The sequence below is a fragment of the Mirounga angustirostris genome, unplaced genomic scaffold, assembly GCF_029215605.1.
Source record: "Mirounga angustirostris isolate CCGP_5_RB_7025 unplaced genomic scaffold, mMirAng1.0.hap1 SCAF_5, whole genome shotgun sequence".
In the NCBI taxonomy this organism is placed as follows: domain Eukaryota; kingdom Metazoa; phylum Chordata; class Mammalia; order Carnivora; family Phocidae; genus Mirounga; species Mirounga angustirostris.
Genome location: NW_026991713.1, coordinates 139815517 through 140087512, shown reverse-complemented (window position 1 = coordinate 140087512; position 271996 = coordinate 139815517). Strand labels below are relative to the sequence as shown.

The following is a 271996-nucleotide window of genomic DNA, read 5'->3' as shown; positions in this document are numbered from 1 at the left end:
ACGAGCGAGTGTCTGTCTCTGCCTGCCTCTTTTCTCATCTCTAAAATGGGAACCATAGTACCTAGGTGTCAAAAAAGATCTGTGAGGACAGGTTGAGCTCAGTGCACACAGTAGGGGCTCAGGGAATGTCATGGTCATCAACAGCCCTGATCTCCTGTTGCTGCTCACACTCAGAGACGGAATGACTTGGATTCAGATCCTTTATGTTGGGTGGTTCTGGGGGTGCCATGGGAGGAGATGCCCTGGGATGGGGAGCCCAGCTCTGGTCCCGCAGCAACTCATGACCCCCCTCCCGGACCCCGTCCGCAGATCGCGCGAAGAAGATGTCGAGCCCGGGTGTGGACGGCGACCCCAAGCCTCCATGCTTGCCTCGCAATGGCCTCGTGAAGCTGCCAGGCCAGCCCAACGGCCTGGGTGCAGCCAGTATCACCAAGGGCACGCCAGCTGCCAAGAACCGCCCCTGCCAACCACCTCCCCCACCCACTCTCCCACCACCCAGCCTGGCTGCCCCACTGCCACGGGCTGCCCTGGCTGGGGGCCTGTGCCCCCCAGCAGGGCTCCCCCTTGGTGGACCAGCCTCAGCCCCAGTTCCCGGGCCCCCAGTGGAGCGGCCACCACTGGCCACAGACGAAAAGATCCTCAATGGCCTCTTCTGGTACTTCTCAGCCTGTGAGAAGTGCGTGTTGGCCCAAGTGTGCAAGGCCTGGCGGCGTGTGCTCTACCAGCCCAAATTCTGGGCAGGCCTCACACCTGTGCTGCATGCCAAGGAGCTCTACAATGTGCTGCCTGGTGGCGAGAAGGAGTTTGTGAACCTGCAGGGCTTCGCTGCGCGTGGCTTTGAGGGTTTCTGCCTGGTTGGCGTCTCTGACCTGGACATCTGTGAGTTCATCGACAACTACGCCCTCTCTAAGAAGGGTGTCAAGGCCATGAGCCTCAAGCGCTCCACCATCACGGATGCTGGCCTGGAGGTGCGCCCCACCGTTGGCCTGGAAGGGACAGGGATGGGGTGGGCAGGGCCAAGCAGCTGCAACTGAGCTGGTGTGTGTGTGTGGGGGGGAGGGCTGCCCCCAGAGGGAACTTGGGCATATGAGGAGCAAAGTTGCTGAGGGAAGGGCCGGTGCTCTGAGGATCATGGCTCTGGGGTGAGGGGAAGCAGGACTGGTTACATAATTTGGGGGACCCAGTCCAGAATGAAAAATTCAAGTCCCTTGTTCAGAGATGACTAAAAATTTCAAGACAGCAACATCAAAGCAATCAATCAAATGGGAGGCTCTTCTAAGCTCAGGGCCCTACATGCCTGTGAGGCCAGCCTTGGGTGGGGAGGGCGCTGCCGGGGAGCAGGTGCACGGGTCAGAGGAGCCGCTGTGCTGGCAGCCCCTTCCCCAGGGCCAGGACTCTAACCATCAAATCATAACACCAACTGCTCCCCAGCACCTGCTCTGGGGAGGCCCTGAGCTCCCAGCTCCCCTGTGCTCTGCCTCTTAGAATGTTGCTGTGAGGTGACAAACACACTGTAAAGTGCACTTGTCACGGCGCAGCTTGATGCATGTTTTACACACGGCTACGTTCGAGAACCCTGCTTCCTGCCCCTCAGTGGGCTCCTGCCACCCTCACCACGCCCTGCCGCCTGCCCGCCTGCAGGTGATGCTGGAGCAGATGCAGGGCGTCGTGCGCCTCGAGCTGTCGGGCTGCAACGACTTCACCGAGGCGGGGCTGTGGTCCAGCCTGAGCGCGCGCATCACCTCGCTGAGCGTCAGCGACTGCATCAACGTGGCCGACGACGCCATTGCGGCCATCTCGCAGCTGCTGCCCAACCTGGCCGAGCTGAGCTTGCAGGCCTACCACGTGACGGACACGGCGCTGGCCTACTTCACAGCACGCCAGGGCCACAGCACGCACACCCTGCGCCTGCTCTCCTGCTGGGAGATCACCAACCACGGCGTGGTCAACGTGGTGCACAGCCTGCCCAACCTCACAGCGCTCAGCCTCTCCGGCTGCTCCAAGGTCACCGACGACGGTGTCGAGCTCGTGGCAGAAAACCTGCGCAAGCTGCGCAGCCTCGACCTTTCGTGGTGCCCGCGCATCACCGACATGGCGCTCGAGTACGTGGCCTGCGACCTGCACCGCCTGGAGGAGCTGGTGCTGGACAGGTGTGCGCGTCCCCCACCCACGGGACACTTGGAGGGCAGGACCGGGCCGGGGCGGGGCAAGGCCGGCAAGACCTTCTAAGCAGGGAGCCTAGATTAACGGACAGACCTGTAGCTGCGGAGCCCCGAGGAGGGGGTTGAGGGGCGGGCCCTCAGAAACCCCGGACCTAGAACGGGCTGTAACTGCCAAGCACCTGGGTAAGGGGCGGAGCCTGGCTGGGGGGAGGCTGTGCAAAGGGAGGAACTATCCTAAGTGCTGCCGGAGGGGACGCCCTGGGAAAAGGAGGAAGGGGTCGGGGCTGACGCGCGGGGCGAGGTGTTCTGAAGGTGGGCAGCGCCCCTCTGTCGCCCCCACAGGTGTGTACGCATCACGGATACTGGCCTCAGCTATTTGTCCACCATGTCCTCCCTCCGCAGCCTCTACCTGCGATGGTGCTGCCAGGTACCGGCCTTCCCCGCCTCCGAAGATTGCGGAGTAGGCAAGGGGAGGTGGGGGACTCGGGCAAAGCCCCCGCGCACACAATCCGCTGACCTGCCCCCGGCGCCCTCAGATCCCGGGAAGAAGTATGGGATCCCTCCACACCCACCCCGGGGTCCTCACCGCCACTCTCCAGCTGCCTCCTGGCCCCTTGCGAAGCCGAGAAACCCCCGTTTTGAACCCCGCCCCCTGCCCCTCCAGCAGCTCCAGGCCTAAGGCCTGACCCCAGCAGTGGGCTCCCCCAGGGCGCGAGCGGAGGTCCTTAACCCGCCCCGCCCTCCCGCCCAGGTGCAGGACTTCGGGCTGAAGCACCTCCTGGCCATGAGGAGTCTGCGTCTCTTGTCTCTGGCAGGTGAGACCCCACCCCACCCCACCCCCACCTACTCCGACTCCGCCAGCCCTGCCGGGTCCCTCGCACTGATTCATACCTGGCGCTGAGTCCCGGGGTCCCCGGCCCCGGTCCAGACGGAGACGCCGGGCGAGCCCCGCCCAGCCCGGCCCCGCCCTAGCGCTGCTCTCGGGCCCCCGCGCGCTCAGCCGCCGCCCCGCCTCCCGCCCGCTGCAGGCTGCCCGCTGCTGACCACCACGGGGCTGTCTGGCCTGGTGCAGCTGCAGGAGCTGGAGGAGCTGGAGCTGACCAACTGCCCCGGGGCCACCCCCGAGCTCTTCAAGTACTTCTCGCAGCACCTGCCCCGCTGTCTCGTCATCGAGTAGCGCGGGCCTCCCCGCCCCCGGCGCAGGAAGCGGCCACGCTCCCGGCGGGGACGCCTTCTCCCGGCCCTGCCCTCAGGGCAGCCCTCGCGCCCGCGGCCCAGCGCGGGAGGCAGAGCGAACCCAGTGAAAGCCCCGCCCCGCGCCCCTCCTGGCCCCGCCCGGGCCGGGAGGGGCGGCGGGCGGGCCCAGCCCCACGCACGCACGCACACTCGGGGACTCTGTGCATGCCCCTCGTGCCCGCACTGCACGCCCGCCCTCCACCGCACCACAGCCGCCTCCATCTTTTGTCCGCCCGCTGGGGGCGGGGGCGGGGCTCGGTCCTGGGGGGCGCTTTGAGCTCTCCTGACGGCCCCCCTACCGCCTTTCCCGCCACACCCCGCTCTGTCTCCCCGCTGTCCCCCCATCTCGGGCAGGGCCCAGAGGGATTGAGGGGAGCTGGGTCCCCCAGGACACAGGGGTCAGAAGAGCCCCAAGGGCTTCCCGCATCTTCCACTGCACCACGCCTGGAGCCCTCGGAGGGGTGCGAGGGGGAACAGGCCACCGCCAAAGCCATGGCCCGCCAAGGAGCCCAAGTCCCACCTCCCCTTGCCCCAGCTCATGCCAGCCTGACCCAAGAGACTTCCCCTTTTCCTTGCCCCCGTGTGAGGCAGCCCCCTGCTCGCCCCACCCCCACCTGCAGGCCTACAGGTCCTTGGGCCAGGCTAGGGAAGAACTGTATTTGAGGGAGGAACAGACTGGCTGACAACCATCTTGCTATAATCAACATTAACCCAGCTGGCTGTAGCTTACCTCAGCTGCAGGGGGGATACAACCACCTTGAGAGACCACAAGCTGGAGTGACCCTCAGGCCCCGCAGGCCTTGCACGCAGTCCTGAGTGGACCCCACACCACAGCCCCTGTAGCCACCGGGGCCCAGCCTCCTCAGTGCCACACTGCATCCCGGGCGGGTCTCTGTCAGGTGGAAGCTGGACAAGCAGGCCCAGCCAAGACTCAGGATCAGCGCCAGCAGGCAAGACCAGTCTTATAAGTGGCCAGCACACCCTCAGCATCCAGAGGAGGGAGGGCTCCTTTCGAGCTGCCCCCCTCCCCTCCCCAGCTTCCCAAACCTCCGCCTGCCCAAAGCGGCTCTGGCCATGTTCTGTCCAATCCCAAGACACATGTGAGTCCTGGGGGGATGCTGGCACATCTTGGCAATTGCTGAGGAGGGGGCTGGGACCCCTTCCCATCCCAACCTTGGAGCCCCAGGAAGTACAGTGCCCACACCCAATCTTGGGACACCCCCCATCTGGTTGGAAGAAAGTAACCAGTTTCCAGAGAGCCAGAGAGTGAGAGAGAGAGCGAGAGAGCGAGAGCGCACGAGCGAGCGAGCGATGCTGTTGAAGCAGAGAAAGAGTTCAACAGCCCAAAGATTTCCCTGTCCTGGAGTGCCCGCAGGAGGCTCCGGGGCTGAGGTGGTCAGGAGCCAGTTTCTTCAGCCCCTCCTCCTCACAGCTCCCTAGTGGGGAGGAGGCAGCTGTCCATTTGTCCAAAGTATTAATGCAACTGAAGCTGTGATATTTCCAACGATGTAGGAGGAAAAATTAAGGGGAGAGAGGAAAACAAACAAAACCAACCAACCCCTAAAACCATTTTCTTATTGTACATAACGACCTCATTCTCCTGTATATGCGGAAGATATAACCTTATATTTGGTAAGTGTTTCTTGTGCTATTTTATCACGTGACCTGTTTATAAAAATATATATTAAAAAAGTTGTAAAAACACGCGTCTGAGTTGTTTTTAGGTCATCAGACCATGGCAAGGAAGGGAAGGTGTATCCGCTCTGGGTGGCCCCAGGCTCTGCATTCTTGTGCACCTCTCCACTCATCAGACTTACTGGTTCTTTCAACACGTACAGGCCATGCCACGTACCAGACTGGAAACACAGCAGTGACCAACCCAGAAGGTCCTTTACCCTTCATTGCCTATGGGGGAAGTGAATGATGCTAAAGTCATTACATATAATGTTAACCTCAAAATATTCAGCTTCTTGGGGCGCCTGGGTGGCTCAGTCGGTGATGCGGCTGCCTTCTGCTCAGGTCCTGATCTCAGGATTCTGGGATCCAGCCCCACATCGGGTTCCCTGCTCACCCAGGAGTCAGCTGGCCCCTCCCCAGTCATGCCCGCGCTCTCTTTCACTCAAATAAATAAAATCTGGGGGGGGGGGGGAAGATCGGGCGCCTGGGTGGCTCAGTCGGTTAAGCGTCTGCCTTCGGCTCAGGTCATGATCCCAGGGTCCTGGGATCGAGTCCCGCATTGGGCTCCCTGCTCTGTGGGGAGCCTGCTTCTCCCTCTCCTCCCCACTTGTGCTCTCTATCTCACTATCTCTGTCTCTCTCAAATAAATAAAATCTAAAAAAAAAAGATCTAGCCCACTCTGCCAGAAGAGAAAAATGAGCTTCCAGGGCGCCGGGACAGGCGCACCGCAGGCTGTGGGGTTCCCATCAGGGGAACCAGGGTAGACGACTGGAGGGATTCGGACTCGTCAGGGGTGGCTGGACTTGCTGGGGGAGAGATGGGCACGAGTATGAAAACACTGTGGCAAAAAGGCCAACCGCAGAGGCGGGACCGGGGGAGCCCCGCGCAGCGCCTCTACCTCCGCCTCCCCCAGCTCAGCTCCCTGATCCGGAACACTTGCGGTGCGAGTGCCCGCTTCTGGTGAGAGGCTGGCAAGAAGGGACCACTTCCGGCGAGCAGGGCGGCGGGGAACGGGAAAGAGAAGGGCTGCTTCCGGCGCGGCGGTTCCGGCCAGGCCCGGCCCGGCAATTTTAGGAAATGGTTCTGGTGCCCGCGGAGGGAGAGGCTTCTCGGAGCCCTCGGGCCGCGTTCCCGCCGCCTCCGCTCCCTGGCGCGCGCCGCTCTCAGTGCTCCGCGCCGTCGGCCTCTCGTCCGGCGCGCCCGGCCAGTGCCCTCAAGCTCCCTAAACAGCTCGGCCCTTGACGTCCGTGTGTGTCCCCCGCGCCCCTCTGCCCCTCCCTGGAGGCCCCGGGACGCCCTGTGTAGACTGGGGGGACTCCCTCGCTTCCTTGCAGGGACTGACTGGCCGAAAGCCCAGTCAGTGACCACCCAGATCTGTTCGGGGGATGGAGCGGTGGCCCGGGCTGGGACTGACCAGGTAGGGTCTCCCCGGAAGGCAGACGGGACGGCCGAGCTCCAGGGCATTGATGTCTCCTTTTCACTGAGTAGCAGCGAACTGTTCTGGACGGCCCGCCCAGACTGACCCGCCCAGGACGAAGCAATTTTGGGGGCCCCAACCAGGGTGAAGGGTCTGAACTGATTGGCCCCTCCAGGCTGACCAGGCCAGCCCACTTCACCGACCTCGTGTCCCCATCCTCCCCCCCCCCCCCCCCCCCCCGTGCAGCCATGGAGAAGATGTCCCGAGTGACCACGGCCCTGGGTGGCAGCACGCTGACGGGCCGCACTATGCACTGCCACCTGGATGCACCAGCCAATGCCATCAGCGTGTGCCGTGATGCAGCCCAGGTGGTCGTGGCAGGCCGCAGCATCTTCAAGATCTATGCCATTGAGGACGAGCAGTTTGTGGAGAAGCTGAACCTCCGTGTGGGCCGCAAGCCCTCACTCAACCTGAGCTGCGCGGACGTAGTCTGGCACCAGATGGACGAGAACCTGCTGGCCACGGCGGCCACCAATGGCGTGGTGGTCACGTGGAACCTGGGCCGGCCATCCCGCAACAAGCAGGACCAGCTGTTCACAGAGCACAAGCGCACAGTGAACAAAGTCTGCTTCCATCCCACTGAGGCCCACGTGCTGCTCAGCGGTTCCCAGGACGGCTTCATGAAATGCTTTGACCTCCGCAGGAAGGACTCTGTCAGCACCTTCTCGGGTGAGACACTGGAGGCGGGTCGGGCAGGTGGAGAAGTGCATCGTGTGCATCAGAGGTCTTCAGATATGCCCCCAGAGAGTACTAAAAGAGTGGGTGAGGGTCAGCATGGGAGGGGCAGGATACGGGACCAGGGAGAGGGCAGAGCCTGAGCAGACTACAGCCAACCTGAGCTGCTGAGCAGAGGGTTTGTTTTGCTGCCCAGAGCTCCAGGCCACTTCACAGCAGGAAGCCCACCGAGATCTCCAGGGTCCTCAGCTCAGGGATGGAGAGGAGGTGGGGTATGCTGCCTGGCACCCTTTCCCAGCAGGCCCAGCTCCTTGGCAGCTGGCCTTGAGCCAGCTATCCCTTGTGCACCTTGAAGAGACCAAACAAAGCACAGGGCAGAAGCCTCAGTCGCCTCAGAGAATTGAGGGCCTCTTTAGACAGACCCTTAACTACCTGTGCTGTGGAAAAGCTAGAGTCCTTGAAGGCTCTTCGGTGGTGGTCCATGGGGGTGGACGTAGACCTTTAAGGTCTCCAGTCCCATGGGGCTGACCCAGCTGCTCCAGCTCAAGGTGAAGGGATGGGGCAGAAGTTAGGGCACCCTCATCCAGGCCTCCTTGGGCCTCCCTCAGGGGCGTGCATACAGATAGCACAGTGAGGCTCCTGTTTGCTCACTGTTCTGACAGCCAGTCCTGAAGCCGGGCCACTGCTCTGTGCAAGAACTGCTGTCAGAAGCACAATCCAGGAGAGGATGGAGGTCCAGGTTTTGGGTTCAAAAACTACACGGTGCCTGGTATCCTGCTTCGCGGCCTAATCTACCCTGTCTTCTCCGTGAAGCCTCTCCTCGCCACCCACCACCCCAGGGCAAGCTTAGCAGTGTCTACCCCACCTTCTAGGCCTCCCCACCTTGGCTGCGGGCAGGCATATGACTGCAGTCCACAGTCTGTCCAAGGCCTCCACCATTGGCCACTCTCTCTCCTGGAGCCCTTCACCTTCTCCCTCCATTGACATCCTGCCCACAGGCCAGTCGGAGAGTGTGCGGGACGTCCAGTTCAGCATCCGGGACTACTTCACCTTCGCATCCACCTTTGAGAATGGCAACGTGCAGCTCTGGGACATCCGGAGGCCTGACCGCTGTGAGAGAATGTTCACCGCCCATAACGGGCCTGTCTTCTGCTGTGACTGGCACCCTGAGGACAGGTGTGGGGTAGGGTGGCGTGGCGTGGGGGCACGGGCGGCAGGGTGGGATGGGTGGGCTCCTGGAGGGGCTGCCTCCAGGCCTGTGAGGCAGAGAGTGGGGAGCCATCCCATCCCCGGAGAGGACCCTGAGGGCTTCGTGCATCTATTGTAGGGGCTGGCTGGCCACGGGTGGACGTGACAAGATGGTGAAGGTCTGGGACATGACCACGCACCGTGCCAAGGAGGTGCACTGCGTGCAAACCATCGCCTCAGTAGCCCGCGTCAAGTGGCGGCCTGAGTGCCGCCACCACCTGGCCACCTGCTCCATGATGGTAGACCATAACATCTACGTGTGGGATGTGCGCCGGCCTTTTGTCCCGGCTGCCATGTTCGAGGAGCACCGCGACGTCACAACAGGCATTGCCTGGCGCCACCCACACGACCCCTCCTTCCTGCTCTCGGGCTCTAAGGACAGCACACTGTGCCAGCACCTGTTCCGTGATGCCAGCCAGCCTGTTGAGCGGGCCAACCCCGAGGGCCTCTGCTATGGCCTCTTTGGGGACCTGGCCTTCGCCGCTAAGGAGAGCCTAGTGGCCACCGAGTCTGGGCGCAAGCCCTATGCCGGTGATCGGCGCCACCCCATCTTCTTCAAGCGCAAGCTGGACCCTGCTGAACCTTTTGTGGGCCTCGCGTCCAGTGCCCTCAGCGTCTTTGAGATAGAGCCTGGCAGTGGCAGCATGAGCTGGTTCGTGGACACCGCCGAGCATTATGCCCTGGCTGGTCGGCCTCTGGCTGAGCTCTGTGACCACAATGCAAAAGTGGCTCGGGAGCTTGGCCGCAACCAGGTAGGTGAGGTGGCCCAGGGACCATGACCTTGGGGGCTCCCCCAACTGCTCTACCCAGACCCTGCCCTGGGTTCAGTGCTCAGCTCTGGCGGCTGCCACCACCAGCCACCACCGTGGTACCTGAGGGTACCCAGTACCATCATTGGGGTGCAGGCTTGAAGCCCCTTCTTGTGGCTCATTTTTGCTTTTGGATTTCCCAAGGTGTCTGCCCCCACAGAGGCCCACATAGCTTCTCATTGTCTTTCTGGGACCACAGGCTCATTTCCATGTTGGCTGCCTCCAATTTCTGCTCCTTCCTATTCCCTCGTAGGGCAGAGACTAAGATATTTGTCTTTAGCATAGACTTCAGTTTCCCCAGCTGCGGTGGACCAGGACATTGGGTGCCTGGGGCAGCTGAACATTGAGAGTTTGTGGTTCCATCCAGGAGTGGGGGGGGGGTGCATGGCATGCCAGGAACCCAGGCCCCTTTTGAGTGCCTGGCGCCTGTCCCTAGGTAGCACAGACCTGGACCATGCTGCGGATCATCTACTGTAGTCCTGGCCTGGCATCTGCCACCAGCCTCAACCACAGTGTGGGCAAGGGCAGCTCTTGTGGCTTGCCACTCATGAACAGGTAGACATCTGGGGGTGGCTCTCCTCAGAGGGTGGGGCTGTTGGGGCCTATCTACCCATTGGCCTTCCCTACCCCCAGTTTCAACCTGAAGGATATGGCCCCAGGGTTGGGCAGTGAGACCAGACTGGACCGTAGCAAGGGTGATACACGGAGCGACACGGTGCTGCTTGACTCCTCAGCCACACTCATCACCAATGAGGGTAGGCTGGGGGGCGCACAGGGCATTGATGGGAGCGGGGCTAGGGCATCCCAAAATCAGTTCCTCTGGAATGCCCCCCATCTCTGTTATGGGCAGATAACGAAGAGACAGAAGGCAGCGACGTGCCTGCAGACTACCTGCTGGGCGACGTGGAGGGCGAGGAGGATGAGCTGTACCTGTTGGACCCGGAGCATGCACACCGTGAGTCGGGGCTGGGGGTGGGGCTGGCCGGTGGGGCCAGGAGCTCAGACTCCATTCCTGCCTTGCAGCAGAGGACCCGGAGTACGTGCTGCCCCAGGAAGCCTTCCCACTACGCCACGAGATCGTGGACACTCCGCCTGGCCCCGAGCACCTGCAGGACAAGGCCGACTCGCCCCACGTGAGCGGCAGCGAGGCTGACGCGGCTTCCCTGGCGCCCGTAGACTCCTCCTTCTCGCTTCTCTCCGTCTCACATGCTCTCCACGACACCCGGCTGCCCCCTGACTTCTTCAGTGCCCTGGTGTGTGACATGCTGCGCTTCTACGCCGAGCAGGGTGACGTGCAGATGGCTGTGTCCGTGCTCATCGTGCTGGGCGAGCGCGTGCGCAAGGACATTGATGAGCAGACGCAGGTAGGTGACTGGGACGGGGGAAGGCCTCCCTGCCCGCCCCCAGGACTGCCCCCCGCCCCCAGCGCGCTCCGGGGGGAGCCCTCCAGTGTGCCCATCTCCAGACCTCTGCCTCCCTCCCCTCCCCGCCAGGAGCACTGGTACACGTCCTACATCGACCTGTTGCAGCGCTTCTGCCTCTGGAACGTGTCCAACCAGGTCGTGAAGCTCAGCACCAGCCGCGCCATCAGCTGCCTCAACCAAGCGTCCACCACTCTGCACGTCAACTGCAGCCACTGCAAGCGGCCGATGAGCAGCCGCGGCTGGGTCTGTGACCGGTGCCACCGCTGCGCCAGCATGTGCGCCGTGTGCCACCACGTGGTCAAGGGTCTGTTCGTGTGGTGCCAGGGTTGCAGCCACGGCGGCCACCTGCAGCACATCATGAAGTGGCTGGAGGGCAGCTCCCACTGCCCCGCGGGCTGCGGCCACCTGTGCGAGTACTCCTGACCCGCCCGCTCTGGGCTTGGGGCGGGAGGGGCTGGGCGTGGCAAGCCAATAAAGGAAGCAGGAGCCGCAGTCTGAGGCTGCCTGTCCCCCGCCGCTCGCGCCGCCGATGGCCCACGTCCTGCGCCGGGCGACTCCCGTGGGTGGGTGGCAGTGTCGCCATGGGAACTGGCAGCGGCCGCTAGCCCCTCTCCCGCGGCCTTCGCACCGCCTTCCGAACAAACCCTCCTTTCCGGGGCGGGCCAAAGGAACTGCTTCCGGGGTGGGGCCGGCGTCGTTGCCGCGACGATGGGACTCCCGGCATGCCTCGCGGCGGCGGGCTCATGGCACCAGGGGCGCGGCTGCTCTTCCTGCTGGCCGTGTGGACGCTGGCTGTTCTGGCCCGGCGCGGCGCCGGGAAGGCGGGCGATGGAGGGTGGTGAGCGGCGCCGGCGGCCGGGGCGGGCCGGGGCGGGCCGCGCCGTGGGGGCGGGCCGCTGACCCGCTGTGCCCGCAGGCAGCGGCCCGGACCCGGGGCGCCGGCGGCCCTGGCGGAGGAGCAGCGCTGCGCCGTGGAACGTCGGGCGGACCTCAGCTACTCCGAGTTCGTGCAGCAGTACGTGCGTCCCCTCGCACTGGCCACCCCTCCCACACCCCAGTGCGTGTCCCCCGGAGCGCTGCTGTCCCCACTCCCTTGTTTGCCGACCCGTCCGCTCGGGCCCCCCTAGTCCGCCCCCCCCCTTTCAGCTAACGCGGATGGGCGAGGCTGAGACCTGGCCGTGACTCTGCCCTTGCAGCTACGCCTTCTCCAGACCCGTCATTCTGCAGGGGCTCACAGACAACTCGGTGAGTGCTGGCGCCCCTCCTGGCCACTTGTCACCCGTGCTGGGCCCGGCCCTTGAGTCTCTTCCCCACCCCCTCAGAGGTTCCGGGCTTTGTGCTCCCGAGAAAGGCTACTGGCCTCCTTTGGGGACAGCGTGGTTCGGCTGAGCACTGCCAATACCTACTCCTACCGGAAAGGTGAGCTACCCCACCCTGCAGCAGCCCAGCCTGCTCGCCAGCATCTTGCAAGTAGCTTCAGCCAGTCCTGATCAGCCCCTTTCCCGCAGTGGACCTGCCCTTTCAGGAGTATGTGGAGCACTTGCTGTATCCCCAGGACCCTACCTCCCTGGGCAACGGTGAGTCCAATTTGGTTGGCTATGGGCTGGGATGGGGGCACCCAGGTGCCAAGATCTCTGTGCGTCCCATGTTCTTTGTTGGCAGACACCTTGTATTTCTTTGGGGACAACAATTTCAGCGAATGGGCATCGCTCTTTCAGCACTACTCCCCACCACCATTTAGTCTGCTGGGTACCACTACTGCTTACAGTTTTGGAATCGCAGGTGGGTACCTTGTAAAGGGGATTTGGAAGGGAAGAGAACACTGTAAGTTGGGTTGCCTCAGCAACTGCTCATAAATGACCCCACAGGAGCTGGTTCTGGGGTGCCCTTCCACTGGCATGGGCCCGGGTTCTCAGAGGTGATCTACGGCCGCAAGGTCAGCACAAGATGGGGGCTGGGGCTCGGGGCTTACTGACTGCAACAGAGTGACCTTATTGCTCCCATCCTCAGCGCTGGTTCCTATACCCCCCTGAGAAGACACCCGAGTTCCATCCCAATAAAACCACGCTGGCCTGGCTTCAAGACATGTACCCAACCCTGGCACCATCTGCAAGGCCCTTGGAGTGCACTGTCCAGGCTGGTGAGGTCAGTAGGTGGCAGGAAGGGGCCAGGCTGGACCAGACGCCACCAACTAATCCCTGTGCCCCACCCCCCACCTCCCAGCAGGTGCTGTATTTCCCTGACCGGTGGTGGCATGCCACGCTCAACCTGGACACCAGTGTTTTCATCTCTACCTTCCTCAGCTAGCCAGAGTGGGCGGCTGGTGAGCCCAGCACACACCAGTGCACACCCCTAGAGTGCTCACAGATTTTATTACAGGACAGTGGTGGCAGCAGCCCACCCTCACCTGCTGTTTCTGGCCCAGATGGGGGTGGAGGTGGGGCTCACGGTCCAGCAGCAAAACTGATGAGGGGAGGGGTTGGGGACACCAGGGCAGGGATCTAGGGACACCAACTATGTACAGGAACTGGAGCTACTGCCCCAAGGCCGTCCTGGGCCAGGGCACTAGGCAAGGCGGGCAGCCCTGGCCCTTGCCCAGCCTCAGTAGTCCTCCACCCAGCCGTTCTCGGAGATGAAAGCATCAATGACCTCTTTCATGGCCAGGTTGGGGATGAGCTGTTCCTGGGTCAGGGGGCTCCGGGTGACAGGGTCAAAGTGGCCCACGCGCTGCAGTGTGCAGTGACAACAGGATCAGAAAGTGCTCAGTAGTTATGGGTCCTACTCCCAACACTTTGTGGGCCCTCACCTGCAGATGCTCCTCAATGTCCTTTCGGTCATAGGTGATGCCGCTGGGCGTGATGCATGGTTCCCGCATGAGCTCAAAGCTGATCTTGCCACATAGATAGTCCGGGATATCTCGCTTCTGCAGCACATGGGGTGAGGTCAGGCACCAGGATGGGGACGCTGGTCCAACTCCTGCTACCCAGAGGACAGACAGCTTACCTTTCTCTTCTCATCCACCTGGGAGAAAAGCTCATCCATGTCTGCTAAATACTTGTCCTGCGAAGAACCAAGCAGCTACGCGTGGGCCAGATGCCCCATCCCCCTCCCCCGGGCACACGCTCCCATCACAGGCACGCAAACATGTACACATCCACACGTGGGCTGGGGCACCCTCACGTGCTTGGCCTCGATGCAGGCCTGCTGGGCCCGGATGTGGCCATCGTCCTCATCACCGTCGTGGTTCCGCTGACATTCTTCTAGTTCCCTGGGGGTTGACCAGGAGCTAGTCAGAAATGGTCTGGCCAGAAGAGATCACACTCCACCCCAACCTTGGGCTCGTTCAGGTCTTGCCTTCCCTCCATCTCCTGCTTGCCAGTATTGGCCTTCAATAAACACTTGTGTTCTTGACTCAGAGTTAACCCCAGAGTGCTGACTTGGGGCTGGGTGGGGCCCTGGAGCCTGCCACTACCACAGCCCACCTCTCCCGCTCGGCCACAATAAGCCGAGTGAGGTAGGAGTGCAGCTCGTTCTCCTGGTGGATGCGCCGCTCCTCGATGCTGTTCCAGCGCTTCTTCTTAGCGATGCGCAGAGCACTAGGGATGTCATCCCCAAAGTTGAGCCGTTGCTCCTTGGCCAGGTTGTAGGCTGGGGGAATAGGGGCTTCAGGTCACCTGGCCAGTCCATCCACCCGGTCCCAGGCGCCCCTGTAACCTGACAACCTGTAGGCCCACCTCGCTGCAGATTAGCAATGGCCTCATCATAGCTCTCCATCTCTAGCTGGCACTGCCCCAGGAAGAAGTGTGCCTTCACAGACTGCCCGTCCAGTTCCAAAGCCCGCCGGCAGTCTGCCAGAGCCTGCTCATGCTGCTGCATCTTCAGGTAGCACAATGCCCGGTTGGTGTAGTACACTGCCACCAGGGGATTCCGGGTCTGGGGACCAAGGCCAGGCCAGCCAGCATGAGGGAGTGAGCTCTGTGCTCCTTCTCCGTCCTAGGCCCTGTCCTAGGTCCAGTTTAGAGCCCACGGCTAGAATCAAGACACCAGAAACTTCTCAGCTTCAAAGCCCCTGCGTACTGAGGACTGGTGGAGGATGAACTCCCGCTCCTGAGGCCTGCATGAACCCACCCTCTTGACTCCCAACAGGTCTTGTAAATCTAAGTTTCTCAGACCTGTGGAGATCCCCAGCTTTGGGCCTGGAGTTCTCAAGGAACAAGGATCCCTGGTCCTCGGTCTGGGGGCCTCAAACACCTTGAAGCTCCCACCCGCCACACTTCTCCAGCAACCAGCAGTGGCTCGAGAGCCGCAGCCCTGACCCGACTGAAACAAGATCATCACTGAGCTCTCAGAGCCCAAACGCCCCCGCGTACGAACCAAGAGCCTCCGAAGGTCCGGTGGGAATGGCCGGGCAGGGGCTCCGGGGAGGACGCGGGGCCGAAGCCCGGGCCCCGCCCCCTCCCCTGGCCCGGACGCCGGTCCCTTCCCCCGGCGCGGGCGCACTCACGATGGCGCGGCCGTAGCAGGCCGCCGCCTCCGGGTACTTGCGGCCCACGAAGAGCCGGTTGCCCTGCTCCTTGAGCTCCTGCGCGCTTGGGCTCTTTTCGGGGCTTCCGCCGCCGGCGCCCAGCCGCGCGCCGCCTTCCTTCTCCTCCTTGCCCTTCATGGCGCCGCGCGGCACAGCCTGGGCTTTGCTCCCAGGCTCCGCGTCTGGCCCGCCCTGCGCCCGCAGCCCGAGCCCGCAGCCCGAGCCCCCGATCCGCTCGGGCCCGGTCCAGCAATCCGCCACCGGAACTTCCGGCCGCGCGAGGCGGGGCCAGTGGGGCGGGCGGACGCGCGGTAGGCGGGGACGCGCATGCGTCCGACGAGCCGCGGGGGGGAAGGGGGCGGAGCCGGTTGGGAGCATGCGCTCGAGGCAAAGCGACCCGGGACGTCAAGTCCAGAGCAGCGCCAGGACGGTGGCCCTGCAGCTCTCGGCTCCGCCCCACCGAGGCCCCGCCCCGCGCGCGAACATGGCGGCTGCACGCGGGCTGTGGGGCTGTGAGGCCTGGAGCCGCCGGGCCGCCGTCCTGGCCGCAACGGGGAGGTGCTGTGGGCGCGCGCGGACCGCTAGGGGCGGGTGGAAGGCCTGGACCGATGACAGGGCGGGGGGGGCGGTCAGTAGGGCGGACGACCCTCGTTGCCCGAGTCTCCGTCACCGCCCTTCCCCAGGCACCGAGAGGAGTGCCCGCGGCCACCGAGGGCCGAGCGGAGAAGCACGTGACATGAAACGAGCTGGAGCGGCCGTGGGCGTGGAAGCTGGTGGTGAGGGCTTCCCACGTGCGGGGCCGGGCCTGGCGGCGTGGGCGGAGCTTCCTTCTGGTGCGGGTCCGCTTGGTGAGGTCCACCACCCGTGACCCCCGAACTCACCCCGGACCGGATTAGCCGGGAGAGCTGGGCGCCCCGCGAGATCGCGGGCCGGACCTGGCCGGTTAGTGTCCTTGCCTGTGAAATGGGCCCATGGCCATGTCCATGACGCTGGGGGGTCCCTGGGAAGGGCAGCCCTACGCCGAGCTTGTCCAGACCCTGGTAGGGCACGAGTCCTGGCTGCAGGGATTCCGGAGGCGGCAGCCTTCGTGTCCCACCGCGCAGTGGTCGCAGTACACCCTCAGCAGAGGTGAGGGCCCCGTTGGCAGGCAGGGGTGCAGTATGCAGAGCTGTACGGGAGGATCGAGTGGCCAGTGTCCCCGGGCCCCAGCCTCCCTCTGCCCCTCCCTAGGCAGTCCCTCAGGGCTGTGGACCCCTCACCATGTGGAGATAGCAGTATGGACATGTGGGGCAGAAGCTGTGCCCTGATCTGCTGCCCGGCCTTGGTCCCAGCCCGGCCATTCCTGAGGACACCACTGCCAGCCAAGAAATGCAGAACGCAGGCTGCCTGAACTTGGCTGTGGCCCAGGGCCTGCTCACCTGCCCACAACCTCAGGCCACAGGTTTCTCTGGAGGGCGGGCTGTCCAAGCAGGAGGCTGGCTGCTGTGGGATCTCAGTAAATGCTTGCTGAACTCACACCTGACTGTGAGGACCCCAACTTCTCCCCACATTCATCTTTCTCACACACACAGACACACACATCTCATACCAGTGCAGAGGAGAAAGGGGAAGCTCAGGCTGTCCACATATCCGCAGTCTGTTCAGTGAGTGGGAGGGAGGCCAGGCCAGCCCCCAGAGCCCCGGTACAGCCACCTGCTGCAGTGTAAAATATTTATTCATTCTCCAAAAAGGCTCAGACCGCAAATCACGGGGGAGAGGCCGGGGCAGGGTCTCCTCTGGGGCCACACCTGGGGACCTCCCCTGCCTAGCCAGGCAGTCCTACCTCCCCAGCCCTGGGAAGGGGCAGCCAGGGCTGATGTAAGGCTTGGCCTGGACTCAGTGAGTTGCAGGGGCCACCTGCCCCCACGGAGGAGAAGCAGTCTTGAGATGTACATTCAGAGAGGGCAGACATGCAGACTCGCCTGGTGGCTGGCCCACATACACCTGTGCCCTGGCCTGTGTGGCCCTGGGAAGCCCATCAGGGTGGTGGAGGGATGTGGGCGCCCAGCAGGTCGTAGGCGAAGATGTTCCAGAAGATGGCAAAGAGCAGGAAAGTGCCATAGGCGAGCAGCACCACCCACCAGCCACACTGGTCCCGCAGGCGTTCCTCATAGCTGCGCAGGATGGTCAGACCCATGCTGACCCCTACCACTGCACCTGCCAGGTGTGCCATGAAGCTGGGCTGGGGGCCTGAGGCAGGCAGTGGTGGGGAAAAGCGGAGCCACACGGCCCGGCCCACCTCGGAACTCACTGCAGAGAAAGGTGGCAGGTGGGAGGCACCCTGGCCTTAGGCTGAGGCCCCCCAGCCCCCTGACCCCCTACTTACTGCACACCAAGGCCAGCACCATCCTCAGCAGCTTGTAGGGACACCTCATCCCAGCCCAGTTCTGATGGGGCATGAGACAGAGGCTGTGAGGCAGGCCTTGTGGGCCCCTCCCCACACCCACCCCGCAGTCTGCCCTATTACCATGACGACGTTGGCCAAGTGTGCCGAGCACAGGGCGTAGACCCCACCAGAGCCCCCCACCACAGGGGCCCGCATGTCGGTAATGGAGACAGTCAGGGAGCCTGTGTGAGCAAAGGGAGAACCATGAGGGTGAGGCTCACCAGTATGATGGCCAGGGGCCACGTGCCTGCCTCACCTGCCAGCACACCAGCCAGGTAGAGCAGGCTGATGCGGAGCAGACCATGCACCATCTCCAAGGGCACCCCAATCATCAGCTGCAGGAGCGCGTTGAACCCTAGTTGCTCCAGGCTGGCCATGTGGGTGTAAACAGATGTAAGGTCAGCTGTCAGGCCACCCGCCCGACTCGAGGGACTGAGTGTTCCTGACTCTGCCAGAGGGATGCTGGCGGTGGGCCCCCACTCACCCAACATGCATGAACATATAGGTGAGGAAGCGCCAGGCTCGAGCACGGTGGCCAGGGTGGTACACGAGGGGACTCTTCATGTACTCAGGGTGGTAGGTCTGCAGCACCCACTTGTTGAGACGAGCCCCGTAGCACAGGAACACGATGATCTGGGAGGGAGAGGTGTTAGGGCCAGGCAGGGCCAGGCCCGTGGGCGGCTTCTGAGTGGCAGACAAGTGGGCACACCTGGGCAAGGGTGACTGAGGCCATAAACACGGGGGGTGGGCAGCTGCGGTGTCTGTAAAAGTACCAGTGGCGGTCCACCTCTCGGGGCAGGATCTCGTAGGCAACGTAGCGCACAAACCGCTTGTAGACACCCAGGCCTGGCTCATCCAGTAGCCCGTCCCGGGGCAGTGCCCTCTGTCCGTTGGCGATGGCCCGCTTAAAGCTGCTTGAGCGTTTACTGCTGATCTGGAGGGGGGCGGCCCTAAGCATGGGCCACCATACTCCCCACCCCCACCCCCCGAGCCACCCTGTCCCCTTGGCCCACCCAGCTCCTGGTAGAGTCTGAGTCCCTGCCCCAAGTCCACACTCCTTCCTGGTGGGAAGGGCAGGGAGTGGGGGCTGCCTGCCCACCCCACTCCAGCCAGGCACTGTGCCTGCCAAAGCCTAGGCCCCTACCCCTGCTGTCCGCCCATTATGGCACTGACCAGGTCCACCAGCTCCTGGTAGCAGACCTGGCCCCGCTCGTTGCTCTGGGCCAAGGCCACCAGCATGTCCAGCTTGGCCGGGTCCAGGGGCAGCTCATGGCTGTGCACCAGGCCGGTGAAGGTGTCCGCACCGATGAAACCTGTGTGCTCAGGGTCCAGCTGCTGGGGTGGGGGGGGCCATCGGCCAAGGCTTGAGAGTGGGGATCAGGCTTCCAAGCCACAGAGCTGGGCCAGGCCAGCTGGGACAGGCAGGCTCCAAACACCCAGGGGCCAGACCTCTGCACCCACATGGTCCCAGGAGCTGCCAGGGCACCAGTGCCTGGGTCCCAGGCCTCCAGCTCTTAGGGGCCTCCCCACCTCGTTTCTGCCTTGCTCATCCTCCTAGAAAGGTAGGGCCAAGGTCTGAGGACAATCTCCCTCCCTCCTATACCTCCCCAGGGACCCTGATCTGGCCCGCCCTCTCCCGGAGTGTCCGGCAGGGGGCCAGGGTCATGGAAGAGGGGGCTTGAGAGTAGGCGCCGAGCAGCGGGACTGGACCGCGGCTCTCTGGGAGCTCCGTCGCCTCGGCCCAGCCCTGCGGCGGGGGCTGTGCGGGCGCCCCCCACCCACCCACGCCACGCACCTGCTCCTGGATAAGCTGCAGCAGCGAGCTCCTGTCCATAGAGCCAGGCGGGGCCGGGGGCCGGGGTTGGCGGCCGCGGCCGGAAGGGGCTGCTTTGCGGACGACTCCGCTCCGCCCCGGCCCGCCCGCTCCTCCCGCTCCGTTCGGCGCCGCGTCACGGAGCCGGAGCCGCCCGCCAGTGCGCGCGCGCTGCCGCCGCCGGCCCCGCCACGCGCGGCCGGGACACGCGCGCGCTCCGCATGCGGACGCGCCCCAGGAAGGAACGGCCCCGACCATAGCTTGGGTCTCGCCGCCCGGCTCACCGCCTTCCCGTTCCAGGCTGGGGCCGCTCGTCAAGCGGGGACAGCGGCTGGGAAACTGAGTCACGGCATACCCCCCCAGCTCCCTCCCTCGCGCGCCCCTCTGCTTGGGGCTTGAGCACTGAATCCACCTCCTCACTGCCTGTGATCCTGACTCAGGCCAGGGTTCCCTGAAGGTGCCAGCTTGCCTGCCAGACATGCTTGTTTGCTGGCAGCAAGGCACCGGGATCCCATCATGTGGGCACCAAGGCCGACAGGGCAACTAGCAGGGGTCCGTGGGGGAGGCTTGGTGCAGCCGTCCCCACTCAGCACGCAGACACCAATCCACAGCACCCACCTGGGACTGGAGACCCCGGACCGCTCCTGCAGGCTCAATGCTGGACAGTGGGACCTCCAGTTCCGGGAGTTCATGGGGAGCCTAGGCAGACCCGTGGACGATGGTGCAGAGACCCCAACGCACAGGGCTGCAGCTGGGATAGGAAAGGGTCCCTGCTTCCTGGGGAGGGCAAGCAGACCCCTCCAGGGATGGAGATGACAGACCATGGTGATGTGTTGTAACAGCAAACCCCTCAAGGGCCACTCAAAATCCTGATGCCACAGTCAACACTGGGGCAGCGGGGCCTCAGGCAGAACCACTGGCTAAAAGAGCATCCAGCGCCACCCTAAAGCGGGTGAGCAGCACACCCACGGGACCGGGGCCAGCAGGGCTGGGAGGCTGGTGCAAGGACAACTTCAGGGTCAACCCCAGAACTTGTGTGTCAGGCTGGAGCATCCCTGTGGAGCAGGGAGCTCCCCCAACCTACAAATAGCCCCTCAGAGCTTGGGGAAGGCTGCCTCACAGAGAAGGGCTGATGGCAGACAGGGAGCGCCCAGCCACACCGCAGGCTCTCCGCTCCAGGCCCCAGAACACACACCGAGTAGACGCCCGGGCTCCACGCTGGGCACCCTCCTCAGTCCAAGAAAGGTTCTCGCTCCCCCACCCTGCAGGCTGGGGCTCTCTGGCTGTCCCCACCCAGTGCCAGGGGCCAAGGCCTCTGGTCAGGGTGTGAGGAAACACAGCAGATTTCTCAGGCCAGGCCAACCCCGCGCAGAAGCAGGGCATCTGTGCACACCCCAGTCCCGCCCCCAAGTCCCAGACCCTCAGCACATCTCAGCCAGGCTACTGTGATGCTGAGCTCTGGGGGGCGGGGCAGCCATCAAAAGGGTCTTGCGTATCAGAACCCCTCAGGCCAGCACAGACCTGGATGGATGCAGTGGCTCCCAGAGAGCAGCTGGGCCCCGAGGGAGACCGCAGAATGGGGACCCAGGCCTGGAGGGGAGGTGTGGGGCTCAGGACTGAGGTTTCCAGCCCATGCTGAGACAAAGGATGTGTTTTAGTGGATTCAAGAAACATCTCTTCAAAAAGCAGGATCCCAGGTGCAAAAGACAGAAGTGAAGTTTAATCAGGAGACCCCACCTCATGTCTTCCGGGAGGGGTGAGGCGCTGGGCCCATCTCCAAACCAGGGAGAAGAGGGAGACCATATCAACCACGTCCTTCCCCCACCCCCACCTTTGACCCCCTTCATGACCACTGACTGCCTGGGACCAGAAAGGAGTGGAGCCCTGAGAATACTTGGGTCTGGGGTCACTGGCTTCCTCGCCCATGACACCCATTCCCTCCGACACATGACACCCAACGCAGGTGATGCTCGGCATCTGCAGCTGGGTAGGGACACAGGCTACCAGGACCTGGAGGCCAGCCCTTGGGGCTCAGGCAGGGAGGCGGGCCAGGTGTCCCCAGACAGAAGACAGGCCCCTCGAGCAGGTGGCCCCCACACCAGCACCCCGGGGGCCCCTGAGGCCTCATCGGCTCTTCAGCAAGGCCCGGAAGAGTGAGAGGCTGAGGATGGCAGTGACGGCAGCTCCAACAGCCCCCAGCATCACCCGCAGCCAGAAGGAGGTGGTGGGCAGCTCGCCGGGGGCCAGGTGTCTGCAGGACAGAGAGGCTGGCTGGGGGCAGATGCCGCTGCCCGAGCCCCCACCCCGCCTCCTGGGGCTGCGCTCTGCCCACACGGGGCCACCAGCGGGACTCGGGCCCACGCTACAGCTGCCCTGCTCTCTGGTCAACAGGGATGACTGCTTCCCTGGACAGGGCCTGGCCTCCCACCGCAGGGCTGGGTGCAGGTACCCACGGGCAAGCGGCCATGGCGGCGAGCCGGGAGAACACAGCAGTGCTGAGTCTGGTCTGGCCGACACACGAGAAGGGGGCAGGGGCAGGCAGCCGGTGTCTGCGGCAGAACTCCGTGGGCGACAGCCCAGGCGGCAAGATGCCTTCGGGCAGGTCTGCCTTGGAGGAGACAAAGAGGCAGGGGGTCTGCCCATCCATGTAGTGGCGCTGCAGAGAGAGGGGCTGCATAAAGGTGCCATCCCAGGCGGCCAAGGCACACGGACTGCCCCAGAGGGACCGGGGATGGGGCGCGGGGTGCCTTGCCTTGTAGACCTCAGCGCAGAGCACGAAGGACCCGGGGTCACTGCCATCGAACATCAAGCAGGCCACATCACAGGTGGCATTGGGCTCCGTGGCCAGCAGGCTGTCTGCACTCGCCTCGCACAGCTAGACAAAGAGTGGCCTCAGGGAGGGGTGCAGGGCAGCCCTGTAGGCCACGTTGAGACAGGCCCCCCAGCGCAGACCCAGTGTCTTTCCTGGGGACCCCAGCACTCACTATCAGGTACTTCTCCTGCCCGTTGACCTGCACCGTGTTGACGGCATAAACGGCACGCTCCTCAGCGAACTCCCTGGTATCCTGGTGCGGAGAAGGGAGGCGCCTGAAGCTTGCTGGCCCAGACACTGCCCAGAGGCGCCCCCCGCCCCCGTGCAGATGCTCACCCCCAGGCTGCGGCCGAGAAAGGCCTGCAGGAAGGCAGACTTGCCCACTCCACAGGCTCCCACCACCTTGCACAGGAAAACGTTCCTCTGCGTCTGCCCCTTCTCCTGGTCCAGCCTCTTCTCACGAGTGACTGGGGATGGACAGCCGGAGTGAGTGTGACCAAGGGGGCTGCCAGGGAGGAGCTGGGCTCAGGGTGGGGGCGGGCACCCACCTGTGATGGCATGGGCTTGGGAGTCCTGCTCGCAGAGGGTCGGGTAGCCCAAGTAACCAAGGTGCTCAAGACAGCGCCGGATGTCCAAGTAGGTCACCAGGCTGGGGGCGGGAGGGATGGGGTCACGGCCGGGCGGCCGGCACAGGCAGTGTTGCCACGGGCAGGGGCTGAACTCACGTCCACTGGCAGAGGTACCCATGCAGAGACAGCCGGCCAGCCTCGGTGCAGACCTCCAGAGGCAGCTGAGGGCCCCAGGGAGCAGTGGGGAACACGCTGAAGAAGCTCTCCAGCTCTGCAGGTGAGAGGCAGCCATCACGGTCCTGGGGGCAGAGGGGCCGCGGTGACACGTACCTGGAAGCTGGCGGGATCGGGGGCGGTGCAGGGTGGAGGTCATGACTACCTTACCTGGTCATGCTTCTCAAACACTCTCTGCACAAATTGGTAGCCAAAGTGGTTGAGCTCGGTGCTGCAGCCTGGGGGCACGTGGAGCCTGTAGGGGATGTAGGGGCTGTCCGGTTCCCAGGGGAGCCCCTTGCCCGCCAGGCCCCCCACACCTCCCGTGTCTCTGTCTCGGCACAGGGAGGCTCCTGCACTGCCCCCTCAGCCGAGCACCACGGCAGGAGGGCAGACAGGAAGGCATTTGGGGCAGGGGACCATCTGCTTCATCCTATCCTGACCACCCACAGCGAGGCCGCTCCTAGAAAGGCCGTCGAGGCCCAACCCCAAGGGCCCCCACTGCGGGTCCAAGAGCCCCCAGGCACCCGCCTGACACTGAGAAGGGAGGCTAAGCCCCACCCACCACTCACGGTGGGACAAGGTAGTCAGGGGTCAGCTCCAGCGTGTCTCCGTAGCCGAAGCGTCGCAAGATGGTCCACGTAGTCTCGTGGCGCCCCCGTTGGATAAACAGTGTGTTTAAGAAAAGAAAGCCTGTTCCGAAAGAAACAAAAGAACAGGTAGCACCGAGCACAGCCTGGACCTCTTCCCACTCCCAGGGCACGGCAAGGCATCAGGACTCACCGTCCAGGGTCAGCCTATCATCCTGCACACCTCCTGCCACGTTCTTGCACACCACCATCTTCACATCCTCCAGGGCCTGAGGGGCCAGTGGGTGCCCAAAGCAGGATTTCTGCCCCCGAGGGAAAGTCGCCATCAGCCAGCCAGCCAGCCTCCTCAGTGACTGCTCAGCATCACTAAGAGTACCTGAGGCTGTGCCCTCGAAGGACGGGCAGCGTCAGCAGAGGGAGCCGCACCTGGAAAGCGTTGAGCTCCTCGTCACTGAGCGCCTGGTCTAGATCCTGGTCTGAGAGCCTGAAGATGCGCGTGAGGGCCTGGGCACACGCGGGCCTCAGCTGCAGGGACAGCCAGCTCAGTACGAACCCCACGCCACCGCTCCCGCCAGCCTGGCCACCTCCCCGGTGCCTGCCGCTCACCTGCTTGGCGTCGGGGTCGTAGAGCGGGGCCATGGGGTGCAGCACTGCCTTCTGCGCGTAGTAGAACAACTCCGAGATGTTCCTCAGGTTCTTGGCAGAGCACTGGTGACCACATGGACAGACTCAGACACGTGACCAGTACCACAAAACTCAAAGGGGCCCCCCACAAAAGGCAGGCATGGGGTGTCTTCCAGACCTGGGGAGGTCCGCAGGCCCGCAGCTGAGGCCAGCGGCACACGGGCACCCGCCCACGCACCTCCACACACGTCTCGATCTCAGGGAACTGGCTCATGATGGGCAGCACAGCCTCCATCGAGCTCCCCGGCCGCAGGTCCGACTTGTTGCCCACCAGGATGATGGGGACTCTGGGGGAAAGGCCTATGGTCACCATGGATGGGGAGCTGGCGGGGCCCACCCCCCGGGCCCTGCCCATTACCTGAGGCTCCTCTCAGTCTCCCCATTCACCAGTGGGATCCACTTGGTTCGTATCTGAAAAGCAAGGGCTAGCCGTGAGGACAGGGGCCTGCCTGTCTTCACGGCTCCCTCCTGGAACTCCTGCCTGGACGTAGGGAGGTCAAGGCCCACTGAGGAACAAAGTCCTGGACACTGAGAATTGTGGCCACCTGCAGAGAACAGTCAGCAGGTGGGGCCTCATCTGATCCTAGCAGTTCCCAAACACCCCCAAGGGGCCCGGACTCAGCAGCCTAAAACAGCCCCTTCCACAGGCCTGAATAGTTCAGACTTCTAACCACCCATGTACTTTGTGGGGAAGCAGGGCCACAGGAGCTCCCTGGGGAAGCTGTGGGGGTCCTGCATACAAGCCCCCAGTACCCAGAGCCTCGGTCAGCTGGGTGACCATCTGGAGTCTGTTCAGAGAACAACACGGAGCTAGGTGCCAGCAACAAGGACCTGGGGTACAGAAGGAGCTCTTGCCCTCACCTTCTCAATGGTGGCCTCCTCAGACACGTCGTACACCATACACACCACGTTTGCCTGTGGGAAAGGGGGTGAGGCATGGCATGACCACAGGCTTCCTGCTCCACGCTGGCCTTGATAGGGCCAGACACCTTAGAACCCCACCCCTCTTTAGCACCCCTCCAGCCAATGTACCGCAGCCACCATCGGCTGCTTCAACCTGACAAGTCCTCCCCTGTCTTCTTCCACTGGAGCCGCCAGGCCTGAGCATGGCAGCTCTGGCGGGTCCCCTGGAAGGCTCAGGACAAACAGCACCACCCCTAGAACTTGACACCCTGGCCCCAGCCCTGCGTTCCCGTGTCATTTCAGGCAGAGTGAGTGACAGGGACAACACCACAAGGGATGATGGTGACAAGAAGGCTGGGTAGCTGTGGCCTTTACCCTGGCCCAGCGATGCCCCAGGACACAGCAAAGGCTCCCCCGGGGAGCTCGGTTCAGGCGCAGATCTTCCTGACAACCGATAAGCAGGGCACCCGCTACAGTCCAGCTCAGAGCACTACTGCACTAGACTACGGGATAGCAGTACAGGTAGCCAAGGCACAGAGCTGGGTAAGGATCACTTTGGAAGGGCAAACAACGGGTGCACAGAGCCATGGAGCTGACTGGCCGTGTGGGAAGCACGGTCCCTCTCCTCCCCAGGTCCCTGCAGGGTGAGCCCAAGGAACCTGACAAATAGCAGCGCTGAAAGATCATGGCAGGAATTAGCAAGGTCTCAGGCACCCTGAGCACCTTAACCTAATCCCTGGGAGGCGGCAGCCGGGGGCTCAGCCCTCAGGACACAGTGTACCTTCTGAATCTCGTCCTGGAGCTCCTCGGCGGTCTGCTCGGCTTCTGCAGAAGAAGAGACCCTGACTGTGGAACCTTCCCGAATGCCTGCCCCCATCCCCCAGGGCGAAGCGCGGGCGGCCCGCTCTACCTGAGTAGTCCACGATGTGGGTGGGCACCTTCTCCGGGGTGACGTCTGCGGGAATGGTGATCTCCTCAGCGCGGGGAGGGACCTGCAGGGGCCGCGGCGTGAGGGCGGCCGGAGGCCCGGGGACGGGCACCGAGGGCTGCGGCCACGCTCGCCTCTTACCTCCTCGGGGAACTCCTCGCCCACGAGCGACAGGATCAGCGACGTCTTTCCCACCTGGGCTGCGCGGGGCGGCGCGGTCAGCGCATGGCCACGATCGCCGCGCCCCCTCCCCACTCCAGCCCGACCCTGGCCCCGACCCGGCGGCCCCAAGACCCCCACCCGGCTCCCCAGCCCGTCGCCTACCCTCGCCCAGGAGCAAGATGCGCACGTCCCGCTTCATGGCGGCTACGCGTATCCCGGCCCCGGCCCACCCCCGGCCCCGACCCCGGCCCCGTCCCCGACCCCGACCCCGGCCCCGTCCCCGACCCCGGCCCCGACCAGCGCTCTCCCACTCGCCCGCACTTCTGGCCCCCCCTCCCCGCACTTCCGGCCCCCGCTCGCCGAGCCACACTAACGAGCCGGGCGGGCCAGAGCGTCCCGGCTGTGCGGCGGCGCCACCGCGCGGGCACACTGGGCATCGCAGACCCTGCCCCGCCCCGGGGCCGAGCAGGGACCTTCGCAGGGAGTGGGCGGGCTGGGGATTTGGCGGAGGCTGCGCTCAGGCCAGGACAGCAGGCGCCCGGAGTGACCAGATGACGATGCCAGAATGCAACACGCACGTTTATTTGAACTCTACAAGGTAGAAACCTCGAAACAAGCCCGCAGGTAAAGAGCCCACAAGCACTTTCCTTAAGTTCAGGTCTTGATGATTGGCAGTCTCAGGCCCGTCTGGTGTGGCGAGACCCAGCTTCTCAGCCAAGCGGGGGCCCTGAGCTCGAGGCCCCCCCGGAGGCCCAGTGGCCTGTGACTTCCCACACCAGGATGTCACTGTGGGTCACTGAGAAGAGCAGCCGGGCAGATGGGGCAAACCTGCAGAGCTGCACCACGTCATCATGGCCGGCGAAGTCCCGCACGGCCCCAGACTCACAGTCCACCAGCCTCAGCACATGCTCTGTGGGCAGATGGCATGGGGCTGGGCCTGGGCAGGCGAAGTGTATGCCCGTCATACCCGTGTCTGTGGAGCTCCGGGGCCCAGGGTCCTCCAACCTGTGCTGGTGCCGGGGCCTCTGGAGGAATGTGTGCTCAAAGCCCTGTGTCCTCCACATCCCAGGGCCCGCTACAGCTGGGACCAGGGGCAGCAAAGCTAACAGGAGGGCCCATCAGCACCCACTGCCCCACCACATGGGGCTTGCTAGGCCCTAAGCTAGGCCACTGAGTCCCTCTGTTGAGGCCCTGGAGCTGGGTGCTGCAATCAGCACCCCACGCCCCTCATCTCCTGACCCTACAACTCCCCTGGGGCATGTGCCCTTACCCCACTTCAGGGATGAGGAACTTGGGGCACTGAGATGAGAGGTATGTCTCAGGTGGGGGTATGGGTGAATCCCCTCGACTCCACTCAAGACGGGCTGGAGTCCCATTCCACCAGGACTCACCAGCAAAGCCAATGGCCACGAGGTGGGCTCCGGGGGACAGGCTCAGCGACACGGCATAGAACGGCAGTGGGATCCTCTCCACCATCTGTGGACAGTGAGTGTGAGCCTCCCTTCCCCAGCCCTGGGTCCCTCGGGCTCCTGGCACCACACGGGGGTGGGGGGTACACATGCCTGCTTCTGGTGAAGGTTGTAGAAGGCCACCTCTGGATGCACGCCAAGGCCCGCACACACCAGCAGTGCCCCATCCCACGGGCAGAAGGCAACAAGACAGGGCAGGGGATGGCTGGCAACCTGTGGAGGGGCAAAGCATGCTGTGGTCAGTTGGGCAGGCACCGTCCCCACCCCTGGTGCCCCCGGGACTCTTACCTCTGTGAGGGTGGGCGATGGGGAGCTCAGCCAGTCCACAAGCTCACAGTGGCCCCGAGGCCAGTCGGCAGCCCAGATGCTGATGCGCTGGTCTGAGCTGGCAGCTAGCCACAGGTCGGCACCCTGTGCCCCGAAGTCTCCATACTGGGGGTGGGTAAAGGCCGGTGGGTGCCTTCCGCCCTGCCCTACCCAATCTCCCTCCCCTGCCAGCTTCCCCAGGCCAGGCCCTGCCAGCTCATGAAGCTACTTCACCTCTTTGTTCGTGCTCTGGATGGTGGAGATGAGAGCACCCCGGTGATCACTCAGTACACGGAAGGTCATCCCCGTGCGGGGGCGGCTCACAGCCACAAGCCCATCCTTGTCTCCGGAGAGGATGATCTGACCTGGGCCAGCCAGGGCCACAGCATCACCCTGCGAGCCCCTGGCCCCCAGCCCAGACAGGTGACTACACGGTCGCCCCGCGGGCCCCCACTCCTCACCATCAGCAGAGTAGGCCACAGCCGTCAGCGCAGCCTGGTGGGGGTGCATCTTGAGCTGCATTGCAATTCGGGCGATGCTGAAGACACGCAGCGTGCCGTCACTGTAGCCGGCCACCACCTGCTGCTGCTCTGGGGATCCGCAGGAGGGGGGGCTCCAAGCCAGACAGAGGCAGCTCTGGGGACCCACAGGAGGGAGACACAGGCACTCCCCTGGGGATGGGGAACATGGGCCCAGCCCCAGGGCTGGAATGGACACTGAGGGAGGACACAGAGGCCAGGCAGGGCTGGGAGGTGGTCTGGGCTCAGCCCTGGTGCCCCCTAGTACCTGGTTAAGCACTTGGAACTGGATCAGGAGCTCCATACTGGCCAGGGACCACACTCTCACACTCCCGTCATCACTGCACGTGGCCCAGTGGGATGCGCTGGGGCTGAACACCACCTCGTTCACCTGCAAGGAGCCAGCCAGCGCCCACTGAGGCTGCCTGGCCCTCGAGCACAGGGGAGACACAACAGGGCCAGGTCTGTTCTGTCTTTTAAAGATTCTTTTTTTTTTTTCCCAAAGACTTTATTTATTTGAGAGAGACAGAAACAGCACAAGCAGAGGGAGAGGCAGAGGGCAAAGGAGAAGCAGACTCCCCGCTGAGCAGGGAGCCCAAAAAGGAGCTCAATCCCAGGACCCCAGGATCATGACCCAGGCCGAAGTCAGCCACTTAACCGAGTGAGTCACCCAGGCGCCCCAAAAGATTCTATTTTTTTTACATAATCTTTGCCCCCGACATGGGGCTCAAACTCACGACCCCAAGATCAAGAGTCGTACGCTCTGCCGAATGAGCCAGCCGGGCGCCCCCGGTGGGTCTTTCTGACGAGAGCATCCATCTCCGCACAAGCCTGCCTGGCCCCATCCACCTCCATGTGGCATAAAGAAACCATCCTGGCCTCCCTCCCAAGTGTCCCCACATGAGACCTGGGTGGGACAGAGTTACAGGAAGCCCCCCGGTCAATCGAACCTGATGGCTCACTTGCTAAGACAGCACAGAAGGAACCATCCTGGCAGGCCCTAATAAGTGGTGACGTGACGATGTGTGACGACATGTCCCCAGAGGGCCACACACAAAAAGTAAAGGAAGACAGCCCAGGCAGCAGAGCGCAGGAAAAAGGATACAGAGGCCACATGCCCACAAGGGAACACAGAATAGTTTAGCCTAGAACGTGAATTTCAAGGGTAAGTGCAAACTCATAATACATCTCACTTAAAAAAAATAGTAATTCAGCTGTTTGGCTGAGCAGTGACTGGCCCCTCTGGCACTCGGGCCCCTATGTCCATTTCCCACAGGAGGGGCCCCCAGACTCTGAGAAGGAACAGCCGAGTCTGGTTCTGGGCAGAGCTACAGAGGGGGAGCCTGGAACACCTTGTCCTTCCACACGAGAGGGAAATCACCAATGCCCATCAGCTCCAGTCAAGGACTCAGGCCTCAAGTGTGTGGGTGCGGGTGGATGAGGAAACACGGAACACTATCTGGTACTGACCCGCGCTACACAACAGACAAACCCGGGAGGCTTCGTGCTCAGAGAGAGGAGGCCCACAGCCAGGGATGCCCAGAACAGGTGAGTCCACAGAATCAGAGTTAGTCAGTGAGTCCCAGGGGATGGGCAGGGGAATCGGGGAGGAGGGGGGGTGTTTAAAGGGTACGGGGCTTCCTTTTGGAGAGGCAAAATGCCCTGAAATGTGATTGAGGTGACGGTTGTGCAATTCTGTGAATATATCAACACCACAGACTTCAAGCTGATAAGACAACATATACCTTGTACCTTAACACAGAGCCATCATCAGAAATACACAAGAAGCTCACGATACTCGCCCACCACAAACTCAAATTTCCTTGATGGCAACCATTACATCTGAACAAATGAACTGAGACTAAAAAAAAAGGAAAAGGACTCGGGAGCCAACTCGAAGAACCTGCCACTGGTTAAAGATGGGGCTTGATCAGCATCAAGAAAAACAGTGACCACGAGGAGGCTGGACCCACATTTCCATCCAGCAGCTCACACAGAGCCGCACAAACTTGTAGACCAACGCTGGAGGCTGGGGAATCAAGCCAGCACTCAGGAGACCCGGCCCAGGAGGAAGAGACTCGCCCACCCTGCAGCTCCTGCCTGAGCTCTACCTCGGAGAAAGCAAGCTCCCAAGGCCGTCTCTCCTGGTCAGGATCAGACTAGCACCACTGGCAAGTCGTACCCGAATAGTGAGTAATTCTCCAGGCACAATGCCAACAGGCAAGCAGCCCCTGACCAGACCCTGGCCCGGCCTCCAGACCTCTCGAACCCCAGAGAACATAGGGCTGAGAGGCAGGTCCAACCCAGCCGGTGGGAGGTTCCAGGACAAAGCAGCTCGTTTTTTCAACAAGTAAATTACAAGAAAAAAAGTAAGAGAAAGGACAGAGGAGGCCAAAAGGCCTGGGTGGGGATGCCTGTGGGTCCTGGGTGGACAAGGGGTAAGCACGCAGCTCTAGGCTGTCCTTATCCGGGGACCTCCTGGACCATCTACACACAAACCCGTCTGACTGCTGGGCTTAGACTTGGAACAGGCCGGGGAAAGGAGGGGCAGAGCAGGACACATGGGCCTTACCGCCCTGCCTCTGTCCAGGTTGGAAACGCCCTCACCTTGCTCCTGTGGCCACTGATGAGGCGGGTGCTGGTGCCCTCGGCCCAGCTGATGTACCAGAGCGTGCCTGCTGTGGTGCCCACCACGCCCATGTCCATGCTGTCGTGGAAGACCGCACTCACAACAGCCCCGTCCAAGGTCAGCTCGCGCTCCATCAACACAGAGCTGGACCTGGGGTGGGGGTGGGGGGGCGGGCAGTGGGTTGAAAGGGCGGCGGCAGCGGCAGCCCTGGGAGCCTGGTGTCCCGGGGGTGTGTCCCTGTCTTCAGGCTGCAGCCCACAGGGGGACCTGGGACACTGGCGCCCCCCCCCCCCCGCCCCGGCACAGCGACGCGCATGGCAGCTCACCTGGCGCGCGAGCCCTTGCATCTCAGCTCCGGCACGGCCCCCACCGCCCACAGGCGCAGTCGCCTGGTGTTGCTGCCACTCAGCAGCCGCGCCCCCGAGCACAGCAGCACTCCTGGGAGGCAGGAGCGGCATGAGCCCCTTCCCCAGAGCCCAGAGCTCGAGACGAGGTCCCCCAGGGAGAGGCCAGGGCACCCACCAATCTCGCCGTCGTCCGCGTCCCAGGCCAGGAAGCAGCGGCCGGCACTGGCATCCCAGACGCAGACCCGGCCGGTGTTGGAGCCGCAGTACAGCAGAGGTGCGGCCCCGAAGCAGAGCGAGGTGAGCTCGCCAGCCCCCACCTCCTCAGGGATGGGCTCTCGCCGCGCCTGACGGGACACAAGGGCAGCGTGCATCAGCAACATCCTGGGGTCCAGCCACACCCCGTCCTTCAGAACACCCTCGGAGTCCCGGCACCTGGAGGCGGAGGCTGGTCCCACGCTGCTGCAGGAGCCACAGGGTAACGGCACCTTGGCCCACGCAGGCCAGCTCGCCAGCATCCCGGGGGTTGAAGGCCACGCCGTGCACTGGCGCGGGGAGGCGGGTGGAGGACAGGAGCTCATGGGTGGCCATGCTCCACAGGGCCAGAGTGCGGTCCCCATAGTCCCCTGGCGAAGGCACACGCTAGCTGCATCAGCTGCCCAGGAGTCCCAAGACAGGCAGGGAAGTCCAGAGGCCACTGTCCTCCCCACACCCCAACTGACCCAGTGTGACAAGGAGCTTGTCATCTGGCGAAAATGCCAGGGCTTGCACCGCAGTACTGTGGTAAGAAATGAGGTGCCGGCAGGAGCCCCCCGGCACATTCCAGATGCGGATGTGGCAGCGAGAGGCGGTGCCGCTGCAGCCCGAGGCAGAGGCCAGGACCTGGCGGGCAGGAGGGCAGGCAGTCAGCAGGGAGGGGGTGGCCCACGGGCCCATCCTGGTTCTGGCTGGACAGAAGGCTGGAGCAGCATCCCCCGTCCTGCTCTGGAGGTGAGAGCCAGCCGTGGTTCTCAAGAATCCAGGCTCTGACCTGCACGTCAGCCCTGGGTGTACAGAGCGGGATGCAAGGCGGGCACCTGAGCATCGTGGCTAAGGGCCAGGGTGGAGATCTCCCCAGGGTGGCCGAGCCAGTGCTGCTGGGCGCCAGAATGCAGGTCCTCCACCACCACCAGGCAGCCGCACGTGTAGGCAAAGAAGCCTATAGGCAGGGAAGGCACCCCGGAGCCAGTCGGCCGGGGCCCGGGGTGCATCCTTCCCTGTTTGCTTCCACAGCCACAGGGGCTCACACCTGGAAAGCCCGCTCCAAGGCCAGAACACACAGGCTACCAGGAGAACGCGTCTTGGCTTGGGCACTGCTCCCACCCTGCCACCCAAACCCTGTACGATGGCAAGTGCTCACGGGCTCTCCCTGGGGCCTGTCCTAGGGGCGGACAGAGCTGGGCCCCTCCCTGCAGCTTCTGGGCTAAGAGCAGGGTGCGCCCCCACCTGTATCTGGCTTCCAGACCACATTGGCCCGCCCGTTCCCGTTGTAGCCCACGACGGCCTTCAGGAGCAGACGCTCAACGCTGGCGTCGGAGACAGAGGCGCTCTGCGAGGACAGAGAGAGGACGCTGGGGTGCCCGCATAGTGCCCGCCCACCCCCCCAACTCAGGCTCTCCCCCATCAGGCTGGGGCCTGGGATGACGCCTCAGGAGATGCAGGCTCCCAGGAGACAAACGGCAGGAACGCAGGCCCCAAAACCCGCACAAAAAGCCAGCAGAGCTGAGGGTGCAGACAGAAAAGTGCGAGTGGGGGGTGTGGGAGGCACCTGGAGGGCAGGGAGGCCAAGTAAGGGCAGCAAGACCCGGGCGGGGGAGGATCTTGGGGAGGGCACAGGTGCAAGAGCAGGAAATGGGAAGCAGCCAGGGCTGAAAGGGAGGGCTCATCAGGACACCACCCGGGGACCCTCTGGGCATCTGCAGGACAGCGAGAGCCTTGGCCAGCCAAGCCAGAGTGCAGGCACAGGGTAGATGAGTCCCCTGCAGGGGAACTGTCACCAAGATCTACATCAAAGCCCTGTCACCAAAGCTGTGAGCTTTGGAAGCCGCCCCAGGGAGACCCCAGAAAACCGAGTTTCCTAGGGAGAAAGAACGCTCCTAGAAACTACAGGGCCATGCCACCCCCACCTCTGGGCCCATCGGGTGTCTGCTTGTGAAAGGCTTGCGGGGATCCTCCACCCCCACTGACCCTGACCAGCGGGGAGGTCTTATGGCGTGCCAGGAAGTGCCTATAGCAGTCAGGGCGAGCAGAGGGATGCACCTGAGCTCTTCCAATGCTCCGAGCACCTGACAGGGAAAAGGAAGAGGCCTCGAAACATCAAAGCACCCATGACCCCTCAGAGACCCCTCCCTGCACACAGTCACCCGGCACTGCTGGGTAGGACAAGTGTCTGAACCACAGCAGACATGTGGGGTCAGAGGGCGCAGATGGGTTGCATCCCACTGCTAGCCAGGCCCAGCCGGGGCCTCAGACTAGCCTACTTGCCCTGTAGCTCATCTCACAGCTCAGCCCGTCAAGCGGCTGGGCCTCCCTTAGGCCACCTGGAGCCCATGAAACACCTTGGTCGGTCATGAGTATCCCCGCCCCACCCTGCTGCCCCTCTTCTGCTTACTGGACCAATTATGGGGGTGGGGACCCATGCTGAGGCCCCAGGGGGCCCCTGGAGACCCCCAGACCCCGTCTCCAGCCCCACTGGCCTCCTTCACCAGCATGGGCAGGCTTGAGGCCTGATGGAGCCCCTCAGGGCTATGGCTCTCCTCAGAGGGTCCTTCTTCATCTGACAAGGAGAAGGCACCTGGGGAGAGGGGGAGAAGGGAGCAGTGAGAGGAAGGAGCAGAGCAACGTTGCCCCCGCCCCCCCCAGGCCTGGACCAGAGACACACCCAGCAGTCCCTCCTGGGCCCTCCACCCTTACCACCATCACCCTTGAGGGGTCCAGCACAGATGCCCAGCTGGAGTGGGGATGCCGGGGATGGCTCAGGCACCTGCTGCCGGGGGAGCCCGTTGGCCCCAGACACCGTGTCCTCCAGCTGCTTTGCATCCAGGCCTGGGGACAGAAAGAGTCAGCCTGTACCACACACCCCCAGTTCTGCACTAGGAACCCCAGGAGAGGAAGGGGCGCTATGCCACCCCCGAGACTGCAGAGCTAGCACCAAAGGTGATCACAAAGCCTGCCCCTGCGGTGGGGCCACTCACTAGTCTTGCAGGTCGGGGGTGCCCCGGGTGAATCTCTGGCACTGCAGAGACAACGAGAGATCAGATGGGAGGGTGTAGCTGAAGGCCAGTGGATGCAGCTCTAGGGCAGGCACTTGCCTTCCTGGGGGAGACCTCTCCAGGGGACCCAGAATGTCCCAGAGGAAGATGGCATCCCCCACGCTGAGGAGCTGCTGCTGGTCAGGGGTGAAGGCCACAGCGTGTACGGGCTCTGAGTGGCCAATATACACCTGGAGACAAGGGGAGTCAGAGAGAGACCGTCGAGGCACAGCTAGGGCACCACGGTCCTCCCAGCACTGGGCAGAAGCAGCGCTTCACGCTGCAAGACAGCGGACATATCCTGCAGACCCAGCTGAGAGTCCCCGACCCACCAGACGGGGGCGCGAGGAGGAGGCTTTCAGGGGTGTCAGGCCCCAGCAGGCACAGGGGAGTTGGGGGTCTCATCCTCTACCCTCCCTGCCACCCACCTGCCATGCGCCTGCCTGTGGCCCCCACCTGGCAGCCGGGGCAGGCCTTCGTTGGGTAGTCCCACACCTTGATGGCCCGGTCAGTGGCCATCAGCAAGAAGCGGGCATCCCGGCTGAGAGCCAGGGAGGGGCAGGCCACAGGGTGGACACCTGGCAGCTGCAAGAAGCCTTCTTGTCGGTCGGTGAGGAAAGAGCAGAAATCACAGAGCCCCGGACACAGGAAGTCGCCCTTCTCGAGAAATGCCACTTCCAAGGAGCAGCAGGCAGCCCGGGCCTCCCCCTCCTCGAGGCACTGGAGGCACTAACGCTGGAGCCCGGAGGGAAGAGGAGGTCAAGCTGCCGACCACAGCCCTGGGCTCACCTCCCGGACCACGCGGCCCGACGTGGTATCCAGCACCGTGACTGTGTTAGAGGACGTGGACACCAGGAGGTGGCCAGGGGGTCCAGGGCCAAAGCAGACGGCCACAGCCGAGTCCAGGCGGCTACTGGCCAGGTCCAGGGCACCGACATCAATTTGCAGCAGCTGGGGGAGAGCAGCAAGCAGCCACCGGGCAGGGCCTCCAGGCAGAGCTTGCACTCCCGGCGCCAGAGCACGGGAGGTGAGCAGCCTCAGGCACCCACCCACCGCACTCCTGCCTGCCTGTGGCTTACGCGTTCTGTGTCTATGAGTTGAGGCAGCAAGGATCAGATCCTCTCGGGGGTGAGCCTGACCTCCCACCTGCCCCCTCCCACTCCACACAGGGCCAAGGAGAGCCCCTGCCCCTCCCTGCTCCCTCCGCCCTGGTGGAACCCGGGATAGCCATGTGGCCGCCGCTGGGGATATATGCATGGAGTCTGCCAGCCAGGCCAACATGGACACACAGAAGATTCCAGCTGACTCACCTCTTCTAGGGAGGCCGCGTTCATGACAGTCACCACATGCCTGGAGGGACCCACGAAGGCCAGCAGACGGCTATCCCCGCTAACCACCAAGGCATTGGGGGTTGGGTGGGCGTCCCGGCACACCACGTTAGCTGCCGGCAGCACGGAGGCACAGGGTCAACTGGGTGGAGACCCAAACCTGCCCCCAGCTGTGGCAAACAGACAGCAGTGGGCACGAGCTACGGCTGGGACAGCTGGGGTTCTCCTGGACCACGACCGGCTGCCAAGTGACCGCCTGGCTGGCCCAAGTTACTACCAAGTGGCCACAAGAGGAAACACATGCCCTCGGGTGACCCAACCCCCACCTAGTGCTCAGGCCATTCACCTCCTCCTGGGGCAGGGTTGGCACAGACCCTCACTGACCTTTCATTTTGGGGGGCCTAAGAAGTTCTAAAACCACACTCACCCGGGAGCTGTAGGTAGTGAACAAGCCCCACCCCACAGGGAGCGGACAAGGACATGGTCAGGAGGCTGGACGGGGCAGCATGGGGGCCTGACCTGCCACACGCAGGACGCGGCAAGGGGTGCTGGCGCAGTGGTACTGGGCCAAGGTGCCCCAGGAGCAAGAGCTGAACAGGAGGCTGCCGTCGGGGCTGGCGGCCAGGCCGGTGACTGGTCCTCGGTGACACCTGCACCACACAGGGACAGCCACTGCCCTGGCCCTGAGCTGCACCATCCCAGACCGCTCACAGCTGGTCCTGCCTGTGTCCCCAGGGGGCAGCAGGGCATTGGGGCTTTCTGTGGATGGCCCTTTCCTGCCCGGCCCAGCTGCCCACGTACCACCTCAGCTTCCGCCACGGGTGTCTGTGGGGCTGGAGCCAACTGGGCACCCACCTGTGCTCCACCAGAACCTCAGCAGCCTCCAGGCTGAAGGAACGGACGGCCCCACTGCTGAAGCCGCAGAATAAGGCTGGCCGCATGGGGTGGAAGGCGATGGTACACGGGGCCTCCTCAGGGGACCTCAAGTCATAAAGCTGGAGGGTGGGGTCCATGAGGGTGGGCAGGGATGGGGCTACCAGCTGGCCTCAAGAGCCTGAGAGCCCATCTCTCCAGGTGGCCCCACGGACCCGCCAGTGCTTCACGCCTGCCTGGGCCCCACCCACTGGCCCTCAGTCCCTCCCTCTGCGATGGCTCCCTTCTGGCTGCACCCCACCTGCTGCAAGGTCGCCAGGTCCCAGACGCGGACAGTGTGGTCCTGGGACACCGTGGCCAGCTGCCCTCGGCTGCCCTCGGTGGCCAGGGCCAGCACCGGAGCGGTGTGGGAGCGAACCAGCATGCTGTACTCCTGGGATGGGATATCCAGGAAGCCCAGGTGGCCGGAGGATGTGGTAGACAGCACACGTTGACCATCAGGGCTGATGCACACTGAAGTGACTGGGCCCTCGTGCTCTGTGGACAGGGTGGCTCGGTGACCTCCCCGGCCCCCTCCATAACACAGACAAACCCATTTCCTTGCTCTCCGTGGGGTAGGACAGGCAGCTCCCCGATGACCACCCACTCCCTGGCTCAGGACTCGACCCCCTGGAGCCCTGGGACTGACGTCTACCCAGGGTATGACCCAGGAACACGACCCTCCCAGGGCAACTCTGATGCCAAGACGGTTTCATGGTCCCACCTGCCTCCAGAAGCACAGAGGAGAAGTCCAGGGGCCAGAGGCGCAGGTAGCCATCCTCGGAGCCCATGGCACATAGGGTCTGGGACACGCTGAGGCTGCTGATGCAAATGCCGGGGCCTAGGGAGTGGGGCAGAGTAAGCCCACAGCATCAGGGTGGCTCCCCCGCCCCCCCATGCAGCAAGGGACCCACCTACCCGAGCTAAAGGTCTGCTTCTGTGAGAGAGGGCCACCAGGGCTCCGCGAGGGCAGGAGGCGGCGAGCGTGCCGCACAGCCATGCGCTGGTGGTCGATCTCCAAGATGTGGCCACTGCGGCCGCACACGTAGCTGCTCAGGGAGGCGACAGGTGAGGGCCGAAGGGGCAGGTGGGAACAGGACCCAGCCAGTTACGGGGGTGAGGGTAGAGCTCACAGCATATGGCCATCCTGGGCCCGGCCGAAGGCCAGGTCGGTCAACTCCAGCACGCGGTGCTCCCCCAAGTCCACAGGGCAGGAGCGCAGCTGGCCCCCTCGCAGCCGCCACAGCTGCACGCTGCCCTGCCCGCACGACGCCATCCTGCAGGGCAGAAGCGCGATACTGTGGTGGCCCCCAAGCCAGGGAGCGGCAGGCTCAGCCCCCATCAGGGCCTGTGGCTGCCAAGGCCTCATTCCACAGTGCAAGGACAGCACCATCACCTGGTTTCGTCAAAAAGGGCCACCTCAAATGCCTGGATGTCAACCCTGGTGTGCACCTTTGCAAGAAGCGCTGCCGCACCGCCTCGTCCCACCTGGGCCGTGCCCCAGGCCACCACCATCTGCAATAAGCCTGTACTGAGCACCTGCGGCCCACCACCGACCCTACCTGGCCTCCCCCAGGCCTCAGCTCTCCTTCCCTACGCAAGCCCGCCTGAGCGCTCAGTGGCTGAGGGGGTGGGGATGTTGGCCTCATGGCCCAGAAGAAGCTATAGGTGTACCCCTGGGCTTCCACACTCGAAGCTAGGCCCGTCTGTGGGAACAGAGAAAACACCGACCCGCAAGCAGGGCCTGGGCTGAAACACGCCAACGCTTCAAATGCACCTGACTTCAGGATGGCTGACACGCCAAACACAGCCAGCAGGACAGCAACTCTGTCCATGGGCCTGACAACACGAGGCGGTGCACAGGGCAGGGGGCTTGCCAGGGGAGCTCTGCTTCCTAAGTGTTTAGGACTCTGCCTGCACCCCGGCACGGGCCACTCTACCTCCCTGACCCGGCCCCGGTACCGTCCTCCCGTGGCGGTCCTTGCCGACACCACAGAGCAGCGCCCCACTGTTGGAAAAGCTGCGGATGGAAAGAAAGCAGTCAGCGTGGCGGGGGCTGGGCCCCCAACCCTCTCAGAGGTCCCATGCCTACCTAAGGGAACAGAGGACATGGACCGGGCTCCGGAACAGGGACAGGCACTCCCCGGTGTGGAAGTCCCAGAGGCGCAGCATGCTTGAGGGCCGGGCCTGGGCCGAGGCCAGCAGCAAGCTGCTCCCATCCAGCGCCAGGGCAGAAACCTGGAGGACGTGGTAGGTTGAGGAGACAGCACTGCGCCCACAGGCACAAGCCTCCCCTGGGTCGGGCGGGTGGCGCCCACCTTGTCCGTGTGGCCGAGAAAGAAGCGCTGCTCGCGGGTGTCAATGTGCAGGACGACGATGACCGCGTGGCAGGGATACACCACAGCAGCCCCGTCCTTAGTCCACAGGGCCTGTGCACAGGGGCCAGATGTGGACGTCACAGGCTGCTTGGCCTCCGCTCTCCCCAACCCCAGCACATCCCCCGCCATGTCAGGAGCACGCGCGCACACACACACAGATGCACGCGCAAGACCTCCTCCAAACCCTGTCTGCAATACTAGAAACTGAGTTCAAGTAACAAAACACCAGGACCTACAGACACTCAGTCCGTGTCTAGAAGGACCTGGCAAGCACAGGGCCACAGACCCAAAACTAGCGCCCACACCAGCCCCACACACCAGACAAGCATCAAAGCCTCATGGAACACGTGAGAGCTCTCAGGTCTAGGGAAGCTCAAGCACCCGGGCCATGCTAACGTGGCCTGCACATGCGGCAGAAAAAAGGGACGCCGGGTTGGGAAGTCCACGCTTCTGCTGAATGAATGCTGAGTCATGTGCAGACACAGGCAGAACCAGGCATCCACGGTGTGGGGGCAGGGGGGTGAGGGTTCCACACCCTGAGGAAGCTTAGATGTCTACATAGCCACCTTAGGGAGACACGGGCTTTTCCCATTGCCCCCTCTGCGTAACTGACACCCACACGGCCCAGTAAGAATACTGGATCCCTCACCCATTTGGTACTGTGGCCCCCAAAGCCAATGACTCCCTTGAGCCTCAGGATTGGATCCGGGAGAAAGGTCTGAAACAGGCAAACTCACAGTGAGACCCCAGGAGGTGAGGCTCCCATCCCCCTGGGACTGCACCAGCCCAGGCTAGTTTCTCCCTCCCAAGAAAGCAATGCAGTCCTAGGTGGTTTCTGCCGGCTGCCCTGTGTCAGGAAGCCAGGAGCTGGCCACAGTGCCAGACCCTTTGGGGACCCCAGCTCCTGCCCCTGCCTGCAGTCCAAGGCCTCCACAGATCACCTGGTGCCTCCTTACCCTTGGTTGGAAGAGATTCTTGTCCAGAGCCATCTCCTGCCCATTCTGCTTTCTGTCAGAAAGCTAGATGACAAAAGGTTTCAGAGACCCAGCAGCCCTTACCCACACCTCACCAAGGCTCCACCCACCTCAGTGAAATGGTTTACCCCCCACATTCCTGGGGGTAGGCACTGACCTCGTGCACGGCCACATCCTCCAGCGCCACGGGCACCATGGTCGGCTTAGGAGCAGACACGTGAACACCGTTGCCAGCCGCATGCTTGTCAGTGACCTCTGGCCCGGCTGAGCGCTCTTGGCTACGGTCACTGGGGCCATTCGTACTGGGGACCTCCGAGCGCTCACAGAACAAGCTGACCTCTGGAAGGGGCTCTGGCACTGAGGGGGCCTGGCAAGACTGCAGGGGCACAAGTGCCTGTCAGGACCCTGAGGCCACCACTCTCCAGCCCCATCTCTAAGGACAGAGAAGCACTCACGGCTGTGGGGCCAAACATCTGGACCATGGAGGGCAGAGTGTCTTGGAAGGGATTGCTGAAAGCCACTGGGTGAGGGAGAACCTGCAGCATGCGCCCCAGGAAATCTGGAATGGAGTCAAAGGCCATAGAAGTCACTGAACAGAGTGCAGAGAGGCCTGCAGAGAGCATGGTCTCAGTGCCTTGCCCACTCCTCCAAAGCCACAGCAACAGCTCAACCCACCCTTCTGCCCCGGGCCCCAGCATGCCCTCCTAGTTGGAAAGTTTGAGGACACCAGGCACCCTACACAACTTCCCACGTGATCCTGGCATCTCAGGACAGCCTTGAGGCTAGCCCTGGCCCCTGTGGGCACCTCCCTGCCAGGTTTGCCACCCCCATACAGTATCAACACCCCCTCCCGTGAAACTCCACATCCCTGTAGGCCTGAGCCTACATCTCTGGTGACTCCACAGGCCCACCTGCCTCAGGAGGGGAACAGCTCTTCCGAACCGGCTCAGGAGATGCTTTTGAGCTGTCGCTTGGAAACCTCAACAGGGCAGAGAGAAACTTAGTGTCCAGGGACCACCCCGACCTCCCTTCACTGACCTCCCGCAGGATGGGCAGAGCCGCTCACCGGATGTGGACATAGTGGTCATACCAGCTCTCCCCCTTTGGCACTGGGAATGCCATTTCTCGAGGTACAGGTGTGACAGGTAGCTTTGCCCGCTGGGCCTCAGCCATAGTAACAGCTACAAAGAGCAGAGCTGGTCCAGGGAAGGAAGCCCATCCAGCTCCCTCTTCCAGCCCAGGCGAGTCTCAACACCAGGTGCCACCAGCCCAGCCACCACCAGCCCCTGCCCCCCACAGGTGCCTCAGGAGCTGGGGGGGCTCCAAGATGGCACAGCACAGGCGCTTCCATCACGGGCTGGGATGTCAGCCCCTCCTGCTGAGAACTCAGGGACTGGGGGAGAGCGCTGGAGCAGGCAGGCTGCAGGATGAGCATAGGACGTAAGTACAGCACTCACCGGGATCAAAGCACAGGTCGCTGGTGTAGAGGCTCTTCACGAGCAGACTCGCGCACAGCTTGACGCTCTTGAGGTGACTGTAGCGCCGGTTTAGGTACACCAGGAGAATGTCATGCAAATCAAGCTGTAGGCATGTCCAACGGGCACCAGAGGGGGCAACACTGGCCAGCTCTGAAAAACGCGAGCCAAGATTAGTGCCTACGGTCTCACCAGCCAGCCCAGGGCACTCTGTACTTGGCCTGCCCCAACCACAACGTCCCCCCAGCACCACCTGTCCTTACACCTGGGACTGCCCACCTCCCTCTCCGCTCTCAGGCCGCCTCTCCTGGACTACCGCAGCCCGTTCGTGTCCCGTTTCCACATCACCTTTTACAGATAACCCAGCCTCACAGATGAAGGGAAATTGCAGCCACGTGGCCGTGGACTTGAACTCCTTGAAGAGGTTGGAGAAGGACACACGGATGACCTGGCTGTCCTGCAAGGCACAGCATGACCATAAACAGACAAGAAGGACTACAGAAATGCAGCACCACCACCCCCAACCCCCACTCCCAAGCTCGGCACCTCGGTGGCCACATCCAGGTGAATGACGAAGTGCTTGGCTGGCAGGGGCCTGAAGAGCACGTACAGGTACCGGCCAGTCAGCCCCAAAGACTGGGTACTGGTTTTGGGGAGCTGGATGTAATTGCCAGCAGAGACAGAACCCCGGACGCGATACACAGTGCATTTCAGAGTCTTATCCTAAAGAGAAAAAGAGGAGGCAGCACTGTCCACCGAGGGACGCCGAGAAGGGCACCATCGGCATGACCCTGGGGTGGTTCTGACAGGTTTCTCAGGAGGACAGAAGGGGTCTCTACCGCTGCTGCCAAGTCCCGGCGCCCACTTACAGTGACAGGAGCCACATCGCCTTCTTTAGCGGACCGCTTCCACTCGCCCACCTTGAAGTGTCTAAAGACGTTGAGGAACGGGTGCTGCCACACTGGGGAGCCATGAAGGTGTGAGGACCCCCATGGGCATGAAGGTGCGTCCCCAGATGTCAGACCCCCGCCCGTGAAGGGGGACATCCCGCTGTGAGCCTCCAGACCTTCCAGGGAGGGGCCAAAGGCTGGGTCTGTGCTACGCCACCGCCCCCCGCGGTGACAGCCATTACTGCGCGCCAGCCCCGGTCCCACTGGGCCCCCCCGCCCCCCGCGCTGACCGCCCCCCAGCCCCCGGCCCCGGCCCCGGCCTCCCGCGCGCTGGTACCTTTCGCCATGGCGTCGCCGCTCGCACTTCCCGCCTCTGCCGCCGCGCGCTCCACGCAGGGCACGCAGCGCGCGCTTAGCAACGGCCGCCTGGCAACAGCGCCACTACTGCGGTCACGCGGGCGAGGCCACGTGACCTGAGGGGTGGGGCGGGGCGCACGACGGCGCGGCGTTGGCCACGTGACCGCGGTGCGACCAGAGCCGGGTCGCGTGACCGCGGTCGGGGTTGAAGGTTCGCCGGGCTCGCGGTGGGCGGCCTCTCGGGCACCCTGAGAGCCGTCGCGGCCCGGGCCTCTGCGGCCACTCCCAAGCCAGGACCCTATGGATGCCCTAGCAAGGCTACAGCGGGAACCAGGGAGGTGCCCGACTTCCTTTCTGTATATCGGGAAGGACACGCACCCCTATGTATGGGAATGCGCTTGTCACACTCACTGCCAGCCCACTGGGCTCCACTCTACTACCTCCAGCCCTCTAGCGTCCACACCTGGGGTACTCCACTCCACTTCGCAGGCAATGCCACCTACCCAGGAGGCAAAGCAGTGTCCCACAGGGCAACTCGGTCTGGGGGGGTTAAGACACAGGACTAAGCCTCCTGAGATCTGGCCCCAATCCTGGGCCTCTAGGACTCGATACCCCGGCCAGTTGATAACATTTGTGTATCGTGAGATGGGGCTCAAGCACTTGCCAACGGGGAGAGAAAGCTGGGTGGTGCCGGGTAAGGTCCACCGACATCCAAGAAAGATGAGCTGGCCCAGAGAGGGCCCCAGCACCTCCATCAGGACACAGGAAGGCCAGAATTGGGCAGAGCTGCAGCTATGGGGCCAAGGAAAGGCTGGACCTAGTATGTGAGGACCCTGACCCCACCCCCCACATACCAAATAAAGGCCACTCGAAAAGGGCAGTTTCTCAACTTTATTAGTGTGGAGCTCCTCCCTGCCAGCCCCAGGGGCTGGTCCCTGGGCACAGTGAGCAGGATTGAGGTCAGACAGATTCAGCTTCTGGCCCCTGGCAGCATAGGACAGCTGGTCCAAGGGGTCAGCAGGTGCAAGAGTCCAAATGCTGGCACTTCAGGTGTGGCCGGCTCCTGGCCAGACTCAGGGTGAAGGATGGCCTGCCTCGGCAGCTAAATAGGGCTCCATGGTCCTCTCCTGGCGGGGGGCAGGGCTGGGCCCTGGGGCAGCATTCCTTCCAAGGCAGCTAGGAGCAGTTAGTGATTCTGGCCAGGAACTGCTGTGCCCACCACTCGTCCAGGTCAATGGGCACAAAGTCTGTGGGCAGAGTAGAAGGCTGGGCAGTGATGCTGCCTCCCGGATCAGTCAGTGTCTGTCCCTTTGAGCTGACCACAAGCCCCTCCCCCAGACCCAAATGTAGCAAGCACTGGGAAGAAGCAGGTCAAGTTCAAGCGCCCTCCCCAATCCCCTAGGGCTAGAACGCAGCAGGGCCCAGGTGAGGGTTGGAGGGAGTGGAGGGGACTCCCTGAGAGCAGGGGGGGCTCACTCTGCAGCCGGGGGCTGGGGGTCTTCTCCACGTACTGCACAGGTCTGGGCCCACTATCGCCAGTTGGGCCACTACCCAGCTGCTGCTCCACTTGCTGCCAAGCTGTGGGGGGAGGGCAGTAGGGCTAAGCCAGGCCCCTGGCCTCCTGTTTCCCACCCAGGACCCCAGCTAAGAAGGGGAGTAGGCAGCCCACTGGACAGTCACAGGACCAACAGGGAGACAGCCTAGGAAGAACCCAGCCTTCTAGCTGCTTGGAACGAGGTCACAGTGGGGAGGAGGAACAGGGGCCAGGCCTCACCCTTGGGCCTCGACACTACCTTCAGACACAAATCGGACGTTCTCCTCATGGGCCAGCGTATAGGTCTCTTGGGTTCCCTCAAAGGATGGAGATGTGGCAGGGGGCCGCCGGCCATTCACCCGATTGAACACAAGCCTTGGTCCCGGACTGTGGAGGGGGGAGGAGCCAGTCAGCAACTGTCCTAAGCCCAGGTGATGCCTGGCAAAGCTCCAGGAGCAGCTTCAGGCCACCCCCACCACTCCCAGGCCAGGCCCAGCCTGGGCACTTCCTTGACCTTCAAGGTAGCTGCGTGCTGCAGTGTTGGCCGAGGAGGCCTCTCTCCTGCAGGCCCAAACCCCCAGCAGCTCGATTCGCACCTGCAGTCCCCAGCCCTGTGCCCCAGACCCCCAGCAGGGTTCCATGCTCAAGGCACACAGGTACTCCTCCAAGGGTCTCTCGGGCACCCCTACTGCCACCTGCATCCCACCTCCCCAGGACCAGCCAGGCCTCCAGCAACCCACGTTCAGATCTAAGCTATAACCAGATCACTCTGACCCAACCACAGTTGGCCAGGCACAATTCTCGGCCATTTTCTCTACTCCCCCTGCCGAAGCTTCTCCATCTCACCACTGTCCCCAGTGTGGGAGAAAGGACCCAAAGAACAAACAGGCAATCGGTGCCCTTCCCTCTTCCTGGCTGCCCCAGGCTCCGTGGGGATGAGCCCTAAGTGATGGTCTGGCCAAAGAGCACTGAGTGGAGAAGTTGTGACTTCAACCCCAGCCCATCCCTGCAGGTCCCAGACGAGGCAACACTCTTGCCCACAGGGGGTTGGGAATGCTGAGTGAGGCGATGGCCCCCAGGCTCCAGAGCTCAGCCTGGTGGGCATGGGATGTCCAGGGAGCCACTGGGCCTGTCCTGGTCAGCGATCAGTGGGGCCCAGGGCACTGATGGGCTGCGCTTGCCGGCGGCAGCTGGCCTAGCCCTGCACACACAAAGCCCAGGATGGGGCCGTGGAGGGAGCGGGGCCCGCACCTACAGCAGGAGGTGGGAGCCGGGAGTCCTGGGCTGCACGTGCCACTCCGCCAGGCACTCGCGGTCCCGCCGGCCTGCTCGCCTTCCTGGGCTCAGGTGCCCCACCGCCGCTCGGGGGTCCTCCTTGGCTGAGAGGGGCACTAAAATAAAGAGGAGTGTCTTGAGGGGCACCGGTCCCGCCAGCTCCAGGCCAGTGAAGAAAATGTAGGGGGGTGGGGCTCCTCCCAGGCCTGAGCTGCACCAACCAGAAGGTATGAAGGTTTGTCCTCAATTTGGACAGCCCCTTGCCTGCCACCCCCACCCCCACAAGCCTGCAGACTCCAGGAAAGTGGAGGCTGGACACCGAAGAAGGAAAACCAAAAAGGGAACTGCAGCCGTGGGCTGTGGGTCACAGGGACCAAGGCCGTGGCCTGACCAGGGCTGAGCAGGGGCCCGAGCAGGCAGGCACCCACCTAACCCCCTACCCCACTAACCCCCTACCCCACTGGGACTTAGTTACATAGGATGCTCCACAGGCCCTCTGGGGAAAGGGCCCTGGCTCGAGCATGCACCTGTGGATGAAGGCCACACTGTGCCTGCTCCCAAGGATGCTGCCGTAGGCACACTCCAGTGTCCCTGCTCAGCACCCACACGGCATCCTGGCACTGAGTCTCCTCTCTGACTCCCACGGTAAACCACCCACCCATTTCCAGCCCAGGACCCTGGGCTCGAGACAGGGAAGTGACCCGCCCAAAGTCACACACTGTGAATGGCTGCTAGTTCCAGAACATACCTGCACACCTGCCTGACCTCAAAGCCCACGACTCAGTAAAACTGCTAGGCCACCTCCCCAACCTGCTCGCATGACCATCTGGGGGTCACGTGGCGTCATTTTATCTTCTTCCTGACAATGAATGTCACCTGCACTGATCTCTGCTCTCTGTCTCACACCGGGAGCAAGAGCGGCTCAGAGGCACGGCCCCATGGCAGGCCAGAACCCAGCCTGCAGAATTAGCGGGTCAGACACTTTGAGCACCTGCAGCGCACCAGGCACACCAGGCGTGGAGGATGCACCAGTGGCCCAGACACCCCCTGTCTTGTGGGCAAGTCGGGGTGAGGGATGCCGGGTAGTAAAAAGGCACTACAGGGGAAAAATCAGGATAGGAAGGCGCGTGGAGCCACTCTGGAAGGTGGCCCCCCAAGAAAGTTCAGGAGAGGGGGTAGGGGGGACTCACTTGGCCTCCCAGCAGGGTCTTTTCAAGGCCACGGGGACTGGGAGGGGGCCCAGCACAGCCAGCACATGCTGTGCCTGCTACCACTCCCTGGCACGCAGTAGGACCCACACAGGACTGAGACAAGCTGAGGGTTGTGCTCCCTCAGACCAGGCTGGTCAGCACCCTCCTAACCCAGCAGGCTGCAGTATGCCCAACTGGCTGAGGGTGAAGGTGAGGCCTGGCGGGGGGGTTAAGGGCTCTACGTGGTCTTTCCCATCTCCCTCCCCAGCACGCCCCAACCCTGGCACAGATGCACCCTGATTTCATCAGCAATGGGACTCAGGAGAGGGAGGTGACACGCTTCTCCAGGTGAGAGGGTGGGGGGCACCCTGGACCACTCTGCTCCCAGGTTATCTGCCTAGGTGACCAGTCGTGGCTATACACCTATGTCTTGTTTACTCCTCTGGGCAGCAGGGCAGCCGTGAGGACCAAAGCTGAAATCACAAGGCAATATTATAACACAGCCTGGGTCCCAGGAATTGCCCTCCAAGGCCCTGCTCCCCTGTCTCCCCAGAACCCACCTGTGGTTGCCCTAGAACGTTTTCATCACTAGGAAGGAACCTCAAAATGTCAACGTGCCCCCAGCAGAAGCCACCTCCACCCTAGGGAAGGGCCTCAGCCCAGAAAGATCCCCACAGGCTGCCCCCTCCTGGCAGGCCCCCACCACCTGCACCCTCAGAGCTTCCTGGGGGGGGCCAGAGTCAGCCACCCTGTTTATCTGCTGCCCCTACCCACCGCCTAGCCCAGGAGGCCTCAGGCTTTTGTGGGCTTGGAAGAAAGCCCTGGGTCCAGGAAATGCATAAAATAAATGAAACCAAAGGTCCAGAGCTGAAACAAAAAAGTAAAAGGCTCAGCTCTGGGGGATGGCGGGGGGGGGGGGGGGGATCTGACCTCCAGGTCAAGGTCATGTGGAGGCCAAATTGGCCAGGACTGAGATTCCTGTGGGGCAGGCGTTGGGCACTGGCAAAACTGCTGGTCAGGAAAGGCAGAAAACTGCAGGTTCCGACAAGGCCTGAGCATCTGCGGGAGGCCTCCAGTGCCCAGCCAGGGTGTTTTGGGTGAAGGGCACAGGAGAGCGGTGCCCTGGTAGGGCCAAAGGGAACCACGTGCACTTTCTCCCCCAGCCCGCCCTGCAAGGACGGGGCTGGCAGCCTCCCGCCGGGGCCAGAGCCAGGAGGCCTTGCGGGCCAGCACCCTAGGAGATTTTGCTCCCGCCTTCCTGGGCAGCTCGCCTCAAACCTTGGCCTCGCCGCCCAAGGTCGCCCGGGGCATCTGAGTCAGCCGCGTGGAGCTCCTCCGATCCAGGAGCTGGTCCGCTTCCTCCCCACTCGGGCTCCGCCAAGGTCCCACTGGGCCAGAGTGGGAGAGGGGATCGTGCACATCCGCCCCAACCCCCTTCGACCCTGCCAGGTGCCAGGTGAGGCGGAGGCGCGGAGGTGCGGAGGCCAGAGCCGCCCGCGCGGGCGGGGTCGAACGCCCCGCCCCGCGCCCGCCCCGAGCATGTGGCCGGGTCTCCGCGAACCTTCCCCAAGGTCAACCTCTCGGTCCCGCGGCCCCCGGCAGCCGGCCCGCGCGTCTCACCTCGACAGGGGCCAGGGTCCCGGCGGCTGCGCCCGCGGGGGCGGTGGGGTCGGCGGCGCGGGCTGCCGGCATTTCAGGAGCTCGCCGAGCCGGCTCTCCACCTGCTGCTGCGAGGGACCTGCGGGCACGGGGCGCGTCAGCCGCCGCCGCGCCTGGGCAGTCACTGCGCGGACCCTCCCCCCGGCGGCCCTGCCCGCCCCCCGCCCCGCGCACCTGTGCGGCGCTGCGCGACCAGCTTGCTGGGCCCCTTGGTGATGGTGTACATGGTGCGGAGGGGCCAGCCGCCCGCGCGCTCACCGGGACGCACGCCCTGCCCAGCCCTCCGCCGGGGCTCGCACTCGGCGGGGGCCCAGGGCGCGGCCCCTTTAACGGGCGGCCGGGCGCGGCGGGGAGGGGGCGGGCCGCTACACGCCCCCGGCCCTTAAAGGGCCCGCGCGTCCGGGCGGGCCTCGGGGCACGCGGCGGAGGTGGCGCTCCGGCCGTTGGGAGACTGGCTGCGGCGGGCAGCCACCAGCGCCCCACCCCACATGGCCCACGGCCAAGGCAGAGGAAGCGTCCTGGGGCCTGGGACGGCCTTCCACCGCCGGAAGGCCAGGTGAGCCGCGGCTGCGGGGGTGCGGGTGTGGGCGCGTTGACAGGCGCTGGGGGCGCTCTGTGCGCACCCTGGAAGCAAGGCTGTTCCCATTCACGTTGGGGAGCTTCAGCCAAGGTGCCTGGGTGGGCCTGGGCCAGCGTGAAGGGTCATTCTTGGCCTGGGTCTTGGGACCAAGGGGCCGGAGACCAGAAAAAGTGGGTTTGGGCAGAAACCTGGCGTCCTGGGAATCTCCCTTGCACTCTGTGGGACAGGAATAGTGGGGTGCACTCTGCTCCCTGACTGAGCCTCCCATGCCAAGACGCACCCCCAGCTCCAGGGACGGGGGACCCCATTCAGTCTGGGAGCAGTGTGGGGGTGGGATCTTGGGGAGAGAGGAGGTGGGTGAGTGAGGATGCCGGGTTTGCCTGTTTCATCCCAGTTGGAGAGGACCAGTTACTGGTCCCCGGACTCAGGGGGCCTGCCTGGAACGAAGGGGGAGGCGGGCTCCACCCCCGGGGTTCCTTCCTGAGAATTACATAGAAGTGCCCCTTTCTCCCAGCTCAGGGGCTGCTCAGGGCTGGGGGTTTCCCCACTGCTGCCCAGGCTGTGGGAGAGGAAGCACCACACTCTAGGGTCTGTGAGCCCCAGGACCTAGCGTGCTCAACGGAAGGCTCCCCTCGTCCTCCATTTGGTTGAGTTCAATCCTTAGCATGCCCCCACCCAAGAAAACACTCTGCCCAGAGTTGTCCAGGAATCCGCCCCCGAGGCTCTTACAGCCACTGCGGGGCTCACATGCTGTTCCACAAATATTTGAGGAAGCTCAGTCCAGCAGGCACCAGGGCCTGGGGTGTCCACTGGGGCCTGGTCTGGGAGCTGCCACCCCCAAGGGGCAAGGGGACTTACCTCAGCAGCGGCCCAGTGGGCCCCTGGAACAAAGGCCCAGCTCCCCCCACACCTCACTTTGAGAGCAGACTTGAAGCCTCTCCACCCCCCAGGCAGAGCGCAGGACATTGAGAAGGTTGGGGGGTAGTCCTGTCGCTGGGGCAGGGAGTGACAACAGGAGAAACTCCCCACCCCCCAGCTTTCCCATGAACCTTTGTGGCTGGTGGGAGGGAGCCAGGCCTGCTCAGGTACTCTTAGGGAAGTGTGTGTCCCAGGGGCCCCCCTCCCCAGCTTCCTGCTCCGCAGGGTGGGCTGGCCTGCGCAGGCCTATGATCCTGAGAGGGGAGACAGGGTCCCCCCAGGCAAGAGCATGTCCAAGGAGTCCAGGCCCGAGCAAGCCCCTCCCCAGCCCCCCTGTGCACCCTGCAGTGTCTGTCCCTTGTCCCTCCCCATAGCCGACTCAAGGCCAGCGTGGTCCTGCACCATCTGTGCTGGCTGCCTGGCCTTGAGCACACTGCTCACTCATGCTGGGGAGACAGCCAAGGTTCGGGGAGAGGGGCTGTGTTCCCCCTGGTGTGGGGAGCAGGGCCCCCAGGCTGACACAGACTCTGAGAGCCCCTCCCTCGGGCACACCCCTCAGGCCTGCACAGACAGGCCCAGCCTTCCCTTAAGCGCTCTGAAAACCCAGGCCTTGAGGCCCTAACGTTCAAGCCCTACCTGCAGGCCTTGTTTCAGGTCAAAGGTTGGGTCCAGAGCCCTCAAAGCTCTGGGGAGAAGTCCCTGAGCACAAATGATCCTGACAGGTGGGAGGGGAGAAGGTGCAGGAGCAGCAGGGGAGGGGGGGTATGGGGTGAGGGAGAGCCCAGGGGTCCCCCGGATAGCTGAAGGAGGAGGAAGGCCAGGTGGTGGGGGCAGGCAGTGAAGCCCCCTGCATCTGTTTGGGGGGACTGGTCTCCCCCAGAGGGGGCCTTGGCAGCCTCACTGCTCCCAGGACACACCCTGGTGGGGGTGTTGGCTGTGAAGCCCCTGCAGGGCCCGCCACCTTCCCTGTTGCTGGGGAGGCTGGGAACCTGCCCCCAAGCCCAGCAGGGCAGCCGCCCCGGGGGAGGGGCCTCACCCAGCTTGCAGATAAAATGGCTGTCTGGGTAAGAAAAGGCCTTCGCCTCACAGACCCCAGTCGTCGTAATAAACGCAAATAGAAATTTTCTTTGAAAGATTCTAAATACAGTTCTAAAACTTAACCTGAAAGAGGAGGAAGTTTGTTTTCAGTCATTCTCAGTAACTGGCTCCATCTGAAATCTACGCCCTCACCAAGGCAGATCCAGGATGGTGGAGGGCCGGCCAGCAGACTCCCCAGAAAGGCGCTGGCTGGGGGCTCCTGGGTCTACTGCCCAGTTTCAGGGATTGCTTGCCATTCCCAAACCTAAGTGCACTGGGGGTTGAGTGGTGTCCCCCCAAAAGCTATGCCCACTGGGAACCTCAGAATGTCACCTTACTTGGAGTAAAGGTCTTTGTGGTTGTAAGTTAGGCAAGGTTTCCAGATAAGGCCATCCTGGATTAGGATGGGCCCTAAATCCAATGACGTGTCTTTGTAGGAGAAAGAGGAACGTCTGGACGCAGGTAGAGAGATTAGGTGAAGGTGAAGGCAGAGTGCCTGCAGGCACCAGCCCCCAGAAACGCTGAGGCACCTTCTTCCTGTAGGGCCTCTGGAGGGAGCAGACCATTCTTCTCTCGGACTTGGAGCCTGGAGCCTCCAGAAGTATGGGAAAGTAAATGTCCATTGTTTTAAGCCACCGAGTTTGGGGTCATTTGTTACAGTAGCTCTAGGAAGCCAGTGTATCAAGGAAGGTGGCGGTGGATGAGGGGACAGGAAGGGGAGTGCCCAGTGCCTGGCAAAGGGCTGCGGAGGAAGCCTGCACCCCCATCGGGGGTCTCCTGTCTGCTCACAGCTCTCTGGGCACTAGAGAGTTATCATGTGGCTAAACACTTATTTGGAAAGGTGGTCCATGTCGAGGTACCTTGCACACAGTCGGTGAGAAGCTCAGGAGGGCTGCCTGGGAGCTAAATTCTGCCTCAGGAGACAAGACCCTAGAATGCCCCACCGAGGACAGGCCCTAGCAGGGTCAGATACTTCCAGGGGACAACTGTTCAGCATTCACTGGGGGTCCTGGACCCTCCCAGAGTCTGACACACAACCATGACTTTCCAGAAAATGTGTGTTCGGACGTGTTCACACAAGCATTCACATGTGTATACACGTACTCACACACACTCGTGCACACACTGCAGCCTTCTCTAGCTCTGAGCTTGGTGAGCGCAGCAGGCAGGGGGTAGCTCACACAGCGGCCAGCCCAGGCCAGCCCAGAGCAGCAAATGTGGCAGGTGGTTATTGCCTGCAGCCCACGGACAAGTCCTTGAAACAGGCAGAGTGACATTCCTCTAGGGACTCAACTGCCTCGATGTTGACACTTTGCTAAGGGCAAAAGGCAATCCTAGCCTCATCCCACCCCCACCCCCAGGACCCTGTGAGTCTACTTTAACATGTAAGAATTCCTTTGGAAACTTCCTTTATCTCTACCCCCCAAGATACATGTTGGCAGCATCCCCCAAGCATATGGCCCACCGATATACATCTGAAGGGTCTCATGACTCAGGTTTTATTAGATGGTAATAAATGACCTTTACCCAACAATAGCTAGCCCTCTCAAGGTCCTGGAAATCTTGCTTCCAAATGCTTTAGAGACTTACACTGTCCCTAACCCCCTCCCAACTTGAAAGGATGTAATGGGGGGACGCCTGTGTGGCTCAGTCTTTAGGCATCTGCCTTCACTCCCTGCTCAGCGGGGAGTCTCATCTCCTTCTCCCCCTGCTGCGTTCTCTGTCCTCCTCTCTCTGTCAAATAGATAAATAAAATCAAGAAAGAAAGAAAGGAAGAGAAAGAAAGAAAGACCACTCCTCATGACCCCAGCGCTGCTCTTTCTGCTCACAGGTCCTGTCCCTGTGCTTTAATAAAACCACCTTTTTGCACCAAAGATGTCCCAAGAATTCTTTCTTGGCCATAGGCTTCGAACCCTAACATCTTTCCTACATCAGATAACAACCTAAGGCCAAGTGCTGTTAAATGAAGACACTGCTGGGTATTTGGGCAGCTTCTGAAACTGGGCCATATGACCTGGAGGAATCAGGGAGACTGGTCAGTCTGGTTTCTTGCCTCTTACAGAACACCTGGTGTAAAGGAAAACACTTGCAACACTTTATATATGTCCTACAATTTAAGTCAATTCTGACACTATCTGCCAGGCATGAATGCAGACTCCCCCCAGGCTGAAGGCCCCATCCCATGAATTCGCCACCACATCCAGGCTGTCACCAGCTGTGTCAGGGTTCTCACGACCCCCTTCTCGAGCGCCATAATTTGCTAGAACAGCGCACAGAACTCAGGGACCTAACACCTTACTTACGGTTACTGGTTCATCATCAAGGCTGTAACTCAGGAACAGCAGATAGAAGACACCCACAGGGCTGGTAGGGGGGGTGTGAGGGTGGGGAAGGAGCACGGAGCTTCCAGGCCCTGCCTCCTGCCTGGGAGCACCACCCTCCCCCTCCTGGCACCTCCATGTGCCCAGAGGCAATAGAACCCCTTCATTTTGGGTTTTTAGGGAGGCCCCGTTACACAGGTGTGGTTGATGAGATCATTCATGGTTGGTGATGGGCTTGGTCTCCAGCCTTCTAATCACACGTCCGGTCTCCTGGCTACCAACCCCTGAGCTCCAAGAGTTACCTGGTTGGTGTGAACCCAGGTGAGGCTGAAAGGGGCTTGTTATGAAACACAGCAGATGCTCCTCTCAGCCCCCGCACATGGAAGGATACAGAAAATGCCCAGCTCAGCCGGCAGACCAGGTGGAAGGAGGCAAAAGGTGATTCAGGCAAGGGAAGCTCTGGCCTGTGAAACAGAAAGCCTAGGGAAGGGTGGTCACGTGCAGAATGCCAGTGTGGCTGCCTGGAGGGGGCGGCCGCCGACTGAGTAGCACTTCCCTAGGGGGCCGGTCCAGCCCCGACAATCCTACGCCACTTCCCCACCCTAAGCTGCAAGACTGTCCTCGCCGTACCCAACCACATTCCGGCCCCTCCACGACAATCTCAGGTTAAAGCCTGGGTTGGGGCCACCCTCTGAGCCCCGGCCAGAGTGCTGTCAGGTATGGGGGTCTCTCTCGTGAAAAACTGCGCAAACAAGGGAGAGAATCTAGCCCGCTACGGAACGCGGCCCTCAGCCTGCAGAACGGGGCCCCTCGGAGCCACGGGCCCCAAGCTGACCACCGGGGAAATACCGTTGGACACAACAAATAAGCCTCCGACTCGATTCCGGGGTCGCCGAGCCCCCTCACAACGTCCGCAAACCCTGGGCTAGCGCGGGTCTTGTCGGCCTCGCAGGACAGCCCTGAGCATCACAGCTCCGGTCCGTCCGGTCCCTGCCGGCCAGGACCGCTCCACCCACGCCCAGCCGGCATGAGCCCCGCCCAACCGCGAAGGCCCGCCCACAAGGAACGCTATCGTAGCCACGCCCCACCGGCTCCGGACGCCCGCAGTTGCCATGGTTTCCGAGGCGCGGGCGCGAATCGTGGCCCTCAGCCCTAGTCCCTTAGGCCCGCTCTGTCCGCTCTAGCGCTGGGGGCCCAGGTGACACCGCGAGACTGCCCCCGTCCCCACTTCACGCGGACCCGGCCAGTCCCAGTGCTCCCACCCCAACCCGCCCGCCGGCTTCGGGGCGCTGGGGCGGGCATTCCCCCCGCCCAGAGGCGGCGCGCATGCACTATGATACCTCTGCGCGCCGGGAGGTTGCGTCACAATCCCTTAAATCTCGCGGGCGGCTGGTGTGTCAGCAGCGCCGCTGGTGTAGTGGTATCATGCAAGATTCCCATTCTTGCGACCCGGGTTCGATTCCCGGGCGGCGCATCTGGCAGTTTTCATTTTCCCCATCTCAACAAACTAATTCTCGCTAACGACACTGATTTCAAAAGGAAAGAAGACCACAAGGAAACACCCATTCCGGAGCAACGCGGACAAGGCAATTTTGGAGAATGAGACAGTGACAAGCTCCATGAAAATGCCGGAGCGACCATGGGCCACTGGGTACTGAGCTGACGGTCGCCTGTAAGCCAGCGACCCCAACTCAACCGACCAATGACCCCGCCGGGGTTGCGGCTCCCGGTGCGCCTCCTGCGGCTGCCGGCCCTTTAAACTCCCAGCCGGCCTTGCGGCGCCGGACTACAACTCCCGGCCGGCCTCGCGGCGCCGGACTACAACTCCCGGCGGGCCGCGCGGCGTCGGACTGCGGCGCCTGGTGGGTCTCGCGGCGACTGACTGCGGCTACCCGCGGGCCGGCTGAGCTGCTGCGATGCTGGTGGCGGCGGCGGCCGAGCGGAACAAGGAGCCTATCCTACGCGTGCTGCGGCAGTACATGGACCCGGCCCAGCGCGGCGTCCGCGTGCTGGAGGTGGCCTCGGGCTCCGGCCAGCACACGGCCCACTTCGCTCGGGCCTTCCCCCACGCCGAGTGGCAGCCGTCCGACGTGGACCAGCGCTGCCTGGACAGGTGCGGCGGGGCGCGGGAAAGGCGGGACCCCGGCTGGCGACAGCGGGCGGGGCGCGGGGTCAGGCGGAGCAGGGCCTGTTCCGCTGTCCCGACTCCCCACGCCACCGGGGGACCCCTCAGCTCCCCTCAATCATGTGCTGCCCTTCTACAGCATCTCGGCCACCACTCAGGCTCAGGGGCTGTCCAACGTGAAGGCCCCGCTGTACCTGGACGTGACCTGGGATTGGGAGCACTGGGGCGGGATACTGCCCCAGTCGCTGGATCTGCTGCTGTGCATCAACATGATCCACATCAGCCCCCTGAACTGCACCGAGGTCTGTGGGCGCGTGGGCGAGCCACCCACCTGCGCCGCGGGGCAGCCCTCTGGGTGCAGCGGGAGGGAGCAGGGTGGCACTGAGGCCTGAGGAGGTCAGGCTGAGTCTCTGGCCAGAGAGGCGGAGGGCTCTTTCAGGTGCCTGGGGAGAGAAAGCTCCTCACTGACATCCTGCTTCCTCACTCCCCAGGGGCTCTTCAGGGCAGCGGGACATCTGCTCAAACCCAAGGCGCTTCTGATCACCTATGGGGTGAGTGCTTCGGCCAGAGATGATGGGCCTCCCCTGGCAGGCAATCTTGATCCCAGCCAGTCTCGGCTGCGTCCTACTTTCTGCACTCCCTCCTTTTGGTTGCAGTATTTTCAGTTGCCTTCTTCCTCGACTGCCCTGCACTCAGGGTCTTCCTTCTTGAACATACTCCTGGTCATCTGCCAGTCTCCCTCCAACCCCCTGGCTCACCAGCTGGTCCTCAGCTGTCCCCCGCCCTGGGGGCAGGGAGGGGTGTGTCCTTTTCATTCTCTGGGTGCCGGCGTGCAAGACTGCCTGTGTGTCCATGGAGGCATGGCTGACCCCGTGTCTGTGGGTGGCGGGCAGAGCCGTGTCCCCATCTCCGCAGCCTTATGCCGTCAATGGGAAGATCACTCCGCAGAGTAACGTGGATTTTGATCTGACTCTTAGATGCAGGTCAGAGCTGGATGGTGGGTGGGGGGCCTGGCTGGGAGGGCAGGTGGGCTGGGTGGCTGCCCCCAGCCACAACTGCACCTTCTCCCCCACCTGGCCCTCACTGCAGGAATCCTGAGTGGGGGCTGCGGGACACGGCCCTCCTGGAGGACCTGGGCCAAGCCAGCGGCTTGCTCCTTGAAAGGATGGTAGGTGGGAGGGCGGGTGGCATGGGCCGCTTCCCTGGGGGCCTGGTCAGCCGCTGCAGCCCACGCCTCACCCTAGGTGGACATGCCGGCCAACAACAAGTGCCTGATATTCCGGAAAGAGTAACTGCACCTGCTCTCGCGTGTTTGTGTTTCCACCAAGATCCCCCCCCTCCCCTGGACCAAACCCAGAGGCCAGCCCCTGCCTCCCAGGGCTGGGCCATGAGGACTGGCCTTGCCCGGTCTGGGGGCTCTTGGCTGATGGCCACAGGGCTGCTTAGAACCTGGGAATAAAGTGTTGTCTGCTGCTCACTGCTGGTGTCAACCATGCCTCCTCCTGGGACCACACCTGGTGGGCAGGGGGGAGTCTGGCCTGTGGGGTCAGGGCTTAGGGGCCTCCTGGACCCGCTGCTCTGCTGAGGGGACAGAGGAGGGAGTGAGAATTCAGGCCCTGCTGGCTGAGCCGGCTGCTGGGCTCTCCTGCCCCAAGAGGCTTGTGCTGCTGCAGGGAAACCGCAGGTTCCCAAGGACGGAACTGGGACTAGAGCCCATGCTCCAGTGTGCTAGCGGGACACCAGCTGAGGGCCCCCCAGGAGGTCCAGCACCTGTAGGCCACGAGGTCTGGGGAAGCGCTGGCTTTTATTCAGCAGGACAGGAAGGCAGGGCGGGCGGGGTTAGTCCTGGAAGCGGTTCAGCAGCTCGCAGGCCTTCTTCTCGAGCAGCTCCCAGATCTTCTTGACGCGCTTCTCGCTCGCGGCGCGGACGTAGCTGCCAGCATCCAGCACGGCCACGCCGTCTCGCACCTCCCCCATGATGACCAGCGGGCCATCGCCTGCCGTCACGTTGGGGCAGGGGCAGGTCCAGTCCATACCACTCAGCGTCACCTCCAGGTACTTGGTGCCCAAGAACCTGAGACCCATCTTGTCGTCCTTGAGCACCTCATCCAGGGCCACGCGGGCGATGCCACCGCCCCCCGGCTCGGGCTCCTCCAGCACCTCGGTGAGCCGCCCCACGATGGCGAAGTCGCTGCGGCACAGGCTCAGTGCCAGCTTGCTGCGGAGGCGGCAGGCCCGGCAGGGTGGCGTGCGCGGCACGGGGCAGGCGTCCTCACAGCTCGCGCGGCTCTCAAAGTTGTTGCCATTGCCCTCGCAGCCGCCGTACACGAAGGGGTGGCACTGCTGCAGCAGCGGGCTGTAGGCCCAGCGCGGCTCCCAGCCCTGGCAGCGGCCCTGCACAGCCGGCAGCGCGCAAGCATCGCCAGGGCCCCGGGCGCAGGCCTGCTGGCACGCCTCGTAGGTCTCGAAGCCGCGGCCACCTCCTTCGCAGCTGCAGGCGGGGAAGGTCATGCAGCCTCCCCGCTGTGGGTCAAAGTGCCAGAGGACCAGGCCGGGGGCCGTGGTGCTGCAGGCCCGCAGGTCAGGCAGGCACTCGGCCGGGCCAGAGGGCATGGGTGCCCCGGCCCCGGCCGGCTCCCGCCGGACCACGGAGAGTGGGAAGTCGGCCCGCAGCAGGCCGGCGGCGTTGCGTGCCGTGCAGGTGTAGAGGCCGGCATCCTCGGGCCGGGCGTTGTAAAGCACCAGCTGCCCGATGCTGGTGACCACCACGTTGCCATACATCTGGTCTGGCCGCATGATCAGGGTCTCCCGCTGGTCGCTCTGCTTCTCCCAGGTCACGGCGGGTGGCGGGCGGCCGCTGACATCACAGTGGAGGCTGGCGGTGCCCCCCACGTATACCGCCTGTGGGGCTGGGCTGCTGTAGAGGGCAGGCGGCGTGGGGGCGTCCCCGGGCGTGGGGCGGGCCGTGGGCTCCGGTGGCCCTGGGCTGCTGGGCGCCCAGCTAAGGACGTGCTTGCAGGGCACAACGTGTAGGCGGAGGCCACGCAGGCAGGCCTCCGCGTCCATGTAGCAGCGGTTGTAGTAGGTGAGGCCGTCCGAGGCACAGGTGAAGCTGGGCTCCTTCTCGCAGCGGTCCCGGCAGCGGCACACGGGCTGCCCATCCCATATGTCGCAGTCGGAGCCCTGCTGAGGGCACGTGAAGCCCTCACACGAGGCCAGCAGTGTGGGCACCACTGGGCCGCCGGGGAAGCGCGCCGCCACGCAGCTCCGTAGCCCGCACACATTGGTACAGCACTTCTCGGCGGCCTCGCAGTCCTGGGGAGTGGGGAGTAGCTCAGTGGGCACCCTAGCTCCGCCTGTCAGCTTGTCCAGAGGGAGCTGAGCCCCAACTGCCCTTCCCGGAACCTGTGTCCCCCGGGGAAAGCCTGACACGTTCCCAGAAATTTCCTTCCCATGCTCTACTACGATCAGACCCTGTCGAGTGTGTCACGTCACCGAAGCTCACTGAATCCTCAGGTCCTCACCCCACAGAGCAGGTTTCATCACACCGACGAGGAAACCAAGGCCCGGGGCAGGGGTGGGGGGTGGGGGGCCATGTACAACGTGCTCAAGGCCACTGCATGTGGTGCAGGGTAGGGCTGCAGGGCAGGTGTCCACGTGTGAACCCCCCTGCCTTTCGACCTTGCTGGTCCTGAGAACAACTGGTCCTAGGGTGGGGGTGGGAAGGTTTGGGGAGCGAGGAGGGAGCTCTTAATCTCAAACACATGAAGGCAAAGACTGGGGGTGTCCTCTGGGACCCTCATACACAGAGCAGCCTAAAACCCCAGCAGCCAAGTGTGGGGAGCCTGAGGAGGCAGCAGACTCCCAGGAATGGGGCCGCAGTGCAGCTGCTGGGGTCCCCCTGTGGGCAAGGCCTGTGTGCAGGGGTAGGGCTGGGCTTCCCCAGACTCACCCAGCCTCCAAGGTGCCCTAAGCCCCCCACATTGTCCAACCCCCAACCAGGGCCTGTGCTTACCTGGTCCCTGACGCACTCACGCTCACAGGTGCTCTGGGCATCCACCCACAGGTTGGGGCTGAGCTGGTTGGGGCACACGCCCGAGTGGCTTTTGGGTCCTGGCGGCAGGCTGGCCCCCAAGGTCAGCCCAACCACGAGGAGCAGCGGCAGGAGTGGCCTCGGCCTTGGGGCCAGCATGGGGACCGCTGGGCCAGGGGGTGGGGGATGTGCCACCAGTCCTTCCTCAGGCCCTGCCTAGCCTGCCCCCTGAAAGCATCTACCTTTCCAGGCCTGCGGTTGCTGCCCCTGCCCTCGGGCCCCCGACTGATCCCCGGAGCTCTTCCCTGGCCCCCAAGGTCCGAGCCCACAGCAGTGCGAGGGGCTGGGTAGGTTCCGGGCCTCTCACAGCTCTGAGTCTGTGCATGTGGCGCCAGCCCCTCCCCTGCCTGGCCCCTCTGTGGTCAGCACAGGGCAGGGGGTGGGGAGGGGAGGAAGGCTGGGGAGGGGCCGAGGCCCAGGAGCACAGAAGACACTGGCCACGAGGGTCAGGAGGGGCGGAAAAGGGCCAGAGAAGGGCTGGCTCTGGCGGGGGAGGGGACGGGATGGGAGGAGAGGGAGGCTGTAATTGGAGCCCCTCCTCCCTCTAGGCACTGGGCTGGGGATGGAAGGGCCCAGGGGTCAAAGCTGCCTCTCAGACCTTCCCAGCCCAGGTCAGAGGAGAGGCCTGGGCTGGCCAACCCCCTCTGGCTCCCCAACCCGCCCCAGCTGGCCCAGGGCCTGGATTTCCCCCACAGCAGGTCCACACCAGCCCCTTACCCAGATTCATCACGTCCATAGGCACAGGGGCTGTGTGTTCGACCCCGCAACAAGTACGCGTTCTGCTCTCTCCGCAGGAAAAAAATCTCACAACGTTCTCCGTGATCCTTCTCAGGGTCACAACATGTCAACAGGTCTTGGGGTCATACTGAAACCCTTTCTGCTAATGTGGAGGCCTCCGGTGACCCGAAGCTGATGGGGGTTGGGGGAGGCCGATGCAAGGCAGGACTTTGCATTTCCGGAGCACCCCCAGCATGGCTCCAGGTCCAGTCTCTTCCACGACCTGGCAAGGCAGGTACCAAAGAAGTGAGGTCCCAGGACGCTCAGCAGGGAGGAAACCATGCTGGCCGGCATAGCCACCAGTCACACAGGCAGCAAACACTGGAAACGGGGCTGCTGGGACCGAGGAACTGAGTGTTTACTTGGGCTGACTTGAATTTCAGTAGCTGTAGCCCCACACAATCCCGAGGCCAAGGTCATCTAAAAAGCACCCTGGAAAGGGCAAGTTTCCCAGAAGCTGCTCAAGCCCCTGGGAGGAGGAGCCTTCCCTGGGCAGGAGGGGGGGTGGGGGGGATGGAAGCCCCTCCTTGGCAGGCCTGGCAGGGAGATCTAATGCAGCAACAGGACAAAGCCGCTGGACTCTACCCTTCCAAACCCTTCCCAGGGGCCTGAGGCCCCAGGAGCATCTGCTCGGAGACCGAATGGAAAACGTCCCATGGCCCTGCGTCTGACCTTCTGACCTGAGAGGCAGGGAAATAAAAGCCTTGTCTGGTCAGAGTGAGACCAAGAGACGCCCCGGATGCAGAGAATGCATACAAGGGGACCGTGGGTGTGGGGGTTCCAGATCCAGGACAGTCCCTCAGAGAGCTGCAGCTAGAGGCCTGGGTCCCCGAGCGGTAGGTGGGGGGTGGGGAGGCTCGTTGAGAGGGGTTCCCCACCCATCAGTGCCACCACACCCCTGGACTGAACCCCATTAGCAGGTGGCTTTCCCACCCCAGGCCCGGGTCTGGGGCCGGGAGGCCGCGCTGAGTCTCTGCAGGTGGGAAGCCCCCAAGTCATTCACTGCATCCCTGGCTCCGTGCCCACCACCCTCAGGCAGTTAGGCCCGCCTACACGGACATGGTAGGGGGCTCGGGGCGTCCGCACTTTCCACACTCGGAGGCAGCAGGGAGTAGCAGCCTCTGGAGTGCGGGGGGCTGCCTGTCTGGCCCGAGAAACGACCCGTGTGTGGCCTGGACTGAGATGGCCGCAGCAGCCAGGCTCAGCCCTCACGGCAAGGGCTGGCACCAGCCACACCTACCACCTGGCCAGTTAAAACCAGAGGCTCTCAGCCTGGCAATCAGAGCTGAATCACGTTTACTGTACAAAGAAAGGAAAACCGTCCAAACTGAGCACAGGAATGGCGTGTCAGACAGCAGCAAAGGGTAGTGTTCATAAAGTGAACGTAGGACTGTCCACGTCCTCAAAACAAAGTCTGTGTGACTGGGTTCAAAGTCCAAAGAAAGCCCCCCCCCCCCCGCAACCCCGCAGGTAAGGCAGGATGGGTGTGGCCTCCCCTGCCTGAGCCTGCTGAGGCCAGGCCTCATCAGGGACCCCAGACGCCCCGCACACGCAGGCCGCGGCCCCGCCCTGCCTCCCAGACACACAGCACGTAGAGTCCCAGAGCCCACGGCAGGGCCGTGAGGAGGAGGTAGAGCTGAGCACCAGTGTGACCGGCGGCCAAGTCGCCAGCAGGCGGCAGGAGGAGGCGAGGCCTCCTGCTCAGGGCTGGCTGGTGGGGTCTCCAGGAGAGGCTCGGGGTCCACCGCTGGGACCAGTCCAGGCAGCATCACTAAGAGATGCGTCAGAACGGTTTTGGTGACGTGCAACCATGAGAGCCGACGCCAGGCAAGAAGCGGGTGTGGGGTCACACCCGAGGCCAGCGAACAGAAGCTGGTGAGGACAGAGTCCAGGTGCCCCGGGACACGAGCGGGCGGATGGGTGTACACCCACTGAGTGTCTTCTGCATCTTCCTCTGAGACACAGGAATGTCTGAGAAACACCAGCAGTCCACTGGGGAACAGAGCCCTTGCCCATCCGAGCTGCACAGGATGTTGTCTAGGAGGGCCGGTGGGAGCCCAGGAAGCTGCAGCCACACCACGCCGACCGCTGGGGGCCGGAGCCGCCGCTCAATCATCTCGGGGCACACACCAACCCCCGTGTTCACAAAGGCTGGTGGAGGCAGCCATGGGCCCAAGTGCACTGCCCAGAGCTTCCACGTGTCCCCCCCTGCTGCTGCACAGCCCACACCCCGCATGAAGTATCTGAATTCAAAGGTTGAAGCCCTGACCGGGATTCCTCATCTTTGCCTCAAATCCCCTCCCCCTCTCCAAATGTCCCAAAGCCTGAACCCACTGCTGACGGGGGCTCACCATGCGGCTGCGTGGAGGCTGCCCTGCCCGTCCTTTAAAAATGTACAAAAAGGTGAACATCTTCCATATAAATAAGAAAGGGAGCCAGGCCTCCCGGGTCCTCAGAGACAGCACCCCCTTGAGGCTGGAGCCAGGCAGAGCCGCCTCCTGGGCACTTCCCAGCCGCACCGCACTGCGGGGTCCCGAGCTTGCTCCCCCGAGACCCCCCGCAGCTCTCTCCGGTCCCACGGAACTTGTCTGGCGGAAGACCACTGCCTGAGCCGTGTGCCCCCACGCTTCCCGGGAGGCAGTGTGGCCAAAGCCTTCCCTGCACACGGCGCCAGGCCCAGCGCCCGGCCAGAAGCGTTCCCCAAGCACGAGCCCTCCCAGAGCGCACTGGACAGGGTGGTGCCCAGCCTGCCCGCTAGGAGATCTTGCAGTTGCTCCTTGAGCAGTTCTGGGGCGGGCTCTGGGGAGGGCGGATGGACTTGGACCTCTTGAGGCTGTTGCCCTTGTTGCTGCTGCCCCCTGCCCCACTGGCCAGCGAGTAGGAGCGCCCGTGCATCATGACGGCGTTCATGCCATTGGCCATCGAGAAGGACTTGAGATGGCTCTTGATGGTGACAGGCAGCGGGAGCTTGTCGATGAGGTGCACGGGGGTGCAGGAGACAATGGCCCGACAGCAGAGGTCCTGCAGGCTGAACACTGCACATGGGGGTCAGACCGCGGTGGGGGGAAGGGACAGGTCAGACTGCGAGGATTGGAGAGGGCTGCCCTGGACACCCACCACTCCACCCCAGCTGCCAGTGTCCTGGCAGGAGACATAGGCTTCCAGCCACCCTGCCCCTTCTGGCAGCTCGGGTGGGATGGGGCTCAGGCTGAGGGACAGGGAAGCACACAGCCAGGACCTTTATGGGTCAGCTCTAGGAGGACAGGCTTAGAAGCCGCTCCCTTTCCACTCTGGGGCAGAGTCCACAGCACTGCCTCCCAACACTGAGGTGCAGACAGGATGTCCTGCACAGTCCCCTCCTGGAACACCAGGACCCCACACAGAGCCAGCTTAGCCAGCTCAGCCGCCAGGGGGCCGGGGAAGCAGTGGAGGAGAGCTGGCCTCCCCTGCAACCCGGGACGCCGGCCCCTAAGCGGGCTGCCGGAGCCCCAGTCTGTTTCCGTTTTCTCGCCCACAGCCCGGGGCAGCCCCTTACCTCGGTTGGGCCTCCAAATCTTCTCCATGCCATGCCTCATGAGCACGATGCGGGACAGCTCGGTGAAGGACTCGATGACATTGAAGTTGCACAGTGGGCTGACCTCAAAGAAGGTCATGCCATTCTTCTCCGCGTAGGCACGCGCCTGCTCTGTTGGAACTTGCCGCTTGAAGGCCAGGTGCAGCCGGTTCCCAACCAGGATCCGGGGAACCCCAGGTGCATGCTTGGGGGGGACACAGGACTCAGCAGAGGCACAAACATGGGACACCCCCCTCTCGGCACTGTCTCCCAGGCCCAAAGTGGGCAGGGCCCTCACTGTCCATTCTCTGACCATCGAGTGCTATGGGGACACAGAGCCGGGGCCACAAGGGGGGGCAGCAAATGGGGCCCCCCGGCTTCCTGCTGGGGATGGGAGTGTGTACACCTGGGAAGGGTGACCCTGAAGGGGTATCTGCGGGTGCACACCTACCTCATCGATCTCCTTGATCCACCGGTCGATGCCATCAAAGGACCAGCGGTTGGTGATGTCATATACCAGGAGGATCCCCTGCAAGGGAGACGCAGGCGTCGAGAGGCCTGGGGCCGCCTGGATGGAAGGGGTCCTGTGCTGGGCACAGTGCCCGCTGCGGCCAAACACCGCTCCCTCCCAGAACAGGTGGGGCCAGGGCACTCGGCTCCGGCCAGATGCCTTTCCAGTAGATCATGTGGGGGTTACTTAACACACAGCAAGGTGGGAGATGCATGGCTTTGAGACTCTCATGTTTCAGAGGCAGCCCTGGTACTGGCTCTGCATGCCGTCTGGCCAGCTCCGTATCTGTCTCCTCACTGAGGCCAGGCCCGTGTGGCCTGGATGCCCTCTGTGTGGGGTGATGGCAACGGGGCATCTCGTGGGCTCAATGCTGCCCCCTCCCCATCTGGGGTACTTGGCTGGGACAATAGGCATTTTTTCAACTTTTTTGCTGTAAACACACTGTACGCATTAACCTGTGATCATTTAAAAATCACTCAAGTAACACAGGCAGTCTACACAGGTCTACAGGGTGCAGCAGGCCCTGCGGACAAGCCTGGCAGGCAGACAGCAGCCAGGTCCCCACACTCCGTCCAACAGTGTGCCTGCTCTGCCCGGGGCACCCGGGGGCTGAGCGGAGGGGGCTCTGCGTTCCAACCCAAACTTGCAGAGCAGGACGCCAGTCACTCCGGCAGGCCCCCACCAGCCGGGCAGAGCATTTGCTATGGGGACTTTCCCGCCATATCCCTCAGAGACCAATTAGTTGGAGCTCAGCTCTGGGCTATGTGCACCTGTGTGACTCGCCTGTCGTCCCTGCCCTAGATATCTCAGGGACCTATCACAAGCCTCAGAGAGGGGACTCCACCAAGCGAGTGCAGCTGCGGGCCCCTGCCTCTCTCTGCCCCTATGTGCCACACTGAAGCAGGCTCGGGACCCACCCTGTCCTGCCCCAGCAAGGCTGCGTTCAGCCTGGGTCTCCGTCACACACCGCACAGAGCAGCTGAGATCAAAAAAAACAGGGCACCCTCCATCTCACCATGAGCCCTGCCCCTCAAAACTGTCCTTCCAATTCTGGGAGACAAAAGCGTGGCCCCTAGGTCTTGTAAGCACAAAGGTCAAAATCCCACTCTCTGGCCGGAAAGCCTCAAGCTGAGCAGTGCGGAACCATGTGCCGACCGGGAAGGGACACTCGCTGGGGAGGAAGAGCCAGGCCTGGAGGGACAGCCTTCGGGACAGATGGGTCCAGACCCACGTGAAGTCAAGGGCTAAGGCACCCGTTTCCGGGACGCTGGAGAGTAGGACTGGACGGGACCCGTGAGTAGCTGGGTGCGAACCCCGCTGCTTGGGGCACAGGGAACAAAGCCTCCAGTTGGTGTGCAGGGAGGGCCACCATGGCACTGACGCCCCAACCTGGAAACGCCCCTTCAAGAAATAAGTGAGGATGTTCCCATGAGAACTGTGCCTAAACAGGCAGTCCCAGGACTGCGGAGTAAGTCAAGCTACGGGCACACCACACCGACGACCCACCGAGCAGTGCACATGGGCACACAGCAGGGCACACAGCAGACCGTGGGAGATACCCACCCTCAACAACTCACAGAGGGCAGTTTCCGTGCACAGCCACGCGCCGGAAGTCTGGGCGGGGACTCACGTTCCAGCTCTGCTAGCCTGTGTGAGGCTGAAGCGCTCATGCAAGGGGGCAGAAGCTCCTCCCTTGGGATCAGGTGTCAGCTGTACCCCTCGGCCGCTGGGGAACCCCTGGCTGTCCCTCCCAACCTCCAACGACCACCACCCGTCTGGGGCTGCCCCAGTCTGACAGGCTGGGGCTTGACAGAGGAGACACCCCACACACACCCGTCACAGGGAGGAAGGACACACAGCGGGTCACACTGTAGGCAGCAGGGACCGAAAATGATCATGCATGTGGCCGGGAAGGACAGGTGGCATCAAGCACAGGTGGGACAGCTGAGAAACCAAGGACAGGTTCTTCATTACCAGAATACCCCAAGGGGTTCCAGCTGTGAGTTCCAAAGGAGGAGGGACGAATAAATTTCACTATATTATACTTCTGTCATCAACGGAAGTCCTACGTGCTCAGGCTTTTTAAATGAGTGGGTACTCCAGGGTACAAACAGAACTCCTCCCCATCCCTCCAGGAATAACCGGTTCCTGTCTTATTCCTGACCCAGACCGGGTCACGGTGCACACTGCCCAGCCCCCACCCAGGACCCCCTGTCCCACAGCAGCCAGCACCTTCCGCCAGGCTCATCAGGTAGTACCGCTGTTGGCACTCAGGTTATTTCACCTAATCTTATCAGCGACACCTGCGAAGAGCACCCCCCCGCCCCCAGCACTGGAAGATAAAATCCAAACAAGTGGAACTACAGGGCCCAGGGGTTGGTGCCCTTATTCTATCAAGGTTATTTGTTGATTTAGGAGAGCACACACCATGTGCAGGGGGCGGGGAGGGGCAGAGGGAGAGAATCTCCAGCAGACTCTGCACTGAGCGAGGAGCCCGACGCAGGGCTCAATCTCACGACCCTGAGATCATGACCTGAGCCAAAACCAAGAGTCCGAGTCCGACGCTTAACTGGCTGAGCCACCCAGGCGCCCCAAGGTTATTACTTCTGAGCTACAGCTTGTCCCTCAGAAGAGGTACAAATTTTAAGTATGAACAGTTGGATGAGTTTGGACAAATGTGAACATACCTGTGCCACCACCACCCCAACCGAGGTACAGAGGTGCATTTCTCATGAATTTAACTTTTGGCATGTGTAATGCATTTTGTATGGTAAAGCTCCCAAGGAACAGAATACTGTGAGTGAAAGCCGCTGCCTACACCCCCACAGCAGCACAGAAAATGGGGAGCAGCTGTCTAACGGCTTCCGGCCCATATGCCCACCCACCTGGGCAGTGACAGGTGCATGCTGGTGCCCCCGTCAGCACTCACTTCATGGTAACTGCAAGCCCTGGGCCATTTCCCACAGGAAACCCCTTTTCATAGGAACTGAACCCTCTCTCACCAGACCAGTGCCTAGCCATGCTCCACCCAGTGCTAATCCAGCTGACCCCAAAGCCTCCGTGAAACAGAACCTCCCCCCACCCCGCCCCCAGCTCCCTCCTTGCACTGAGCCCAGGGGACCCCAGGGGACTCCAGAGGACCCCAGCCGACAGCACCAGCCTCCCAGGGACAGGAGCAGCCACCTCAGACCCCAGCAACAGCAAACATGGGCCATGGAAAGAAAGTACTCATGGCAAGAGCCAAAAGACAGCACTGTTGTGGGGCAGGTGAGAGTAGCCAGGGCTTGGCCAGGGGCTTCTGTGACCTGGGCCCTAAGGGACCTGCAAGGCCTCTCTCTGGTCTTAAGTGAGGGTAGGAGAGTGACAGGAAATACAAAACTCAAGTAGAAGCCCCACGACTCTGGGTGCCGTCTGCTGCAAACCCAGGTGGGTGCCACCCTGCAGACCCCCTGTACCTGTTCACTGCCACCGCCTGATGGGATGGGAACACGACAGGCGCCCGCTGCCACCCACCCAGGCCTGAGACCTACCACGGGCTCCTCCGACCCCAGAACAACAAGAACCCCCAGAACCAGCAAAGCAAACGCAACAGCCAACACACAGCTGGCTAGGCTGGACGCTTGAGAACAGACGTGGGAACGCGACTTGCTTTCCCAAAACGTGTCATCTGGCAAATGTGCAGGCTGCTTCCCGGCTTTCTCTCGTGGTCCTAAGTGTCTGTTCACAAGCACGTGTCTGTGGTCTGTCCCGTGCTGACACTCAGAGCAGGCAGGCAGCTGAGGCCAGGGGCCCATAATCATCATACCCAAGGGAGCGAGCCCCAGCTCTTCGTTTTCCTCTTGATTACAAAAGTAATGTGTTTATCGTAGCACAACTGAAAATACTCAAACCAAAAGGAGCACAAGAGAGCTCACCAGTAACCGCGGGGTGCGCGACAGTGAACACGGCCGTTTACAACGTCTCATCTTGTGTATGTAAAATCACACACGCAGTCTCTTCCTTAAATAAGAGGGGCCGTGGACTGTGCTTCCGTGTGCCTGAGCTCTCCCACGCTCACCTGAAGGGCTCTGGGTGCTGCAGGCAGTTCCTGCTACTTAACCCACCCCTGGTGGGGACGGGGCTGCTGACAAATGCCCCAAAGCGGCACCCCACTCCCCGAGGTCCTTCTGTGTTTTGTCACGGAGGATCAGCTGCTCCCAATGGCACCCCAGTTATGGCAGCTCTGCAGGGCGCCGTCGACACCGGCGTGAACACTGGTGACGTCCCCAAGCCAGCGGCTGCAGGAGCGGGGCTCACTCCTCTGTGCCAGCTCCCAGGACAGGAGCTCCTGGCCAACCTCAGCAGAGCGCAGACGAAGGCCCCATTCAGGGTCTTCCTCCCTCCCCGAATGCTGGAGAGGCTCCCACTCAGGAAGGCCCTGGAGGAAGGGCTGGGTTGGGTGTTCCTGTCAACACCTCCTTGGACTCAGTCTGACTCCATCACAGACGAAATTTCCCTCGGGCTTCCCAGGTCCCATAGAGCAGAAAGAGTAGCACGGGGTGGGGGTGGGGGGTGCTGGGCATTAATCACTGCTCAGAAAGCAAAACAGATGCCCATGGGGCTCCCCCCAAGCCCCAGCCAGAGTGTGTGTGGGGTGACAGGCAGCCCCCCTGGAGCCCACACCCCACACAGCCAGGGGCCCCTGCCTGTGGTGCACAGCAGATCTGACTTCAGGGGTCTCCTCAGCAATTCCAGAAGCCTGGGGGTCACAGCCTGCCCTGCAGCACAGACAAGACTGGTCCTGCGTCCAGACCACTCACTCTGACTCCGCAGTGAGAGTCTAGAGCAGATCTGGGCACACAGCTACTTTCCCTTCTCCTTCTAGCCTCGAACCACATACAGATCCAGTTGGCACACAAGTATGTTGGGGGGAACCCAGAGGATGCAGACAGAAATGAGCAGGTGCCCACATCCCTGCACACCGCCCTGCCCCGCTGAGGACCCACAGCAGCCCCTTCCATGGCGGCTCCAAGGCTCAGGCTCCACTCTCCTCATCAGTGATCCAGGCCAGCCCCCTCCGGAGCCCCCAGCCCTGAGATGGGCTTGCCTCCCCAGGCAGCCCCCTCCATCAGCACATCCAAGTCCAGAGAGGTCACCTCTTCTTCCCGGGGAACTGGATGACTGAGCAGCATCTCCAAGGGTCTCAGCACACCTCCTGTGGCACCTCCACCAGCAGGAGCCATGGGAGCCGATGGGCACAGAGGGTACCCAAGGTTAGACCCCCAGTGGAAGCCTGGTGTTCAGATGTCAAACTTGGCTTCGAAAGAATCACGCACGTGGGGTCTGACAGCACAGCAGCGGGAGGGGGTCATCCTGGAGAACGGCACTGGCACGGTCGCTGGGCTTACCTGTGCGCCCCTGGAGTAGGACCTGAAGATGGTGCAAAACCTGCCTTGGCCCGAGGTGTCCCTGAAACACAGGGGGGTTGGGGGACGCAGCCCATGGGACCCCAGCATGCACAGTGTCATCCCTGTGAGGTGCTGGCCCCTGCCCCCTCCCACTCCACAGCTCACCCTGGTGGACCTCCATGGGCCTGTGTGCCTTGGAACCTTGCCCTGCTGGGCTAGAGAACCCCACCACTGTGGGAATTCACGCCTCCTGCTGAGGTTCTGGAAGACGCTCCTTCATGTGTAGCCCAGGGAAGAGCAAGGGCCGAGGAGCCATGGTCACAGTGGAAATGAGTGTTTCTGGGCCAAAGGGAGCTGGGCTCTATCAGACCAAACAGCCCAGACTTCTGGTTTCTGCATCAGAGTCCGTTCCACAGGGACACAGGGTCTGTGCAAACGGCTATTCCAGGGAGGGTCAACAGGATGCCATCCCATCTCTGAGGACTCCTGACTCACTTGAGGCATCGCACAGTGACACTGAGGTGCTACAGTCCCTGCCCCGGACACCTCGCCCCGCAGGGCCTGACTCACCAGAGTTCCAGCTTGACCCGCCGTCCATCCAGCAGGATGGTGGTCGTCTTATAGTCGATTCCTGGAAGGAAGCAAAGGGTAGCTGCAGGAGACACGTGGGGAAAGGCCCACCAGGACCCACCGTGCCAGGGCCAAGGGCCGTGCCACCCCCACCTGGTGCCTTCCCGTGGCTCCAGCCCAGCAACCCAAGCAGGCCACCCCAGTGTCGCCCCGAGAGTGCGTGCTGGGTGCTGACAGCCGCAGGGCGGAGGGAGGAGGCTCGTCTCCGTGCTGACCTCTTCGTCTGGGTCCTGACATCGACCTCCCAGAGGCTAAGGGTGTCTGCGTTCTTGGCTCACTGTAGCCCCTGGGTACTGACAACTGGAGCGTGCTGGGAGCATGATGAAGGGGCAAGTAATCTCTAAAATGCCATCTCTCTGGAGAGCTCTCTGCAAAACCCACGCCTGCCCTAGCTTCAGTTTTTGTTTTTACTCTTTTATGAGTTAAAGAGTAGGAGCAGGGACACTTAGCTTACATGGAACATCTTCAAGTGGTCTGTGGGCCATCCAGAAACTTCCCACAAGCTATGTCTTCCCTCTTCCATTCCTAAACCTTAAAAATCTCATCAGTTTCTTGACTTTATAACACTTGCTCCAAGAGGGCTTGAAAATGGACTTTTTTTTAAGGTTTATTTTTTATTTTTATTTTAAGATTTTATTTATTTAATTGAAAGAGCGAGAGAGTGTCAGCAGGGGAAGGGACAGAGAGAGGGAGACAGAATCTCAGACTCTGCACTGAGCGCAGAGCCTGACACAGGGCTCAATCTCACAACCCTGAGATCACCACCTGAGCCGAAACCAAGAGTCGGATGCTTAACCGACTGAACCAGCCAGGCGCCCCATTTTTTTAAAGTATACTCTAGACCCAATGTGGGGCTTGAACGCACAGTCCCGAGATCAAGAGTCACATGCTCCACCAACTAAACCACGCAGGCGCCCTCTTTTTTAATTTATTTATTTTAATTTAATTAATTACTTTATTAGAGAGAGAGGGCGCAAGAGCAAAAGCACAAGCAGGGGGAGAGGCAGAGGGAGAAGCAGACTCCCCGCTGAGCTAGGAGCCCAATGCGGGACTTGATCCCAGGACCCTGGGGTGGTGACCTGAGCTGAAGGGAGACGTGTAACTGAATGAGCCACCCAGGCGTCCCAATGGTCTTTTTTTAAAAAGATTTTATTTATTTATTTGAGAGAGAGAGAGAGAAAACTAGGACAAGCAGGGGGAGAAGCAGGCTTCCCGCGGAGCAGGGAGCCCGATGTGGGGCTCGATCCCAGGACTCTGGGAATATGACCTGAGCCGAAGGCAGACACTTCACTGACTGAGCTACCCAGGTGTCCCAAAAATGGGCATTTTTAATGCAGGTGTTGTTCACACACACATCATGTGCACATGGCACACCCCCAACCCTGGCACTGGGGTCTCTACCCTCACTGTCCTTCTGCCCGGCCAACTCCCAGCTGTGCATGAAAACCTGGCTCCCATGCCTCAAAGGACATTAACAGAATGAAAACGTCCTGTTTTCCTCTCCGACAAAACAGGAGAAAATATTTGCAAATCACATATCTGATGAGACTGGTATCCACAATATAGAAAGAAATGCTACAACACGATACCAAAAACAACCCAATTAAAAATGGGCAAAAGACTTGAATAGACATTTCTCCAGAGGATACACAAATGAGCAATACGCACATAGAAAGGTGCTCAACCCCACTCAGCATCAGGGAAATGCAAATCAAACCACAATGAGATGTCAACTCACACCATTTAGATGGTTATTAGAGAAAAAAACAAAGAAAATCACAGGTGCTGGTGAGGGTGTGAAGAAGCTGGAGCCCTCGGGCACTGCGGTGCGCATGGGGAAGGGTGCAGCCGCCACGTGGAAAACAGCCTGGAGGCTCCTCAAAAACTCAAACACAGAATTACTATCTGATGCAGAAATTCCACTTCCGGCTTACAACTAAAAGAAATGAAAGCAAGGAATCAACTACGGATGTATTTCCACATCCACGCTCACAGCCGCACTGTCCACAGCCGCCAAAAGGTGGAAGCAGCTCATGTGTCCATCGGCAGACAAAGGGAAAAGTGTGGTCTGTCCATGCAGTGGGACCAGTGTTCAGCCCTAACGGGGAGGACAGGCCAACGCGTGCTCCCACAGGGGTGGGCCCGGAGGGCATCGTGCTCGGGGAGATAAGCCTGTGGCAGGAAGACAAATACGGCAGGATTCCGCTTCTCAAGCCCCCTCGAGCCGTCAGATCCCTAGAGACAGAAGGTAGATGGAGGTCACCAGGGGCGGGGGCGGGTGGGGAGTCAGCGATTCATGGGGACAGAGCTTCAGTTTGGGAAGATGGAAAAGCTCTGTGGACGGACGGTGGTCGTGGTCCCACAACAGCGGGAATGAGCTGTGCGCCTAAAGACGGCGAAGGGGGCAAACTTCCTGTTAACGTGTATTTTACCACAATTAAAAGAAAAGGGAGAGAAGACTCTCTTGCACGTATTCTCAAGCGAAAGAAACACTCCGCAAGAAGAAGCAAACTCAGGCCTCTCCCCACCCGTCCTCCCCCCAGCCAGTTCTCTCATCTCTATGCTTCGGTTCCATGTTCCCCGACTGGCGTCCGCTCAAGCATCCTCGGTCCTGGGTGGGAGCTCCTGTAATTCTGTCAAACAGGAAGCACAGATCTGGCCCAGGACTTGCCTCTTTTTGGTCCTGGATCTACACCTCCTGCGAGACAGAAACGGCGGTGACCAGAAAGGCTGTGGATGTGGACGCCCGTGCTCTGGGCAACATCACCTCCAGGTGGTGGGTCAGCCCAGCAGGCTGGGGGCTAGGGGACGGGACACTCCCCGGCATCTCTCTGAGGCAAAAGGGTGCTGCCCAGTCACCCTGCGGTGACTCCCAAGGCCCAGCTGGGAGTGGCAGGGAGGAGGGTGTGCCCAGCAAAGGCCCAGGAGACGAGGTGCAGTGTGGCAAATGCGGAATGCAGCTGGGCGCCTTGCGGCTCTGTCTGCCCACGTTCCACCGCACTCATCACCATCCCGATGGCGCCGTGACTTTGGGGTGCAGGCTCCACTCTGCAGCAGCGGCATTAAACACCCTGCCAAGCACACAGCAGGCCGATGAGCATGCAGAGCTGGGAGCTATCCCAAGGAAGGGTCTGCTCCATTTCCAACCTGTCCTGCTGCACAGCCCGCCCAGCTGGGTCTGAGGGCTCCCCGGACCACAGGGCTTTCAGGGAAGGCTGCAGAGGAGAGCTCGGAGGCGGCAGGAAGCCACGCCCGCCCCCCACCCCGCCTTGCCAGGAGCCCTCATGGCCCCCACAGAAGGCTGAGCAGCCTGTGTGAGGGGACTGAGGGAAGTGGACAGCGGGGCCCAGCTGCGGACGGCCTGGCCGCCGGCCGAGAGCTCCTGACAGGGCGGAGAGCCCCAGGCTGACAGATTCACATGGGCACCAAAATTTCAAATATATCCTTCATGCCTACCCTGCCCCTCATCCCCGCCTCCCAAATCTGGACAAAAACGTACAGTGTACTTCATAAAGTCTCAGAAGATACAGACCCACAAGTCCACAGAGCAAGGCCTGCCTGTGGGAAAGCAGACTCTCCGTGCCATCACCAGGGATGGTGTCAACTAAACGTCACTGCTCAGGCAGCTCCGACAAGTCCTGTGTCTCCAGATCCGATGCTGGAGGACTGCAGTCACACTCCCCCTGCCTCACCCCAGCAGTCCATGAACACTGAGCCCCTCTTTGAAAAACTGCTCAAAACACGGAATCTTGGACAGCCCGGGCACGACCATCAGAATCAGCTGGTGGGGGCTTGGATAACTGCCTGGGTGCATGTGGGGGTGACCAGGCCTCCTGAGGTGACGGGAGCAGCTCACACGCAGGGTGGGGGTCATACTGGGTGGCCAAGTCTCGGGCCCCAGAACTGGGAACACTCTCTGGACAGACACAGGGCACTGGGAGGCCAGTGGGGGCCAGCGGCAGCTGACCAGTGCCCGGGGAGACAGGAGCTGCTCCGGTTCCCAACCCTTCCCACGCGAGAGCTCTTGAAGCAGTTATCTGCCCAGTGTTCTGGGGGGTCTGTCCCGTGTCAGTGCAGCCCAGGGCCCATTCGGTGACTCCAGCAATCCCACATCCCAGCTGCTGTGTCCCACTCCTAGCTAACAGCCAGTGCTCTCATCTCTGTGCTTCTGGTCCGCGCTCCGGGAGCTGTCCTCAACTTTACCATTCTCCTCTGACCCTTCAAAAAATTCTGCTGCTCTTTCTAACCTCATTTCTCAATGCTCTTTCTGGCCCTCTGAACGCTCTTTTCAAATAACATTCTGTTCCTAGTTCTTGGACGCAGTATCTCTTTGTATCTCAGGCAACACTAATTACCGGATTGTTAAGGTTCTCAGATGTCTTTCCTCACACTGTGTGGTGGCTGGCTGTCCACCAGCCCTCGGAGACCCCAAGAAGCTGCAGGAAGTCCAGGTGACTCTGCTCAAGTGGGGCTCACGATGGAGCTGTCAGGCACCTCGGGGTGTACGGAGGTCCCTCGTCTTGGACTGGGGGCTATTCCTGCAAAGAACTAGCTGCTGCCTCTGGGCAGCACGGGACGCTACCTGAGCACCAGCAGCAGGGGCGGCCGGGGCCCTCCGCCGTACCCACTTCTCCCAGGGAGCAGACCTCCCATGTCCCCGCTCGGCCCCCACCCTGGCTTCAGTACCAGAGGGCCCGGGGGCATGGGGTCCTGCCTGCGCCTCACAGCCAGGCTTCAGGCCTCTGCGCTTCGTCCCGCGGTACCTGCGTCCCACACACTCAGCCTCTCTCACCTGACGGGGCCACAGGTTCCCAAGAATGTCCTTTTTACTGTGTTACGGGGTTTCTCAAGGGAGTGGCAATTCACTCGACACAAATTACTGTTTACGTTCCTACTATACACCAAGCGGGTTTTGGGAACAACAGGGGCTTGTGTCGTGGCTATCCCACACCTGCACCCGGACAGAGAGCTACAGAGGGTCCCTGTGAGGGGACACGTGTTGTCACAGACTGAGGAGACACAGGCCAGGGACCGCAGGTGAACTGCCATGCACATGATTGCTGTGCACCAGAGGGAACAGTCCTGAGTCCCACAAACAGCTCCAGCGTCTGGCAGGTATTTGTACAGGAAGCACCTGCGGACCTCACTCTGCGTGAAGACCCATCTTGCACAGTGTGCAAGCCCTATCCGCACACCACATTTGGCAGGGATGCCACCACCTTGTGAATCACGGGGGTCTTGCTGGTTCAGAATTTTACCAAAAGTTCTTTACCATTTTGAAAAAAACCCACCTCCCCCTTAGTAACACCTGCACCAGGTACATTTCTACTGTCATCTTGTCAGCGTCTAGTACACCTGGATCGGAGCACAAGCGATTTAGGATGCACTGCCCCTCTTCCCCCTCATGTTACAGATACTCTGCATGTACACGTTCTAGTTCTGCACGTGGATGGCCTGGATGACCTGCAGATCAAACTCACTGCTTCTCAGGACAGTACAGGGGACGCTACAAAGTACTGGCCCCAGAGGGCCTGACATGGCTGAGGACGGCACCCACCGACAGCGACATGATGCCACATCCCTGCACCACAGCCCAGGCAGGGCGACGGGGGCAGCTCCCGGCCCTGGGGAAACACCGGCGGATGCTGGGGGAGCAGGAACACTGTAATTATGGGCTGCTGACTGGTGTTCTTGTTTTTGATAGTCACCCCCTTCCTGGTGGTGCCGGGGGAGCTCCTCGCAGAGACCCACTTCACCAGGACATGTGAGCACAGCTGTGGGCGTCCATCTCCCCTGGCTTCTCACCCTTGGCAGGGGTGCGCCTGTCACCTGTGGGGCGTCTGCGGCCAGACGGCCAGCCTGTCAAGGGTGACCTGGACAAGAACCACCCTGCTGGCTGGAGCTGATGTGTGCTATCCCGTCAGGAGTCGGCAGACGGACAGGCTACAAGTCACACTCTCTTCCGCTCCCTCCTTCAGAGCTTCACCAGAGCTCACACGCCTGTCAGCATGGACTCAGGACCACCGACCTCCAAGAAAACCCACTGTCACTAGGAATGACATGGTGCTCAGGCAGAGAACACACGAAGAGGAACCAGACAGCTTCAGCCGTCTGCCTGGTCAGCTTGATTTGCTGTATCAATCAAGACTGTCGGTTCAATTTTCCACTGTTCAGAATGAAGACCACTACACACAACCAGGCGGACCTCTGGGTGTGGGCATTTCCCACACACCTGTCAGACCCACCTGAAGGGAGAGGGCAAGGAAGGACATCGCCTGCCCGGACAGGTCATCTGTCACCACCTCCTTCCTGTCTGAGGTCCCAGTCTTTATGGAAGAAATGGCAACACTCAACGTGTAATTATCCAGCTACCTTACAACACGATTAAAAGCCACAGAAGGACTTTTTTTTTTTAAAGTAAGTTTTATGCCCAACATGGGGCTTGAACTCACGACCCGGAGATCAAAAAGGGTACATGCTCTACTGACTGAGCCAGCTGGGCAGCTACTCTGGATTTCAGCTCGGGTCATGATCTCTGGGTTCTGCGATTGAGCCCCATGTCTGGCTCCCCGCTCAGCAGGGAGTCTCTTTCTCCCTCTGTCCCTCCCCCTGCTTGTGCGCGCGCGCGCGCTCTCTCTCTCTCTCTCGCTGTCAAATAAATAAATAAAATCTTTAAAAAAAAAAAAAAGAAACAGAAGTGCTAACTGGTGTCTTCCTTTGGAAGTGGAAGAGGGAGAGGAAGCCATTCCCCACAGGCTCTCCCCACTGCAGCGGCTCCTGATAGGGGAGCGGCATCCAGGGATGGCTGGGAGTGCCCCTGGGTAGTGCGAACCACCAGCTCCAAGCCCTCACAGCGAGGCAGGCCACCCACTGAGGTCACAGCAGGCTCCAACAGCGACACAGCGGGCGGAGCCCCCAGATCATGCCTCCCAGGAAGGAAGGCTCCAGTCGTTCTCCGACCAAGGCACACCCCGTGTGCTTCCAACAGGACGTCTAAACCCAAGACAGGCAGCTATTGCTTAACGGTTACTTCCTAAGGAGGGAAAACAAGCTCTCCCAAGTCCCCAAAGACAGACAAGAAGCAGAAAAGGAATGTTGGGATCTTCTAGGAAGCAGAAAAAGCTCCCCATGACACAGGTGGGATGCACAGAATGCCCTGGGACGCACACAGCAGTCGTCCTAGCGGGCCCAGGCCCAGGCAGCCCCCCTGTACACACACGTGCAGCCTGAAGCACCTGAGTGGCCTTCATGCTTCTCGTCCAAGGGGAAGGCCGCAGCACAGGCCTATGCCCAGGAACTGCGCCTCACACCACACAGCGTGCTTGGGGACATAAACGGGGATTCCACACATCCCTGGTAGACACAGAGGCGGCACTGGGCAATGTGGCAGGCACTCCTGTGTGGGCACGGGGTCCTGCCTCCTGGCACTCACGCCCCTGGGTACACGGTACACCCCTCCCCCAGAGGGTGGTGGGAACAAAGACTTGCTTCTGACCCTTGGAGTGAGGCCAAGGCGACAGATGTCCCTCTGTGATCATGTTACATGGGATGTCCCACTGGCAGATTCTCTACCTTGCTGATTCTATGAAGCAAGCCGCCCTAGGTAGAGCCCCATGTGCCTTGGAATTGAGGTGGCGGGTACCGCCAACAGCCCCACAAACTTGAAAAGGAATCTCTGGGGTGTCTGGGGGGCTCAGTCAGTTGAGCTTCGGACTCTCGATTATGGCTCAGGTCACGATCTCAGGGTCACGGGATCCAACTCCGTGCTCAGCGGGGAGTCTGCTTGAGATTCTCTCTCCCACTGCCCCTCCCTCCTGGCACACATGTGCACTCACGCACTCTCTCAAATAAAGAAATCTTAAAAAAAAAAAAAAAGGTTGTGATGCCAGGGTGGCTCAGTCGTTAAGCATCTGCCTTTGGCTCAGATCGTGATCCCAGGGTCCTGGGATCTCCCCGCTCTGTGGGGAGCCTGCTTCTCCCTCTCCCACTCCCCCTGCTTGTGTGTTCCCTCTCTGGCTGTGTCTCTGTCAAATAAATAAAATAAAATCTTAAAAAAAAAAAGGATTCTTTCTGTTGCAGCCCACACCTGACTGCAGCCCGAGAGAGACCTTGTGAGGACCCAGCTAAGCTGTGACTGGGTTTCTGACCCATAGAAACCGCTGGGAAGTGGGTGCTGCTTTAAGCCCCCCAGTTTGTGGTAATTTCTTCGTCGGCTTGGGGCTGTTGTGCCAAAATACCATCAACTGGGTGGTTTACAAACAGAGACTGGCTTCTCTCGGCTCTGGAGGCTGGAAGTTGGAGACAAGGCACCAGCAGAGTCCGTGTCTGGTGAGGGCTGGCTTCCTGGGTCACAAACAGCAGGAGGGGCCAAGGAGCTTTCTGGGTCTCTTTGACAAGGGCACTGATCCCATTCCGGAGGCTCCACCCTCGTGACTAAGTCCCTTCCCAAGGGCCCCACCCCTGACCATCACCTGGGGGAGTCAGGTGTGAAGATGTGAATTCTGGCAAACACAAGCATTCAGTCCAAAGCAAGAACCAAGACCAGCAGTATCTACCAGAAATGCAAACACCACTCCCCTGACCAGTCACCAAAAATCTACCCAAATCAAAATACAAAGAACTTTTCATGACGGTGTGGTGGGCAGAATAACATCCCCAACCTGTCCCTGGAGATGTCTTCCTCCTAATGCCCGGAACCTGTGAACACGCATCCCGCAAGGCGAAGGGACCTTGCAGGTGTGACTGGGGTGATGGGCCTTAAGAGGGAAAGGGTCCTGTGTTATCTGGGTGGGCCTGAGGTCATCAGGAATCCTTAAAGATGGGGACTCTTTCCTAGCTGAGTCAGAGATGAGATGCAAGGAGGAGAGACTCAAAGCCTGGAAGGGCCTGACCTGGCTTTCAAGACAGAGAAAAGGGAAGGCGGGCGAGGCATGTGGGTGAACTCTAGAAGCTGGGGCTGCCCGGTTCACAGCCAGCAGAGACGCGGGGGGCCTGCCAAGGCCATGAGCAAGGAACAGACCTCCCCGAGAGCCTGCAGAAAGGACGGCCCAACCACCAGAGCACGGAACCATAAGATAATATGTTACAGCAGGAACAGGGAAGGAGTCGCTGTGGGAAAGGAACAGGAGGTTATCTACTGCAGCACTATTAACAGACTGGGTACAAAGTAAAGCCCGCCCACTGGGGGTGGTTAGGCAACAGAAGGTGACCCCTAGGACGGAAGGCTGTCCTAAAGAAACAGGATAAAAGGGGGTGCCTGGGTGGCTCAGTTGGTTAAGCGACTGCCTTCGGCTCAGGTCATGATCCTGGAGTCCCGGGATCGAGTCCTGCATCGGGCTCCCTGCTCGGCGGGGAGTCTGCTTCTCCCTCTGACCCTAACCCCTCTCATATGCTCTCTCTCATTCTCTTTCTCTCAAATAAATAAATAAAATCTTTAAAAAAAAAAAAAAAAAAGACAGGGACTATTATCATAAAAAAAAAAAAAAGAAAGAAACAGGATAAAAGGAAAGTGAACGGAACTCTCACCCCCCACCCCCTGGGACAGTCCAAAAACCGTCTGGTGGTGCCTACTAAGGCTGAACACACCCTACAACTCGGCAACCCCACTCCACAGTGTATCCCCAACAGAAACACACACATACAGGCACCAAAAACAAGTATGAGAATTTTCGTAGGAACACCATTCAGAAAAAACCCAAACACGGAAACTTTCCAAAAGCCCTGGTGCAGAAGAACAGATAAAGACACTGCAGTCGGCACAGATGACAGCCACATAGCACCAAGGGGGCCTCACACACAAACGCGCGGCCATGCCTCACAGAAAACAGGGCGCATGTGACTCCACGTCTAGGAACACTCGAGAAATACAAACCAGCCTGGAACAGAAACATCGGCAGCTGCCAGGTCTGGGAGCAGACAGGCTGGTCTGCAAGGAGCTTGGGGGCTGAGGGTGGTGATGGGTTCTCAGGTGTGCACACCTGTCAGCACTCACAGAACTGCAAATTTTAAATGGATCCGGGCTCTGGGCACACAAATTATACCTCAAGAGAGCTGATTAAAAAGAAAAGGCAGGGGCGTGCCTGGCTGGCTCAGTCTTAGTTAAGCGTCTGCCTTCGGCTCAGGTCATGATCCCAGGGTCCTGGGATCGAGCGCCGTATCGGGCTCCCCGCTCCGTGGGAAGCCTGCTTCTCCCTCTCCTCCCCGCTTATGCTCTCTTCTCGCTATCTCTGTCTCTCTCAAATAAATAAATAAAATCTTTAAAAAAAAAAAAAAAGAAAGAAAAAAAGAAAAAGAAAACAAGGTCACGATCCCAGGATCCTGGGATCAAGTCCCATGTCGGGGTTCCTGCTTCTCCTTCTCTCTCTGCCCCTCCCCCTGCTTGTGCTCACTCACTCACTCTCTAGCTCTCAAATAAACGAATCTTAAAAAAAAGAAAAGAAAAAAAGACTGACAACATCAAACATTGGCCGAGATGTAAAGCAACTGGAACTCACACATATTGCTGGTGGGAATTCAGAATGATAGAGGACTTTAAAACACAGCTGGGCGATTTCTCATGAGTTAAGCAGACAAAAACACACGTGGCCAAGCAACCCCACTGCTAGAGGCACATGCACACAAAGACTTGTGAGTTAGGAATGTGTTTCATGCCAGTAAATCATACACTTGCAAACAGTCAACATAATATGCATATTTACCACAAAACTAATTTTTTTTAAATATATGTATTTTTTAAGATTTTATTTGACAGAGAGACACAGCGAGAGAGGGAACACAAGCAGGGGGAGTGGGAGAGGGAGAAGCAGGCTTCCCGCCGAGCAGGGAGCCCGATGCAGGGCTCGATCCCAGGACTCTGGGATCATGACCTGAGCCGAAGGCAGACGCTTAACGACTTAGCCACCCAGGCGCCCCAAAACTAAATTTTTTTTTCAAGTTTTATTTATTTAAGTCATCTCCACACCCAACATGGGGCTGGAACCCATGACACTGAGATCCAAGAGTTGCACATTCCTCGGACTGAGCCGGCCAGGGGCCCCCCCAAAATAAAATTTTTAAAAAACTTTAAAGATTTGTACAAGAATGTTCATACCAGCATTCTTCACAACAGCCCAAATCAGGACATGACCAGTGACCAGAACCGTACTGACAGGTGAATGGATAAACAAATTGGGGTTTATGTGTGCAAAGGAATGCTTCTCGGGAACAGGACAGATGGCTATGGTGTGTGCCCCATGTGAGTGAGTCTCACACACATCCTGCCGAGCGACACAAACCAACAGCACGAAAGACCATCTTGCATGACTCAATTTACAGGAAGTTCTGGAGAGGCAAAAGTAACCTTAGAGTGACAGGAAGCACACCAGTGGGGGCTGGAGGCTGGGGGCTGGACTTCCAAGAGCCATGACAGAACTTTTAGGGAGAAGTGGAAACAATCCATATCCCGATTAAGGCAGTGGTTATATGGGTACACACTTGTCGAGACTCACTGAACTCTACACTCAAAATGGGTCCATTTCATCATATGTAAATTCTATCTCAATAAAGCTTATTTCAAAAAAGTAAACCCACAGGATATTGACATGCCCAGAGTTTAGATTAATAGGTCTTTTGACCTTGGGGGCTCTGAATCCAGATTGGAGCTGGGTGCGAACACCTGTCCCCTAGCATGCTGAGCACACAGACATGGAGGGAACAAGGACACTCGAGCTCCTGTCCTTCTCCAGGTCAGGGTCTGACCCACAGGCAAACGTAAATCTGTTGCTGGGGAAAGGAGGAGGGGGGCCACCTGATGAAGGACGGAAAAGGAAGCAGAAGTTACCTAATGCATTTCAAGATGCCTTTCCACATACACTAGCACGCCGGCTTTCAGGAGGAGGGCTCTAGGGCAGTCTGTGGACCGGTTTCCTTAATAAACCACAACAGACCAGACCAAAGCACAAGCTTTCATAAGGAGCAAGCACACTCTGTGTACAAAATTTGGCAAAATACAGAACACTTAACATAAAAAAAAAAAACACAAAAATTACTCATAACCCCCAAATTCAGAGATACCCACAATTAATGTTTTCGTGTGCCTCACTGCCCGATTCTTTCATTTCACACACACTCATACATGATGTCGTTAGACAGACTCTGCCTGCTTAACAAGGTACTAGCTTTCCTCATGTCACCGCATACTCACTATTCCCCCAAAACACCATTTTTAAAGGCTATATAATATCTCGCCCTATGAATATACCGTATTTCCCCTCTGGACCCTTGGGCGTTTCAGGCTTTTCATTTCTTTTTTTTTTTTTTTAAGATTTTATTTATTTATTTGACAGAGAGAGACACAGCAAGAGAGGGAACACAAGCAGGGGAAGTGGGAGAGGGAGAAGCAGGCTCCCCGCTGAGCAGGGAGCCCGATGCGGGGCTCGATCCCAGGACTCTAGGATCATGACCTGAGCCGAAGGCAGGCGCTTAACGACTGAGCCACCCAGGTGCCCCTGGGCTTTTCATTTCTATTATTAAAAAAGAAAAGGAAAGGGGCGCCTGGGTGGCTCAGTTGTTAAGTGTCTGCCTTCGGCTCAGGTCATGATCCTGGGGTCCTGGGATCGAGCCCTGCATCAGGCTCCCTGCTCCACCGGAAGCCTGCTTCTCCCTCTCCCACTCCCCCTCCTTGCGTTCCCTCTCTAGCTGTCTCTCTCTGTCAAATAAATCTTAAAAAAAAAAAAGAAAAGAAAAGAGAAAGAGAAAAAGAAAAAGAAGCCTTGACTGTCTTCAGTTGTGTCCCCTATTATTCCCCAGGAAAGACCCCTACATAATTTCTAAGGCTCTGGAGAGCACATGCTGTGGACTCCCTTCCTGCACGACTCACTCCTGGCACTCCTAGCACCAAGCATCACCAGATTTCCTGTCATGCACTTACAGGTGAACGTTCCATCCCCAAAGTTAAACATCTTTCCGTCTATTTTTCATTAGAACCCCCCTCTCTGAGGACTCTGTGTGTGGCCCTGGCCAACGGACTTCAAATGAGGAAAATCCTCCTAAAAATGATACGACCACCAAGCTGTCCTCACTTACCCAGGGATCTGGTCATTGCTGGACCCAAATCAAATCACTGCCAGCCCCGGGGACTGAGAGAGCTGCGAGTGTGAAGGTGCCCAGGACCTCGGGCTCCCACGGGAGACCCCGGTCAGACCAGTGCAGCAGCTTCTGCAGGGAGACGAGGGACCTGTGCTCAGGGACACACGTCCTCCCTGTCCAAGCTGCAGCCGTAAGGAAACCAGACCCAGCTCCTGACATCTTCCTGCCAACATGAGACCCAGGAAGGACAAGACCACCCTGTGAGAGGTCACCATGTTCCTGAGTCACTCAAGGCTGTGCACAGCGTTTCAAGTCTGAATAACATCTCTAAGCTCACTAGCCATCCTCGCAGACCTGATTACCAGGTACTCGCCCTACCTTGGCTCCTGGGAAGGTGCAGACCGGCAATGACCCAGCTTGCGACCCCAGAAACTACTATATGGGAGTGCAGGCCCGTCTCCGTCACAGCACTGCTACCGATCCCGATCCAGAGCACTTTGTTCTGACCCACTCCGGTGGCTTCCTGGGCTCAAAGACGTGTGTTTATCACCTGGCCAAGATCTCTGTCCAGGGTCCACATGAACTCACGTGCCCAGACATGTCTGTACTCTTGACACTTCTCAAAATCGGTGAAGTCCCTGCCTGCTCCCAGGATTCAGGCCTCCTGCCATTCTCTGTTCTTGCTCAGAGATGTTGGCCTCCTGACACCAGGCCCTCTGCACTCCTTCTTGGTTAGACCCCTCTTGTCCTTCCCTCCTTCCTCACAACCCTGAAGCCCTATCTTTCTGAGCACCGCCCACCCATCCTGCACAAACCGCGCCCCCCGCTTATGTGTTCCAGACAAAGGGCCAAAGCTTGTCCGGTCGTGTCCTTGGGTCCCTGCCACACCCACTGGTGCCAGGTTTACTTGGCCACCTCTGTCTTCCTGTCCCTCTCCCACCCTCCAAAGGATGCACACCCAAAGTCGACAAGGCACTCAATACTCCAGTCTTGGCAGAATAGAACCGCACGCTGCGGACATGAGACTTCGCTGGTCATTACCAGGCCTATAAGAGCACAACCGTAACTAACAACCTCCTTACACCTAATGCTCGCTTGTATTTACTCTCATTCCCAAAGGATTTAAGGAGCCCATGTCCTCCCACTCGAAGGGTGACCCCATACACCCAGTCTTCCCAGTCTCCCACTCTCAGCCTCCTTCCCCTGAATGCCCAGGGCAGCAAACCCAGCCCCGTGGGCCACCTTGCTCCAAACCAGGGCACTGGACATGGAGACCTTACCCCACTTCCTCCATATGGCAGATGGCAACACCCTGACCCATGTGGCCCCAGACCCCACAACACCCACACCAGGTGCTGCCCACTCCCCAGGCCTGGCTACAACTCCACCCTCTGCCTTCCGCTCCTCCTCCTCACTGGCCACGGGTCCCAGACCAGGTACAATTCAGGTACAACAGGAGGGGAAGTACCCGAAAAAACACTTCCCACCTACTTCCTTGGCTCCCTTTTGGGGTCTCCTTCCTGAAACACATTTCTGTTGACTTCATCAACCAAGCCACACTTGCTGATGGGAACATGACACAGCAATGTCACAGTGACAGCGCACCCTGCAAGAGAGGTCAGCCCTGCAACGCCATGTGCCGGCTACTGAGGCAGATATTCTCTGACCTGCCTGAGCTTACGGAAACTGCTCAAGGCTGGGGGAAAAATTTAAAATTTTAAATATTCTACCTACTTTAGGACAACTTAGGCAAGGCCATGCCAGCTCAAATGACCAACCGGCCTAATTAACTTCATCTGAAGCAGATACAGAAGTCTGCGCCTCCCGGCCTGCCACCCCGTCAAGCTGGGCTAAGCTGATCTTTACGCGGCACACATAGCAGATGAGTGCCTCTGGCAAAGGGGGAGCTAGGAATCCCAGCCCTGCACAGATAGGTGTATGTGTGGCACTCTGTGACCTGCTGGAAACTTCTCTGGAAACTGGTGGTTTGCTGCCCTGGTTAGCAGCTGACCCCGGGAGCTGTCAGGGCTCTGTTCTACTGGTCTCGGCCAGGAGGGAGGCAGGCAGGGCTGGAGCAGCTCAGTGAAGGGAGAACAAATGGGCCTCAGTGACTGTCCCAGGCCCCAGAGCAGAGGGAGGAGGCAGCCCCAGTATCGGGGAGGGTCTGTGATGAGAAGAGGGTCATCCCTGCCAGTCAGCACCAGGTGCCCAGCAGCCATACTCTGCCTAACAAAGCCTGGAGAGAAGCGTCAACCAGGAACTCAGTGACCAGCTGCCCAGGGGAAGGGGGTCGGGCAGCCAGTGCCTAGGGAGACAACGGGCGCCAGGCCCTGCACTGCCTACGGCAGCTACACTCTCTTGTCTGAGCCTCAGCTTCTCATCTGCCAAATGGGACAATGATGGTGCCTCCGTCACAGGATGGCAGAGACGCCTAGATGATGGAAAGAGAACTGGGGGAGCCCAGCACTGTGACCATGCTGGGCACACATCATACCCCAGGCCAACATCCCTCTTTGGAACCTGGCATCTGACAGAAAGGCAAATCCCAGTAAATTGCCCAGAAAAATGGGCAGAGTCCAGACACAAGCACCAACCACACACAGAGGAAGAAAAGGGACGACGAAGGACGACCCAGCAACCAACACCAGGTTTCTGTCAACACAGAGACACTGCACACAGGCTGCTCGTTCATTTAGGACACACAGCAGTTAATGCCTCCTGGGCATACATCTCACACCAACACCAGGGATAAAACAGCGGATGAGACACCAGAGACCCATCCTGACTCAGGAAAACAGCATGGTGGCGCATCTAGAGATGCAGTCTCTCCTTGGGTTTGCACTAAGGATAGAAACCAACTTCCAGCCAGGTGAGAAGAGATGTTCAGAACTGTCCAGTGAAGGGTCGCCTGGGTGGCTCAGTCGTTAAGCGTCTGCCTTCGGCTCAGGTCGTGATCCCGGGGTCCTGGGATCAAGCCCCGCATTGGGCTCCCTGCTCAGCGGGAAGCCTGCTTCTCCCTCTCCCACTCCCCCTGCTTGTGCTCCCTCTCTCGCTGTGTCTATGTCAAATAAATAAATCTTAAAAAAAAAGAACTGTCCAGTGAAAAACCATGGAGCTGGGGGACATGATGAGCTCCAGCCTAGCCATCGGGTTGCTGAAGTGGGCTGCTCCTCCCTGGGCAGAGCAGGCTTTGTTTGGTCCCATACACACCAACAGCCAGCAGGCCCCAGATACTCACAGCATACCTCATGCTCGCCTGGCTTTGTCCACACCCGTCACCAACACTGCGCTCCTCCTACCTTCCCCGCCCCCCAGGCCCTGGGCTCAAAGTACACTCAGCAGCTCCCACCAACACTGACCCCAGATGAGCAGACATGGAGATGGATTCACATCCACTCTTGAGTCTCCCAGGACACAGGCATATCAACCCCAGTGTATCTTCCTGCCGGTCCCCAACCCTCAATGTGAAGGTTTGTGGGAGCCAAGGTGCAGAGCATGTAACTGCCCTGAATGTTCACTGGCCTCAGAAAAGTGGGACCAGGCCTGTGCACCGCGGAAGGACAGTCCCTGGGCTCCCAGTGCCCCAGAGCAGAGTCAGACCTGCGGGTTTACTCAGGACTATAAGCTGCTCACAAAACACCTGCGCCTCATTCCTGCCAACTTTCACAACCAAGCCTCCTTGACACTTAGGCTCTGGAGTGTAACTTCCCTGAGGATGGCCCGGGCAGAACCTCTATGCAAAGTGTTCTGCTGTCTCCCCAACAGAACAGAGGCCTCCTCTAAAACCACTGCTGTGTGTTCAGAAAAGAGGAAACTCAAGCCTCCCGAAAGGAAGGTTTCCAGCTCTACAGGGACCTATGAACCACAAACCAAGAGCCTGCTGCAGGCTCCCATGGGTGTGGGCACACAGTCACATAAGGCTGTCACTGCTTCAGGTGTCAGCACTAGAAAAGGCCGTTTCAATGACTCACGTGTTTGCAGAGCTGGGAAGAATGATGTGCACTCATGTACCTGTCTGAAGAACGAGCTAGACAAGACTTCGATGCAGGTAAGTAATCAGGTTGGCCCAAGGAAAGGAGTTTGATTACACGTCCTTCACCAAGTGGGGATTTCCCTGCCATGGGTCATCTGCTCCTGGTGAGAGGAACCACGCAAGTTTAGGCAGAAAACAAGCCTGGAAATGTGCTAAGCACTTTTAACAATGAAGAGAGAAAAGAAATACATGTATATCCTTTTAAGAGAATCGGAAATTTAAAAATTCCTGGAAGGTATTAACTCTTACAAAGAACAAATTCACGTGATGGGGAACCATGAGAACCAGCTGCTCCAGAGCTTCCAAAACCCTCAAGGGTCTCCCTTAGGAAGGCTTCAGAGCAGAAGCAATTGCTCTCCCCTCTGCCCACTTCCCCAGGGACACAGCACTGGCCACCAGGGTCAGTGAGCTGAGCCCTGACCACACACAGCCGCCCCTCGTGCTGCACGCTTCGTAACCTCAAGGATCCTAGACACAGGCCAGCACTTTGCCTTTTCCACTTGATGCTGGGGTGATGGCAGGGACCTGTGAGTGCTCCTTTCCTCACCACTTCCGGCAGATGGCCCTCACCCTAGACCAGGCTCACTGTGAGTCTCCGACAACTGCACTGTCGCAGGCAGGTCACCATGTTTTACTTAATATTGACCCTAGTTCAGTCAATGTGTCCTAGGAACTGTGGCAGCCACCACGACCCAACAGAGAGCACAGGAGGTGGGTCCCATCTCTCCAACCAGCGGCTCTGTGTTCCCTGAGAGCTCGCCGCACCCGACTGGAGTCCCTGACGGTGAGGCCGAGCTGATCCTCAGAAGCATGTATGAACGTTCCAGGAAAACACCGCTGCCCCAGACGAGCCCTAGCCTTCTCACGCTCTTCTCAACATGCATCACCAGCCTCCCGGGAGTGGGGCTCCAGGAAGCAATGCTACCACTGGAAAAGCAACTCAACCACTCACTAAGTCAGGAAGGACACCTCTGACAGTCACTGCCAAGCGTCTACTGAGGTGGCAGTAACCAATGAAAGGGCCTGCTGAGGCCCCAATGGAGGCTCTCCCTCACCTAAAAACAAATCCAGGGCCCCCCCTTTCTTGCCCTTCGAGCCATCTCCTCTAAGGTGGGGCTGAGAGCACATGCTTTAGGAGGTGGCACCGTGCAAATCCAGCACAGCTAACTACAGCTGAAGCTGGTCCAGCAGGAAGGGCATCTAGCCAGTGCAGGTGATCCAACAACCTTGACAAGTCCTAAAATGAAAGGGTCATGTCCACACACTGTCAGCTGCCTATAGGCAACAACCTAGCCAACAACAAATGCTCAGAGCAGTCAGACAGGACTGACAAGAGTCCAAGAAACAAAGTAACAAAGGGTGTGGCGAACAAAGACCTGAAGAAGTAAAATCAGAAAAAGGCCCTTACAAAGACTGGATGTTGACATGCTATCAGCAGATTTCCTGGTACCCCTCAAAAAAACCTCCATGTGGCCTGGAACAGGGCCCCCACCACAGAGGAGGTTCTGACCACAATGATCCCCTGGGCACGTTAGCTGCTTTTTTTCCTACATGAAAGATGTAAATTGATGGAAGCTGGGACGAGCGCTGGGGATGTGTATTACCTGTGTACTTGAACAACGCAACCAGAAATTGAGGGGTGGGCATCTCCTTCCAGCACAAGGTGCCGGTTCCCTGAGCACTGAGTAACAACTGTCTCACAGGGTCAGCCTGCCTTTGAGGAACCCCATCTGCACACACATTCCACAGGGTCACAGGAAAACCCTAGCCATACCTGGCACCCCTGTCCCAGCTTCTCCACCTGGACTGCACAGAACCCCGGTGGCGGTGGGACCCCCACCGCTGGACGCTCCCCCTCAGGTACCTCCATCCGGTCTCCGGAACATACCTACTTTCACGCACCCTCTGGGGCGCTGTCACTCCGGGGCTGGGATGGCGCGTGCCCACAGCCACCACGCTGCTCTGCTCTGATGGACCCAGGGGCCCACTGCAAAGCCATTCGCCTCGCTGAAGGCCTCCATCTGACCTGGCCAGGGCCAAGCATACTGCGAGCTCTGGATCCAGCTGCTCCCCGCCCCCCACCCCGGGGCTCGGGCCTTCGCCGGAGGACACAGGCCTGAGAAAGAAAACACATCGCGAGCTGCCGCAGGCCTGCTCGCTGCACGGAGGGCCGCCCGCGCCACGGCCTTACCGTTGCTGTAGGCGTACGGGGACTCGGCCGCGCCGTCCTGCAGGCTCTCCAGGATCTCGCCCTTGCCCACGTCGCTGTCGCCCACCAGCAGGAACTTGAGCAGGTAGTCGTAGCTCTTGACCGGGCTGCCCTGCGTCCCCATCCTCACGCGCGCGCAAGCCGCGCCCGCATGCCCACGGCGCTGGCCGCGGGAGCAGGGCGGGGAGGAGGCCTCGGACCGACCTGCGGGCCCGGGGCGCGGGTGAGCGGGGGCGGCCGGCGAGGCCCGGGCTGGCGGCGAGGGCCAGGTCCCGCCCGCGCCGGCCGTCCGCCCGCCCGCGCCGTCCGCCCGCACCTGCGCCACCACCCGTCGCCGCCGCCGCCGCCACCCGCCTTACCTCAGCACCGCCGCCGCCGCCCCGCCGCTTCCCGCACAGCGCCGCGCAGCCCCGCCGCCCCGCCCCCGGCCCGAGCGCCGCCATTGGCTGCCCCCGCCCGCCCAGGCCCATTGGCCGGAGCGTACGTCCGTCACGACCGCCCGCCCCCCCCACCGTTTCCCACACTCCACCGTTAAGCCTCCGGTCGCCCCGCCTACACGCCGTCGCCATTGGTCACCCACCGCCTCTTTCCCGTGGCCATTGGTCCGTACGCACATCCGTCACGACTGCCCGCCCCCACCGCGCCCCACTCAGCTTTGGGGAAGATTCTGGCCCAGAGCCACTGGTCCGCCCGCACGTCGATCACGGCCCCTCTCAGCCCACCCCACTCGCCCCGTGCTTCCCGCCCCTTTCCCTACACGCTCACCAATCAGGAGCTTGGGGCTTCAGGTTGTTTGCATACGCCCCCTCCCGCGGGCGGGAGCAGGATGGTGACGGTCCCGGGCTGAGGTGACACGGCTGTGTCCCGGAGAACGAAAGCCCCTAGCAAGGTGCAGCCGCTGCTCCCGCAGACACCCCCGCGAGGGTGGCGAGGCCCCCTGGAACTGCGCTCCCGGGAGCCGCCCTCCCCGCGGTGGGGCGGGGACTGGGCGTGGCGGGCCGAGGCTGGCCAATCAGCGCTCGGAGAGGCCCGGGGAGGCGGGACTTCCGCTTCGGCGGGGGCGGGGCCGCCGGGGCGACGCTCAGAGCTATCCCGGGAGCGGGCGGGAGTGGGCGGCTGCCTGGGCCATGGGCCCCTAGCTTACGGCGCCTGGTCGCCCAGGCCCAATGTTCTCGAACCTCGGCTGCGCCCTGGGCGCCTGCTCTTGGACGCCAGGGCGGATGGCTGCAAGGGCTCTACCCCCAGGGGCTCGTGGCCGGAGCCACGCGGCCCCCCGGGTCCGAGCAGGTCAGGCGGGGTAGGGGTCCCGTCAGGGGCAGGGCGTGGGACTCCAGGAGGAGGTGACTCCGCAGTTGTTTACAGGATGAATGGGCAAAGAAGTATGAAGGACCTGGGAACGCGTGTGAAGACGCACTTCCACTCTGCAAAATGGGAAATCGAAATAATACCCTTTCCACCCATCTGATCGGCAGCATCGCTGCGGGCCAGCCCGCGGGAACAGCCCTCTCGGAGCGCGGTGGTCCAGGCTGGTAATTCAGCCCGGTCCAATGGTAAGGAGCTGTTGGATCAGCCGGGTTCGTGCAGCCCTATACGGACGCGAGACGAGAAGAACGCAGATGACAGCATGCTTTATCCAGGATGATTTCAGTATTTACGCTTCTAAAAATTCATTTTACTGAAGGTTTTAGGTATAGAGAAACGATGAGCGCATAGGAAGAGGTCTGGACGTATGCTCAGCGGACGGACAGCGTCATTTGCTCTGGGGTTGGGGATCAAGAGTGACTTTCTCCTCATTGATAACATTTGTTTATGAGAACATATATATGACACCTAATAGCGGGTGACTCAAAAAGTTAGGTATAAAAATACCATACAGTGCAGTCGTTCAGCTTCTAGAGAAAAGAAAATTCACATCCACACAAACTCTTGTACCGGACTCTTCATGGCAGCACTATCCGCAGTGGCCAAAAGGTGGAAACAACCCAGACATCCATCAGCAGATCAATGGGTGAACAAAATGTAGCCTAGCCACACAATGGACGTATTCATCCATAAAAAGGAATAAAGTACTGATCTGTGCCGCATTCCAATTATAGGAAATGCCCAGAACAGGCAAATCCATAAAGCAGATTAGTGGTCACCAGGGCCCCAGGGAAGGGGGAAATGGTGAGTGACTGCTTATTGGGTACAGGGTTTCTTTTTGGGGTGATGTGAAGCTCGTGATAGTCATACTACTTGGTAAAGTTACTAAAAATCATTGAATTGGCAACTCTTTCTGCCCACGGGTCCTGTCCCCGTGTTATAATAAAAGCACCTTTTTTCACTGTAAAACAAAAATCACTGAATTGTGCACACAAAATGGATGAATATGCCTCAATAAAGCTGTTAATCGGGGCACCTGAGTGGCTCAGTCGGTTAAGCGTCTGCCTTCGGCTCAGGTTGTGGTCCCAGGGTCCTGGCATCGAACCCCGCATCGGGCTCCCTGCTCATCTGGGAGCCTGCTTCTCCCTCTCCCACTCCCCCTGCTTGTGCTCTCTCTGATAAATAAATAAAATATTTTTTAAAAATAAAAATAAAGCTGTTAAGAATAATAAAGAATTAGTTGTCAAACAGCCCTTACCAGACCAGGTAGGGCTGTCTACAAAGCAGACCTGTGCAGAGGGAGCATGTCACCATGATGACCATGACCCACTGTGCCGCACTGAGGACAGCCCGGCTAGCATGTCTTCTCAGCAGGTAAGGAACCAGTTGCAAGAACTTTCTTCCCAAGGGGTCACTGAACCTGGGCCATAGCTCCAGCAGCAGGTGGCTTTCAGACAGCAGACCCTAGCAGGAGTGGCCCCACACGGACTGACCCCACCCCCAAGCTGCAGACAGCCTTTACTGGGAAGTGAGCCCATGTGCACACTGCCGGTTCATTTTGGCCTGGTGCCTGGGGAGCTTCCTGATGACCTGGTCCCTCTGCTGGGTGAGCAGCACCTGGGCCTTCCTCACCTGCCTTCAGGGAGCGGCTCTCCTCTTGTCCTCCAGGGCAGCATAGAGCCGGGACACAGGAGAACAGAGGCTGGCCGGGGATGGGCAGGGCCTCTTGGCTCATTCATAATCCACAGAGGAGCCCTGACGGCCCTGCTTGTACATTTGCTTAGGCCATGTCCTCCCCCGGGACAATGACCATTCCCCGGATGCTGGGTTACAGCACATGCACGTCCAGCATTTACAGAAAGGCACATCCACCCACAACACAGATGTTACAGAAACAGCCAGGGGGCAGGGTCTTGTTGGGAGGCGGGGGGCCCAATCCCCAGAGGGGCCAGAGACTGAGTACTGACGGGCACAGAACAAGGGGGCTGGCAGCTCACACTTGGCTTCCACCTGCCCCCCCCCCCCCGCCCCCACGCCTCAACCCTGCAGGTCAGGGAAGGTCCTCAGGGGTGATGGGGCTGGACCTCTCCTGCAGAGCTCACTGTAGCCTCTGTCCCAGCACCGCCTACTCCCTGCTCTGAAGGACCAAGACCCTTGTCCAGGGACCGGAAGCACTGTGAGGTTAATAATTTCCTTCTTGGTTTCTGAGGCTGCCTGGGGGTTCCCTGGGGTGAAGGAGTGACAGGTGAGAAGCTATTATCATCCCCTTTCCAGAGAACTTAAATTAAAAGCGTCCTTCACCCCTCTCAGGACTTCCCCTGAAGGGACTCCAACGGCTTTAGGCCCCACTGCCGGCTCTCCCATCATCCAGGACAAAGAGAGGAATTGGGCTCAGCACCTATGTTTTCTGACTGAGCCTTTCCCAACACAGCCTGTGCAGCAGGTGCGACCATCACTACTTTGTAGGTTGGGGGCCTGTGCAGGGGTGTGATCCTGGGGGCAGAGTGGGCTTCTGGTCCTCCGTTGGGTCCCTGCACTGCTCACATCCCCTCGGGCCTCTCCCCTCCCTGACTCAAACCAGAGAGGCACCAAGGAAGCCACAGGGTCTGGGGCAGCAGGGCCAGTCCAGGGGATGGGGGTGGCCCGAGGGGTGCCACTCCCTGGTATCCAGGAGGCCTTGTGGACAGAGGAGCCGGCCTTCCACAAAGAGGCATGCCCTTCTGCAAAGCCATTCTGAGACCCAGTAAGTGCCAGGCCCGGTCCTAGGGTCTGAGGAAGGGACAGGACTGCATCCCTGCCACTGAGGGACCTCGGGCTAACAATGAAGCAGCCCAGAACAGCCCCCTGCTTGCAAGTCCTGGGCTAGCCCTGCTGAGGTGCCCACATATTAGATGGTCAAGGGTAATTCTGGGTACCCCTGGCCCACAAGACCCAGGAAGTGTCTAGTAAAGAACCGCCCCCGCCAGTCTCCCCTGCAGCTGCCACACTGGGTTGGCTCTGGGCAAGGATGGAAGCCAGGCCTCCAGACCCGGCTCCTGTCCAGGCAGGGAGCAGGGGAACAAAGGAAGTAGTCTGAAGTGGTCTTTGCCCTCCCTTCCACGATACCCACTGCCCTCTATGCTGGACCCCAAGCCCTGCTCTCCAAGAAGGGTCCGGGGTTTACCCCTTAGGGCAAACAGACCTTGGCCCCAAAGCTCTGTGCCCAAGCTCTCTGGGAGCACCCATGAAAGTTTCAGTTACCTGGCGCCAAGCTCAAAACTGGTGCCAGGGAGAGGCCCGTTCCCATGAAACCCCACAAGTGGAGGAACCCAGAAACCTCTCTGTGTGCGTCCAGCAAGAACCAAGGGTGGATGCTGCAGCTAGTGGACCAGAGCATGGGGAATGGCAGACATTCACACGGTCGCAAATACCTCTGTATAAATTACTTATTAAAGGGTTAGTGGCTTTGCAGAGGAGAACCTGGTGATCAAGTGGACATCACCAGGATAGACAAATAGACACTGTGTGCCTCTCAAGGTGACGCCCTAGAAAGGACACAGCAGTGGCATTTACGTGTTCTTTGTGCCAAGAGCACACGTGCTGAATCTCTTGGTGAGAATCATCAGATGAGCCCCACAGAGGGACATCCTACCGAGTGACTGGCTGTATCTTCCACGCCCATGTCGTGAGAGGCTGGCACCAGGCTGTGGCCAGGACAGGCCACCTGCCGAGAGGCTGCCGCAGAGCTCATTGGGGCACCCGGCAAGGGGGCCCACCCACACTACCCCAATTCCCCTCACTGTGCCGTGACTGCTCAGTCCGTCCTTCAGAACAGAACATGTTAGGGGTAGAATCAGGGGCAACTGATGATCAGACGGTTCAGGAAAAAGTAGAGCAGAAATATAAAAAAGCAGGGCGCCTGGGTGGCTCAGTTGGTCAAGCGACTGCCTTCGGCTCAGGTCATGATCCTGGAGTCCCGGGATCGAGTCCCGCATCGGGCTCCCTGCTCGGCGGGGAGTCTGCTTCTCCCTCTGACCCTCCTCCCTCTCATGCTCTGTCTCTCATTCTCTCTCTCTCAAATAAATAAATAAAATCTTAAAAAAAAAAAAAAAGAAATATAAAAAAGCAAATGTGGCAAAATGTGACCAAAGGGGAATGTGGGTCAGGGCGCTGAACAGTACAGTGTGCGGTTTCCGTGCATCTGAAACACGTCAAAGTAGGAAGCTTTCATTCACGGGGTGGGGGGGTGGCAGGGAGCGCACTGTGGGGCTCAGACCTGCCTGCTGTGTGGCCTTCAACTAGTCACCATCCCTCTCTGAGCTCATCTCCTGTGATGGGCGGGAGGCTGCTCTCTTCCAGCAACCCTGAGAACCTGAGTGGGAAGTGGCTGAAACTGAAAAGGAAACGTCCACTTCTTGGGGCGACCTGAGGTCCGGCCTCAGGGCTCTGCCCGGGTCAGCGTGGCAGAGGCGGTCAGAGACCTGGGCTGGGGACAAGAGAGCCCACCGATTAAGGCTGTTCCCGGGAGGGTGGGAGCGGCATCCCTCGGTGGCAGCAAGTGGCTGGAGTAACCGGCGCTGCCCTCAGGAGAGGAAGAGGCAACCCAGCACAGAGGGTGACAGTTGCCACACGAGGCCTGTGACGTGGCCACCACCGCCCAGTGGGCTGGCCAGAGCCCCAAGCAGAGAGGTGGCATCTGCTGACTGGGGAGGCAGCCCCAGAAAGACAGGTGGTGGAGGCCGCTCTCAGCAGGCTCCAGGGGCCTGGGGGCAGGTGTGGGCACACTCTCCTCGGGGGCTTCTGGGCCTCTGCGGGGTCCCTGCACTGCTCGCATCCCCTCGGGCCTCTCCCCGCCTGCCTCAGACCAGAGAGGCACCAAGGAAGCCACAGGGGCCCTGCAGGGCTCCCCTTTAGTGGAGGCTGACCTCTCCGGATTGCAGCCCTTCCCTACAAAGCCAGGATGCCAGGCACACAGGTGCCCACCCAAGGGTCCTAGAGCTGCAGGAGGGGGAAAGCCAGTCAGGCGGGGCCTCTGCCCTGCGTGGAGCCAACAGGTTTCAGGCGACATACTCACCAGAGCCAGGGCAGCTCCCTCCTGCCCCAGGGAGGACTGCGTCCCTGCCCTCGGCCCTGTCCCCCATACCAGGGCAAGGCCAAAACCAGACAGCAAGTGGCCCTGGGTCCATCCGCCCATGCCAGGACACCTTCAAGGCATCAGACCTGCAGCGAGTCCTGCTTCAGGGGATGGGGTGCCCCCCAGCTTGGCATCAAACAAGAAACAGGGGTCAAACACCTCAGGACAAACAATGGGGGCCAGCTGCCCCATGACCCCAGGAGAAAGGGAACCTCACCGCACCCCCACCAAAGTTCGGATGAAGGTGGGGGGCCTCCTCAGGCCTACCGCCCATGTAGCGATGGGAAGGCAGAGGGGCGCACTCCTAACAGGTGGGAGGTTTTATTGTCACAGCAGAAAAAGGCAGAGCTAGGACCTGTTCCCCGAGACGCTGGGCTGGTGGGACCTTGCCCACGGGCTCCCCACTGTGGCCTGCAGCCAAGGAGTGCAGGCTACAGCACAAACGTGTCCCACTCCAAGATGGCAAAACACACACGATGCCACCTGCATGTGCGGGCTTCCTCCCCCTGGGGATGCTGGGGCTCACACCCACAGTCAGATTCCACGCCGGCCAGCAGGCAGACGCAACCTGAATGCTAGGACCCCCCCCACACACTGGGGGCCACAAACGTGTCTGCCCAGCAGCTGTCTGCTTCTGTGGGAAGCCAGTGAGGGAGATGGAAGATTTGGCCAAGGGGCCTGTTCCTGCATGGGCGCGGGGCAGGGACAGGGTGGCAAGGTGAATGGGTGCTCGGTCTTCAGCAAGGCAGTTCCGGGCACCCCGTGTGGCCTGGCTTCACACAGGGAGACCCAAAGGCCCGTGGGCAGCTCCTCGTGCAAAGCAATCTCTCCAGGGGGCGCCACGCAAACCCTGTGTGACCCAGGCTAAGGGTGCGTCCGCCCGGCTTCCCGGACGGCCCTGGTTCACCGGGGCTGCTGGCTTGGGCGAGGGACACAGAAGTGCAACCCCCTCAAGCAAGGAGATGCTTGGGGTCAGCCTCAAGAACGTTGAGTGTGTCCTGGAGGGGTCCCTCCACGCCATGACAGGGTGGGGCCACTGGGAGCACCAGGGAGACCTGCCAGTTCACCTCACGGGGAGCAGGCATGGTGGACAGAGGCGGGGGCTCTGGGTGCGATAGGAGGGGGGTTGGTGGGCACTGGGTGGCCAATGCCATCACCAGAGGTCAGGAGGCGGGTCCCAAGGCAGACACAGCCAGTGATAGAGCAGAGGCCTGTGGGCCTGGCTGGCTGCCTTTGTGCCCTGCTGCTCGGCACCCCACCACCTCAGAGCCAGCAGGAGATGCACAGGCCTCGGACAACTGGGGGCAGAGAAGGCAAAGATCAGGGACGCGTGCTGTCCTGATCGTCCACACCCTGGCAGGAAAGAGGGCAGACTGTGGCCGCACGGTGGTACTGGGCAGGCCAGCGACCAGGCCCCTCAGTCCTGCTTGTCCCCTCTCTGCCTCCAGGGGTAGATGAGCTCTCCGAAGAACAGCTTGCGGCACAGGGAGCCCCAGGAGTGCGTGGGGTGGCAGCCATAGCTGGGGAGGCGGTAGGTGTGCACCACACGACCATAGGGCAGGGGGTTTATCTGGAAGCACAAGGGCAGCGCTCAGCCAGCACGTGGCCCCCAGCTCCCTGAGGCTCAAGCTTGCCAGTCCAAGTGGCCCCTCACTGGGGGTCCCTGGGCTGTCCGCTGCGGGGCAGCACCCACTCTGTCCAGACGGGCCCTCCCTGTGCTCCCCAGGGGCAGGGTGAGCAGCTCTGGAGGGAGCACTCGGACCGAGGTCAGCCGTGCTCTTCTCTGGACAGGCTGCAGGGAGGCGGGGCAGGCTGCAGGGAGGCAAGGCAGGCCAGCCTGGAGGGGCGCCGACCCCTCGCCTGCAGGACTCCCCCCCCCCCCCGGAGCCTCCCAGTCAGGGCCCGGGAATATCCCGCACCCTTGAGAAAACCGTGCAGGGACCCAGCTGCCTCAGCATCTGACCTCTCCCTGAGACATGGCCCTCAGGCCAACCCCACCAGCCCCCAGCAAGTCACCCAGCAACCTGCCCGCTCAGGCAGCACAGGCCAGAGGGACCATTTCAGAGAAAGAGCGCATCCTGAGGCCTTCGCCAAGTCCGTGCTCTTCCTCCTGGAAACAAGAGCCCATGGGGCTCAGAGCAGGAGCCCGGGCTGGTGGAAGGCATCAGGCACAGCCCAGGGGATCCCATCCAGGCACCTGCTGAGGGAGGTTCCAGGCAGAGGGGGTCACGGTGCCCAGAGGTCTTGGGGGTGAGGGAGCCTCCCCTTGCGGCCCCACCTGTCAGCTCTGCTGCGCCCGTGCAACCCTCCCCCAGGGCAGCAGCCGCAGAATATGTGCAACATCATGGCGGGGGGCGGGGGGTCTGCCCAGGGGCACCGAGTGAGAGATGTGCAGAGGCCTCACCTGCATCAGGAGGCGGAGGGGCCTGCCAGCCTCGTGCTCCAGGACTCGGAACTTCACACCAGCTGCAAGGACAGCAAGGTGCCTGTGAGGCACACGGCCCTCGGCAGACAGCCTCCTGGGCCTCCTGCCCCGTATGCCCGCAGTGGCAGGCCTGGGCACAGGGGCTGTGGTGGCAAAGGCCCCTTCCTGTCCGAGCGGCACTCAGAAGGCTGTGGGTGGTCCGGGCCGCACACCGGGCTCACCTCCCCACACGCCTCCCCCAACCTCCCCGTCCGCCTCCCCTCCGCCGGCTGCCTGGCCAGTATCAAAGCCTCTGCACAACTTCACTGAAAGACAGAAGCTGCATGTCTGGGAGGCGGGGCAGGGTCAGCTGGGCTTCAGGGCCTCAGGCTGCGCTGCTTTCCAAATGGGACGTGGCTTCTCCCACAGAGTGGACAGGGTCCTTGGTGGGATGTGGCTGCCATGCTGGCATCTAAACGTCTTCCAAATTCTGTATGAGCGGTGACTTGGGAACCCACTGTGCCCCTGGCCTGTGGTTTGGGCTCCCCAGCCTGGGAATTTCCAAGGCAGAAAGTTCTTGAAAAGAGAAGCAGGAGCTAATTATCAATTGATGAAGAGGCCCCAAGGCAAACTCGGTGAAAACAAGAGGAGGCGGCAGTATCTGTGGACTTTTATGTGAAGTTAAAACAACTCTGCTCTGACCACAAGCTGCGGGCTGGGGGAGGGAAGATGCTGGGTCTCAGGCTCCTAGCCTGCCTGGTCCTGGCACTCTGAAGTATGGACACAGGCTGGGGTCCCCGGCATGGGCCACCTGGGGGTCTGCAGGGGAGGTGGCCTGGAAAGAGAATCTAAGGGCACCAGGAAGGCAGACTAGGTCCAAAGTGCACGGAGCATGCAGGTTCAAGTTCTCTGGCCCTCCAGAGGCTGGAAGCAATTGCTGGGAGCTTTGGTGTCGGGGCTGAGCTGCAAACAGCATGCAGGGCCTCCTGGGCATGCTGCTCAGCACAGGGGCCGGTGGAATAGCCGCTGGATGGGGGCTGTACCAAGAATGCCCCATGCTCCCTGATGTGTTCAAAACCCCTCAACGGGGATGGGCCAACTCACAATGCTGTGACCAGTTAGGTCAGCCTCCCCCAGCCTCCCCTCAGGAGCATGTGACCTACCTAGCGGTTGGTGTCAGCATGAAAACAGGGGCAGCCACCTGTAGAGGGGGACGGCCAGGGGCAGCTAGGAGGGGGGTGCTGTCCCACGCACCGTGGTCTGCGGTCACACAGATCTGGCTAGCCCAGCACCCTTCAGCCTGGCCTGTCCTCTCCAAGGTTGAGGGGCACCAGCGGGCACACAGTCCCACACGAGCTCAGAGGGATGCTTCTCTGAGCCACGTTCAGGTACCACCTACGCTACTGCAGACAGATGTCAGGGCAAATGTTCATGCTCGTCACAGAAGAAGGTGACAAAGAGGAAGGGCTGCCTCTGTCGCCTCTGAGCCCTCCAGCTCACCGCAGGCAGCTGGCCCAGTGGACATCAGGGGTCTCGGCTGCCCCCACCACCCGCGCGCCCTGCACACCACTGCTTCTGCAGGGCCCGTGGGTGCACCCCGCACACAGACCTACCCGCAAGCCTGTAGGGCCGGCAGAGCCGGAGGCCAAGCGAGTACAGCGGCAGGGAGTTGATGAGGTCCACGAGCAGATGCATCAGGCCCTGCACAGCCACCACCAGGAGCCGGAGCTGCAGCAACAGACGGCACTCAGAGCTGCACCAGGGCCGTGACTGCAGCAGCCCAGGGGTCCTGGCCGCAACGAAGGGTGAGCAGGGGCTCCAGACCCCTGGGGAGGACATGGATCGCATCCTGAGGAGGGCACAGCTCCCACCCTGATCCTGAGGCCCAGCTATGAGGAGGCAGGGAAGCAGTGGGCAGGGGCAGCTGACCCCAGGGGAACATGCTACTGGCCCCTCGGCTGGGGCCAGCTGGGTGTCCCTCCCCTGGGCCCTCCGTGCACCCAGCTGTGTCCCAGAGCGGTGGCAGGCACCCCCCGGGGTAGGACCCCTGCCCACTCCAGGGCCCAGCACACAGTGCCCCGAGAGTCTGGAATAGCCACGGCCTCCCCGGGGTAGGGGTGGATGGCTTGCCCACAGCTGCCTGGCTGGCAGGCAGGGCAGGCAGGGATCACTCCAAGCACTGTGGGCAAGGCTCAGCGGCCAGGTCAGCCAGCAGCCTCTCGGCTCACCAGGGTGAACACCAGGTAGTACAGGGCCGTGGTGGGCAGGAGGAAGACCAGAATGGTGAAGAGCAAAGTCCCAATGAACAGCTGCAGGGAGAAAGAACACCACCGTCAGCATCAGCAAGAACCCCACGCCAGGGACGGCCCCAGTGGCACAAGCCACACCTCCGTGGCCCATCCCCACCAAACCCACCCTACAACGGAGCAGAAATGGGATGCCTGCAGACAGGACACCTGGGCTTCCGAGACAGCCCAGAAAAACCCGCTCATGACAGCTTTCTCCAGTACGGGGCGGGATGTGTCCGCGTGCCATCCAGACTCGGTGACACGTGGGGAGACAGAACCAGCCAACAAGGCGTAAGCACATACACCAAAGGCGGGAGGACAAGCATGCTGTGCAGGGCAGCATACAGGGTCCACCTGGTCAGACCAGGTGTGAGCCGGCTCCTGTGCGTAGGTCATGTCCGTGCCCCACCGTCCAGGAGCTCCCTGGGGCCCAGCACCCTCCTCATAGCAGGGTCCGCCTCCCACCTGGGGCAAGGTCCTGCACTGTGGGAGGGCTCCACGTGCACCTTGCCCCCCGCAGAGCAGTGCCCCAGGCTCCACGCTGACCCCCCCGCAGGGGAGCTGCCCCAACACGTGCCGCGCAGCCGCACTGGCCAGGCTCATGTAGAGAGGGACCAGGTTGATGGGAGCGTGGAGGCTCCCCCTGCACCTTGCCCAGCCTCCCCCTGCACCCTGCCCGGTACCTGGTCCAGGTCGTAGGAGCAGGAGTCCACTCGCTGGCGCAGAACATTCCACTTCTTCCCCCGGAACAGACGCCAAAGCGAGGACAGGCCGCAGATCTTCAGACAGTACAGCCTGCGGGGCACGGGCAGCATCAGGGCGGGGCGCCATGCCCCCCCGGCGGCCACCCGTGGCCCTCAGGGCTTGGAGGCCACCATGGGCCAGCCTGCACGAGTGGGGCGCCCACACCCACCTGGCCCCGTAGACGTAGAAGCAGTAGATGTGGAAGGTGAGCAGAGCAATGATGTCAGACAGGATGGACAGGGCGACCGTCAGGCCCAGGCAGGCTGAGAGGCCCACGTGCCACAGGATGCGCTCGATGAAGGGGGACATGAGGTGGATGTAGCCTGGGGGGATGGGGGTTGGCTCTGAGGGGGGCACCCAGGGAGGTCCTGCCCTCCCCCCCAATTTCTCACTGAGGAGGGGCGCCTGAGGTTTCTGGAAACTGAGGGATGGACTTCACTGCTGGCCGTCCCTGGGCCGAGCAGCCAGCCCAGCAGAGCAGGGCTACACACACATACCTGGGACAGCAAGAGGACAGAAAAGCAGGGACGGAGGGGACGGGGCCTGGCCTGGCCCCACCCCCTGCACTGGGGGGGGATTGGGGGGGCTCCCTGGGGCCAGATGGAGCCGGCACTCACTGATCCACAGGTGCAGGTGGTAGAGGAAGAAGCGGCCCAGCACCTGGTCCAGCGCCCGGTTCATCTTCAGCCCAGCAGGCGCACCCATCAGCCACTGCAGCAGATGCTGGAGCTCCTCAGCCACATGCTATAGAGACACAGGAGGAACATGAAGTCCGTAAACTGGGCCCCAGCACAGCCAACCCATCTGGGCAGGAAGAAGGTAGTCTGGGTCCCTCTCTCCAAGTGTCTCCTAATGTGATGGGCACACGAGGTTTCCCACACTTGTCTGGCCAAGGAAGCCCTCTTCACAGATGCTCGGGGACCTGGGGCTGAGAGGCTAACAGTGTGCCCCTGGCCCTCAGGCCACGGAGGCCCTGATGGGCATCAGCTTTCTTCCATCTCAATCCTCACGCCACTGGACCCACAGGAGAGCTCAGCCCCATGTGCCCAGAGGTGGGACAGAGCCCAGCTCACCATGAACCTTGGGGGAGCTGATGGGTCTACCCAGTGCCCCTCTGCTGAGGACCCCACCCCACCACCTGGCAGCACGGCACCATAGACGCCTGGGCCTGAGCTGGGTGGGCGACCCCAGGTGACCCTGAGGGTGTCGCGCCCATCAGGGGCCCAGGTAGCAGGTGGGAAGGACAGATGAGGTTCTGAGCCATGAACAATGTCCAGTGAGGGCCAGAGATGGCACGGGGATGCTCACCGGCAAGCTGGGAAGCTGAGCAGCATCCTGGCCGACCAGGGAGGAAGGCCAATGTCTGGGCACTGGGCCGGTCCCAGGGCACAGGCCCCGAGGACCCTCAGCCTCATCAGCAATGCTGCAGCCATGGCCATGACAGCCCTGCCCCACAGTCAGAGGCCTGCCTTGCCCCCCAGCCCCGCTGCCCACCATGTGGGCCTGTGAAGGCCTCAGCTGAGTCTGGGGCAGCGAGAAAAGGAACAGAGCATTCTTTATAAATAGAGCTTATCTAATATTTAAAGGATAAGAGCTGGGCGGCAGGAAGAGGCTTTCATTTTTAAATTAAATATTTATATTTCTGCGCAGTTCTGCAAAAGGGAGATCGAAGATGAAGCTGGCCAAAAGGCAGAGCATGGGTGAGCAAGGTACAGCAGCGAAGCCCCCGTCCTGGCTTCCAGGCCCTCCCTCCTCCTTCCTCCTGGACCAGGTCTCCCCAAGAAGCTATAGGGGCTCTCGGCCTGTGAGGGCCCCTGTTCACGAGCAGGCCGAGGGCACGGCTGCAGCTGGACAGGGATGGGAGTGCCAGAGGCTGCACGCACAAGGACCACCCCGCCAGGCCTCAGCCCCTCGACCACACTGGGGCCAGGAGGCCACTGGCAGAGGCCTGGGGGAGGCCCACATGGCCAGAGGGACTGTTCCAAGCAGGAAGACAAGCTCCCAACAGGAATGACAGGGCCTATGGCTCTGAGGAAAGGAGGCAGAGAAGAGCAACAGGGCGGAAACTGGGAGAAGTGGAAACTGCTGGTACTCAGCATGGGAACCCCGAATCAGCAGTGGGAGAGGCCTGACCGCAGCTGGACACAGACAGCCCTGGATACACGGAAGGTTTCTATGGTACTTGCTGTGCAGAGGGCCAAGCCCAGAGCCAGCTGCCTCAAAGCCAGGAGCCAGGGACCCTGGGCCTAGTGGGGGGGGAGGGGCCTCCCCCGAAAAGCCTCAACCACAAGGTGGCCCCAGGCATGACCACCTTCAGGAAAGGAAGGTAGAGGCCAGGAGCTGAGATGTGACCCAGTGGGGGCAGGTGGGCATCCGGTGAGCCAAGTATGTGCAGCCCTGGGGACCGGTCTGGGGTCAGGGACCAGGGCGGCTCCTCTAGCCCAACAGAGGCAAAGAGTCATGTGGCTCTGGCCAGCTGAGGGGCTTCTGCTACTCCCAGGCAGGGCCCCACTCCCACCCCTGGGACACAGGTGTTCCAGTAACTCACATCAGCCACAGGGACGAGGGCCTCCGCCAGTGGCCCAATGCGGTCCTTCCCACGAAGCCACGACAGCAGCGCAAGGCCAAGGGCCACATCGAGAAGCACAGAGACAAGCACGTTGGCCTTCCTGGAAGGAGGGGGCCAATGGGAGTGGGTGGTGAGTGGGGCCTGGCCGGAGGGGGTCAGCATGGGTGGGCCTGGTGCAAAGAAGTGGGGGGGACGCGCGACTGGCCACTATGAAGGAGACCCAGGCAGGGCTGCACCTCATCAGCTGGGTGGGGTTCTCGGCCTTCTGGGTGCTGAAGATGAGCGTGAGCTGCTCCAGCCGGTGCCTGAGCTGCTCGCACACAGAGAGCTTACTCCAGACAAGGGACAGGGGCCACAGCTTGAACAGCCTGTGAAGGAGCCAAGAGGTGGCCGTTCGGGCGGTGCAGCGGTCCTCCTGCCTGCCGGGGAGTGGGGGCCCCTCAGCTGGCACCAACACCCCTCACCGGGCCCACGTCAAGACGCTGGAGGCCCTGAACACGATAGCCACACTCCCGAGCTCAGCAGGACAGGGACACTGTGGGGGCGCACAGGCAGGCAGCCCGGTGGGGGTCACGGTGTGCTCGTGGCTGTTAATTGGGAACCCGACCTCCTCACAAAGCAGTGACTCGAGTCACACCCAAAGCCAAGTGCCAAGGCTTCACCCCAGGAGTAGAGAGAACGTGCTGTCCTGCCAACCAGCGCCTTGCCCTGCTGAATGGGTGACCCTCATCAAGGGTCTGCAGGCCGGCCAGGCTGCCCCATGAGACTCGTGTCTCGCAAGGCAAAGGAAGCACTGAGGTACTTCTGCAGGGATTCCAACACTGAGAGGAGATGTTTGCAAGTAAAGGTAAAGAAAGGGCCCTATTGTCTCTCGGCTCCATGTCCATCCAGAGCCTTGTTGCCGCCAGCAGGAGCCTGCAGGGCTTGTGCTAAGCGCAGGGCCGCCACTAGCCAGGCGCTCGGACCCTCAGGAGGAAGGAGGAAGTCTTCAAGCGGTTCTGAGCCAGCTCCAGGAATGAGTCACGTTTAGCACAGCCATCCTGAACTCCAGTCAAGTGGAAGGCACTGTCTGCACTGAGCACCCTCCCCCCGCCGTCTGCACAGCAGGGTCCCCGAGGCTCAGACCAGCCCAGGGCAGCCAGGGCCCCAACAGCATCCCTGGGGCTGCCCTAGGGGGCCAGGGGCTTCACTTCTGCACAGTGACAGCGATGCCTCACGTAACTGCCACTGTGCTCTCCCCACGGCTCTAGCCTGACGGGCTGATCGGGATCTGCGGCACACGAGCGTCGTTAACCTTTCTTGAGTCCTTTGAAAGGTGATAAAAGCCCAGGACCATCTCTCTCCCAAACTGCACCTTGGCTGACACACACTTTCCTGTAATTCAATCCAGGGGATTGTGAAGATCCAAAACCCACCCTTTGTGTCAAGAGCCCCTGCAGCCCTCAACCCAAGGCACTGTCCACACGGAGCTGCCAAGGCGCTCTGCCAAGTCAGGCCAGAGTGCTCGGCAGCCCTCGGTCAGCAGGTGAGGCCAGTCCCCAAACCCGACAGCCAGAACCCTGGGACCTAAGTAGGGGGCGCCATCGGGGAGCTGGCTTCTCAGAGGGAGGGACCCCTGGAGCCAGAACACCCAGGGCCCCCAAGGGCTACACCCCTCGGCCAGGCCTACAGCCAGGAGTATTCCAGGGGACTGTACAGACAAGCCAAGGCTGGGGACCACCACCCCAACCCACGTCCATCAGGGAGCGGACACTGCCCCCACCAGGGCCAGGGAAGCAGGTGGGACCTGCGTGCCTTCCTTCAGGAGGACAACTCCCAGGCACCAGGCCACGCAAATACCAGCCATCAGTCGGCAACAACCTGCGTGTGTTCACGGTCTTGCTCGCCTTGCAGGAGACTGAGCCACCTGAAGTCCACCCTGAACGGCTACCCAGTGGGTCCCACGCCAGTGCTGAGGCTGCCAAGGGAGACTGCTCTGCCCAGGGAGCAACCACCACCCAGACGTCCTCGGAGATAAGAGGGGAGGGGACAGGAGATGAGAGCGGGAGGCCTCAGCAGGGCCTGTCTGGGCCTCCAGGCCTCTGCCCACAGTGGGGGCTAGGGCTCAGCGGCCGGACTTCCTCCCCGCCACCCCCTGGCCCCAGGGGCACGTACCGGCAGGCGCTGGCGGCCGAGACGAGTGACAACAGGCAGGCCAGCAGCACGCAGACGGGCCCTGAGGCACGCTTTGCCAGCTCGGCAAGGATGCTGGCCTCCACGCCCTCCGACTGCCAGTGGCTCAAGCGCACAGGGCCGTCGTCGAAGCGGTCGCTTCGGAAGAGCGCCTCACTGCGCGCCACCGTGTCAAAGACAGCGGCCAAGCCCCCGGCACTGGGCGCGGCATCACCGGCCTGGCGGTCGGGCAGGGCTGCGGGTGGGTGCAGCTGCGACAGCAGCACCTTGCGCTGGTCGTAGAAGACGAGCATGACCTGGTCCTCATAGGGGGCGCCGCGGCGGGGAGGTACCTGCCGGCGGGTGGCCTTGCAGCTCCACAACTTGCTGCCTGGCTCCCGGCACAGCTGTAGCCAAGGCTCGTGGGAGAAGATGGTGCCCAGGCCCTCCAGGAAGTGGCCCAGGCTCTCCTCAGCCCCCTGCCGGCGGTGGCACCAGGTGCCCAGCACGGCCAACCCCACGCGGCCGGCCTGATGCACCTGGGCCAGGAGCTCCTTCACCTGGAGGGGGATGAAGGGAAAGTGCACCACAGCCAGGACCACGGCGCTGCTCTGCTCCGGCACCCACCGTCCCACCAGCAGGCCGCTGTCGGCCGAGGCGCAGCACGTGGGGAAGAAGGCCTTGAGCACCATGCTGGGCACGCTGGAAGAGAGGGGACAGGCTCAGTCTGGGGCGGCCCCAGGGTGGCCGGCAGCACCACAGATGGCCCTGAGGACACACACACACACACACACATGGCCACAGGGCCCATGTCACATGGGCATGGCCCCTACTCCCATCCCAAGCCGGCCAACGCTTGCCCCCATTTCAGAGACAAGCAGGTAGAATAGGGGACGTGCCATGATCTCCGGAACCACTCACGATGGTGTGTGGGGCTGAACGTGAGGGCTTTGTTTTTGTTTTCAAGGAAACTGATGAGTTTCTTATGTGTAGCACATGGAAAAATGTACAATCTCATTAACAATTAAAGTAATGCACATTAAAATCTAATGAACCTTGATTTACTCACTAAGCTAGCGAGAATAAAGATGAAAATGTAAATGGATTACTGCTGGGCTGAGAGAAACCAGATGCAGGCACACGGCTGGTGGCTGTGGGCACTGGTGCAGGGGCCCCAGAACATACCGGGGGACGTGCCTGTGCCCTAAGCCTACCCCCTGTCTGGTGAGCCCCCAGAGGAGCCTCGGGGCTCTCATGGGGCTTTGGCAGCTACTCTGACCCACCAGCCTATGGCTGTGCCCACCCACCATTTCGGGGCTGAGTTCCCAGCAGGGGACTGACTCTCTTGTCACAGTTGAGCTAGGCAGCTGTCTAAACGTGGGGGGCCTGGAGGATGACAAGCTCCCCACTGTCTTCTCTCAGGCTGAGGGCTGTAAGCCTTCCTGGCCTCTAACCAGCAAGACCGGCCCCAAGTAGCATGACCCCCGAATTCTGTGGTACCCTGAGCCTTGCCTTGCCCAGAGGTAAGTTCACTGGGGATGCAGGTTTCTCAGCAAGCACTGAGCCCCTCCCAGATGGTGGGCAGCAGGCCCTCATCCAGCAGAGCCCTGAGGGCTTCACCTTGGAGCATGCTCTTTCTCAGACACTGACTCTCCCCACCTTGTTGTCACAAAGGACCCAGCAGCCACCCTGAGCTAAGATCCCCAAGCTGGAGCCCACACCCGAGGGAGGGACACAGGCCTTGGACGGAGCCCAGGTCTCCAGGCCCCACCGCTCGCCAGGCCCTTGGGACATACATGTTGGGATGGTGGGACGTGTCATCCATTTGCTATCAGCTGGGGGGCTCTGGGAGGGGCCTTACACAGACACAAATGCCCAGGGCTTAAGAGGTCACTGGTGCAGTAGCTCGCCCTCCCTGCAGGGAGGCCAGACTGGGGCCGGGAGGTAGAGGCCTCTCCCGGCAATTGCGCAAGTGGGTTCCAGCTGAAAAGGGTCCTCTGAGCTGAACAGCCACACTCCCGAATGTCTCTCCTCACCAAGTGACTGGTGCCGGCAGGGGAAAGCCCAGAGCCCAGCAGCAGCCCCGGGCCAAATCCCCGTGGCCATCACCAGGGGCCCACTTCTCTTCCTGACCTTCCTGATGGGGCAATGTGAGATGGACAGAGCAGTTCTGCCTGCAAGGGACCTGTGGCTTCAGGCTTGCTGACCATGGTGGGGGGCCGGGCATCACACTAAGCCAGCTCAGCCAAACAGCACTATCACACCCCGCTTGGGGACTCCTTGCACAGGATCTAAGGAAAACGACCCATGGCTACTGTCGGAAAAGAAAAACAATTGGCCTAATAGTGAACAGATGCTCTGGGGGAAGCTGCATCTGTCGGAGCAATGGGGTTTTCACTTCGGGAAAATTCATTGAGTTATACTCATATGGTTTGTGCATTTTCTTTGTGTGGGTTATGCTTCATCTACAAAGTTTGCCTAAAAAAGAAGAAGAAAAAGAAGCAGCTCCTTATGTCTAAGGAAGAAGGGCAGAGGGCAGAAGTTGCTGTTCTTATCCGTGGGGTAGCTAGAGAGAACAAACCACGGGCCCAACTCCCATCCCCACCCCCACCTCAGCCTCTGGGAGTGAGGAACACAAAGAAACCTGCTCAGATCAGACGCCCAGAAAAAGAAGAGCAGGCAATCAATAGCGGAGGTGCAGACGGGGGAGGGGGCAGGAACTTGGGCAAGGAGCACATCTTTAAAGACCAGGATCCAAAACAAGGGCCCAGGCCTGGGAAAGCCTCGTCTGTCAGGGGGAACACAGAGCTCCCTTCCCAGGTGGGTCAGGCAGCCAGGTCTCTGGGGCAGGGACAGCCCTGGTCTCAACACCTGAGGTCATCAGTGTGCCTTATGAGGGAAGCTGTACTTCTCTCCTCTGCGTGAACTGACTGTGGGGAAGAGCCCAGTCATGGCTGGCCAGGGACAGCTCCACGGCTGACCCCCGCCTCTGGAAGCTACTCCAGAGCTCCCAGAAACTCCTTTTTACCCCATGTTGTTTGTTTTTGTCTGGCGTTGGGTAAACAGTGCTTTCTCCCCGTCATCTCAGAAGAATGGCTGTGAACCTACAACCCCCAACCCGGGGCTCGAACCCACCACCCCGAGATCAAGCGTGCACGCTCCCCCCGACGGAGCCGGCCAGGCACCCCTACCGTTGTTTTGTGCCCTATGTACTGCGGTCCCTCCTGGGCCCTGAACGCCCTTCCCCAGGGTCCACCGCGGGGGCCGGCTGGGGATGTCACTGGGACACGGCGGCACCGCCGGCAGACCACCCACCCGGGCCCGCCCCCGGAGCCCTGCTGCCTCAGGCCCGCCCCTTGACCTGCAGCGCCCCTATTTCACAGAAGAGGAAACAGAGGCTCCAGACGCGGGGCGTGGCGGGGGGCGCTGTGCCGCGCCGGCCCTGGAAGGAGCCTCGGGGCCCCTTCCGCCGCCTGGCCCGCGCCCGGCGCCCGGTCCCGCCCGGCCGGGGGAGTCGGGGGGGGGGCACAGTCCGGGGGCCGGGGCGGGAGGGGCGGCGCCCCAAGGTCACAGCGCACGGACGCCGGCCCACTCCCCCCGAATGCTCACCGTCTGCTCCCCAGGGATGGAGTGGGGGACCGCGTGGGGCGGACCTGGGCGGACGACAGCGCTCGCCGCCCCCAGCCCCGCCGCGGCCGCGCCGCGGGACACGAGCCCCATTTCCGCCGGCTCCCAGCGTTGCCGCGCGACGGTCCGGCCCCCAAAGGCGCCCGAGCTGCGCGCGGACCCCGCTCGAGCGTTCCGCGCGCGCAACGTTCCAGTCCCGGGAGTCTGCGTGCGCAGCGTCCTTGTCCCCCAGCAGCGTCCTTGCCCCCCCTTAGTGTCCTTGTTCCCCCCCCCAGCGTCCTTGTCCCCCAGCAGCATCCTTGTCCCCCAGTGTCCTTGTCCCCCCTCGTGTCCTTGTCCCCCCCAGCGTTCTTGTCCCCCACCAGCAGTGTCCTTGCCCCCCCAGCGTTCTTGTCCCCCACCAGCAGTGTCCTTGCCCCCCCAGTGTCCTTGTCCCCCGCAGCATCCTTGTCCCCCAGCAGCATCCTCGTTCCCCCCATGCAGCATCCTTGTTCCCCAACAGTGTCCTTGTCCCCCTCCGCCAGGGTCCTTGCCCCCCAGTGTCCTCTTCCACCCCCAGTGTCCTTGTCCCGCCCTATGTCCTTTTCCCCCCCAGAGTTCTTATCCCCCACCAGCAATGTCCTTGTCTCCCCCTAGCAGTGTCCTTGCCCCCCCAGCGTTCTTGTTCCCCCAGTGTCCTTGTTCCCCCCTGCACAGTATCCTTGTCCCCGCAGCATTCTTGTACCCCCTCCAGTACACCTGCAGTGTCCCCAACACCCCTGCCTTCCAGTCCCCCACCTTCTCACAGCTGACAAACCTCCCCCATCCCCCATTTCCTCATCTGAGGGACCCGGTGGGCCTGGCTTTTGAGGGTCCCCCACCTCACCTTGCCACTGGTGAAAGGACCCCCAAGCCCTGTGTGGGGTTCCAGAAGGAGCTGCCTCCCCAGCTCCAGACTGGCCCCCTCCAACAACAGTCTCTGCCCAAGGGGCACCCCCAGGTCCCCCCAGGGCCCAGTGGACTAGGAAGGCTGGGCCTCAGTGGGCCAGCCCAGAGGTGGCAGCCATCTGGTTTGGTCGTCAGCGGGGTCCCTAGCCCCTCCTGCTCCAGCGAACAATATCCCTGACACAGTAGCAACAAGTAGCATTTATTGAGCACGTAGTGGTCATGCTTCCTTACACTGACCACTGAAATCCCGCCCCCCACATGGGCTGGTACATATGAGGGGGACCTTGTCAGAGGCAATGTCCTGGTGACCAGGCGCTGTCCCCTTCCCACTGAGACCCCTCACTGGAACTAGGGGCCTGGCTGGGCCCCAAACGCAGAGCTCCACCCTCACGCCCCCACCTCTTTTGGGCCTCATTTGCCCATGGTTTTTAGGTAACAGGAGTCCTTCCTCATAGGAAGGCTCTCCAGGCTGGGCCACCGCCTGCAACCTTCCCAGCACGCCCCACCCATGAGCTTGGAGCCCTTTGCTCCTGGTTTGCAGAGGAGAAAATGCAGGTTCAGCCTGAGAGACAATCTCACACGGGAGAAGTGGACCAGGGGTATGGAGGCTCCCCTCCCAGCCATGTGCCACCCCAGGGTGCCTCTGGGGCAGCCCCTCTTTTGCATTGCCTTACCTCAGTTAGGCCCAGAGAAGCAGCAGGAGGCTCGGCACCTGGGGTGCGTCTGAAGATGGGGGACGGTGAAGGGCTGCACCCCTGCCCAGCCCAGCCCAGCCCAGCCCAACCCAGCCCATCCCAGCCGCACCCTCCCTGCCTGCTTCTGTCTGATTAGGAGGCTGGGGCTGGGGCACCTGGCCCGAGAACCTGCCTGGGTAAACGCTGGTAGCTGCCCAGCGCAAGGTCTGCAGGCTTCAGGGGCTGGGCCCAAAGCTCAGGCCTCCTGGGCCCTGACCCGGCAGGGCCAGGGCCTGAGTGGACATGGGGGCCATGAGTGCTCGGGCACCCTAAACTGAGGTGTGCAGAGGGCCCAACTTTGGTGGCTGGGAGGCGGCTGGTTTGTGGCAGCCAACGAAGTCTGAATCGTCTCCAAGAAGAAGGTAGGAGGCAACCCAGGACCTGGCCCATCAGGAACCCTGCAAACGCACAAGGTCGGGGAGGCGTGGCCAGCAGTCCTGGAGGCCCCACCAACCCCCAGTGTTCCTCCCGCAGTGGCCTGGGGTCCTGGGGGCTCACCCACACCCCGTGAGGGGCTACTCCCATCTGAGCCCACAGGTCAGGCCAGCTGCGAGCGGTACTGGTACACCTTGATGTCGCTGTCACCCGCATCTGCCACCACGAGCTGGCCCTGAGGCGCACAGGCCACTCCCAAGGGCCGCCTCAGCCCCTCGGACACCAGGCAGACGGGCGCGCCGGCCCGAGGAAACAGGGTCACGTGGCCCTGCTGCTCATCCGCCACAATCACGCTGCCCTCCACGTCAGTGCATATGCCCGCCGGGTTGCCAAAGGTGTGCCCCGTCAGGCCCCCCAGGGAGCCCAGGGGCTGGCAGGCACTGCCGAATAGCCGCACATCCCCAAACTCCTCACTCACGGTGAGGCCGCCGTCTGGCCCCGGGCCCACCCAGCAGGGGCCCTCCAGACCCAGTATGGAGGCTGGGGCCCGTGGCTCCAGGGCAGGGCTCAGCGCAAAGCTGTGCACAGCCCCGAGCACATAGTCCGTCACCAGGAGGCGGCCGGTGGCGTCCACAGCCAGCCCCCGGGGGGCCAGGAAGGAGCCCACCGTGACCCAGCGGCCTTGGGGGTCTCGGGCAGTGTGCCGAAGCGCGTGCACAGCCCCACTGACGAGGTCGCTGACCACCATGAGCCCAGCAGCTGTCACAGCCACATCCTCCGGCACGAAGGCTCCAGCCCCTGGCAGGTGGCAGGGCAAGTGGCAGATGGATCGTCCCTCGAGGTCCAGCACATGGACGCAGGGTGCAGCCCCAGCCGTCAGGAAGAGCAGGCCATCCAGGGAGCAGTGCAGACCCCGGGGTCCTCCTGCGGCCCCCGCGGGCACTGGGATCCGCCCAAGCAGCCGGGGCCGGCAGGAGTGAGCGGGGTCTCTGGGTGGGTCCAGCTCGCAGAGCAGGCCCTGGGGGCGGCCTGTCAGTGGGTCGGGGAGGCCCAGGAGGCCAGAGGACAGACGGGTGGGTGGCTAGGGATCACAGTCTCAGCTCCTCTGAGCCGAGGTCCTGCAGCTGGGCCCAGTGTGGCACTGCAAGAGAAATAATGCCCACTAGGGGCCAAGCGGTGGTGACCCTTCTCCCCCTGCTCCCTCCCGGGGGTGCTGGCGTTCTCCTGTTTTACACAGGAGGAAACTGAGGCACTGGGTTGGGGGGGGCGGCTGGCTTTAAGCGTAGTGTCACCAGGTCCTGAGTGCTGGCCTGATCTGCAAGCCCAGCCACCAGCCACGTGTCTAGGTCCCATTTTTCCACATGTGGCCCCTGGAACACAAGTCTGGGGAACATGGGACCTGTGAAGGTGGCTACGGGTTTTTCTCTGAGGCCTGCATGAGCTCCCGGGCATTGGGAGGTCCCGAGGTGTGTGTGGGGGGCAGGGGGTAGAGGGAGATGGTGACAGATGGGCAGTGTTTCTCAAACTCATCTGTCCAGGGAACCCTTCCTTCCTTCAGGCAAGGAAAGTGACCCTTCTTAGGGGGCAGCCCAAGGCTCTGCCCATTGCCCCCACAAAGACCCTGGAAGCTTCCAACCCTTGAAGGGTTAGGCAGGGGGGCTCTCCGAGAGCAGAGAGGTGGGCGGGGGGGGTCTCCTACCTGGGGCTAGCCTCCTGACCTCGCTCCAGCAGCAACAGCCTCTGTTGTTAGAAACCAGCCTGAGGGAGGGGCCACCTTGACAAAGCGGGCATGGGCAAGTGGGAGGGGCAGGTGGGACGCGGGCCAAGAACACGTTTGAGCAGTAGCCCAGGGAAGCTGTGTGGCGTCATCACTCAGCTGCTAAACCCCCTAGGGGCGCCCCAGGGCTGCCACAGTCCTGCCTCGGGTCCTTTACACTGGCCTCTGGGACATTCTTCCCACTGTCCCTGCATATCCGGATGCCACTCATGGTCAGCTCAGCCCACCCCTCTCCAGGGAGGCCCCCACACCCCTGCAAAACCTGCCGTAATGCAATTCATGAATTCAGGAGGCACCGAGCTAACATCCGTGTGAGTCCGCCTCACCCACACTCCCCCAGTAGGACCACAGGGTCAGGCCCTCGGAGAAGGGGATGCACCCCTTACATGTGGGCTGGGCCACTCACCAGAGTCTGGGGTGGGGAATCTCCAAGGGGCTCATCCTACCCCTCAAAACTGGCAGGGTTGGGTCCTGTTTCTACGCCTGTGAAACTGGGTTGATGCCCCCTAAGCTCACATCTGCCTGGTGGTGATAAGAAATCTGGGTGCAGTAGACACATGGGGGTGCCAATAGAGGGCCAAGGAGGAGCAGGTCTCTCTCGGACACAGGACCTGGGGACTCTCCAGGAAGCCCCTGGATGGGAGGGGTCAGCGCCTGTCCGTGACCCATAGTGCTTCCCACCTGGTTGGCCCACACCCCAGCTCTGGACTTGGCCTCTTAATGCCCCACGGTGGGGTGGACGACCGATGCTATCTGCTGCCGAGCACAATTAATGGGGCAGCCGTAGGTCCTGCTCCAACTGGCCCCAGCCTGGCTGGTCCAGCTCAGGGAGCCAGGCACAGGCAGGAACTGCCCTCCCTGGGGCCATTCCTGGGTGGGTACAGAGGTATGGCCAGCTCCGGGGAGAGAAGTCATTAGCTAGGTCCAAGGGTCCTGCGGGCACCCCTCCCTGCCTGCCCCCTGCCCCCCGCCTGTGGGAAGGGCCAAGTGTGGCTGTGCAGGGAGGGAGGCAGTGAGCTGTGAAGGCCACCCGATGCCTATCGTGGCTGCAGGGGCTGGCTGGGGGCCAGCGGAGGCCACGCCGGGCAAACAGCCCTGAGCCACAGAATGTGGGGGCACCGCTTAACCATAGCGGGAGCAGCCTACAGCGAGAATCTGACATCAGGGCTGCCCTGGCTAGACACGGGGGCTGGAGGCAGGCCCAGGGGTCTCTATCCACCAGCAACATGCTGGAACACAGGCCTGACTAGCTCCCACCCACACCTGCCTCCCCACCTCTCCTGGTTCTACCCCCTTTGATGGAAAGCCCCCCATTGGCCTGGAGGGGGGGCCAGTCCACAGGAGGCAGGTCCGGGTCTGAAGGTGAATGCCCAGCAGGGTGGCCCGGGACACTGGCCACTCAGATGTGGAGGCCAGGGACATCTCCTTGGCGGGGAGTGTCTCAGTGGTGGACGCTGAGGCAAGAAGGAGGCCCAGACAGGGTATGTGAAGATGGTTTCTATTTAAACATTCACAACTGTGATCACTAAGGAGCTATGACTCTCTGCTGTCCCTTGTGGCCCCAGAGATAGGCCACAGCCGTGGCAGGTGAGGTCAGTCCATGGGCATGCTGGGCAGGCTCTAGGCCACACCCCTGGGGCTGGGGCAGGTGGGGGGCCAGGCAGTGGACACGGGGTTGAAGGGCCCTGTCTGTTAAGAACAGAGGAGGCAGCAGATGCTGTGGTCAGACCTTGGCGCCCGGGGGGCTCTGGAGGCTAGGGACAGCCTCAGGGGGCCAGGACCCCCTCGACCCGCCACGGGCACCCCAGCTGCTGCCAGGAATGACAGGGTCCTCTGGGGCCTGAAGGGGCAGGCCCGGGAGTGGGACACTGGAGTCAGCCTCGCATTTGGTGGTGTGGCTAGAGAAAGGCTCAGCTGTTGTGGGGCCCAGCATGCTAGGTGGCTCCGGGGTCCCCCCGGCCAGCGTGGGGCCCAGCTCCAGCTGCCCCCAGGCCCCCACCGGCCCCTTGGGCCCCTTGGTGGGCGCCCGCTTCACAGAGAGGTCGAGGGGTGCATCCGGTGGCCGAACAGCCCACTCTAGCGTCTGGTGGATGGTGAACAGCTCCTGGCGGATCTTGCCAAGCTGCTCCCGCAGAGGCCGAGGGGCCAGACCCCCGGCAGGCACCAACTGCCCTAGGCGCTGCTCTACCTTGGCGTAGTCGCCAAGGGCCTGAGTCAGGTCCTCACCCACGTGCCCGGGGCCACCTGGCATCAGGCCCAGGGGCTGCTGGGGCAGGGGGGCTGAAGGGCCCGGGGTCTCGGGGTTGCCTGGCTCCTTGTCCTCAGGCCAGAGCATCACGGAGGGGCCAGTCCGAAGGCTAGGGGGTAGAAGCCAGTCAAGAGGCTGCACTGCCCACCTCCCCAGCACCCCCAGTCCCTGCGCCACACCCCCTGGCGACCCCTTTGCAGCCTGGCTGAGGGCCTTGGGATCCCAGAAGGATAGAGAGTCTGGCTCTCTGGCCTTGGTTTCTCCTCTGTGGCCTGAAGAATGGGGCCCAGCCACCCTGGCCAGCTCACCTCCCACCCCTCCCCACCCCCGTGGCCAGGGGCCCCTGACACCTACCTGCTCTGGGCACTGAACTTCACCGTGCTGGAGGGTGCCTTCAGGGGCTCCAACCTGCTTCCCAGGGGCAGCTTCCTCTTGGGGTCACTCTGGGCAGCCTGCTCCAGCTCCCCCTCCTGCCCTGAGTCCCTGGGGGCTCCACGGGGCCAGGGCCTGCCCAGCCCGGGTACTGGCACCTTCAGCGGCCCTGGGGCCGGAGTCCCAGGGGGCCCTTTTGGGGGGGCTAGGGGCTTGGCAGGGACAGCCTTGCCTGCCGGCAGCCCCAGCGTATGCTCCAGGAGCAGGGGATAGTACAAGCGGGGGACCAGGGCAGGGCGTTCAGGGGTCTGTGGGGATGGGAAAGCAGAGACCGGGGGCAACAGGGGGCTGGCCGAGGCCAGAAAGGGCATGTGGGCTGTGGCAGCCAGGGAGGGCCCCAGGTAGGAGAAGAGACCAGGGCCCAGAGGGCAGTCGACACCTAGCAGGGACAGATGGAGGCTCTGGGCCTCAGGGAGCTCGCTGGGGGTGGGCGGGGGGTAGCAGGGGACCCCCCCGCTCTCAGGGCCCGCTGCAGCCGCGTCCACCACAGCTATGCGCCTCCGGCCCCCGCCCGGCCCTGGCTTCCATGCCTCGGCCAGGAGCCCCCCAAGGCCCACATCCTTCTGGGCAGCCTCCCGGGCCAGGGGGGATGGCACACCGGGGTACCCATCAGCCCCCAGCTTTGGGCCCCCGACGTGGCGGCGCGGGGACAGGACACGGGAGGCCAGGTCGGGCATGGCGGGAGCGATGGGCAGCTGTGGTCCTCGGGGCTGGCTGCCAGGGTCTGTGGGGCCCAGGGGGCGGTCCGGGCTGGGCGCGCGGGGCCGGGGCGCGGTGGGGGCGCGGCGGCAGGCCCAGTCCGGGGAGTGGAGCAGCAGGGAGAGGGAGTCCTTGCAGAGGCTGTACTTCATGTGGTTGTACAGGTGCGACTTCTCTAGGCAGGTGAACGGGCACTGGAAGCACTTGTAGTTGTAGGGCTTGCCCCACGGCCGCGGGATGTAGTGCGGCTTCTTGGGCTTCCGAGCCCGTGCCCGCGCCCCGGCGCCCAGGCGGCAGGAGCCCCCCTCGCGGGACATGGCGGCCTGCTAGCGGGCCGGCCCGGGCCCCATGGCCACCTGCGCACAGGGGGCCTTGGTCAGTGCCCACCCCCTGCCCGGCTCCCCACTGCCCTCCGCCCACAGCTCCCAGGGCTGCGAGGACAAGAGCTGGGGGCATGGGCACCCAGCTCCACCCTGCAGCCTGCTCCCCCCACCCTTGTGTGTGCGGTTCCCCTGGCCTCCCCCACCTCCTCCTTCAGCTCCACGCACTCGGCTAGGGTCGCCCCAGACGGCAGGTCAAAATAAAAGACACCAGTTCAGTCTGACTTGGGTAAACAGCGAATGCTTCCGTAGCAGAGGTATGTTCTAGCCAATGTGTGGAATGTATGCTAAAAAAAGCTTGTTGTTTCTCTGCAATGTAAGGTTAACTAGGCACCCTGTATTTTATCATGTTCACCCCCCCACCCCAGGCCTGCCAGCCCCCAGCCGGCCCATTTCTGGGCTGATCCCACTCATGCCCGCCTGAGTCTCTGTCTGCCCGATGGCCATTTGCTGAGCGACTCCAAGCCAGGTATGGCTCCTGGGGACACCAGCCCTTCCTTGTCCCACCGCCCCCCCCAGGGCCCTCCGCTGTGCTGGGGAGCCAGGAAGAAAGCTGCCGCGCTGAGAGACCAGCTCTGAGTTTCACGAACACCGTGTGCGCGTGCGTGTGTGTGCACACGCGCGTGTGCACACGCACGTGTGTCCCTGCTCTGGCGGGAGCCGGGTGGGCGCGGGAGGTCTCTGAGGGGGTCAGCCTCGTGTGGGGCCAGGCCAGGCGGGGGGGCGGGGGCGTCCCAGCATGGCCCCACGGCACAGCCACCTGCTCAGCCTCATCCATCTGGGTGGCTTCAGGCAGGTCAGCGGCCGAGCCTGCAGCGGCCAAGCTCAGCCAAGACCCTCCTCCCCCCACACCCCACACACTCGCTCGGAAGCCGCTCCACTCTCCATCTGGGCCACCACCTGGGCCATCCACCGCCCCAGTGAGCGCCTGCGTGGGGCACACGTTGAGTGTGGGCACACCGGCTTCGGGTGTGTGCACACGAGCGTTACAAGGCTCCAGATGAGCCCTTACCCAGCGCCTGGAGGGACAGCCTCTGCATGGCTGGGCCGACTCGGTAGAGAGTCAGCCACCAGAATGCATGGGGCCCGGGCACACACACACACACACACACACACCACTCAGAGTGGACACGGTGGTGGTGCACACGGAAGGACTCACAGCCCAGCCGCAGTGGCGAGTCAGGCACCTGGACACATTCAAGGGAATGTGCACACACAGGTGCACACACACCTGAGGACATCCATGGTAAGCGACACTCTTAGGGATGCGGACACGCAGACACTCGCCCTGTTCCCTAGGACTCAGGGCTGGCCGGCGCGTTGAGCAGGGCAGGGCTGGGGTGCAGTGCAGCCACGGGGCACAGGCTGTCCTCCCCTGCTGGCCTTCAGGCTCTGCCGCCCCAAACACTGGGTGGGCACCCCCGGAGGGGTGGAGAGGGCTGCCCATCTGAAGGGGCCCTTCAAAGGGGGATCAGCATGGCAGCCACCACTGCAGGAGAAAGCAGATGAGGACTGACTGGTGTCCATGTCTTGAAGGGGACGGGGCTCGGAGAAGAGTGTGGGGGTTGGGAGGAGGGGGCTGGGCTCAGGAAAGAGCCTGGGGCTCCCCGAGGGGCTGCAGACCCTCTTGGACTTGGTGGTGGGAGCAGAGGGGGGCCACATCCCTGTCTCCCGAGCCCTCCCCAAGATACTGATGACAAATGGGCATGTGTGCTTGGGAGACAGAGGCGGCTGCACCGGGACCACATCGATCACCAGGCCCTGGGAGCCACACAGCTGTGCCGCCTGGTGCCACCACCCATCCCACCTCCCAGTCAGGCCTCTGGACTCAGGAGGTGGCAGGCTCCTCCCGTGCTCCCTCTTCATATCAGTCACCTGGGTGGGGGGGAGGGGCTGTTCAGGCGCCATCTCAGCAGCCACTGACCCCACGGGGACCCAGAGGATGCCTGGCACCCACCCAGCATGCTTGTGCACAAGCAGAGGATGCCCCTAGACACCAGCATGCACCCCCACACACCCCAAAGCACATTCATTTGCACACATGTCCCAACGCGTGACTGGGTGCGTGCTCCTAGGGCAGCCTGCACCCCCAGTGTGCTGGCCCACACACCTGAGCCCGCTAACCTTTCCCTGTCTGGGAGAGTACTGGTGTCCAGACAGGAGAAGGAGGCCCCACTCCAGGGTGGGAGAGAAGGCACCCAGCGCCTGGAGCCACCAGCAGGGGGATTGGAGCCCTCCCATACCCCCTGACCACCTGAGACTTGGCCAGTGCCCCACAGGGCTTGGTAGAGAGGGGTGACCAGGCTCCTCCTTGGCTGAGGTCGAGACCCCAACTCCCTCCCCCTCCGCCGCGCACCGCACCCCGGGAGGGATGGCGCCCTATTACAGGGACAGGGCTGCTGTGCCCAGGGGGGTCCCCGTGCGCAGAAGTGGGGGACATGGGGGCTGGAGCTGCCCCACCCGCGCCTGGACACTCCTGGAGTCTCGTCGCCCCCGCGCCCCTCGAGCCCACCCCGGCCCCGCACGGCCCCCCCCAAACTTCGCTGGCCGCGCCGCCGCCAGCGCCCGCCCGCCCCACCTGCGCGCCGGCCGGATCGGAGCCCGAGGCGCCCGGCGAAGTCTGCGCGAGGCCCCGAGGACGCGGCGGAAACTTCCCTTCTCAGCACCGCCCGGTGCCAGCCGCGATCCCGGACCCCGCGGGACCGGCTCGGGCCCTCGGGGCAGCGACAGGGACTCCCGCAGGGGAAACTGAGGCCCGGCGCTGGGAGCGGCCCCCCGAGCGGTCTGCGGTCACTCACTCGGCAGTCGGTCCCGAAGCCTCCGCCGCCGACCGCGCGTGTCCCCCCGACGCCGACTCGCACCCACCGAAGTTGGCGGCGGGACCGCCGCGCGTGCGCCACGGCGCGCTGGGGCTCGGGGGCGCTGCGACCTCCGACCCGGGCTTACGGAGGGAGGGGACTCGCCAGCGCGGGAATTGGTCTCCCCGGGGGCACCCCAGGTGCCCCCCGCCCAGAGCCGCCCCCTCGCGCGCACTCACCTCGCGCGCCAGGACCCGCTTGCTCAGCCCTCTCCGCAGCGCCAGCACCTCCTGGGTGGAACGGTGGCCGGTGAGACCGGTGGTAGCGCCCGAGCGGCAGGGACGGGCGGGTTGCGGTGTGGACGCGGGGAGTGGAGGCGCAGGTGTGCGGCCAAATGAGGGGCGCCTGGCACCGTCCCCGCCCCCGTCGCCTGCAGGCTGCTGCGGGGGTGCGGAGCGGCGGCCAGGTCTCCCGGGGTCCCCGCAGCGGTGTGACGGGGTGTCAGCGGCCGAGGTCGCAGGGAGAGGCGCCGTCAGCACTCATCCGTCAGGGCAGGGCTCTGGCCCCTGACAGCCGCCCTCCTGAGCCAAGGCCTGGGGGCTGAGCCCTGGGACAAGGGGAGCTGTGGGGCACACAGCCAGCCTGGGGACGGCTGCAGCCCAGCCTGGGATGGGGCAAGAGCCCAGACCAGCCAAGAGACAGAGCCCCAGGAGGGCTGGAGCCTGGAGCCCGCCGGCAGAGCCCAGTGCACAGACAGCAAATCTCCTCCCCTCACCAGCTCTCCTCCGCCAAGCTTTGACTCCAGGGCCGTTTCCTCTTCTCCAAACAGAAGGCTGAATGGACCTACACTCACTGAAGCCCTGCCCTGCCCACCGATGGGTCCCGGCTCAGGAAAGGATGGTCACCATGGGCTCACTTCCCCCTTTCTGGAAACACTACCTCCCCACCCTGACAGGTGCCCAGGCCCTGCATCTCTCTGCTGTTTGCAGGACAGCTCTGCGTCTCCCCTGGGAGGACCTGGGAGGGGGGAGGGGCGGGGGGGCAGGGAAAGACTTGGGTGTCCAGGACCCTCCATAAAACCCCTGCCGCTAATGTCCTCATGGCCAGACCTGTTTCCAGCCCACCTCCCAAAGTATGCCAAATTCCATGTTGCTCCCCGAGCTGCCAAAACCTCATGGTCAGGGTCCCACTTCTCAGCTAGGTCCTAGTAGAAATTCATCTGACCGGCAAGTTCTATTCCAGACGTGAACACAGACATGCTGGGGCAGGGCCAGACTCTGTCTCTCTCAGGGAGTCTTGCTTTGTTTGGGGGGAAGGCATCTGAACCCAGAGATGTGTGATGGTACCATTTCAGGCACAGGATGGGGTCTGCAGCCTGAGGGGTGGGTGCTGCTCCAGGCCAGCTCTGTGGAGGATCTCCTTCACTGCCCCCCCCTTGCAGGCTCAGCTCCAGGCTTCCGGGGTATTCTCCACTAAATTTGGGGGGCAGGGGTAACTTGGGGAAGGAAGGAGGGGAAGGAAGGAGTATCCTCTAGAGGTCCCTGAGTGTTGCACCTCAAGCGGGGCAGCCAACATAGAGCCCTGGATCCAGAGTCCAGCACCTCCTGGGCCCCGTGAACCTGGCCTCAGTTTCTCCATCTGTGCAGGAGGGTGACCAGCCCGTGGCTCAGTTGTTGGTTTGGGTCTCCTGGGGCTCTGCTCGACTGTGACAGGCATCCATAAGGAACAGGACCCTGGGGTTCTGGGGGTGCCCAGGGTGAAGATGCCGGTTGGAGAGCGAGTGTCTCCTTCTTGGCCCAGTGCCACCTTCCCTGACACCACCCGAAGGGATTCGCCTCTCCTCCTCAAGTGCAAAGGCTAGGGCTGGGGGCTGGGTGGCAGAGCACGCCAGCCTTCTCTCTGCTCGCCTGGCCTGGCCCAGCTGACCAGCTGACCGTGCAGGCAGCCCCAGGCTGGGAGACAGCTTGAACGGCCGTCACGCCAGCAGCCCTGTGGAGAGTAGAGGCCAGGAGGCCTGTTCCTTCTGCACACAGGCCCCTGGATGTGCTGAGCCAGGCCTGGGTCCCTCATGACGGGCCCGGTCCAGAGGGGGCAAGGGCACAGGCCACCCGGAGACGGCGTGGGATCCGGGGACCCCTGGATCCCAGGCCTTGGCCTCTTGGTCCCAGGGATGGCTCCTTGCTTCCCCACATCCCTCCGGCTGAGCCCTCCGAGGGTCTGGGAGGGGCCACAGCTGCCTACACAGGGTACGGACTCACTGGAGGCTGTTGCCATCGTTCAGGGGAAGGAAGGTGATGGACCAGAAAGTCCTCGTTGCTGGGAACCCTGCCTTTCGGAGTGCAGAGAGGACAGCCAGTGAAGCCCACGTGAGCCCCAGAAAGCAGGGAGGAAGCCGGGACTCCAGGTGGCAGGACAAACAAGAAGAGCCCCCGGGAGGACGTGCTTCAGCACCAGCCATGGAGGCCACCCCATGCATGGGCTTTTCCAGGAGTTTGAGGAAGAGGAGAGGTGGCGGCACCTCCAGAGGGACTCAGCACCTAGGGGCGTGACCTGCGCGCGCTTCTGGGCTTCCAGGAGGGCTCTGTGCAGGGGTGGACCCGAGCGCCCAGCTGGGTGGCTACAACCCAATGGCCTTTGCATGGGATTGTGAGCCGGGCCAGCCCCCCAGGGGCACAGGTGACTGTCCCCAGCACCTGTGGCCAGGCAAGGCTGGGACATCGATGCCAGCCCCTTGCACCCCTGTGCCCTCTGCCCAAGGCCCATCTGCTCCCTCATCGCTGGCACATCTTCTCACTCAGGAGTGGGGGTGGGGGCGGGTCATAACGCTCCCACTGGGACCCACCCCATACATGTTGGGGGGAGCTTGGGCCTGGAGAGTTGGCCCCTGCCCCCTGAAGCAGGACAGGGACCCACTTGGCTTTGGGGCTTGATCAGCCGTGTGGCTCTGAGCTCTGAGACCCCTGCCTTGTTCCCCTCATGGGCAGAGGCGGGTAGGAGACTTGGTCTCTGGGTGCTTCAGGCACCAGTGGGGTTCTGGGGAGCCTCCTCCTCAGTTGGTCCTGGTGCAGGGTGCAGTGGGGATCCCCGGCCCCTCCCTCTGACCCCAGCCAGAGCCTCATTTTGGCCATTAACCCCCTCTGCCTGGCTTGCCCACGGCAGTCCGCCTGTCACCTCCATTAATGCTGGTATACGCGTGCAGGGGCGAGTGGTCAGGATGGATGCGCGGCCGGGGAAGGCAGGGGGCAGTGAGCGGGGCCCCCAGCAGGCCTGTCTCACCTCCTCAGTGTCCACACACAGCCCTCACCAGGACAGGTACAGCAGCCGGGCAGACGCTGGGAGGGGCTGGGGCCCCAGGCGGAGTCTAGGAGCCCCTGGGAGAGGTGAGCACCGTGCAGGAGACCCCTGGGCCCAGAACATGGGTCATCCTGGGTACTTCTTCTCCTTGTCTCTTCGAGGTGGCCTCAGGGACTCCTGGCTTGGAGGGCTGGGCCCAGGGCTTGGGCCAAAGGAGGCAGGGTCCCACCTGAGGGTCCTGGATGCCAGCCTGAGGCTGCTGACCCCACAAGCACTGTGGGGTCACGGGAGATTCCTGGCGGGCTTGTGCGGGAAGCTGTGGAGCCAGGGATGGGCAGGGATGTGAGCAGGTTTGTGGGTCCCCGCTGCAGGTGAGGGCAGGGCCCATGCAGAGCCTGGGGGATTCTCAGGGAATCTGTGAGGGGGCTGCCCAAACAGGCCCAGGGACGTGGGGCGGAGCAGGCCCACCCCGAGGGAGGAAGCCCAGCTGGGAAGCTCCTCGCACCGGGGGACCCCAGGAGAAGCCCTCTGGCCCCAGCTCCCCTGGGCCTGCGGATGATGACACTGCCCACGCGAGCTTTGCTGCGCCCTCCCCCACCAGCTGCAAGCTACTCGTTCTGGAGGCCCCCGCAGCCCCTCCCGCAGCTCGGTCCCCGGACATGTTAGGTCCTTGGCCACCCTGGGGTGGGGTGTGGGGTGACCCTCTGTGTGCCTCAGGCCGCTCCCTGGAGGGACAGGGAAGGGCTGCGTGCAGCAGGAGTGAGCTCCCTGTCATGGGAGGCATGCGAACCGGGGCAGGGGCCTTTCGACTCACGGAGGGAGCAGTGTGGCCAGACTGATGGGATGAGAGGCTCAGGCCGCCTGAACCCCCACCCGCTTGCAAGCCCGCGTTGGCTGGGCAGCGCCTGGGGCCGACAGCAGCCATATGTTGGGAGAGAAGCTGTGTGCGTTGCTCCACGGCCCCCGGGGCCCGGCCTTCCTGGGCCTGTCACACACGATTTTCCCTGCCTGAGTGGCAGGCCAGCCAACGGGCGGGGCAGGTGGGGGCTGCCGAGCCGGCTCCAGGTCCCCCAAAGCTCGCAACACCGGACTGCAGCTCTGGGGCAAAGCCAGGCGCCGGGCCTGGAGCTCAGGACCCCCGGCCTCTTGCCGGACGCTCTGCCCTGTTGTAGTCACCAAACCCCCACGCCCCCACCCCCCGGGGCCAGGTCAAGGTCGGGGGCCCTGAGAAGAGCCCTTGTTGGCTGGCGAGGAACAGCCTTCCTGCTCGGTCATGGGCGGGCAGCCAGGGGTGCACGCGGGCTGTGTGGGCGCCGGGGGCGGGCGGGAGAGTGCCCGGAGCCTCGGCCCTGTCAGCCCAGCGCCCACAGCCTTGCGGAGGGAGGCAGGAGGCCTCGGCTAATTTGTACACTAAGTGCTTCTGACAGGGACGCCTCACAAGTGAGAACACACCGTCGCCCGCCTGGAGAAGGCCGCCGTGGCCGAGTGGGCAGGGAGGCGGCCTGGACAAGAGGCCGGGAGAGAGGGCCGTGGGCGGCACGGGGCCAAGCCAGCAGGCAGAGAGGGGCAGAAGGGCCCAGGACCAGGAGCCCCAGTGGCCAGAAGGCGGGAGACCTAGCAGGCTGAGGTGGGGAGCGGGGGCCCACCAGTGAGGAGGGGGACAGCCCCTGGCCTTGTGCCTGCTCCCCATTTTGGCAGCCCTGGGAGCCAGGTGCCGCCAGTCAGGGCCAAGGGCTTGGCAGGTAAGATCCCTGCCCCGGCCAGGCTGGCCAGTCCCCCATCCTCTCTCCACACCACCAGCCGCCTCCCCAGGGGCCCCCTGACCCAGGGCAAGCTCCCACCTCGGCCCCTTGCCAGCACCCTCCATGAGCTCCCAGGTCATAACTAAGGGTCTGGTCTATGGGGTCCCCCAACTCCTCCTCGGACACTGTGTGCCCTTTGGGGCCGGGGACACCTGGCCCCTCGTCCCAGCCTCCTCCCCTGCATGCGAGGGTTCCAAGGGAGGGGGTGGGCACACGGCCCCCTGCTCCCAGCGGAGACCCCCGCCTGGCCTGGCACAAGGACCGCGGGAAGCTGCTGTTCCCACATCTTGCTTCCTGAGCCTTCCCCGGGAGGGTCGTGGGTCCAGGCTGCCAGGACGCCCCAGGGGCGCCAGGGCCAGCCCCGTGCCAACTCCAGGTGGATGCATCCCGGCCCCCCCACGGGACGAGGCGCAGCGTGGCCAGCGCAGGGCGCCCGTGAGATGTGCTGTGGCAGCTATCCTGCTGCCTGAGGCCCGCCCGGAGCGCACACTGCTGGTGCCTTTAATTGCTTTCACATTCGATAGGTTGGCCTGTGACAGGCCTCTTATACCCGCCCAACCACCGGCCTCTGCGGCCCCCCGACGCCGTGCCTCCGTTGCGGGGGCGGGCGGCAGCCCCCGCTGTGCACGCCGCGGCCGGGGAGCCTGCCCCAGCCTGACCCCCCGCGAGACGGGGATGGTGGGGACGCGGGCTGGCCGGCTGGGGCCAAGGAGGAGTGGACAGCCACCAGCCTGGATGGAAACTTTTCTCCCTGTGCAGCCCCCTCACTCCATCTGCTCCCGCCTAATGACCCTTACAGATTCAGACAGCCCCCCCCACCCCTGAGAGCAGATGTCACACAAGGAGCAACGGTGCACCTGCTGTTCTTCTGCCTGCGTGGGGACCAGTCTGCTGACCACTGCGTGGTCTGACCCGAGCCTCTGCCCCACCCAGACACCCAGTCCTTCAAGGGCGCACACAAGCGGCAAGCAGGGCGCCCCTAAAGGCTCCTTGTGAGCCTGACCTGGGGCGCTGGCGAGCCACACCCACTGAGGTGCTGCCCTCCCCCCGCCCCGGGGTCAGGCTCGGATGCCCCTCAGCACAGCCCCGGCCTGTGGAGGGGGCGCGGGAGCCCAGGGACCCTGGGAGGGGCAGCAGACAGACCTGGAGGCACCCTTACAAAACAAAACATTTTTATTTGGTCCATTGGAGCCTGAGTCTGGAAACACCCATGGAGAACCATCCTACAGGGATGGGGACTGACAAGTGATAAAATAGTCTCTGTGTCAGAAGAGCTGGTCATATATACAGGGTTAAAAATATTCACAGCTCAGAGTAAAAGGAGGGAATATAAAGGAGGCCCAAAGGGGAGTGGCGTGCTTCCCGATGTTTCTCCAGGTGTAAAAGGCCGCCAAGCCCCATAGGGCTGCCCATGGCCTGGGGGCTGCAGGACACTGAGGCCAGGCAGGCCCCCAGGAAGCTGGCCTCAGATGTCCGAGGGCAGACGCAGGACTCTGGCCTGACAGCAGCCTCAAGGGAGGATGGCCAGGTTGCCAGGTGACCGCTCAGCTCCCTGGGCTTCTGAGGTGGGGGAGGAGCTGGGAGGGGCTGCTGGGCCCTACCTCTGCCTAGACAGGGAGGTCCAGGATTGCTGCCGGACCCTGCTTGTCCTGGCAGAGATCAGGTGGTGCTGAGGACAAACCACCTCACCAAACCGCAGGGTGGGCCTGACCCTCAGCCCCTGGCCTCCAGCCCCTGGGCATGGCTTCTTCGATCCTGAGACGCGCTCCAGGAATTGCATAGTGTCGCCAGAGGGGCCGCTGGGACCTCCCCCATCCCCGGCCCTGAGCCCACGGTCGCCAGGCACCTGCCTCCTGGGACACACTGCTGGGGCTCCAGGGACCCCTGCTTGCCTTGTGGGGGCCGGGGAAATGTGCTCTGGGGGCAAGCCAGGGACAGAAGGCTCCTCCTCTCATGTCCCCCAAGGAGGTGGTCCCTGCTCTCATCCTAGGATCCCAGCCTCTGACCCCCACAGACGGGGGTGGTCCCTGCTCTCATCCTGGGATCCCAGCCTCTGACCCCCACAGATGGGGGTGGTCCCTGCTCACTGAGGGGTTCTAGCCTCTGATCATCATAGAGGAGATGTTGCTCTTCACCCTGGAGTCCCAGCCTGACCCCTACAAGGGAGAGATCCCTGCTCTCACTCTGGGGTCCTGGCCTTGACCTGCCCAGTTGTGGTTCTAGGAGCAGGGCTCTTGGCTGCCTCAGCCAGGCAGGAGGCCCCAGCCCCTAAGGAAAGAGAAGCCTCACCTTGGCCCTGGCCATCTGAACCCAACCTTGAGAGGGTCGGTCAGAGGGGCTAGCATACAGGCCCCTGGCGCTAGAGGCGGGTTCGAGGTATTCTGCTTGGCAGCGGGGAGGCCCAGGGCAGGAGGGAGGGGCAGGGAGGAAGGCCTAGGGGGAGCTACTGCAGCTGGTGGCTCCCTGGGCAGGGTCCTGAGATTCTGATTCAAGCGTCCTCTGCTGGGGTCTCCCTCATAAAGTGCGCGTGGGGGCTGGGAAGGTGGAGTGGTCACAGAGGCCGGGGGCCATGCAGGCCAGCGACTTCGGGCGTGAGAGGGGGGCTGTGGGTGCCCCTGGAGGCTGTCCAGTCACTGAGGAAGGCCTGGGCAGCCTTGCGGTGCGCCAGGCGATGGGTGATGGAGAAGCCCGCGTTGCCCTCCAGCTGGGACAGGATCACCAGGACCTGCCTGGGGGAGGGGGCCGGTGAGGGCCAGTGGAAGTGAAGTGGGGGGGAGCAGGCGGGGCAGGGGCGGGGCCCACCTGTGCAGGGGGGGCACGCTGTCCTGGGTGCGCAGGCTGCCACGCGTGGACACCACGTTGAAGCTGTCAGAACAGTCACACTGCACGTGCAGGTAGGACTTGGGGTGCCGGTTCTCCACCACCACGATGAGCCCCGCCCAGCCATGCGTCAGGTAGTAGCAGGTCATGCCCTCGCGTCCCTGGCCACACAGAGTGCAGGAATGGGCTGGGGCGGGGGTTCCTTCCGCGTCCCCCTCCCCCAGGACCCTGCCGGCCGGCCCACCTCGTGCCGCTCGCCCCGGCTCTCGGTGAGCAGAATGATGGCGTCGGCCAGCGTGGTCGGCTGGGCCTCCACGGGCTCCACCATGACCAGCCTCGAGCTGTACACGGCCAGCACGTGGCCGGGCGGCTGCGGGGTGCAGCGCGGGACCCCCGCCGAGGGGCTGGAGGCTGCGGGGGGGAGCAGGGGGCAGGCGTGTGAGTGGGGGGCACGAGCAGACCTCCGTGCGAGCGGGGCGGGGAGTGCAGGTGCGGGTGCGCGGTTACCCTGCATGTTGGCCGGCGGGCCCGGCGCGGCGGGGCTCCAGTGGTTGAAGGCACAGCACACCACGGCGTACTCGCCGGGCTCCAGCATCACGTCGCAGTTCACGAACTTCTTGACGGCGCGCTTGCTGTGGGCTAGCAGGCGGCCCAGGCTCAGGCGGCCACCGCTGCCGAAGGACGCGCGGAACACCAGGACGCACAGGTCCAGGAGGTGGCTGTCCACCGAGTCTGCGCGCCTGTGGCCGGACGCACCGCAGCGGTCAGCGTAGGTGCGGGGCCCGCACGGCCCGGCCCCCTAGAGCTCACCGCCTGACACCATCCGGGTTCCCATGCGACCGCGCCCCGCTGCGCAGCTCACCGCCCTCCACCATCGGCTCCTCCCCACCCCCAGCCCGCCCCACAGCTCACCATCCCGCCCCCGCCACCGACCCCTGCGGCCCCGCCCCCGCGACCCCGCCCCGCAGCTTACCATCCTGCCCCCACCCCCAGCGCGGCCCCGCCCCTGCAGCTCACCGCCCCGCCCCCAGCAGCACCCCCCAGCTCCCCGCCCCGCGCCCGTCACCGCCCACCTGCTGCCCTCCTGGAAGAGGGCGAACTCCAAGGACGCGCGCTCCAGCACCGTGAGAGCAGTGACCCCCACGGGCCCACTGGCAGAGCTGGGAAAGCAGCCCTGCACACGCGCCTCCTGCCAGTCCGAGTGCACCTTGCAGATGTCCACCGAGTCGAAGTACCTAGTGAGCGAGAGGGCAGCCGCACAGGGCAGCTTTCATCCCAGCTCAGGTACAGGCACTTCCTGTGCCCTCTCCAGTCCCTGTCCCAGGCCACCTTCGGCATCTCCTGGGACCAGTGTCTGGGAAGCCCTGGTCCCGGCTGTTGCCCATGGACACCACAAGGGGGCACCGGGTCCCAGGCCTGATCCGGGAGGGCTGAGCCCTGGTGGTCCAAGCCCCGCATACCCACCCACCCTGTGCTGAGCTGAATTCGGAGAGGTACAAGCGGGCTCCCCAGGGCAGGACTCTGCACGCTGGGACAAGGGGAGGCAGCCAGGGCAAAGGTGGCTGGAGCACAGGGATGGCCACGGGGCAGACCCTCCACACCCGCTGCCTGCAGTGTCTAGGTACCTGATGAAGTCGCTATACTCCATCCAGAAGACACCCTCGCTGCTGCCATGGGGCATGAGCTCGCTGCGCAGGTGCCCTGGCCAGTGCGGCCACTCATCTGACCAACTGCCATTCCAGGAGAAGCGGCCCCATGGGTTCCGGAGACGCAGGAGCCTGCGGACCACAGGGCTGAGGGCCACGGCCACACCTGCCACTGCCCCCACCACACACCCACCCGGTCCCTACCTGGAGCCCTGGACATCTCGGACATCCAGGATGGAGTAGGCGTGGCGGGGACGCAGGCCCAGGCTCTCGTAGGCAGCATCGTCCACCTTCATGTTGCCCCCCCCACAGGAGGCACCCATGAGGAACCTGTGTGGGCACAGCAGCCTCAGTGACCAGGAAGGCTCCCTGACTGGGGGCCCCTTAGTAACCAGGAGCCTCTGCTGGCCCTGCCCCCCAGCGGGTGGGGGGATGGGAGGTGGGGAGTGGGGGGGGAGTGGAAGGTAGGGGGCCCCTCCCTGTCTGTGGGGACCCACGTGAGACACATGGGACTCAGGAAGTGCTGGCCCAGTCCCTCCACTGAGGTCCCGAAGCTCAGAGGCCTTGGGCTGGGTGGGGGTCAGGCGGGCCCCGTCCCTTGGAACCCTCCTGAGGCTGGCTGGCCCTGCCAGCTCAGGGCTGTGGCTCTCTGAGAGTGGCGACACTGCCCAGTACCAGCTGAAAGCACAAGGTCTTGCCACTAAGGAGCCATCTCTCCCAGGCTTAAGGTTCTGGGCCCTTCCCACAGACACACTGGCCCGTGTGTGCCAGGTCCTGGAAGGCAAACCCCACTCCCCAGCAGGTGCCTCTGTGGGGCTCTCTCCATGCGGCTCCGAGCGGGCGCTGATGGTCATCACAGGCCCAGCTCCGGATGAGGCTCATCACAGGCTCCACCCGGGGTGGTAGGCATGGGGTGCAGGGACAGGCCAACGGGCAGCCGCCTCCTGCCTGCTCCCCCCCACCACCCGAGCAGGCGGGACCACCGGCCCGGCAAGGGGGATGCTGGCAACAGTGGGGACACAGGGTGTGGGTCAGAGGGCACGCGCCCTGCTCATCCCACCGTGCCAAGCCCCGGCCTGGCTGTCCCCTCATCTCGCCGCTCCTCCCAACGCCGCTGACCGCCACAGCGCCCGCCCCTCTTACCCAGCCTCCTTAGAACTCAGCATTTTGGCCCAGATGAGGTCAGTGTCAACGGGCTCCTCGCGGGGGTTAGTGGAGCTGACCTGCAGCGCCAGGCTCTCACAGGGAGCACCGGTGAGCGTGGCCAGGCCTTCGATGGCGCGCCCTGCCTGGAGGGCGAAGTAGGAGCCGTGCAGCTTGGCCAGCGCCTTCTCGATGAGGGCCACCCACAGCTGCTTCCGCTGGGCCTATGGGAAGGGCCGGAGTCGCGAGGCCTGAGGCTGGCCAGCACCCGGGTGCCCGCCCCGCGCCCGCCCCCCCAACCTGGGAGAAGAGGAGGAAGCCGGCCTCGTCACAGGGCAGTGTGTCGTCCACCAGCACTGTCGTCCACGTGCCGTCCTTGCAGAGCCGCACCTGGTAGGCGCCCTCGGCACATAGGCTGCGTGTCACCATCACCCGCTCCACCAGGTCGGGCCGCTCGGCCAGCACAGCCAGCGCGCTCAGGAACCTGCACGGAGCCGGGGCCGGACGGTGAGCACCACCACACGGCCCGCCGCACGGCCCCTCAGCGGGCGTCCAGCTCACCAGCAGTTTCCCAGCAGCCCCTGCAGGATGTCCGAGGGCCGGAGAGTGCGGAACACGGACCATGGGGCACTGGGGTCCCTGGACACGGAGCAGTTGATCTCGTGGGGCCTCAGCCACTGCCGCACACGCTGCTGGACGCTGTCACCCGCAGGGAAGCCCACCGACTCAGGCCCCGGGGGGAAGCTGTCGTCCACGAAGTTCACGCTGTTCTGCAGGGGCCATGGCCTCACACTCAGGCTCCACCCAGCTGAGGCCAGACCCACCACCCAGGAGAACACCCAGAAAAGGCTCCACAAGAATGAGGGTGGGGGTGGGCAGCCTCCTGGACCGGTGTGGAAGGCTTGGCCCCGGCTCGAGTGAGCCACGCCACCCCACGTAGGCATGGGGGACCGCGGCCAACCAGGACAGCGCACGCCTCTGGGACACACCGCAGCTCCCAGCCTGGGGGCCACTGGGGTGGTAGGCATGCCGTGCAGGGAACCTGGTGGCTCCCCGTGCCGTGCTGAATGCCCCCGTAAGAGAAGTGGGGACTTGGCTGGGATGCGGCAGCCAGGACACAAGCCCCCAGAAAGCCCCTCCAACTGACTCTGGCAGTAATGCTGCCCTGGACTCAGGCCTCCCACACCTCCAAGGGCAGAAGAGGGTGAGGGACTGTCCCAATCATGTTTCAGCAGGGTCTCCATGGCCAGAGGAAGCACCGGGCCCACCTACTGGCCTGAAGCCTCCACCTGCATCCCCACTTCCCTGTGGCTTCACCATCGATGGGAAATCACCCCCAAGAAGGGTCAGGAGCACAGACCATGGGGTCATGGACCCCCGTGGGTAAAGAGGAAGAAGGGGCAAGATGCAGGGGATAGGGACCAGGCCAGTGCTCAGAGCCTGGGGAAGCGGTTCCTCCCTCTCCCTGGCCAGAGAAGGGACACCAGGGAAGGACAGAAGGTGCGAATGCCTTGACTGGGGGATAGGGGAAGCACAAAGAGAAGAGGCCCACGGGAAGGGGAGAGCCAGCCCCGGAGCGTGGACACCGTCCTGAGGGCGCTCACCTCCCGGCAGAAGGCCACGATGTTTTCCCAGAGGGCCTTGGCCTCACCCTCGTCTGTCTGCCGCCGCTTCTCCACGTGCATGCTCTCCCTGCGCCTCAGGGGCGCGACGCCCCGGCGCTGGGCCACCAGGAGCTGGGGCGTGTGACAGGCAGCACAGTGCTTGGCCCGGGGTGCGTTGAGCAGAGTGCAGGCAGGGCAGGCCCACTGGCTCGGGCGCTCGGGCGGCACCCCGGGGAAGGGGCAGCTGGCCTTGTGGGCCGAGCAGGGACCAGACTTATCGGCGCTGCAGTCTGGGCAGCGGGCAGGGGGCTCACCATGCTCCTGGAAGCCATGCAGCTTGGAGCAGCCGCACGCCGTGCATCTGGGGGCCGCTGTGGGGTTCTTGAGCGTGCACTTGGCGCACGACCAGGTGGTGAAGTCAGGGCTGGAGGGGCTGGCTGGCTTGAAGCGCACTGTGTCCCCAGCCAGGTCGATGACATCGCTGCTCGGTGCAGCACCACAGGCCTCACAGCGGGCAGGGCTCGAGGGGCCGGGCGCGGGGCAGGAGCCGCACCGCTGCGGTGCCGGGCTGCCCTCGGTGGCCTCCTCCTCCAGCATGCTCAGCCGCTTGCTGGACAGCAGCTCTGCCAGGCGGGAGGCCCCGGCTGCAGTCCGCCCTGGGCCCTGGGGGAGCCCCTTGGAGCCGGCAGACGGTGAAGGCTGGGTAGCCTCAGGCACCAGTGGCTGCAGCTGGGGGGGGACCTCGCGGCGGCTACGAGGCACCGGGTTGTTCTGCAGGGTGGGCGAGAAGGGGCTGAAAGATGGTGCCCGGGGGGGCTCCTGGTCGGTGGCAGAGGGTGGGTCAGCTTCGGTGCCCTCCCCGGGCTGGGCTGGGGCAGGTATAACGTGGAAGCCAGCGGGGGCCACAACTTCGGGGACCACCAGGGCCTCAGGAGGGATTCTGGGCAGCGAGAGTTTCCGGGGGCCACCACAGGCCGAGCAGGAGTTGGCCACAGGTGTGTTGTGCAGCGTGCAGCGCTGGCAGGCCCAGCCGCTCCCGGGCTCTGCTGCCCGCCCTTCCTCCCCCTGCTCCGGCTCCGCGTCCTCCTCCTCCGCCTCCTCCTGGGGCCGCCCCCGAGCCGGCTCTGCGGACGCCAGCCCCGCTGTCTGCACGGGACCGGCTTCCTCCTTGCAGCTGGCCCTGGGCTCCGCCAGGACCCCGTTGATGACAGGCAGCACGGAGGCGCCAGGCACAGGCTCTGGGGCAAAGCCACACACCTCACAAGTCTCCTTGCCCAGGAAGTTCCGGAACGTGCAGCGGGCGCAGGGCCATTTCTGCTCCTCCACACTGAGCCTGAGGATGTGGTCGAGGTCAGGCTTGTGCCGGGGGGCCTCACAGATGGAGCACTGGCGCTGGCCGGCTGGGTTCAGGAAGGTGCAGCGTGCACAGGACCACTCCCCAACCGTGGCCATGGACCCAGGCGAGTGTGTGTGGCTGCAAGGGAAGGTCCCGATTAGTGCAGGCCCAAGGACAAGCGCCCACGTCTCCATCTGGGACAAGGGGCCACAGGATCTTTGCTTTCTCGCTCTGACAGACATCAGGCCCAAGAGGGCAGCCTGTGAGGGGCTCGAGGACTCTGAGGAGTTAGGGGCCCCCAAGGGACCTCACAGGTGTGTCATCAGACCCCTTCTGGAGGGGTGGACCTGTGGGGACAGAGACATGGGGCAGAGCCACACCATCCTAGTGGCCACGGGGCCCTGCTGGGGAGGCAGTCTTTGATCAGTTCCAGGAAAGAGTACAAGTGAACTTCCTCGACAGGGTAAAGGGCATCCTCAAAAACCCACAGCAAACATTACACCCAGCGGTGACACACTGCATGCTTCCCTCCCAAGACCAGGAGCTCAGCACTGCCGGTCAGCACTGTACCAGCGTCCCAGCCAGAGCAATTAGGCAGGAAAAAGGGATAAAAGGCATCCAGTTGGGAAAGGAAGAAGTAAAGCTACCTCTGTTTGCAGACGGCATGATCCTACACATAGAAGTCCCAAGAAGCCACCAAAAAAACTACTAGAGCTAATAAATGAATCCAGGGACATCTTAGGGCATGAGACTGACACAAAACCATGAGCTGTGTTTCTACGCCAGCAACGAACAGCCGAACAGCCCAGAGAAGGTAAGTTAGAACAGTATCACTTCATCTAAAACAATGTAATACCTAGGGATACATTTTAAAAAGGAGAAGAACACTCGTACTCTGCACACTACAGAACATGACTCAAAGAAATCACAGAAGACCTCAATGAACAGACAGACACCCTGTGCTCACAGAGTGAAGACTTAATACAGCTGAGATGACAGACACCCAAGTGACCTACAAATTCACAGGTGCAATGCAATCCCCATCAAAATCCCAATTCCCCCCCCCCCAGGAATGGAAAAACCGGATTCTGAAATTCATATCAAACTGCAAGGACCCTCCCCCCCTCCTCCAAGTAGTCAAAACAATCTCAAAAGAGGGAAAATCAAGATAGGTGGTACCGGCACAAGGACAGACTGTAAGTCTGCCTATGGTCTGTGGCCAGTAGGACAGAACTGAAGAGCCCGGAAATACACCCTCACATATGGTCGTTTTATTTTTTATTTTTTTCTTTTAAGTAGGTTCCATGCCCAACATAGGGCTCGAACTCACAACTCCCAAGATTAAGATTCTCACATTCTACTGATTGAGCCAGCCAGGCACCTTTGGTCAAATCATTTTAGGCAATGGTGCCAAGACCACTCTGTGGGGAAAGGGCAGTCTCTTCAACAGATGGTGCTGGGAATGCAGGACCTAAAGCACTAAGGAATAAAGTTGGGCCCTTACCTCACACCATATTCAAAAATTAACTCAGAATGGATCAGTAACCTAAATGTAGAAATGAAAACTATAAAACTCTTAGGAAAAAAACCTAAGTAAATTCTGTGACCTCAAGGGGCACCTGGCTGGGTCAGTCGGGGGAGCATGCAAGTCTTGATCTTGGAGTCATGAGTTCGGGTCCCACTTTGGGTGTGGAAATTACTTGAAAATGAAATCTTTAAAAGAAAAATTCTGGGGTTGGCTGGGTGGCTCAGTTGGTGAAGCGTCTGCCTTCAACTCAGGTCATGGTCCCAGGGTCCTGGGATCGAGCCCCTCATTGGGCTCCCTGCTCAGCGGGAAGCCTGCTTAAGATTCTCTCCTCCCTGTGCCTCTGCCCACCCCCTGCTCGTGCGTGCTCTCTCTCTCAAACTAAAATCTTAAAAAAAATTTTTTGTGACCTTGAATTTGACAACGGATTATTAGATGTGACACTAAAAGCACAAGCAAATAAAGGAAAAAAACTAGACTTCATCAAAATGAGTAACTTCCGTGCTTCAAAGGGCACAGATGAAAAAATGATAACTCATAAGAGAAAATATTTACAAATCATGTCCAATAAGAGTCTTGTACCCAGAAAATATAAAGAACTCTTATAACTGAACAACAACAAAAACCCTTGTAAAAAAATGGGCAAAGGGCTGGAGCAATCATTTCTCCAGAGGACACACAAGTGGCCATGGAAGCACGTGGAAAAATGCTCAGCATCACCAGCCATCAGGAAAATGCAAACCAAACTCGAGAGATACCACTTCACACCCACTAAGGCTGGCCAGAATCCAAACCGCAGAGGACAGCAGGTACCACAAGGGCGTGGAGAAACGAGAGCCCTCCCCTGCACTGCCTCAGTGCCAATGGTCTGGCAGGCCCTCAGCAAGTTAAACAGAGTCACCATCTGACCCCGCAATTCCACTCCTGGGTACATACCCCAAAGTACTGAGAATTGGTACCCTAGCAAACACACACGCACTCAGAGCAGATCTACGCACAACAGTCAAGCAGTGGAAACAACTCAGATGTCCATTAGCGAATAAACAGACAAAGGAAATGTGGGATGTTATTCAGCCACAAAAAATAATGGCATTCTGATACAGGCTACAACATGCTAAGTGAGAGAAGCCAGACACAAAACAGGAGTCCATTTACACAAAATCTTTACAACAGGAGATCCAGAGGCAGTGGGAAGCCTGGTGGTCCCCAGGGCCTGGGAAGAGCTTCATAAGGAACACAGGGTTATGTAGACACCTGGGGACGGGGTAGAGGTGATGGGCGCAGTGTGAATGTGTGTCAGGCCCTCTGAAATTGTTACTTTATGTCATATGAATTTCATCTCAAAAAGAAAGAAAAAAAAGAAAAGGTGAGAGCTTGACGGGAGGGCCAGGGCATGAGTGGGTGGGGATCATCCTGACTCAGGGCTGCCAGTGGGTCCCCTAACACAGTTGCCTATCTGGTCTTTCTGGGGACCCCCGGGCCGGCATCTGACCACAAAAAGCAATCCAACGGTGCTTGAGGCCCACCCACCGGGCACATTCCTGCCGAGCCCAGGGCACAGGTGGGTCAAGGGAGGGACAGGCTGTACTGTGAGGGGTGGGCCCTCTCCACTCACCTGCCCACTGCCCACCCAGACCACTGCAGGCCCACCCTGCCTGGTCCCGCAGCAACATGCAAACCCGTTCTCCCACAGCACGAGCCCAAGGTGTGCTTTGCACCCGGCAGCCCTGTGGGGCTGTAGCAGGGAGCTGCCCAGCTCAGTGAGACCACTGGGGAGGTGGGGCAGGGGGGTGTCCAAAGTCAAAGGTGGCAGAAAGGGTGGGACCCCCTCTGCTAGCAGCTGGTCCTGAGCAGCCTGTCCCAAAGTGCTGGTAATGCGCAGACCTGGGGGACCCTGAGCTCCTCCTAGGATGGGTGCTGCAGGGCGAAAACATGGGACTGTGCGTGCCCCGCCCCGCCTGTCCCAGGTCAGATCTGTGCCTCCGGATGGGCCTGCAGAGATGGCCATGGGCCCCACATGCCAGGTGAGGCCACAGAGACATGGTCCCCCCAGGTGGCCAGCGAGCCCTGTGGGGGATGCGCGTGCGTACATGTCTAGTGCAGGGGGTGCTCCTGACTCCTCCTGCCGGAGACGGGTCAATGTCTGGGGGTGGGGCTGGCCCCTTGACCCGCTCCTCAAGGGCTAATCTGGGCACCAGGCGGTGTCTACACACCAGGACACACAGTCTCCTCTGCTGATTGTAGCTGCTCCGCCCAGCACAGAAATCAACTGTTCCTTACAAGGCATGAAGCCTATGCTTCTGATGCCGTGTTGATGCCAAACCCTTTTGGTTCAGGAAGAAAGAAAACTTACCTCTTCAAAAAAAAAAAAAATCAAAAAACCTCCCCGAGCAACAGGGTTATTTCCCAGGGCCCAGGGCCAACTCCATGAAGCCACCTTCCCAGCCTTCGTGGCTGAGGCCCATGAGCTCTCACAGCCTTGCCCAGACGGGCCACGGGGTGAGCAGGTGTGGTTGGGCCAGGCCGGGCTCAACACGGGCACTTGGCACCAGGGAGGAGGGCAGGTCAGCTTTGGCCTCAGCTTCTGCGCTACAGAGAGCCTAAGAAATCTTTCTGGGACCACCAGGCCCTCCCCACACCACCCCCCACTCAGAAAAGGTCCCACAGACACATGTGCACACAAGCTGCTTCCATGCCAGTTCCAGGCTCAGGGGATGCTCGCTCATCCCGCACATCTCCCCTGGCTTAGTCGCAGGGGCCAGCAGAACTAGTCTGACACTTTGCAGACCACCCGCCCATGGGAGGGGTGTCCAGAGAAGAGGCCCAGGCCCCTGTGCCCCGTGCAGGAGAGCCCTCCTAGGACACCCTTGCCCTTGGCTCCAGGGCTCTGGAGGTCCCAGATGCACTGAGCAAGGACAGCCTGGGGAGGGAGGGGGCCCAACTCCTGTTTACCCTCTGAACCCACCAGTTGGCTGGTCCATGGCCTGGGTGCAGCTGAACATGAGGCACGGTGTCCCCTGGTGCTGGCCAGCACCCAGGGACACTGGTGGGACAGGGCACGTGTCACAGCCCTCATGGTGGATAAAGCACATCAGGAAGATTCTGTCTGGGGTTCAGAAACCTTTAAATGGAAATAGTGCCTACAACTCAAATTTTGCCCTGGGGACACAGAGGGCAAGTAGAGGCACCCATGGCTAGAATAAAGCTTCTGGGATGCAGCCGTGGCACAGGGGCTCCCAGGACGGGCGGCGGGGTGGTGCTGTGCTCCCTCTCTGACCCCTGCAGCCCACACCTCACTGTCATTGGGCAGCCTGAGAAGTGGCTCCAGGGCCAGTGACTGGGTGACTAGAGGAGCCTGAAACGGGCCCCTGACCTTCACCTCGCTTGGCTCACCTTCTCTGACTCCACAACCCTAGGGTCACCCCAACATGACGCAGGGCCTGGGCAGAAGCCGAGGGCTCAGGAGAGACTCAGAGAGGCCAGAGCACCCAAGCAGCCTGGGCAGAAGCAATGCCATAGGGAACCCAGAGCCAAGGCAGACTCCCGAGGAAAAGCACTTCCAAACCCCACGACATCACAGACTCCAGCACACAGACTGGGTCGCAGCTTGGGAGGAACCAGCTGCCATGGAAAGAAAGGCCAAGTCAACTGGAAAGTGAGGCAACTGTCCAGAAAACCCCAACACCAAATTCCCGCTGAGCCCTCTGTGATCTGGGAACTGTCAGCACTCTGCTCCAATTCAAAAGGGAGGCTATGGAGTTGTTGTCGGGGCACAGGGTCAAGTCTCCCTAGTACCCAGAACACACGTCTGCAGGAACATGGAAGCTACTGGTCACCACTGCAGGGTGCAACCCAGTCCTGGGGGGATGCCGCTCTTGCCCAGACAGTCGAGAGCAGTAAGTGGCGTCCACACCTAAGGACCTCGGGGAAGCCACCAGAACTGGGCAGGCTATGCCAAAAGGTCTGGATGCCCTGATGGCTGTGGTGGCCTGACCTCTGACCCCTGTGGCTCTGAGGTGCGTCTGGGCGCTTTCCTCTGGGGCCACCCTCAGCCAGCCTTGAGTCATGCTCCCCATTTCTGTGTCCCCACGGGTCGCAGGCGGTGATGCCCACATGCACTGCTTATGGCTCAGGGTGAGTAGCTCCGGGGCTTAGCAGTGGGTTACTGGGAACTACGCCCACACCTGGCTCCCCCAGCCTCATCAGTGCAAGGGGGTGGTTTCGGCCCAGCATGTTGGACGTGGAGGGTCTTCCGTGAGCGGCGGGGGCTGCTGTGCCTGCTGGTTTCTTCGCAGTGCCTCCTGGTCCCCCGTGCCTGTCAGCGTGCCCATGCCCAGCTGCCCCTCCAGACGGTGGCACTGCACCCCACATGTGTCTGCGTGCGCCCATGCGTGGGGAGGGCCCGTCGGGCTGCCTGTGTGTGGCCACCAGCCTTTCTGTCCCTCACCCTGCCATCTGCCTCGTGCGCTCCCCCCCCAAGTCTGGATGTCTGTGAACTCCTCAAGGTCGTTTGCAGCACCTCCTCCTGCTTCACCTGCTGCTCCCAGTGGCAGACACTGAGTGCCCCTGGGTCTGGCCGGCTGCTGGGGGCACTGGGAAGGAGCCGCCAGCACCCCAGCTCGGGGGAGGAGCCTGGCAGGAGGCCAGGAGAATGAGAAAGTTCGACTTGGCTGGACAGTGTGCGCCAGGATCCCAAGTGAGATGCACGCGTGCCCCTCAGCATCCTCAGGCGCGGTGTGGAGGGAGCTGGCTGGCAAACCCCGCAGGGTCTATACCTGGCCTGCTGCTCCCTGGGGGCCAGCCCCCAGCCAGGCCCCAATAATTCTACTCCTAGCAATTTATCCTAAGGAAATAAATGGGCATTTGTAAAAAGCGTGTGGACAGATGAAGGCCTGGGAAGATGCAGACCAAGCCATGTGGGGACAGCGCCCCACACCCACCAGGACGTCTGGAATCAAACAGGCAGATGGTCCCAAGTGTTGGCCAGGACGGGGAGGAACGGGAGCCCCCCATACCATGGTGAAATACGATACCATGGTGCAGCCGCTGTGGAAGGCAGCCTGGCAGTTTCTCAGAAAATCAGGCAGACTCCAGTAGCTGTCAGCAGGCGTACCCTGCTGTTTTCCCCACCCGAGGGAAAACAAGCCCGCACAAAATCTTGCACATGAATGCTCTCACAGCAGACCAGTTCATAAAAACCAAGAGGAAACAACCAAATGTCCGTTACCTGAGGGATGGACACAACAGGATGGGGTCCATCCCTACAACAGGGGATTTACTATTCGGCCATAAAAAGAACTAAGCTCTGGCGCCCGCCACCACGTGGATGGACCATGAGGGTATTACGCTTCGTGAAAGAGGCCAGGCACACCAGACACTATAGGATTCCACTCATATAACACTTCCAGCAAAGGCACATCTATGGGCAGGAGGCAGGGTGGCTGCCTGGGGAAGGGCGAACAGGCGGGGGCCCTGGGGCCCTGGGAGCCCTGGGGGACATGTGGGTGAGCAACTCCATAAAGACCAAGACCAAAGCCACGCAGCTGCACACTTATGAGGAGTGAATGAGAGCACGGAGTCCCATCGCAGTAGAGCTGTTTCAGAAAGGCACAGACGTCCACTAGTGCATCACCTGTACCACACCGAGGGTGCAGAAGGAACTCCCAACAACCTACATCGCTGGCTCTGGTCACTCACTGGCCATCACACCCCCCGTGCTCTTGCTGCCCCACGGGCCCTGCTAACTCCTCCAGCACCTCCCAGGAGCCTTATCTGCTGAGGGCTCAGGCCTCAGGTCCAATGCCATTCCAGAAGGGACACCCATCAGGACCCTGCCTGCCATCCAGACACTAGGAAACTGTCCCCAAGTGAGCTGTGTCCACAGGAAGTGACGCCAAGCGCAGCATGGCAGGTGCCTTCGACACAGCGAGAGCCCATTACCGCGGCCTCCACCCAAGGCTGGAGGAACTGAGTGTCTGCGGAGCGGTGGGTGCTCCTGCCCAGTGAGGCCACGGGGCCGGCTAAAGGCAGGAGTGGGACGTCAGGGCCCAGCACCCCAGACCCGAGCAGTGGGCACAGACGGGGGCTGCCCCACACCAGGCATCCCAGAACTCCCGAGGGGAGGCTCTCCAGCTGATCCAATGGGCAGCTAGGCTGGGAAGCCCGGGTGGAGCCTGGCCACAGCCGCAGTTGGAGGAAGCCGACTCGTGAAGGTCTGCCAGCGCAGCGGCACCACGCACACAGAGGGGCCGGGGGCTGGTGCCCTCCCCCGCACCCCCACCCCAAGCACAAAGCTCCAGAGCAGCTTCGGCACAAGCAGCCGACTGAGTGCGCCATGCGCCCTGCAGGCAGGCCACAGCCCACACCACCTGGCTTTGTGGGGAGCGCTGCTGCCCCAGATTTTCTCCACCAGGACCAGAAGAACCCCAGAGCCTCTCAAGTCTTGGGCCCTTTGGGGAGAGCAACCTGCCAAGGATTCTTGGAAACAGGACCCCATCTCTGCAAGCATGGAAGGGGCCACCCGACAGAACAGCACACCCGCCCCTCGGGCCACCCCCTCCCCACCTTCTTACCTTCGGGCCCGGGGACGCGGGGGCTGGTGCTGCCGGGTGACCAGGGCACCACCCCAGACAGGCCCCCCAGGGCCGCTCCTACACCAGCTGGCTGCTGCAGGGGGCCCGGGGTAAGGCGGTCCCCCGGGGAAGCCGTGGTCCGACTCGGTCTCGGTGGCCAGCGAGGAGGCGGAGCTCCCCATGGCCCCCGCGATGGCGGCCGCGCTGAGACCTGGGCCTGGTCACACGCGGCCCGCAGTGGGTGAGGTGGAGCATGGAGGGAGGACAGCGCCCACGCCGGAGACAGGGCGGCCGGGCTGGTCAATCACACAACAGAAATAAACACAGAGAGAGAATAAAGAGAAACAGGAGAAACAGCATGATTCACAGGAAAGAAGCCCCCAAAAGCCTGGGGGTGGGCTCCCCAGCGCACCAGTGGCCTCGGGGACCCAGGCCCCATAGCCGGGGGTCCCAGCAGGGCTGAGGTGCAGAGCTGCAGCTCCTAGCCCGAGGCCCACCCCACCACCAATGCCCTTGCTCTGCTCCTGAGATCCAACTCCAACCCCTCAACCGCCCAGAGGGGTTGGCCACGTGTCTACTTGCTGGTCTTCAAAGGGAGTCAGCCATACCCTTAGTGAGAAAGAAACCACACAATCATGCTTTATTGTAGGAAAAAGGACTGAGGGGCATGTGGCCAAAGGAAATGGAGAAACAAGCAAGTGTGTGCAGCAGAGCCGGGACATCCTTGCAGGATGGCCTTTGGGAGGAGGGTGCCAAGTGCCCACGCGGCCCGGCAGAGACCCCACGGTGCTCTGAGGCAGGCAGAGTCGCTACCACATCCCTTCTAGAGCCTTCTGGAGGGATAGCCTCCCCAGGCCAGACAGACTCCAGGGCCCGAGAAGAGATGGGTGACTCAGGAACGACCAGGGAGGCGGGCCAGGCCTCTGGCAGGAACGGCCTGCACTCCAGGGAGACCGTCTGACCCCCGACGGGTTGAGCAGGCCTCTTGGCTCGATCCAGATGAGGCAAGTCCCAGTCAGGCTCGGGGCCAAGGAGGACTGGCAGCCTGCTCGGCTGTGGAGGCCAGCGGGGGCCAAGTGACACGGAAGAGGAGGCCAGGGTCGGGAGAAGTCTGGGCCCCCAGCCCCGTATGAGCACCGGCCAGATCAGCTGAGTCCTCTGTGTAGCAAGAGAATCCGCTCAGATGGCCTTTACTCAGAGGACTGGGGACATGCGTGAGACGGAGCAGCCCTGCCCTGACTGGCCTGTTGGCCTCACAGGTCTCCTGCGCCTCAGGCCTCCCCATGGGCACCACCAGAGCCGAGTGGAGGAGGCGGGGGCCCTGTGGCCTGCAAAGCCGACACCATCCCTTCCGCACCTGTGAGGAACATCTGTCGGTGCTGGCCCACAGACCCAACCGTCATCTAGCAGCTATGTGAAGAAGGGAAGACTGACAGATAAAAGGAATCTGGAAGATGCATCTTCTGTAACCCAACACATCCAACGTATCTCCGTGTCAGCATGAAACTTAGCTACAACCATGTGTGAGCTGCACGACACTCTGTTCTCAGTCGAGATCTCTGGACTCCACCGTGGTCACGCCCCTCTCCTCGTGGGTGAGCCACGTTCGAGGCAGCAGCTGCGCGTGCCGGTGGCTTCCACACTGGGCATGCTCACCAGTGGTCAGTGCCTCACCAGCCAGGGTCACTGCAGACACCTGCCTCTCCCGTGGTTCTAGGTCAGACCCCAACAGCCCCTGGGACGCCTGGGCTCCAGTCCACGCAGGAGCCCCTCCTAGGAAGAGCCGGAGCATTTCTGATGCTCCTTTCATAGCCAAATCCTGGGCAGAGGAGGCCTGAGGTGGAACCAGGCCCACTGGAGGTGCCATGGGACGGAACTGCTCGCACTTGGCTCCAGGGCTGGCATGGTCGTGACAGAGAGCTCTGCCTGTGTCCCCCGGGAAGGCAGAGGGCGAGGTGGGGGGCAGACAGTGTCAGCACCACGTCCGTCTGATGCAGGCAGAGCCGAGGGGAAACAGCCCTGAGGCTTAGTGAGGGTGTGGCCCCAGGCTTCCCAGGCGTCCTGCCCAGGTCGGGCGTGCTGCCTGAAGCACATCAAGGACCCACCTGGTCCTCACGAATGCCCTAACCTGGTCTTCAGCGGTGGGGCAGGGAGTGCTCAGGGAGCGTGCTGGCCCCCCCATTTCCACCCGCGGCAGAGCATGTGGCCCCTGAGCCCGGCAGCAGCCGTACCCTGTGCCCCAGCTTCCTGACGTATCTTCAGGGAACTCTGACCCTGCAGGCCCCCGTCTGGGGTAGGTGGGAGGCCTGTCCAGGGGTAGGCTGCATGGTGGTAGCCCAGCCCCTCCTGGGAGGGCAGAGGCAGCACAGATCCCTGTCCCTGTGGGCTGAAAGGGCAAATGCTCCCCAGAGAGCAGCCGACTCAGGAGGGCCTGTCTGGGGATCTTTGGGGATGACAGCACCCCAACATCTGGGGGTGGTGAGAGGACCTGGGAATAAGACCCCATGAAGGAGTATGCTGGCTGAGCAGGGCCTCCCAGGGGCCACCAGCCCCGTACTACCCTGCGAGTCCCATCTGCACAGGGTGATGTGCGGGAAACTGTGCTGGGCAGGCTGGCCAGTCCCTGGCTCTCACCCTGGCTCCACATCAGAATAACTGGGCACGGGGACGCTCACACACCCTGTTCCCCAGGCCTTGCAACTTGAGACAAAGCTACGTGAGGGCCTCCCACAAGGCAGAGCAAACCCGATCCCCGGTGACAAGCATCACACGGCCCTCTTCTCCGGCAAGGCCTGCTGGGTGGACAAAGCCTCCCGTGCTGCCTGCCTGCCTCCCCCAGGTGGGAGCATGGGACGTGGGCCAGCCCCGCAGGTGCCAGGGGCGCACCATCCATTTCTCTGTGCATCTCTGCTCATTTAGCAAACACCCATCAGGCCTCCACTGTGTGCCAGGCCCCCAACAACGCTTGAACCCTGCCCACGCAGGGCGCACTTTCTGGCTGCTATGCCTTAAGAGAACGTGTCTCTGGGCAGAAGCCAGAGTGCACAGCGTGCTGACGCCAGCCTCCTGCATCATGCAAAGGGGCGGGGGCTCTGCAACATGGCGCCGCAGGGCAAAGCGCCTGTCTGCAGCCCGACGAGCCACACAGCTCTTCCTTGCCCTCATTTGGGAGCCGCTGCCCTAGATTTAAACGGGGCAGTGGCACAGATCTGGCCTCAGGGAACCACGGAGGTGGGGCTGCAGTCCCACCCCCCGAAGGGGTTAACCCTCAGGGGCTGACTGGCCTGTCCCCCAGCCTGGGCTGAGGCAGGTGCCTGGCATGGCACTCCAAGAGGGCAGCAGGGACGATCCACGCAGAGTGAGGAGCACACGAAGGGCCAGGATGGCCCCTCTTTAAGATACCATGTGGGGAGCACCTGGGTTGGTCACGGCAGGCACCCCACCACCCCTCCCCCAGCCCACCTGCCCTTCCCAGCCCCTGCGGGCCCCCTGAGGGGGTGGGGAGTAGGGGTGGGGTGCTGCGGTGCAAGGATGCAGCCAAGTTGTTTCTGCCAAGTGAGAATTTACCTGGGCAAGTAAAGGCCAGGGAGGGGAACACCATGTAGGCCACACCCCAGGTCCTGATGAAGGATATTTATGGCCCACTCTGTCCCATGCCTGGGGGGGCAAAAAGAGTCGGTCCCACACTCCTGGGGCCCGAGCCCCGTGTAACAACGGTCTGGCTCCGCACAGATGTACGCTGCTTGATGACACCTCTTCCCGTGTGCACACGCCCTGCCCAGCTCCCCCACAAACACATCCGCACTGTGCACACTCCCCATGCCGTGCTAATTCACCCCGGGTGGTGGCGAACTTCGTGTCCCACTCCACAACACCCCCGCCCGGGGCCCAGGGCATGCGTCTTCTTAAATCTCATCAGCGTGCATCGCCCCATCTGACAATAACGGTGCCTTCACGAACTGCAGGAATCCTGACAGGCTGCCTAGAGTCAGCCCCAGGACAGGGGCACAGGGGCGGGACGGAGGACAGTGGTCTGCTGGGAGGGCACTCTGTGCCTGAAGGGCCACCCTGCCGAAGCCCAGAATCGCACCCACCAGACACGAGGCCCATTGCTCGGCACTCTCCCCTGTAGCCTGAGGACAGGAGGCTCCAGCCTGAGTGAAGTCATGCCCGACCCCCCTGGGGAGGTCCAGACCTCGACCTCCCTGCCCCCCAGGACTGGCAGGACAGCATCCTCCCTCAGGGTGCAGGATCAGGGATGGGCCATCAGGTATGTGGAGGTTCCTTTGGGGAAGAAACACCAAAAGTGTGGCAGACATGGCCTGGCGAGACACAGCTGCTTTGCAGCTCGCCCTGCAAAGACGGGACCATGGTCTCACACCTCAGACTCAAGGTGGCCCGAGGGAACCAAACATTGTCAGGGTAGGGATTCTAAAGAGAGGCCAGGGAACTGTCGCGGGGAGAGGGACTGCCCACACTGCACTCACGCCCTGCCACTCTGCGAACAACCTGCAGCCCAGACGTACCCACAGCACTCGGGAAAGGGCTCTCCTGGCACAGCAGACGCCAGACCCTCCCCACGCAGAAGGAAGACTCAGCGACAGCAGGCTTGCCAATAGCACCATCCACCTGGAGGGCACTCCCTTTCCTAGAAGGTTCTGGACTCTGGCCCTGGGCCTGCAGACCCACCCCCAGGCTTATCAGCATGAGCCAGAGTTCACTGGAGTGTGTGCCAACCAGGCACCGGTCCAGGTTCTGCCTCCCACCTCCAGACATGGAACGACCCTCGGTCTCCTTGGGCGTGCTCCCTTGGTTGGTGGCCGAGGGACTGTGTCCCTTTAGAAACTGTATCTGTCCCTTACCCAGAGGAGGCTGGAGGCTCCAGAGGAGCCGCGTTGCTCAGCCAGCTCTGCACTGCCTAGTTCAAAACCCCTGACCTCCATGGGCTGGCCAGAGTGGCAGATGGGTCTGTTCAAGATCCTGGGGCCCCAGGGGACAGGGCCTCCCTCAGCCTGGCTCTGCCCACGGTGGGGGTTGCCAGGGAAAGGTACCCAAGTGGGCAGGGTTCCAGGCAAGCAGCCAGGCAGCTATTGAGATCCACATGGACTCAGATCCCAGAATCACCGGCCACTCTACCCACCAACGGGGCAACCACCACCCCAAGTCCAGCAGCTTTGCTCTCCGTAGCACATGAGGACCCTGGTGGGGAGGGGCACGCGCACTCCCCTCTGGGCCTTCAGGCCAGAACAAGGGCCCAGGCTCCACCCTGCTGTGGCCTCCTCCCCTGGCTCACTGTTGCCCTCAGGCAAACGGTGAGGCCAGCCACCCCTACCTGCTGGCCCCAAGAAGCGACATCACCACCCTGCTGACCTCAGAGAGCCAGGTCTAGGGACTAAAGCCGTGGGCTTTGAGAGGGTAACCAGCACTTCCTGAGCAAACCTGAAAGGAATTGTGCTGTCCCAATCCCCTGCCCTCCTGACCAGGACCTGCTGCCTAAGCACACTACAGGATGGTGGTCACTCTTGGTATTTCTGGACTCTTCCATGTCTGTCAGATACTGCATTCCCCACAGGTTCCGGGCTGCCAGGGCCAGAACAGCAGTCGGGGCTCCTCGCTGTGCAGCTTACCCCCCGCCCCTGGCTTCCTGGGCACATCGGGGCACCACGGTGGGAGGGGAGCAGACGGGCCTCTCAAACCAGACGCACACTCATGCATGGGGGGCCAGCGCTGCCCACACAGAGGGAACAGGGTCGCTGCACGTCCTTTTGTGTCTGTGGGGTCATATGCCACCTCAGTTGTGCATCACAAAAAAGGAAATTACATTTTCCAAAACAGCGTTTTCAGGGCAACAGGGACATTCTTAGGATTTCAGTTTCCTAGTTCACGAGTTCGATACCGTTTAACATCAGATAATATTTTCTACAGAGAAAGAAACGGCACCAGATGTGCATTCTCACTTTAGGTACTTCTGTGTTTCTGTTTGCCAGGTGGCAGCCTGGTGACCTCTGGCCTCACTGGCAGCCCAGATTTCAGGGGGTCATGGGGGCATCTGAGCCTTCAGCTCACCCCAAGGTAGGAAGACGGGCAGTCGGGGAGCTGTGGAGCCGTGTGGTCCGGGCCCCATGAGCTCGGGCCTCTCTGCAACCACCTTTCCAGAACGGCAGGGCTCTAGAACATGCCCCCTCTCCTATTAAACAGAGGGAGGGAATACCAGGTTAGGGCAGAAGGTCCTGGGATTCAAGGTGAATTTAATTCCAAAGGGCAACTTTTATGAGAAGCGTAGATGTTGAGGGGACGGAGTGCAAGAAGGAACTCGCGCTGCTTCAGGTCTGGGCGGTGACGGCATGGGAGGGGCAGGAAGGGGCAGCCAAGGCCTCCTGTGCACACAGGCACGCGTGACACCACCAGGCAGTAGTGATTCACCTGCTTTCCTCCTGATTCTCTTGCAGCACCGTCCAGGCACATGCCCCAGCCTGGCCACCAGGCAGGTGGGGACAAAGCGCCCCCCAATCGTGGGGAGAAGCAAGAGTGAGCCGGCGTGGAGCAGCTGCTGAGAGTGATGGGGCGCACCAGCACAGAGGCGCTGAGGCCGCTACACGCATGCGTTCCCCTCGGTCTCCTGCGAATCCACGCCTGGTGCCCAGACAAGTCCTTGCAGGGGGACTGAGTTGCTGACTTCCCCACCAGCCCCTCCTGGGGTGTCTGTGTTGGGCCAGGACCCCCCTCCGTCCTCCCATAGCCCCCATTCCCCTGCACCTGGCTGTCCCTGTCCTGGTGGCACTAATACGGCTGTCTGCAGAACCCTTTCTCAGACCCTTCCCTGGGCTACTGCCAGGACCCACAGAATGACAGGGTATGGCTGCGCAGGTCTCCAAGCTTAAGATGTGGAGGCAGCCCAGCCTCACCCCACAGCCTCCCTCCAGCTCATTCAAAGAGGGTGGAAGTTGGGTGCCTGGGTGGCTCAGTTGGTTAAGCGACTGCCTTCGGCTCAGGTCATGATCCTGGAGTCCCTGGATCGAGTCCCGCATCGGACTCCCTGCTCGGCAGGGAGTCTGCTTTGCCCTCTGACCCTATCCCCTCTCATGTGTTCTCTCTCATTCTCTCTCTCTCAAATAAATAAATAAAATCTTAAAAAAAAAAAAAAAAAAAAAAGAGGGTGGAAGCCAGCAAGTCCACTCCTCATCCCTGCAAGGCTGCAAGGTGCCATTCTGGACTGCCCTGGGATGATGGGGCTGCTTGCCAGCAAGGAGCTGACAGAGGACATTCACTGACCACCTCCTCGGGGTGGCTGGGCTGATGCTGAGCAGCACAGAAGCCAGGGACCGGGTCCAAGGGACAGGGTCAGAGCTTGGCACAGGTCTTCTGGTCATTCTCAGCAAAGCAGGAAGGGAGGTGGGGCATCCTGGGTCCACGCCGAGGAGCTCAGCACAGGAGATTAGGGAACAGACACGCTCACAGTTCTGCTCTGGGATACTTCTGGGATACTGGTGCTGAGTAATGGGGTACAGGGTGCAACCAGAGGGACAGAGCAGCGAGGCGGTGCCAGGAGCAGTCCAGGTGCGGGGGGAGAACAGGAGCAGGTCTGACCCCAGAGCTCGTTCCACACACCCAGGGCCTGAGAGTGTCCTTGCTTGGGGTCTGGGCCCAGGCTTTTAGTCTGATGAAGAAACCCCCAAAGCCACCCAGCGCGTGTCCCCACGCCGACCTGGGCCTCACACTGCAGCCTCACAGTCTGGCACAGAGCGGCAGGATGCTCGTGGATGCGTGTGACCAGTCACCAGTGCTTCCTGGTTTCTGTAGCCATGTTCTTCAAAGAGCCTAGACCGTTCCCATTTAACCATGCCCCCTGCGTTTCCAGCACCGTCTGTGCCTGAGCTGGAGAGTGCAGGTGGCACGCTGAGGGGGGCCCGGGGCTGCTCTGTGCCCAAACTGCAAGACTGTGGGTGGCTACCCCCTCGGGCTCTTCACCCACCGTGGGCCCATGAAAGATAGCTGCAGTTTTCCAGGAATTTTTAGGCTGGAGAATGCTTCTTTCCAATTGCCACACATATATAAGACCCATACAGGAGGTAGTGCAATGAGGTGGTAAAAAGGCAGCCTCGTGCATCAGGTCAGAGACCTGCATGTGCAGCCCCCTGTGCCCCTTGGCCTCGGTCTACTTGTCTGAAAGCAGGGTTTCCCCCGGTGCTAGCCACGACAGGGGCCCGGAGAGCTGGACACAGGCCATGAGTGCAAGAAGCTTCGGCCAACGTTACCACTGTCAAGCCAGCCATCACCTCTCTGGTGCAGGGCAGAGCACTCAGGACCCGGCCACTGCCTGCTCTCAGAGCCCATGGCCTAGCAGTGCGGTCCCTGAGCCCTGGGCCCAGCGGGGCTTACACTGGCTCTCAGGAGGTCACGAGGTCACCAGCCAGGCGGCTCGGGAGCAGCTCCAGAGATTTGAGATGCAGAAGGGAAGGGGAGAGAAGTGCCCCTTCTGGGAGCTAAATGATCTGAGAGGAAGTAAGAAGCACCCAACCCAAGGCCAGGCTTCCTGCAAGCTGAGTCCGCAGCTCCCCTGCCTGTCTGGGGCCCTCCTTCTTTGAGTTCTCTCTCTCTCTTTTCACATCGGAGTCACTCGGGAGTGGAGGGATGTAATTACCCCCACTCCTCCCCTAGCCCCATCTCTGGGGACGGAGGGGATTCTGGACATGACCTGTGACTCACGCTGCCCTGCATGCCTGGCCCCAGTGCAGGCCCCACTGGGCACCCAGCTTGCTCCTCCGCAGGACCCCAAACTCCCAGGCCTGGTCTCGCAGGGGTCCTGCTGCCTGCTGGCTGCTCACAAACTCCCGCGCAGTAAGGGGGCCGCCCCGAGAGCCACCCAGTCAGGGACACTTGAGCCCACAACGGTCCCCTGGTCAGGACGAGAAGGGGAGGCTAGCAGGAAGAGCCAGGGGCTGCCCAGCAGCCTGGCCACCATTCTCAGGGGCCCCCCTGTAACTCCGCCGCCACCGCAGAGCCAAACCAGAGGAACAGGGAAGAGGAAGTGTGGGGCGGCCGGTGGGCGCCGCCCCCGGGAAGTGCCCGCGGTCCCTCTGTGGGGAGGAATGAGGGGGCAGCGGGGGACAGCGGGAGGCAGCGGGGGGGCACGTCCCGGAACGCTGGCGGGATCAGAACGTGCCTGGACCGTAAGGGCACTCAAGGGCAGGCTGGGGCTGGGGCGGCCTCCGGTGTCCGCTGCACCCCGGGGCTGGTCTCCCAATGACCCAGATGACCCGGGTCCGCGCCCGCTCCCCTCTCAGCGGCGCCCCAGCCCAGCCCGGGCTGCGGCCAAAGCTCGGGGGGCGCCGGTGCGGTGGGGGTGGGGGGTAGCCCCCGGCGGCGAGACGCGCTGCCCGCCGGGCCCGGGCTCCGGCGGGGGTCCAGGCCGCGCCCCCGGCCCAGCCCGGCCCTGCCGGCCGGACTCACCTCCGCAACCTGGCGGCGCCTCCTCAGTCCCCGCGGCCCGGGCGGCGCGGCCCCGGGCCTGCTCGCCTGCGCCGGCCGGTCCACAACTTCTGCCGCCGGCCTCCCCCGCTGAGTGGCGGAGCTGCAGCGCGCCCGGCCCGGCCGGCCCCGACCCGGCCCGCGTCCGGCGCCCGCGCTACGCCGCCTCCGTAGCGTAGCGCCTGGCCGGGGCCCCGCAGCTGCGGCGCGCCTGAGGCGCACACGGCGCTGTGAATCGCGCGCGCGGACTACCGCTCCCACAGGGCTGTGCGACGCCGCCAGGCCGGAAGCTCGGGGCTGCGCCCGGCGCGCGATGCGGACCGGGAGTTGTAGTCCTCGGGTGTCTGCCAACTGCCGCAGCGATCAGCTCCCTCCAGGAGCCCGCCGACTTCCCGGGCCGCCCCGCCCACCAGCACCGCTGGAGATGGCCGAACCCCGGGGCCCGGGCGGCGCCGCGTGTCGGGTCTGGCTCCGAGTGGCGGAAGGGATGCTTCGAGGACAGAACTGCGACTACTACTCCCAGAATAGCCTGCGCGGGAGGAAGGGGCGGGTCTTCCAGACGGCCCAGTCTCTGCGCTTCCGGCCCCCCCTCGCAGGCCGAGGTGCGAGGCTCTGGCCGGTTCTCCCGGCTGCCTGGACGAGACCCCGGCTCTGCCCTGGCCCCCCGTGTCCACGCGGCCCGCAGACCTCCGTAGCGCCCTGCCTGGGTCTCCTGAGCTCCCCCTTGCCTCCCGCCCTCCAGCTGCCCCAGACCCTCTCTGCCCTTCTTCAAGGCTTCGTGGTCCACAGCTCCAGTTTTGGTGGGACCGACCTGGGTGGAGACGAGGCCTTGGCACTCACAGCGGGGCGCGGTCACATTACTTCTGTGGGCCTCGGTGTCCTCCTCGGTAAAAGAGGACGAAATGAGATACCATCCACGGAGCGCTCAGCCCGGCGCCCGGCAGTAAGACCCCTAAACCTGGGAAGGCGGTGTTGCTCCGCCGGGGCCTCTGAACAGGAACCCTCCCTCGCCAAATTCACATTAGAGCCTCCTAGGTCCAGTGTCTCCCATTAGGTTCCCTTTGGGCAGCTTGAGGTCACTCACAACCAGCAGTCACGAAACTGGAGGCCCCTCTGCAGCAGGACATGCAGGAAGGCGGTTTATCAGATGCAAGTGAAGCACAGGGAAGCTGTAGAGCGGGAAGAGGGAGGCAATCGGGGGCACTTGGGGAGCCTGGGGAGGCACTGGTCAGGCAGGAGACGCGGAAGCAAGGCATGTCAGCTAAGAGGGATTCAGGGAGAGTGGCTGTGGCCCAATTTTGCCTCCAGACTGGGTCATGTCTGTTCCAGTGCCCAGAAAGCTAACCTCAGTAGGACCTACGGGGACAGGGCTCAGTGCTCCCAGGAGACCAAGCCCCAGGAAAACCTGTCTCACTCTCCAGATGCTGCAGCAGGGATGGAGCTGCTTCCTGAGTGCTCTAAGCAGCAAGCTTGTGGGGACAGAGAGCTGTTGAGTGACTTGGCCTGCCCTGCGCTTCCTCACCTGCATGAAGGTGACATGTGGCCTCTGACCTCGTGTGGCTGTGGAATCACATGAGGGGAGAGAGTCAAGGGCCATCTCCTGGGGGGGGGGGCGCGGCAAGGCTCAGTAACCACAGCTCCCCTTCCCTCCCCTCCCCCTTCCAATGGACACTGGCTGGGGTGGCTGTTGGACTGGCGTCCACAGCCCTGTAACCTCCCAACAAGAGAAGCAGCTGAAACAGCTGAGATCCCTGTCTGCTCGCTGCAGTTTTTCAGAGCCACAGCCTACATGGGGGTAAGGAGCATTCTTGCCCTCCCCAGAAAGGGGCCAAGGCCTCTTGTTGGGGGAGAAGCCGAGTCACCACAAGAAGGCCTCAGGAGGAGTCTTCAGGACTGGAGTTGCTCCATGTCCAAGAGGAGGGAGCTGACCAAGGGCTGGGAAGGGCCGGACACAAAGCCCTGTGCGTTGGTTCGAGCGTCCCTGTGTGCCTGTGCTGTTCTCAGCTTTGGGACCCAAAGGGCCCAATCATGGAATAGAGATTCTAATGGGATTTGGGCTCAGGGATCCTCAGGAGTGGGACATGCATGCTGGGGCCAAGGTGGGTCAAGTGCAAGACACCTTTGTGCTGAGAGCTGTGCAACCTGTGCTCTGGCCAATTTTAAGGAATGACCCATCATTGCCTGCTTTGTGAACCGCCCCTTACCCCCCATGCCTGGCTTAAACAGGACAGCAAATGCTCATATAAGGTAAAAAGGGCCCTTCCCAGGGCCTCCAACTGCAGGTCTCTGAACTGCCAGCAGGTGGAAGGGCAGGTGCTGGGGCAGCCAGGCTGGGAGCAAACATGGGCACCCTTCCTTCAGCATGGCTTGGTTGGAGCAGGGCCGAGGCAAGGGGCTGGGCGGTGCTCGAGGGACAGTTGAACCACGACAGCCATGCACCCACCCACCAGTAGCTGTCTTCCTTGCTTTGTGCTCCTCCATCATGCAGGACTGACAAAGACTTGGAAGGTTCAAGCAATCCTCTACCAACATGAGCTGACCTGAGACAGGATTAGCCCCGGGGGGCCCTTCCTGGCTGGCAGTGGGCACTGCTGTCTCCATTTATGGTGGATTTCCAAGTGTTCTGCGGCCCCACCGTGTTCCAGTGGATAACTGTGTCTCCCCATTGGACTAGGGACCCTGGGAGGGCCAGGGCAGGATCTCAGAATCGGCTGCTGGTGGGGCCAGACCATGGATAGGCCCCCACATGTTTAAGAGCATAAATGAAACACTTGATGGAGCTAGGCCCCCTCCCCACTTTCAGCTTCTCCTAGGCAGAGATGGGCCCTGCAGGCTCCAGACGGGCCGACAGGGTAGGTGGAAGGCGGGTGTCACCAAGTGCACCCAGGCTGGGGACCAGGCTCTCCTGGACACTCACTGACCTGAACTTGCCACGGCAGCACTTTGGCACCCCTAGGGCTGAGCAGGCCCTATGTGCAGAGCTCCAACAGTAGTCTGGGGTTGAAGCCTCTACCCCAAGCCACAGCACAATGCCATCCATCCCGGTCCACGAGTTCTGCCGGTCCCACCTGTGGGCAGCTGGGCACAAGTCCCACTGATGGGCTTGCTAACGAGAGCGCGTTGGTCTGCCTGTTTAGGGAAGTACTTGCGTGGAGCATCAGGAGCACAGGTGGGAGCCTGGACCTTTACATACTCTCCAGACCCCGGAAAACTAGCCAGGAGGTGGCTCTGGGCAGGAAGTTGGCCTTGGACATGTCCACACCCCAACAGCCCCCAGGTTCCCGCTTCACTGCAACCTACACAGCATCCAGGTCTCCCAGGCCTGACCTTGGTGACCCTTTGGAGTCCTGGGGCCCCTGCTCACCACAAGCCAGGCCATGTCCACTCACCACCGCCCTCAGGTCGTTGGCCCCATAGGCCAGCATACCTGGGCTCAAGCCCCTTCAGTGCCCTGCTGGGTGGCTGGCGGTGGGGTCCTTGGCCTTCTGTGGGCCTCAGTTGGTCCATTTGTCTCTGACATGCAGGTAGCTAGCTCAGTGTGAGGGAGATGGTAAACGCATGATTTGCTGCTCACGTGGATGCCTGGGCTGGGGAATCAAGTTTGGGGACTTTGGCTAACAACTCCCACTTCAAATTACATATGCCCACTTACCCAAAGAACCTTCTTACGGTCCTCCCCGTGACAATGGTGGTAGCTGAGCTCTCCTCCCCAGCCTGGCCACCAGCCCGACCTTCTTCCTCATCTTCAAGCCAAATCCTGCCAGAGCATGTGCTTTCAGTTTGGGTAATCTTCATGAACCCCACAGGCCTTTTCATCATCCCTGATTACACGTCCCACGGGGACATCAAGTCCCTGACCTGGGATGCAACCCCTCAGCCCAGCCTGCATTCAGCTATGTCCTACCGTGAACACCCGTGACCCCAAAGGACCCATCACATGGCCCCACCCCAGGAGGGCCCCTCGGCTGAGCTCTGCTGGGGGTCCAGGTTGGAGGTGCAACCCTGGGACCTCCGGGAGGGGTCAGCTTGACCAGGTCTCCTGCAGAGCTCACATGGTACACAGCCCCCCCCAATACCTTGGGGGGCCAGGCCCATGGCACCCCACCCAGCCCCCAGACCCCACGGAGGAAGAGGCCGGCCTCTGTGTGTATAGACAGCTTTAATCTTCAGCCAGACTGTCCTGGACTTGCCCTTCAGCATCCGGGCCACCAATGCTCTGCCTGAAGAGTCTTTCTCAAGGGGAAGGAAACAGAGTCACTGTGCAAGTAGAAGGCCTGGGTGTCCGTGTGAAACATCTCCCGGCAATTCATATTTACAGTTACAGGACCGCTGAGTGATGGACAGAAACAGACCCATGTCTGTGTCACCAGGGCAGGGCTGGGCACGGAAAGCAGAGTTCCAGTATTTATTATCATACATATATATATATTTTATGTGTATACACAGATAGTTTTCTCTCTTGGAAGTATTAAAAAATTGATCAACCTTCAATCTATAAAAAATACCTACTCTACATGATAGAAAAATCTCTCCTCCAAGTTTACACTGATTTACACCCAAGGCTTTCCCCAAAATGTACAATATGAGGCAACATCTTAAATCTTAGTGTAGAAGGTGGGCCACATGGAGGATGGAAGGACGCAGGGCAACACGCACGCACGCACGCACGCACACGCACGCACGCACACACAGCAGTGGCCAGTCTGTGTGCAGGGTCTTGACCCACACGGGAGCACCCAGGGGCTCCTGGCCGGTGCTCAGGCTCAGGGTGGGGGCAGGCCCAGCAGCCCCCACGATGATGTGGGGCCTGGCAGTGGGGGCACAGAGCCAGGCAAGGAGCCCCCACGCTGCCGGGAGGGCCCTATTCTCTGCTCTTGATCTCTGTACTGAGAGAACCTGCAAAACCCAGCTCAGGGAAGGATGGCCACTTCAACAACTTCAAACTCCCAGAAGAAACGTGCTTCCAGACACGTGGACTCTGCCTAGGAAACCGGGACTCACCTGGGGCAGCTGAGATCTGCCCAGGGAGGGTGTCTCCAGGAGGCTGGGAGGCCACAGGGACAGGGAGGCAGCTTCTCACCAGGATGCTGCCTGCACCTGGGGTCAGCCAGTGACATCCACCCTGTCCGGAAAGCATGCTCCACGTGGGGAGACTCTCAGGTCCTGATTTCAGAGGGCAGGCTCCTGCCCCAGCCCCCACGGGAGTATCTGGAGGCTGGAGTGAGGCAATGAAGTGCCCCCTCTGGATGGGTGACGGCCCCAGGAAAGCTGGGACCCCCACAGCTCCTAGCCAGACCCTGACGCACACCGCCTCGCCTGCCTGTACTTCCCAAATCACCATGTCTGGCGAGAGGGTCCTGGGGACTCTGCCGTGCGGGTGAGGGCCCCTGAGCAGATGCACACGGCAGCACCCCGGTGGGGATGTATCCTTCCTTCCTTTCCTGATGGGTAGGGCTGCAGAGGGGTCTGCCATACGGGCGGGAGCTCCCAGAAGGGCCTGAGACGTAGTCTCCACATCTCTGCAGAGAGCAGGCCCAGCCCCACCCTCTCTTGCATGGGCCCCGGTCCCAGGGCTCCCGTTCCTTCTCCCTCTGCAGACCCGTTGTTGCACCCCAGCCCAGCCACTGGTCTCGGCCATGCGCGCGCCGTGGCCATCTCCTGGGTGCAGGTGGGGTCCTGGGCCCACCAGACTGGGCCTCCCTGCCTCTATTTGACCTCCAGGATGGATGGGTTGGTCTCCATGATGGCCACGATGATCCGGTCAATGTAATCCTGCAAGCGGAAGTTTATCTCCTCCTGCTTCTGAATCGCATCCATGAGCTGCAGGAAGAGCAGCGTCAGTGCTGGCTTGGTGCACAGACTGGGACACATCTGGGTAGCCGGGCCTGGATGGGCCTTACCTCATCTCGGGAGACGGAGCTGATCTCTGCAGCCAGGGACTCCGAGAAGGACGTGGAGAAGAGGTTCTTGGCGCCCTGGATGCTCAGGTTGATGATCTGCCCGTTGAGCTCATCATTCTGCTCCTTCAGGTTTCGGTTATCCTGGGTGGGGGACATGACAGCAGTGTCCTTCCTGGGGCCGTGAGCCCATTGGTGGCTGAGCCTGCACAGGGACTGGCCAGAGTGGCTTCTGGCTCAGGCACCAGCCACCCGCCCCCTCGCATGTGCCCCACCCCACGCCGGGCTCCTGGAAGTTTCTGCAGGGTACAGGGGTGTGTCTGCCCGCACCTGCTTCAGCCTGCGGACCTCCTGCTCCAACTCGCTCTCTCGGGCGCGGCTGTTGTACTCCTGCAGGCCCATGCTGCTGCCCCGGCCCTTCCGCTGCTCGGCCTCCAGCTTGAAAAGCTGTAGGTGCTCCAGCTGCTTGCGCAGGTCCTCGATCAGCTGCGGGCAACCTCGGGGTGAACAGGGCTCCAGGCACCCGGGCGGCAAGGACTAGCTCAGCCCTCAGCTTCGGAACCTCTGGGTCAGTCTGAGTGCCATTTCCAAATAGGATGACAAACCCCTCACGCCCAGCAGCCCTGCCCAGCACGGCACCACACGGTTCCCGGCCTCGGGTCTCAGGACACAGAGGGCGACATGCTCACCTCCTGGGTTGCCTCCTTGTCCCTCTGGAACTGGTGCCTCTCGTGGCTCAGCCTGTCCCCCAGCTTCCTCCTGTTTTCCTGCTCATCACTGAGCCGCAGGGACAACTCTTCAATCTCATCCAGCAACTTCTGCTTCTCCTGTGGAAGCAAGAGACTTGCTGCGAACATGCCTGCCTGCCGCCCCGTTCACAGCTTTCCTGGCTCAGTCCGTAAAGGCTGCGTCTAAGCCACCCCATCATGGCAGAGGTGCACACACCTCTGGGGCCATGCTGACCCTGACCACCATGCAGGCAGGTGGGCCTGCGGTGCTCCGGAACGGGCTGGTTGCACAGGACGCAGGGACAGCTTCTCAGGGGAGGCAGGGCAGGGATGACCTATGCAAGAGCAGGATCTGACCCACAGCTGCTCCACGGGAACTGCTCACGGGAGCCAGAGCCCATGTGGTCTTGGATGTCCTCAGGGTTCAGAGCTTCCCAGGGACACTTGGCAGGGAGGGGAGGATGGGGATGGAGAGGCCTTTCCAGTGAATACCTGCAGGACAGGGCATGAGGGGTCCAGCTGAAGTTGGCCCTGAATTCAGCCACAGGTTCATCTTAGCTGAACCTCTGGACCCAAGGATCCCATCTCTGTGGGAAAGCTGGGAAGCCAGGCAGGGACCAACATCTTCCAACAAAGTGACGGCCAGGCCCAAGCTGTCCTTGTCCCCACCCCATGGGGCCTGTGGGCCCAGGGCCATCAGCTTGCTCTCTAGAACAACATGGCTTCCTGGCCTGTGGTCACACCCTTGGCTGGCTGTGTGGCTGTCCCGCTTTAGAGAACCCCTCAGTTGCAGACGGTGGAAGAACGCGCTCAAGCTAGCCTGGCTGATCTCATGCCCACATATTACAGGGTTGGGCCCCATGTGCTCAGCGCTTCCAGCTGACCACTCACCTCCTCCAGGCGCTCAATGTTGGCCTTCAGACAGGGCGTGCACGACCTCAGCTCCCCATTCTCCTCGTCCAGCTGCTGCAGCCTGAGACACAAGAACAAGGCTGGGACCTCATACCCAGGAAATGTGCCTCCTTGAGGCAAGGGAGGCCCACTGTCTCGGCAGCCTCACCAGGAGTCACCCGGGACCCACAGAGGCTCCCCAAGACGCCCCAGTCCTTACGCACCATCCAGTACTCTAGGCCCTAACTTTTCCTTAAGCCAGGACGGTTATTAAATACACTTTGGGTCTGGGGATACTTGTGGGTTTACAAAACAGTTGTAGACATAGTGCAGAGTCGCTGTGGACCCCGGCCCCGTACAGCTTCCCGCATGGCATCTGCTCATCACTGTGGTGCCTTTGCCACAGCCCACACAGCCACACTGGGATATACCAGTCACCAAACCACAGACTTCATTTGATTTCCCACCAGTGCCCCTTCCCACCCCAGGGCCCCTCTCGGGGCCACACTGCACTTTGCCGCCTCGTCTCCTTTGTCCCCTCTGGTCTGTGACAGTCTGGAGGCCCTTCCCGGCTTTTCATGACCTTGGTCGTTTTGAGTTCTGGTCCCATATTTGGTCCAATGCCCCTCACATTGGGTTTGTCTGGTGTTTCTCGGGATGAGATGGGTCACAGAGGCGAGGTGCCCATGTTACCCGATTGGGTGCCCGAGTCCACATGACTCGCCGCTGGCGATGCCGACCTGGATCACCTGGTGAAGGTGTGTTTCCAGGTGTCTCCTCCCGTGTGTTCCCTGTCCTCTGGAAGCCCGTCACCGGGCCCAGCCCGCACCTTGGGGGAGGGAGGACTCAGCGCCACCCCGGGAGGGGCATCTCCATGTATCGTTGGGAATTCCTCTGTGAGAAGGTTCGTGTCTTGTCTCCACGTCTTCACCAGTCCTCACACTGAGTTGGGCTCTGGGTTATGGTCCAATAGTATCATTATTAGTGTGTTACTCAAAGTGGTCCAGCTTTGACCATCAGGAGCCCTGTCAGCTGCCCCATCACTGTGTGTAGATATGTGCTTTTCTCTGAGCACTTCCCTACTTTCTGACACGATGAGATGCTGTGGGCTCCGCTGGCTTCTCTCCCATCCCAGCCACAGACTCAGCCCCGTCTCCAAGGAGCCCCTTCTCCTTTCCACAGTCCTGTCCATCCTGTCGCCTTCTGCGGTCCCCTGTACTGAGTAAGGGTCTTCCTGTGCACCACAGTGGGCTGGGGCCACACTACAGAGGCCCCTGTCCTGGGCTGACCTCAGGGTGCTGACCTGCCCCGCTCCACCCCCAGGTAACTGCAGGAGGCTGACAGGATCTAGCCACACAGAGCAGGCAGCAGGTCTGCTCAGAAGCACTGACGTGGAGTCCTGCCCTGTCCCCCGAGGGCTTCATGACACCTGGTGTACATCACCCCCTCCAGGCTGCTGTCCTGCTCAGAGCCGCAGGGGAGAGGCTCCAGCACACAGAGATAAGGAACACACTGAACCACACTGTGCCGAGGCCCAGGAAAGAAGGTCCCCCAGCTGCCCAGGCCTGGCTGTCTCCGGAACAGCACCCACAGTGTCTGCCTACAGGTGGCCTCTTCCCTTCCCCGCTGGGAGACGTGTGGGCTTGCTCTGCCCAACAGCACCCTGTGCTGCCCCTCCAGCCGCGAGCCTGCGTGGGGGCTGCTGTCAGTCTCCAGCTTCTACTGTGTGTTTCCTGCAGGGTGCGCACACCCATGTGCTGTTTTTCCCCACTTCTCCTAACTCTTCAAAGGCTCCTAACTCCAGATAAGCAGAAAGGGACTCCTGTCAAGTCTCAGAAAGGACCGGTGCTCTGATGGGGAGAACGTGGACAGCAGAGAGACTCAAAATGACATCATGGAGGGTCTGTGTTCAAATTCTGATCTTGAGCGGTGTTACAGCTCTCCTCAGTGGGTTTCCCCCTTTCTCTAAAAGCAGCTCCAGGGGCGCTGGAGTTGGTTAAGCATCTGCCTTCGGCTCAGGTCATGATCCCAGGGTTCTGGGATCGAGCCCCGCATCGGGCTCCCTGCTCTGCGGGGAGCCTGCTTCTCCCTCTGCCTCTGCTCCTCCCCCTGCTCATGCTCTCTATCTCTGTGTCTCAAATGAATAAATAAAATCCTTAAAAATAAATAAATAAATAAAAATTAATTAATTAATTAATTAAAAAAAAAAAAGGCAGCTCCATTCCCAAACAGCAGACCACCTGGGTGGGGCAGCTGCTGAGGCCGCGCACCCCACCTGGCCTGCAGGCTCTCCACCTCGATGCTCCGCTCCCGCTCCATCTTGCACACGAGCTCTCGGTGCCTCCGGGTCTCCTCCAGCGCCATCTCGCAGGCTCTCAGCTCCTGCTCCTTCAGCTGCTCCTCAAGGGCATTGGCTCTGTGGAGGCGAAGGGGAGGAGGTAAGAGGCCTTTTGCTCTCAGCCCCAGCGCCTACCTGGAGGAGGGGCAGCAGAGGCGGTGAGACTCCCATCCACAGCTCTGCTCAAGGACGGTTCTGAAGCAGAGGCTGTGCCCCCAAGACCGCTTCTGCTTCCCACACCGGCACCCAGGGCCTCCGAACCGTGGTCTCCATCGCTTTCAGGCCGCTCACCCCCATCCTAGCATGTAGGCAGGAGCCCTCCCAGGGGCACAAGCCCACCAGGCGCCCGCCTCCAGGAGGACCCTGCAACAACACTTCAGGCTGCACATGCAGGTCACCCATGGCAGAGGCAAGGGCAAGTGTTAGCGAGGAGGCGGACAAAGGGAATGTTCACATGGGGGCCCTGACCCTGGCACCTTCCAGATCACCACACCCACCTGCAAGAGACAGGAACTGACCATCCCAAAGAGAAGGGCTCCAGGCCCTGCCCACAGAGCCCACGCCCCCGAGCTGTCCACGCACACAGGGCTTCTCAACCTCTTTTTGGTGCCTCACACCTAAGGGTGAACAGAGTACCAAAGATCACCAGACCCCATAGGAAAGGAGTCGACACAAAGCGGCCAAAGCCATCGGAGAAAAAGGACCCCTCAAAGGAGAAAGCCCTGTAATTCACACCTCAGAGCGAAGATACCACTTCCAGGGAAATAGGAGCAGAACATCTGAAGGAGATTTAAAAAGTGATTCTTAGAAAGTGAAAACATGAGAAGAAAAAATTTTAAATTCAGTAAGAGTTGAAGGAGAAAACCAAGAATATTACATTTTTATTTTATTATTTTTAAAAATATTTTATTTATTTACTTGACAGAGAGAGAGAGACAGCAAGAGAGGGAAGAGAAGCAGAGGGAGTGGGAGAGGGAGAAGCAGGCTTCCCACTGAGCGGAGACCCAGACGTGGGGCTCGATCCCAGGACCCTGGGACCATGACCTGAGCCAAAGGCAGATGCTTAACGACTGAGCCACCCAGGCACCCCTACATTTTTAAAAAGAGGAAAATAGGGTGCCTGGGCAGCTCAGTCAGTTCAACGTCCGACTCTTGAGCTAAAAGCCCAGGTCGTGAGATCGAGCCCTGTGTCAGGCTCCGCGCTGGGTGTGGAGCCCGCTTAAAAAGAGGGAAATGACGGAATTAGTGAACAGGAAAGTAAAGAAAATGAGAAGAAACTTCCAGAAGGTCTAACATATTTGATGAACAGAAGTTCAGACAGATAAAGAAAAAGAACAAACTATACAGAGAAATAATTCTAAAAACCTTCCTGAAGCCTTTAAGGGGTATCTTTGAGATTTAAAGGTTGGAACCCATGTGCCAGCACAGGAAACGAGGCCCTCCGAGCATCCAGGGTGAGAGCCCAGAACCCACAGAGGGCACCAGCACCTGCCTGCCGGTTTCCTTGGAACCCTGCCTCCAGCTATGGTTCCAGACCGAGCCACACTATCAGTGGACGGACACACTCCAGACACACGTGGCCTCGCAGAACCTACTCCTCTGCATCTCCGCCAGGCAACCATTCAGGGGTGCTCTCCGCAGACAATTAATGAGCAAGAAAAGAAGAAAACATGAGATCCAGAAAGCAAGAAGCCAAGCACGAGGGGTGCCTGGGGGGCCCAGTAGGTTAAGCGTCTGACTCTTGGTTTTGGCTCAGGTCATGATCTCAGGGTCCTGGGACTGACCCCTGCATTGGCTCCGCACTTGGTTGAGGGGTCTGCTTGGAGATTCTCTCTCTGCCCCACCCCCTGCTCATGCACACTCGTGCTCTCTCCCTCTCGCTCTAAAATAAATAATCTTAAAAAGAAAAAAAAAAAGCTAAGCAGGAGAACCTGTGTGGGACAGCCGGGAGGCAGGGGAACCGGTGCGGGACTGCCAGGGTGCTGGTAAAGGGGTAGTAGCCATGTAGCAGGCTGGCGACAATGTGAACCCTGGGAACGCTCATGAAGCAGCAGAAGCATGTTGTTTTTAGGAGAACTCAGGAAACAGCCCAAGAAACACCCACAGGCTTGGACGTGCCAGGCCCTGGGGCACAGAGAGTGAACTTTCCACTCCAGACGTGGATAACTGATGATACGTGGATAACTGATAAGTGCCTTGAGATCAGATGGAGCCTCACCAGACAGCTGGAGAAATGAGTGTGGTAGCACATCCAGGTTTCACTGGATGCGGACAGGGAGGGGAACACAGGTCTCCAGAGATGCAGCAAACCCTTGGCTCAGCGCTAGAACCAAGGCCCTCCGCGAGCATGCTGACCTTACCCCCAGTTCTGCAGCAGGACCACGCAGGCAGGCCCTGCTGGGAGAGCCTGGACAGTGCGCTGTGTCCAGCCCAGGCTCCTGACTGCACGGACGACCTGCTTGTACTGTGTAAGTGACGTACGGGTGACGTCTGCAGTAACGACTCATTCTAACTCAGCCTCCAAAGAGCAGACTGCCCGCCCAACACTGGAGGAAGGTCAGGAAAGTCAGTGCCGTCCAGGATGAAAACTTCACAGCAGGAGCCAAGTGAGGGCATCGGGCCTGTGTCCAGCCCTGCTGGAAGCACACCTGCTGGATGCACTTAGAGTCCACCTGCTTGCATCAGGGGCAAGCACACGGAGGCTGCGAGGGGAGGGGCCCTCGCCTGAGGTCACAGAGTGTATGGCAGAGCCTCCTTCACGCCCCCGGGGCCTCCCCACAATCTGTTTGTGTCCCCATGACACCCAGCTGCAAGCGGGCACAGCCCAGAGAACTGAGGCTCCTGAGCCAAGCTCCTATGCTGCACGAAAAATGTATTCCCTTAAACTGGGCGTGAGACTACATGGCACGACCCGTTCCAAAAGCCAGACAGAACAATGGTGGGGGAGGTCACGCCACTCCCCCAGTGATGCACTGTCCTCCTCAGTGTGGGGCCGAATCGGGCCAGACTGTGCGTCGTCGTTCAGCAGTTGCCAGTCTGTTCATCTTTGCTAAGTGGCTGCAAGAACCCGCATGCTTCCAGGGTGGGTCCCGCTCCCCAGTGCAGGGGGTTCTGGGGGCCCTGCCCTCCACAGCCCCTACGTGCTGTCTCTGAAGTGACCCGCGCCTCAGTGTCCTCCCCTGTGAGCTGGTACAGTGGTGGCACCACCTCACAGGTCACAGGGAAGGGGCCAGGGGATGATGCACGTGCCCCAAATACAGCACTCGTCACAGCAACAAGTCCATTCCAGGCATGTCAGGGTCAGGATGGGTTCTCAGAATCGGGGACCCGACTCGCGGCCCCCATCAGAGAGTCCCAGCGCCCCTCTCCCCACGCGGCCTCCGCCACCATGAAGGCCAGTCTCTACCAGGTGCTTGGTGCGGGCCTCACTGCTCCCAAGATGTGAGGTGGTGCCTCCCCTTGCACCTTCCTCTGGAGGCTGACAAGTGTCAGGGGAAAGTGCTGAGTTGGAACTGCCCCCCCGACCTGGCTCCCAGCAGCTGGTGGAGGGACAGCTCCAGAGGTGAGCCACACCCTAGTGGCAGCAAGACCCTGTTCTGTAAGGTGCAGAGGGCTACAAGGAGTGGGCTCTCACACTGATAGGCACCCACGACCACGGAGGCCCTCCTGCCTCACCTGTGCACAAGCTGGAGGTTCTCCTGCCTCAGCCGGCTGTGCTGCTCCCCGTTGGCGGCAGTGTCCTTCTCCAGCTCCGACACCCGCTTCTCCAGGAACACAACCTGGGGAGTGACACAACGGCTTCAGAATCAGGACGCAAGACAGCCTGCATTCCCAGCCAACTGTTTCGGGGGTAGTGTCCACTAGGCTGGAGTTGGATCCATCTCTTTTGTGGAGGAGGTGAGCAAGGGGGGGGATGGGAGGAGGTGAGCAAGGGGGGGCATGGGAGGAGGGGAGCATGGGGGACGGGAGGAGGGGAGCATGGGGGGATGGAGGACGTGAGCTTGGGGGCACGGGAGGAGGTAAGGATGTGCTGCCACCCCTTCTCTTCACCTCTTGCTGAGCTGGCCCTCGAGAAGTCTGGGGCCGCTTCCACAGCGAGGCTGCCCGGTCCCAAGGCACCCACCCCACAGGGCCTCTCTGGGAACTCTGATTCCACACGTGGTCTGGCTCTGTGATCACCACCCTGAAACCCTGAGCGGCCGAAGGTCCTGCCTCCAGGGTCCAGGTGAAGGGAGTCTCTGAGCGTCAGTGCACCCAGATGGGCCCACATCTGACCTCTCCATTCCCGCTCCGTGCATACCAGGAAATGTTCCCTTGCATCCCACGGCCACTGGGCCTCTAGGAAACTTGCTGGACAATGTCAGGACTGGTGGAGGATCTAATTAGCCCCTGATGGCACACTACCACCCCTCACCCAACCCCTCACCCCATGCAGCCTGCACCATGATGCCGCAGCACCCACAAGCGCCCTAAGACCTGGCTGTGTTATCAGCAGGGGGCCTTCCCTCTGGCCCTGCACCCCGGGGCCGACCTTATCAGCAATGTCCTCTTCCATGCCGTCCATGAGGTCTGGGGCAGGGTCCTGCAGGGCATCCATGGTCAGGGCCCCTGACTGGTGCAGGTGTCTGTGGAGAAGAAACAAGAGGCCAGTCCAGAGAAGGCCCTTCAGCAGAGCAGAGACAGAAAAGATGATGAGTTCTGTAAACATGAGGGTTTCCAGATCAACCTGAGAACCAGAACCCAGCAGTGCGGGCCCAGGCCTCCACCAAAGGGGTCCCGGCAGGACGCTGTTACCCAAGGGCTGGAGAGAATCTCCGCTGCTCTTTGGAACCTGACCTCCCGGCCTCCTTCCCTGGCAGCTAACGGGTAAAAGTACTTTGTCCTGGGTAATAAAACATGACTTCATTCCTCTCTGCGATAGGAAATAATCTTGTCTTCCGCCACGGCCCGTGAAACATTACTTCAGGATCCTGAATTCCATACACAGTGTCACCCACATGCACTCTTGCTACTTGATTTTCAAACCTATTCATTGTGGCAGTAACAGTGAGAGACTGGGGGTCTCACCCAGAGTTTCTCCTGGGGTCGAGCTTGGAAACGAACCATCTTCTGCAGCAACAGCTCCAAGGGCCCAGCACCAGGGGCCACAGGGCCCCTGCCCCCCTGGGCCACACCGGGTGCTGTGCAGCCCAGAAATCCCATGGACCTGTGGAAACCCCTGCCTTCACTCCTTAGCTACTGGCCCCCTCGCAGGTGCTCAGCAAACACATGTTTGCAGTCCCCCTAGAGACAGTCTTGTTGGCTGTGGGGACACTGTATCAGCTCTAATTTCCTTTCTCTTAAAATTCTCAGATCATTTGCCCAGAGTGCCAGTAGCACGTCTACCTGTGCCGACCCAGGCTCCCAACGCAGCAGCCTGATGTTCAGAGCTGTGTGGCCTTGAGATAGACACTCATCCTCCCTGAGCCTTACTCTCCCAGGAAATAGGGATCAAAAGCCATAACAAGGTATAAATGAGATTTTATATATAAACAGCTCCTGTTAAAAGATATAACACAGAATAAGAATTCAATAAAATGCTATTAAAAATCACATTGCAGATCTCTACGTTATTAAATGTATGAAGTTCTACTTTCTTTTTAGTATTGACTGACCTTGTCCATTTCTTAAATTTTTTCCAGAAATGTTCTAAGGGGAACAAAAAAGAAGGGCACCTTTACCCCTGGGGATCACAAATCCCTGGATGTGTCCTGGGTGAGACACTGAAGCCAAACTGTCATCCTGTTTTTGTCCAGTTGTTGCTTTTAAACGCCCATGACTTTGGCCCCAACAAGAGCTCCTCATGTCACTCCTAGGGCAGAAAACTGCCCACCCCAGACCCAGAGACCACCCTGCAGAGAAGCCATAGTCCAAGGTCTGTCACCCCCTCCTGAGCTCCTACCAGGAGCTCACAGTACTTCCCAAGGGCTGAACATGGGACAGGAAGGTAGCAGCCGGCATGTGGCCACTTTAGGCACATGCTGAAGGGGAGGGCCTTGTTTACGTCAACCCACCCCCACTCAGGAGACCCAGCAGGAGAGGGGGCTGTGGGAGATATCTGATACACCCCCCAGAGCACCTTCTGCCCTGTGGCGCCCTTGGCCCTGCGGCGGTCCCGCTGGTGCCCCCCCTCCCACCGTGTCCTGAGGCCAGCCCTGTACTGGCGCCTCCAGGTCCTTGCAGGCACACTGACCCCACAGCCACTTCCACGTGGGGTAAGCACACAGCCAGGTCACAGAGGCCAGAGCTGGTGGGTCCAAACCCCACGATCCAGCTACAGTGCCGCATGCAAAGGCCTGAGACACCGTGAAGAGTGAAAGTGCCAGTTATTTTCAGTTCCCTTAGAATTCTAGTGCTGGTTTTAAGTGCAAAATGGCAGCAGATTACAACTGTGTGCATGTGAGTGTGTGCATGTATGAGTGCGTGTGCATGAGTGCGTGTGTGCATGTGCATGAGTGCATGTGCGTACAGACTGCGGAATATGCTCTGTGTGTGAACCGCAACTATAAATACCTACAGACTAGGCTTTTTCATACCAAAGCCCATCTGTGAAGGGAAGATCACATTCTCAGAGGGTGTTTCAAAGAAGCGGGCAGACAGACAGCTGAGGCAGCACGGGCCAGGGACCCCAGGGCCCGTCCACATCCTGGACGTGGGAGGCTGGGCAGAGACTTTTACCTTCCCTCGTTGCAGCCCCTGTAGCGTCTCTGGGGTGGAACATGGGTGTCGGGAGGAGGAAAGCAATGCTAACTTGTAATCACTGTGTGGTTTGGAACAAACATTATGTTCCTTGGAGTCTGGATGCTCCTCTACAAGGGGGATGGTGAGAACAAGTGCTGAGGAGGGTTGATGACCTTCACCTCTGCTTCTGCTGGGTCCTAAGCCCCTAAGATTACAGAAAAAGAAAAACAGGAGGTTCACAGGCCACAGACGAGAGAAGAGGTATAGGAAAGGGGCAGGAGGGCTGCAGCCGACCAGGAAGGCCAGCACCTGAGACTGCACCCTCACAGAGGCGGAGCCAGACACCTGGGCCCACGGGCGGCAAACACACAGCCCAGCCCAGATCCTGAAGCCTGACAGCCAGGCAAGGGTTCCTCTGGGATGGCAGCCGGCACAGAGCCTGTCCGCACACACGCCAGCCAGAGGCCACGCGGCAGCCGTGGGCAACCACTGCACCGTGGACAGAAGCTCCAGCCCCGGCTGTAAGGGAAACTCTACCAAGAAAGACAAGGACAAGAGATGGGGAGGAAGAGCCTGTGGCCTGTCACAGGAGGGGCCAGAGCAGAGGGCCACAGGGGCAGCAAGGATGAGGCAGTCAGGGCCACAACCAGGAGTTTCAGAAGGAGGACAGGGGCGGACAACACTGTCAAACAGCTTGAGAAAGGTCCCCAGGACTAAGGGGTGGGAACTCCCACATCAAACAGTCCGTCTGTCATTCTGCACAGCATAATTAATGGGAAGAAGGACTCACAAGACTCATCGTAAAGTTTCTGAACTTCAGGGATAGAGAAAACATCCGAAAAACTTCCAGAGAAAAGGTCGCAAAGAAAACCAGAAAGCTTCAGGGCTCTAGCAGCAGCCCTAGTGCTGGAAGGTACCAAGTGGTGCCTACAAAGCTTTCATGCGAGGGGTTCCCAACCGGGAATCCTATACCAAGCCAAAGGATGGGAGGAAAGGACCAAGCAAGATCTCAAAAATGTATCTCCGGGGGCGCCTGGTTGCTTGGTTGTTAAGGGTCTGCCTTCGGCTCAGGACATGATCCCGGGGTCCTCGGATCCAGTCCCGCATCGGGCTCCCTGCTCCGTGGGAAGTCTGCTTCTCCCTCTGCCTCTCCCACTCTCTCTCTCTCTGTGTCTCTCACGAATAAATAAAATCTTTAAAAAAAAACCAACAACCCAAAAATGGAAGACGGGATCAGGGAGTGAAATGACAAGCCCTGAAACAAGTACCGGAGCGCACGCGGGGGCTGCAGGACCACCGCCCACAGCCGCTGAGCGGGTGCAAATGCTGGAGGCCCTGGGGGTGGCGCCCAGGCAGCTGCAGGGGCGCCGCGAGGAGGCGAGGCGAGTAGCCACAGCACAGCCATCACTGACTCCAGAAGACCACTGGTCTGAGAAAGGAAGCGAGTGAGCGTTACGCAGCGTCCTGGGAAGGATGCGGTCATCGGACAAGCCTGCAAAAACCATCCTCAGAGCCAGCCTGGCAGGGGCAGGGCACTGGTGTGCGCTGCCATCTCTCACTGCAGGAAGCCAACAGGTAGACCCAATGCTGGAAAGTGGAGAAATGGCCACAAAAGCGTATTCTTCAGAAACTCGGCCTTAGGCATGCCTCCTCTACCTTCTCCTCACCTTGGAGAACCAGTGGGGGCGGGAAGAGCAGGGCCGCTGGAGAGGCTGACCTGGACCCCAGACCTGGGCTCTGCCATGACCCTCGCAGATGCTACCATGGGCTAGCAGACAGCAGACACACGGGGACACCACCAGCCCCTCCCGGACCTTATGGCAAAGACTTGGTAAGAAGGGCGCAATGCCAGAAGCTTTCAGCACAAACCTCCCCGTCACAAACCAGGGTCTGCTCACAGCGGTGGACATTCTTTTCAGAACCCATCCCTGAGAATTATTTTCAGTCCCAAAGCACGAGAAGTAATTTCCAAAGATTTAAAAAAGTACCTTGGAGAATGGTATTTTCCAAACATGTTTTTAAAGAGTTATGATCAGTGATACATTTCAGAAGAACATCTCAGTAAATAACGACGGTCTCCTACCTTGCCACCTTCCTGCTGGAGAGCCGTTTCGCTGGACTGTGCAAAATCAAAATAAACAGGAAAATCATGTCAGAGAACAGACAGGGAGGAATGGGAGGAAACAGGAAATTCAGGCTGAAGAGATACGGGGTTGGGGGCATGTTCACAGGCATGCAGCGCCTGCCCCCAAGGCCAGCGCCATGCACAGAAAGGCCTGCTCAGCAAAGCATTCAGGGACACGGGAGCAATCTCAGGGCCTTGCCAAGGCCTCAGCAAGTCACATTATTCCACTCCCACAGAAATCCCAGACAGAGCCACGACCAGACCTCAGCTCAGAGGTCGAGCTCAGCACGGCACCCACCAGTCAGCTGCACTGGGTCGAGCTGCTGGCAACTGCCATGCCCCAAATGCATACCCTCCAACTGGTTGGCCATCAGAAGCCCCCACAAGAACTGTGACACAGGCCTGTTCTGTGTCAGCAAAGTTCTGTCATCAGCTTTAACTTAGGCACTGAAACCTCAGGGTCCAAAATCCTGCCCAGGCGGTGACTTAGAGGCCTTTCCTGCGGCCACTTCAGGGCAGTAAATACGGTCAATTGCATATCGTCCAGCTGATAGAATCGTCTGCAGTGGCAAAAAAGGCCAAACTTACCTTGTCTCTCATTTCTCAAGTCCAGAGTTGTTGTTGTTTTAATATTTCATTTACTTATTTGAGAGAGAGAGACATGGAGAGCGTGTGTGAGAGAGCACGGGGGGGTGGGGCAGAGGGAGAAGCAGGCTCCCTGTTGGAAGCGCAACGTGGAGCTCGATCCCAGAACCCCTGGATCATGACCTGAGCTGAAGGCAGACGCTTCACCGACTGAGCCCCCCAGGCGCCCCCAGTTTTATTTTCAACGTAACTGCTAAGCTCTGGGCCTCAGCCCACCGGGAACCAGCCCCATCCTGCCTCCCTTCAGCGTGCTATCTCAGATACACCTACGACTCCCTCATGGCTTGGAGAGAAAACTCTATCCGAGGAGAAACAGGTGCCGTGTCAGTTATGGATTTACGGCCTCCCACCTCCACACTCATCCTTCCTACTTGTTCTGTGGAAATGGATCCGAGCCCCTTTCCGATTCTTCCTTTGCAGTTTCTACCAGTAGAGGGTGCTAGAGGGCCCCCCACGTGTCCACACGTCCTCGTGTACCCGGCTACATCTGGTCCATCTCACCCCAGAGCCTGCCCCGTGGCTCCCCGTATACCGGCAGCATCCTCGCAGCTCCACGGGCAGTTCTGCCACAGAGCGTCTCTGCTGAGGCCCCTCCTGGTGAGGCTTTCTGGCAGCCAGAGGGCAGACTTCCATCAAGCTCTAGAAGGTAGGTTCCCAACAAGTCCCGCCGGTGTGGCACCAGGGGGGGCATCTGGTGCCCACGGCCGCAGCCAGGCGCCGGGCAGCAGGTGGGCCCTCAGTGCCAGGTGGGCTGGCTGCCCCTCAAAGCTGCTGTTCTGGCGAGCCTCCGTCACTCTCAGCAGCCAGCGCCTCATCACTCAGTCCCCAGTTACGGTTACCCAGTCTTTATTAAAGATTTTTTTTTTTAATTTATTTATTTGAGAGAGAGAGAATGAGAGACAGAGAGCATGAGAGGGAAGAGGGTCAGAGGGAGAAGCAGACCCCCCGCTGAGCAGGGAGGCCGACGTGGGACTCGATCCTAGGACTCCAGGATCATGACCTGAGCCGAAGGCAGCTGCCCAACCAACTGAGCCACCCAGGCGCCCCTACTCAGTCTTTATTAAACCCTCCTCGTTCACACTACTGTGTGCCCCCTCTCCTGGCAGGACCCCGACTGACACCCCAGACTTCATCCTAATAGCGGGGGGACTCGGGACACAGTGACCTCGCAGGGACCGCACTGCCAGTCCAGTTTTGAGGTTTATAATTGGAAAATAGACCTTCTTACTCTTGATTTCTTCTTAATATTCTTGTTAATTTCTACATAATGAATTTTTTCAGAGAGGCTCCCAGGTACCTGGAAAACAGGATCACCACAGGCATGTTCTGAGGTTCACTGGGTAGAAAATATATTTGACAAGGCACCTGGGTGGCTCACTCAGTAAAGCGTCTGCCTTCAGCACAGGTCACGATCTCAGGGTCCTGGGATCGAGCCCCACATCGGGCTCCCTGATCAGCGGGGAGCCTGCTTCTCCCTCTTCATCTCCCCCCTGCTTGTGCTTGCTCTCTCTCTCAAATAAATAAATAAAAGCTTTAAAAAAAAAAAGAAAAAATATATTTGACATCAAACCTTCCAGACACAGTTCGGACTGAATCACGTTTTACCATCCACAAACCAAAACCAAATATATTTATTTTGTGGCAATTCCATGGAAACCAACAAGCAAGATTTATATCTCCTTAACTTCAGTGTTTGGGAGAAATTTCCCAACAGTTGTGCTGTGATTACAGTAATGATTTTAATGGCATATGAACCCACCTCGATAGGGTCTTCCTCAGGAAATGGCTGAGACTGGACACAAGGCCCCATGAACATGCCAGCTACACTGAGCCGCGTCCCAGGCTCCCCTCAAAAGGCCTGGCAGAGGGAGTGCCTGGGTGGCTCAGTCAGTTAAGCAACTGCCTTCAGCTCAGGTCGTGATCCCAGGGTCCTGGGATCAATCCCCACATTGGGCTCCCTGCTCAGCGGGAAGCCCGCTTCTCCCCCTCCGTGATCTCTCTCGCTTTCACTCTCAAATAAATAAATAAAATCTTAAAAAAAAAAAGGCCCGGCAGAGGCGACTATGGCCGTCCTGTGGCAGGTTCTCAGCACAGAAAAGATCACTGCAGAAATGAGAGATGAGATACATGTCTTTGTGCTAACTCTCAAATAGACATGGCATTCCTGTACTCGAACCCACTGAAGCAGGACAGCAGATCTCCATATGGGAAGCATAGGAGACCCCTCCCCAGCCAGGTGGCGGGACCTTCCTAGAGCACTGAACACCCAGCTAAACACACACTATGTAAAATAAAAGACTGGTTTTCCCTACAATAGACCCAGCAGGTCTTTGAAGTCACTAAATGCCACATTTCCCCCAAGTCTCCCCAGAAGGCTAGGTTCTTGTCAGTACTACCGGGACCTCCCCGCAGACTCCCCTTTGAAGCTGCCAACTGGCCACAAAGAAGCCTCCCCACTCGACTGGGTATTTGCTGGAGTCTAGCCTGTGTTGGTGGGTGTTGCACAGAACATAAGGAAAGGGGCTAAAGACATTAAACGTGCTGCACTGGAATGAGAGGTAGGTCAGCAGGTACAGCAGGGCTGTCAGCCACGGGGACCCACCAGGCGACTATGGCCGCCCTGTGGCAGGTTCTCAGCACAGAAAAGATGTTCCATGTAAGGACAGGTCTTCCATGTAAAGACAGGCTGATGCGGGACTCGATTCTATGACTCCAGGATCATGACCTGAGCCGAAGGCAGTCGCTTAACCAACTGAGCCACCCAGGCACCCTCAAATCAGTTTTTAAAGACCAAATGTTAATTTAAAATTTCACAAACTCTCAGTTAAAGAAATCTTTTAGTAAGATTGAGACAGTATCTGTTTCTTTCACACGCCGGACTTCCTCATGCAGGACACACAGCATGTGAAGGTAGTTCCCTCCCGTGGGGTCAGAAGCAGTGGCTCGGACTAAGGCATGCACACACAGCAAGGGGGCAGAGTGCACCAAACACAGGCTCAGCACATGCGGGGAGGGGCTGGGGGTGGTGGCAGAGGAAGGGTCCCGCTGCCGGCACACTCGCCTTTCAGCTGCAGTTCGGCCCGCCCAGGCCCACCAGCCAGCACTGTGGTTAACTAGACCCTCCCTCCCGCTTAACAAAGAGCAAGGCCAGGCACTACTCAGTTACCTATTCTTTTCAAGATCATTCAGGCGAGCAGAAAGATCCTCGAGGCGGTTGATTTGTTTGTGGCACTGACTACAGTAAAACTCAAAAGCCTCATCAGTGAGGATGCTGTGCAGCTTTGCGGCAAGCGGGTCGGTGCTAGAGAGACGAGAAGTGTCAGTTCAGGAGACAGTGAGGGCCCCCCAGGTTATCTGTGACTCCGTGGAGGGTCTGGACAGAAGCATGTTGTCAGGTACCAGGCTAGGGAAGATTCTGGCTCTTCCCTTTAGACCGCTGGGAGCCCACCTCCCTCAACGTCACCTCTAGGACTGGTGACACGCACCAGCTCGAGCAGCAGGGGACTTGGCCACACACCTGCTCTTCCTGGTCAGGTGCTCAGAGAAATAGATGTGGCCCATGGGCTTCATTGTAAAACAAAAACCCTTCGTTAACAAGTAAATGGCTGGACACACTGCTTTCTCCTTTGTCAAAAACACATCAACGTGAGAGCAAAGCACAGGTGGAGTCTCTTCCTGTACTTACTGTAGCTACTTTAAGAGCTGCTCTAAAGCCCACCAGCCTCAAAAACGGTGCGTGCATGAGGAATCACCGATAATTTTGTCATTTTTAAGACCTTCCTTAAAAACTCCGGATTCTATTTGCCTCCCTGTGATCTAATCTAAATGGACTTTCGGGGTACTGGCGGGGCGCCTACTGCGGGAAGAGGAAAGCCATGGCCCTGCGGCAGCGTTAAGACCTGCTGGCTTTTGGAAGCCCGTTTGGAAGTTCCATGTAAAGACAGGCTGATGGGAAATGTCAGTGGTAGTGCAGAAGTTACACGTGAGACAGAAAACAGTGAGAAGACCACGTGAGCGGCACAGACTAAGCAGACGAGAAAGATTACCAAGCTGGACAGACACATGTTTAGCAGCGCCCAGTCCTCCGCCTCTGCGTCAACACCACCACGGATGTGCACGTGGAGCGGAGAGCGGCTAAAAGCACGCACACACGTCACTCATGCCAACTCCCAGACTTGCCACAGAGGCCCTCTCCCAGGCTGGGGGTCCTCTGGGCCAGGGCAACAGTCTGGGCAAAGGAAGGGGCTCACAGATGTGGGTTCAGAGATACTCGGCTTCTGCTGTCAGCAAAGTGAGAGGGTTTCAAGAACTGGCCACAAAAGGGAGGCGACTGACGTGGACCGGGTGCTGAGCCAGGCAAGAGCCTCACCTAGAGAGGCAGGCACGCCCTCAGATGGGCCAGTCACCAGCCACAGGCCCCTTGTGTGGACACAAGTGAGGCCCTAAGTGGAAGGCAAGGGGGGAGGATCCAGCTCCATGAGGGAAGGTCTCACCCTTCAGGCCTAGCACTTCAGCTTAGTCAGCCAGAACTTCCCAGACAATCTGGGGACGTCTGATAATTATAAGGAAACGAATCCAAAGAATCATTTGCGATGTTAAAGCCTCCCACAAAGGTTGATCAAAGGGTACAAACTCGCAGCTACAAGAGAAATAAGGTCCGAGGATTGAATGTAAAACATGGTAACTACACTGTATGACATAATTGAAATTACTCAGAGTAGAACTTACATGTTCTCTCCCTCCCCCTGTCCTCACACACATTTACACACACAAATGGGTACACACATGTGCACACATGCACACACACACACCCGCAGTGCAGGGCTGCGTTACCTGGGGGTAGGGAAAGCAGGGTCTCTGCAGCCGTGCTCCCCATTGCAGAGGGTCTCCAGGGACAGCTCTGCCTCACTGCCCTCGCCATAGTCCTCAAAATGCTCCTCGCCACCTATCACTGTGACGACGGACTGGCTGTGCAGGTGGGATCTGCAAAGGCAAAACACAAGTGACACACTATGACTTGTGGCCCCAGAACCGCAGGTGTGACGGTACCTTCCAGCAGAATGTGCCACCAGCCATGTGTCTTGAGTTAAAATGTTCCAGCAGCCGTGTTAGAAAGAAGTAAATGAATAGGTTGATTTTAATAATATATTTTAACTTATTCCAACATACCCAAAATATCATTTCTTATATTCCTTATTTTGTTTTTTTGTTTTTTTTTTTAAGATTTTATTTATTTATTTGACAGAGAGAGAGAAGCATGAGCATGGGGAAGGGCTAGAGGGAGAAATGGACTCCCCATTGAGCAGGGATCCCGATGCGGGACTCAATCCCAGGACACTGGGATCATGACCTGAGCTGAAGGCAGACGCTCAACCAACTGCGCCACCCAGGCGCCCTTATATTCTTTATTTTGTAACAAGTCTTTGAAATCTGGGGTTCGTTGTACACTTCCAGCACATCCCAGTTTGCTCAGCAGCCCCACACATCATGCATTCAGCCGCGGACACAGGCCCATGTCTCCAGCAAATGCACCCCATGCCTCTTCATACAGCCACTGGCCAGTGTGGGTGCAGACTTTTGCTGTGATGTAAAATTCAGAATAGCAGAGTCCAACCAGGCAAAGTAAAGGGCTTGCTAGCACTTGTCCTCCTCCTGAGAGGGAGATCACTCCTCCATTCCCACCTTCCAGAGCACAGGGTCATGGGGCCAGGCTAGATGCTTGGGCATGCCTGGAGATGGCAGAGGCTAAGCCAATGCCAGGGGACCCAGGGCTTCACCAAGGGCAACAGAAAACAGCTGTGATGTCATCAGCTCCTCCACCAGGGCTGGATTAAGCTCTTCACCACTAATCCACACAAGAATCTGAGAGCCCCTTTCAGAAAAGGAAAGGGAGCCTCAGAGAGCCAAGTGACTGCCCCGCAGGCAGAGTCAGGGATGGAAATGGGTCTCTGTGCAAGTACCCCAGACCAACACAGCTGCTCAACACTCAGACCAAGTTCCAGTTTCCCACCCACAAATGCACACACCCACGGAGCAGTTCTGAAGCCACTAAGGACAAATCCCATGGTCCTACACGCACCCGCTTTCAGAAACAATGAAGCCTGAGTGAACCGAAATGGGGATGATCGCCGTACTTCTTACCATCTTCTGAAGCATATCCGTAAATATGGTTACACATAAATAAACGAGGGCGCCTGGGTGGCTCAGTGGGTTGAGAGTCTGACTCGATCTCAGCTCAGGTCTTGATCTTGGGGTCATGAGATCAAGCCCACGTCAGGCTCTGTGCTGAGCGTGAAGGCTGCTTGAGATTCTCTCCCTCTGTCTCTCCCCTCCCCACTCCCTCTCAAAAAAAAAAATTTAAACGAAAATAAACAAATAAATAAATACATATAAATGGAGCAAAATACTGTGTTCAAAGACTGGAAGACCTGATTTACTATGAAGATGTTGATTCTCCCCAAATTAAGCTGTACCAGTACAACTCTAACCACAATCCCTGTAGAGTTCTTTGTCCAGAAACCAACAAGCTGATTCAAAAACTCATAGGGAAAGGCAAAGGGCCAAAGGCACCAACACAGCCTGGAGGATTGACATACAGACAGTACAATCTATAACACGCTGGAGTATAAGGACTGTGTGGTACTGATCGAGAATGGACAAACAGACTGCACAGTCCAGACCCAGCCCCACCCACACTCAGCCACCTCACAGGACCAAGGTGACACCAGACAGTGAAGGAAGGAGGAATCTATTCAAAACTGAGGCTGAGTCGACTGGATACTCATTTGGGAAATGATCCCAACCTCACACCCCACACAAAAAATCAGTTATGGAGAGATTACAGATCTGAATATAAAGGTGAAAAATAAAGCTTTTAAAAGAAAACAGAAGTAAACATCATAGTCATGTGAAGTAAGCAAAGATTTCTAAAACAATACAGAGGGGGTGCCTGGGTGGCTCAGTCAATCGTCCGCTTTCGGTTCGGGTCATGATCTGGGGGGTCCTAGGATCAAGCCCCACATCGGGCTCCCTGCTCTTTGGGGAGCCTGCTTCTCCCTCGCCTACTCCCCCTGCTTGTGTTCCCTCTCTCGCTGTGTCTCTCTCTGTCAAATAAATAAATAAAATCTTAAAAAAAAAGAAAAGAAAAGAAAACAACAGCCCAACAGATCAGGAAGACCCCAAATCACACCCATGGCCTGTTTCTCTAAGGTCAGATTGGGATACAGTCATGAACCATAACCACACTGCACTTCACCAGCAAAGCCTGAGTAGTAGCCACTGAGACCATATGGCCTGCAAGCCAAAAAGTATTTATTATCTGGTCTTTTGCAGAAAGTCTGCAGACCCCTGCAATAAACAAATGGGTAAAAGACTTGAACAGGCACTTAACAAAAAAGATCTCCAAACGGGCAATAAACGCAAGAAAAGGTGCTCATCTGGGAAATGCAAGGAAGAACCATCCCACACCAACACTGCAGAAGCCCACAGGCGGCGGGCAGGCAAGCACCTATGAGAAGTCCGGTCTGCACCTGGCCCATAGCCCAACAAGCATGCTGCAGGCGCAGCCCTGTCCCAGCCCTAGGGACAAACAGGCCAGCGAGACACGTGGTGTTTGCAGCAGCTTTGTTCATATAGCCAAAGCTGTCAGCGACCCAGATGGCCACCAGCAATGAATTAAAAAGCTACAGCACACTCACACAACAGGGTAAAACAAACGATGGACAACTATGCACAAAAATTCGGATGAACTTCAACAGCCACAATGTTAAGCGAAAGCAGCCAGGTGTACAAAGGCCACGATGCCACGTGGTCGCTCTGGCTGAGGCACAAGCTGTCATTACAGGCCAGGGCGCCAGCGAGGCTGCGGCCTGGCCGCACTCACATACCACTACCCAATGCTTCAGTTAAAGCGGAAGAAACAAAAACTCTGCCAACAGCCAAACGAGCAATGAAATCAAATAAAACCAGCGGCACGAAATAAAACCAAACCACTTCCAAGGCTGCGAAGCACGATGGCTTCCCACCCAGCGCAGGGCAAAGTGCAAGCTCGCATCCCAGGTCCGCACCTGTCGGACCTTCCCCCTCCCTCCACAGTCTTCAAACACATGGGGACACCTGGAGCAGGGGCAGGGGTCACAGGAACAGAAGATCTGGGTAGGGGTGCGGTAAACACAAACAGGTTCTAAGATCCTGCTGGGAGATGGGGCCTGAATATGGTGTCCTGCCCTGGTTTCTACGAACTTCAGTGAGAAACCAGGATCAAGTTTCTCTCTATAGCCAAGGAAGTTATGCCGCGTGTACAACCAGGGTTATTTGTTGCCAGCAGGAGGAGCATCTCCTCGCAAGGCGGTCAGCTGTGGCTGATGGACGGCTCAGGACAGCGGGCGTGGGCTCACAGCAGGACTCCAGGCCACGCTGGAGGGTCCACATTCTCCCCAGGTCCCACAAGGATTCCGCACCACTCTCGGACACCAACCCCTCCACAAACCCCATCTGCCCACAGGACACGGCCACTCGGTGTCTTAGGAACAATACCCAGGGTACAGACCTGCCCGGGAGGAGCAGCAGAGCGCCCTGGCCGGGATCCTCCATGGCGTCCAGGCACTCGGAGGGCACAGCTGAGCCACCGGCGCTATCCACATCCCCTTCGGTCTGCAGCTCAGGGTGTACCAGGGTGCTCGTGTCCTCGTCGGTGAAGGTCTCACACTCACTGTAGGTGCTCTCAGACCCCATGTATGCGCTGTCTGTCACCTCGTTGGCCTAGGAGAGAGTGCCAGGGGTCAGTCCCATACCCTAAAATGACCACGTGTCCGTAAACCCCGATGCCCCACACAGTGCCCTACTGCAGGCATTGAAGAGACCACTGGAGAGACAGCCTCAGGCAGGGTCCCAACCGCACCTCTAAGCAGAAACATTAGCTTAACAAAACAATCCAATATCTTTAAAAATGGAAACACAGACACGTGTTCCAAAGCAGAAAAACTATACACAATTCTGAAAGTTAGTTACGTGAGTGTACCTAAAACAGACAGAAGGCATCCCAGCACCATAGGATAAATCCCAGTGTGGCCACCCATGCTGTGGCTACCAGCATGGGAATTACTTCTATCCAAAGAATAGTATAAGAACATGCTTATTCGGGGCGCCTGGGTGGCTCAGTTGTTAAGCGTCTGCCTTCGGCTCAGGTCATGATCCCAGGGTCCTGGGATCGAGCCCCGCATCGGGCTCCCTGCTCAGCGGGAAGCCTGCTTCTCCCTCTCCCACTCCCCCTGCTTGTGTTCCCTCTCTCGCTATCTCTCTCTCTGTCAAATAAATAAATAAAATCTTAAAAAAAAAAAAAAAGAACATGCTAATTAAAAAGTCACCATCAATATCCGTTATGTATGTTCAGGCTACTGCTTTGAAGTTCAATTATGCGGTCTAACCTCAAAATACTAACTCATCGATTATTGACCAATCCATTACTGTCACTGGTTAAAGGTCTACTTTCCACAAAACCTATCTTTGTTTTCACTTTTCTGGACCCAGCGCCCAGCACATGGCCGAGCATGCAGCACAATGCAAATGACGTAAACCCAAAGATTCATTCAACAGGCCATTTTCAATTTATCTCAGCTTTAATTACAATGCAATTGCATTGATTAGGGTAAGTAGCCAACATTTCATGCTCAAAAGAATCTGAGGTTAACAACTTGAGAACAAGTAATATTCCAGAAAAGTAGCTGGAAAAGGTGCACTCTGTCCTGTCATTCTGATGTCACCAGAGGCAGTGTGCTCAGAAGTGCTATGGTAACAAAAAGTCACCGGTCCTCCACTAACTCTGAGGGCCTCTCACGGCCGCACCCCCACGGCGCCTCACACCATCGAAGACGCATGAAGGGCCCAGGCCAAGCTGGAGGGATCCTAGTGCACCAATGACAGGCCAGGGTCCACCCTCCACCCACCATCCACCAGCCCAGTGACCCCATACTGGGGTCCCAACCACTCCAAACCCTGTCTCCTCATCTGCAAAACTGAGATTAAGAGACCACACAGGCAGGTACGGAAAGAAACCTGGAAGACTGTGGGGTCACAGTCCCAGCTGTGTGTGCAGCCAGAATAAAGTGGAAGGACAGGAGACACAGTGCATCACCTATGCTTCCAAGGGAAAAACCCATCCTCCTTGGAATCTAAGGCAACTGAGGAACCCCTAAAAAACCCGCCCTTCAAAATCTGAAGCCAGGAAATCACTTTCAGAGGCTCATCATCACTTAGCAGGTTTCACTTCCTGCCGGGCTCAGGGCTGGCTCTGTGCTCGAGCTGGGGCAGCATGGGCAGAGACGGACGGTGAGGTAGGCAGGCATCCGAAGGTCAGGGGCTGGGCCCGCGGAGGAAGCACAACAGAGCAGGCACAAAATCCACAGCTGGTTCCTGATGTCTGCTGAGGGGTGGCTGCGGGTTTGCTGCCCAGACGGCACTGCACCCTCACACAGGGGTGCTGCCCGAGAGTCACCCAAGGACAGGAGGAAGACTGCGCCACCCCACCGCTCCTTGTCTGCAAGGAAGTCCCATGCAGCCCTCCCTTCCTCAACCACTCAGTCCTCAGACCCAGGAAGCAGGCGAGTCCCACACACCCCAAACCTCACCTAGCAGGCCCATCGAGGGCCCCGAAGACACGGACTGGGGACCCTGATGATTTCCTATAGGGAACAGAACTGAACTCTTGAGGTCAGCTTTTTAAAGAGCCAACTAACACCTCTGAAATAGCACAATGCTCCCCCCTGGCCGGCAAGGACCCCAGGCCCCTGACAGACAACTTAGTGTGTGCAAGGGCAGGCCAACTCAGCATGGAGCTGTGCCTTTTTTCCCAGGAAGGGAAGGAGGTCCAGGCACTCGGGCCTGCTTATTTCACCTGCGAGGAGCTCACAAGACTCGTGCAGCTGAGGCCGGGGCTGCAGTCCAAACCCTCCTTGGAGCTTGGACAGGACAGTTCAGGGTGGAAGTCACCCTCCGCTGACACAGAAACCATGAGACAGACGCCGCACAACACCGACTGCCGCAGGTCGGGCACACACACTCCGTTCTAGGCAACTCCTGCACCTTCATCTCCTCACCCCTCCCACATGGAAGGAGAGTCACACACACGAGCACTGCTTCCCATGCCGCTAAAGGCTCTTCAAGGTCGCACTTGCACCTTGTTTGCCTCAAATTATAAAGAAACAGTACCCTGGAGGTCCCGTCCCCACACCGCTACTCCGACCACTCAGACACCTGGTGGGGGTGCCGAGCAGTCAGCAGCCTGAAGGGATCAGGAGCTGCTCACCCCCAGGATCTGCCCTGAGTAAGTGTCAGAAAGCCAGGCAGTTTTCCAGAGCAGTTGGCTAAACATCTGCCTTCCACGGAGGCAAAGATCACTGCAGACCACCTCCCCCGTAACCTACACAAGACACAGGACCAGCTCACATACCCGGCCCATCAGCTTCTATTTGCCACCACACAGGACCCAACTTTGCCCAGAAGCCCACAAATCTATGTTATCGTCTTTCAAAATACTTACAAGTTGCAGACGTTAAGATGAACTCATTGGAAAATCAAAGTGCATCTGGAAAACTCTGCCACGTTACTATCACCTTCACCGGTGAACAAAGGACCTGCTGATGGACACGGACGCCGGTGTGGCCAACGCTGCCCAGTATCCTCACTGCCCAGGTCATGGTCCCTCTGAGGGACACCAACTGCTCCCCTCACCCTCGGGCGTGAGCCCGGACAGCCTCAACGGGCCTCGCCCGGCTCCACACACCGGCTCTTGGGGATGCCCTCCCCACAGTATCGCAAACACTGGGAACTGCTGTCCAGACCAGGCGTAGCTTCTTGCAACTAACCTCGCGGCCTTCCTATTTGCTAGTTTGCTGAGGTTTCAGCAAAACCTGTGTGCTCACCTGAAGGTACATCACAGCCTTGGAAAAAGTTTAACCTGCTCCCAGACATGCTCCATTAATCCTCCTGCTATGCTGACCAGGGAAGGGGGGCAAAGTTCAGGAAATGTCCCTGTTGGGTTTTTAACAGACCGCACAAGAGTGGCTTTTTTTCTTGATTTTCAAACCTCTGTTGTAACAGTTTGCACAAAAGACACAGTCTCCATCATTTTATTAAGGCAGCTCTGTCCTCTAGAGGCCTTGGTGAGAGAAGGAGGGAGGAAAAGAGGAGGCACAGCGGGACAATTCTTATCATTTCTGTTTGTGTCTGTTCTCTGTGACCCTCCCATTGCCCTTCCAGAAACCCTGACAGATGAGCTCACCCCTGCACGCTGCAGGGGCCTTGGGCACTCCACCCTCCCCCTCTGCATTCCAGTGAATGTGACAAATCTTACTTAGTCCTCACCCCGTCCCCCTGTTCTCAGAAAGGCCACATCAGTAACTCTCCCAGAAGGGGTCTCAAGCAAGGAGCCAACAGGAAGCAGAGGAGAACCCAGGAGCAGTCCAGCAGTGAACTGCCCCACACTGTTGTGTGTCCGGCCAGGAAGTCAGCACAAGGCTTATTTATCGCTGAAGATCGCCAGCAGAGGGTCTCCAAATGGGATATTTGGGTGTAATGCACATATTCTCCACCCATATTTTTACTGAACTTTAAGATTATAGGATGTGCAAGATTTTTTAAAAGAACATCTTTCTATAAGTTTCGCAGTACCTGGTTCCAATCCCCTGAAAGTTACATCTGAAGATCGTAAAGAGCATAAAAAGACATGGAAGAGCCTTAAATGCACATTACTAAGCAACAGAAGCCCGTCAGCAGAAGCCACACATTGGCTTCCAACTCTGTGACATTCTGGAAAAGGCAAAACTATGCAGATAGCAGAAGATCAGCTGCTGCCAGGTGCTAGCGGGGAAAGCGGGATGAATCCAGGGAGCTGAGGGTACTGAAGGCATCAAAACTCCTCTGTGTGATACTACATGGTGAACACATAACCTTGTACATTTGTTAAAACCCACAGAATGCATGGGGTGCCTGGGTGGCTCAGTTGGTGAAGTGTCTGCCTTCAGCTCAGGTCATGATCCCAGGGTTCTGGGATCAAGTCCCGCATCGGGCTCCCTGCTCAGTGGGGAGTCTACTTCTCCCTCTCCCTCTGCCTCTCTCCGCCCCACCCCACCCCACTCGTGGTCTCTCTCTCTCTCTCAAATAAATAAATAAAATCTTTTAAAAAAATTCTAATCAAAAAAACTCCCACGGAATGCATTAACACCAAGAGAGACCCCTAATGTAAACTATGGACTTTTGTTAACAACAATACATCAATACTGGATCATCAAGTATAACAAATGTACCACACTAATTAATACAAGACATTCATGATGGAGAAAACTGTGACTATGTGTGTCAGGGAGATGGGGGGCGGGGAGGGGGGAAGAATGGGAACTCTCTGTACTATCTGCTCCATTTTCTGAAAAGCTAAAACTGCTCAAATATAAAGTATTAATTATTTTTCAAAAGTAACAACAAAAAACGTAAAAAGAAATGTTTTCTCCTTTCTGGGGGAAAAAAAAATCAGAAGCATCCCTTTTGCATTCTTTGAAACATCGGTTCCCACTGTGCCTTCTGAAGGTGACATGAGCAAGGTGGGAGCCAGAACCCCCAAGGGCACACAGAGGCGGCAGGACCAGCACAGAGGATAGGAGGGGGCCAGAGTCAGATAGGACCCCCTGCCCACTCCGCCCAGGGTTCAGGAGGCAGCCCCAGCCTCAGAGGCTCCCACACTTTTGGGCCAAATGAGCTCTTTAAGTACAAAATGTGTTGATGCCTTTCACTACCCTGAGTAACAAACTCCCTGTGTTAGTGTCCTAGGCTGCCAAACTACCACAAACTGGGTGGCTGAAACAACAGAAACGATTCTCTTGGTTCTGGAGGTGTCAGCAAGGTTGAACTCTTCCTAAGGCTCCAGGGGAGGCTCCTGGTGGCCCCAGGCAGCCCCGGGCACGTGGCTCCGTCCCTCCAGCCTCTGTGGCTCCCTCCCGGGGCTCCTGTGTATCTCCTCCTCCTAAGAACACCTGTCATTGGATTCAGGGCCCAGCCTACTACCCAGCAGGATCTCATCTCAAAACCCTCAACTTAATTACATCTGCAAAGACCCTTTCTCCAAATAAGGTCACGTTCACAGGTTCCGAGTGATCATATCTTTCGGGAGACTACCATTCAACCCACTATACCCACCTCCACATAAAGTGTGAGAAATTGATATAACGCCCTAGTAGAAACCTGAGCAAGGGACGGAGTGGAAGATGCTAATGCAGATGCTCAGGTCTGGCTCTGCTGGAAGGTGATATAAAGGTCTGAGGCTCACTGCACAAGTGTCTGCGTAAGTGTCGCGATCCCCCAGATGCTCCAAACAAGGAAAGAAGGACTCCCCTGATCTAAGGTGCATTCCTGGAAAATCCAAGGTGTGTCAAAGTACACCTTGTGCAAAGGGAGCCGGCCCTGCTCCGGTGAGGTAAGCAGCGTCTCCCCACCACAGGGTCTGGCAGTTCATGTGACAGGTGACACATCAGAGTCCTGCACGCCTGCAGCCCCTCACCCAGCCACACGGGCCTGCAGCCAGCACGTGCCCCATTTGGCACCTGGCCTCCAACGCCCCAACAGGCCCTGGCACCCCCAGGTCACATACACACAGAACAAACACACCAATCCCGCTAAACAGGATGCAAGGCAGGGTGGTCCCTGCCCCTGGGGGGCTCAGACCCGGCTGGAACTTCAGGACAAAGCTGTGAGTGCTGAATGCTCCCCAGTGGCCCAGAGGCCTGTGTCATCAGAAGTGAGAGTCAGAAAGTGAACCCACGTTATCTGAGGGCTGACCCTCAGAGCCGGGACACAAGACCCCAGAGAAAGTAGTGAACTCCTGTGGACTTTGGAAAGCTGCCTCGTGCAACCACCATTTTACCAAGGCGCCAAGGCTCACGGCCACCGCATCACAGCCCAGCACTGTTCCCTGCACCCCTCGCTGGGCAACAGCTCTTTGGGTGCTCCGGAGTTTCTGATGTATATTTTTAATAAGCAAATTTCCACGTCCAGCCACCCGGGCTATCCCGGCATCTGCCCACCTCTCCACTGGTGGGACACAGTTGTGCGGCCCGTCTTGTGGCTGTGCTCACAGACCTCCTCCCTGCCATGCAGAGAACAAAACACCCGCAGTTACAGGTGACACCAGGTATCCACAGCAACCGTGGGGGCAGGTGGCAAAGGAGCATGAGGTGTTGGAAGTCCCTAAACCCAGACAACGATCTGCAATTTGGTAAAGCAAGAACTCCACAGCACGTCCCCCGCTCTGGCTTCGCTTGGCAGCCTGGCAGAAGGTGACAGCAACACCACTGGAGAGCCCTAGCAGCCCAGCCCAGCCCTCTGCTGACAACAGGCCCCAGGAGGCCGCGCCATGGCCTCCGGTGAGCCACAGCCATGAGCCCCCAGAGCTCCCAGCCGAGTGCGCAGGCCTGCAGGGTGGGCCTGGCTCTAACCTCCACGGCACTTCCTGCAACACTAGCCCAGGCACCACTACGTGGAGCAGGACTCAGAAGGCATAAAGGAAGACATGTCACGTCAAACTCCTTCTCAGCCCCTCAGTGAGAACCACTTGCCTCAAAGGTAACGAAGTCGTCAAACTCATCGGGGCAGGCAGGCGGCTCCTCGTCCTGGGCAGGTGCAATCCCGCACAGCTGGCCATCGGACTCTGCAGGAGAGAAGACCCGTGCTCAGCAGGGAACCCAGAGCATCCCCAGAGCCCAAGGGACAAGGCGCCACAGTGGTAAATGAGAGCAGGGCCTCCGGACAGCCCAGGAGAAGCCCGGGGGAGAAAGCAGCATGGCTCACACAGGAAAGCAGGTCCCCCCTCCAGAGGTGGCGTGGAAGCCGAATGATAAAATGTTTGTTTCTTTAAAAACCCTGATGGCATTGGGGCGCCTGGGGGACACAGGTGGTTAAGTGTCTGACTCTCAGTTTCAGCTCAGGTCATGATCCCAGGGTCCTGGGATCAAGTCCTACATCAGGCTCCCTGCTCAGCAGGAAGTCTGCTGGAGATTCTCTTGTCCCTTTATCCCTCCCCACTCCAACTCTCTCTAAAATAAATAAATAAAACCATTTAATTAATTAATTAAACCCCCAACAGCATCGTAAAGAGGAGCAAGATCTCAAGCCTGTTACACTGTTCGTGGGCTTTAAAAAGTATTAGGTATCAGACTTAAATTTTTTAAGACTTTGGGTGTGTTTGGGGAGGTGTAAGTACGATGAAACAGACCAAAACAGCACCTCATCCTGGGTGCTGGGCTCACTGGCAGTTTTTATTTCCTTTGTTTTTGCTTAACTTTATCTTCTGCAATAAATGTTTTATTTCATAATAAGGAAAATTTTAAAGAAAACGCTATCCCTTCACAACGGGCAGACCGTAAGTCTGACATCAGCAAGAGAGACATCACTTCTCCAACACACTCAGTTCTCAACAGCAATGGGCCCTTCTCCTGCAGGAGGTGCTGCTTCCACGGTCTCCTGAGCACTGTTCGGGCGCAAGACATTCCAGGGAGCAAGTGAGCGATGGAAGACGCCTGTGTTTCCTTAAGTTGTGTCACCTCCACGTAAGAAGAAACATTTATGTGCTCCTCGTCCCAGCTCCTGGGAATTTCCTGAGTGTCGGGGCTGAGAGGAGCATCTGCTGTGGTTCATAACAAGCCCCTTTCAGCCTCACCGGGGTTCACACCACCCAGGTGACTCTTGGAGCTCAGGGGCTGGTGGCCAGGGGACCTTACATGTGATTAGAAGGCTGGAGACCAAGCCCATCACCAACGACCAATGGATCCTTCCAAAAAAACCCCAAATGAAAGGGTTCCGAGAGCTTCCAGGTAGTGAACACATCAATATGCCAGGAAGGTGGTGCATCCCAAGCTCCACAGGGACAGAAGCCCCTGCATTCCGGACACTTCCAGACCTCACCCTATACACCTCATCTGGCTGTTCATTTGTAACCTTTTAAATAAACTGCTAATGGTAAGTAAAGTGTCTCCCTGGGTTCTATGAGCCATTAGAGCAAATTATCAAACCTGAGAAGGGGTACTGGGGACCCTGGGTTCACTGCCAGGTCAGACAGAAGTGTGGGTGGCCTAGGCACCTGAAGTGGGGTCTTCATGAACTCCGGACAGCTGGTGTCGGAACAAATTAAATTGTAGGACACCCAGCTGGTGTCCCCAGAGAGCTGGAGAACCACTTGGTGATGAAAACCCACACACTGGGTGTCAGTGTTGTGAGCAGAAAACAGATCATAGGAATTACTTATTTAAAATATGTCAGTTACTTACTCAATGTATGTCACATAATCTAACATAATATCAGTCCCTTATTTTACTTATTTTAAAGTAAGCTCCACGCCCAGTGTGGGGCTCAAACTCACAACCCCAAGATCAAGAGTCGCATGCTCCTGACTGAGCTAGCAGAGGATGTTCCTCTTGTCCCCCAGCCAGGTTCTGAAGTCACCACGAGAGCCGGGAGAATGGGTCCTGAAGGACTTTCACCACAAAGCAGCTGTAGGACACATGGCTATTCCGTCCTGTTTCTAAAGGACTCTCAACTTACATAGAATCATAATGCTTTCTTTCGGCAACTGTGTGAATTCAAGTATCTACGTATTCAGCAACTGTAAGATGCCTATGCCAACTCAAAACTACTTTGCAGTAGTGATTAAAGCTCTTATGCCAAAAACCCCTATGTGGCTTTTAAGAACCATAGGCACTTGGGGCACCTGGATGGCTCAGTCGGTTGAGTGTCTGCCTTCAGCTTAGGTCATGATCTCAGGGTCCTGGGATGGAGTCCCACATCGGGAGCCCCGCTCAGTGGGGAACCTGCTTCTCCCTCTCTCTCTGCTCCTCCCCCAGCTTGTGCTCGCTCTCGCTCTCAAATAAATAAAATCTTAAAAAAAAAAAGAACCATAGGTACTTGTGTTGTTTCGTATTGTTTTCCCCAGGAGTGTGGCTAAATATCCGAATGGGACAGACTGTAGCAGGTGAGAAGGAGCCTGCGAGCACGCAGGTGGACCCAGCACGTGCTGGAGTCCCTGTGCTGGAGGTCTGGGTCTCTGGTGCAGGTGAGGGGGCCAGGGTTGCTGTGGACTCACGTTTTTGGTTTCTGGGGCAAGGGTGTGGTGGGGGACCGATTACCCCAGTACAGTTAGAGACTGCACATTTATTTTGTAAAAAGCTAGACTATCTTTGGCCTATTTTCCCCTCTCAGATGGTAATAGTCTTCCTCTCCCTTCAAAACCCTGAAACACAGAATTCAAAGGTCTCAAAACGCAGCTGACCATTTTAGATGCGGCGGACATGTGCTCAGCCACGAGGGGTGGACAATGGCCAAGAGGGTCTTGTCCCACAACGTGGACAAGGGGATGTGAACATAGCTGGTGCTTTCATATTCCTGATGGGAACGAAATATGATTCTCCTGTTAGTTTTCTATGAACTAAAACAATTTTCAGGGAAGTGGACATTTTTAATGTGCATTTATCTTATTCTTCCAGAGTGTGGGGGTGGGCCAGCACGATGGCCTATTTGTAGCAATCCTCCCCCAACCCCAACTCATTCTATTCCTGAAATAAGGCCTGTGGTGTGACAGTGAAAATCTCCCTGCACTTTGCTGCCAACTGGGTCAACACACCAAGTCCCTTGCTGGGTCGCTCCTGGGTGCAGAATAAGCCTGCCAGCCAAAGCAGGCTGCCCGCACGCCGGAGGAGCACCTGAAGTGGGCACCGGTGGGAAGCTGCTGGCTCTGGCAATTGTGCTCCATCCTCCCAAATGCTATCAAACAACAATTTCAAAATCAGCTTTGACTTGCTTTTATTATTATTGTTTTATTTTCACTCTCCTTTCCTAACCAAAGTTAAATAATGAGATCAAACTACAGAAAAAAGAAAAACAAAAGCCTGAATCCCTGAGCCCACCTGGCAGGATGTCTGATGCACACAGGTGGGGTGTCCCCACCAGCATGGCCTCCCCCGAGCCCACATGGGCAACGGCCACCTGGAGGCCCAGCCCCTCATGCCCGCTCCAGGACATGGTCCTGGTAAGTTGGCACTGAGCCAAGGGGCCACTCACCACCCACCATGCAGAGACATCCATGTCTTCCCTTATTGCCCATAGCCTGGCCATACCCCTAATACCCTCACCTCTGCCTTCTAACCCCAGATGCCCAATCTGGACACAGTGGCCTCCCTGCAGCCCCCAGACATGCCAGGGTGCCACACCCAGGCGCCCCCCACCCCTGCTCACCCTCCTCCCAAGCTCCTGTCCCCTCCTGTAGCAGCCCTGCCTCATTGTCTGTGGGCTGTCCTGAGGGCAGGGGATGCGCTGTGTCCCCGGAGCCCAGAGCAGTCTGGCTGCACAGTGTCTGGGCCCACAGTCCTCATGGGTCTCAGCTGTGCCCTCGGATGCAGCCCTCATCCAGTCTGCCTGCTTCAAGCTCTCATCACGGCAGCCACCCTCAGCCCAGACGCTGGACAGAGCCCCTGGTCACGCAGCCCAGCAGCAGACTGTCCCTCAGGGTCCAAGGCCTCCCACCTCACTTCAGGAGCAGGAGTCTGCCCCCCACAGGCTAAATTCCAGGGAGGGGGGACAACACCTGCAATGTGGCATCACATTGACACCAAACCTCACCCTCCAGGGACACTTCTATTCCAGAATGTTTTCACCACAGAAAAAACACAACACTTCCATCTTGTCTTTCTGTCCAGAAAATAGATGAGTGAGAGAACAAAACACTAAAATAAGAACAACCACCCCAGAGAAATATACACTAAACAGAGACCAGAAACCAAAAAAAAAAAAAAGAGAGAGAGAGAATATAATCAGACAGGTGAGCAGAATAGACCAATACACTAGATCCTGGGTGTATTTTGGTCTATTTGTTAGAAGAAACTAGATCCCAAAATTATAAAGAAAGAAAAACTTCATATATATATATATATATATATATATATATATATATATATATATATATAATTAAATACAATGAAAAGATAAAATGTAACTGTAAAAATGGAAATTAAAAAAGACTTAAAGAGTTGATAAAATAAGAAATTAGTTGAAAAGGAAAAAAAAATTAAAATGGAAAGATTAAAGAATCATGAGGAAAGCCCCGAGTTCTCTATACTATTTTCCCCAGCCCTGGAGTTGTGCAATTCTGTGTGTTCTCTAGAAATTCCTGCTGGTCTTCTGGACCAGCTGCACTGACGCTCGGCTCAGGTGTCTTCGCGGAACTGCACTGCCCTTGCCAGGGGGCTGGGCTCACTATTTCCTGGAGCGTCCATGCTAACTCTGGGACTGGCTGGGGGATTTTTTATTTTAATTAAATCAAAGTGGAACGATAATCCAAAAGAATGTGAAAATCCTGAAACTCAAACAATTCCTGTGGGGCTCCTTGGGGTGTGTGGGCTGGGCCGAGGCAGGACTTTCACCAAGGTCTCCTGACTTGCAGGCTCAGAGTAGCGGGGGCTGCTCCCAGATTCAGAAGGAAGTACAGATGCAGCACTGGACAAACAGAATGCAGAGGGCCAGGGGCCATGGTGGATGGGAAGGGACCAGGTAGAGCTGGCCAGGTGAGCCAGGGGTGGGGTCTACAGGGGAGAGCAGGCTGGAGCAAGCTATGGATGGAGACAGAGAGCCCTGGCCAGCTCCTCTCAGGCAGAGCCCGGGACCCCTCCCAGGGCCTGGCCTCAAGCTCCCCTCTACCAATCCCTGCGGCAGACAGAAGGGGGAATGTCCCACATGAAGGCAAGGAGGAGGGAGGAGGGGTGGTGGGTACTGACAAAGATACTGTCTCAGTGAGTCAGGGTGAGATCAGGCCTCAAGGAGACAGGCCATTCTCAAGACGGCCACTTCTCTCAGCAGACTGATATCCATATGCTCCTGAAGTCACTCAACTTCAAGACACATGCCACCCACAAGACAGCCACGTGGGGCCATAGCCAGCAGCCCCTCCCTCTCCATAGAGAAAGAAGCTGCCTCAGCAGAGATAGCTCTTCTCTCCTGCCAGGCATCAGAGGCCAGAGGGTTTCCTTACAGCAGTGGGTCACACGTTTTCCAGAAGCACCTGCTGACTCCCAGGTCACGACCACCCAGGAACTCCTATAGCTGATCTGGCTTCAGTGTGCATTAACTCTGCTTATCAGAACAGACCAGCCCCAGCCTGGCAACAGGACTGTGCACTTTGGCTGAGAGAGGGCCTCAGAGCCACATGGACGGCACCAGCCGTCTGGCTGGCCACTGCCCTGGGCTCTTTCCTGCCCACACCCACAGGACCAACTCCCACTGCTGCTCTCAGCCATGATCCTTCAGAGGAGTCTGGACTCCCCAACCCCCTGAACCCAAGGAAGCCCAGTCTCGCCCCTCCAGCTCCATGGTTTTAGGCCTGGAGACACACAGATGGTGCTGTCCTGCCGGTAAGGCCGTGTGGCAAGCTTCCGGCCTGAGAGGCAGGCCAGTGCGCTGTGGCCAGCAGCTCATGCGTTCTGGGTTTCTGTGGTCACCCAGGGAAATGGGTTCCTGTCTGTGATGCGGGGTGGCCATGGCCAACCCAGGGGCACGTGTCACCCCTCCCGTTGTGGACAGTAGACCAGTGCTGATAGCAGTCCTCACACCCTTAGCCTGTCATCCTCGTCCCTCTAAATAGTTCCCATGAGTTCCTGGATTCTAGAATTTTCTACGGACATCCTGGCATAGTACCTGAGGATTTCAGCATACGCTTCCCCACTTTCCCTCCCCTCAACCTTCCGAAATGGTTGTCTAATCTTTGGTTACATAAATATTCCATGTGTTTCATTATTATGACTCCATAGCACTCACTACCAGCCAAGCAGTATTGTGGAAGCACATTTTCCCTGTGTTTCAGCTGCTTGTTTTCCTGGCAACAGTAACTGCCAGGTGTCTTAGGCTTGGCCTCTATGCATCTGTTGCCTTCCTAGCCCTAAGCTGTCAGGCAGAGCCGTGAGGGTTTCTCTGATGACCCCCCAGTCCTGGGGCCCTCTGGGTTCCATCACCATCAACTCCGAAGCCTACACTCGGCCAGTCAGTTACGTGAGCTTCTAGTTGTAGAAGATATCTACAACTAACGATGCCACCACCTTTGTGGGAGGCGCGGCTGCTCCCTGAGGTGGAGATCAAACAGACACACGTGGTACGGCTTGAGGCATGCACGTGCACCTCGGTTAGAGAGTAAGCACCGCACCGTCAAGCTCGCACACCGCATGTGTAAGACCTGGCTGCGTGGCAGACCACCAAACAACCAACCAATGTCAAAGAATGAACACAGAGATCCCATTCTCTATCACACACAAGTAGGTGTGAGATTAATGACAACATTTTAAAAGACAGAAGTTAAAAGAACTTTTAAGTAACTGATGAGTCAGAAATCATACTGGATTTTAAAACTAAGAGAAAAAAGCAAATACCGTGAGTTTCCCACAGGTTAATTGACAGAAGTTGTTGGAGAACAAAGCCATCCCAAGGGTCCTGGACACCGCTGCAGTGGCCCAGGGAGGTCCTGAGGAGCATGGCTGGGGGCTCGTGAATGTGCTCTGTTCAGGAAGCCACCAAAGGCACTGGAGGTTGAGCAAAGGCCAAAATTTGTATGAAGCCACCACTAAAATCTTTGTGCAAAAGCGTGAAGGCTTAAACAACTTCGTGTTTAACTGCATCCCTAACCTCGGAAAATCACATAAGGGTTACCACATACTGGTTACACGGATACAGACACGGGCATGTGACGCTAAGTCACCCAAGGGCTCTCTTCCTCATCCCCAAGCCCACCTGGCATTTCTCACATCGCCCATCCCCTGCCAGTACCACCTCCCAGAGGCTGCTGCTCCACCCACTCTCCATGTCTCCCCACCAGGCCCCATGTGCCCGGGAAGTGGTGCCACCCTCACAGCAGCCCCAGGGCCTGCAGCCTCTCCATCCTCAAGCTCAGTCATGCTCATCACACAGGCCTCAGAGCAGCTGCACCATTTGGACCAGACCTCACTCCAGCCCTCCTCAGAGAGGGCCCCTACCTGGAGCTGGCCTGCATGGTCCTATGGCAGGGTCCCCACCCACCACACTGACGTATGCTCTGGACCCAAAGGCCCACAGGGTCCCTGGGCGATGGTGGTACTCATGTGTGTGTGGACTGACTGGGTGAAAGAGCAAAAGGTAAATACAGGTCACGATACACAGAGCGCATCTCAGAGCCACCCAGCCTCAGTGTTTTAGGAAACCCAGCCCCTCTGCGACACTGTTGGGCAATAGAGTGGACAGACAGGGGACAGACAAGACAGGTAACTCTACCAACAACTGCTGATAAGACTTCAGGTCCAAGGGCATCCTTTGACCTGGCCACTGCGGGTCCTGTCCAGGTCTACTCCTCCTCCTCCTTCTCTGACAAGTGCAGGAAAAAGGGAAGAACCTGCAACCAGTGCCTTCCTGCCACCATCACCCCCAAAACACCTGGCTGAAGCTAGGTCATGAGAAAAAGAGGGCTCTCCAGAGCTCCAGAATTCGAAGTGAAGGGGCAGCATATGGGCACTGTGAAAGTGTGTAAGAAACTAAGCTTACACCCACAAAACCAACCATCCCATCCTGTGTCCAGGCCCCAAAGGCATGAAAACATGTGTCCACACAAAGACATATACATAAATGGGGCACCTGGGTGGCTCAGTCGTTGAGCGTCTGCCTTCAGCTCGGGTCACGATCCCAGGATCCTGGGATCGAACCTCGCGTTGGGCTCCCTGCTCAGTGGAGAGTCTGCTTCTCCCTCTCCCTCTGTCTGCCTCTCTGCCTACTTGTGCTCTCTATCTCTCTGTCAAATAAATAAATAAAACCTTAAAAAAAAAAAAAAAAAGACATACATAAATGTCAGTAGGAGCTGTATTCATCCCAGCCCCAAATTGGAAACATGGTAGCCCAAAACCAAGTGTCCACCCCCTGGGCAAGAGATTAACAAAATGTGGTACAAACATACAAAGGGACACTGCTCTGCAATCGAAAAGCAGACTCTGATCCATGCAACATGGATGAATCTCAGAAACACCATAAAGGGAGAAGCCACATGTGAAGCACATGCTGCTGATTCCCTTTGTGTGAACGAAGCCCAGAAGAGGGGCCCCGGGTGATGAAAATCAGCCAAGGTGGTGTAGTGAGGAGGGAGGGGCCGCCGATGGCCGTGAGGGAACTGTCTGTGGTGATGGTAACATGTGGCAGGGATTTCCATCAGTAGGCATTAAGAACTGTCAGAGTTCAGAGTGACTTAAAATTTACTCAAGATTTGTGCACTTACCATAAGTAAATTTTTACTCCAAGTAAGACCACAAACACTAACTCTCAGTAATGACTACAACACGTGTGGAAGCACTTAGGATGAAGTGTACAGGAGTATATGATTTGAAACGCAGCCCATTGGGGGAAAAAAAAAAGATGGCTTTGTTGGCCAGGCAGAGTATGGACGGATCCACGACGATATAAACGAAGCAGCCTGCGGCCTGCAGAACAACAAGTGTACATGTATGTGGGTGCTCGTGTGGAAGCCTTTCGATATTCTGGCATGTCCACGGAAAGGAGCGGTAACTTTCTAACATTATGGATAGGAGGCTGAGTTAGTCAGTTCTGGAAGATAGGGTGTGTGAGGGGCAAAGGACAGGGAGAAAGCACCCTGAAACCCAGGGTATTTTAGGGGCTTGGAGGAGAAGGGAAGATGTTAAATCCAACCAAAGGGGCATTCCTAAGGGTGGGTGAGGGCACAGCAAGGCGAGGGCTGGAGCAGAGGACATGAGGAGAGGGAAACACACGGTGGGGGAGACTGACCTCCATTCCTGATAGCGGTGATCCCTCGATAGAAGTCCTCAAAACTGATCACACCAAGCCCGCCGGGGTCCAAGTATTTCGTTAAGTCCTTCACCTGAAATTGTCAAGAAAGAATATGTTATCTGGCCTTACAAAATCAGAGGAACGGTATGCTCTGCACTCGACCCTTTCACCACATCCAGACGAGCAGCTTACTTGCAAGGTGTGGTGCTGAGAATAAGAGCCACCAACAGCACCAGCCAAAGACAGGAGGCCTCCCAGGAGAAAGCTGCCAACAGCACCCAGGACCATCAGTGATGGAAATAAGATCCTGCTTTCAAAGTCAACAGTCATGCTTCCCGACTGAGAAGATCAGAAGTGTTGAAGTTTTAGGTATTATTCTAGCCCATATCTAGACTATTATTAACACAGCACAGACCACCCATCCATTCCAAGAGGCCTTGCAGGCTGTGCAGAATCCTTCGTAAAAATAACTTAGGCAAGTAGACCATGAATATCAAAAATCATAAAAAGATGATTCACACTTGGATGTTATAGAGAATGAAATTCCTCAGAAAGAAGATACATTTATATATTCAAGTATAAACTAGGTTTCATCAAAATTTAAAACTTTTGTGCTTCAAAAGACACCATTAGTCGGGGCACCTCGGTGGCTCAGTCGTTAAGCGTCTGCCTTCAGCTCAGGTCATGATCCCAGGGTCCTGGGATCGAGCCCCGCATCAGGCTCCTTGCTCAGCAGCGGTCTGCTTCTCCCTCTCCCTCTGTGATCTTAGTCTCACTCACTCTCAAATAAATAAATAAAATTAAAAAAAAAAAAAAGACACTGATAGTAAAACTAAAAGACAAGACACAGACTGGGAAAAGACATTTGCAAATAATATATCTGATAAAGGACTTGTATCCAGAATGTATAAAGAACACTTACAATTCAACAAGACAAACAGCACCATTTTTCTTTAATGGGCAAAACATTTAAACAGACATTCTACCAAATAAGATAGACACAAGAAAAGCACATGAAAAGATGCTCAAGATCATGAGTCATTAGGGAAATGCAAATTAAAATCACAATATTGGGGTGCCTGGGTGGCTCAGTCAGTTGAGTGTCTGCCTTCGGCTCAGGTCATGATCCCATGATCCTGGGATGGAGTCCCACATCGGGATCCCGCGTTCAGCGGATAGTCTTCTTCTCCCTCTGCCCCTCCCCCCACTCGTGCTCTCTCAAAAAATAAATGAAATCTTTAACAAAAAAATAAAATAAATGAATAAAAAGATAAAAAGGATTGAAGAGAAAGTGACAAATACTGCAAAGACGATCTAATATATGAATAACAAAAGTCCCAGAGAAGAAAAATCAAAGCAAAGGTATAGAACAAATATTAAAACTATATTTAAGAAAACTTTAAAATAAAAAAAAAATTTTCACTGCATGTTGAAACACTACCTGAGGTACCAAGTACCAACTCCGGACCCCAGAAGACCCTATTCCAGGACTAGCTCTGGTGAATTTCCTGGACTTTAAAGGGAAAAACCCTCTGAATAGCTACGCAAACTTCAACTGACTTCACAAAAGAAAATCTGATTATCATTAAACTGTTCAGCAGCAAAACCAAGTAATAAGGAATGTTCCAATGCCATCGTCTGAAGTGTTGTTCCGGACAGGCACCCTCATGCAAGTGAAAAAGGAAAGAAAGATACCAGAGTGAAGGCATTAAGCAAACACCTGGTAATCCTGTATGTAAACCTGAAGCATTACTATAAAGTACCACTCATGACGTATTAAATAAAACAAAGATCACTCATGACGTATTAAATAAAACAAGACTTTCTAATTCTGTCCAATTAACAGTGAACACCCTAGCAACCAGGCTGTGATATTTAAACCCCACTTCCCATGAAAAGAAACCAAGATCCTGGGAGACCGGCCAGGAAGTGTACAAATGGAGCTCAGACTCCCCGTCACACCTGAAAGCAAAGAAGCTATTAAAGACTCATTAGTTAACATCCAATGACTCAGGAGCCATCCTGAAGAGGCCTTCACAGCCTACAAGGAGAATATGAGCACTGATGAGAATGATAACTCAGTGGACTGAAACACATCAAACATGTTTTAATCCATGAAGGTGTAATATGGTAAAAAAAAACAAACAAAAAACAACTGGTCATCATTGGAGGTTACTAGTGAACCGTTTATTATTGTGAAAACTAATAAATAAAGGGAAAGAATCAAGTAGTTAGCCTGCCTTTCCTCTACAAACTGTAATTCAGGGCAAGTTTCTCTTTATAGAGCATCCCAGCTAATAAACGGGGGAGGGACGAAGGATCAAAATGTCACATCCTGCAATCCTCAATGCAGTAATGGACAGAATCAACGATGCTCAGTGCCTTCTAAAGTCATAAAAAGACCACCAGACACCACGTATCTCCTGGTGGAAGCATGCAACACCACCTAAATCAAACCTGAATCTAACTACCAATTTACAGGAAATACAATGATCAAAGCAACATGTTTCAACAATATCACATGGATGTAACCAGCAAGCCCACTCCACGAGGACCCTGACAGAGAAGTGACCTTCTGTTTTCAAAGGGAAAAAGATGGAGAGGTAGCCCTCACTAAGAGACTCAGAAGTCATGACTTAGAAGACATACCAATCTGTGACCATGTAAGGTCTTTATGGATCTTGATTCAAATAAACTGTTGTTTTAAATCATATTTATAAAATAATTAGAAATTTGACTACTGATCCTAGATACTGAATACTGTTTGATACTAAGATACTTAATTTTTACAGGTGTGATAATAATATTTTAATTTTTTTATATACTCACTGATGTAGAGATACTTCCAACACTAGGGGCCAAGGCACATCTAAGGTTACATATATGTGGCTGACTGGCCATGACTGACAATTGCCGAGGCTGGGGGTGGGGTACTGGGGAGGCATCACACTACTCTATCTACTCTCGTATAGGCTTGGACTTTTCCATAATGAAAATTTTAAAGAGAGAGAGAAAACAAAAATGAGAAAAAGACAAAAAGAGCAAAGAAAGCAAGAAAGAGAGGACCGATGATGGAGGGGGCAGCGAGGAAAAAAGGATGAGGCACTGGCCAGAAGACAGCTCACCTCTGACCACAAAAGGAGGCAAGGACCATCCAGGAAAGCCAGAGGATAGGAGGGTGGGGACATGTGAACACTTGGGGATGAAGTGTAGACAAGATATTTCAAAGGCAGAGAACCAGGGCTAAGGCTATGGTGGGGACGAGCCCCTGGCTGAGGCCAAACCCATTAATCTACACCATCCACAAATGGCTCTCAGGGCCTCCTCTGCAATGGGCAGGCTGCCATGTTCAGCCCTCTTGCCACTATTTGGGTAACATAAAGCCAGACTAGAATAGGACCAGCTCAAGCTGACTGACCCTAACGGTCCAGGGCCCTCAAGCCAGAGACTGCATCTCCCTCTTCTCCCTCCATGACGTGGATAAGATGGTGGCCACCATCCCTCCATCCCAGGGCCCTATGTGCTACTGAGATACTGGGCTTGGGAGTCCACTCATCCTCTGACTTCTTGAGACAACTGAATCAGAATTATTTATAAAATGCCTCCTTATCTCACAAAAACCTTCATTCCTAAAGCCCATGATATCTAGTGCTGGATATCTAGCACTAGATACCTGAACGGCTATCTAACCTGGAATCCATACTGGCCAATCTGTCCTTAAGATGTCTAAGAATTTTGGGGCACCTGTCTGGCTCTATGAGTAGAGCATGTGACTCTTTTTTTTTTTTTTAAGATTTTATTTCTTTTTTGACAGAGAGAGACACAGTGAAAGAAGGAACACAAGCAGGGGGAGCGGGAGAGGGAGAAGCAGGCTTCCCGGGGAGCAGGGAGCCCGATGTGGGGCTCGATCCCAGGACTCTGGGATCATGACCTGAGCCGAAGGCAGACGCTTAACGACTGAGCCACCCAGGCGCCCCGAGCACGTGACTCTTGATCTCAGAATCATGAGTTCAAGCCCTATACTGGGCATAGAGCGTACATAAAAAAAAAAAAAAAAGATTTCAAAGAATTTCAACAATGAAGCTACTAATCGAACACAAAGTACCATGTTGTTCATTCTGAAACATTAACCCAATGGTTTTTAAACAAATCATTAACTAAGAGTAGGCCTTTTTACACGTTACCATGTTAGAAGATGAATCCAGTATATACATTTTTTTAAAGTGCACTTTAATTATACTTTCTTTATAGTCTAGAGAATACATCAGCTTCCATGTAGCTGATGATTGGGGATGATTCCAATTCTCTAAGCCCAAAGGACTCCATTCAGAGGCTTTTCGAAAAAACAAGGCGACTGTGAAAGAGCCCGCCCTTTCTTGCACAATCCGGCCGAGCCAGAACACCAGGTCCAGGGACATAACACCAGAATGGTCAAAGCCAGCCAGTACCCTCTCCAGGATATGGATACATTAAGTTACCAGACTGCTAGCAGCAACAGACAGATAGAGCTGGCTCCTACAGGATGATTCGGAGAAATTTACTAACAAATTATATTGTTTCTGCTACAGATGTGGAGACATAAAGTCGAAGAGAAGAAACCAGAGCAAGTTTGCTAACCATAGTTAAGGCCAACTGAAGAGGCACCTCTCACAGAAATCAAGCTGAAAGCACAGCTCTTCACAAGGAGAAACTACCCCCATTTGTGCATCTTGTTGTTACTACCATACTTGAATTGTAATATTTTCAACAAAGCTTGTCTTGTCAGAAGTCATGGTGATCCCATTAAGCACCTCAAACTCACATTTACAGAACACCCCAGGCAATGAAAGTAGAGGACACAATCCTCTTAAGTACATACGTACAGTTACCAAGAGACTACATTCTGGAACATAAAACAAGTTCCAAAAGATTTAAGAGGATTCAAGTCAACATCATTAGTCATTAGGGAAGTGCCAATTAAAACTTCAATGAAAGGGGAGCCTGGGTGGTTCAGTCGTTAAGCGTCTGCCTTCGGCTCAGGTCATGATCCCGGGGTCCTGGGATCGAGCCCCACGTAGGGCTCCCTGCTCAGCGGGAAGCCTGCTTCTCCCTCTCCCACTCCTCCTGCTTCTATTCCCTCTCTCGCTATGTCTCTGTCGGTCAAATAAATAAATAAAATCTTAAAAAAAAAATTCAATGAGAGGCATATCTATTTGAACAGCTAAAGTTAAAAAGACTGGCCATAGCATCAAAAGGAATGAGATCTTGCCATTTGCAACAACGTGGATGGAACTGGAGGGTATTATGTTGAGCGAAATAAGTCAAACAGAGAAAGACATGTATCATATGACCTCACTGATATGAGGAATTCTTAATCGCAGGAAACAAACTGAGGGTTGCTGGAGTGGGGGGTGGGGTGGGAGGGATGGGGTGACTGGGTGATAGACACTGGGGAGGGTATGTGCTCTGGTAAGCGCTGTGAATTGTGCAAGACTGTTGAATCTCAGATCTGTACCTCTGAAACAAATAATGCAATATATGTTAAGAAAAAAAAAGGAAGAAGGTAGCGGGAGGGGAAGAATGAAGCGGGGGAAATCGGAGGGGTGGACGAACCATGAGAGACGATGGACTCTGAAAAACAAACTGAGGGTTCTAGAGGGGAGGGGGGTGGGAGGATGGGTTAGCCTGGTGATGGGTATTGAGGAGGGCACATTCTGCATGGAGCACTGGGTGTTATGCACAAACAATGAATCATGGAACACTACATCTAAAACTAATGATGCAATGTATGGGGATAATATAAGAATAAAAAAAATTAAAAAAAAAAAAAAAAGACTGGCCATAGGACGCCTGGATGGCTCAGTTGTTAAGTGTCTGCCTTTGGCTCGGGTCATGATCCTGGGGTCCTGGGATCGAGCCCCGTGTCGGGCTCCCTGCTCAATGGGGAGTCTGCTTCTCCCTCTACCCCTCCCCGTTTGTACTCCCTCTCTTGCCCATTCTCTCCCTCTCAAATAAATTAATCTAAATAAAAAAAGAAGTACTGAAATATTTGTATTTATGAATAAAATGATATGAAGTCTGGGATTTCCTTGGAAACACTGGTGGGGGCAACAAGACTTCCAGGAGCTGACAGTTTAGCAGAGCAATGGGCACACACAGTTTTATTATGTTACTGTCTCTATTTTCATATAGGCTTGAAATTTTCCATAATAGTAAGATTTTTTATTTTTTTGTTTTTTTGGGTTTGTTTTTTTTTAAGATTTTATTTATTTATTTGAGAGAGAGAGAATGAGAGACAGAGAGCACGAAAGGGAAGAGGGTCAGAGGGAGAAGCAGACCCCCAGCGGAGCAGGGAGCCCGATGTGGGACTCGATCCCGGGACTCCAGGATCATGGGCTGAGCCGAAGGCAGTTGCTTAACCAACTGAGCCACCCAGGCGCCCATAATAGTAAGATTTTTTAAAGTGTAGAATTATATACCTTAATAAAGCAAAAAAGGAGGAGAAAGGCACAAAAAAGCAAAAAATGGGTGTGGAAGTACAAATTTGCCATGCATTTGCCCTTTTCTATTAGATCATTAAAATGATGGAAATTTTTATGTCAGATAAGCTCTTTCTTGCAAAACAAAATCAAAAAAATTTTTTTAAAGTAGGCTCCACATCCAGCATGGAGCCTAACTCGGAGCTTGAACTCATGGTTGGATGCTCAACCGACTGACCTACCCAGGTGCCCCAAAACAGAATAGGTTCTGATTGACAGAACATTTTAACTAAATTGTTTGAAAAAAGCCTCAGCTATATAAACCTAAAGCCTTCTGGGGCACGTGGGTGGCTCAGGTCATGATCTCAGGGTCCTGGGAGCAAGCCCTGCATGGGGTTTCATGCTCATCAGGGAGCCTGCTTGAAGATTCTCTCCCTCTGCCCCTCCCACCACACGTGTGCATGTGCACTCTCTCAAGTAAAAAAATAAAGCTTTAAAAAATAAAGCCTTTTGATTATCCTAAAATCCCAGATCTATGTACTTCGAGGTATCTCCCCTCCCACTTGTGTAATTTATTAATAATCAGCTTTTCATCAGAGGAAAAACATCATCCAAGGAGGGAAACAACCCCTGATGTGGCATAAAAACCTTTTATTCAATTCAGGCGAGCAGCAGGAAAGAGAAGTGGATGGGACATTTCTGCTTCCCAGAATCACTTTTCCAGGAATCACTCCCATTCTAAGAGCGCAGCCAGAGGCAATGTGCCACCTCTCAGGTTTACTCCCAACCCTGCCCCAGGCTCCTGAGGACCCCTGGACTCCTCACCACAAGTCTCTCCCGACGCTTGAGGGAGCAGACCGGATAGGTACAGATCAAAGGAACCACATCTCTTATGCACTGAACAAAAGAGAAGAAAAACAGTGAATATTCCATGTTTGGGGGAGGCAGTGGGACTATAATCCAAAATTTCAGCATTATGTTGGTCTTCCTTATCAAACAGTATTTCTTACAGGAATCTTACTGATCACATAGTAATTACAAGAATATCATATACAATGACTCTTACAAAATCTAAGAGATGGGTTTAGAACTCATGTGATGCAGTAAGACAGACCCATCAGAAATAAGAGGTGCGACAGACAGATGCACGGAGGAGGCACACGCAGACGACAGAGGTGTGCGTCTTTCCTGATGGCAACAGTGCCCACAGGCAGGACCACTGTTCCCCTCCATCACAGAAAACAACTTACACTATTAGATAAGGGTATTCCACACACAGCTCAATTATTAGCAAAAATTCTTTCTGTGATATTCCTCTGAAAATAAGTTTCAAATCCCACAAGCAGCAGGAATCAATGAGTCAATTATTCTAGGTTAAACTCTGAAGAAGTTGAATTCTTGATATTAGTAATTATAAAGAGTACAGATATGCACTTGAGACGGGGGATTTTGCTGGTTGGTTCTGAGATTTCAATGGCGATAACTGAAGGATTCTTAGAAACGTAAGGATGTTTGAGAAACTATTTTAGTGACATGCCTAATATAAAAGCTGAAAAAGCTGTGTGCTCACCAGAGTGGGCACTGGTTTGAGTTCTTAGATCTGAAAGCAAAAAGAACAACAACAACAAAAAGAAACACAAGAAGAAATGTCACAACTCTGTTCTCAGGGCCTCTGAAAGCTAGACACAAATGGCAGATGGTTCCAGCTTTTTCTGAAAGTGATGGTTCCATATGTGTATTGGTCTAGAGAACAAACCCAACAAGAGTGAGCTTCCTGGGAGTTACATTCCTAAGCCTGCAGGACAGTGTCACACCAGGACTCTGGGACCTTGGACGCAGAGCACCAGAGAGAACTTTTTACCCCAGTAGGTCTGCTTTGCACCAACTACTATGGCAAATAACTTTTTCAGGGATAATGCATGGCAATTTATGCTTAAAGACCCTGTTCATAGGTTTCTCCAAATGAGGAGAAATACTTACCTTTTAAAAAACTGGCCAGCTGAGTGAACACAAGATAAAGACTCACTGTCTCCCTAACACCTAAACCACTTTGGAATTAGTGGGTCCTGCTGGGGAAAAATGAAGTCATTTGAATAAACCTAATGTCTAATTTGGGGCAACTTAAAAGGCAAGGCATATTTACTTCCATTTTTTTAAGATTTATTTATTTATTTTAGAGAGAGAGAGAGCGCGCACTCGTGCAAGCAGGAGGAGGGGCAGAGAAAGAGGGAGACAGAAAGTGGGAGAAGCAGACTCCACGCTGAGTGTGGAGCCCAACACGGGGCTCAGTCCCATGACCCTGAGATCATGACCTGAGCTGAAACCAAGAGTCGGACACTCAACCTCCTGAGCCACTGAGGCGCCCCAAGGTATATTTACTTCTAAACAAATTGCAAAGTAAGACAGGCAGGTTAAATAATACACATTTTCAAACACTGAACATGCTCATTTGGAGCTCAGTTTTTCGCTTTTTCAATTTTAAGATTTTATTTAAGTAATCTCCACACCCAACGTGGGGTTTGAACTTATACAAGTATGAGTCGCACGCTCTACCGACTGAGCCAACCAGGCATCCCAGAGCTCAGTTTTTCTGCTTGAAGTACAAGAATAGCTTCCTAGATCATCTGTGATGATGGACGCAGTAACCGTCTCTTTCACGGGGAAGGCTTAGAAAATTCTGGAATGAAGGCATCGTGCTGGTCTTACATGTTAAAGGTCATTCTACATGTTCCCCAAAAGGGATGTATCACATTCAGGAATCTCTTTTGTGTCTTTTAGAAATAGCTGCTGAGGGGCACCTGGGAGGCTCAGTTGGTAAAGCATCTGCCTTCGGCTAGGTCATGATCCCAGGGTCCCGGGATCGAGTCCCACGTCAGGCTCCCTATTCGGGGGAGCCTGCTTCTCCCTCTCCCTCTGCCCCTCCCACTTGTGCTCACTCTCTCTATCTCTGTCAAATAAATAAATAAAATATTTAAAAAAAAAAAAAACAGAAATAGGGGCGCCTGGGTGGCTCAGTTCGTTGGGCGGCTGCCTTCGGCTCAGGTCATGATCCCAGAGTCCCGGGATCGAGTCCCGCATCGGGCTCCCTGCTCGGTGGGGAGTCTGCTTCTCCCTCTGACCCTACCCCCTCTTGTCCTCTCTCTTTCACTCTCTCTCTCTCAAATAAATTAAATAAAATCTTAAAAAAAAAACAAAAAAACAGAAATAGGTGCTGAAACATCACCAGCCATGTCCTTCCTCATCAACATTAGGAGCTTGTTCAACACCTAGCTATAAGCACCACTGGCTCACTCTTCCTGAAATGGTCAGGGATGTGGGCTGTCTCCAGCACCAGGAGCTGTTTTCTCCTTACATCTGACGTCACTAGGATTTTGGCAGATTCCAACTCTTCCCACAAGTTCAACATCCACTCTGAAGATCTCCCTGGTGTGGGAAGGGTGGGCAAGGCAGGAAGGCCGGCAGGAGGCCCAGGTCTGGGGCAGACTCCTGCTGCTTCAGGGGGCACAGCAGTCTGACTCTCCGTGTTCTTCCTTCCTTCCTTCCTTTCTCTCTCTCTCTCTTTTTTTTTTTCGGATTTATTTATTTGAGAGAGAGAGAGAGAGAGAGAGAGAGGAAGGGAGACGGGGTGTCTCACGGGAGGGGGAGCAAGCAGAGGGAGGTGCAGAGACAGGGAGAGAGAGAATCCCAAGCAGACTCCCTTCTAAGTGCGGAGCATGACACAGGGCTCAATCCCAGGGCCCTGAGATCACGACCTGAGCTGAAATCAAGAGCCAGTGGCTTAACCAACTGAGCCACCCAGGCTCCCCTCCATGTTATTTCTGTTAATAGTTTTATGGAAATACAATTCACATACCATACAATTCGCCCATTTAAAGAACACAATTCAGTGGTTTCTAGTATATTCACAGAGCTGTCTCCATGTTGCTTTAAAGACAATAAAATCTTGGGGGCCTAGGTGGCTCAGTCGTTAAGCGTCTGCCTTCGGCTCAGGTCATGATCCCAGCGTCCTGGGATCGAGCCCCACATCGGGCTCCCTGCTCTGCGGGAAGCCTGCTTCTCCCTCTCCCACTCCCCCTGCTTGTGTTCCCTCTCTCGCTGTGTCTCTGTCAAATGAATAAATAAAAAATCTTAAAAAAAAAAAAAGACAAAAAAAAAACCTTAAAATGTACATGAGAATACTCCAGAAACAGTCAAAAGTATGTGTATTCAATTTTTATGCAAACATGCTGAGGAAATAACAATTTATAAAAAATAACCGAAGAACACATACATTCCACACGTGTGTAACCACAGTAACCTGAGGAAACAGCAAGGCATTCCTGCACTTCAGGTCTGGTGTCAGGGGGGCCAGGAGGCCAGAGAAAGGGGAAGGGAGCAGCTCTTGCTAGGGCACTCCTGGTTGGAAGGCTCCCCTCCAGAGGGCTATGAAAATGTCCCCTCCATGGCTCTTCTCTGGAAAGCTACCCAAGTTCAGATCACAGAACTCCGCTCCAGCCTCCAGCCGACCCCCCATCACCTCACGGTACTCAAGAGAGAAACCAGACATGCCTCCACTCACGGCTCAGCCTAGGCCCCCGAGAGAAAGTTCTCAAATCCAGGCACCTGGTGCAAACTGTCACAGCACAGCAAGGCCTGGAGCAAACTCGCTCCCCCCTACCCTGCCCCCCGAAGTCTTTTTTTTTTTTTAAGATTTTATTTATTCATTTGTCAGAGAGGGGGTGTGGAAACACAAGCAGGGGGAGGAAAGGGAGAGGGAGAAGCAGACTCCCCGGCTGAGCAGGGAGCCAGATGTGGGGCTCGATCCCAGGACCCTGGGATCATGACCTGAGCTGAAGGCAGACGCTTCACCAACTGAGCCACCAGGCATCCCTATCAGAAGCCCTTCTATTTACTCTTCAATTTTCGGTGGTTTGGGAGGGCTCATTGCCTCCATGTCTAATTAATGTGCTCCTGGTGCTATTTCTTGGCTTTTCAAATGTACATGCTGCATTTTAGCCTTCTGCAGAAAAATACGAGAATTCAGTACTCTCACTCCCAAGTCTGACCAGGTCTTCTGCAGCATTTACGTCACCAGCTACATAAATATTTATCACTGCTGAACCACATTTAAACTATAGGAACACCTTTCTTATATAATTTTTTCCTATACTTAGCAATCCCCTTGCTTTTTGTTGCCTTTATTTTCTGCATACCTATAGCTCTATCTAACCCCTCCCCAGGACTGCACACCTCCTTCAAACCACCCCCCCGGTCTAACTCCTAGGTGTCTCCCCACGATGGCCCCAGGACTGCCCACCTCCTTCAAACCACCCCCCGGTCTAACTCCTAGGTGTCTCCCCACGATGGCCCCAGGACTGCCCACCTCCTTCAAACCACCCCCCAGTCTAACTCCTAGGTGTCTCCCCACGATGGCCCCAGGACTGCCCACCTCCTTCAAACCAACCCCTGGTCTAACTCCTAGGTGTCTCCCCACGATGGCCCCAGGCACCTCATGCCTCTTTCAAACCACCCCCTGGTCTAACTCCTAGGTGTCTCCCCACGATGGCCCCAGTACTGCACGCCTCCTTCAAACCACCCCCTGGTCTAACTCTAGGTGTTTCCCCACGATGACCCCAGGCACCTCACGCCTCCTTCAAACCACCCCCTAGTCTAACTCCTAGGTGTCTCCCCACAATGGCCCCAGGCACCTCATGCCTCCTTCAAACCACCCCCTGGTCTAACTCCTAGGTGTCTCCCCACGATGGCCCCAGGCACCTCATGCCTCTACCACCCCCCCTCATCCTCCTTGCTCAGAGAAACCACGGAACCCTCCTGAGAACGAGCGTGCGGTGTGTGCCCTGAGAGCCTTCTTGTCTGAAATGCCCGCACTCTTCCCTCTGCCAGACAGGCACTGAGACACACAGTTGTAGGTGGGAAATCAGTTCCCGTGTGCAGGGAAGGCTGGTGCCATAGGGCCTGACACACCTGTCCTAACGCTCTGTGGAGGGTCTGTGGTAACCTCCGGAAGTAGCTGGGCACCTCTTTATGCAGGAATTGCCTGTTTGCAGGAGGGTACTCTCTCCTCACTGTTCTGACCACAGGAAGAGCCCTTTCAACTAGAGACACAGTCCTCGGGCTCTGGAAGTCTTCATGAAGGAGCCTTTGATACCATCTCTGTCCCCCTCCCTGGCACACCTGTCAGGTGCTAGGCCTCGTTAATCATTAATCATGTACTTTATCTTTTGTCTCTTATTCTGACTTTTAAAGAACTTTCAGGGTCGGGGGGCACCTGACTAACTCAAGTCGAAAGAGCATCCAACTCTTGATCTCAGGAGTTGTGAGCTGGAGCCCCAGGCTGGGTGTAGAGGTTACTTAAATAAATAAACTTTAGGGGGAAAAAAAACAAAGAACTTTCTAGGATATATTCTTGACTTGATCTTTCAACCTTTCAAAACTGGATGCTTTTATTTCATTTTTAACTTCTGAGGGTACATTTTAGTCCTCTTAATGTGATGTCTTCTTTAAACCGACAACGTAAATCCAGTTTTATTTTCCAAGTTCTCCCCTGCTCTTTGCTCTGACTCTGTGCCATTCAGGTGCCTTCTGCTTTTCTTTTCTTTCTTCTTTATTTTTGGTTATGATCTCTCCCTTTCTTGTTAGAGGCTTCCCCCAACTATGTGAAGTACCTGACCTTCCCTTTATACTTAAAAGTAGTCAGTAAAAAGCCGATGAGAGCCTTAATCTGGTCTGCATGGTGGGCTCGTTGACTGGAGGCCTTACCACAGGTGCTCCAGGCAGCAATTGGCTCCTGTGTCGTCAGCTGCTCCAGGACTGGACACCTTGGGGACAGGACCCTGGGAGGGCTTGTGAATATGACGGGAGAGCTGTGTGTGGCTAATGTGGCGGGCCAATTGCTTTGTGTATGCATTAGTTGTAGCAGACAGCTGGATGCCAAGAAGTGAGCTGTTGCAGTGTGTGAGAGGGCCAGGCACAGGTGGCTGGACCTGAGAGGAGCCACTAGGACTCAAGGACTGTTGCCTGCCAACAAGCAGCAAGAAAACAGGGATCTCAGCCCCATAACCACAAGGAACTAAATTCTGCCAACCCCCTGGATGAGTGTGGTGGAGAACCCTGAGTTCAGGAAGATTAAGGCTGGGAGACACCCCGGGCAGAAGAAATGTGGGACAGTATCCCAGGCAGAAGGCACAGCCAGTGGAAAGAGCCTGAGGAAGAGGTGTGCCTATGGTATGCAGGGACCCTCAAGGAGGCGGGGTGGCTGGAGCAGAACGGGTGAGGGGGTCAGCAGTAGGAAGTGAGGTCAGAGTGCCCTGGGAAAGCCCTGAGCACAGGTGTAACATTTTTAGCCTTAACAGTGTTGTTTAGCTACCTGTAAAGAAAAGACTAGAGGGTGGGCTGGTGGCAGTGACAGGATAAGAAGATCACTCCCACAAGCAGAGATATGGTGGTTCATACCAGGGAGTTAACAGAGGAGGCCTGAGAAATACTGGGATTCTGGATGTGTTCTGATGTAGGTAGGGTTTCCCGATCGATCAGATGGAAGGTGAGAGGAAGAGGCATGGCCCACGTTCCTGGGAGGGTGGGACCAGGGTGGGACCGTTGTGAATGGAGATGGGGAGACTGCAGGTGGTACTTTGAAGCCTCAGCTCTGTGACATCAAGTGTGAGCCCAGAGTTCAGGAGTGGACCAGGTTAGAGATGTGAAGTTGGGGGCTATGTGCACAGAGGGCATCCATGAAGCGAGCCTGGGAGTGAGTGCAGAGGGAGGGATGGGAGGACCCACGCCTGGGCCTCCAGTCCCCGGTGAGGATGGAGGACCCAGGACAGAAAGAAGACAAACCCAGTGCCAGGTGGGGGCAGAGGAACAATCAGCTGTGTTCGGGGCTGCAGCAGGTCCGGTGCATCACAGTGAGCATCACAGTGAGCATCACAAGTTGGATGTAACAGAACAAGTGTCGTGACGAGGCAAAGTCTGCAGGGAGAGCCCTGTGGCCTTCCACACATCTAACTTAGAACTAGGGTTGTTTCACTGACAGCTCACTTTCTAAACGTTTTTAATGCCTGTTGCTACTTTATCTTCAGGAAGGCTATAATAGTATACCTTTACAAGTTTTTAACTGTGTGGGGCGCTGGCTGGGTCAGTCAGCGGAGGGTATGACTCTTGATCTCGAGGTCCTGAGTGCAAGTCCCACGTTGGGTATAGAGATTGCTTAAAAATAAAATCTTTTTTTTTTTTTAAGGATTTTATTTATCTGACAGAGAGAGACACAGAGAGAGAGGGAACACAAGCAGGGGGAGTGGGAGAAGGAGAAACAGGCTTCCCGCTGAGCAGGGAGCCCGATGCGGGGCTCGATCCCAGGACCCTGGGATCATGACCTGAGCCGAAGGCAGACGCTTAACGACTGAGCCACCCAGGTGCCCCAAAAATAAAATCTTAAAAAAATTTAAGTTTTTTTTTTTTTTAAGATTTTATTTATTTATTTGAGAGAGAGAGAATGAGAGAGAGCGAGTACATGAGAGGGGGGAGGGTCAGAGGGAGAAGCAGACTCCCTGCCAAGCAGGGAGCCCGATGCGGGACTCGATCCAGGGACTCCAGGATCATGACCTGAGCCGAAGGCAGTCGCTTAACCAACTGAGCCACCCAGGCGTCCTTAAGGTTTTTAATTGTGGTAAAATACACGTTAACAGAAGTTTGCCCCCTTTGCCATCTGTAGGCGCACAGCTCATTCCCGCTGTTGTGGGACCACGACCACTGTCCGTCCACAGAGCTTTTCCATCTTCCCAACTGAAGCTCTGTCCCCATGAATCGCTGATTCCGCGCCCGCCCCCGCCCCTGGTGACCTCCATCCACCTTCTGTCTCCAGGGATCTGACAGCTCGAGGGACCTCGAGAAGCGGAATCCCGCCGTATTTGTCTTCCTGCCACAGGCTTATCTCCCCGAGCGCGATGCCCTCTGGGCCCACCCTTGTGGGAGCACACGTTGGCCTGTCCTCCCCATTAGGGCTGAACACTGGTCCACTGCATGGACAGACCACACTTTTCCCTTCATCTGCCGATGGACACATGAGCTGCTTCCACCTTTTGGCGGCTGTGGATGGTGTGGCTGTGAGCGTGAGTGTGGAAATATTTAAAAGGTATACTTTTTTTTTTTAAGATTTTATTTATTTAATAGAGAGAGAGACAGCGAGAGAGGGAACACAAGCAGGGGGAGTGGGAGAGGGAGAAGCAGGCTTCCCACTGAGCAGGGAGCCCGATGTGGGACTCGATCCCACGACCCTGGGATCATGACCTGAGCCAAAGGCAGTTGCTTAACCAATTGAGCCGCCCAGGCACCCCTAAAAGGTATACTTTTAAGAAGAAAAAAAACATCTACAAGCAGTGTGAATGTAACACCATGGTGATAAGCTACCTGGGTAAATATTATCACAGGGCTTCTCCAAAGTGTCTATGTGTAAAATGATGGTGGTTTCTTCCCAGTTCCAATCCTCCCTCCACAGCTCCTGAAGTGCTCTGAACTGAGATCTCTGCTGAAACTGGTTCTTTCCCTTTCTTGGAGCAAGCAAACTTTCCCTACTGTATTAACTTCCTACTGCTCCCATAATAAATTACCACAAACTTAGCAGCTTAAGGTAACAGGAACTTACTCTCCTACAGTTCTGGGGGTCGAGTCTGAAATGAGCTTTACAGGCTAACATCGAGGACTTGGCAGCCCTGCTCCCTTCTGGGGGCTCAAGGGGCAGCCATCCCCAGTCCCTGGCCCCCTGGCTGCTGGCACTCTTCAGCTTGTGGCAGGGCACCCCATCTCTGCTTCCATCACCACACCACCACTCCTCTCTGCACTCAAATCCCCCCTGCCTCCCTCTTCGAAGCCCTCCAGGGATCACCGTGAAGGCCCACCAAGAACACCCCACCTCAACACCCTCAATCTCACCACGCCAGCAAAGTCCCTTCACCGTTCCAGGAATTAGGACCTGGATCTCTCTGGGGTATCAGCTTACCACACCCACTTTACATTTTTTTTTAAATAACCGTTTGTTGGTTTAAGATTTTATTTATTTATTTGAGAGAGAGAGAAAGAGAGCATGAAGCAGGCTTCCCGCTGAGCAGGGAGCCCGACGCGGGGCTTCAGCCCAGGACCCCAGGATCATGACCTGAGCTGAAGGCAGATGCTTCACTGCCGGAGCCACCCAGCCTTCCCTCAAATAACTGTTTCATTGAGATATAACTTCTACCCTATTGTTTTAAATCAATTCACTCTACTTTGAACAAAGTCAGCTTATCTAAATGCTGATTTTAAACCTCTATTCTCACCCTTATTTGGGGGGCACTGACACGCTCATATTGTTCACATTAATCAGACAGTGGTTTTGTGCATAACTCTCAATGAACTTCTACAGTAAGATACGTATAGGATTTTAGTTCAGGCTCTGATGAACATCAGCCATGTTAACTTTAACTTCATGTCATAAATGTGTACTTTTTTCCTGGGGCTAATCTTCACACAGAGAATTTTCTTTCTCTAGAATGTTTCTGAAAATATAATGGAATAAATGGGAAAATTATACTAAATACTGTTGCACTCTACGGATACAGTGCATCTAAAGCAATGAGAAAACACCTGGGGTCTGGTCCACTTTGCTCACTGCCGCATCCCCAGGGCAAGAATAGTAGCACCTGGCCTTGGCCCACAACAGGTGCTCAAGAAAATGCACTCAGGGAAGAGAGGGATCCATCACAGCAACGAGACGCTGGAAGCAGCAGGGGGAAGCTCGTCAAGAGACTCGAGTCAGTTTATCACTACCGTGGAACTGACTGTGGCCAGCACAAAACGTGTCCCACAAGAACACCAGCTTCTCTTGGAGTGAGTGGCTGCCCAGAGTCCACCTTATGTCTATCTCCCTTTTATGGTGACAGACCCCCACCTCCCCACTGAGCCCCATGCTCTGCCTCAAGGAAAGGCCTCTCTCTCTCTCCCCTCTGGAAGAAGAGGAATCCCAGAGCCACCCTGCAGGGCAGCCTGCCTAAGGAAGATGCCAATCACAGAAGTCCAGACTCGGAACGGCACCTCCTTGGTGCAGAATGCTGCTGCACCTCCTTGGCGCAGAATACGGCCCAGCACATCGTGAGTAGTCACTGAAGATAAGCTCCTAAACCACTATAATCAGGACATGGTACAAATAGTCGCTTTGTTTCCAAGGAAGGTATATACAACAGCAGCAAAGAACCAGGAAGAAATGCACACATCTCAGGGCTCTCTAGCAGACACGGACCCTGGGAACACAGCAAAGTACCCGTATGTGACTAGATAAGAACAGACACAGCTACATGTGTCATTTGAAACAGAGAAAACCACGACTGTAAGGTAGCCAACCACCCCCAGCCTCGACACTGACCCCTTTGCGTGTGCCGGGCGTTTACACCCTGAGGTGTCGAATGGAATGGGTGCGTGCCGAGGAGCGGACCCAGTCTTTCCTGCGGCCCCCTTGGGTCTCCCGCCAGAACTTTGCTCTCCACAGGGGGCCCAGGACAAGGCCAACAGCTGCCTGGACCCACACCCACAGTTCAGCCCCCTGACTGGGGATGGTACCCCTCAGCTCTCGTGCCCAACACCAGATCAGATCAGTGACTCCTGTGTAGTTTACAGGTGGTTTTTGTTTTAGTTTTTTTGAGATTTGGTTTCATCTAAAAGTGACAGTTCCTAGACTGGAACAGTGTCTAGGATCCAATCTTTAGAGGACTAAAAGAGAGGACTAAAAAATTCCAGAAGCTCTAAAATGCTGACCATGAACCTTGGAGTGTCAGACCACCACTGCCAAATAAAGTTAACTATAGAACTGACCCAACGTCTATGACAATGTTTTGTTGTTTGTTTTTTTTTTGATTATCAAGAAATCACTCGACAGTGGAGAAAACATTTAAGTCGGTATAAAATGAACGTTCTTTGGGTTCTCATTCCGTTCAACATCATCCTGTTTTTCTGTCTTCAGCTTCTGCATGCTGCTCTTTAAAAGCAAACTGTTAAACCAAAACAAAGTCAGTATTTATTCATTATTTAATGATATAGATCAATGGCCTATTTCTGAAAATTATTTAAAAAAGTAACACAATAGAAAGGAATTCTACAGAAACTCGTGCCATTTTTTAGGTTTTCCTCCCTAAGATTTTAGAGGGTGCCTGAGCTGAACCCCACATCACAGGTGAAGAAATGGGGTCTGCAGGCCAGCCCGCTCCGCACTGTGACACAAGACACATGTGCACGGAGACACTTGCTCACTAGCACTTCCGAGGGACATCAGTTCACATACAGTCACAAGAAAAATGCAAATCAAAACACTGATACCCCATTTTCCCTGCATCAGGTTGGAAATACTTTCCTAGAGGGCAATTTGGTCACCCAAAACAAACAAACAAAAGAAACCAAACCCCAACTTTTTAAAATCCTTTAAAATCTCTATCTGCTCCCCCAGCAATCCCATTTTTAAGACTTTAAGGAAATAATAAAGATTGTGCTTGAAGATTCAACTACGGGAAAGCTTGTAACACAGAAAAGTGAAAACCTAACATACCGAAGACAGAGAATTCATCAAATTCCAGCAGAGTCGTTCAAATGATGGAAAACTAGCCTCTAAAATCATGTTGTAAATATATGGTCACTGAAAGAGGCTGACAATATACTGATTTAGAGTACGTTAAAACTGTAAGTTAATTAGGACTCTGGTTTTGTTCATCTCTCATATAAATGATAACTTAAGGGGTGCCCCAGTGGCTCAGGCCGTTAAGCATCTACCTTCGGTTCAGGGATCGAGGCCGCATTGAGACCCCCGCCCGGCAGGGAGCCTGCTTCTCTCTCTCCCTCTGCCTCTGCTTCTCCCCCACTCTCCTGTGCTCTCTCTCGCTCTCAAAATATTTTAAAAAATAATAATAATAATTTAAGAGCCTAGAAGTATGAAGATTCAGAGTATTAAATGAGATTTGTGTTTTCTCATTTGTTTGCATGTTTTTATTTAAATGAACATTATCTGCCATTTTTTTTTCTTTTCAAATTTCTTGTTATTGCTTCAAGGGCAATACCAACCAATGAGAACAAGTTCTTTTTTTTTTTTTTAAGATTTTATTTAAGTAATCTCTACACCCAACATAGGGCTCAAACTTACAACCCCGAGATCAAGAGTTGCATGCTCTTCCAACTGAGGCATCTAGGTGCCCCCTATGAGAACAGGTTCTAGATTCACACATTACAAATGCTAAGATTCCTCCTACTAGAAAGTTCTTTGGTAAAAGAGAAAGCCAAATGCTCTCTAAGCGCTGATTAAGCCTCACTAACTGGTACATCTTATGAGATGTATAAGGCGGGCTCCTTGAAGGGGGTTTTTAAAAATAAAATCACCGGGGCGCCTGGGTGGCTCAGCCATTAAGCACCTGCCTTTGGCTCAGGTCATGATCCCAGGGTCCTGGGATCGAGCCCCCAATTGGGCTCCCTGCTCAGCGGGGAGTCTGCTTCTCCCTCTCCCACTCCCCCTGCTTGTGTTCCCTCTCTCGCTGTCTCTCTCTCTGTCAAATAAATAAATCTTTTTAAAAAATAATAAAAATTTAAAAAATAAAAATAAAATCACCAGGAGGAAAATGTCTGGGACTTGGTGGCCTTTCTCGCCTCACCAGCCAGCATGAACCACCTTGATAAGGAAGAACTCTCACAAAAGGGCTTTTTGTTTCCTACAGCAAAAAAATTCCCCTTGTTTTTCCTGGGTTCTAGTAACATGACCCAACACAGCCCATGCTGGAATGAAATGACACTGCAAACAAGCAGAAGGAGCACGACAAGAATGGGAGGACAGACACCTGCACAGCTCATCTCAGAATCACACCCACAAGAGAGACTGACCACCCGTCCCTATGTTCAGAGAGCGACCCGATGAAGCAGCCGGGTGGAATCAGGCTCTTGCCCACAGAGGGTCGCTCATGGGAGCTGCCCTTGAAACCCAAGCACAGATGAAAAACACCTTCTACCAATCACATGTCTGCACTTTCCAGCAGCTCAGCAAAAAGGACCGCTCCAGAAGGAGAAATCCGCGACAGCATCCGAACACCTCAAGTGTACCAGAGCCGAGCAGGAGAGACAGCAGCTCCTGCACACAGGCCAGCCTTCCAGAAAGTGATCAAAGGCTCCAGAATGAAAGGGGGAGACCTGTGTAGCCGCACCCATCCTGTCCCCGGAGTTTCTCCTTGAGAAAAGCTAAGCAGGGGACAGGACCCAGCAGGCACCCTCCACAGAGACAGTTCCAGGTCCAAATTCAGCGTCTCTCACCAACTGTCTTTCTGGCCCCCTCAGAGCTGTTTGTCAAACAAGGTTCCCAGTCTGAGGTTACAGTCCTCCAATCCCGGGAGGGCTGTGTGCGATGAGACAGGGAATAGGGCTAAAGGAGCCAAAGACCTGGCTTCCATTTGTAGCTTCCACTGCCATCCCCAAACTCGCCCCCAAGACAGAGACCAGCAGGAATATCAACCCACTTCCAAACAGCAGTGTCACATAGGGGGCACACAAGTCAAAACCACATGCCTGATCACCTGTCACTCAAAGACGGTGTTACTCCATTGTGGGAAGAGGGGATGGGGCCTGGGTGTGTGGAGGCAAGCGCGGGTTTGCTGAATGGCAGGACGTCCAAGCCACGCAGGGCAAAGCGCTCCAGGCTGGGTGACAGTGGCACCAACTGTCTGAGTCCCAGCTCACATCAGGGCTCATGTACGTGAACTCAATTTGTGGTGGAAACCACAGAGTGTCAGGAATAAGGGATTATTTTTACTACTATTACAGGACATTTCAAATACATCATTTATTCTGTCACTTGTCTACACATGGGCCTTTAAATTAATCAGCAGCACTTTACTGGGGGGTGGACATGCAGAGAGTAAGATGCATCCCAAGTGAGAACATACTCCCGTTGCCAAGTGAGACTGGGGAAGATTACATGTCCTGGGGTATGCATTTCTAGAAGATTTGTTTGTTTGTTTTTAAAGATTTTATTTATTTAATTGACAGAGAGAGAGAGACAGCGAGAGAGGGAACACATGCAGGGGGAGTGGGAGAGGGAGAAGCAGGCTTCCCGCGGAGCAGGGAGCCCGACGCGGGGCTCGATCCCAGGACCCTGGGATCATGACCTGAGCTGAAGGCAGATGCTTAACGACTGAGCCACCCAGGCGCCCCTAAGAAGATTTGTTTTTTTAATAATGGACAAATAAATATGACTTTAGCTATGAGGAATATCAATCCAAGATGATCTTCCTCGTTCTAAAGGAGGCTGGGGGCACCTGGGTGGCTCAGTCGTTAGGCATCTGCCTTCGGCTCAGGTCGTGATCCCAGGGTCCTGGGATCGAGCCCCACATCGGGCTCCCTGCTCCGCGGGAAGCCTGCTTCTCCCTCTCCCACTCCCCCTGCTTGTGTTCCCTCTCTCACTGTGTCTCTCTCTGTCAAATAAATAAATAAAATCTTTAAAAAAATAAAAAAAATAAAGGAGGCTGGATGAGGAAGAAGGTGGGTGGGTATGGACGGAGTGCCTGTTCTTACCTCCCCATGCCCTGCCTCACCTTTCAGCTCTCCAGCTGTGCCAAGGGGCACAAGGGAGCCTCTTTCCCCATCAACAGATGGCTTCCCCTGATGTGGCTGGTCTCAGGCCCTGACATCCCCAGATTCAGCACACCGCTTTTGCAGAAGGCAGCCTTTCTTCCCTTAAAAGATAAAAAAACCTCACTGCGTCTTCTGAAAGTCTTTGTGAGGAAGGCACATCTCTGACCTGAGAAACAACAGGCAGGATGCTGGAGGCAAAGCAAGGTGCTCTCTTTCGGCAGAGAACATTCTTTGGGAAATTAAGATGCCAGCCAGGCCTACAGAGAACAATCGCGTTATGTGGCCCTGGGGAAGAAGGGGGAAAAAGGAGGACAGGAAGAGAAAGGGAGGAGGAAGGGGGAGGAAGAGGGAGGAAGAAAGGAGGAAGGGAGAGGAAGTGAGAGGAAGAAAGGGGAAGAAGAAGGGGGAAGGGGAGGAAGAAGGGGAGGAAGGGGGAGGAAGAGGGAGGAAGAAGGGGGGAAGAGGGAGGAAGGGGGAGGAAGAAGGGGAGGAAGGGGGAAGGAAGCTGCCTTGGCCCAACCTCCTCTGTACTTTTGATTCACACAGACAGCAGTTTCACGCCCAAGATGGAATCCATCCCAAGTGTTTTAAGCCACTTAGTCTTTAATAAGAAGAAAAAGAACTCAGAAACTTATGGTCCAAAAACATTTTCCAATTTTGGACACTATCTACAAGCTCACCATGTCATGTAATATATATAAATAACACACTAGAACATATAACACACAACCAAGTAAATGCACCATGTTTTCACAGCATGCCTATATTTAGGGAATGAGAGGATAACACTGAAAATGCTACTCACACCTACAGAACGCGAGATTCCTAGGAGAGAGAATAAATGTTTTTCACACAACAAAAATTAAACAGGAAACAACAAAAGGAAAAATAGAGTCTGATCTGTCAGAGGGTCCTAGATAACCAGACATGGCAAAAACAAACATACAAAAAGCCACAGACAAGAAACAGAGCCCCCCTTTAAAAGACAGAAGTATTTACTCCTCCCACCCCAATTCAAACAGCCCCAAACCATTAACTCCTAGGAGCGGGGAGAGGTGTTTCCTAATTTCTTTTGGCAACTCCCACAAAAAGCCAGCACAGAACTTAGTACACAGCGGACAACCTGTGGTGCACATGGCTTCAGGTAACCCCACGTCACCCTAGGGCCAAGTTCTGGAGTCATGAGCCACAAACACACATGCAGTTCATTCTAAAGTTCCCCTAGGGTGTCCGAAAGGGAATTAAAGTCCAAAGAACATGGCTTTGCACACAGTGAGCCCTCAATCACCCTGACTTATTCTTTAAATGAAGAGCGCTCTTTAAGGGACACCTGGCTGGCTCAGCTGATAGAGCATGCAACTCTTGATCTCGGGGTTATGACTGCGAGCCCCATGTTGGGTGCAGAGATTACTAGAAAAATAATAGTCAGTAAACTTATATATATATGTACATATATGTATATATAAAATAAGTAAATAAACAGCACTCCCCAGATGTCAGGAAGGGCTTGAAGTGCTATACCTGCCAGTTCATTGCTCAAAACCACCTAAGAATCAGGTTCCCCTAGGGTCCTCATTTAGAGAGAGGCCTAGAGCAGCTGAGACCTGCCAGGGCCCCTAGCCTATCTTAAAATAACTACCACCCTCTGTCCTTCAGCCTTCCCCCTCTCATTGTCCCCTGCATGCCCCACACCTCCCACTGGACCTTATCATTGGTGTTCTCCCAAGGTCTCCGCTGGTGTCTCTACATGGGCACCACTGGTCACTGCTGGCTGGTTTCCAACACCACTCCCCTCTTTTTCCTTGCCAACAGACCTCAATCCTTCCTTTATTCATTCAATTCAGCAAATATCTAGGAGTGCTACTACATGCCAGGCCTGCTGGGCGCCTTTGCAGCACATGGGTAGGAACGGAGACAGACAGAGATGACAAACAGGAGAATAAGTAAAATATGGAATCTGCCAGACAGTGCTAAGTGCTAAGGAAAAGAGTAAAACAGGGGAGGGAGATCAGAGTGTTGGACAGGAGAAGAGGCCCCAGCAGGGAAGGCTGACTGTCCTCACACTCAAGGTGAATGCTGCATTCCTAACCACCCCCGGGGCAACGCTGCTGCTGACCAGGGACTGCAATTGGGGAAGCACTGCTCAGGCCAACTGTGATGACTCGGCTCCCCACCCCCCACAAACATGGCTAATGAAGGGGTGGGGGGTCCATGGGCCTGGGAAACTGCAGGGGAGTTTCTTAAACAGAGACCCAGGGAAAAGATCCCTTTCGGCTGCCACAGCCAGGACCATGAAGAGAATGGCCAGCATGCAGAGTGGAATACATAGGGCCAGACCAGACAGAACGAGGCTGTCAGGAGTCACCCACCTAGGGCCTGTCCTGCGTGAGATGACACGTCCTTTATTCCTGGAGGCACGGACTGTTCCCCTCCCACTGCTGAACTCAGATTGTATCTCCAGCCGAGGCCTCTTCTCCAGCCCCAGGCCCAGAGAGTACTGCACGACCCATGGTATGTCCAGAAATAGGGCTCCCACCTCCCCACTGCCTCCTCCCATCCCCACACATCCAGACTTGAGACCCAGCAAGGCCCAGGCCCTCCTGCCTCTCCCACACCTACATTCAGCCCAGGAGTCACTCCGTCACTGCACCCCCCCTGCCCCCGCCTTGTGTCTTCTAGCGCGTGCACTCACCCCCTCCACCTCCTCCAAGCAGTGGCTCTCCGCCAACCACTCCTGCCCTCTCCAAACTGAGCCCTTTTTCTAACCAATAGATCCTATCACCTACCCCTACCACTTAAGCCCTTTAACGCGTTCCAGGCACTCTGGGACTGCAGGCCCCCGCCCCTCCAGCTCAGTGCCCTCTTTCCTCCCACTCAAGACTCTTCCCACTGCACCTCCACCTAGGACCCCCCTTCCTCTCCCACCCTTTGCTTCACTAATTCTACTCAGCTTCAGGATGTCAGCTTAAAAGTTACCAGAAAGAAAGAAAAAAAAAAAAAAGAAAAGAAGATAAGACTCCCCTGAGGGAAACTTTCCTAACTAGGTCGGGTTCCCTGTCACACAACCTCAAATAATCTCTGCTTTTCTTTTTTTTTTTTTAAAGATTTTATTTATTTATTTGACAGAGACACAGGAAAGCAGGAACACAAGCAGGGGGAGTGGGAGAGGGAGAAGCAGGCTTCCCGCCTAGCAGGGAGCCTGATGTGGGGCTTGATCCCAGGACCCTGGGATCATGACCTGAGCGAAAGGCAGATGCGCAATGGCTGAGCCCCCCAGGCGCCCATCTCTGCTTTTCTTTCGCAGCATTTGTATTAGCTTGCAGTGCTGGCAATTACTGTGTAAAATCTTAAGAAAGGACGGGAAATGTGCCAGTCTTGCTCACCGTCTGTCCCCAGCACCCGTACAGTGGCGGGCACACGGAGGGTGCTCCATCGACACCAGCACGCACACACACTGGCCGAGCGGCAAGACGCTGGGCCTGACTCCAAGGCTCCGACACCACCACTGCGTTTCCGTGAACGCCTGCAACATGCAGGTGAGGGATAGACAAAGGCCCTAACGTAACTGAACACGGGAGGGCACTACTGCCAGCGACACCTGGCCAGCAGGCCACTGGCCACAGGCCGTCTCCCTCAAACAGCAGCTCACAGGCACTCAGCCCCCAGCATCACGCGTGCACCCCCGGGGCCACACTGGGCCCTGCAATCACAGGGGCAGGGACCGCAGACCGCACTGCGGCTTCTCGTCTTTCAGGGGCCACATTCCAGAGGAGTAACAGGAAGCTTCTGCTGAAACAGAGGAGCGATTCCAGAAGCACAGCCAAGGACGCTCTGCCTCGTCCCTCTAGTACCTATTCTGGGTGCCACAGAAACACTCTCGTATGCTAAGAAGGCCTGACTGAATCCCTTCTAAATATCAACAGGTCCAAAGCCCAGCAAAAAAATGAAGTCCTGCTAGAAGTTAGGTATGTGACAAGTAATCTGTATAGCCGGAGGTAGAGTGGCAGCACTACTCCTAGGACAGAAAAACGAAAAATAAATGCCTAGTACATCAACATAATGGAATATTCTAGGGCTACGAGAACCTAATTTCATCTCTGTGGACTTTGTCAAAATACGAAAACTCACACACACAAAATGCAAGATAAGGCAAGCTAAACCAAATCACTTGTTGACTCAGATTTCCCACAGTGCCGCAGAGCTGTCCCCCAGCTGTGTGAGGCTAACAAGGCCTGCCCTGCTCACAACACAGGACAATGGTGAGGCCAGGGGGAGACACACTAAGTCTGCTCTGACAGACGTGGAGGACAGCGTTCAACGGGGTGAAGACACAAGCTTCTCTCCACTCCCTCTGGAAAGTCCACTGGAAGAACACTGCTCTGTTCCAGAGGAGAGGCCCTGACGTTCTGGAAGATGCACACGGGTGGACAAGTGGGCACTCACTGGGAGAAAGAACAGAGTGATGTAATGGCCACAGAGGGACTGCCAGATGACCAAGCAAAGCACAGGAAGTGGAAAGGGCATCAGGTGTCATACCTGAAAAGAAAAGCCTGGGCGAGGATCTGACGTGGAACTTCAGGCAGGAGGCCAAGTCGGGACAGACTAGCAGAGGTGCTCCCGAAGCAGGACACCAGCCCGGCAGCGGGGAGGTGAGCCCCAGCACGAGAACCAGGGCCAGGACACAACACTGGAAGTCCAAGGGCTCGTGCTGCATGGTGAGACCCCAGCAGACCGGAGAGAACTGCTGGTGGGTGCACAGAAGACTGAACAAGTGAAAATGTACAGATTCCAGGAAAAGCCAGAAGTTGCATTAGAGAGGAAATGTAATTGCCGCACACTCCATGGGTCAGCTATGAAGAATATCTGCAATCACGACAAACACTGAGTGCCTATTCAACCCAGATCAGGATTAACTACATGGAAGAATGGAGGAGACGGAAGGAAAGTACCGTGGGTGTACCTTCCACAAGACAAAGTCAATAGAAACTATCTAAAACTGGGGAAAACGACAGGAGAAGGAAAGAGCCAGGGGTGGGAGGAAGGGTGGTGAGGAGCCTGCAGCTTCCTCTTGCTCTGTGGTGCGCAGACACTACTGGACTGTTTAAACTACACACACGACAAAAAGTAAAATTAAAGTGAAAGATAAAATTAAAGTAAGTACAAAAAACAGCAGAGCAAACTGAGACTATAGAGTAGCAGGGATGTGTCAAGAAGAATGGGCCAGGGCACCCGGGTGGCTCAGTCAGTTAAGTGTCTGCCCTCCACTCAGGTCATGATCCCGGGGTCCTGGGATCAAGCCCCTCGTCCAGTTCCCTGCTCGGCGGGGAGCCTGCTTCTCCCTCTGCCCTTCCCCGTGCTTGTGCTCTCTAATAAACAAAATCTTTAAAAAAAAGGAAGAATGGGCCAAGGTATGTGGACCTCTCAGTATGATGGGTCCTGGCTTCTTCTCTGCTTTTCTACCAGACAGACAGCAGTGAGGACAGAGGGCAGCCCTGAGGCCTCCTGAGGGTCCCGTACAGGCAGCCCCAAGTAAGCATTTGTGAAATTAATGTCAGAATAAACACAGCAGAGCGAGGGAGAGTGATGTTGAGATGTTGAGATGGGCCTTTTTCAAAACTCTCAAGAATAGCAGCTCTCAGGCACCCAGGTGGCTCAGTTGGTGAAGCGTCTGCCTTCGGCTCAGGTCATGATCCTGGAGTCCCAGGATCCAGCCCTGCATGGGCTCTCTGCTCAGCGGGGAGTTTGCTTCTCCCTCTGCCCCTCCCCCCTATGCTCTCTCGCTCTCTTTCACTCTCCCTCTCAAATAAATAAAATCTTTAAAAAAAAAAAAAAGGAGAATAGCAGCTCTCTGGCTGAGACCGCAGGACCAGGAGTAACAGCATTACCAGGAACAGGTAAGAAACACAGTTCTTAGCAGACCCCACTCAGACAAGACAAACCAGACACTCTGTGGTGGGCCCAGCAGTCAGCTTTAACAGGATCTCCAGGTGATTCTGATGTGTGCAAGCATGTGAGATCAGGCGACAAGGTGGACACTTCAGCAGTTAAAATACCTGTTCTCAACCAGTGGTCAGGGGTCCTGGGGACCCTGATGTCCCGGGTGCTCAGCAAGATCAAACGAGGTTCATGACACTCCAAGACATTCTTTGCTTTCTTTCATCTCACTCTCATGAATGCAGAGCAGAGTTTTCCACAGGCTACATGACACAACAGATTGCTCGCAGAAATAGATGTAAGAATCCAGTTCTCTTCGATCAAGTCAGACATTTAAGAGACTTGCAAAAATGTAAAACAATGCCACTCTTCTCACTATTTTAGAAACTAGTATCTTTCATAAAAAATGTCATTAATGTTAACATGTAAGGGATTATTTTTAATCGATCCAAATAAAAACATATTTCAGATTTCTTTTAGCTTCACTTTCTTAAGAGAGTCAAGATCAATAGATAAAACTCACATAAACAGAAGCTCTTTATGGGTCTCAACAACATTTAACAGTGTGCAGTGTCTCAATTTACAAACCAGTGACCCAACAAGCTCACAAGGACTAATCATCACTAAAAGGTCACAGTACACATTTAATCATATGGACATGCTTCCTACCTCACTGGCAGTGGTAACAGGTCCAGTCACAAACAGGAAATTAATTTTTAGGCACCCTAAGTATTCCTAAGCTCCCTTCACATTTATTCAAACATTTATTTATCCATTTGAATACTGTCAATAGGGAAGGGAAAAGAGAGCTCTTTCTCAATTTCCTTTTGAGAGAATCTATACACTAAAACAAGATACTTACATCCCTTGATAAATAAGAATATGGTTTCATATATAGCTATTCCTTTTTTTTTTTTTTTTTTTTTTTTTTAAGATTTTATTTATTTATTCATGAGAGAGAGAGAGAGAGAGAGAGGCAGAGGGAGAAGCAGGCTCCCAAGGATCAGGGAGCCTGATGTGGGACTCGATCCCAGGACCCTGGGATCATGACCTGAGCCGAAGGCAGACGCTTAACCATCTGAGCCACCCAGGTGCCCCTAGCTATTCCTTTTTTTAATTAACATATAATGTATTATTTGTTTCAGTGGTACAGGTCTGTGATCCATCAGTCTTACACAATACACAGCACTCACCACAACACATACCCTCCCCAATGTCCATCACCCAGCCACCCCATCCCTCCCACCTCCCTCCCCTCTCCAGCACCCCTCAGTTTGTTTCCTGAGATTAAGAGTCTCTTACAGTTTGTCTCCCTGCTTTCATTGTGCTTCATTTTTTTCCTCTCTTCCCCTAAGACCCTCTGCCCTGTTTCTTAAATTTCGCGTATCAGTGAGATCATATAATTGTCCTTCTGATTGATTTATTTCTCTTAGCCTAAAACGCTCTAGTTACCTCCATGTCGTTGCAAATGGCAATATTTCATTTTTTGATGGCTGCATAATATTCCATTGTATATATATACACCACATCTTCTTTATCCATTTATCTGTTGATGGACATCTGGGCTCTTTCCATAGTTTGGCTATTGTGGACATTGCTGCTATAAACATCGGGCTGCACGTGCCCCTTCGGATCACTACATTTGTATCTTTGGGGTAAACACCCAGTAGTGCAATTGCTGGGTCATAGGGAAGCTCTATTTTCAACTTTTTGAGGAACCTCCATACTGTTTTCCAGAGTGGCTACACCAGCTTGCATTCCCACCAACAGTGTAGGAGGGTTCCCTTTTCCCTGCATCCTCGCCAACATCTGTCGTTTCCTGACTTGTTAATTTTAACCATTCTGACAGGTGTGAGGTGGTATCTCCTTGTGGTTTTGCTTTGGATTTCCCTGATGCTGAGTGATGTTGAGCACTTTTTCATGTGTCTGTTGGCCATTTGGATGTCTTCTTTGCAGAAATGTCTATTCATGTTTTCTTTTTTTTCTTTTTTAAAGATTTTATTTATTTATTTAACAGAGAGAGACACAGCGAGAGAGGGAACACAAGCAGGGAGAAACAGGCTTCCCGCCGAGCAGGGAGCCCAATGCGGGGCTCGATCCCCGGACCCTGGGATCATGACCTGAGCCGAAGGCAGACACTTAACAACTGAGCCACCCAGGCGACCCTGTTCATGTTTTCTGCCCATTTCTTGATTGGATTATTTGTTCTTTGGGTGTTGAGTTTGGTAAGTTCTTTATAGATTTTGGATACTAGCCCTTTATCTGGTATGTCATTTGCAAATATCTTCTCCCGTTCTGTTGGTTGTCTTTTGGTTTTGCTGACTGTTTCCTTTGCTGTGCAGAAGCTTTTTATCTTGATGAAGTCCTATTAGTTCATTTTTGCCCTTGCTTCCTTTGCCTTTGGCGATGTTTCTAGGAAGAAGTTGCCGCGGCTGAGGTCGAAGAGGTTCCTGCCTGTGTTCTCCTCAAGGATTTTAATGGATTCCTGTCTCACATTTAGGTCTTTCATCCATTTTGAGTCTACTTCTGTGTGTGGTGTAGGGAAATGGTCCAGTTTCATTCTTCTGCATGTTGCTGTCCAATTTTCCCAAAACCATTTGTTGAAAAGACTGTCTTTTTTCCATTGGACATTCTTTCCTGCTTTGTCGTAAATTAGTTGACCATAGAGTTGAGGGTCCATTTCTGGGCCATATATAGCTATTCTTAACTTCCCATTTCAACCCCCGTGTCAAAGGGAAGGGTAATCTCGAACCCTGTGCCATCTATGAATCAACAAGCACTGCCCTGGGTATTGAGTTACTAACCAGTGAACCTGTGTCCATGTGGAACATTCCTGTTACTTATGTGAGAACAAGGGTTTTGGTTTCTGATTATTGTTAAGATCGATAAAAGCCACACAATCTAACATACACTACAAGACGAAGTACAGGTTACCATCAATGAACTTCCCATATTGTATTCTCTCTTTTCATTTTAAAGTATGTTGAACCCACTGTAAAGTTTAAAGAACACAAAGAACATCTGATAACCCTCCTCTACATGCACCAATTACCAAAGTCCTTCCGCATCTGCTTCCTATCTCTTTCTACACACATGCACTTTTTTTGTGGAACTATTAAAACTAAGCTGCGGAGGGGCACCTGGGTGGCTCAGGTCATGATCCCAGGGTCCTGGGATCGAGTCCCACATCGGGCTCCCGGCTCAGCGGGGAGCCTGCTTCTCCCTCTGACCCTCTCCCCTCTCATGCTGTTTCTCTCTCGCTCGCTCTCTAAAAAATAAATAAAATCTTTAAAAAAAAAAAAACTAAGCTGCGGAGGGGCGCCTGGCCAGCTCAGTCGGTAGAGCGTGCAACTCTCAAATCTCAGGGTCGTAAGTTCAAGCCCCACAATGCGTACAGAGATCACTTAAAAATAAGATCTTTAGGGGCGCCTGGGTGGCTCAGTCGTTAATCGTCTGCCTTCGGCTCAGGTCATGATCCCAGGGTCCTGGGATCGAGCCCCGCATCGGGCTCCCTGCTAGGCAGGAAGCCTGCTTCTCCCTCTCCCACTCCCCCTGCTTGTGTTCCTGCTCTGGCTATATCTCTCTCTGTCAAATAAATAAATAAAATCTTTAAAAAAAAAAAAAAAAAAAGATCTTTAAAAATAAATAAATAAATAAGCTTCAGACATCATGACACCTCCCTAAACCTCCAGCATCTATTTCCTACCCAAAACCATTGACACCACTGATATCAAGTAATCATCTATCTTCAAATTTCCCCACTTACCCCAACAATGGCCTTCACAGTTGTCTTGCTACCTTTTAATTGAGAACCAGGCATTAGTTGTCACAATTCGTTCATGTCCTCAGTCGGGAAGGGTCCCCAACCCTTCTTATGACATATTTTCAAGTGTCCAGGCAACTGTCGAGGCCCTACAGTCTGGGTTGTCTGGTTACTTCTCATTATTTGACTCAGGTTAAACACTTTTGGCAAGAATGTTGACCGTCCCACTGCATCCCATCAAGAGGCACGTCATCTCCATTACTGGGAAGTCAGAGTTTGACCAGACCTGGTCAAGGCAGAATCAGACAAATTTCTCCAGTGTAAAGCTCTCTTCTTCCATTTGGATCAATCACCTGTGGAATGACACTTCGGAATGTGTGGTCCCTGCATCCCCTCCCCCTCAAATGTTTACACCATGGTTTTTAACAACCACTGATGATCCTCACTTGAATCAATAATTACCTTGGTCGTCACAAAACACCAATTCAGAAAGCAACCACCCACGGATCTCTAAATCTGTCACTTTCTACTTTGAAGGGCATTTGTCTGTAAGGAACCACGCACCTCCTTTAGGGTGTCACTAGGACTGGTTTTTACTCACTGTGTGCCATACACTTTTTAAATTCAATGTACCCTTTATCATCATTACTCTTTTTTGACGCTCCAAATGTCCCAGATTTGCCCACTGGGAACCCATTCAAGCTGCTCCATTTTTGACATGTCCCCATCAATTTTTGAACATTTCCTTACTTTCTGGTACAAGATTAATCCAGGCTCACATTAAATTTTGCCCGCCTTAAACCTGAAATAAGGCATTTCTCTGAGGATCCCTGGTTCCTTCAGTGGGAAATGGTGTTTGCAACCATGATCTGGGGGCTAGGAATACCCACTGCTACTGGGATGTCACTGCTCCTAGACCCTTTCTGAGGACAGAGCTAGATTATTTTTTAAATCATGTCTTCCTACTGATACCCTCAGTTTAAATTCCAAGAGAACAGGGTTCTCCCTCACCTTTTCCATACCGTATTTTTATCTCCTTTCTCCTGGAGAAGCCTGATTCCCAGCACCAGTATACTCATTTGCTCTATCCGACACACACCCAAAGTGATTTCAAACTACTGCGTTGATCTATCAACTAACCTACTTTATAGTAAGTTTCTTTGTAGCTCTTTTTATCTTTTGAATATAACCCACTAAAGGTATACAGAGTACTGTGTTCATGGGACTTGAATTAATCTTTCCTATATGATTATGTTATTAATTCGATATACTTCCAGGTTCATTTGTTTCTACTTGAATTCAATTTGATTTTCTATCATTGTTATCTTAATTTGTTTTTGAGTATGTAGAATATTTGGATGACTCAAAAGTCAAGGATATAAGGGCATCTGAGTGGCTCCATGAGTTAAGCGTCTGCCTTCAGCTGAGGTCATGATCCCAGAGTCCCAGGATCCCAGGATCAAGCCTTGCATCAGGCTCCCTGCTCAGGGGGGAGTCTGCTTCTCCCTATGACCCTCCCCCTTCTCGTGTGCACTCTCTCTCTCTAATAAATAAAATCTTAAAAAAAAAAAGTCAAAGCTATATAAAAAGGCAGACTCAGACAAGTTTCAGTCCCATCCATATACCTTAAACCCTGTCCCCACCCACTTGGTAAATTATTTAAATTAGTTCCTTGTCTACCCTTCCTGTGTTTCTTTTTGCAAGAAGAAACAAACATATACATTTTATTTCCTCTTCTTTCTAATTTTGCATTCTTTCTTTCCTCCCTCTCTAACCCTCAACTCCTTACAGCCAGATCCTGCTAGCCCAGCCCTGTCCTGGAGCCTGTGAATATAAAAACTTCAGATGGGCTGAGGATCTTGAATATCAAACCAGGAGGACAGGTGAGGAGAAAAGGCCTGGTCTGGGGGTCATGAGGTGTAGTTTCTTTCTTTCTTTCTTTTTTTATTTATAGTAATCTCTACACCCAATATGGGGCTCAAACTCATGACCCTGAGATCAAGAGTTGCACACTCTTCTGACTGAGCCAGCCAGGCGCTCTGAGGTGTGGTTACTTTCTTTTTTTCCTTTTTTAAGATTTATTGCTTTGAGAGAGAGAGAGGGAGAGCCAGCAGGGGAAGGGGCAGAAGGAGAGAGAGAATCCAAGCAGAGTCTACACTGAGCATGGAGCCTGACCCAGGGCTCAATCTCACAACCCTGAGATCATGACCTGAGCAGAAATCAAGGGTCAGATGCTTGAGGGTTCTACAGGGGAGGGGGGTGGGGGGATGGGTTAGCCTGGTGATGGGTATTAAAGAGGGCATGTACTGAAAGGAGCACTGGGTGTTATATGCAAACGATGAATCAACGAACACTACATCAAAAATTAATGATGTATGGTGATTAACATAACATAATAAAATAAAATAATAATAAAAAAAAAGAGTCAGATGCTTAACCAATGGAACCACCCAGGTGCTCCATGAGGTGTGGTTTCTTAATTCTACTTGTCAATTCCTCTTCATTTGAGCTGAAGTCTATCCTTAGGGTTCTGCACCTCAGATCCCTCTTTTCTTTTTCTTGTTTAAATTGTGATAAATCAACCATTTTTAAGAATACAACCGTATCTTGTGCATTAAGTACATTCACAGTGTTGTATAGCCATTGCCATCATCCATCTCTGGGACTTTTCCAACTGCCCCAACTGAAACTCTCCCCATTAAATGCTAACTCCCCTCCAGCTCTTCCCCGCAGCTCCATTCTCCTTTCCAACCCTAGGGTTTGACTCCTCTAGGAGCCTCCTAGCAGAGGGATCACACAGCACCTATTCTTTCTTACCACGAATTTTGCATACTAACTTGTATGCTTTCCACTTACTGCATCTTGGAAATCACTCCCTGCCAGTATACATGAGCCTTCCCCCTTTATCTCTGCAGCTGCACCCTCTTAGGGGAACAGACCTCACTCTTCCTGGATGAACATTTACATTGTTTCCATATTTTATTCACAGATAATGCTGCAATGAATACCTCGTGTATCTGGTATTTTTTACTTGTGGAGGTACATCCTCAGGGTAAATCACTAGGAGGAGGACAGTTAAGTCAAAGTTCCCCTTGATAATAAGGACTGTACCACTCTGCACCCTCACCAGCAATCTGAGAGCGTGCCTGTTTCCCAACAGCCTCACCAACAGAATGTGTTCAAGCTTTCACATTTTTGCAAACATGATGAGTGAGAAATGTGTCTAAGTGATTTTAATTTGCATTTATCTTTCTCATTAGGAATGAGGGTGAGCATATTTTCACATGTTTAGTGGCCATTTATGTATCTTTTCCTGTGGGATGTCTTCATATTTTTTATCCATTTTTCTACCAGGTTTTTGTCTTTTTCCCTTTGATTTTTCTTTTTTTTTTTTTTAAGATTTTATTTATTTGACAGAGAGAGAGCACAAGCATGGGGTGCAGCAGAGAGGGAGAAGCAGGCTCTCTGCTGAGCAGGGAGCCTGATGTGGGGCCCAATCCCAGGGCCCTGGGATCATGACCTGAGTCGAAGGCAGACGCCCAACTGACTGAGCCACCCAGGCGCCCCTTCCCTTTGATTTTTAAGAGTTTTTGAATCATTATCTGTGACTCCTGTGTTTTTTATTTTTTGTTATTCTTATTTATTTATTTATTTATTTATTTATTTATTTATTTATTTGAGAGTGAGAGAGCACCAGCAGGGGAGAAGGGCAGAGGGAGAGGGAGATGCAGAGGCCTCGCTAAGCAGGGAACCCAACTTGGGGCTCAATCCCAAAACCCTGGAATTGACCTGAGCTGAAGGCAAATGCTTAACCAAGTGAGCCACCCAGGCGCCCCTCAGGTTTTTAAAAAATCTTATTGAGGGGTGCCTGGGTGGCTCAGTTGGTTAAGCGTCCAACTCTTGATTTCGGCTCAGGTCATTATCTCAGGGTCTTGAGATTGAGCCCCACTTCCGGCTCCGCACTGGGCATGGAGCCTGCCTTAGGATTCTCTCTCTCTCACTCTCCCTCTACCCCTCCCCACTCACACTCTCTCTCTCAAAAAAAAATAAATAAGTAAAACTAAAAATAAAAAATAGAAAATAAAAAATCTTGGGGCGCCTGGGTGGCTCAGTTGGTTAAGCGGCTGCCTTTGGCTCGGGTCGTGATCCTGAGGTCCTGGGATCGAGCCCCGCGTCCGGCTCCCTGCTCGGCGGAGAGCCTGCTTCTCCCTCTCCCTCTGCCTGCCACTCTGCCTACTTGTGCTCTCTCTCTCTCCGTCAAATAAATAAATAAAATCTTTAAAAAAAAAAGAAAGAAAGAAAGAAAATAAAAAATCTTATTGAGAGCCCCTCAATAAGAGGGTGTTAGGCTGGCTATGCCCTCCCACATCTTCTACATGAAAATCTGAGGTCCCTGCACTGATACAATCAGGAAGACCAGGGACCGGATTCCACACATAACCCATAAACATTATCAGTGCTCTGAGGAGAACCAGGAAACTGGCTACCTCTGCTCAGACCTCACCCAAAATTCATAGCTATCTACCACCCCTCATCTGTGTTTCAAGGTAGAAAAATATTCTCGCTAGCTTGACTTTTCAAAATGTACTTTAGTAGGTTTTCAAAGGAACTGCTCATCTCTCTAGTCAATGTGGACTTTTATTTCCTTTTATTATGGCTCACTCTATTAGTAAAATTAAAATTACCATTTAACTTTAAAAATATGATTAATCAGGGGCTCCTGGCTGGCTCAGTCAGTAGAGCATGTGACTCTTGATCTCAGGGTGATAAGTTTGAACCCCAATTTGGGTTTAGAGAATACTTAAAAATAAAATCTTTAGGGACGCCTGGGTGGCTCAGTTGGTTGAGCATCCAACTCTTGGTTTTGGTTCAGGTTGTGGTCTCAGGGTTGTGGAATCCAGCCTCACACTGGGTGGGGAATCTGCTTAAGATTCTCTGCCTCTCCCTCTCCTTCTGCCTCCCCCCACCCCCCTGGCACCTGCATGCACTCTTTCTCTCTAAAATAAAATTTTAAAAATATTTTTAGGGCGCCTGGGTGGCTCAGTTGGTTAAGCGACTGCCTTCGGCTCAGGTCATGATCCTGGAGTCCCAGGATCGAGTCCCGCATCGGGCTCCCGGCTCAGCAGGGAGTCTGCTTCTCCCTCTGACCCTCCTGCCTCTCATGCTCTCTGTCTCTCATTCTCTCTCAAATAAATAAATAAATAAAATCTTAAAAAAAAAAAAGATTTTTAAAAAGGGGCACACCTTGGTGGCTCAGTCACTTAAGCATCTGCCTTCGGCTCAGGTCATGATCCCAGGGTCCTGGGATTGAGTCCCACATCAGGCTCCCTGCTCAGCGGGAAGCCTGCTTCTCCCTCTCCCTCTCGCTCTGCCTGCCGTTCCCCCTGCTTGTGCTCTCTGTCAAATAAATAAATAAAATCTTACAAAAAAATCTTTTAAAAAATAAAACTATGGGCACCTGGGTGGCTCAGTTGTCCAGCGTCTGCCTTCGGCTCGGGTCATGATCCTAGGGTCCTGGGATGGAGCCCCACATCGGGCTCCTTGCTCAGTGGGAAGCCAGCTTCTCCCTCTCCCACTCCCCCTGCTTGTGTTCCCTCTCTCTCTGTGTCTCTCTTTGCCAAATAAATAAATAAAATCTTTAAAAATAAAAATAAATAGGCGCACCTCGGTGACACAGTCAAGCATCTTTTTTTCTAAGATTTTATTTGACAGAGACACAGACACTACAAATATACCTTCCCAATACACACATGTGTACACACATACACACACACACAACTAAAACTAATTTCTAGTGTTTCCTTCAAGACTCTTACACGTGAGTAATTTTTACATAGTTATAACAGTGGTCTACACACCACTCTATTCATTTGCAATAGAAGCACTAATCTAAGGTACTTCCAAGACTTTGTAATTATCACTTTTAAGGGCTACACAACAGTCTTCAGTGGACAAACTCTTTCGTCTGATATTTCAATTATAACTAATGTTTACACCCTGTTTTCAGAATAAGGTAAGCAATTCATCAGCCTGGTGCCCTTGACAACCTTGTCTGGGTGGTCTACATGGAATTAAATTCTTCCTCTATGTCAGATCCTATGCTGGAATAATCCCTAACAATTCTGAATCTTCCTGGAAACAAGCAAACCTTAGGATTCCTTTAGACAACTGGTATCAGAGATCTTTAATTTCAAAAAACAGGTCAAAAAGTGGGTTCAGAACAACAGACATGGGGGGCGCCTGGGCGGCTCAGTCGTTAAGCGTCTGCCTTCGGCTCAGGTCATGATCCCAGCGTCCTGGGATTGAGCCCTGCATCAGGCTCCCTGCTCCGCAGGAAGCCTGCTTCTCCCTCTCCCACTCCCCCTGCTTGTGTTCCCTTTCTCGCTGTGTCTCTCTCTGTCAAATAAATAAAATCTTAAAAAAAAAAAAAAAAAAGAACAGACATGGGAATTGTACCATTTTTGTGCAATGATGCACTTATTACATATATTTTAATTTACATTTTAAATACTTAGTAGTTATTTCTGGGAGGTGAGATTATAGGTGATTTTTATTTCTTTTTTTTTTAAGATTTTATTTATTTATTTGTCTCAGAGAGAGAGAGAGAGAGCACAAGCAGGGGGAGCGACAGTCAGAGGGAGAAGCAGACTACCTGCTGAGGAGCAAGCCCGATGCAGGACTCGATCCCAGGACCCTGGGATCATGACCTGAGCCAAAGGTAGACGCTTAACCAACTGAGCCACTCAGGGGTCCCTGATTTTTATTTCTCTTATTTTGCTTACTGATATAATTCAGTTTCATTTTTTTAAATAATGAACATCTATAAATGTAATTTAGCTTCTATTCAGTAATCTCAATTATACACAAAACTGTGTGTATGTGTACAAAAAAGTCTGGAAGGAGATGCACTAAAATGGGAAAGGTGTTTTTCTCAGAATAGTGGGATTATTGGTCATCTTTTTGTTTTATGTTTCATATCACTCTGCCTTTTCAAATTTTTTAATAAGCATGTGTTACTTTTATAATATGAAAAAAGCAATTTTAAGACACTAACAAAGTTGCCTGTGATCCAAGCACAGAAAGGAATGTCATCTGCCTTTTAGCAATTCATCCAACACACAGACCCAGAGCTGTGCATACACACCCCACACTAGCTCCCACATCTGTGCTCATTCTCTCTCACGCACAGATACACTCACACTCAAATTCAAGGCTAGGAGAGAAACTGGGAAGGACACTGAAGCAACTGAAAGGTGCAGCCACATGCCCCTAGGAACTTCCAACTGCTCACCAGCAGGGGTGTGGGAATGAGAAGCAGGGAGACCTGAGCATCAACACTTCCCTCAGCAGCCTACTTAAACAAGCACTGAAGAGGACAATGCCTACAAGGTCACTGAAGGGCATTCAGCATTTCAATGTGTAGGTTCTCTGGAAAGGATCAGTGACTATTAAAATGTAAACACTTACATATGTGTAACCATAAAATGTGGAGATAATCTTTACAATTATAATTAATTCCTTTGAAAAATAAAGCCAAAAGAAATCAATCCTTTCTTACAATAGTCTTAGAATTTACAAATTCTGTTTTAGGACGAGTTGGTCATAGCTACAAAAGCATCAGCTCTCTTGATGTGGGAAACACAGGCAGAAGAAAAATTATTAAATTTCCTTAACTACCTGCAGCCCACGGACAAGTCCTTGAAACAGGCAGAGTGACATTCCTCTAGGGACTCAACTGCCTCGATGTTGACACTTTGCTAAGGGCAAAAGGCAATCCTAGCCTGATACCCACCCCACCCCCAAGACCCTGTAAGTCTACTTTAACATGTAAGAATTCCTTTGGAAACTTCCTTTATCTCTACCCACCCCCCCAAGATACATGTTGGCAATCATCCCCCAAGCATATGGCCCACCGATAATACATCTGAAGGGTCTCATGACTAAGGTTTTATTAGACATTAATAAATGACCTTTACCCAACAATAGCTAGCCCCCTCAAGGTGCTGGAAACCTTGCTTCCAAATGCCTTAGAGACTTACACTGTCCCTAACCCCCTCCCAACTTTAAAGTATACAATGGGCCACTCCTCATGACCCCGGTGAGGCTCTTCCTGCCCCTGGGTCCTGTCCCCATACTTTAATAAAACCACCTTTTTGCACCAAAGGACTCAAGAATTCCTTCTTGGCCGTTGGCTTCGAACCCTAACATTCTTTCCTACATCACTCTCAGTATGAAGGGGTCATATAGAGGAAGAATCTTCAGAAACGGTCGAGGACTTAAAAGTAACCTATTCCATCTTGACAACTAGCGCTGGGTATACAGGACTACGAATTCCTGTTTCAGTAAGATAGAAGCAGAAAACTCCACTGCAGTCCTTTTTCTCCTTGCCAGCCCTGTGTTATGTTACACCACACCTGATCTACCACCAGATGATGTAAGGAGAGCCAAACACACCATGACACTGCTAAAGAAAGAGGGACAGAAAAGCCATCTGTATTCTAAGTACGAGCTGCTGCCATGAAAAATTCAGATAATCAGCTTCAATAATTTAAAATGCTTCCTTCATAAACAGATTACTCAACATGCTACCTTCGAGTATTTGACAATAATCAAGAATAATCTAGTTGCTATCATCAAGGACAGTAATGTGACCAGCGTAAGAGTCTCATGCATGCAATATTTTGAAATCTCAAAGTGGAAAGTACAGAAACTTATGGTCCTTATTGCTGTTATCCACCTTATCTCTTCCTAGGGTTTTTGAAAAATCACGCATGTTTAAAGAAGAACCCTTATCTTTTAGAGATACGTACTGAAATACATATGGATGAGACGTGATGTCAGGCATGCACTTCCTACACAGCGTGAAAGTGGGGCTCCACAGACGAACCAAGACTGCTGAAACTGAGCAGCGGTTTGGGATGGGGGTTTCACTAAACTACTCCCTCTATTTCTGTATATGTTCAGGACTTTTCATTTTAAAAATTTAAAGATTTTATCTATTTGATATATAGAGAGAGCACAGTAGGCAGAGAGGCAGGCAGAGGGAGGGAGAAGCAGGCTCCCTGCTGAGCAGGGAGCCCGATACGGGGCTCAATCCCAGGACCCCGGGATCATGACCTGGGCTGAAGACAGATGCTTAACAACTATCTTTTCAAAAGATTTTATTTACTTATTTGATATATAGAGAGAGCACAGTAGGCAGTCATTTTAGTTTAAAAATAGGGGCGCCTGGGTGGCTCAGTCGGTTAGGTGGCTGCCTTCGGCTTAGGTAGTGATCCCGGGATCCTGGGATTGAGACCCGCATCGGGCTCCCTGCTCAGCGGGGAGCCTGCTTCTCTCTCTGCCTGCTGCTCATCCTGCTTGTGCTCGTGCGTGCACTCTCTCTCTATGACAAATAAATAAATAAAATCTTTAATTAAAAAAAATTTTTTTTTTAAGTTTAAAAATACTCATCACGGGGCACCTGGGTGGCTCAGTCGGTTAAGCATCTGCCTTCGGCTCAGGTCATGATCCTGGCGTCCTGGGATAGAGCCCCACATCCGGCTCCCTGCTCAGTGGAGAGCCTGCTTCTCCCTCTCCCTCTGCCTGCCACTCTGCCTACTTGTGCTCTCTCTCTGTCAAATAAATAAATAAAATCTTAAAAAAAAAAACCCAAAAAACAAATAAAAATACTCATCACGAGGTGGAATTCTTCAGTTTTCTTTAAACTACTTCACTATCAGGGCACCTGGGCGGCTCAGTCAGTTAAGCCTCTAACTTTGGCTCAGGTCATGACCTGGGGGGGTGGCAGCGAGGGTAGTTCCTGGGATCCAGGTGGTGGTAAAGGGCTCTGTGCTCAACGGGGAGTCTGCTTCTCCCTCTCCCTCTGCCCCTCCCCCTGCTCCTGTGTTCTGTCTCCCTCTCAAATAAATAAAATCTTTAAAAATAAATAAACTAGGGGCGCCTGGGTGGCTCAGATGGTTAAGCATCTGCCTTCGGCTCGGGTCATGATCCCAGGATCCTGGGATCGAGCCCCGCGTCGGGCTCCCTGCTCAGCGGGGAGTCTGCTTCTCCTTCTCCCTCTGCCTCTCCCCCAGCTCATGCTCTCTCTCTCTCTCTCTCTGTATCTCTCTGTCTCAAATGAATAAATAAAAAATATTTACAGAATAATAAATAAATAAATAAACTACTTCACTATCAGAAAATACTTTTTCTCTTTGCTCCTCTATAATGCGTTCTGACATCAGACCTGGAAAAAGTACTCCTGAGTCATAATAAAGGCTAGCAAAGCTTATACAGGCACAAAAATCAACCTTTCATTACTCTGTAAATTATCCGCTTCAAAACAAGAGCTCTCCTCCACCATCCCAGGAAGCTTGTCCAAGTCCAGGTACTACGACGACCACACCCAGCACTACTTCCAGCACAGTCTGGGTCAGCAGACAGGAGGGATGCAATGCCACAGATCTGCCTACACACGTCCATGCCACCAAACCCCAAGTCATCCAGGCTTTGCCCCCAAATTTAAAATTCCACCAGGAGAAGGGCACTTGGGTGGCTCAGGTTTCAGCTCACATCATGATCTCAGGGTCCCAGAATGGAGCTCCACTGGACCCCCTGCCCTCCCTTGCCTACCCCCTCATTTCGTGAGAGCTTGCTCTCTAGCACGCGCACTCTCTCTCTCCCTACAATAAATAAATAAAATCTTAAAATTCCACCAGGAGCTTTCAGAGCAAAGAATTTTGACTCATTTCTACTTTGTGATTACAAGAAAGCTCAGCCCCAAATAGCACCCAAAATTTTTCCCACTGTGATCAATAAGGACAGTTACAAAAGGTGTTTCTCAAATGAAAAGGATTTTATGGAAGTCAGTAACATGAAATTTGTGGAAATATTTTTAGTGACCAAATCTAGTAAGCTGAGAGCCACCTAAAGGTTATGAGCGCATCCCTGCTAGAGCACTGACAATCTGTGAGGGCTTGTGAAAATTATTCAGCCTTCCTGGGCTTCCAGTTCCTTACCTGTAGAGTAAGATAAAACCACCTGCCTACCAGGGCCTCAGAAAAAGGTGATGATCCAGAGAAAACATTCGTGAGCTTCATATAAGCCACAGAGTACTCTCTCAGAGTCAGATTATGATAAAGAAGAAATGTAGTATTTCCCTAACACCTCTGACTGCTGTAATGAGGAAGGGTCTAGGCACTAGTTAAAAAAAAAAAAAGGAGGGGTGCTCTCTAGCCCAGCGGCACAAAGGAAAAGCAGGAAAAGAAACTGGACCAGCAATCACAATCCGCGCTGCCCATATGGACACTGTCAGTCATATATCTCTGTGCCCATTAGACTAAGAGGTGGGAGACCCGTCGCAGCAATGTCTTCCAACACAGAGCTAAAATACAAGCAGTACGCTGATCCCAACATTCAGGATGCCCACAGAGACATGCACATCTTCCCGGGCTGACAACTCAGCACAAGGAGCCGTGATCAGGAGGACCCAGATCTTTACACTAACAGCTAGAGGGGCACTGTGGATACTCAGGGGGATACATGGATCCCTTATAAAGGTTTCCACATGTTTTAACTGACACCCTAAATAGCAAGGGATCAATTTTACCTCTTTTCTTAAAGACCGCTAGGCTTTTTTTTTTTAAAGATTTTATTTAATTTTTGAGAGAGAGAGAGAGACAGCGAGAGGGAACACAAGGAAGGGGGAGTGGGAGAGGGAGAAGCAGGCTTCCCACGGAGCAGGGAGCCCGATGTGGGGCTCGATCTCAGGACCCTGGGAAAATGACCTGAGCCGAAGGCAGACACTTAACAACTGAGCCACCAAGGTGCCCCAAGACCTCTAGGCTTAAACACACTGGGCACTTGAACACCCACTTAACAAATATCTGCAAGGTGAGAAATCAATAAAATATAAAAACTTGCAAATCAGCATTTTAGGGACTTTCTACTCTTCAGTAAAATATTTAAAAGTGAACACCAGTAACCTGTGATGTCTCCCGGGTTATCAGCAGAACACAAAGCGTGATGGTGTCTCTCTCCAGGTAAACTTGCCTAAGTGCTGAAATACAGGCCAAGGACAAATCTTGAGGCCCCCCTTCTCCCGGGGGTGGGGTGCGACCTCCGACACACGGCACTGTGCCTTCTCATCACCTGTCTACACGCCTCACTCTCGGACAGGAGAGGAGCTGGCCCTGATGGAGCTCTGCTTCAGTCTGTACCCTCACCCTGCTCTCCGGCTCATTCCCCTTCCCTTCTGCACACAAGGTTAGAAGCGAAAACTTTCAGCGTTCACGGTCTCCCAAACATTAAAAGATGAACCTAGGCAGGACATATACCAACCACACACAGTAAAGTGTGCTCAAAATAGGTGTGTGTGGATTAGCATGACGTTCAGCGACCAGGCGCAGTCTGGCCTCTGCGGTGGGAAGGACCGAATGACTTCAGCCAAGCAGCCCTGGGCCCTCAGCTGGGGGAGTCGCTGGGCACGTCTTCATTCAGGGGGCCCTTTTACCAAGCAGCCTGGGGGCAGGTCCCCACGCCAGGAGCGTATCGCCAGGAGCTCATCCCCGTTTGGGAAAAATCCAGCTTGTGTGGCTCCGGAGGACGCGGTTGGGGGCAGGGGGGCAAGGAGATAAAGTAAGTCTCGGGAATAGAAGCTCCCTCGACGAGGGAAAGGAACGTCAGCGAGATTGAGCCCGAGCTGAGGACACAAGGGAAGAAAGCGTGCACTCCCCGACCTGACGGACGGCAGGGCCCGGGAGCGCTCGCCCCGTTACCTGCTCTGCCCCGTAGGCCGTGGCGAACTGGACGAAATCCTCGATGCGAACGAAGCCGTCCCCATCGCCGCCCAGGGCGTCGAACACGGCTCGAAGGCGGGGGCCGTCCTCCGCACACGCTGCGGGCTCGCTCGTTAGGGGGCAGGTCTGGCTGAAGTCCGAGGGCCGGTCCGGGTCCTCGGGACCCACGTCCAGCGTCAGTTCGCCCACCGCGGGCGAGGGGAAGCCAGGGAAGAAGTCGACCTCGCCCCTCACGTGCTGGCTGTGCCTGAAACCCTGCACGCGGAGAGAGGCGCTCTCCGGGCAAACCGGCGGTCCGTAATCCTCTGGCTCTTCAGTCCAGGAAAGAAGCGGGCCGAGTTCTGGCAGCTGCCGGTCGGGGTCGGGGTCCCGGCAGGCGGCCTGGTCCGGTAGGAGGTAAGACACGCCCGGGCCCGGGGCAAGCGCCCAGGCGCTCTCGGGGCGCCCGTCCGGCCCCGGGGATCGTCCGGCGCTCAGGTCCGCCCCGGCATCGGCGCAGGCCGCGGACTCCGGTGGGCCGAGCGCCCGGCGCGGGGCTGGGGCGGCCCCCGGCCGGTCGGGCCCGCCGGGCTCTGGGTCGGGGCGCGGGCCGCCCGCCGGGGAGGCCGGCCGGCCCGGCTCCATCTTCATGGGCGCGCCCCCGGCCGCAGCGCAGGCCCGCGAGGCCAGTGGTGCGGCGGGCGGCGCGGGCGGCAGACAAAGGCGCTCAGGGCGCGGCGGCGGGCGCGGGCATCCCCGCGGCGGCGCGGGCGGGCGCGCGCGGGGCGCCCGGGCTGCTCGGGCTGGCGCTCGGGCCCTGCTCTGCCCTCGCCCATCTTCGAGCGGAGCTTCAGCTGCCCTCGGCCCGGCGGCGCGGCGGGCGCGGGCCCATGGCGGCGGCGCGGCGGGCGCGGGAGGGCGCCGAGGCGGCGGCGGCGGCGGCGGCGGGCGGCCGAGGGGGCAGGCGCCGCGGAGGCCTCTGAGGAGGACGCCGAGGAGGCCGCCGAAGACGAGGCTGAGATGCCCGCGGTACCCGAGCGAACAACGCCGCCACAGCCGCCGCCGCCGCCACCGCCGCCGCTCGGGCCCCGCCTTTCGTCGGTCCTGACGTCAGCGCGTCGCGGCGCCGCCCGGCCCCGCCCCTCGCCGGCCTGCGTCAAAGGCGGGCGGCCGCGGTTGAGGGCATCGTGGGCCGTGGGGTTTCTCCCACTGGTCCGCGGGGCTGGTCCGGACCGGGACTCAGGGCCGCAGGCGGCGCTGTCTCATCACCGCTGAGGCGCGAAGAACGGCCGCCCCGAGCACCGCACGGTAGTGGACAAGCAGCGCGGAGGCACGAGTGAGATACCACCGAAATAGGCACCTGTCGCAGGGGGGCTGGGTCCTGCCTGCGTGGAGCGCTCTCGCAAACTGATAAGCGAGGAACACGATCCTCCTGGGACGGGGAGAAGTGCACGTGGCGCTAGGCACAGCCGGGGGTGGGGGCCGGGGGACGCCAGCCGCGCAGGGAGGTCCAGGGATTTCCCCGCGCTGGGACAGAGGTGGGCAGAGGCAGCGGCAGACCCGAGTGTGGGACGGCCCTGAGAATGCGGTCCCTCTCACCTGTAACCGAAGCAACGCGTGTTGAAGCCCTTCTTTAAGCCTATGACAAAGGCTTTTTTCCATAGAAGATCCAATGTGAATCGCCAGTCCCAAACACCGTGTCTGTCTTTGACAACTGATATGTTTCTCTAGATGTCACCATGATCAGTGGGGACACAAGGGCGCCAGACAGATACGCGGGCACCCTGAGCCGGCATGAAAGTGGAGACATGCTAGTTAGGAGCAGGTGAGCTGCTGCGCTCCAGGCGAGGTGCTAAATTTAGCCCGTAATGAAATGTGTCAGGGGAAAGTATGAACCGGTATTTTTATAGGACGTGGGCACCAGCACCAGATATGTTTCATAAGCAGCTTTGGCAAGAACCAAAGGAAACTGAACCTCTGTTTCCAAGTGTACAGTGAGAAAGAGTGGTAATTAACTGAGTCATCCCCTATGACAAAATCCCAGGGCATGCAGGACCAGATTTTGTAAGGTTGGCAATGGGAACATAGAGGCAAGGGATTCTCCTCCCCAAATTTATCGATTCCTTGTGGGAGCTGTATGCTTTCATGAGGAAGATACTATGTTCAAAGAAAAAAAAAACACCATCTCCAGTTTTGGCAAGAATCTGAAATCTAGCTGATGCATTTGGCCAGACATAATTTTCAGAGGTGGTTATAGTGACGTGTCAACCTTGCTAAATAGGAGTGTTAATGTGGGCGAAGTAAAGACGACAGGAGTCCCGGGGCTGCTATGCGAACACCGGGAAACTCTGCATTCTCTGGTGGGCTGATATGCCCAAACAGAACCCCAGCATGGAAGGCATACACCTTCCTGCTTGGAGCGGTGCAACACACTCTGTTCATGAAACATTCAAAGTGACAAGTCTATGGGTGCCTGGCTGGCTCAGTCAGTAGAGCATCTGACACTTGATCTTGGGGCCATGAGTTTGAGCCCCATGTTGTGTGCAGATGTAACTTAAAAAAAAAAAAAAACTTGATAAGTTCCTGGTCAGTCATTCCAATGTCTTCTAGCATCCCCTCTATGGCCTGTGGACATGTTTGGTGTGTAGCATTCCAGATGAAATGAATTAGCTGGGTAGAAGCAGTACTTGCATGTGTTCCTCCACACCTACCCTATGCACACGTTTTGAAGATTTATTTATTTATTTTAGAGAGAGAAAGGGGGGTGCAGAGGGAGAGGGAGAGAATCTTTAAGCAGACTCCACACTGACTGCGGAGCCCAACACGTGCGCTCGATCCCATGACCCTGAGATCACCAAAGGAGCCGAAACCAAGAGTCAGATGCTTAGCCAACTGTGCCACCCAGCCACCCCACTATACACATTTTAATTCAACCTGGTAACCGTTACATAGAAGAGGAAGGGAGGGTGGGGTTCAGCTCACAACTGTTGGATTTGGAGTCTGGGTGAATGTCTATGAACACCTCCGTGACTCTCCTTTTGAAAAGTACTTGGATAACCACTTATCTTTGCAACTCTCCAAGCAGGTGGATTTCCTTGACCTCTCTTCCTTGTTGACCTTTTTTTGTAGGGAGAGATGGGAAGATGAAGACCAGCAATCAATCAATCAATCAATCCAGCAAGATGATTCAGCAGAGTCCTGGCACAGCCCTGTCGCACCTCTCAGGGGAGCTGAGAGAAAGGGGTTAAGAAACCTCACTTGCGGGGTGCCTGGGTGGCTCAGTTGTTAAGCGTCATCTGCCTTCGGCTCAGGTCATGATCCCAGGGTCCTGGGATCCAGGCCCACATTGGGCTCCCTGCTCTGCGGGAAGCCTGCTTCTCCCTCTCCCACTCCCTCTGCTTGTGTTCCCTCTCTTGCTGTGTCTCTCTCTGTCAAATAAATAAATAAAATCTTAAAAAAAAAAAAAAAGATGGGGCGCCTGGGTGGCTCAGATGGTTAAGCGTCTGCCTTCAGCTTAGGTCATGATCCCAGGGTCTTGGGATGGAGCCCCACATTGGGCTTCCTGCTCAGCAGGGGGCCTGCTTTCCCCCCACCCCCGGCTCTGCTTCTCCCCCTGCTCATATTCTCTCTCTCTCTCTCTCTCTCTCTATTTCTGTGTCTCGAATGAATAAATAAAAAAATCTTTAAAAAAAAAAAAAAGAAAGAAATCTCACTTGGAAGGTAAGCTTGTCTCTTCTGGGGTAGGGCTCCTTCATCACCTAGATGAGATCTGGCCATGGACAGCAGGAGGGGGCGGGTGACAGGCAAGGTTCAATTTGATCACAAATCTAAAAAAAAAAAAAAATTTTATTTTTAAGTAATCTCTACACCCAACATGGGGCTCAAACTCATGCCCATGAGATCAAGAGTCACATACTCCTCTGACTGAGCCAGCCAGGCACCCCACAAATCTACTTTTTTAATGCATGTTCTTAAAAACCTGAAGGAAATATACCAAAATTATAGTAGACATTACAGATGATTTCCCCTATCCATGCTAGTCCTATGAATTTAAAATTAATCTTGGGGCCTGGGTGGCTCAGTCAGTTAAGCATCCAACTCTCGATCTTGGCTCATATCATGATCTCAGGTTCCTGGGATCAAGTCTCATATTGGGCTCCACACTCACCGGGGAGTCTGCTTGGGATTTTCTCTCTCCTCTCCCTGTGCACCCCTGCCCCACTCATGTGCTCACTCTCTCTCTCTCAAATAAATAAATAAAATGGCATCTTGTCTTATTTGAACTTAACTATTAGTGTGGTTGAGTGTTTCTTATCGTATTTATTGACCAACTGGGACCCTAAATCCGTGAACTGCCTAGTCATAGCACTTGCTTGTTTTTCTATTGGATTCTCTGACTTTTTCTTTAGATAAAATTAGGGTTTTTTTTTTAAGGTTTTATTTATTTATTTGACAGAGAGAGAGAGCACAAGCAGGGGGAGCGGCAGAGGGAGAGGGAGAAGCAGACTCCCCACTGAGCAGGGAGCCGGATGCGGGGCTCAATCCCAGGACCCTGAGATCATGACCTGAGCCGAAGGCAGACACTTTACCAATTGAGCCACCCAGGCATCCCTAAAATTAGTTTTTAATATTGCAAATATCTTCTCCCTGCCTGGGGGTTAGGGATTCAAATAATGAATGGGGGGGGGCACAATTCAGTCCATAGCAACTTGAAAGAGACATTTAGAACAGATGTAACTGACAAAAGTATTCATTTCCAGAATATGCAAAGTATTCCTCAAAAACCAGAACAGCAACTCAGTAGAAAAATGAGCGATAAATAACAATAAGCAGTTCTGGAACAGAAAACTCAAGTGGCTACATGCACATAAGAAAAGATGCTCAACCCCAATGGTAATCAAGGGAATGAGTAAAGATACCATTTGACACCAATCAGAGTAAAAATCAAGTCTGATACCAGCAGAGTATGGGGATTCACATTACTAATACAGCTGAAGGTCCATGTACATAAGCACGTGCTCTCTCTCTCTAATTAATTAATTATTTTTTAAAAAGTGGAATGATGATGAGAACCCAGATCAGAGAATTGGGAAGCAGATTCCTGGGAAGTGGAGAAATCCCCCTCCCATGGGGATGGTTCCAGAAGTGTTTGTGGCAGGTCCTTCCCTATAGTGAGCACTAGGGGCCATGCTGGGCTATACATCTGTGCTCAGAGCCAGCCCTGCACCCCAGAGCTCAAAGTCCAGACTGGAGCCAGCCAGTGGTCAAGTGGGAGCCCTGTGCAGGGCACTGTGGGGCAGCTGGTTCCCCAGGAAGGCTGTGAAGGTGGCCTGGAAATGGACAGAGGAGAGAGGCTGAGCTCTATTCTGGGTGAAGAAGGGCCAGGGTGAGGAAGGAGCAGGACCACCAAACGGCTTACACTTGGCACTCCAGAAAAAGGGGTCCCAACCCAGCAGAGGGCCCGGTGCCTCTTCCTACTGTCCCCACCCTCAACCCGGTGTTGGTACCCCTCCTCCTCCTGGAGCCTCTTCTCCCACATAGGCCACCCCCCACCCCCACCGGCCCCCGGCTGGTCTCACCCTGCCCTGCCCTCCCAGGCCCTGAGCTGTCATTGTGGCTAGGTCACTTGGGGACAAGGGGGTAGGCAGAGGTGAGGGGTTTAACAAAGGGTGGGAGGGAACTTTTGCAGGGTGATTGTGGTGGTATTTTCATGGTTCTAGACATAGGTCACAACTCCTCAAACTATACACTTCACATGAGTGCAATTCAGTGTATGTCAATTACACCTCAATCAAGCTATAAACCAAAACTATGGGCCAAATAATTTTTTAAAGATTTATTTATTTGAGAGAGAGTGGGGCATGAGCAGGGGGAGGGGCAGAGGGAGAGGGACAAGCAGACTCCCTGCTGAGCACGGAGCCCAACACGGGGCTCGATCCCACGACCCTGAGATCGTGACCCAAGCCAGAATCAAGAGTCGGACGCTCAAACGACTGGGCCACCCAGGCGCCCCAGGACACGTATTTTTAATTTACAATTTTGAAAACTAGATTAACATTTTGTGTTCAGTAAGTAAACTTAGAGGGAAGCCAATTTTCAGTCTAGATCACATTCTCGCCAATAGCCTCCAGCAGTTGAGAGCACAGAGCCACACTCGTGTTTACTGATATTTTATTCAGTGGGGAAGGATTTTTTTTGTCACCTTCAAATTTAGTAAAGTACATTTCTTAGAGTAAAAATAGGACATTAGTTTGTAAAGCACAATGTAATTCCTCCTGACTCAGCTGAGGTTTGGATGATTTTCTTCTCTAAACATTTCACTCTGAAGTTCCTGGCACCGGCCCCCATCTTCCTGTGATGACAGACAGGCCTTCCAGTGGGCCCCCGCCCAGAGCACTTTGTAGCCCTCTCCCCCAAGGCCAAGATCTTGGCCGGGGAATGGGCGTGAGGAGCCAGCGGGGAGAGGTTTGTGTGGGATTCAGAACGTCCTTTTTTTGGCCTCAGGTCATACTTTCCAAAGATGTGAACATCTAATTCCCATCATTCTTCTCCCATTGTGTAAAAATTGCCGAAATTACATGTGGTGGTGGAGGAGTTCAGAGTTAGTTTTGTGTATTTTTTGCTTGTTTTATTTTATTTAAATTCAATTAATTAACATATAATGTATTATTGGTTTCAGAGGTGGAGGTCAGTGATTCATCAGTCTTATATAATACCCAGTGCTCATTACATAATTCTGTGTATTTCCAATGGACACTTCTCAGCCTTCACAAGACACCTGTCAGGGGGCTCCTGCCGGGCTCAGTTGGTTCAGTGTCCGACTCTTGGTTTCCGCTCCAGTCATGATCTCGGGGTTCTGGGATCAAGCCCAGTATGTTGGGCTCCGCGTTCAGTGGGGAGTCTGCTTGTCCCTCTCCCTTTGCCCCTCCCCTCACTTGTGCTCTCTCTCTCAAATGAATAAACAAAATCTTGAAAAAAAAAAAAAAGACACCTGTCAGGTACTGTTTCCTTGAGATGCTCTGAAATATAGATGTGACGAGGTGCCCCTCAAACTCCAAGACTTGACAGTAAAGTTATCCTCTGCGAGTTCAGTTAGTGAAATCCATACTGATTACATTTGTTACCTGAAGAAATAATGCAAGAGATAATCAAAATACATGAATGAAGAGTTCTAGAATCCTCTACCCGTTGGCAAGGTTATATGGGTCCACTCCCAGAGACCTGCACCAGAATCCAGGGATAAATATGAAATCCATCAATTCCCTGTTGGTGTGGGGCTGTTTCACCAAAGCGCCAAGTTAGAAGGAGCGAGGAAAAGGGAAGTCCAGGGGAAGATTCCGTCTCCACCACGGTCCCCAGGACAGAAGGGCTGAGTTGGACAGAGCCCTGGTCCCAAGATACGAGGGGAGAACGTAGACAGAGGACCGGAGTAGGCAGCCTCTATCATCTTCCAACTGACCTTTGGGCGTCACCAGAGAGGGGACCTAAGACTCACCTGTCACTGGAAGAGTACGTGTGCACACACACACGTTATCAGCATGGTGGGCTACACATTGGACTTTAGTGAGTTTGTTTGGTGTAAGTCAGGATCCACATGGGATGGTCTGCTAACACACATTTTCTAGAAGCAGCCCCTCTCCAAGCCCACGGCTGTAATGGGAGTTGTCATGTTCATATGATGTGATCAACCTTTGGCCACGGTTTACTGAATAAGAGCTGGACTCCGGATCCAAATGGAGTGAATGTGTACCTTTCCTCAGAACTTTGGATGCGAGTCTGACAGAAAGAACGCTGGCTTTCTCTGCAGGGGTTGGGCTACAGCTTGTATACACAGTGGCTGGGACCTGGTCAGAGAGAGAGCTGAGGTGCAGTGAGGGGAAGGTGCAGGTTCACAGGGACAGGTAGAGGTGTGAGAAGGAAGGGATGCTCACTCCTGGGCCTTAGAGCCCTGGGGCCCCAAGCTCCAGTGCACCCTACCCTTGGAGCCAGTGAAGGGGCCCAGGAGCATTCTCATACGTTCCCTCTCTTTGGGTCTGAACAGTCAGAGTAGAGTCCTGCTGCATGCATCCAACACAAACTGGGCTAAGTATCCCGAGGGGGCCCATAGCCCCACCTGGGAAACCCTGACCCCAGAGAGCCCATCTGCCCTGCTCAAGAGGACACTGCTGCCTAGGTGCAGCATGACTGGGTCTCTGTGCAGAGCCAGGAATGAGCAAAACCCTCAGCTGGACATGCAGCACAGGGTGGGGGCTTGACCACTGGGCGGCAGGCTTGCTCGAATCCATAGGGTAAGGACAAAATGATGTGAAGGACAGAGGAGAGAGGAACATCTGCTGAGCCTCAATTTTTTTTTTTTTTTAAGATTTTATGTATTTATAGGGGCGCCTGGGTGGCTCAGTCGGTTAAGTGTCTGCCTTCGGCTCGGGTCGTGGTCCCGGGGTCCTGGGATCGAGCCCCGCATCGGGTTCCCTGCTCGGCGGGGAGTCTGCTTCTCCCTCTCCCTCTGCTGCTCCCCCTACCCGTGCTCTTTCTTTCTCTCTCAGATAAATTAAAAAAAAAAAAAAAGATTTTATGTATTTATGAGAGAGAGAGAGCATGAGCAGCGGCAGAGGGAGAGGGAGAAAAACAGAGTCCCCGCTGAGCAGGGAGCCTGATGTGGGACTGGATCCCAGGACCCTGGGGTCATGACCTAAGCCGAACGCAGATGCTTAACGACTCAGCCACCCAGCTGTCCCATCCCTGCTGAGCCTCAAATTGTGCAGATTCTCAGGATTCATCTTCTCACTCTTCCTGCTTTACTCAGAGAGCCCATCGTACAGATGCCGAGGTAGAAGACTGGAAGTTAGTCAGTTGTGCTCACATGTCAGTCCTCAGCCAGGGTGCTGGGCAAAAACAGGTGCTCGGTGTGCACTTGGTGCTGGATAGTGTGTGAGCGAGGTCTCCCCTCAGCCTCTTAAATCTTTTATGCCCCATTGGGGTGGCCTAGCTCTGGCAGATGCCACAGTGCACAGGGCAGGAAAGAAAGGGGAGAGGAAGATGGGGGGTGGGGGGGACAAGGTGAACGACCCAGAGTGACCAGAGATGGACACGGGGACAGCAGGCGCAGCACAAGTCTGGCATTTGGGAAACCAGCATTAGTGCTTGGGCCTGACCTCCGGGCCTTTCCGAGGTGCCACAAAGGACAAAGCTAACACATGCAAGGTGCAGTTGAATTTTACCGAGTTACCATGACAACAGGAGGAGTAAGCAGAGAGAAACTCCCCCAAATTAGCACTCCTTATTTCAGACAATTTTAAGGTTTCCTTTGCTTTCTGTATATACAAAGGCAAACACGCAGCTGTGCACCGCGTCATGCTGACGTCTCGGGAATAACCCATGTGGCTCACGACACCAGAGCGAAGAAGGAGCTGGGAGTTGCTCATTTAGTCTTTTAGCAGATGAGGCCTGAAGTGCTTTTCCAACAGTGTATCCGCCCGAGACACTGGTGGAGAGGCTGGCAGCCCTCTGCTCTGGCTCACGTTTCTCCATGGCTTCGAAGGGACCAAAGCAGAGCACCGTCACCCGTTGAAGGGGGAGCTCGGAGTTGGCAGGCCTGCGGACCGGCTTCGGCAGCGAAGGTTTCAGGAAACTCTGACTAGGGTTCACATGTACACAATCACCCTTTCAGAGGACCTGGCATTCCCTCAGGGAATTCAGAGATGGCCTGTGCCAAAGGGGAGAAGCGAGGTCTCTGCCGATCGCCACGGGGCCAGAGGGCCGCCACCAGGACCACCCGCACCCCTGCCGGTCCCCTCGCCAGCAGCCTCACCTCCAGGCACAGGGTGCGTGTGCCTGTGACCGAGGAGCCCCCAGCAGCCACCCTAGACCTGAGGGACAGCCTGGGCTGGTGCAGAAAGCCGAACAGACAGGGCCTATGTCGCAGCCAACGGGCCACCGCATTCAAGCCATTATTTCTGGGTATTCCTGGAAGAGACTGGCATGTGATTTGGTAGACCGAGGCGAGACTGTCTGCCATCAGCAACGTGGCGGCATCACCAATGCAATCCACTGATGGCCCCAGGAGAATGCAAAGGCAGAGGAAGGACGACTCCCCCTCTCTCTGCTTGAGCGGGGAGGTCCATCTTTTCTTGCCAGAGCACCTGTTTCTCAGACCATCGGACACCACTGGCTTTCCTGGGTCTCCAGCTTGCAGACGGAGATCGTGGGACGTCACGCACTCCAGTCCCGTGAGCCAATCCCTAAAACAAACCTCAGATCTGTCTCTACCCTATTGGTTGTTTCTCTGGAGAAGCTGACTGAGGCCGGAATCGAAGGCCCGCTCCTACAACCTGCTTTCCAGACTCGGTCCTCCCAGCACGAAGTCACCGCGCAGTCCCAGCAGGCAGCCTTTCTTAACCAGACCCCCTGGGGCAGTGTTTTTACCTCAACTGTGCCACCCAAGCTTCAAAAGCAGCAGAGCCTGGCTGTCACCCTACCTCTGGCAGCCCCCAGGGCCTTCTTCAGGGAGAGGCGGCAGCCCAGACTGGCGGCTCTGAGGACAGCCTGTCCCTCACTGGCTACCCTCCCCAGTAACTACTCCCACCCAGCAGCGTGAGAAGGACCCATCTGTCTCCTTGCTGCTGGACTTGATGCCACCACATGCTGCTCTCCACGACAAGAAGCACCTTTACTTTATTTTATTTATTATCATTTTTTTTTTTTAGTAGGCTCCACGCCCGTCATGGAGCCCCATGTGGGACTTAAACTCACGACCCTGAGATCAAGACCCGAGCTGAGATCAAGAGTTGGACGCTCAACTGACTGAACCACGCAGGTGCCCCATGAAGCACCTTTAAATAGCAAGTGCAGGGACCCCCTCCGCCAGGTGGCTTCTCGGCTGCCCTGGTTCCCCCCCTCGAAGGCAGGGAGGGTCTCTTCATAGAATGAAGGGACTGGGACAAGGGACATGTGAACGTGGCATCTGGGGCAGGGGCTCAAGCTCCATCCTCTAATCACGACCACAGCAACCTGGGAGCAGACCGGAACCTTGTGGGTAACGTAGCCCCCTCGGGGACCTGGCTGGTCTGAGCACAGACCCTCCCACCACGGAAGCAGACGGCCTCCCCTTGCCTCAGGGTGGGCTCCACCTGGCCGAGGATGGGGGCCTCAAGTACCAGGTGGGAAGAGGTTTCTAAACTCCTCGCAGAAAAAAGACAGAAAGGAAACATCCCCACCTTGAAATGACTGCAACACACTGGTGATTCAAGTGTCTTCCTTTTCCTTCTACAAACTTTTGCAAAGTCCAGTAAATTGTCTCATAGTAAAAAGAATATTTTTTAGGGAAATGCATTTATTGGCAAAATGCTAGGACCTATGCTTATGCCAACCGGTGGTACAGACAGGGAGGAGAGGGCTGTGTGCCAGGTGGAGGGCCTAGAAAGTCAGGCCTGGAATGACGCAGGACTAAGTCCATGGGAATGTCCCAGCAAAGGACAGACTCCAGGGCAGGTGGAAGACAACCCGGTCCATGTCACCAATGGCTGAGAGGGATGGATGTCCCCCGGCCAGGGGATCCCATCTGCAGCCCAACACTCTGGTGAGGAGATCCAGGACCCCAGGCCTGGGCTGGGAGGGATCAAACCTGCTTCTCTAGCCTCTCTGGTCTGGCTTTCCCTTGTGGAGTAAGATCCCCAAGTGGAAGAGCCAGGAAGGGAAGACAGGGAGCCTGAGATGCCCCGGTTTCTGCAGCCAGGCAGTGGGGCCACCTCAGGGCACCCAGGGGACACAGGCAGGAGGACAACAAAGGCCTCCCAGGCCAGGACAAGACAGGGCAGACAGGGGGGACAGCCGCAGACCCCAGGTCAACTCCTGAGGGAGCTCCAGAATGTTACAGTCCCCCTGGCAGACAACCAGGTGAGCAGATGGCCTCACTGCCCGGTCACTCCCACCTGAGCACGGGAGACGGGGCCATGGGGAGGGAATGTGGACACAGCACAGTTCCCAGAGGAGGGGCCAGTCTCTGGTTTAGATGCTGCTGAGACTGTCCAGTTTGTGGTGGGAGGCAGTCGTGGGAGGAGCACTGTAGGAGGAGTCCCAGGGGGACTGTGGACCAGCTTCCCTTCAGAATGGCTCCTTTGCTTTAGCCGTCCTGTGCCTGTCAGAAATTCCGGCAGATGCCAAGGTCACAGGGGAAGGCCGAGGGGCACCAGCTTCTGCCTCCTGCACATCCCCTGGGCAGCACCCCTGAGTGGCCAGTCTAGGGTAGGAAGAAAGCTGCAGGTCAGTGCCCACATCAGCAGGCAGCTGCCCACATCCCACGGGCACTGAGACAGGTCAGCCTACAACCAAACCACAGAGGGCTTCAGAAGAGGGGCTTCTCGGCATCACCTGTGTCCACAAACAAACCCACCTGCTCCAGGGAAACCTGCTCCCACCATGGCTTCCTGGTGTGACCATATGCTGTGAGCTCCTGGAGTGTCCCTCCACCACACCCACCCCTCAGAGACAGGATGGGAGCCAGCCATGGCCCTAGAGTGTTTCTGCCACTGGCCCGCAATGGGGACCCAAGAGGTCTGGGGGTCAGAGGAGCTCAGAGGCCCAACACCTCCTCCGCCTTCTTCAGAGGAATCTGCTGCTCAGAGAAGTAGGGTGTGCAGCCCTCACAGGCTGGCCCCAGCACCAGAATCAGTGGGAGAAAAGTGGAAGGCAGAGAGCAATGGCACCCTCGCCCTACCCCCATGGGCCCAGCAGGCCCTCAGGCCTCCAGAAAGGACACCCAGTGGAGCTCCCAAAGACAGGGGTTCCCAGCTGCTGCGGGTCCTGATTTACAGGGAGGCCCTGAGGTCTGCGGGGCAGCTACATTGGGCTGGGCCCCCTCCCAGCACCACCCATCTGCTCAAGAAGACTCCTCCTCAGCCCTGCCCTAATATGGTTTGGTATGTTGGGGTAGTCAAAACCCAAAAGTGCCCAAAACATGTCTAAAAATACACCCAAGGGATTCAGGGGAGACACATCAGGGCCCAAAACAGTCAACATCAGCCCCCTGGATGGGGGTTTCAGGAAGGGGCCCAAGGACAGAGGTGACCCCCAGAAGGTGAGAGCGACACATCACCTAGAGCTTCGCAGAGAAGGATGCGAAATTGTCCAGCAACCTGATGTCATTGGGGAATGTCAGCCATGCCCCACCGTCAACCACCAGCACGGCACCCGTCACGTAGGATGCCAAAGGGCTGGCCAGGTATAGTGCGCTGTGGGCGACCTCTGTCTTGTTGCCCAGCCTCTGCAGGGGGATGGCCAGAGTCTTAGTGCCGGCACTGGCCTGGGGGCCACCTGGAAGGGCAGAAGGAGGCTCAGCCCCGTGAGCCCTAGGACGAGGGCCCTCCACTCTCCTCTGCCCAGCTCTCCCTAAACCACATCCAGGAATACTGGGGGGCACTGTTGGCACATCCCAGCAAGGCAGGAACAGCAAGGTATGGCCACGGCCGCAGAGCCAACACAGGGCTCTGGCACGCACCCCGTCAAGGTTGTGGAGGCGTTCATGGGTGCCCCCCTTTGTGTCTGGCTCATGTGTCAAGGCCGGCAGCTCTGCACATCCCCTGGGCAGCACCCCTGAGTGGCCAGTCTAGGGTAGGAAGAAAGCTGCAGGTCAGTGCCCACATCAGCAGGCAGCCGGGCCTTGTGCATCTCCGGGTCAGCCCCTTCCGCAATCTCCCAGAGCTCCCCAAGATGAGCATTCCTCATCCCAGTGACTGGGGGGCCAGCTCTGCGGCCTCTACCTCCAAGGAGCTGCTGTCCACGTCTGGCCAACCATTAGTCTATCACAGGTGCGCTCCCCAAGAATGGCCAAGACTTGGCTTGGAGACAGCCTCTTTGCCAGCCCTGGGAGCCATGAGGAAGTGGTCCTTCTCCTCGGCCTGTCCCAGCCAGGTGGGAGAGGGTCCCATGGAGGCACTGTGGGGCACGGGGTTCCCCAAGAGGCTTACCCAGCCGCCGGAACCCCTCTGTGCCACTGATGGGGCCAGGCGCGAGGCTGTTGACACGGATGTTCTGGGGACCCCACTCCACAGCCAAGTGCCGTGTCATTGCATCTGCAGAGAAGGCAGGCAGGCATGAGGGGGGTGCAGGGCTACTCTGCTTTCTGGGGTGGCTCGGGTGTGAGTCGGGGCTCAGGGCCAGGCCTCTCCACTGCCCACCACTGGGCTTAACTTCACCGGGACACTGCTGGCTTCCACGGACAGGCAGGAGAGGGACCTAAAGGGAGCCCAGGCAGGCAGACCAGAGGGGGTGCCCATACCCACAGCTGCTTTGGCAGAGCCTGCATGCACTTGAAGCACCTGCCCCCGGGTACCCAGGGTCGCGGTGATGTTCACGATCACCCCTCCATGGTCCTGTAACACACGGGGGAGTGTAGTGAGTGGGTGGCCAGAGGAGACGTCTCCCAGGTAGAAAGAACACTCACCCTGAAGAACTTTTCATAAAGCACACGAGATGTGTTGAAGGTGCCCAAGGTGTCGATGTCCATCACGGTCTTAAAGGCATTGAAGGACAATGTGCTGGCAGGGCACAGGAAGTTTCCAGCTGCACCTGCAGTGTGCAAGAAGACAATGGCTGGTGCTGGAGCCCCAGGCACTTAGGACACATGGACCCTCAGGGTGGTCCAGGCTGGACAGGGAAGGGGCCCAAGCACTTGGGTAAATGCTTGAATGATAGGGCAGGATGGATATCATGGGTTGAATTATGTCCCTCAAAAACATATGCTGAAGGGGCGCCTGGGTGGCTCAGTCTGTTAAACATCTGACTCTTAATTTCAGGTCAGATCATGGTCTCAAGGTTGTGAGATTGAGCCCTGGGTCGGGCTCTGCACTGAGCATGGAGCCTGCCTAAGACTCTCTCCCCTCCCCACATCTAAAATAATAATAATAATAATAGAGGTGAAGAGTCTGCTTCTCCCTATCCCTCAGCTCCTCCCCCTGCTCATGCTCTCTCTCTCTCAAATAAATAAAATCTTCAAATAATAATAATAATTTATAAAGACATGCTAAAGTCCTAATCCCTGGTACCTGTGAATGTGACCTTATTTGGAAATAGGATCTTTGCAATGCAATTGAATTAAGATGAGGTTCCCCGGGATTAGGGGGGCCTAAATCCAAGGACTGGTGTCCTCCTAAGAAAAGGAGAAAAGACACAGAGACACATGGGGGAGGCCATGCAGAGACTGGAGTGATCCCGCCCCAAGCCAAGGAGCACCAAGGATTGCCAGCAACACCAGAAGCTGAGAGAAAGGCCTGGAACAGATCCTCCCTTGGACCCGTGGGAGGGTGACCCCACCGTGGTTTGGGATTTGTGACCTCCACAAGTATGAGAGAACATATTTCTATTGTTTTAAGCTACTCAGCTCGTGGTACCTTGTTAGCTGCAGGAAATCAATACAGCCTCTGTTTTTAAAAGGAAATTTCAGCAAAGAGTGAACCTGATGTACACCGCAGACTGAGGTTAACAGCATGGACCATACTGGTTCATCAACTCCTACAAATACAAGCTGTCCACACCAGGGGGCACTGTGTGTGTGGATACACGGAATTCTAGGTACTAGCGGCTCAATTACTCTGTAAATCTAAAACTCTACTAAAAAAATTAAGTCTATTCCTTTTTTTTCTTTTAAGGGGAGAATTTTGGGACATCAGAGTACCCTGACTCTGAGTAGGCGGAGTTCCAGGATGTCCACTTGAGCCATGACTGCACTGACCCAGATGGAGCCTGGGGCCCAGGACGGGAGTTCTGAGGCCGACCCATCAGAAGCCCCTGGGCCTCACTCATCAGCCACTCACAGTTAACAAGAATGTCGATTTTCCCAAACTCCTTCAGCGCCTGGTCCACGGCAGCTGCGACGGCTGGGAGAGCCCGAACATCCAGAGATAAAGGGAGGCACCGCCGGCCAGTGGCGGCAGTCAGCTTTCCCGCAGCCTGGAAGCCAGACAGGAAGAGAGGTGGCCAGCAGCCCTGTGGCTTCCGGACCTGACGAGGGTGATGTGTCCAGGTGACGCTGGACCCCACTCTGGAAGGCACAGCTGGTAAGTGGCCACTCCATGCTGTGCCGCAGCCCTAGGTGACACTCTCTTCCCCTCGCCCCCCGATCCTCCTTCCACATTACCCTCCAGGCCATGGTCCCTGGCCATGGGTCAACGGCAGCTCCAGCTGACTTCCAGTCCCTGCCCAGAGACCAGCTGGGGGCAGTGGTGAGAGTCTCCTCCCAGGTGGACGGGACATGCAAACCACCCTCAAAATCCTTATGAGCCGGGATCTCTCTTGGGGCCATAGTCCCACCCAACGTGAGAGCCTCCTCACAATAATGAGACTTTGGAAGAAGCCTGGGATATCCTTGGGAGGCCACTTGCACTGAAGCTCCACATTTGGGAGAGGGGCAGGTTTTGGTGTCACCATCTTCCGAGCCTCAGGACCCCCCAGAGCCACCCATGGATGGGGTGGACACAGGAAAGACCCCCTCACCTTTGACACTCTAAGAAGGCTTCTGCTGGCGATGACTGTGTGGCAGCCGTGCCTGCAAAGCCAGAGTGCAGGTGTGAGGGTGGCATGGTGCCAGGGGCACCCCCAGGTGGCCTCCTGCCCGCTCTAGGCACAGCTCCTTTCCCCCAAGGGTCTCTTAGGCTGTGTCCAAAGGCACAGCTTGCAAAGAACACAGGAGCCTGAGCAAAGCAGAGTGGCACTGTTGGTGCTCACCCGGGGGTGTCCTGTCTGGGTCTCTCTGGCACAGGGTATCCCAGCCACTAGAGCTGTGGGCCCCGCCCCAAACACCATGTGCACAGCACTGAAGCAGCTGGAGCCTCAGACGCACAGCCCAGGCATCTGCATGGGGCCTGCTGGGTCCCCCTGGCCTCTCCCTATGAGGTTGGAGTGAAGAACAGGGAGGGCCCATTCTGCGGCCAGGGTGCCTGCCCTGCCTCACAAACTCGGCCTCACAGTAACAACAGTATCTACCACCTGCTAAGAAGGTCCCACCTAATCCTCAAAATGACCCTCAGCACAGCTGGCCATGCTCAGAGAAGCAACATGCACACAGCCACCAGCTTGGAAAATGAATTCACCTGGAATGGATGAATCCCCAAATCTCATCTAGTGAGACCTACCTCTCTGGTATGAAAAGTGGGGGCCCAGGGCACCTGGGTGGCTCAGTCGGTTAAGCGACTGCCTTTGGCTCAGGTCATGATCCCAGAGTCCCGGGATCAAGTCCTGCATCGGGCTCCTGGCTAGGCAGGGAGTCTGCTTCTCCTTCTGACCCTACCTCCTCTTGTGCTCTCTCAAATAAATAAATAAAATAAAATCTTAAAAAAAAAAAAAGAAAAGAAAAGTGGGGGCCTGGAGAAAACTGGGAAGGGTTCGATAGGATATCAACAGGCTTCCTCTTTCCCCCAACCCCAGCCTAACTCTGGCCCTTTCCTCAGTGGGGGTCACAAGCAGTTGACCTGGACATAAGGTCACAGATCTTGTGTCTCAAGAGACACTGTGCTCTGCACACTGCTGGGGTCAACTTGGCTCACCCTGACCCTGGCTTGGCAAGACCCTAGGGAGCTTGGCAGTAGAGTTACCTCAACCTGTTGAACCCTTCCTCTTTGTACAAACGGGGGTGCTGAGGCCAGAGCCACAGTCTCAACTAATCTCTAGGAGGAGACCTAGAGTCCTGCCTCCTCCAGGAAAGCATATGATGCCTTTCAGATGCTCTCCGGTGGCCTGTTGCCTAGAGGAGTTCCTACCACCCACCAGCCTCTTGCCCAGGGATCCAACAGGGTCCATGCAAGGTGGGGCGAGTTTCAGGGGGTGGGAGTGCACAGAGTACCCAGGGCAGTGCTCACCGCATAAAAATCTCAGCAATCCGGAACCCAATCCCAGAGCCGCCACCTGGGATGAAGGCCACTTTGTCCCTAAGAAAACAGGAGGCACTTTAAAGAGATAGGTCCCTAGTTTCTAACAAATAGACCAAAATACACACAGGGTCCAGTGTATTGCTCTGTTCTGTTCACCTGTCTGATGATATTCTCTCTCTCATTCTTTTTTTTTTTTTCTCAGTTTTGGGTCTCTTCTGATTTATTTAGTGCATAGTTCTCTGGGGTCGTTGTTGCCATTTTAGTATTTTGTTCTCTCTTTCATCTATTCTTCTCTGGACAGAAAGACAAGATGGAAAAACTCACCTCAAAAAAGAGAACAAGAGGCAGTGCTCACTGCCAGGGATCTAATCAATATGGACATAAGTAAGATGTCAGAACGAGAGTTCAGAATGACAATTATAAAGATACTACCTAGGCTTGAAAAAAGCATAGAAGACACTAGAGAATCCCTTTCTGGAGAAATAAAAGAGCTAAAATCCAAACAAGTCAAAATCAAAAAAGGCTATTAACGAGATGCAACCAAAAATGGAGGCTCTAACTGCTAGGATAGATGAGGCAAAAGACAGAATTAGTGACAAGACAAAATGATGGGGAATAAAGAAACTGAGAAAGAGATAAACAACTACTGGATCACGAGGGGAGAATCTGAGAGATAAGGGATACCATAAAGTGAAACAATCTTAGAATAATGGGGATCCCAGAAGAAGAAGAAAGAGAGAGGGGCAGAAGGTATATGGGAGCAAATAATAGCTGAGAACTTCCCTAATCTGGGGAAGGATCAAGTCCAGAAGGCACAGAGAACCCTCCTCAAAATCAATAAAAACAGGTCAACACCCCGACATATAATAGTGAAGCTTGCAAATCTCAGAGACAAAGAGAAAATCCTGGAAGCAGCTTGGGACAAGAGATCCATAACCTATAAGGGTAGAAACATTAGATTGGCAGCAGACCTATCCACAGAGACCTGGCAGGCCAGAAAGGACTGGCATGATATATTCAGGGCGCTAAATGAGAAAAATACGTAGCCAAGAACACTTGATCCAGCAAGGATGTCATTCAAAATAGAAGGAGCGATAAAAAGCTTCCAAAACAAACAGAAACTAAAAGAATTTGTGATCACTAAACCAGCCCTGCAAGAAATATTAAAGGGGATCCTTTAAGCGAAGGGAGAGCCCAAAATCAACACAGACCAGAAAGGAACAGAGACAATCTACAGAACAGTGACTTTACAGGTAACACAATGGCACTAAATTAATATCCTTCAATAGTTACCCTGAATATAAATGGGCTAAATGCCCCAACCAAAAAACACGGGGGACCAGACTGGATAAAAAAACAAGACCCATGGATATGCTGCTTACAAGAGACTCATTTTAAACCCAAGTCATCTCCAGATTGAAAGTGAGGGGGTGGAGAACTATCATGCTAATGGACATAAAAGAAAGCTGGGGTTGGGATGCCTGGGCGGCTCAGATGGTTAAGTGTCTGCCTTTGGCGCAGGTCATGATCCTGGGATCGAGCCCCGCATCTGGCTCCTTGCTTGGTGGGGAGCCTGCTTCTCCCTCTGTCTGCTGCTTGCTCTCGAGAGAGCACATGCTCTCTCTCTCTGACAAATAAAGAAAATCTTAAAAAAAAAAGAAAGAAAGCTGGAATAGCAATCCTTATATCAGACAAATTAGATTTTAAGTCAAAGACTTTAAGGAGATGAGGAAGGACACTGTATCATAATTAAAAGGTCTATCCAACGAGAAACAATTGTAAATATTTATGCCCCTAACATAGAAACAGCCAATTATATAAGCCAATTAGTAACGACATTAAAGAAACACACTGGTACTAATACAATAATAGTAGGGGACTAGGGGCGCCTGGGTGGCTCAGTTGGTTAAGCGACTGCCTTCGGCTCAGGTCGTGATCCTAGAGTCCCGGGATCGAGTCCCACATTGGGCTCCCTGCTCAGCAGGGAGTCTGCTTCTCCTTCTGACCCTCTTCCCTCTCATGCTCTCTGTCTCTCATTCTCTCTCACAAATAAATAAAATCTAAAAAAATAAATAAATAAATAATAATAGTAAGGGACTTTAACACTCCACTCACTGTAATGGACAGATCATCTAAGCAAAAGAGCAACAAGGAAATAAAGGCTTTGAATCGACATTCTTCTTGAGTGCACATGGAACAGTCTACAGAACAGGTCACATACTGGGTCACAAATCAGGCCTCAATGGGTACCAAAAGACTGGGATCATTCCCCACATATTTTCAGACCACAATGCTTTGAAACTTGAACTCAATTACAAGAGAAAATATGGAAAGAACTCAAATACATGGAGGTTAAAGAGCACCCTACTAAAGAATGAATGGGTCAACCAGGAAATTAAGGAAGAATTTGAAAAAATCATAGAAACAAGTGAAAATAAAACACAACTGTTCAAAACCTTTGGGATGCAGAAAAGGCGTCCTAAGAGGGAATTAAATAGCAATACAAGCATTTCTCACGAGGGGCGCCTGGGTGGTTCAGTCGGTTAAGCATCTGCCTTCGGCTCAGGTCATGATCCCAGGGCCCTGGCATCGAGCCCTGTGTTGAACTCCTTGCTCAGTGGGGAGCCTGCTTCTCCCTCTCCCACTCGCCCTGCTTGTATTCCCTCTCTGTCTCTCTGTCAAATAAAGAAAATCTTCAAAAAAAAAAAAAAAAGTAGTGATCCAAAGGTGCACATGCACCCCAATGTTCATAGCAGCAATGTCCACAATAGCCAAACTATGGAAAGAGCCCAGTGGTTTTAAATATATGGGGTGCCTGGGTAGCTCAGTCAGTTAAGCATCTGACTCTTGATTTTGGCTCAGGTCATGATCTCAGGGTTGTCAGCGGGGAGTCTGCTTGAGATTCTCTCCCTCTCCTTCTGCCTGCCTCCCTGCTCATGTATGCACACAGGCGTGCATGTCTTTCTCTCTTTCTCTCTCTAAAATAAATAAATCTTGGGGCGCCTGGGTGGCTCAGTCGTTAAGCGTCTGCCTTCGGCTCAGGTCATGATCCCAGGGTCATGGGATCAAGCCCCACATTGGGCTCACTGCTCGGCGGGAGGCCTGCTTCTCCCTCTCCCACTCCCCCTGCTTGTGTTCCCTCTCTCACTGTGTCTCTCTCTGTCAAATAAATAAATAAAATATTTAAAAAAAATAAAATAGGGGTGCCTGGGTGGCTCAGTTGTTAAGCATCTGCCTTTGGCTCAGGTCATGATCCCAGGGTCGTGGGATCGAGCCCCACATTGGGATCCCTGCTCCGCGGGCAGCCTGCTTCTCCCTTTCCCACTCCCCCTGCTTGTGTTCCCTCTCTCGCTGTGTCTCTCCCCTGTCAAATAAATAAAATCTTTAAAAATAAATAAAAATAAATAAATCTTAAAATGTATATATATATATTTAATAATGTAAAAAAAATGAAATCTTGCCATTTGCAACGACATGGATGGAACTAGAGGGCATTATGCTAAGCATAATAAGCCAATCAGAGAAAGACAATTACCATATGATCTGATAGGTGGAATTTAAAAACAAAACAGATCATAGGGGAAGGGAAGGAAAAATAAAACAAGACAAAATCAGAGAGGGAGACAACCCATGAGAGACTCTTAACTCTAGGAAACAAGCTGAGGGTTGCTGGAGGGAAGGGGAGTGGAGGGATGGGGTAACTGGGTGACAGACATTGGGGAGGGCACATGATGTAAGGAGCCCTGGGTGTTAATATGAACTGATGACTCAGTGACCTCTACCTCTGAAACTATTAACACACTATTTTTTAATTGAATTTAAATTTTAAAAAGATAAATTTTATTTTAAAATACTTAAAAAGGAACAGTCAGAATAAAAGTCTTGAAATTTAAAGAAAAGGAGAGGGAGAGATCCCTGTTGACTTAGGGGTGGGGGGAAGCCAGTGGTTCTCTGAAGACTTTGACCCCGTTCACTGGGCACTTCTATCAGATCTGAATTGTTGACAAGAAAACATGATGACTTTTGTAAGAAAATGAAACGCTGCGTTTTAAAGCCTGCATTCCTAGGCTTTCTGGGTCTTCATGAAAAATTATTTCAACCTAAAAAGCTCTATTCAGAAAGTTATCAGTTAAGGGGCGCCTGAGTGGCTAAGTCAATAGATCCTGAGACTTTGGATCTCAGGGTCATGAGTTCAAGCCCCACGTTGGGCATGGAGCCTACTTGGAAACAATAATGAGGTTATCAATTAGGTGAGAAAGGTTCTCAAAACATACAAGCCTTCCTCCACCTGCCCCTCACTCCCACCCTCCCAGGACTACCCCTGGGAACACCCGCCCCCACTGACCAAGACAAAACGTGCTCCCAACAGTGCAAAGGTTAAAATACCAGAGCGCTTGCGTCCCCAGGAACTACCTAGATATCTAGACGGTCCGGCCGCCAGGCACGGGGTCCGCACACATCCCAGTAAAACCGCAGTTCCCGAGCCACTTCTGCAGAGGCAGCAGCCCCCGCCTCGGGAGCCCCCAACTCGGCCCTCACCAGAGCAGGTCGGGGCAGAAGAGATGGCGGTACTCAGGGAGACACTCGTCCTCACTGACGTCGGGCGGCGGCTGGGCCATGGCTCTCGGTGCGGGCCGGGGGCGGCGAGGACAGTAGGAACCTGCCCGGATCCGGCAGCAGCGGGGCCTCCGAGACCAGCCGCGCTCTCAAGCCGTCAGCGCCCTACAACTGGCGAGGACCGAGATCCAGCCGGCAGATCCCCGGCGTCCGAGCGCCCCACTAGCCCCGCCCACAGCCACCTCCTCTTCCGCCCAGGACGCCCCGCCAGCCCCGCCCACAGCGGTCTCCTGGTTCCTCCCAGCACGCCCCGCCCACAGAGGTCTCCTGGTTCCTCCCAGGTCACCCCGCTAGCCCCGCCCACACCCGCCTCCTGTTCCTCCCATCACGCCCTGCCCATAGCGGTCTCCTGTTCCGCCCAGGACGCCCCGCTAGCCCCGCCCACAGCTTCCTCTTGGTCCCTCCCAGGACGCCCCGCCCACGGCACCCGACCGCCCCACGAACCCCGCCCACAGCTGCCTCTAGTTCTTCCCTGGACGCCCCGCCCACAGCCCCCTCCAGTTCCTCCAGTGACGCTCCTCCCACAGCGGCCCACCGCCTGCTAGCCACGCCCATAGCGGCCCTAGCTCCTCCTAGGATTTTCTGTTCACCGCTGCCGCGCCGCCTCCTGGGACTGGAGTTCGGTCGCGGCGCGCGCAGGCTCTTGAGGCGGGAGAGGTGGTTCCCTAAGAAAAGCTTTCCCCTCACGCGGCCAACCCCAGTGCCAATTCCTAAAATGACCTGTTTGATGACCGATTAAGAAAGTCAGGGCACTTCATCGGTGCCATCACGTGGAGGCACATGTAGCAACAGGTGCTGTGAATCCAGGATCAGGGCATCATTTATAAAGATGTCAAAAAGGTGGCACCTGGGTGGCTCAGTTGTTAAGCGTCTGCCTTCGGCTCAGGTCATGATCCCACGGTCCTGGGATGGAGCCCTGCATCGGGCTCACTGCTCAGCAGGAAGCCTGCTTCTCCCTCTCCCACTCCACCTGCTTGTGTTCCTGCTCTCACTATCTCTCCGTCAAATAAATAAATAAACAATCTTAAAGATGTCAAAAAGTAGAGTAAGTGAGGACCAAGGCGGCTGCAGCAGGTGTCATGATATGCAATGTACAGTACCCGTGACAAGTGACCAGGGACACATCTGAGGACTGGGGTGAGGTGTGATGTGTATAGTGCCAACGTGAAAACAAGTAGACACAGGCAGCTCCAGTCAGTCTCCACCATATGAGGCCATGAAAGGCCTTCTGCCCCAGGGGTGGTTTTAGCAGGCCCCATAATCACCCCTTTTTGCCACTCTCAAGTCCTGCCCAAGGCAGGCAGCTCCTCATGCAGCATGATCAGATGAATGGGGGCTGAAGCAGCACCAGCTCCAGGACTCAGCTTGGATTCTCCCACGTTTTGGGCTGTAGGTCTTTGGACCACTGCCTGTCTGATACATTCAACAAAGTTATTGATCCCCTAGTGGTGTGTGAGAGTAAGCTTTATTTCTACTCTCAAACTCTTACAACTTTGCATAAAGTCCTACCTCAGAGATGGCAGCAACTGTAATAAACGATCCACCCCCCTACACAACACAGCAAATTTTAATGTCCCACCCCCCTTTGGGGGAAGGGAGGTTACACTACACACTTTTGGAGAGGCCGCAAAGGTTATCTGGCACTTTGGTACAGAAAGGATTTGGTCCGATTTCTTACTGGCTTAGGATACTGAAAGGCACATAAAGTTGGTTGCTCAACCCCTCTGGGCTGGGGTGGGGCAGAAGGTAGACAGAGAGGTGGTCTGGGACAGAAGGGCAGACCATGGGTGTGGGCTCAAGTTCTGGACGACAGAGGTAGTTGATCCTGGGTGGCTGCTGGGGTGGCTGAGGGCAGCCTGAGTGCTCAGGGTGGGTAGATGCTTCTCTGGTGGCCTTCGTCTGCCCAGTCTACCAGCTCACTGCTCTGAAACCATAGCTGGATCTCCCTCTGGGCCCCCTCCACGGAGTCGCTGGCATGGATGATGTTCCTGTGCCAAATGATAGGCAGCAAAGGTAAGGCACAGACTTCAGTGTGCACCTTGGGGGTCCTGGGAACTATCTGCTAATCCCCCACCGTCAAGAAGAGCAAGCCCGGCATTGAGCAGAGGAGAAAGCAAGAACAGGACTGGAAGACTGGTTCCAGCCTGATCTTGGCCTCTTACCCACAACCTCATGACCAACCCAGACCATTTCTGGGAGCCTCATGTTCCCACCAGTTGTCCCATGCCAACCCCTCAGGGTGTCTGGCAAGACAGAGTCAGGTAATAGGAAATGATGGAAGAGTACACACACAATGCATAGAGAATGCTTTATCACCTCCTGTGTGTGACATCCCAGCATGGAAAATCTCTTGTGGCTTTACTGTGGCCCAGCGAGATGCCCAGGTCCCATGGGTCTGCCTTAGGAGCAGCCTACCACCCCACACTCAGACCTTCCTCAACCCTAATGAGCTGGCCCATCAGCTCCAGTGGCTTGAGTGTGTCAGGGCCCCCAGACCTGCTGATGTGGACGCTGAAGTCCCCCCTGATGGTGCCAGGGGCAGCCTCAGCTGAGTTGGTGTGTCCTACCATGGCCCTTGAGGAGCAGACCACGTTGGGGCCTTCCCAGACCTGCAGCACAGAGATAAAAGAGGTTGGGAGAGGTGGGGATCACCAAGGACTCAGCAGCTCTGGGCTCAGCCCGGGGCCCTCCACCCTTTCCACCGCCCCTGCCTGCCGTACCATGGCCACCACGGGGCCGGAGGTCATGTAGCTGATGAGGGCTGGGTAGAAGGGCTTCCTCTGCAGGTCATGGTAGTGCTCAGCAAGGACTCTCTCTGGCGCCTGGGTGGCATTGGGGCAAGGGGTGAGAGGAGCCCCTGGAGCCACTGGACACTGGGGCAGTGATCATGTTGTCCTGACCTCAGGGCACTTGGCAAGTAACACCTACATGGGCTCGCACACCAGCTGATACCTCCCCACCCCTCCTTCTACTGCCAACACCAGGATACTCCTCCTGATACAGGGTTGAGATATGAAGGGCTGAGGTCCATGAGAAGCCCCCCACCCCCAGTCCCTTCAAGGACACCCACGGGTCGAGAGCCCAGGTACCTGCAGCATCTTCATCCCCACCAGCTTGAAGCCCCTCCTCTCAAAGCGCTGGATCACATCCCCAACAAGCCGCCGCTGCACCCCATCTGGCTTCACTGCAACCAGGGTCCGCTCCCGGGTCCAGGAGGACCCTCCTTTAGAAGAAGGGGAATCAGGTGCCTCGCCCTTTCACGTCTCCCTGAACCTGGATGCCCCTGCCACAGCCCAGGGGTCACCAGAGCAGCCGTGGAGGGGAGAAGTGCAGGGTCCACAGCCAACAAAGGCCCAGCATGACTCTGCCTTTCAGGGACCAACAGGGTAGTGGGCCCCCTGGTGCATCCAGTCTGTCGGGAGGGGCCATGGCTCCTCCCATGATGGATTCAATGTCCCTGAGAAGGCATCTTCAAGAGCTGGGGAGGCACAGCTGGGCTCAGTGGCCACACAGAGGCCCAAAGAGGCCACACTGGAAAGAGAGCATGTTGTTGGCCCTGCTTTCCACTCCTGTCCTAGCCGTCTGAACTCCCAGCCTGCCCCATGAGGGAGGACCCAAAGCTCATCTTGTGGGTCTGAGGTGAAGGAACAGCAGGGAGCTAGGGAGTAGTGCGGTGCACTCCCCCCCCCCCAGGTGGGCCACACACAGCAGGACACAAGGGAGCTAGGGACTGAGAAGCCCAGTAGAGGGGCTCTTGTCTGCAGGTGGGGAGACTCTAGAGGGCTCCTCCACTTAAAACCTCCTTGGCCAGAGGAGCTCTGTGCTGCTCGAGGCAAGCGGCTTCCAGACCCAAGTACAGGACTGAGCCCTGGCCCACTCCTTCTGTCCTCTAGGGGACACTGCCAGCAAGACAGGAGGCACCATCACCCCTTATAGCCCCAGGCCACAGAGTTACACCTACCCTCAGCCCTGGGTCCAGGGCCAAACGTGCTTTTGAGAGGAGCCTACACCCTGGATGTCCTGCCAAGTCCTGCTCAGGGGGAGAGCAGAACTGGAAGACAAATGATAGAGCCAGGGCAGGCCAGTGTCCCCGGGGGTGTCTGCAGCTGCCCTTTCCCAGCCTGGGGCGCCTGGGTGGCTCGGTTGGTTGAGCGACTGCCTTCGGCTCAGGTCATGATCCTGGAGTCCCCGGATCGAGTCCCGCATTGGGCTCCCTGCTCAGCAGGGAGTCTGCTTCTCCCTCTGGCCCTCCCCCCTCTCATGTGCTCTCTCTCTCTCTCTCATTCTCTCTCTCAAATAAATAAATAAAATCTTAAAAAAAAAAAAAAAAAAAAAAGATGCGCTGGGCCTGGACAGCAGGCTGTGGGCGCCCACCACCTCACTTCAGGGCTGAACGAAGCCCAGCGCAGGAAGCCCCCGGGGGCTGGTTTGTGCCCCTAAAGCCCAGTGCCTAGGGGCTCTCCGTGCAGCCTGGCCTGCTGCCAGCTGGCCTGTCCCTCGGAAGATAGCAGTTCACTCCCTCCTGCGCTGGGAACACCAAGACATCTGGCTCTCAGGGAGCGCCCTGTGTGCCGCCGTCAGGGCGAGAACCAGCTACAGATACGGGCCCTAGGACCCCAGACGGAGATGGACCAGACGGAGTTAAGGCCTGGAGAAAACACCCCGAGGGCGGCGGCCCCGTGGGGAGTGTTCATCTGCTCCAAATGTTCCCCCCCCCCCCCCCAGCAGCAGCCCCAGTCCGCTGGGACCCTCACCACTGTCTACTGTGGCCACCAGGCCTCCTGCTCTGGAGCCCTCAGGGGCCCCCTGCCCCCGAGCAACCTGGGGCGGTGGGCGGATCGGAGAGGGGGGCAGTGAGACGTGGGGAACGACGTGCAGGGCGCCCCCGGCCCGCCCGGCGAGAACCCGAGGCCATCTACAGAATCAGGCAGCCACGGGGTCGCACGCGCGCCAACAAAGGCCGGGCTACGCCCCCCCGCCCGCTTCCCTCCTCCGCCGGTCGCGGGCCACTCACCCGAGCTCGGGCGTGCGAGCAGGCTCGGGCCCGGGGCCCGCGGGCTGCTCAGCAGCCCCGGCAGCGCCGCGCGCCCCAAGAGGCCGCCCATGACCATCGGCCCGCGGGCCGCTGGCTGAGCGCAGAAAGAGCGCGGGCGACTGAGCCCCGAGGGAGAAAGGGCGGAGCGGAGGGAGAGGGAGGGGCGAGAGAAGGCGAGGGCGGGGCGGAGGAAGGAAGGGAGAGATAAGGGGTGGGAGGGGCGGAGGGAGAAGGAGGGGAGAGAGAAGGGGCGGGGCGGAGGGAGGGGGAGGGAAGGGGTAGGCGGGGAGGAGGGAGGAAGGGGGCGGGAAGGGGTGGGAGGGGCGGGGGGAGAAGGAGGGGAGAGAGAAGGGGGCGGGGCGGAGAAAGGAGGCGGGAAGGGGTGGGCGGGCTGGAGGGAGGGGCGAGAGAAGGGGAGGGCGGGGCGTAGGGAGAAGGGGGGCGAGAGAAGGGGAGGGCGGGGAGGAGGGAAGGGGTGGGCGGGGCCGAGGGAGGACAGGGGTGGGCGGGGCGGAGGGAGGGGGCGGGAGAAGGGGAGGGCGGGGCGGAGGGAGGGGGGACAGAGAAGGGGAAGGCGGGGCGGAGGAAGGGAAGGGAAGGGGTGGGCGGGGCGGAGGGAAAGGGAGGGGCGAGAGAGAAGGGGAGGGCGGGGTGGAGGGAGGGGGAGCGAAGGAGTGGGCGGGGCGGAGGGAGGGGGCGGGGTGGAGGGAAGAGGAGGGCGGGGTTAAGAAACAGGTACCCTAGTACAACACCGTTGGGATAGTAATGGTGGCCAGCTACTGTACTAAATAGATCTACTAGATGTTAGGTAATGAGTTTTTGAAAAATCGTATATGCTTTTTGATGCAACTGTGAATGGTATTGTTTTCTTAATTTCATTTTTTTAAAAGATTTTATTTATTTATTTGACAGAGACACACCGAGAGAGGGAACACAAGCAGGGCGAGTGGGAGAGGGAGAAGCAGGCTTCCCGCAGAGCAGAGAGCCCCATGCGATGCGGGCCTCGATCCCAGGACTCTGGGATCATGACCTGAGCCGAAGGCAGACACTTAACGACTGAGCCACCGAGGCGCCCCCTTAATTTCATTTTTGATTGTTCATTGAAAGTGTATAAAAATACAATTGTTTTGTGTGTTAATCTTGTATCCTGCAGCTTTGCTGAACTCATTTATTAGTTCCAATAGTTTTTTAGTGGATTCCTTAGGATTTATTATGTACGAAATTATGTCATATGGGCATAGAGATTGTTATTTCTTCCTTCCCAATCTAGATGCCTTTTATTTTTTTTAAAGATTTTTATTGATTTATTTGACAGAGAGAGAGAGCGAGCACACAAGCTGGGGGAACAGCAGGGAGAGGGAGAAGCAGGCTCCCCACTGAGCGGAGAGCCTGATGTGCGGGACTTGATCCCAGGACCCCGGGATCATGACCTGAGCCAAAGGCAGACGCTTAACCAACTGAACCACCCAGGCACCCAATAGTCCGTTAGTTTATCAGCAAAAATGGGTTTATTCAAGAATAGCAGGGGCACCCGGGTGGCTCAGTTGTTAAGCATCTGCCTTCCGCTCAGGTCATGATCTCAGTCCTGGGATCGAGCCCCGCATTGGGCTCCCTGCTCTGCAGGAAGCCTGCTTCTCCCTCTCCCACTCCCCCTGCTTGTGTTCCCTCTCTCGCTGTCTCTCTCTCTCTCTGTCAAATAAATAAATAAAATCTTAAAAAAAAAAAAAAGAATAACAGAGAATTGGGACGTCTGGCTGGCTCAGTCCATGGAGCCTGTGACTCTTGATCTCAGGTCATGAGTTCAAGCCCCACATCGGGTGTAGAGGTTACCAGAAAAATAAATCAAAACTTAAAAAAGAAAAGAATAACAGAGAATTGGAATTTGAGGTATGCAAGCTAAGGCAAAACCTTAGGCAAATCCAACAAACAAAGGAGAAGAGCTTCATCCTATGGAGATGGAGGAGGAAGTTAGGAGGTGTTGTTTTGAACAAAAAGGCCATTGGAGAAAAAACAAGAGTACAGGGTGATGAGGGTTTCTTTTTGACTGAGTTGCAGGGGTGACTGATTTCTTATAGGAGCTTCAATGTACATCTTTCCCTATTGGGGCTTGTAATTGATGATTCTTTCTTGTTGATGATTCCTTTGTTGAGGTCCATAAATGACACTTCTGTTGGGAGTCTCCAACTGAAAATTCCTCCCGTAACTGATGGTGACTGATTGGCTCCCCCTGTCTAAGCTCCTGACCCCACTTTAGTGAGGTTTCCCTTTATGAATTTTTTAAAGATTTATTTATTTATTTATTTGAGAGAGAGCAGCATGAGCGGGGGGAGGGGCAGAGGGAGAGAGAGGAGAGAAGCAGATTCCCCGCTAAGCCCCCCAGGCCCCCCACCTCAATACAGGTCCTGAGATCATGACCTGAGCTGAAACCCTTAACAGACTGAACCACCCCAGGTGCCCCCCCTTTATTAATTTTTATAAGACTTTTTTCATTCTTAGTATAGACATTTACAGTTATAAATGTTCCTCTAAACACTGCTTTCACTGTATTTTATAAGTTTTTATATGTGTGCCTCATTTTCATTCATCTCAAAGTATTTTCTGATTTCTCTTTTGATTTCTTATACTCTGAAAATTACAAATCATTGTTGAAAGAAATTTAAAAAGATTTAAATAAATGGGGAAAATCCCATGTTCATAGTTGGAAGACTTAACATTGTCAAGGTCACAATAAAGTGATCTAGATGTACATAGAAATAAATTTCAGGGTGCTTGGTGGCTTAGTCAGTTAAGTGTCCAACTCCTGGTTTCAGCTCAGGTCATGATCTCAGGGTTGTGGGATCACATCGGGCTCTGCGCTCAGGGTGAAGCTGGCTTGAGATTCTCTCTCCCTTTGCCACTTCCCCGGCTCATGCACGCAAGTGCGCTCTCTCTCTCTAAAATAAAATGAATAAATAAAATCTTTAAAAAAGAAAGAATGAAAGAAGTTTCAGGCAGATGAAAGACTGAAATATGAAAGGCAAATCTAGAAAGCTTTTAGAAGATGGGAAAATATATTCACAGCTTTCTGTGAGGAAGAATTTCTTTAGGCACAATAAGCACTAATTATAAAGGAAAAGATTGACAAAGTCAACTCCATTAAAATTAAGAACATCATAAAAAAACACGATGAAGATATCAGACGAGCCAAAATTCAAACACTGACAACACCAAAGGCTAACAAGTGTGAGGAGCAACAGGAACTCTCCTTCACTGCTGGTGAGAATGCAAAATGGTGCAGCGCTCTGGAAGACAGTTTGGCAGTTTCTTAGAAAACTAAACGTGTGATCCAGCAGTCATGCTCCATGATGCTTATTTAAATGAGTTGAAAACGTAAGTATTAAAAAAATGCACATATATATTTATAGCAGCTTTATTCACAATTGCCAAACTTGGAAGCAACCAAGACGTCCTTCAGCAGGTGCATGGATAAACAATCTCTGGTACATCCCTACAATGGGCTATATTATTCAGTAATTACAAATATGAGCTATCAAGCCACAAAAAAAGACATGGAGGAAAAAAATTGTTTTTAAAGATTTTATTTATTTATTCATGAGAGACAGAGAGAGAGAGAGAGGCAGAGGGAGAAGCAGGCTCCCAAGGAGCAGAGAGCCTGATGCGGGACTCGATCCCAGGACCCTGGGATCATGACCTGAGCCGAAGGCAGACGCCCAACCATCTGAGCCACCCAGGCACCCCTACATGGAGGAAAATTAAATGCATATGACTAAATGAAAGAAGCCTATCTGAAAAGACTACATGAC

The 271996-nt window shown here is 57.2% G+C and overlaps 16 protein-coding genes, 2 long non-coding RNA genes and 1 other non-coding gene across 61 annotated transcripts; 7 read left to right on the top strand and 12 right to left on the bottom strand.

The window, feature by feature from the left end:
- Positions 1 to 278: 278 nt before the first annotated feature.
- FBXL16 (F-box and leucine rich repeat protein 16) lies at positions 279 to 5238 on the top strand. Its single transcript, XM_045874599.3, has 5 exons — positions 279 to 968; positions 1642 to 2150; positions 2505 to 2589; positions 2914 to 2977; positions 3191 to 5238. The coding sequence occupies exons 1-5, from the start codon at positions 324 to 326 to the stop codon at positions 3337 to 3339; spliced, it is 1452 nt and encodes a 483-aa protein (XP_045730555.1). The 5' UTR covers positions 279 to 323; the 3' UTR covers positions 3340 to 5238.
- Positions 5239 to 6075: 837 nt separating this feature from the next.
- Positions 6076 to 11141, top strand: WDR24 (WD repeat domain 24). Of its 2 annotated transcripts, none has more exons than XM_054507409.2 (9): positions 6076 to 6492; positions 6739 to 7221; positions 8226 to 8403; positions 8555 to 9231; positions 9725 to 9839; positions 9918 to 10039; positions 10135 to 10239; positions 10311 to 10648; positions 10778 to 11141. In XM_054507409.2, exons 2-9 carry the CDS (start codon positions 6741 to 6743, stop codon positions 11129 to 11131), a joined length of 2370 nt encoding a protein of 789 aa, XP_054363384.1. In that variant the 5' UTR covers positions 6076 to 6492; positions 6739 to 6740; the 3' UTR covers positions 11132 to 11141. The 2 variants fall into 2 exon arrangements, with proteins under 2 accessions (XP_054363384.1, XP_054363383.1); XM_054507408.2 differs by having other exon boundaries at positions 6077 to 6492; positions 10308 to 10648.
- A 271-nt stretch (positions 11142 to 11412) lies between these two features.
- JMJD8 (jumonji domain containing 8) lies at positions 11413 to 14130 on the top strand. 5 transcript variants are annotated; one of them, XM_045874598.3, is made up of 10 exons: positions 11413 to 11546; positions 11625 to 11723; positions 11905 to 11953; positions 12031 to 12127; positions 12217 to 12285; positions 12371 to 12490; positions 12577 to 12644; positions 12719 to 12853; positions 12935 to 13031; positions 13549 to 14130. In XM_045874598.3, the coding sequence occupies exons 1-9, from the start codon at positions 11431 to 11433 to the stop codon at positions 13013 to 13015; spliced, it is 834 nt and encodes a 277-aa protein (XP_045730554.1). In that variant the 5' UTR covers positions 11413 to 11430; the 3' UTR covers positions 13016 to 13031; positions 13549 to 14130. The 5 variants fall into 5 exon arrangements, with proteins under 5 accessions (XP_045730554.1, XP_045730553.1, XP_045730552.1 ...); XM_045874597.3 differs by having other exon boundaries at positions 12932 to 13031; XM_045874596.3 differs by having other exon boundaries at positions 11625 to 11765; positions 12577 to 12626; positions 12932 to 13031.
- STUB1 (STIP1 homology and U-box containing protein 1) lies at positions 13062 to 15638 on the bottom strand. 3 transcript variants are annotated; one of them, XM_045874593.3, is made up of 7 exons: positions 15213 to 15606; positions 14443 to 14641; positions 14191 to 14356; positions 13889 to 13976; positions 13712 to 13768; positions 13515 to 13631; positions 13062 to 13435 (listed from the first exon to the last, which is right to left on the bottom strand). In XM_045874593.3, exons 1-7 carry the CDS (start codon positions 15369 to 15371, stop codon positions 13310 to 13312), a joined length of 912 nt encoding a protein of 303 aa, XP_045730549.1. In that variant the 5' UTR covers positions 15372 to 15606; the 3' UTR covers positions 13062 to 13309. The 3 variants fall into 3 exon arrangements, with proteins under 3 accessions (XP_045730549.1, XP_064448317.1, XP_064448316.1); XM_064592247.1 differs by lacking the exon at positions 14443 to 14641 and having other exon boundaries at positions 15083 to 15638; XM_064592246.1 differs by having other exon boundaries at positions 13062 to 13631; positions 15213 to 15630.
- Positions 15639 to 15874: 236 nt separating this feature from the next.
- Positions 15875 to 16748, top strand: LOC135364519 (uncharacterized). Its single transcript, XR_010411773.1, has 2 exons — positions 15875 to 16009; positions 16464 to 16748. It is a non-coding gene; the product is annotated as an uncharacterized LOC135364519 (long non-coding RNA).
- RHBDL1 (rhomboid like 1) lies at positions 15999 to 19733 on the bottom strand. 9 transcript variants are annotated; one of them, XM_064592243.1, is made up of 10 exons: positions 19454 to 19733; positions 18832 to 18993; positions 18368 to 18592; positions 18143 to 18291; positions 17915 to 18027; positions 17740 to 17840; positions 17599 to 17659; positions 17195 to 17386; positions 16822 to 16928; positions 15999 to 16401 (listed from the first exon to the last, which is right to left on the bottom strand). In XM_064592243.1, exons 1-9 carry the CDS (start codon positions 19727 to 19729, stop codon positions 16846 to 16848), a joined length of 1362 nt encoding a protein of 453 aa, XP_064448313.1. In that variant the 5' UTR covers positions 19730 to 19733; the 3' UTR covers positions 15999 to 16401; positions 16822 to 16845. The 9 variants fall into 9 exon arrangements, 8 of the variants coding, with proteins under 8 accessions (XP_064448313.1, XP_064448312.1, XP_064448315.1 ...); XM_064592242.1 differs by having other exon boundaries at positions 15999 to 16928; XR_010411772.1 differs by lacking the exon at positions 15999 to 16401 and having other exon boundaries at positions 17195 to 17522; positions 19454 to 19731.
- A 1431-nt stretch (positions 19734 to 21164) lies between these two features.
- On the bottom strand, positions 21165 to 43309 carry LOC123844302 (mitochondrial Rho GTPase 2). Of its 10 annotated transcripts, XM_064592233.1 has the most exons (59): positions 43183 to 43309; positions 42825 to 42916; positions 42502 to 42678; positions 42235 to 42412; positions 41938 to 42108; positions 41547 to 41676; positions 41392 to 41459; positions 40936 to 41039; positions 40638 to 40856; positions 40463 to 40525; positions 40156 to 40224; positions 39447 to 39557; positions 39221 to 39366; positions 39091 to 39148; positions 38525 to 38643; positions 38262 to 38405; positions 38047 to 38177; positions 37853 to 37969; positions 37391 to 37626; positions 37072 to 37211; positions 36736 to 36866; positions 36199 to 36329; positions 35678 to 35839; positions 35345 to 35473; positions 34949 to 35079; positions 34832 to 34872; positions 34551 to 34682; positions 34249 to 34431; positions 33825 to 33922; positions 33084 to 33186; positions 32675 to 32796; positions 32321 to 32480; positions 32034 to 32224; positions 31777 to 31945; positions 31581 to 31692; positions 31233 to 31404; positions 28894 to 29016; positions 28569 to 28743; positions 28342 to 28472; positions 27895 to 28233; positions 27724 to 27808; positions 26312 to 26370; positions 26153 to 26234; positions 26024 to 26088; positions 25201 to 25254; positions 24698 to 24750; positions 24518 to 24626; positions 24262 to 24363; positions 24082 to 24180; positions 23849 to 23957; positions 23638 to 23758; positions 23237 to 23321; positions 23009 to 23151; positions 22832 to 22932; positions 22620 to 22750; positions 22456 to 22536; positions 22224 to 22346; positions 21925 to 22127; positions 21165 to 21722 (listed from the first exon to the last, which is right to left on the bottom strand). In XM_064592233.1, the coding sequence occupies exons 1-59, from the start codon at positions 43190 to 43192 to the stop codon at positions 21596 to 21598; spliced, it is 7350 nt and encodes a 2449-aa protein (XP_064448303.1). In that variant the 5' UTR covers positions 43193 to 43309; the 3' UTR covers positions 21165 to 21595. The 10 variants fall into 10 exon arrangements, with proteins under 10 accessions (XP_064448303.1, XP_064448301.1, XP_064448304.1 ...); XM_064592231.1 differs by lacking the exon at positions 32675 to 32796 and having other exon boundaries at positions 32321 to 32641; positions 41547 to 41661; XM_064592234.1 differs by lacking the exon at positions 32675 to 32796 and having other exon boundaries at positions 32321 to 32641; positions 41547 to 41661; positions 42304 to 42412.
- A 769-nt stretch (positions 43310 to 44078) lies between these two features.
- MCRIP2 (MAPK regulated corepressor interacting protein 2) lies at positions 44079 to 49276 on the bottom strand. 3 transcript variants are annotated; one of them, XM_045874586.3, is made up of 5 exons: positions 49035 to 49272; positions 48822 to 48939; positions 44996 to 45123; positions 44714 to 44780; positions 44079 to 44449 (listed from the first exon to the last, which is right to left on the bottom strand). In XM_045874586.3, exons 1-5 carry the CDS (start codon positions 49084 to 49086, stop codon positions 44434 to 44436), a joined length of 381 nt encoding a protein of 126 aa, XP_045730542.1. In that variant the 5' UTR covers positions 49087 to 49272; the 3' UTR covers positions 44079 to 44433. The 3 variants fall into 3 exon arrangements, with proteins under 3 accessions (XP_045730542.1, XP_045730541.1, XP_045730543.1); XM_045874585.3 differs by having other exon boundaries at positions 44679 to 44780; positions 49035 to 49264; XM_045874587.3 differs by lacking the exon at positions 44714 to 44780 and having other exon boundaries at positions 49035 to 49276.
- A 5883-nt stretch (positions 49277 to 55159) lies between these two features.
- On the top strand, positions 55160 to 55230 carry TRNAG-CCC (transfer RNA glycine (anticodon CCC)). Its single transcript has one exon. It is a non-coding gene; the product is annotated as a tRNA-Gly (tRNA).
- Positions 55231 to 55579: 349 nt separating this feature from the next.
- METTL26 (methyltransferase like 26) lies at positions 55580 to 57358 on the top strand. Its single transcript, XM_045874583.3, has 6 exons — positions 55580 to 55869; positions 56021 to 56183; positions 56373 to 56432; positions 56797 to 56864; positions 56971 to 57049; positions 57126 to 57358. Exons 1-6 carry the CDS (start codon positions 55673 to 55675, stop codon positions 57171 to 57173), a joined length of 615 nt encoding a protein of 204 aa, XP_045730539.1. The 5' UTR covers positions 55580 to 55672; the 3' UTR covers positions 57174 to 57358.
- WFIKKN1 (WAP, follistatin/kazal, immunoglobulin, kunitz and netrin domain containing 1) lies at positions 57352 to 60075 on the bottom strand. The gene is made up of 2 exons (XM_045874584.3): positions 59897 to 60075; positions 57352 to 59196 (listed from the first exon to the last, which is right to left on the bottom strand). Exons 1-2 carry the CDS (start codon positions 60071 to 60073, stop codon positions 57721 to 57723), a joined length of 1653 nt encoding a protein of 550 aa, XP_045730540.1. The 5' UTR covers positions 60074 to 60075; the 3' UTR covers positions 57352 to 57720.
- Positions 60076 to 60834: 759 nt separating this feature from the next.
- Positions 60835 to 97772, bottom strand: RAB40C (RAB40C, member RAS oncogene family). 4 transcript variants are annotated; one of them, XM_064592250.1, is made up of 7 exons: positions 90499 to 90573; positions 90122 to 90343; positions 70773 to 70833; positions 70203 to 70263; positions 64756 to 64872; positions 64287 to 64509; positions 60835 to 60974 (listed from the first exon to the last, which is right to left on the bottom strand). In XM_064592250.1, the coding sequence occupies exons 2-7, from the start codon at positions 90261 to 90263 to the stop codon at positions 60835 to 60837; spliced, it is 744 nt and encodes a 247-aa protein (XP_064448320.1). In that variant the 5' UTR covers positions 90264 to 90343; positions 90499 to 90573. The 4 variants fall into 4 exon arrangements, with proteins under 4 accessions (XP_064448320.1, XP_054363379.1, XP_054363380.1 ...); XM_054507404.2 differs by lacking the exons at positions 60835 to 60974; positions 90499 to 90573 and adding exons at positions 62031 to 63786; positions 90905 to 97772; XM_054507405.2 differs by lacking the exon at positions 60835 to 60974 and adding an exon at positions 62031 to 63786.
- Positions 97773 to 97859: 87 nt separating this feature from the next.
- Positions 97860 to 110532, bottom strand: PIGQ (phosphatidylinositol glycan anchor biosynthesis class Q). Of its 3 annotated transcripts, XM_045874578.3 has the most exons (11): positions 110380 to 110532; positions 106774 to 107472; positions 104856 to 104987; positions 104599 to 104719; positions 102668 to 102794; positions 102220 to 102373; positions 101990 to 102101; positions 101247 to 101327; positions 100632 to 100746; positions 99019 to 99080; positions 97860 to 98184 (listed from the first exon to the last, which is right to left on the bottom strand). In XM_045874578.3, the coding sequence occupies exons 2-11, from the start codon at positions 107460 to 107462 to the stop codon at positions 98032 to 98034; spliced, it is 1746 nt and encodes a 581-aa protein (XP_045730534.1). In that variant the 5' UTR covers positions 107463 to 107472; positions 110380 to 110532; the 3' UTR covers positions 97860 to 98031. The 3 variants fall into 3 exon arrangements, with proteins under 3 accessions (XP_045730534.1, XP_045730535.1, XP_045730536.1); XM_045874579.3 differs by lacking the exon at positions 104856 to 104987; XM_045874580.3 differs by lacking the exons at positions 97860 to 98184; positions 99019 to 99080 and adding an exon at positions 99347 to 100219.
- A 5352-nt stretch (positions 110533 to 115884) lies between these two features.
- Positions 115885 to 117967, bottom strand: PRR35 (proline rich 35). Its single transcript, XM_045871517.2, has 2 exons — positions 116813 to 117967; positions 115885 to 116567 (listed from the first exon to the last, which is right to left on the bottom strand). The coding sequence occupies exons 1-2, from the start codon at positions 117904 to 117906 to the stop codon at positions 115934 to 115936; spliced, it is 1728 nt and encodes a 575-aa protein (XP_045727473.1). The 5' UTR covers positions 117907 to 117967; the 3' UTR covers positions 115885 to 115933.
- A 9051-nt stretch (positions 117968 to 127018) lies between these two features.
- CAPN15 (calpain 15) lies at positions 127019 to 152235 on the bottom strand. 3 transcript variants are annotated; one of them, XM_045874575.3, is made up of 13 exons: positions 151960 to 152235; positions 142510 to 142805; positions 133077 to 134550; positions 132034 to 132242; positions 131773 to 131956; positions 131473 to 131696; positions 130534 to 130659; positions 130309 to 130461; positions 129757 to 129918; positions 129191 to 129423; positions 128928 to 129094; positions 128666 to 128844; positions 127019 to 128592 (listed from the first exon to the last, which is right to left on the bottom strand). In XM_045874575.3, the coding sequence occupies exons 2-13, from the start codon at positions 142689 to 142691 to the stop codon at positions 128415 to 128417; spliced, it is 3471 nt and encodes a 1156-aa protein (XP_045730531.1). In that variant the 5' UTR covers positions 142692 to 142805; positions 151960 to 152235; the 3' UTR covers positions 127019 to 128414. The 3 variants fall into 3 exon arrangements, with proteins under 3 accessions (XP_045730531.1, XP_045730533.1, XP_045730532.1); XM_045874576.3 differs by having other exon boundaries at positions 128445 to 128588; XM_045874577.3 differs by lacking the exon at positions 142510 to 142805.
- A 3972-nt stretch (positions 152236 to 156207) lies between these two features.
- RAB11FIP3 (RAB11 family interacting protein 3) lies at positions 156208 to 241595 on the bottom strand. 5 transcript variants are annotated; one of them, XM_045874574.3, is made up of 14 exons: positions 240684 to 241584; positions 196150 to 196243; positions 186921 to 187012; positions 179870 to 180081; positions 176155 to 176304; positions 170635 to 170670; positions 166363 to 166456; positions 165507 to 165610; positions 161769 to 161909; positions 159494 to 159575; positions 158564 to 158701; positions 158205 to 158360; positions 157878 to 158018; positions 156208 to 157797 (listed from the first exon to the last, which is right to left on the bottom strand). In XM_045874574.3, exons 1-14 carry the CDS (start codon positions 241332 to 241334, stop codon positions 157684 to 157686), a joined length of 2205 nt encoding a protein of 734 aa, XP_045730530.1. In that variant the 5' UTR covers positions 241335 to 241584; the 3' UTR covers positions 156208 to 157683. The 5 variants fall into 5 exon arrangements, 4 of the variants coding, with proteins under 4 accessions (XP_045730530.1, XP_064448296.1, XP_064448295.1 ...); XM_054507402.2 differs by lacking the exon at positions 156208 to 157797 and adding an exon at positions 174488 to 174622 and having other exon boundaries at positions 157942 to 158018; positions 158205 to 158427; positions 240684 to 241591; XM_064592226.1 differs by lacking the exon at positions 176155 to 176304 and having other exon boundaries at positions 240684 to 241575.
- Positions 241596 to 241807: 212 nt separating this feature from the next.
- Positions 241808 to 244971, top strand: LOC135364518 (uncharacterized). The gene is made up of 3 exons (XR_010411771.1): positions 241808 to 242019; positions 242415 to 242508; positions 243813 to 244971. It is a non-coding gene; the product is annotated as an uncharacterized LOC135364518 (long non-coding RNA).
- A 2843-nt stretch (positions 244972 to 247814) lies between these two features.
- On the bottom strand, positions 247815 to 263341 carry DECR2 (2,4-dienoyl-CoA reductase 2). 6 transcript variants are annotated; one of them, XM_045874570.3, is made up of 9 exons: positions 263081 to 263341; positions 258530 to 258598; positions 257169 to 257220; positions 256490 to 256625; positions 255121 to 255245; positions 254956 to 255049; positions 254645 to 254749; positions 253774 to 253991; positions 247815 to 252918 (listed from the first exon to the last, which is right to left on the bottom strand). In XM_045874570.3, exons 1-8 carry the CDS (start codon positions 263158 to 263160, stop codon positions 253774 to 253776), a joined length of 879 nt encoding a protein of 292 aa, XP_045730526.1. In that variant the 5' UTR covers positions 263161 to 263341; the 3' UTR covers positions 247815 to 252918. The 6 variants fall into 6 exon arrangements, with proteins under 6 accessions (XP_045730526.1, XP_045730527.1, XP_045730528.1 ...); XM_045874571.3 differs by having other exon boundaries at positions 247815 to 252816; XM_045874572.3 differs by lacking the exon at positions 263081 to 263341 and adding an exon at positions 262955 to 263004.
- A 1366-nt stretch (positions 263342 to 264707) lies between these two features.
- On the bottom strand, positions 264708 to 268340 carry NME4 (NME/NM23 nucleoside diphosphate kinase 4). The gene is made up of 5 exons (XM_045871509.3): positions 268173 to 268340; positions 266248 to 266381; positions 265879 to 265980; positions 265655 to 265767; positions 264708 to 265146 (listed from the first exon to the last, which is right to left on the bottom strand). Exons 1-5 carry the CDS (start codon positions 268267 to 268269, stop codon positions 265023 to 265025), a joined length of 570 nt encoding a protein of 189 aa, XP_045727465.1. The 5' UTR covers positions 268270 to 268340; the 3' UTR covers positions 264708 to 265022.
- Between the last annotated feature and the right edge of the window lie 3656 nt (positions 268341 to 271996).

Coding starts and splice junctions, on each gene's coding strand:
- RAB11FIP3 (XM_045874574.3), bottom strand. CDS start 241,334: ATGAAGATGGAGCCGGGCCGGCCGGCCTCCCCGGCGGGCGGCCCGCGC. Junction 196,244..240,683: donor CGGCCTACGGGGCAGAGCAG/GTAACGGGGCGA, acceptor TGACAATTTCAG/GTGAAGGACTTAACGAAATA. Junction 158,702..159,493: donor ACATTGAGCGCCTGGAGGAG/GTGAGTGGTCAG, acceptor TTGCTTCCACAG/GAGAAGCAGAAGTTGCTGGA.
- WDR24 (XM_054507408.2), top strand. CDS start 6,741: ATGGAGAAGATGTCCCGAGTGACCACGGCCCTGGGTGGCAGCACGCTG. Junction 7,222..8,225: donor CTCTGTCAGCACCTTCTCGG/GTGAGACACTGG, acceptor TCCTGCCCACAG/GCCAGTCGGAGAGTGTGCGG. Junction 10,240..10,307: donor GGACCCGGAGCATGCACACC/GTGAGTCGGGGC, acceptor CCTGCCTTGCAG/CAGAGGACCCGGAGTACGTG.
- FBXL16 (XM_045874599.3), top strand. CDS start 324: ATGTCGAGCCCGGGTGTGGACGGCGACCCCAAGCCTCCATGCTTGCCT. Junction 969..1,641: donor TCACGGATGCTGGCCTGGAG/GTGCGCCCCACC, acceptor GCCCGCCTGCAG/GTGATGCTGGAGCAGATGCA. Junction 2,978..3,190: donor GCGTCTCTTGTCTCTGGCAG/GTGAGACCCCAC, acceptor CGCCCGCTGCAG/GCTGCCCGCTGCTGACCACC.
- RHBDL1 (XM_064592240.1), bottom strand. CDS start 19,729: ATGGTCGGGGCCGTTCCTTCCTGGGGCGCGTCCGCATGCGGAGCGCGC. Junction 18,593..18,831: donor ACCAGGAGCTGGTGGACCTG/GTCAGTGCCATA, acceptor GCCCCCCTCCAG/ATCAGCAGTAAACGCTCAAG. Junction 17,387..17,598: donor GGTGCTGGCCTTGGTGTGCA/GTAAGTAGGGGG, acceptor CATCCTGCGCAG/CTATGAGGAACGCCTGCGGG.
- RAB40C (XM_054507404.2), bottom strand. CDS start 90,263: ATGGGGACGCAGGGCAGCCCGGTCAAGAGCTACGACTACCTGCTCAAG. Junction 70,834..90,121: donor CCCGTACGCCTACAGCAACG/GTAAGGCCGTGG, acceptor GCTTCCTTCCAG/GAATCGACTATAAGACGACC. Junction 64,510..64,755: donor GGATCAAGGAGATCGATGAG/GTAGGTGTGCAC, acceptor GTCCCCCCCAAG/CATGCACCTGGGGTTCCCCG.
- LOC123844302 (XM_064592231.1), bottom strand. Junction 40,857..40,935: donor AGATGTTTGGCCCCACAGCC/GTGAGTGCTTCT, acceptor GTGCCCCTGCAG/TCTTGCCAGGCCCCCTCAGT. Junction 32,225..32,320: donor CAAGCTCCTTGTCACACTGG/GTCAGTTGGGGT, acceptor TGCCTTCGCCAG/GGGACTATGGGGACCGCACT.
- PRR35 (XM_045871517.2), bottom strand. CDS start 117,906: ATGTCCCGCGAGGGGGGCTCCTGCCGCCTGGGCGCCGGGGCGCGGGCA. Junction 116,568..116,812: donor AAGTTCAGTGCCCAGAGCAG/GTAGGTGTCAGG, acceptor TCTACCCCCTAG/CCTTCGGACTGGCCCCTCCG.
- CAPN15 (XM_045874575.3), bottom strand. CDS start 142,691: ATGGGGAGCTCCGCCTCCTCGCTGGCCACCGAGACCGAGTCGGACCAC. Junction 134,551..142,509: donor CCGCGTCCCCGGGCCCGAAG/GTAAGAAGGTGG, acceptor CTTCCCTTGCAG/CCACACACACTCGCCTGGGT. Junction 128,845..128,927: donor GCCGGGGCGAGCGGCACGAG/GTGGGCCGGCCG, acceptor CTGTGTGGCCAG/GGACGCGAGGGCATGACCTG.
- MCRIP2 (XM_045874585.3), bottom strand. CDS start 49,086: ATGTACACCATCACCAAGGGGCCCAGCAAGCTGGTCGCGCAGCGCCGC. Junction 45,124..48,821: donor GGACCCTGGCCCCTGTCGAG/GTGAGACGCGCG, acceptor CCCCCTCCACAG/TCCGGGACCAAGGCTTGTGT. Junction 44,781..44,995: donor CGTCCGATTTGTGTCTGAAG/GTAGTGTCGAGG, acceptor CTCCCCCCACAG/CTTGGCAGCAAGTGGAGCAG.
- WFIKKN1 (XM_045874584.3), bottom strand. CDS start 60,073: ATGCTGGCCCCAAGGCCGAGGCCACTCCTGCCGCTGCTCCTCGTGGTT. Junction 59,197..59,896: donor GTGAGTGCGTCAGGGACCAG/GTAAGCACAGGC, acceptor CCCACTCCCCAG/GACTGCGAGGCCGCCGAGAA.
- NME4 (XM_045871509.3), bottom strand. CDS start 268,269: ATGGTCATGGGCGGCCTCTTGGGGCGCGCGGCGCTGCCGGGGCTGCTG. Junction 266,382..268,172: donor GCTCGCACGCCCGAGCTCGG/GTGAGTGGCCCG, acceptor CTTCTTCTAAAG/GAGGGTCCTCCTGGACCCGG. Junction 265,147..265,654: donor TTCAGCGTCCACATCAGCAG/GTCTGGGGGCCC, acceptor CATTTGGCACAG/GAACATCATCCATGCCAGCG.
- PIGQ (XM_045874578.3), bottom strand. CDS start 107,462: ATGGTGCTCAAGGCCTTCTTCCCCACGTGCTGCGCCTCGGCCGACAGC. Junction 104,988..106,773: donor TCGGCCGCCAGCGCCTGCCG/GTACGTGCCCCT, acceptor GCTCCTTCACAG/GCTGTTCAAGCTGTGGCCCC. Junction 102,374..102,667: donor CCACCTGCACCTGTGGATCA/GTGAGTGCCGGC, acceptor CCATCCCCCCAG/GCTACATCCACCTCATGTCC.
- JMJD8 (XM_045874594.3), top strand. CDS start 11,431: ATGCCTCGCGGCGGCGGGCTCATGGCACCAGGGGCGCGGCTGCTCTTC. Junction 12,645..12,718: donor AGGTGATCTACGGCCGCAAG/GTCAGCACAAGA, acceptor TCCCATCCTCAG/CGCTGGTTCCTATACCCCCC. Junction 12,854..12,931: donor GCACTGTCCAGGCTGGTGAG/GTCAGTAGGTGG, acceptor CCCACCTCCCAG/CAGGTGCTGTATTTCCCTGA.
- METTL26 (XM_045874583.3), top strand. CDS start 55,673: ATGCTGGTGGCGGCGGCGGCCGAGCGGAACAAGGAGCCTATCCTACGC. Junction 56,865..56,970: donor GATCTGACTCTTAGATGCAG/GTCAGAGCTGGA, acceptor CCCTCACTGCAG/GAATCCTGAGTGGGGGCTGC. Junction 57,050..57,125: donor GCTTGCTCCTTGAAAGGATG/GTAGGTGGGAGG, acceptor GCCTCACCCTAG/GTGGACATGCCGGCCAACAA.
- STUB1 (XM_064592246.1), bottom strand. CDS start 15,611: ATGCTCCCAACCGGCTCCGCCCCCTTCCCCCCCGCGGCTCGTCGGACG. Junction 14,642..15,212: donor CCTGCTACGGCCGCGCCATC/GTGAGTGCGCCC, acceptor CTTGGTCCCCAG/ACCCGGAATCCCCTGGTGGC. Junction 13,632..13,711: donor AGGTGGATGAGAAGAGAAAG/GTAAGCTGTCTG, acceptor CATGTGCTGCAG/AAGCGAGATATCCCGGACTA.
- DECR2 (XM_045874570.3), bottom strand. CDS start 263,160: ATGGCCCAGCCGCCGCCCGACGTCAGTGAGGACGAGTGTCTCCCTGAG. Junction 254,750..254,955: donor CTCTGCCAAAGCAGCTGTGG/GTATGGGCACCC, acceptor CCTTCTCTGCAG/ATGCAATGACACGGCACTTG. Junction 253,992..254,644: donor AGAGGGGTTCCGGCGGCTGG/GTAAGCCTCTTG, acceptor CTGCCCTTCCAG/GTGGCCCCCAGGCCAGTGCC.